Genomic DNA, 284,357 nt, shown 5'->3' with positions numbered 1-284,357 from the left:
CACTCAGAACAGAGGCATCCACTAGACCCAGAACAGGACCAACATACTAGGCTGTGGCTGCTCAGGCCATTCGGTAAGTATATTCTTATAAGTAGCTGAATGTATGTACCAACACATCTAAATCCTTTTGTATATATAACTATATTCTGCAGCCTGCAAACATAAGAAATTGCACATCCATGTGTGCTCAAATGATTTCTCAGATTTGTTTGCTTCACTATGATGGAAGCCTCAGAATTCAATTAGTACAACGTGGAAATCAAGTGTCATTTTCAAGTTTAAACACTATTAATCCTCTCATCTTTTTCCTAGTGAGAGAAGACTATTAAACACATTTCATACTTAAGCAGTATTTTAGGAAACTGCATTCATTCATATGCCCTGGTTCATTTTATTAAGCATGTGAGTATTATGGCTTAGAATCATTAGCGAGAGGAAAACAAAAATCAGGATAAAGTGATTTACATTTACTTTGGTTACTGTAAGACAATTTGTTAATGGAAAGCTTTTGTGTTCAGCTGAGAAGGTTAAAACCTTTTCAGTATAAAAAGTGGTGGAACTGCAGAATGAAATAGACAATTACTTTCAAAAAGAAAAATCTAAGCAACCCAACATTTTGAGCTTCCAAAAAAAAAAAGCTACTACAGACATACTTACTGTAGACTTTGCATGAAAACTACCATGCACCAACTAACACTGCATGCAGCATTTTCCTTCATCATTTAATTATGGCTGTTGGTTACATGCATACACAACTCTGGGCAATGGTACAAAGCACAAAGCTAACTTTCTCCTTTTTTGTTTGCTTTTTTTTTAAAACAAAGCCAAGTTAGTCAGCAGAACCTAGGAGTGTTTTAGATATTGAAATGTAAGGAAGTTCTTGGCTTTGGCTTAAGTAGACTTCTCTTCCCAAAGGACAAGTAGAACATGGAAAAAGAGAGGATGAACAACTTGGTGAGTAACAGTCACTCATTTGGGAGAGTATTTTATGCCATGTCACTTTAACAGGATGAACCAAGAGCAGGATCCATAGCCTTAGCTCCTACTTGTATCTCCCCTCACTGGCTATACATCCGTGTGTGTTTCCTGGTGAGTGTTCTGGCCCTGTATGCTATAACTTCAGTCTGAAGTCTTACTCCTTTCTTAGGCTTACCTCTAGAATAAGTTTTGCTCATCTACTGTGTAAAGTGGGAGAAATTAAAAAGCTCGAGCCTTAAGCTATTTATTTGGAGGATGAAAACAGACAGTTGTAACTGGATGATCATTATAACTAAACTAACAATATTTCCTTTTTTTTTTTTTAATATACACACTATTGAAATAAAAAGCCAAAGTTAGTTAACTTAGACTAAAGGTAGAAGTTTTACCTTTAGAAATGGTACTTAAAATGAAGTACCAGAAAAATATGATTGCATAGAAATGTAGTTTTTAAGTGTTGTTACGGACTGATATTTATTTCAGTACTTTGTGAGTCCCATCCTTTCAAATGATATTTGTGTTGGCTCTTGGTTGTCCTTTCCCACTAAGTCCCACTAGGAATGCTGGGAAGTGATGTCATTTGGGAAGACTTATTTCTTAAAATATCCCCCTCTATAATAAAGCTCATAACATAAGGGAAGGCCAAACTGAGACAACAACTGTCGTTAGCAAAGACAGCAGGGTAGGGCAAGTCATAGCCAGTACGCACTGGCTGCGGTAAGCAAGATGCTTCCCTTTGAGAGGTTCTGTGGCTTTTTGCAGGTCAAGTGGCACACCTCGCTGTCATGGAATTATGGGAAAATGTAGAAATCCATCTGAGTGTACCTTTCTCGACACTAGGTGCCTGTACAAACAAACAGTGTAAGCCAGTGTTAGAAAGGATTATTTTGACTATAAACATTATGCAAGCGGAAAGAGCATTAGACTAGATGAAAACTCAGAAAAACATGTAAACCACCAAATAACCCATCCAACGTATCCTCCAAGTGGAGGTGTATTCTACATCTACTTTCTGCATTCAGGACTTTTTTTTTTTGTATCAATCAAATCTTTTTTCTCTTGCTTCCAGAATAAGAATGAATTAATTCAAAGTTTTCCCATCAAAACATTGTCGGGGCATCACCACTCTGTCATTGTTAACAGAATTATATTCATGATGTTCTTTGCAAGCATGGAGAACAAATTCATGAGAAGCCCACCAGTTACTATGTAGTACTGCACCTGCTTAGCTGTCTTCTACTGTCCAATATATATTATTAAAAAAAAGTCACCGTTGCTATTACAACCAGCACAGGAAAAATAGCAGAAAGATTGAAATGAAAGTTTGCGGTGAAGCTCTAATTTACACAAAGCATAAAACTGATGGAGAATGTTTCCCTCAGCTGGAGACTTCAGGTCTGGCTCTGAAGCCTCTGGCCCTTCAAGCAACTGTTGCTCTGGTGACCTGTAGGTTAGTTCTTTGTAGTGCTGTAGAATAAATGGTTATGAGTTCAGTTTTAATGTTTTTGTTGTTTAAAATGACTGGAAGGGTTTAGGTTTGATGGTTTGTAAAACCAGCAGAGGTCTGTGTTGTATGGAAGCTGTGACCTCCAGCTCAGGATCCATTTGATACCACCACCAGTCTACTTAGGAGCTTCAGCCTAGCAGGAAAAATGGGTCCATAATTGCATCATCGAAACTGAACTATTTTGATAAATTATTTACTTCCAAATAGTATATTCTACAAGGGGAAAAACCTTGTCTCTCCATGTCAAAACAAGAACCTCCTCAATGCTCTGTGTGCTCCGTTACAGGTGGAGACCGAGAGATCAAGTACATAGGAAAATAATTAGACTGGGAAAAGAATGAGCTCTCTGAGGGAGTATGCCAATAAGGAGCAAATGTCTGTAATCCCTCAGAAATCAATAACATAATAAGTTAGGCATATGCCACAATTGTTTCTAATTTTCTTTCTATCAACCCACCACCAAATAACATTAAGAAGAGATGTATAAGATCAAACAATTTCGTCACAGGCATTTGTTTTGTAATACTGAGACACATGGACCATGCTTCTCTCACCTCTCATTAGAGCACACATTCACAGAACTGGTTTTCATGCAAGCAGATAGATAAAAAGAATTGAACCTACTCACTGTATATGCTTTTTGTAAATATTACACATTTCTTTCTCTCCTCTCACCTTCTTCATCCCCTTAGAAAAATACTGTCCCATTATGTGAACATGTGTCAGATAGTATTACAAATATTTCACTACTCTTCTCGTAGTGAAAGATTATGTTAAATTTTTACAGAAAAATAAAATAAAAATCTGGTTTTCCTGTTATTTCCTGTTTCATTTGCTGTTTTTGGCTAGAGCTGCAGACCCTGACCTTTCACTTCACAGCATATAACAGGACAGGTTTTGGTGATAGGAGCCTGCATGCCCAAACTGAAATTGCAAACTGCATTTGATAAGAAGCACAAAACTCTTAGTCATTGCTGTAGAGCTGGCTAAAGCTACAACACACAAGGAAGGATATCAGTTTAGTGCCTTCCTTCCCTGTCCGCCTCACTGGCAGAAGAGAAGGCAGGATGCGCTATCAGCAGCCTTCGGGGCTTCCTCTTATGCAGCAGCCGCTGGCCAGGCGGGCGAGAGCAGGCAAGTAGCAGTGACTTCCAGGGCTGGAAAAAGAGATTGAAGCGTGGCATAGAAAGCATGTTCGGTGCCAGACGCATCCAGGCAGGGAAGATGGAAAGGCATCAAACAAAGACTCCTGCCTCACCCACACAAGCCGTTTCTGCTCAGATCCTTATGATTTTGCATTACTCAGTCTTTGAATTCACAGTTAATTTTCTGAAAGGCTGAGTTAGTTGCATGGGAAGTCGTACACGTTTCCAGGAGGTATAGGCATAGGCTAGAACAGACCAGTTCACTGATCCCGAGGCACTGAGTGCACTGGGTTAATAGTTATCACATGCACATACAAATCCCAGGATCTATTTCCCTCACCACCACAAGATACTGGGGGGAAAAAAAAAAAAGAAAAAAAAAAAGGCTCTCATTTAGAGTGTCATACAGCACAATTCTTAAGCTGTCCCTGATATGTGAAAGGTTTCGTGACAAAGTAAATGAGGACGCACCTACCACGTCTTGCAGAATGTCTTAAATGTTATGTCCTTCAGTATTACTGAACAGGAAGAAGACGCATCCTTTTAAACACGTACCAGCCCTATTGCCATATGCATTGTCTAAAACTAGAATCACAAGTTAAAAAATCCATTTAGGTTTTATTCTGGTATGTTTGAAACTATAAGAACAGTCAGCTTTCAGCTGAGTTTCTGCAATCACCTGTGGCTCCAGCCCAAAGGAACATCTTAGTTTGCAAAAGTCTTAATTTCAGCAGAATTTCTTCCCTATTACAAAACCAGCTAAACAACAGACAGCTAAGCCAAGCTACTGCATGTTGTGGAGACTCTCACTATAGATTTTCAAATGCTGTTAAACTGTAATTTCAGCTCACAATTAATCCTGAAAATTTAGTGAGGTACATTGCTGATATTCTGATAGAGGACGGGGAGTGCTACAGTCCCTTGCTCAATGTCCATGAAGGGCCTTTACACTGTGGCTGGAAAACAAAGTCACAGAAGCCTTTGATATGCTTCCAATAAGCCTTCACCACATTCAAAGCCTCATAAATTCTGCTACTTGAAAAGCAACAGAACATACCCACATTGCTTTCAGTAGAGGAGGTGCTGGAAAGGGCTTTCTTGTTTCAAGAATTTTTGTAGAGGGAGTTATAAAAACAATGGTAAATCTTCCCTTCTCATCCATTAAATACCAGAGAACAAAACACTCTTATCTGATTTCTGTCCATGCAACAGCATTGCATTTCCAAAAAAGCTAGTGAAAGCAACCAAGTAGCAGGGGAAAATAAGTTAAACACTCTTCTGAACAGCCCTGGATCCAGAAATGAGCAAGAATTGGAGGTTTCATCTCAGATTAGTGAAAGCAGAAATCAAAACTCTTGCAGAGATTTTATTCTGAACAAGATATAGCGACAAGAAATGGTTGCGTGCACATGCAACATGCTGATCACATCTTATTACCCTCTCTAGTAGAGAACATAGATGACTAAATGAAAAAAGGACTCTAATCCACCGAACAAGAACTGAGAAACGGATCTCTCTCCACTACTACCTGTTACCTTATCCTCAGGAAGCCTATTACAGTTTTCCCCCCAACTGTCTTTTGTATTTACTGAAAAAAATGCTTCATCCTGTGGGGTCTGGGCAACTTGCAAAAATAGACACTTCTCCAAATTACTGAAAATAAAACTTTATAAAACAGCAATTAACCAACCAAAACAACTTCACAAGCGTAGAAACATTCTGAGTTTTCTTCGATAATTTCACGTGTACCTCTTTTGATACAGCCAATGTACAAAGCTAGTCCATTGGTACCTGTGATACGTTCTGACTATGAAATCAGTATTCCTATCATTTATGAGATGCTTGTTTCTAACCATCAGTATCAGAAGCCTTTGTAGCTAGATTAATGATATGAAAAGCAGTTCAGAAGATGTCTTTTGCAGCTTTAAATACCAAACACAAATAGGCAGCTAAATTTAGCTTCTGACCCAACAAGAAAAAGGTGTGACACAGAGCTGAGAGCAGAAGGATCTCCAAGAAGTCATGAGCAGAAATTGTTCTTCTTCCCTGCACCCTCGACAGGACATTTTCTCTACATCTTTCACCACTTTCTTTTCTGGACAGCCAGACTTCCAGTCTCATGGACTTGCCAGTATAGCATACCTACATCTGAGGCAAATTGAAAGCTTTCATTCAAGAAGTTAACCTTTAGAAATACACATCAGCTTTTGCTAATAACCCCTATAGATCAAGGTTCATCTATATGCTGAAATAAATCTTTTAACATTACAAAAATTATCTATGCTTGATACATCTGTGCACACGTGTAGGTGTACATGATGCTAAATGGAGACTGGTGCTTTTAGCAATTTTTAATTTTGGAGTAGGCACCAAGAAGTCTGTTCCCATGACATATTTTTAAAACATTTCAAAATAGTAGCCACTTCATTCTTTTCAGAAGGAAACAGTTTTCTGAGATTTAACTATACATTTACTCAACTCAACTTGGGGGAATATTTAATGATTTTATATGGGCAGGCAGTGTCTTAATACAGAAATATACAGTAATACGTCACCTACAGCTGAGTATATGTCCTACAGCTCAAGGGCAGCACCTCTGTGATTAGAATATCTGTTTGCAACCTACTGGTCATCTAATTTATACCGCTGGGAATACAAGACAAGCCTTTAAAAATCACTGTTTAAAAAAAGGTGCAAGATTAAAAGGAAAAGAAAAAAAAGAAAAAAGGAGGGGAGTTAAATCTTTCAGGCTTTTATTGCTCTTTATTGCTGTTTGGGGTGACTTGATAGCTATCTTCACAAGTGGCACAGCGACGTCTGTAAGATGGCAAGGACTGTACACCACCAGTTATGTTGGTCGGAGCCCGACCAGCGTTTGTGGCTCTGTGTACCAGAAGCACAGACGGAAACCAAAGCTCCAGTTCTGACATGCAGTTTCAGATGATTGATGGCACCCTGACTGCTAACTTGATGCTTGTCTGAGGTAAAAATCACTTCTCGTCCCCGCCCTGCTCTTTGGCTCTGCATACCTCGTGTGTCCCTGTAGAGCGCGTGTTATACAGTAGGCCTTTATGCCATTTCATATAAGACTCCAAGGAGATAATTGTACGCGTTTGGGTGGTTCCCCCCACACACTTTTCTTTTTAAATTTAGTGTGGTTAAGTCAATCTTTAAAGTTCGGTTTGTTCCAAAGGGTCTGTAAGGATGGATGTTTGATTACAATGTCTGAAAGCTCTTTCCCATTTCTTTATTTGCCCAGGGAAAAATAGATTCTTTTAATGAGACGTTCCCAGTGATGAGAATATTTTGAAGAGCTGCACACATCAAGCCATACCCCAAATGTTTCACAATCTGTAGTTTCCTTCTCTAAGCGTAAGGATCATCTTTGAGCATAATACCTTATTCTGTTTGGAGTTCAAAACACTTTTCTAATACGTTAAACCGCTTCCCACAAACTTCACTCTCAGGAAGTTTGAATTGGCTGCTTTTCCAAAGAAGTCTGAAGGATGCCAGTGTTCTCAGCTCTGTAAACTCAAAATGAACTCGTATTCATGCTTCAGATCAGATGAAAGGCTCAGGTTTTGTATTTTCATTTTAATCAACATGGTAGCATTTTTGGAGTCCAGATATCTAGTTCCTATTTCTTGCCTTTATAAGTGCTTGCTCACTCTTGTGTTTTGCCTAGCCCATCTGCCTGAACCACTAGCTTGAGACTTTTCACAGCAAGAAAACAGCAAACACAGAGTTGCATTTCTACATTGGAGGCTGGGACAGAACTCAGGCCCCGTAACACTAAGTGAAACAAATATTACTGATCAGCCCAAATAGCTGATACAGAGCTGTCTCTCTAAACACCTGAACAGATCCACTGAAATGTCTCATTTAAACTTATTTTTCTTTTTAGATGACGTTTAGTAAATATATAAGCCTTAATCATTTTGAGTTTAATAGTAGACTAAGTAGTGGTAATAACCGCACTAGCAGCAAACAACAACAAAATAACCAACCAACCAACAAAAAGAGCAAAAACCACTAACAAAACAAAATCTAAGACCATGAAAACCTTAAAAAAAAATCCCAACCAACTCATTATTCTAAGAAATTTTAGAGCTCTATCAGTTCAGAAGTAACTTGTGAAATACAGCCGAACATGGATATAACAGAACAATTTGTACAAGTACCCTATGAAGGCCAAGAGCCAAAAGAAAGTAATAATAGAAGAGGAAACACATTTGACAAGTGACTTCTCTCATAGCCCTACCAACCACGCATTCAGGCTGCAGATTTGAGCCTGGTGGTGGCCCCACCAAGGACAGAGCCCAGCACCACCTGCAGGTGGCTCTGCCCTGAGGATGCCACTGACATTTGCCTCCATGCTTTAATCTGTGCTCACTGCCACCTGATCGGAGAGCACCTCCTAGAAGAGATCTTATCCCTAGTACTATAGAAAACTGCAGGGTTCTGACCGCTAACGTCAAACAAGCATCAAACCCTGGAGATGCGCCGGGCTGGTCAGCCAAGGGGTCACAGCCTATGCAGAGATACCATGAAGCAGCAATAGTTCCTATTTTTAGCCTTGGACTAGATAAAGCCATAAGGGTGACTACTGCCTATAACCATTTGCTCTGTGATTTGCATTCCATCAGTTGACTCTCTGCAAGAGTTGGGAGTCCTGAATCTCATCCTCCTGCCAAATCTTCTCCTGTTTTCACCTTCTAAAACAAAAGTCAGTGTGACCCAACGTCAGATGTGGATTTAAGAGAACATTGGATTTCAGTTCAGTCCCTAGACAGGATTCCTTAAAAAAAAAGGGAGGTGGAAAAACGTTCAGAATAAAATAAAAAAAAAAGTACACCGAGCCAATGCTACCGCCTGCTGATTGTCAGCTGGTGTACACAGCCCATTAAACTGCTGCAGATAGCGTAACAGCTTGTCTCAGCGACTGGAAGGCTGAAGAGCTAGCTGAATATATTGCTTCTGCCTTCACATCTCACGTGCACCAGACACCATCGCGACACAGCCAAAGACTGGGCCCTCCTGAAATATATTTTAAGATTTATCTAAGTATTTACAACATATTGCAGCAAATGTCTATATCTCAAAATCATACAAGAAAACCTTTCGAAAGCATCTCACAAATTACCACATTATAGAGAGAACCATAGGGAATAATCTTCTATGCGTTTTCTGTGTTTATTCACTTGAAGGGTTGGATGTTTGGGCGCTTTGAAAAATACTAAAAAAAACTTTAGGAGAAATGAAAAGGAAACCTTAGAAATCTTCAAAGAAATACTGCTACTACCAAATGTAAAACAGCACTATAAAACAGTCACAGTCACATCATTTAAAAGTTGTTTTTCACATAACTGAGCTGCACTACAATAAATATTCTGGACAGTAGATGTCCTAATTGTAATTTGGCAAAAATGCTTTGGCTGCACCAACCTAGTTAAATAAAGTGTCAGGGAGTTATTGAGCAAAATCTACCTTATAAGGCAAAGACAATACTTGGATTTGAGACACCCAGTAAGCAACAAACATACTCTATTAGCTTTTGCTTTTGAGATAAAGTAAACATAACAAATGTGTTTCTGTTAGAAGTTCAGCAATTCTCTTAAACACTGTTTGTGAGGTTTTGCTTGGCCTAATGACATGGACAGTTAATACAATCCCCAGAATGTGTTAATGGGACATTCCCAGTCAGAAATTTATCAATAAAGCTGGCAAATTCATTCACGGTATAAAAACCATGATACAATTTGGGAGATCAAAGATAACCTCCATTGCTGATCAGTGTTTGAAAGGCAAATCCATTATGCTATGTAAACACAAAGGTCAGATAAGCCTTTTTGTATAAACACTGGGCCAAAAGTGCTTTAGGACACCAAGAGCCTATAAACTTGAGACAACATATATAAATGGATTCAAATCGTCCCCATGTACGCGCAGCCAACCAGTCCCACCCCTCAGATTTGAGCTTTGTTGGCCAAATAAATGCAAATAGTGCTTCTACTTACTCTATGGTACGGGAGAAAAAGGTAAAGCAGGCAAGAATGCTACAGCTTAGAGTCCAAAGTATAAATAGCTTTAGGTTTTAGAAAATACAAACCAGAGAACTGAGCACTTCTGGACAGCAAACACAAGGACTGTTTTCAGACAGATGCCTACAGCAGGTCTTAAAATAACTGACAGTTTTACTCTGTAGTTTTTCTTCACTGTTTTTCCAAGCTATTTTGGAAACTTTGAAATCTGTCCTCTCTGTAGAGAAGGAATTTCAGTCACAAGAAAAAACTTTTTCAGCACTGCATAGATCTTTTCAATAACAAGAGACAAGCATCAGCATATTCAGAGCATCAGCTTGTCATTGTCTAAAATTATCTAACATATCCGAGCAGGTTAAAAATGTCACAGAAATAAACAAGCTCTGTAGAGATTGAGAACAACTTGCTCCTAGAAAATGCCAGAGATGCCAAAACAGCTTACACAGGTCAGAAGTAAAAATTCAATGAATTTATGCTTGTTGTAGAAACAACGTTGCAAAAGAAGAGTCAAATTTCTTGTCTGACAGATACCAGAAATATGATGAAAAAGGTATTTAAATACATGCTGTCAAATTATGTCAAAAGTCTATTCACATGCATATCTCAGAGTAGGAATTACATTTCAGACAAAGTTTTGGGGCTCAGGAAGGTAGCAAGAACAAGACATACTGTGTGTTTATCCAAACTGAGTGCTCAGAGCAGATTCATGTCTAAATAGTTGTCTTTTGTTACCAATATATCTAAAGCTCACAGCAAACTCACAGTATAGCTGGCACATGTTAAATGCAAAGTTCCTGCTCCGTCCTGTTGAACTGTTTGACTACATCCATCCACCTAAACACCTGCAAGTGTTGTTACTAAAGCAAAACATGTTCAGAAAGAGGAATTGCTGTTATTAGACCTGAGCAAGGTCACTTGGATCTTTTGGTTTTAATCCAGCCCAAATGAAACCATATAAACGGTTCGTGTCATGATGTCTGTTTTGAATACCTACAGGGCCTGGGTGGTAATTTGGAAGAAAACCCATTTTGAAAGAAAATAACAAAATGTAGGCTGCAGATCCTAGGCCTCACTTTGCTTGTCAGGCCACACTCAGTATTTCAGGCTGATAAACCTCACCAGCTGAGATGAGCAGATCCAGCAATGGGGGATGGTGGGCAAAAACTGCAGCGCACTGCTATGAGAGTTTCCCTTACTGCCCCTTCCAGTCATGTCCTTACCACTAAACAATTCTCTCTTTCAGTAAGTCACATGATAGACGTTAGCTGTTAACCCAGTTTAAGCTATTTTTGTTTCTTTTCCAGTATGCTCTGATCAGCAGCACGAACCACAAATAGTGCCCAGCAATTGGCGAGCGGCAGATGCCCGAATCCCATGTTTTTCATCTCAGTTCAATATCCTTGACTCATGCATCCTGTCTACGCTAATGTTAGTTTCCTGATTGCAGTGTGTCTGCAGCTTTGGAGTGTCAACAAGTGCCTGAGCCATCCCAGAAAGTTCGCTCCTCCTCTCTGGTCTTCAGTTTTGCTTGGTTTTAATGACTCTCTCTCAAAGCTACCTTGTTTTGCCAATTTACATCTGGAATCTTTGGATTTACATGGAATTGCAGTACACTTTCTCCTCTAATTTTAAAATAATTATTTTGATAGTCTAGAATATTCTGCTTTGACATGTCAGAAGAATATGAGCTACTAACCACTAACAGTTACACTCACCTGCTATATTAATTACACTACATTCTCATATATTCATATTACAAGATTCTCCCACTTGAATGAAACACCCCAAACAGGAAGATCTGACCTAGAATAGACCATTGCTTGTTTGGGAGGTGCTTGTGTCTTTGTTTTCCCGATAATCTGAAATTCTCCTGTCCCAATTGCTGTCACGTTCTAGATAGTATAGCAGTGACTTCTGATTGCTTAAGACCATTTATGATTTGCATTTTTCTTGCAAACTCATTAACAGTATTCACTAGGGATACAAAATAGTTGTCTTTTTCTTCTCCTTTTAAAGTATACAGCTAATACAAAACTCAAATTAGGATCACTACTACTTATAAAACAAAAACCAAAAACCATACCACAGCAACAGGCAAAGTAAAAGTACATGACAGAATTGAACAAATGGGTTATTAAACTACTCATCAGAACTTCAGATGCATTCCCTTCCACCTTCAGCTATTTACCATAGAGACCTTTTCCTTACCATTATTTCAAATATTTGCCCCCAAACCGTTTGACGGAGCACTATTCTCACCCGCATTTTACAAAAGAAGGAACCAACAAGTTCCATGCAGCCAAGACTCCCGAGTCCCAGCACGACACTTTGACCACAACACCACTTTCTGCTCTGGATCCTTTTGATGTTTTCTTTCAGTAAGCTTATGTGGAACTATGAACCTAAAGTTGCAATTATGCTCAAAGGTTTTTAAACAAATCAGAGGTCAGGTCCCAGGAACTCTGCTCAAACAGCCCACAAAGAAACACATGACCCAGCCACCATTATTTGGGCAATGGGATTATATATACAAGGCCAAAAGTCTACAGAGTCCCAATTCAGATTTATTTCCTTAAGTAATGGACTATTCATCTAAGCAATTATTAGCTGAATAATAATTAGCTGAAGTGGATGGAAGACTGTCTCACCTTAAACCATGACAGCAAGGGAAAAAATAGTAACGATCGCAGCAGCTGCATACACTAACACTTTGGGTAGAAACTTTAACTTGAGGCTCATATAAAGGGTTTTCTTTGTTTTAAATTACAAGTGGCGCCATTATCCAAAGGTGCAGTCCTCCCAAGAGAAACAAACTGAAACAATGAGAAACCTGAAGGCAGGAAGTACTGAAGCAGGACGGTGGGTTCAAATATCAAAGGCCTTATTTAGTAAGGTGTAAGTCATACCTTACTACATCATAAACTTCTGTCCTCCTACTTGGAAAGGAAGTTGCCATCTTTTCCTCCTTCCATGAGCTACTTCTGATGTTTACTCAGTGTTTACTTGACCTAGCGATAAGCTCTAAAGCCCTCAGCCACTCTAACACAGACAGAGTGGTTGCACACACAGCTCTGAGTCCCGCTGCACAGCTCTGGTTGAGCAAGACTTGTCCTCCTGCACCGAGCTAACCCAGCAGAGGTGCTACCACCAGGACGTTCGAAACCTCTACCTTTTAGGGGTACTGGGGTGACCATGGCATGCAGATCTTCCTCTGCTCTGTTTTTAAGCACTGTGCACTCTCCTTTATTTGTGAAACATTTCAAAATATCATTTGTTTGTGATTGTAATCCTTTTATAAATAAATTTTATATATATATATATATATATATATATAAAGTTACTGATGAAACAGTTCAGTTTACAGTAACGCAGTTCAACACAAGAAAAGTTGAGCAAGTTAAGGTATCACACTTCTGTTCACCCCATGAAACTGCTTAGGGTGTGCAACACCCAGCTGATTTCTGCTGTGATATTCACACACTACTGTTGCAAAGTTACAGTGAGAAAAAGAAATTAATGTCTTTCATTCTGATTTGAAATTGCTCTGAGCAGTCTATGCAGGAATCCATGCTGCTCATCTGAATTGTTCAGATAGAGTTTAATTGTCCACTTACTCTGTGAAAGGAAGGGATAGCTCATAGTGCCCTTCATAGCTGAAAGGAAGCTATCAAAGTTGTAGGAGAAAGAATTCATTATATTCCTACCAGTATTTTTTAAACTCCCCTATTCTTGAACCGAAGCGTTGACTTCTCTTGATTATCTGTTCAGGCCATTTATAATGTATGTGTGTAGATTAAACAAGAAATCTCTCCTTCCCGGCTGTGCAAGCACTGATCACAATAAGCAGTCCCTAAGACCCATGATTTTCAGCTTTGCAAAACTTTTGCAATGAAGCTGTGTTTAACAGATCTCATAGTTACACAGCAGAAGGCAATCCTTGCTCCTCTAAAATGAACACAGCGTTAGAAAAAATAAACAAATACTGTGCCAGAAGAGGTAAGAAACAGCACTTCTCAGTTAAACTAAGAAATGAGAGCTTAAAAGAAGTAACTATAATGCTAGGTTTTATATAAAACTGGATTAGCATAGGTTTGACTACCTATATGCCTTATTGTATAGGTTTAGCATGACAGGTGTTCTATCAAACTGGATATGAATCCATAGAAATAAAATATTTTACCTACCATGTTGGATCATTATTTATTTTTGCCTCTATTGACAGTTGTCTTTGAAAAAACACTGCTACACAACCTTGATAATTATTAGCTAAATCTTTGCTAAAATATCTCTTTAAAAATGCCCTTTGGCTGTAGAAGTTTTTTGAATTATCCATTGAGGAAGAAACAGTGATAAAGAACATAGTTTCTTCTTGGAAATTATTCATCATCTGTGGTAGAGGTTTGCAGCAACTGAGTTATGGTGTTGGTATATGGATATTTCCCTTATAAAATTATAATATTTAAGCTATCTAAAAACCTGATGCAAATCTGTTGTTGCAAATGCATCCAAAATTATTCTGAATCTGTATGAATATTAGAACTGATTGCCATTATTTGTATTACCACTAGCTTTCATAAGTATATTTTACATTGCACTTACAGGAAGCGCTTCTTTACAAAGATGGATGGTGCCCACATTTATCATATTGATAGCGCTTACCGTATCTATTTCTGTTGGTGGTTATTAAATATTTTATTTATTGCTGCACACAGCTGATCTGATTGCCATTAGTGAGACATATTGATAAAGTTATTGTGGGAGACTGATGCCAGTAATATATTTAAGACCGAGAAAAGCTTACTATTTTATGTATACAAGTGATAATGTATGCAACTCTTGTTTCATCAGTAAAAACCCAAACAGGCCTGAATATAAAATGCTGTTTTCAACTTAGTCACAAGAATGTTAAGAATTTCTTTTTTTAGGATTTGTGTGTCTTCCTTGTCCACAGGGAGCAGCAGCCCTAGCAGTCTATTGCTAAATTCGAAGATTGCTCTCATATCATCTTATGAATAAAACTGTCAGTCACAACACTGGTCTTACATTTTGCTATAGATTTTCTCTTTATTTTCAAACAGACTTTTAACCAGTCATCTTCTATATTCAGAACAAAGCCACATCAGTCTAAATAGGACACCACGTGGTCTCCTCTGGATGCTCCAAACCACCTGGCATTGCCTACTTTCCATGACACAGCCCATGTTTCACAGCTCGGCCCCAGTTGTGCTTTGCACACAAGCAAGCCAAGGTTCATGACTTCAAGTCAAGACATCCCCTGAGTAGCCTAAAAGCCAGAAGTAATTGCATTTTTCATTTAGTTACTGGAAAGAAGAGACAAAAGATTCAATTCACATCGCATGACTTTTTCAAGACAGCACAGCAGAATTACATATACAACTTGGACTGATTTTCAGAAGGGATGAATGCTGAACTTCCTTAGACAGGGGTAAGCAAAGTCACAGGAATTGGGAAGTGCCTGCTATCTTAACCTTTCACAGGTGCAGGGCTATTCTTTCAAGGAGAAAAGCATTAGTTTTGTTTTGTACAGGGAGGTGAGCACAAAAACCTAACCTCTTCTAGAAGCTTATCTACAATAATCGAAGTAATACTGGGAACATTCTTAGCACTGCTTGTCTGTATGATAGGTAGTTTCTGTAGGAGAAGAAACAGGAAGATGAGGGAAAATCTACTTCCCTTAGAACAGTTCTTAACTAAAAAAATACATGCATGAAAGTACTCTGTAAACATCGCTAGAAAACTCATATTCCATATGTTATTTATCACTGCTGGATGATGCTTTTTCCTTTCACACCCCAAAGACTGTCAACACCAAAACATTTTTGTTGCTTAAGTGAGAATTATTCACTTTATAATTCATTACTACTAATATGAAGAAATTTATTTTTAATTTGAAGACAAGCATGGAAGCTACCTTTTCATTTTTTCCCTCCTCCAGTTTAGTGCTGACACAAGCAATTCATGTTTCTGCTTTTTCTCATTTCCATTCTCATCTAACCACCTCAGTTTGTGCTTGTGGACCCAAGGTTTCTTATTGAAGGCCTGTTCCTCATGTGCTGTGCCTGTGACTTTTGTGAGGAAGCCACATCAATAATTTCTGGGCAAGAACTGACCTGAGGTGAAGTGTCTGTTCTCAAAGTCGCTGCACTGGGCTGCTTTGTCAGATTCTGTCTGACCATGAAGTCTAAACATGCCCTCCGAAAGTCCAAAGCAACAAGAGGTATCAAGTGAATAATGTAGTTTTACCAACTGTCTGCAACATTTTCTGTGAAGCCAGCCAAATTACTATGAATTTCAATGAAGCAATCCCCATTAAAACAGATCCTGTCCCTGTCCTCTGAGTTCAGCCAGCAACTGTATATGAACCTAGTGTAATGCATTTTAAAGAAATCAAATCTCTTACAATGTTGCCAGCTCCAGATATTCCTTACAAATAAATACGATTCCTATGACATTTTCAAAACCTCTGTAAGTTTGAACCTCTGTAAACCTCTGTTAAACCTCTGTGTTTTGAACTCCAAGAATCAGTGTTGCCAGCTTTTCTTAACAAGTTCCTTGCTGTTGTTTACCACTTTTAGGGGGGGAAGGGCCATAAAGCCTTCAGCATTAACACATCAAACCTAGCAGTACTACTACTGGCCCCACACATCTGGAAACCAGAAATTCTCATTGCTAATTTTATTTATTCATGCATACTATTTCTTTAGAAGTTATATATAAAGATTCAAAGCGTCTTTTTTAAACGATCTGAAAAAAACAGTTTCTCATCAGAAAGAGTCTCCTTTCTGCAAGCAAAATACTTTAGATAATAATTTTAATTTTTAGTGCTTCCTGGTGGAAGACTTTCCTGTACTTGGCTGTAGCTGCCTGCAGAGCGGCCCCACATCACTGCTGGACTGACCGCAGCCATATGGAGTCGATGAAGCAGGTGCTGCAGGTGCCTGCCGAGTATTTTGACTGCTCCCCCTCACCACGGCGAGAGGGACGCCTGTCAGGGGCCTGACAAGTGCAGTGCTGGTCCATAAGTTTCCTGACCAACTGAAAATGTTAAAACTGAGTTCTGATAGAAGCTGTAGCCTGGTCTTTCAGAAAATACACATGTATTCTGCACTAAATAAACTAGCGGTTGACTAGCTTCTGCCACCTGATGCTTGGTAGAAAACCTCTGCCACCAAATGCATATAAAAGTCTATATTTCCAAGACATAAGACAACAGATGCCTGCATACAGATATATTCCCTACCAGCTGTGATCCAGGGTTATTATCTGGTGCAGAAGCCAACCTCCAGATCCAGCCAGCGTCCCTTTGCTTTATTTATTCAGTAATGTCAGCCCTGTGTTTGAGCTAAGAGCCTCTACCAAGCAGCGACTGTGTCATTGTTAAATAAGTCAGGCAAGGTTAATTACCAGTGTGTTTACATATAAAGATGATCTGCGATGAGAAAGACATCTCAAGAAAAGTACAGTGCGATTAAATAGAGGTAAAACACCAGATTGTTTGTTTAAGCTTTCCATTGCTGTAGAAGTAATTTTCTCTCTCTCAAGAGCCGGAGCACAGCTTTTTCTTTCAGTCACGAAGCTGATTCACTCAACATCGCTTTATTTAATCAAAAGGCAGCATCTCTATAGCACATATTTTTCCCCTCATTGGCGGCTATCTGTGTTGCTAGGTTGGGTAGCGCCTGAATAGCTCTCACATGCAGACATATTACAGATGTATAAAATGTCAGCACAATTTACTGAGCCTGGTGAGGATGCCTTTGTTACAGCTTTTGTTTTAAATCCAGTACTGTGTCTGCCTCCTAGGGCCCCGAAGTGAGTCTCTTTAAAAAAGAGCTACAGATTTATTCCTCCACTTTGAATAAGTGAAAATGTGTTTTGTTGAAACCTCAGGAGAGTAAATGGATTTACTATAGAATCCCCTTTTGTTTATGGGCTTGATGAAAGCATTTGGCACTTAATGATTCCCAGGCTATTCCAAGTTTAAAAAAGAAGAAATCAAGTGTGCTGAGTGTTAAAATGTTTTCCACCAACCTCAAAGCAAATTTAACATAAAGACTTGTTCAGGTGTCAAATTAGTATGGAAGTGGAATGCTTACTAACTCGCCTCCTCAGCATTTACACCCAGTATAATGTCACACTTTGTTCTTAAAACAGAGCCAAAAGCACGGGGGGTGAGGGAGACCTATCCACGTGGCCACCTGAAATCCAAACCTGTTCCTCTCAGCTCTCGCTTCTCCCATCATCTGCTGCTCCTCCCATCTTCATTTTCTTCACAGAACTTTGCAATAGTTCTGAGATTACAGCACGTGCTAACTTCCCACAACCACAAAATAATTTCAAGAATGAAATTTATGTAAACACAATGAACTTCCATTAAATTATTAAACTCCTCATAAGAGACTGTTTACGTTCTTCTATCAAAGTGGTTCAAGGTGCAAATTTTCTAACAGAGCGCTACCGACACTATAAGTACAAAGAGGACACAATAAATCACTGTTAAAAGGTTTTATGTAGGGATAGCTTAGTTAGCAGCAGTTGCGGCTTTTGGTGAGCAAACTATCTGCATTGCCGTAGAGAAATATTGCAGTCTACATCAGTTTTTAGGCCAATACTGATCATGACTAATAAAACACAGGAATTAGCAAGCTCTTTAAAACCTAATATTTCACCTAAAATCTCAGAGCTACATATTTGGAATATTCAGGAATTTTCCAGCAGAAATATTTTAAATGTTAAAAATAACTTTTTTTTTTTTTGAGAAATAGCGAGCCACCAGTGCATTCCTACTGAGAGACCATCAGTTTCTCTTTAAGAGAATAATCAGGCATAATATGCTTATCTATCCCGTTCTCTAGCCAATATATTTCTCCCTTCAGCTTTTCCTCCTTCTTGTCAGCCTCTTAGGGCTCTGTTCTAAGTATCAATCTTTTAATAGATATTTACCCACAGAAGCTGCAAGACATGTCCAAGTCCCTGCAAAATACAGTATGTGATGTGCTAGTTCTTACTCAATTAGTTATTCTCAGTCTATGGGTTTTTAAAGGGAGGTTTCTCAGTCTATATTTTTTTTTAACCTATAGAAAAAAAAATATCTCAAAGACCATTCAGAAGTTTGTGTCCTTTTTACAAAGGCAGTTCAAAGCCAATTAGGGTCCCTCCTCACAAGACAACTACATTATATTTTTCCTTTCAGGGAAACAGACTTTGTCCTGAAGACATTTATGTAATTTGTTATTTGTATGGATCCCTCAGCATAAAGATGATGGACACCATATAACGTGACCAGGCAGGTAGAACCACTCTGCTAAAGTTATTTCTCTAAAATAGAAATGATTGAAAAATAAAGGGTGCAGAGGGATAGGAGGGGGATCATGATTGTATCCTAAGATTCTTCCTATCAAGGACAGCTTTGGTTTATTCCCTATAATGAACTGTTGACAACGGACTATTAAGAGAAACGGTGAGGAGTAAACGTATATATACTCGTATACTTTACGACTTCGTCATAACTTCCTGAAGGGACTACATACCTTTAAAATCCAAGAGCTACTGAATATTAAAGTTGCAGCAGATTTGGCTATTTAAAAAGTTTCCCAGCTCTAAAGGAGGAAAGCCACTAGTTAAACTCTCAGGGTAACCTTCCCCTGAAACCAAAGTTCTTCCCATCTCAGCCTTTTTGCTTCCATTTCACACATAAAAGGGGTTTCTAATGAAAAACCTGTGAAGTACCTCAGGATGTTTCCTCCATGCAATCCATTAATTATCCTGAGAAAACCAATCATTATAACCCTAATGCTGACCTTAGCTTGTCTCTCACTTTGTAGCATTTACTATTGTTCTTTTCAAAAGGTATGAAGTGCTCCTGGCAGATCCATCCAGTCTAGCAGACTCCCACCTGGTTTAAACACACTTCACAGTCCGATCAGATTGACCTTTCTCAAAGCCATGGGTTGTACAGCCACCTGCAGGGATGCCACAGGGTTACCATCTCTTGGGTAGGGACCGTCCCCAAACTGCCAGTAATCTCACTCTATGTCCAAGATATCTTTTCCTTTAGTATACTTTGAAACGCAGCAACGTAACTGAGGTCAAAATCATTTCAAAGCTAAAAGAAAGAAGTGAAATAAACACCACTGTTGGTCTGCATAACATCATTTCACCCTCATAACTGCCTCCTTTGGTACAGCTTAAACTTGCTGCCTACAGACCACTGCCAGTCCCTAACTCACTCGTCAGAGACATGCAAAAGATAATCATGGAGTTTAATGTCTATGAGCCATTAGAGTGGCCCACTTTAGAATAAAAAGGACCTGCTCCCCAGTTCAGACAGCGATTCATGAGGAGCAATGGAAACCAATGCTACGTCAGACAGCGCAGAGGATCACTCCTCTGTTCCCTCAGCTTAGCTGCCTCCCGTACCAGCGAGCACCAGCATCCCAGAACCGATCCAGGCAAGCAACGACAGCAGTGCTTCTTATTTACAGTGGCAGGGTAGTTAACCCATAGAATAATTTTGTAAGATGCAGTACAAGAAGAAAAACAAGCCAACATCTTAAGGTTATAGTAAGTAATCCTGTGAGGCCATCAGCTCAGTATCAAATAAGCCTGTGTATTTATTTTGAAACAGGAACGCAAGAGAATCCCAGCAGCAAAGCAGGGAGCAGTAGCACTAGTGAGAGATGAAGTGAATGCAACAGGGGTTTTTGAAATTGGTGCCACCAGCAGCGTGCTGCACCCTGGCTCTTGGGCGCAGCAGTGTTACTGGGGGAAATGCAGTGAGCAGGCATGCGTGTAGAGCGGGGAGGACATCTCCGAACCTGAAAATTGACAAGCCAAAAGCAGCTGGCTGAAGTGAAGCTTTTAAGGAACAGTAATGATTTGGATCATCTGAACACCCATTTATTACCAGCTTTTCCTTTTTCCTCATTTGATCTCCTCAAGCACCGAAAGAGGGTCTTTGCTACTGGCAGTGGGATACCTGGCAACAAATAATAAGGCAATACCTTGCCTTTTCCAGTGAGACAGCAGGATCCTGGCAATTTTTCTTCTTTCCTATCAGCTTACACATCTCTGCTAACCAACACTAAGTCTAGACTTCTAAAACTGTTTTAAAATTTAGGGTAACATACTTTTTGGCAAATTACATTCCAGGAAACCTTAATTCACAGGAAATTCACTGAAGCTTTATCACTGACTGTCGGCGACTACTGAAGCATATAAAAGCACCTATGCCACAGAAGATATATTCTCTTCGACTTAAGAATTGTTTTGGACTATAATACCTTGCAAGTAGCTGTCTCAAAACCAATAACGTTGACCTGCAAATGACACTGTGGTCTGTGGATGTGGTCTACCTTGATTTCAGTAAGGCTTTTGACACCGTTTCCCACAACATTCTCCTCGAGAAACTGGCTGCTCTTGGCTTGGACTAGCGTACGCTTCATTGGGTTAGAAACTGGCTGGGTAGCCGGGCCCAAAGAGCTGTGGTGAATGGAGTCAAATCCAGTTGGAGGCCGGTCACTAGTGGAGTCCCCCAGGGCTCAGTACTGGGGCAAGTTCTCTTTAATATCTCTATCAATGATCTGGATGAGGGGATCGAGTGCACCCTCAGTAAATTTGCAGACGACACCAAGTTAGGTGCGTGTGTCGATCTGCTCGAGGGTAGGAAGGCTCTGCAGGAGGATCTGGATAGGCTGGACCAATGGGCTGAGGTCAACTGTATGAAGTTCAACAAGGCCAAGTGCCGGGTCCTGCACCTGGGGCGCAACAACCCCAAGCAGCGCTACAGGCTGGGAGATGAGCGGTTGGAAAGCTGCCTGGCAGAGACAGACCTGGGAATACTGGTTGATAGGCAGCTGAATATGAGCCAGCAGTGTGCTCAGGTGGCCAAGAAGGCCAACAGCATCCTGGCTTGTATAAGAAACAGTGTGGCCAGCAGGTCTAGGGAGGTGATTGTCCCCCTGTACTCGGCTCTGGTGAGGCCGCACCTCGAGTACTGTGTTCAGTTTTGGGCCCCTCGCTACAAGAAGGACATGGAGGTGCTTGAGAGAGTCCAGAGAAGGGCAACGAGGCTGGTGAGGGGTCTGGAGAACAAGTCTTACGAGGAGCAGCTGAGGGAGCTGGGATTGTTCAGCCTTGAGAAGAGGAGGCTCAGGGGCGACCTTATCGCTCTCTATAGGTACCTTAAAGGAGGCTGTAGAGAGGTGGGGGTTGGTCTATTCTCCCACGTGCCTGGTGACAGGACGAGGGGAAATGGGCTAAAGTTGTGCCAGGGGAGGTTTAGGTTGGATATTAGGAAGAGCATCTTTACCAAAAGGGTTGTTAGGCATTGGAATGGGCTGCCCAGGGAAGTGGTTCAGGCACCATCCCTGGAGATCTTTAAAAGACGTTTAGATGTAGAGCTTAGTGATATGGTTTAGTGGAGGTCTTGTTAGTGTTAGGTCAGAGGTTGGACTCAGTGATCTTGACGGTCTCTTCCAACCTAGATGATTCTGTGATTCACCACTGTACCTGAATAGGCACAGTCCTTTGCTGGGACTCTATCTCTGCTGCAGATCCTGAATCTAAACATGGTTCACACAAGGGAAGTCATTTCCAGTTTCCCCAAACGATCCAGAGATTTCCTTCAAAATCACATCCCTGACTTGAGCAATGCAAGGGCAGCCCAACAGGCCCCATCAGCACCAGAGCCATTTTAAGACAGGATCATCAGAAAGCATGGAAAGGAGTTGGAGATTGCAGAGTTATGCTGCTTAAATAACAGCAAACCAGCTCAGACACCCAAGGAACTACAGTCACTGCTGTTGTTACCAAGTTCTTACATTTTATGTTCAAACAGCCACAAAGCATAACCAGGAGCAGGCATATTCAGTGGTATACATTAAAATGTCTCAGCAAACAAAGGTCGGCAGAAAAAGCGTTGCCCTTTCAGGAACGCTGTGTTACATCTGGCAGCAAAAGGCTGGGAGGAGGTCGCTGGCACAGTCATTTGTTCCAATGCCAGAGGACAAAGACAAGCAAAAGCGGAAGATGAACTTTTTAGTTAATCTATTCTTTTAGGTTTTGCATTAAGGCTAACATTTGAAAGGAAATTGGGTGATATTTTCTTTGCTGCACGTTAAACAACTACTGAATAGTATTTCACTCCCAGTAACTGCGTAACCATATTCTGAAAGTACCTGGCAGCATCAGTTCAGGCACCTCTTGGTACACGTTATCATCGGGGATCAGGCTCCAAGCCAGTGCCTTTTATGTCCTGGTGACTGACACAGGACATTGCTGAGGAAGGCACAGACCGGATGCTTGCACAGCAGCCTGTTCACGAGGGAGGACTTTCCCTGGGCCCTATTAACATTTCAGCACTTAAAATGTAATCACGCCTGCTCTGTGCCCCTTTGCCAAGTACCTCTGGCACTTTCATACCTGAGTATGAGCTAAAGCAAAGCTATTGGCTACCTTCCAGGTTAATGAGTTTCCAGTCTCTAATGAAAAGACTGGAGAGAAGCTGTAAGACACACTTGCAAACAACTCCAGCAGAGCAGCACATCTGCCTGGGGAGCAATAGCAGCCATCAGTCTGCATTTGTCCTTTATGAGAGCCCATCTTCTGCCTCATTTAAATTTTTTCCCCTTTTTCTTTTTTTCCCCATCACTTTTCCCACCTAAGGAGAGTGGAAATATGAAGGTAATAAGTTTTTTGTTGTTTTGTTTTTGTCACATCAATACCACCACCTCATTACCTTCTTGCCCTTTGCTCAGTTTCTCTCTCCTTTTTCTTCCATTTGGTTCTGGTGATCAACATGAAAACAGCAGCAGCAGCTGCAGCTGGCTATGTTAGCTGAAAACAGCTCAGCTGTAACTGATCTGACTGAGACATCATAACACCACTAATGTTCTCGTTGCTAACTTGTAGTGCTATCATCGGTGCCACAGATGCAGAAATGGATTTTTGCAATTTTACAGATGAATTCACTCCAATCTTGGTGTAACTTTACAAGTGGTTGCTGAGAAGTCAGTCCCTGGGCACTCCGAGGTAAATTCCAGAGCACAACGTTGGCCATAAGGAAAGCAGAATCGTCAGAACAAATACAGGGGCAATGAAGCAAAAGTATCTGATACAGCAGGAATTCTCCCTCGCAATACAGTCACAGAAACTCCAAGATAACCCCAAGTTTTAACAGTCCCACCATATAAATCAGCTTCCTACATACTGATACAAGGCTTTCCAGGAAGTTCTTAGTTGCTGATCATTGTCCTGTGCCTGCTGTTTATGTAAAATATATTAAAACCATCTTCTCCCAACTGACTTACTAGATTTAATGTATTCTCCATCACATTACACTTACCATTTAAGCATGGCTACTGCTTGTCCTGCACTGGTAATAATCTTTTAAAAACATTATACCCACAGACAGATCACCAGGCTATTTCTAGGTCACTCAAGTCTGCTGCCACCACACAGTTGCCATGGCAGTTGTTGAACAAATTCAAGGTACAATACTAGCACTGAACATACCAGTTAAGAAATTCCAGGTGCCTATGAAGAAAGAATTTCTGTGAACAGCATAAGTTCATAACCAACACAAGACCACTTTAGTTTTTGGAGCAGAAAAATACAAACCTATTATTCAGCACCCAGGATCTGCTCCTAGAGCAAGTGGGAAGACAGAAAACAACTTATATCGTGTACAATGTCTAACTCTCCTGTGCAATAAAATGCCAAAAACCAGCAGCCACTTCTTCATGGAAGTTTCTGGTAATAGCAGCTGGAATAACAAAAGCTACCTGAGACTCTCATTTTATGGGTCTGCATCAATCCCACCGAACATGACTTGCTGCATTTGCTAGACATACATACATGAGTGAGCTCATTCTGTTGTTTTGAACCATGAGAAATGGTGAGCCCTTAAACTGATGTAAAGAAGGAACAGCTTTATTGCCTTTTGCTTGTGTGTGCCTGCCCACAAGTTTCAGTGGATCCAGGGCCGTAATGTGCATGACTGTATCACAACGACAGCATTATTCACATTCACCTCTGCAGGTTACAGGGTCCAGCCAATAGAAATGACTGCAGTTTGGGGCAAATGTAGGAAGTGGGTAGGAAAAACTCCCCACTTCACCCCAAAGTGGCAACAGAAGCCCTATTTTAGAGGACTGGGCCCCCTCCCTCTGCCCAGACTTGTCACAATCCCACCTGCACCCAACAGCAGGGCAGTGACAGCCCCGCTGATGGAGACGTTTGCCTCAGCAAAGCTGAATCAGTTCCACCGCCAGGGAAAAGCAACCGGCTTCTCTCTCAGAAAACCTACACCGGTGCTTAGGCCTCCTCATCCAGACATGAAAGAGAAGTGCCACAGCTGGTTAAATAATTCTGCTCAGAAGATTAAGTATGTAGCACAGGCTTTTGAAAGGAAACATAAGAGTGGCTGTCATGCTTTCAGTTGCCCTGATAGCCATGCACTTTGCGAAGGATGCCAAGTGTTATTGCAAACACAGTTTGTACTTCCATGACAGTAAGTGCTTCTCTGCTCCTTTTCATTGCCACAGACCAGCGCTTTTGATCCATCAGCAATGCTCAGCACTCATTCCCAAGGGAAATCCTTTGAAATGTACCTTCATCTTGATCGCTGACCTCAAGCTGGTCCACACCGTAAGCACTAGTGCAAAGAGCTGCAGTTGCTTTGTGCAGGACTTTATCTGATTACCAGATTTCAAAGCAGCTAAACCCAGGCTAATCCACCACATAAAAGAGTCAAACCATTTTTAATGCACGTTCTTTCTTTTTAAAACCTATCAAGGGGCCTAAAATTCAAACTAAAATTTAGCATAGCTTTCTTCTGACCCAGAGCCAGCCTACTACAGTTTATCACCGAAGATTATATTGTATTAAGAATATTATTCTAGAAATAATAGAACATTAAAGCTACTTAGGAAAACCAAACATACATAGAGATCCAAGAAAAATTTATGAACAAAAAAGAAAACCCACCACAGAACAGAAGATGAAAACTGAATAGCTTAAGCTATTTGTAATCAACGGGCAATTATTACTTTATTCTGATACCACTAATATATCCTATGAGAATATTGATGTCCTGTATTTTGCTTAAAATAATGACTAACAAAGAAAGCTGAACATAAAGACTGATTCATTCATCCACTCCATTTGACACAGAAGTCACTTTGGTGGAAGCTGTGTCAATTCTTTTAAAAAACACATAACATCTGCAACACTTAAATATATATATATATAAATGCTTAGGGATTGGGAGCTCCAGCTGCCGTGAGACTGAAGAAATCCTCATGACATCAGAAAGCAGGAATTATATTTCATTCACCCTTTTTGCCATGGTAAAAAAAAAAAAAAAGTCAACATGATCCAGATGTTCCGGGTGTTAAAGAGTGTCTACTTGGTAATTATTGTCCGAGACACAAGCTTTTTCTTTATAGTACTGAAATAATTGACTTAATCCAGAAGTAAAGAACTCAGAAATACAGCAGCCTTCTTCCATTACTCTTCAGGGTGGAGGACACGGTTCAACATTTTTTCACATTTTGATACTTTAAATGAAGCCACACAGTTTGGCCGTTAGATAAACAAGTCAGAAAACATAAACCAATGAGCTGATATAATTAAATAATGAAGTATTAAAATGGTAAGTTATGTTTCCTACCAAGTTATATGAAATAATGTAATTTTTTGTAATAGACATCACTTAACATAGAAGAATTTATTTGTAATTATTTTCAGTTCTTTATGAGAATGGTTCTGCTTTTCTTTTTAAAGGGGAGGTGAGAACCCTTGAAGTTTTGGGTGCAAAGCGTATTGCAACTACCTAGAATACATTCACTTTTCCTTTTAAGCTCTCTGCACTTATTTTCATCAAAAATGAAAATGACACTGGCACAAGGAGGCAAGCTATGAAAACACCTTGCTCCTCTAGGTCAGCTCAGGCTTTGGAAGCACACTGAGCACAGTCAGAGGTTTACACCGGCACTTGGTGTAGACACTTAGGGTGCGCTACAGCACTGCATCAGCACCGCTGCTCTCAGAAGCACCAGGGGAAATGGCAGCTATCCGAGCGTAACAGTGAGGAGCAGGAAATTGCTCTTAAAAATAAAAGCTTGCATACAAGTTTCCATCATTAAATTATAGTGGAATAGCACAGTAAATATTTATGGCACATCCTCTGTCAAATCTGTTTTACAACATTACCAGCTGTAAGGAAACACATACCGGCTTTCCTCAGCTTCCCTCACTGGTGAGCACCCTTCGCTAACACCAGACAGCCGTCATGACCAAGGAGAGAGGAAACCCAGGGGAAACCTTGGAGGAAACTCAGCCATTGCAGGCAGATATCTCCCAGCTGGGGCCTCGTGCTGGGATCACGCCCAGGACCACAGAAAGCCAAATGCAAGAAACGCTCAGAGATCATAACACCAGCAGGAATGGGCAACACTCCCATCTTGTGCTGATACTCATGTTTTGGCATTTTTGGCTTTTGCCACTCCAGCTTCACATGAAGCATGGAGCAGGTCAGCAGAGGATACATGCTCATAGGTGTGTGTCGGGGGAAGATCCTCAGTAATGTACAAATCTTCTGGATAAGCCTCCTTCTGAATTGATTTGAATGGATGGAGCCTTGTCCCTTGCCTCAGATACAGCGATGTGATCTCCTACCCCTCACTAGCAAAGAAGAAACATAATGATAAGCAACAGAAGACATCATGTTAGGCTATGTTGCACAACCTATGCAAATTCAACAGCAGCATAACATTGCAAGCATAACAATTTAATCAGAGCAACAGAAAATAAAGTATTTTTGCAACATTCAGACTGTTTCCTCTTGTGCAAGCTTGGAATAAAACAGTTTATTCAACTGCAGGATGCAGACAGATTGAATAAAAGCATCATGCAAGGAATGCTCTGTCCTTGCCTCTATTTCCTTCAGCCTCCTTGCCATTACCTTATCATCACAGGTATGAATTAAGAGTCTCATGGGTAACTAAGGCCATGCAATTCTCATCCCTGTAGCGGGCAATCTGTGGTGATGCCTGGAAAGTCTCCTGAACTCCAGCATACAGCAACCGATGCAATGGGCCAGGCTGATGCCAGGCTTGCAGGTAATGCCTGACCTTAAAAACTCCATCAGCTGGAAAACAGATGTGAGCCATACAGTAAAGCAACTTATGGCTCCAGTTAATTGAGTCCTTATAGACAAAGAACGTTTGTTTCCTCACGCGCCTGCATTATGCACCAAAAAGAGATTACTCAAAAATGCTGGTCTTCTGATACTGCTTAAGTGAACATGCTTGCAACGGGGATATATTTTAAAAAGGGTATTTTGACTGCCAAACGCTGCAGATCTACACAAGCTGTGACAGTGTTTGCCCACATCCGACTCGTGGTATCAGAATTAATCACGTGTTGCTGCAAAGCCTGAAATCTGTGCTACCTCTTTCCCGAGGAATCCAGATATATGGCACAAAACCTGAAAGCCTCTGGAACAGCTCCTAGTGAAACTTCCCTGAGGTGATCAGCAAACTATAAACTACAGTTAGGCTTTTATCTCTATCACCCACCAGGTTTGTGAATTAGCTATGAAAGGAGCTCTTCTAGGTAGGCAGACGTTGACTGTCAGGGGAGCTGTGATGCCACACTGCTGTTTGACAGAGGGCAGAGTAGGAACCAATGAAAAATATAGGCACCAGGTTTATGAAGCTGGCTGGAGGTTCACGCCTCAGCTAAGATACAGGACATTTCAGGAAAAGTAGCTAAAGCACAGATGAAATTCAAGCCAAAGTACTCATGAAGATGTTACAACAAAGACAACCTCTGCTGAATGGTTGGGACCTCTTGAATAAACTTCCAAAAAGAAAACACTAACACACACTTAACGGAAATCCTATTAATCTGTAAGGGTTTCAAGAATGTGTTGAAGTGTTTTATTGAGTAACGATTTCCTCAGAGCTTTGTAGGTGAGCAAAGTGTTGGTTTAAACCTCCTGTTATTCTCATTAAAAATAAATAAGTCCAGTCTAAAATAGCCTGTGTATAAAATAAAGAACGAGAACACAACAAAAACTACACATCTAGAATTATTTAATGAAGTACGTAATTACCCAGATCATTCTAACTATTTCTGACATTTTTATGAAAGTGGAGTGAGGAAACACCACCACCACCCACCTCCAGTTGGCTGGAAGACTGAAACTTTTAATTAAACTATTTATGCAAGCACCCTACTTCCAGCGGCAGCAGCAAACATTTCAAGAATTTTTTTTTTTTAAATCTTCATTGGTTGTGTAAGCAACACACTTACTAGATTCATATTACCAATAATACCCATGAGTAGCATGTTTAGGATTGACTTGAAAAGAGAAACCCTATTTCTTTCAGAAGTCCCTAATATTTGAATTAATGATGATGTCATCAAATAGAGTTACAGACACAAACACCTAAAAATCAGTAAAAGATTCTGTCATAATATTTCTGCATCTAAGGTCACCATTTGCAGCTGAGAGACCCTATTGATACCTTGCTTTGACTACACGGTAATCCATTAGCACAGTCAGTCAGCAACTGTGGTTTAATCAACTTTTTTTTTTTGTTAATGATACCTATTGAATTAAAAACACTAATCTCCTGGGATAGGAAGAAATATTTCTACTGCTTATACCACCATGAAGAAGGCATTTGAAACAGATGGAAAGATTTGATCCTGAAGTTGCCTCCTTCCCTTCTAAGATTTTTTAAAGGAACTTGAAGAGCAGCTAAGGGGCAGGCATCTACATCGGGAAACTCCCATGCCCAGTTCCAGGCAAAACCTCTAGGGTTGATGCAATTTTGGCATTTAGGTGCAAGAATCACACCATTATCATTTCAGGATTATTATTATTTTTTCTAAACATGCATACGAGTAATTTTAGTGCCACCATAAACATTTTTTGTTCCATTTTTCACTGCAGAAGTGGAGAGGAAAACAAAACAAAACAAAAGAATAGCTTGACAAGTAGAGTAGGAGAAGTGTATTCTGTTTTTGTTCAGAGCACACTGCAGCTTCCCAGAAAACAGGACTCTCTCCTCTTCTTTCCTCCCCTGTTAACACATCAGTAATAACCTCCGATTATTCTGCCATAAAGGTTATCTGACAGTCTAGAGAACTGTGTGTGTTGCAAAATAGCAATTCCATTTGTTTCAACATATAAAATCTTCTCTGGAATGAGAGAAATTAAAGCACATGCTTAAGTTAATGAAATTCCCACAGTGAATATTTACACAAGTAAAGATAAGTCTTTATATATGTTTAGCTTTGCATCAGCCTGGGAAGGCAGGGAGGGAAGAGAGAACCATATTTTGTACCACAGTGAAGACATCTCATTGCGTTTTTGTGGAAATCATCACACAAATTCCTCATCCTGACCGGTTATATAGGGCCTGTGCATTTTTGCAGGAAGAAAGAGAAGGCCAGAAAAGACAATAAATGACATCAGGCATTGTATAGAAACAACACGATACAGCAAGTTCTGCTTTCACTTCAACAGGACGGAAATGCATCTGGATCATCACTCTTTTGTGTCATGTCTGTGCTGCTACCACTGGACTAACCATACTTTCCTTGTCTAGCCCAATGGCTCAGCATCTCCTATAGGTGAACAAGACAAGGGAACCACTCGGTCACTCAGCTGAGTCCTTATGAATCCATAGCTGCTGCTTGTTTGGTGTAGTTGTGAAGGCCACGTACCACAGCCTCACGGTCCTCAGCATGGAAACCACCACCCTAGCCCTTCATTATAAACACCGCAGTTATCAAATATAGCCAGAGTAGAAGTTCACAACAGACCACAAAATTATACTTGGTGTAAAAGCCAGAGTGGTCCTCCATTTCCACTCACACCTGGTTTAGATCAGTGTATTGGCATGGCATTTTGGCTGCTTGAAGCAACGTACTGGACATGATGCTATACATGGCACACCGTCCTGGAATAGGGGACCACAGAAGCAGCAGTCCCACATGCAGCACTGTGCTCCTCTCCTGCTCTCCCACACTGGCAGCTTTTTGCTGAAATACAGGGGATTTTTTCCCCCCCCTCATTCACCCAAGTAAAGAACAGGGATTACCTATTTAAACTCCAGGGAAAACATGGTAATGTTAAGTAGTCAACTACTGAGGAAAGAATAATCCAATTTATTTTTCAAAAGCAAGTATCCAATTAATAAAGGAAATACAGTTTACTATTTTTCACCTGCCTCCAACAAGAAAGTGAAATAAGTCAGGACCAAATATTTTTTTTCACTTTTTCATCTTAATAAAAATAGTGACAGCATCACTATGATCACAGACAACTTTTCATACATATTATCATAGTGTTGATGTTGGCTCCAAATGATACATAACCCTATCGCTACTGTATACTTGAGCAACATGGGCAAGGAGGTGGAGGGCAAATCACTCCCCATGTCATCTCCTTGATGACTGTTTCAGGAATCAGAAGATTTTTTTTCAAACCTCCACGCCCCCTTTTTTTGGCAACATGAATAGAAGACAAATGTAAAAACATTTGCATATCAGAGGAAAGATGCTTGCTTATGAATGAGATTGAACAAAAACTGTCCTTATGGTCTTAGTAAAACACAGAATGTGCACCTACTTTGCAGCTGAGGTAAAAGAAAAAATAGTTTTGCACCTAATTTGAACATATTAAAAGGTAATAACATCTCAGGCAATTACAATCATACTAATGTACAGGTGGGTTGAAATGATTGCTAGAAGCAGTAATTCAGCAAAATTCATTTTTCTTTCCATTTACTCAGAAACAGGTATTATCTTAATTATCCTCCATTAAAATGCCTTATGAATTTATTTATGTGGTTATTGAATATCTAAAGACAGCACTTGAAATCTAAATGAAGTATTTTTCCAGATTTTGATATTAGAGAATGGAAACATTTTCTTCTTTTGAAACACGATTATACCAAGTTACTTTGTCTCATTTAAATAGTATTAAAGTAAGGCTTATAAATTGCTTTTCCTGGAATCCTCCTAACATTACTATGGTGAATGAAATATAATGACATGTTGCACATTTAAAAAGATGGGGGTATATTATGCCTAATATAGCGTAAGGCTCTGGATAAATTTGAAGACAAGGGATCAAGATGAGTAACCTTGAACAAGCACCCATTGGCAGCTGTAGCTGGTGATGGATTACTTTCACCTGAAGCACTGTCAGGCAGATCACCTGAGCACACCAAGTGCTGTATATGGCACACAACAACCATGGAGATAGAAGTGCCTTACTTGTACAACAGGAGCAGCTTCGAAATAGCCCTGTATTTATGGGCTCTAATTCACTAAACACTTGCTCCTATGAATAACCAGCAACTAACAAGAAAATCCCTACTGAGCTGTAGGATTCATTGCTGGCAGGAGAAGCTCCTGGCAATAGTAAAGGAATAACTGCTTGCAGAAACAGCGTTTTACACATCTACTCTTATTATTTGCCTCATTTTAGAAAACCACAGTTTGCGATGACAATTTAAAGTTAACAGTTAAACAGTTAACAGTTAAAGCAGTTTGAATTTGTCAGTCTAAAAGTTTCATTCCCAGAAAACTCATTTGTTTCCCACCTCCCCTCAGAGGTGCCATATTTTTTGAAGGGGTTAAGCAGGGTGGCTGGGCCTCATCCTGCACAACGGCATGGATTCACTTCTGGACTTGCCCATAACCTTGGCAGAGCTAGGCAAGAGTGCAGGCACAAGCCCTGCCAAAATCTACAAAGCAGATCCCATTCCTTGCCAGGCTTTCTCAGCCTAGGAAACATTCTTGTGTCCTTATCATTCTTAATGCCTTTTTTCAAGCAGCAGCACCAAATAACAAAGAACTCCCCTACCACCCACCATGACACTGTCCATCCCCCAGCCCATCTATTTGGAGATAAACTGGGGGGTTGTCTCTAGCCCAGCAGCACCCTACTGGAACACCTGGCCCAGGGACAACATGGGGCTTTAAAGTCACATCTGTGCTGAAGGAGACAGGACAGGAAAGTAAATGTCCAGGCTTGGTTACAGGGCTCTCTAGCATCTTTCTCCACAGAAGTGACTTCACTTAGGTGGAAAAATTACTCCACAGGCCTCTGAGAGTGAGAGAAATAAAGATCATAGACTAGTTTTACTCCATCTTATAGTAAACGCTAGAAAATTGGGTACACAAAAATGCAAACATAACTGCGTAACTTAAGAGTTAGAGCACTCATTCCGGATAGGCCAACTGAGCTTTGTATTTGACATTGAGCACGCCATCATTAATGAAAAATTGAGCAATTCCACAAGCAAAACCAGAGCACTCCATCTCAGACTGTTTCTCAACTCCCCAGCTTTAAGCATTCCCATTAAAATAGTTACATATGGTTCAAACCCTCAGTAGAGAAGGGATTTGAGCTCTGGCTTCCACAACCTGAGCCACTTTCTCACCTATAATTACATTTTTATTTTCCTCTTAAGAGGTTATTGTTCGAACAGGGTTTTCTTTCTGAGAAACTTATGAGGGGTACAACACGATGGGATGGCTGCAGTGCAGCCACCTCCTGCAGTAACAGCCAGTTCATACTTCTAAACCAAGCATCTGTGGTTTGCATCCTGGGAGCAGAACTGAATTAAACACAGCTTAGTATGCCATTAAGTGTCTGATTAACAGTACTCTCCACCATTATTACATTCATTGACATGGATTTATTAAATTTGTTGAAACCAAACAAAGGGGGTTGGACAAGGAGTGCCGCAAACAGTATCTTTTTGTGTCTTACAGTGCTTCTTCCTTAAGGGCAACCGGAGGCTGCTACACTTTCAAATTGCCATTTCAAAACTTTCTGGAACTTGGCCACAGAACATTCTTTTCAAATAGACATAGACATAGATCACTCAGATATGGGACACAAAGAAACATAAACAAACACCAAAAACAAAAACAAACAAACAAAAAAAAACATAGCTGCACACAAGCAGTTGCCAGCAACACATCACAAAAGGACTGTCCACAGGTCTAGCACTAACATTCTTCCTCTTCCCAACCTCATAGATGTAAAAGCTACAGAAACAGGAAACCCATGTCTTAACCTTCTCAGACTACATAACTATTTTAAGCATTCGCAGTGTACTATGTTTTTTTTTCCTAGCCTTCTACACACTTGAGATTTTCTGATTTTAAAATAAACGCTTACCTTTGTGATGATAAGGATCACAGTTCAGCAACCTGCTTCTCAAAACAAAGGCAATGCAATTGCCACAGGAGCACCAAGGAGAAGGACAAAGTTCACAACTGTGTGTATGCTGGAAAATCTCTGTACTCATGCAAGCACACTAAACTGCATACAAGGGTTCAGCTTGCAGAAATTGCACGAACAGAAAGCCAACAGCTGCTTGCAATAGTCATCAGCTGGAGAGAAACAGCAAAATACAATTGCACCCAACTGCGGACTAATTTACTTCAGGACTCCACCTGCCTCAGTCTGGCTGCATTTAAAAGATCACGACTCCAGAAAAAACTCTACTGTGAAGAAGGGAAGGGGGGCAGGTGATAGCAGAGGGAGTGAGTTTAAATGCTTTTGATTTCTGGGTTAGCATGTTCAGTACTATTTTATCAGGTGGGTACCAGTTCTGGCACCAGCTTTGTTTAAAACAACAACAAAAATGACACATGTGGAGCAACGTGGTTCATTTCATAAGAGATTTTTGTCCCGTTAAGATCTTGTCTGTGCATGCAGCAGGCCAACAGGGACTGCCGGTAGCTGTTGTAGTGAGTGCCCAGGCTCCAGAGAAGCCAAAGACACACCTCTTTGTGTCCCCAGCAAGGACAATGGCCCGGGAGGGATACTGGGATAGCAGGCAGGTGTGGCAAATCTAGCCTGAGGTGCCACTCAAAGGGGATCTCTTGCTTTCTGATAAAAACTTGAAACGTCTTAAACCCTTCTAAGGCCTCCCCTGGAGTCAGGACCCAGTTAGAAATGTGAGAATTTTTGGCCTTCTCTTGCAGTCAAAGTTTGGATGACTCAATGTATTTGTTTCAAAAGTTACTGACAGAAAGGCAAACGTTTTGTAAAGTTCTGTAACGTTGCATTTTGTAAAACATTTTGAAAAACAGTATAACTATAAACCTCCTCCATTTGCTGTTGATTTACGTGTTCCTCATCTTTCTGTATGACTGATAGATATTTCTGTTTTGAGAGTTTATCACCAGTCTTGAGCCACATGCCATCTATATAATAGGAAATCCCAATGCCAAACTACAGCTTTTCAAGAATTAGTGTACTATGGCTTAATGTTCCAGTACTTAAAAGAATCACAGAATCACAGAATCGTCTAGGTTGGAAGAGATCTCCAAGATCATCTAGTCCAACCTCTGTCCTAACACTAACAAGACCTCCACTAAACCATATCACTAAGCTCTACATCTAACGTCTTTTAAAGACCTCCAGGATGGTGCCTGAACCACTTCCCTGGGCAAGCCCATTCCAATGCCCTAACAAACCCTTTTGGTAACGAAGTTCTTCCTAATATCCAACCTAAACCTCCCCTGGCACAACTTTAGCCCAATTTTCCCCTCATCCTGTCACCAGGCACGTGGGAGAATAGACCACCCCACCTCTCTACAGCCTCCTTTAAGGTACATCTAGAGAGCGATAAGGTCGCCCCTGAGCCTCCGCTTCTCAAGGTGAACCAATCCCAGCTCCCTCAGCCGCTCCTCGTAAGACTGTTCTCCAGACCCCTCACCAGCCTCGTTGCCCTTCTCTGGACTCTCTACGAGCACCTCCATGTCCTTCTTGTAGCGAGGGGCCAAACCTGAACACAGTACTCGAGGTGCGGCCTCACCAGAGCCGAGTACCGGGGGACAATCACCTCCCTAGACCTGTGGCCACACTGTTCTTATACAAGCCAGGATGCTGTTGGCCTTCTTGGCCACCTGAGCACAATCCTGGCTCATATTCAGCTGCCTATCACCCGTATTCCCAGGTCCCTTTCTCTGCCAGGCAGCTTCCAACCGTTCATCTCCCAGCCTGTAACGCTGCTTGGGGTTGTTGCGCCCCAGGTGCAGGACCCGGCACTTGGCCTTGCTGAACTTCATACAGTTGACCTCAGCCCATTGGTCCAGCCTATCCAGATCCTCCTGCAGAGCCTTCCTACCCTCGAGCAGATCGACACACGCACCTAACTTGATGTCATCTGCAAACTTACTGAGGGTGCACTCGATCCCCTCGTCCAGGTCATCGATAAAGATATTAAAGAGGACCTGCCCCAGCACTGAGCCCTGGGGGACTCCACTAGTAACCGTAAAAAGAGAGTAAAAAGAGATACAACTCAAAGTACGTAGTAACGTAGTAACTTACGTAGTAAAAGAGATACAACTCAAATCCATTATTATTTACACCATATATAACTAGTAGTTGAGATGCAAACAGTGCATTTCCGGCTTAGGAGCAGTGGAATTTATAACTATTAGTTTCATAGGTGCTAGGAAATGCAGAAGATGCATATTTTTGTAAAAATTCCTGGCATTGACTGATGGTTCAATTTTCCATTTGAAAGACATAGCTGTTGAAATATAGTTGAAATGACATTATTCTGCATCTTCCAACTTTGGTAAATTAACCTAATTTGTTATTTTATGAAAGCTGTAAAGTCATGCAATTTTGCAAAGTGAAAAATCTAATACAGAAAATTTCTGGTTCATCTGGATGAAACAGTAAAACCAAACAATCAAGCTGATTTTCAAGGAAAAAAATCAATTTGCAAAAGCATCAGTTTCAATGACCTAAAATGGAAGTGCAAGAAACAAAATTAAAAATCAGACCTCCTGTTGCATGCTGTAACTGTATTACATATCGTTACAGCGCGTTGCCAGAAAGAACAAGCAGACAGTGGTGGTGGTGTTTCTTCTAACAATCATGGCTTTGATTTTTAAGAACATGGAAGTCTTATACCCTTTACTGTTTTTTTATTCTAGCAATGAATTTCTGCTTAGCAGAAATAAGTAGCAGAATATCATTTTGATCTCAAGATCATAACTGTTTCTAATCTCTTACTCAATAAGCAAAACTAGACATATGGAAAATCATGTGTAGATCACAGAAATTCATTTCTGAAACCCTTCCCCTATAATCAGGTGGAATGTACCCAGCCAGTAGAGTACCTGTTTTCAAAGATGATGGGAAAAGAGTCTGGGTTCACTGAGCCAGTGGAAAGTCCTTCACCTTTTCAATATGCCAATAACCAAATCAAAAAAGACAGAGTTCTGAAAACAGTACAAACTCCTGCAGAACCAAATAGCAAATCTGAGTAGCCTGTAAGGCAAGGTGATGTCAGTGTCAAGCTTTACCAAGGAAAAATGCTGAGATCAACATGTCATCGGCTAGGAAGCGCTATATTTTAAGCAAAACATGATTTAAAATCTCTGTCATCATACCTCTTTCTGAGCCAAAAGCATAGGTTGTTATGCATCATCCTTGAAAGCCACTTATAAAGCTTAGAGGCTTCCGAAAATGTTTAATTGGTTTTCTGAAGAATTAAAAATATATTCATTGAAATATTAGTTTACCTTATTTCTTCTGGGACCCAGAAAAAGGGCACAAAGAAACGAAAATATAAACCAGGATATACAAATTGATTCAAGAAAAAATGAAACCAGAATGACTATTTACTTGTGCAAAAGTGGCGGTATTTTCCTTCTGGAGCCAGTGAGTGGCAGCGGACAGTATTTCTTCAGAGAGCAAAATTGCTGGTGAAGCAAATAATGCCTATTTTGATCAGCAGACAGACAAACAGACTCGGCAGATTTGGGCAGCAGAGCTAGGAACGTGGCCTGCTGTGGCAGTAAGGAACACCATGTGCCATGCTGAGCCTTACACACTCGCTCTCATCTGCCACGCACCCCTGCTGCGGTCAGGAAGGATGCAAACAGAGGAGCTGATGCACTCTTGCTGGCTCCTGCCCCACTGCACAAAGCTGCCCACGGTTGCTCATGCAATGGCACGGGCAGCGTGTGAGGAGAGTGATAGCTTCATCTGCAGGGATCACATCATATCCTACCCTGAAGCGTGACGTTCAGTTTCCCTCATGCAGCCACCTATTTTCTCTGCAGACTACTCTGCGTTAATGAGGATGAAGAAGTAAACAGTGAAATATCTTTCCGTGCTGCCACAAAAAAAAAAAAAAAAAAAGAACTAGCCTTCCAAACAGTAAGTCTTTACCTGTCATGTCTTGCACCGCACCTGATTAAAACTGGGCAATTTGGGGGCAGATTCTTGATGGCCATATGGCTGCTTTGTGCTACCCCATATTGCTGTGCTTCTGGCCAATGGCTGCAGCCAAGGCAAATTTTAAACAAAGCCTAAATTAGGGCACTCCTCAAGTTGTTTCACTGCCTGTGGAAGGCTGCCCAGTCTGCAGGGGACCACACAGCTGCAGGAAGACAGGAAGTGAGAAAATAGGCCACTGTGCAAAAACGTGGTGATTTTGGGCATGCATGGGAGTAACTGAAAACTGGCATAACCTGGAACCATCCATCTTCACTTATCCATTTGGAGAGTCAAGTAACTCAAGACATCTTTGGAAATAAGAAAGAACTTGACTCTCAGTGAGTAGCTCTGATGATGGGAGTAATATTATTACAAACTTGCAGTGGTGCAAGCAAGGAAGCAATGGGGGCTGGCTCCCTGCCCCTTACCTATTTGCATTCCAGAGAGTATTTTTGCACCGGCTGTGATCCCGTTGCAATATCTACGTGGGAATAAATCTTACGCTCAGACTTTATCGCAGATGAGACCACACATGGCAGTAGGCACAGAGCGAGCTCCCTGGGGCCCTGTTCCCAGAAGGGGCTGAGCCGGCTCCTCTCACGTGGAAGCAGCCGATCAGCCGCGCCGGGGCAGCTCCCCCACTTGCTGCTCATCATGTGGCTGGGGCACTGGGGACACAGTCGGTCTCCGACTGGGAGAGGAGCTGAATAGAGAATTGTGGTGGTCAGCCTTCTGTAGTGTGTGAATATCCTTCACACTCCAGGAACGGAGGGAAACTGGCTGCACGGCTGTTTTGCACCAGAGCAGAACAACAGAATAAGTCAGCAGTGCTTTGTAAGGGCTGGTGGGGGTGTGAACTGTGGTGTCTGGTTTGGGTGTTTTTCAGCAGGTCTTGATATCACATGCAAAGAAAATGCCTGTATGAAGATGCCAGACTGTTCAGAGACCATGGGAAGCACGCACCTTTCACATCACCAGCCTTGATTTTTGTAGTATGCCAGAACATCAGACCTATCAATATTCAGGCATAGCTTTTGCATGGAAATCTGCATATACCGGGCAGCTCTCTGGCTTGTTTTTCATCACAAATCTTACAGGAGAAGAGCAGCAATTTCAAAGACTTTTACAAGGAAGCCTCAGGGCTTGTTTGCCAGACTTGGAGCATGGTATGTGGAGATTGAGCTGCCTGACTCCCACTGATGTTAGCGGAGTCAGGAGGCTAATGGCACACGCACTGCTCTGCTGACATACCTGCAGCACCTGGCAAGGAGCCTGCTGCCATTCCTCAGTCCTTCTGGATGCGATGTAAAGCGGGGGGGGGGGGGGGGGGGGGGGGGGTGGGGGGGGGGGGGGGGGGGGGGGGGGGGGGGGGGGGGCAAACAAAACGAGAGGGGCAGCATAGTTTCCTCCAGCTAAGAAATTCTGCAAAGCACGATAGCTTTGGGGGTTTTGCCTCAATTTTTACAGAGAACCTTCCACTTCCATATAACTTCCTTAAGTATAAGATAGGTAACAGCATTGCAAAAACTAATTTCAAAACAAAAACAAACAAACAACAAAAAACATAGTAACAAACCATTAGCAATACTTTGGCTTAATATGAACAAATAGGTTAGGAGTTACACAGGACTCATGGTCCTACCAAAATTCTAGTATACTTCAAATATAGTGTTCCTTCAAAACTGGAGATAAAGGAGGTACTTTTCTAGGATGAAACATGGGGCTGTTGCACAGCTGAAGCTAGTAGCTAATTTAAAATGTAACTTGTGTTTAAAAAAAAAAAAGTTTTGATCCTTGATTCTCTGTTTATGAACACCTGCAGTTTATATCACACACATTTTCATTGGAAACAATCTGTTAAATCTGTAAAATTATTATGGTGTAGTCCCAGTATGTCACACTGTGGCAGTACCTTTGATCTCAGCCCCTGGGAAACATTTTTTCATGTGGGCAGCAGCAGCAGCTGTAAATACAATGTTAATACTATTGGGGTATTAAATTTCCCTTTTATTTTGCTGGCTGGTCTGAGGGTTTATGCAGTTCTACACTTCCCATATAACACGCTTTCAAGTTTCTGAAGTTTCAAGATAATCTAGTAAATGGTCTGTCTTAGATACTTTTACAGTGGTGTTACAAGGGAAAAAAGACCTCTCTGTTTCTTTCAAATCTGAGAAAATATACTTCAGTGATAAATCTTAATCTCTCAACATCTTGATCCTCCCCTCAGTTGCTTCACAATTGACAGCTTTTCTGCTTTAACCTGATTAGAAACAATCTGTTGGCTAAGGCACCCAGTTGTAACCTACAGATACCCCGCATGTTGCAGTTATTCACATGTACAGCCCCACATTAATCTGGAAAGAGTCTTTAAAAAAAATGTTATTTCTGTCCCTGTTGGTTGTCCCATCACATCTCTACAATTCAAAGCCATATGGTGACTGCCATGCCCACACAGCACAGAAATCTGCTGCCCTTACCTTGCTGCTGTGTTATGGAGCCTGTCAGCTGCCCAACGCCCATCCCAACCACACCTGAGGTCAGCGATACAGAGAACAGATAATGTGCTGAGCAAATAAAAGAATAACTTGACCTAACCTTTATTCGGAGACCTACTCCAGCTCCTCATTCAGATGTAGCTACTCTGCATAGTAGCTTACTTGTTAAAGTTTTATACTGGGAATGGCATAAAGATTAGCCTCTTTTTAATCTTCCAAGCACTGAATATACATCTTTAGTAAGAATATTATTAAATATTATTTAAATAAGCATACACATTCTGTTAAACAAAAATATACATATATACACATATCAGGTTTTTGCCTTCCAAGAACACTTACATTAAAAAGCCTTTAAAAAAGTGGTTCTACCAAACGGTATGAAAGAATTCTGAAGTGTCCAAATTATCTTGACTTAACCTTTCTTATACACTCTCTTTGCATGCTGAATTAGACACAAAGCACAAGACCTGTTCTTCTTTGCATGCTTTGTACGCTCTGCTGTCAAATGTGCTTAATGACGCCCATTTTTGCTCATTTTCGAATACCACTCTAATAGCCAGTTTTGTGCACACAAAGCTTTTTAAATGCATGTGCTGGGTTCTGTGCCTTAGGGCAAAACTCATTTTATGCTCTTTGGTATCAGAATAGTTTGAGAATGCAAGGACTGAAGACTAAATTCAGGCTCTAAAACCGGAAAAAGATATAACGACCTGTTAGAGGCAGGAAGGGCTGGGGGAGAGGAACAGACAGGCATGCAGACAAGCACACTTCCTACTGAGGCAGGTACCTTCCTTTCCTCTCTGAGCTGAGTAGCATTATGCATCCAGTTGGGACTTACAACAGCCAGGAGGCTAACGTTCGTGAATTTTTTGTTAATCATCATCAGCTCTAACTTTTAAAACAACCTCTAGCAAGGACTAGAACTCATCCCTCTCCTTTTCCCAGGCAAGAGCTCTAACTGCCCCAGGACACCATGATAACATGACTATCCTGGCACAATTTCTGCGCACGCTTCTTCCCACCTCCTTCCATTTACTTATAAGTAGATATTCCTTTAAACTGCAGAGCTGTTTCACAGAGGAAAGCCGTATTGAATAGCTGTCAAGCCGAAGATTGGTGTGAAAGGTGGGCAGCTGGAAAGCGAACCCAGGCTGCCCACATTGCCTGCTGGTACTCCTGGAGCAATGAATGAGGACAACCACCTCCTCCTCCTGCTGTACTTCACCCGCGGTCTGCACCATTAGTCATGCTAAGAGCATGCCAGCTGGATAAAGCCCCTCAGGTGAACCAGTCTGAGGAATGCCTTGCTTATGAATTTAAATTAGGCTTTAAATGATGGTCAGGCCACTCCACTCTAAGCTAGTTCTGGGATGCCCAGGAAAAAAGAATTTAAAGCCTTCAGGAAATACTGGTTTTTTTTGTTTTTTTTTTTTTTGTTTGTTTGTTTGTTTTTAAACAAGGACGGGTGGTTAAGACAGCTGCAGGTTCAGTCTGCATGCCCCAACCCAGCCCCACCTAAGCCTGCTTCTGAGAAGCTGGACAGCTGTGCCAGCACGGCAATGTGCTGAGGGCTCAGAAAAATGCATGACAAGTAAAGGATTCAGGCAGCCCCAAAGTTATGGTGCTGCTTAAAGGAGTTATAAGGCTGCAGTATGGGACACAGAGCCTTAAAATGAGTGTTAGGGACCTTTGTTCTTTCAGATTTGTCCTCTTTGGACTTTCTTCAGATTATCGATATGTTAGAAAACCCTGATTAAAGTAATCCAATATTTTAGGGAGAAAAATTTCACATGACTCCAGGTGACTCTGAGGGAAGAATTACACCATTACGCTGCAAAAAATGGTGGCATGGAAGAGAACAACCCATCCGAAGTTAGCAAAGAATGGAAGAGAAGGAGAAATATGTGCTTCTGCAATGAAGAGACAGTCTAAAGTCTACACAGACTCAACCTAATGATTTACAGGAGAAGGCCTGAAACATTACAGAAGGCTCAGGGAAAGTACATCTGCTGACTTCACTGTGGAAAGGGTCAGTCCCAAAATACGGAATGCTTTCTAAGAAAGTAAAAGATAAGATTGCTGGTAGTGGTGTTCAAGAAGAAGAATAAAGAGATTCTCTACATTAAAAAACAACAAACACCCACCTAAATATTGTGTGGTACATCAGTGGTAAATCAAGTTTTCTTTTTGGTATGATACAATTCTTAGGTTGACAGTGAGTAATTTTTTGTTTAGAAAGTAAGTAGAAATTCTGGGCTGTGCTCTCAGATTCTCCTGGGGATTTCACAGTGCCTTGCTGCAGCCAAGCACTTGTAGTGATCAGAATTTGAAACTGGTGAGCTCAGGCCAATGAAGATGTGGCAGCATCACTTTCTGAGGCCTTCAAGTTGTTTGTGGATGCTGCTGAACCTACAGAACACAGAACTATGTGAGTACCAGCTCTTTTTCGGAGATAAAGGGTGGGGAAGAGAGGACATTTTCCAAGTTTCCAGTCACCTGCTCTAAAACAAGCACATTGCACAAGGGACTCAGGATGCAGCCACACCTTGAGGGCTCACACCTCAAAACCACTCAGTTTATCTCCCAATCCAAAATTTCCATTCCCAACCTCTTCAATTCTATGTGCATACAAAGTTTCATAGACTATGATAGGAACAAAATAAATATCGAATAGGAATCAATTCTCAAAACAACTATGATCAATGAGAGGACAATGCATTTGCTATGGCAGCTTTAAAGTATGTTAATGACATTCTTTGAGGACCGTTCTGCTCAGTATTTCCCACTTGTTGCTATCCTAGATAGAAATAAAGAAACAATATGCAATTCGCTGTATAAAATCAATAAACTGTACTATGCACAACATGCAAAAAGCTGAAATGACTTTTGTCTGAGTAAATATTTCTTAGCTAGCTGTGTGGCTTAAAAATATTGCAGTATCATTTATTCAAGAGTTTTTTCCTTTAGTTTAGAAATGTGGGCTTTGGTCAAAAATAAATAAATTAATAAATATCCAGAAGTACTCTTTCCATACTCACAGCATCCAGGTACACAAGTTGGAACATTATGGCCTGGATGGGTGGTCTACCAGGTGGGTGAAAACCTGCCTAGGCCCTCAGGCCCAATGGGTGGGTGGTTAATGGCACATGCTCTACCTGGAGGCCAGTTATATGTTCTCCAGGGGTTTACCCTAGGACCTCCCCTGTCTTACACCATTTTAATGACCTGGAGGGGAGCCCAGAGTTCGCCTTCACTGTCCTTTCAGACGACACCAAACTGGGGGATGTCGTCACCCTGCTTGAAGGTGGAGCCACCATCCAGAAGGACATAGGTAGGCCGAAAGGATGGTCTGACATCAAAAATGAAGCAAGGACAAATGCAAAGTTGTGCGCCTTAAGTGGATGAATCCCCTGCACTGGTACAGGAACCCCTGAAGAGGAAAGGAAGACATTGATGAACTGGATCAGGTTGAGTGAAGGGTCACCAAGATGGCTGGGGGCTGGAGCAGTTGTCCTGTGAAGAGCACCTGAGGGCCCTGGGCTTGTTGAGCTGGGAGAAGGGATGGCTTCAGGAGGACCCAACAGCAGTACCTATGGAGGTTTTCAAGACCCAACTGGATCAAGCCTTGAGCAGCCTGGGTTGACCCTGCTTTGAGCAGCAGATTGGACTAGAGACTTCCTGGGGCCATTTCTAACCTGAATTAGTCTGACTCATTAGATGCCTTAAGACTCCTCCTGGACTACAGAAAACAGTATGTTTCTTTTCTGAGGAGCTTTCTAATCATTACCTTTTTAACCTTCTTTTGCTTTAGCATGAAAACCGTTTAATGTTTAAAATTGCATCTCTGAAAATAACTGTTCTAGTTTAGGTAAATACTATCATGATATATGTATATATTTAAATTCTGAGTACTGAAGGCTTCTTCATAAAATAATGTAAGCAAAAGCATACCTTTATAATGAAATCTAGATGAGTTATGTAGGAATGAATTAATGCCTAGGGATATTCCATCATATTTAAATGTAGAAAAGTGTAATTACAAGTCTACGACTAGAAAACAGAGCGTCTTAGAGAAATTAAGACTTATTTAAGAAAAATAAAAGGAACTGCAAATGCCTGGATGACTTAAGTTTCCTTTTGTTACTATGGCTACAATAAAGAATTACCAAAGGAGATAATTGGATTGGTATGGTATTACAGATTTGGCATGCTAATTAGTATTCTTTTTATGACTCTGATAGCCACATAATCCAGAGACATTTCTTCTTAATCACTTAACTTACAATATTTTAGCATTGTTTTGCAAGAAAGTGCCAAGTCTTTCTTATACCTCTGTCTGTATTTAAAAAAAAAAAAAAAAAAAAAAAAAGACTTGGTTCAATTAACATATTTGTAAGTCTAGGCTTTGCCATTTTTAAAACACTCCAAACAGCCATTTACTATCAGCTTTCTAGCGATAGCATTTTCTTTTGCACAAGTATATTTATAGTATTTTTTTTTTATATATATATATAACCATTTGTGCAGTGCCTCTACATTTTTGGCCGCACAAAACTGTATGCATGTTTGAACATAAGCTCTTCCTATCTATAAAACAGTCCTTTTAAACTGAAATACATCCAGTTTTATACCATTTTAACTACATATTTTCACTTTATTTTTCTAACATTTTAAAAATATCTTTAAAGCCAGATTATTCTTTGTGTTTGAAAACTGACATATTGCACTTTTCATCTGAACACATATTCTTGTGTGTTTTTTTTTTTTAATTCTAGGTTTGCAAGATGTACATACAGAAATATAAGCAAAAGCATGCAAAGCTGCCTATAAATTAAAGAGAGAAAGAAATAAAAACTTTTATTGGACAGTCATGTATCCAAATACCAAACTGGTTAGTGAAAAAGAAAGATCACTAAATGGAAAAATCAAGAGGTGAGTTATTTCTATGTGTTAGGCACTGAGCTTGGACTCAGATTTTGATTCATTCTTGGCTCTGCCGCAGACGTGATAAGGGACAGGCTATATCTAATCTTTTTCTGCCTGAGGCTGTAGTTCCTAAAGCTGATCTGCCCGCTGGCTGCCTCAGTCCTGCCATCCTCCCTCTCCCTCCCTTCCTCAGCTCTGACGGTGGCTGAGCTATTTCAGTATGAAAAGACGTATGAGAGGGTTTTGTTCTCCCCTCCCTCCTTTTTCAGCTTACTTTTCTACTGCTGTAAGACACTTACGCAGCCCAAAGCAAGGCTGGATAAACATCAGAGCTCGTTCAAAGAAGAGAGGATTGTTGGTTTGCGAGCAGAGACAAACATAAACGGCAACAGCTCTAAGTGGTTATGCTGCCTGGCACAGCAGCTTCAGTTTCTCCGTCTGTAACACAGGCTTACTGTTCACTCCTCCCTCTTTCCTCTTTATTTTTCCTAATTTGTTACCGGTACCTTTTAGGTGTATTTAGCAGTCATCTTAGTTTAGGTCTGAAAATATTCCTGGGCACTTATTAGCAAGACGTAAAGAACAAATGCATAAAAAGCACTAAAGGACTAAAGTTAGAGGCACCAGAAGGAGAAAACAAATGGATTTCTGCCAGTAATGTGTTAAAATTAAAGGCTTCTGGGAATGTGGTTCAGCAGATGTGTAAGAGTCTGATAAATATTTGAAAGCACCGGAGGACAGTTATACTCTTGCTCTTCATCATTCCTATTAATAGGTGTTTTTATAGATGCATTAACAGCACAATCTGCAATAATAGGACCAAACAAACCATGGGGGCTCCCCTGAAAACCTTACTAACCCAAAGGCAGAACTAGGGGTCACCAAGCCTTGGCCACATTTTCATCACAAAGCGATTTGTTTGCTGTTATGTCTGGACTGGAAAGAGTACTCTGCTCCAGAAATGGTAAATGGGACACGTTTATCCAATCCATCCTGCTGAGAATCTGAGCAGACAGTAATTTTATTTGGCCTTGCCTAGGTGACATTAACACTTATTTCCAAAGCAAAAGGAGCAATTGAGGATCTGACTGGAGGAAAGGCCAGACTATCTTTAAATTAAGGTTTGCAAAATCTTTGTAGGGGAGAGAATTTGAAAAGATATAAATATGAACAGAAACACACTGGTGAACTCACATTTACCCTCTTGTGCCTCATTTTCAAACTTTCTGGAGACACCAGGCATGAATTTGGACAGTGCTATTGAAGAGAATGCTAGTTTTTTTACAGTGGGTGGGTAGGTGCAATTGCCTAGAAATCCCCCAACCCTGTGAGCATGGAAATCCATTGTTGTGTGTGTGGCCTGAGAATAATTCTTAACGATGCCCATCCACCAGGCAGAGTTCACTGAAATATCTCAGCAGCAAGGGGGCAGGCCTCAGTTATGCGCACAGTGGACAAGAGATCTGTGTGACTGAGCGGGCGGCCAGCACAGGACTCAGGCTGTCTTCCAGTAAGCAACATGAGCCAGACAAGCTCCCTCACAGCAGCAGCCCTTACAAGAATAATGCTGTGCACAAAAGCAAGTATATTCAGATAATTTTTGAAGTAATCTTCTACAAAGGCTTACACGAGCACTTCAATGTACATAAGAGGTCTCACTGAATGCAGTAGGACTACTGATGTATGTTAAGCCAAGCCCATTTGTAGACCCTTGCAGAAGAAAGCTCTTGGCACATACATGAAGTGTGCCAGTGACAACGAGCTGCTGACAGTGAGGTTCTTAAGGAACTGAGAACAGAACTGAGCATGAGGAGAGGCTCACTGGGCAAGGACTGGTGCTCAAGTATCACAGCACCACGGCTGCTACCAAAAGGTGGGCAACAGGCCTCGCACACGGAGCAGGTTTTGGAGTGCTACTGGGGGAGCTGGGGTCAGGAAAGGGGACACGGGTAGCAAAAACAAGGAAGCAACACAACAGGGGAAGTTGTTACGATCCTTTTTATATGGCCTCTTATGAGAAGGCTTCTTTCATTCCCTCACAATTTGGTGGTAACTAGCAGACACAGAAAAAGCCAACTCTGATACAAAAGACAGGTATTTGGCAGCTACTGCTCTAGTGTCTATCACTCGCAGAATGAAATATCAGAAGAAAAGGACACAGAGTAGTAGACAACCTTGAAAATGTATTTTCCATTAATCATGGCTTCGTAGAGCTGCCAGAGCTGCAAGAGTTCTGCAACACAAAGAGATTCACCAAAACCCATACACAGCCCTTACAAGGAAATCAAAACTGACCTGGGAAGCTTGAAGTTAGTGGCTACCTTGAATTGATTCCACCTCAGGATAAGCAGCTACATCTTTGAAGAAAACCAGTAAATACATTAGTAAAGAACTAGAACTATGATCTTTGGGAAACTGTAAACCAGACCAAGGTGGGTTCAGTGTTGTTAACACTGTTATCAATACTCTCGTGTGCAGAGGACAGACAAAGCCTCTGTAAGAGGACAGCAGGCAGATCTAGACCTGATCATCTTTAGAAAACATTGCACAGATGTCTTCTTTGAACAAGCCTTGCCAACATCAGTGACACTCACAAGTCAAGTACTACATCTATTACCAGCATGTGACAACCCTGTCTCCCTGCCCTATGGAAACAAAGCAAAAAATAACAAGTAACTTCTGGAACTGTCAAGAGCATTTGAATTGTTTAAGGTCTACATAAGATTCTTCTACAATTTCATATGTAAATTGCTCAGGCATTACAGGGATGAGCTACAGTAAAAAACTCACCAAGGAGTCACAGATAAACTTCATTTCTGTGACCTACAGAATAATAATGCCCAATGCTCCCTGAGACAATAATTCCAATAATTGTCTCCAACCTAGAAAATAGATGTAAAACACAAGGATATTTATCAGGGAAAAAACTTATGAATCACCTGATGACACATCACATCTTAAAGGGGAGTGAATAACTATTACTTCAACAATCAAACATTTAATCTTCATTGATGCTATTGTGGGGCAGGAAATGGCACACAAGCACAACCATGATAATTGCCTGTGTGGCACTAACAACTTATATCACATATTGGTGTTCTCTAGAACAGAAATTCAAGAAACTGCAGTACAGACATTGTGCCTTCCGTCCGATTTCCTCAGACCCATGTAAATCTGTAAAGAGAGTTGTGGAGGAAGTATTCGCATCAACCACCTGCTGTTTGCTGCTACGAATGAGTCAGATATTCTATTAAGCCCTTGGTGTAGGTGGGATTTTCAGACTCTGAATTGCATATTGAAATACTGCAGTCAGAAGAAATCAGTTGTGTCTGGCATAATCACTTTGATAGGAAAAAGGCATTGGCATCGCACTGATGATATTAGGTAGGCGTAGCAGAATTTAATCATAACTCAGACAGTTTAAAGCATTTTTTTCACTCTGAAGCTAGAAGCTCCTATAATTAGGTTTCTCTCTTCTCTAAACATAATTTCTCCTAAGGAGTGATAAAATAAGTGTGAGAGGAAAGGAAAAAATCTGTCATCAATTCTTATTAAATTCTTGCTTGCAAATAGAGATTCAGCTCAAAGTCTATAATAAGTCCAATTCATCACAACATAATTGAATGAGCCTGGACTCATTTTAGGAAAAAAGTTTAGAATTTCTCCAATTTCTTTTAAGGACTTGTCCCATATCTTATGTCTGAGTAACTTTTTCTACATTAAATAGAATATATATTAGAATTTAAACTAAATGTAGATTAATCAAACATAAATAATAAAAGCTCTATTTCATGATCACAATTAAAACATAAAGAATTCTGTGCAGGATTTTCAGTACTGGCCTATTCAGATTCTTTTCAAAGTGAATGCCCCTTTTTTTGGACATAAACTTATGAATGATACAAATTTCTGCAAACCACATTCAGACGCATGCTTACCTAAATAATCTATTCAGCAATTAACTTACTGAATATCTCCTAAAAATTCCTAGGTGTTCACTGATTATACAGATCTTTTCAATATATCACAGCAATATGCAAAATATGTCCTGTACATTCTGGTGTGATTTAACCTTTCTCTGTTACCTTAAGATCAATAAATCTCCTTTGTCCTCCTAAACTCATTATTTTCTCATTGAAAAAAAAAAAAAAAAGGCAAATAGGTAAACAGAAAGACAATCTGACATAGGTGTTACTCAGTCAGCTGACTGTGTTATGTTTTCCTTTAAGTGGTTTACCACAGTGCCTACGAAGGTTATAGCACTTAGTCTAACAAAATTCATTTGCTAAGAGCTACTATTTCTTTCCCTAAATTTCCACCAAGACCTTTCCTCACTTGAAACAGTTCACATTTCTAGATTTTATCATGCTTTTTAGTCTGATTACCGACACATTTCCTAAAATATAGGCAAATGAGCAATCAGTCTGAAGAAGTGTGACTGCAAACCACTCAGACACAACAGTGACACGACATAATGAGGACTGATTCTCCAGAGATGCCTCATCCTTGGTATCTTGAGAGATATGGGTGTACTATCCCTGTATTTGTTAATAAAATTAATACATTAGTTAAAAATATTAGGTGACCTTAGCACATGTTAAACCAAGAATCTACATATTAAATCACTGTTTCCTGAAATTTCAGAACTCTAGTGTTAGCAGCTGATAAAAATATAGAGGAAGACAGAAGGCTTGCTGGATGTTCTGCTAGCTATTATTTCTTTGCAGTGCAGTCATGTCATGCATATTACTTATGTTGTACTTTTGTTGTCCAGTCAATGTGTGTCTGCACACGTAAATGGGCAAGTGATGTGTGTTATGGAATGGTGAAAGGAATATTGTATTTGCCAAATTGAACAAGTACGAGTGCTAGTCAGTGAGCTGAAGATGGTCTGCATGTACAGCTCAGAAATTGTCAGCTGCCTGTCCCTAATTAAATTCAGCTCACAGCTTGGAAATGAAGGCTTGAACAGCTCCAGTATCAGGCCAATCATCTAAATGTCTAGTCCCTCTTCCCTCTTCTCACATCCTAAATCTAAAAGAAAGCTATTTATAGCCCAGTACTCCCTGAGTCATTTCTTGGAATAACTGCTAAAAAGGAACTCTGGGAATTAAAAGCAGCAGGAAAGGCAATTCACCCATCTCCCTTCTTTGTATGAACTTAACCCTCCCACTTATTTAACAGCCATAAAAATCAGAATTCCCACTGACAAGAGAAACCTGCCATGGACCTCCTTAGGACAACAACTAGTTGCACTGTCACCTGGTGTTGCATTTAACATCAGTCCTCTCCTCGTGTCTTCTGCTGGGGTTGTCACCACAGGAACAACATACATTTATGTCCATTAAAGAGCGTACAAACAGTTTCTCTTGCCTTGTCCACCTGATCCACCCCGATCTCAAGTGGATGCTTGGGTTTCTTCAAGAGCACCTAACGCTTACAGAAGAAAAGTTGGAGCTAGAGCTTTCTTATGAAGTAAACATTTTATACGTACAGTTTCTTAACAGAAATTTCATATAGGACCATATACTTGTAGAAGATCAATAAAACATGTCCACTCTGACCTTTCTGCTAATATTTGTGAGAATTCTCAATTTTCAATTTCTGAAAGTGGTCTCGTTCACTTCACTCTTTGGAGTTTACCTTTCACCAGCTTCCTAGCACAAATGGGAGCCTCATCAGTCAAACAAAGGATAAAAATATATGACTGGCACCTTATTAACTCAGCAAACTCAGTTGAATGTTCTTCCCAATTTCCACTTTTCCTGTGACTTAGTGAAATCACCTAGAAATTTATACATCCATATAACAATGAATTCAAGGCAAAACAGGGAAGGGGAAACAAAAAGAAAGCATCTTAAGAAAAGGAGAAAGTTCCTGGAAACAAAAATAACTCTCTCAAAACATATGCCACTCGTAAGGAGCAATTACTGTGAGGAGTTTGTGTGATAGTCTAGTTACTCTTTATTTCATTTGCTTTCCAGAGACTGCATAGTCTATAAAAGGACTGGAAATTCCCATAATGAATACTATAATGGCATTTATTATGCCAGCAGAATTAAGCTTGTGTCAACACTTCCATTATAAAATCTTGTTTTTAAGAATTTGTAACTTGTCTCTATAAATACTGCATGTCTCACTTTATTTCTGAATAAGTCAAAATATTATTGTCTCACAGCGTACATTGCCACAGTGACATTACTGATTTTAAATGGACAAAGGTCTTGATTAACAAAGATGAAAGACAGAAAATAACCTAATTGCTTTATCATTAAACTTCTCATTCTTTTCCAGCAGTGTGTTTGAATTTTAAAACACATAACACTGTTTTTGTTTCTTTTTATAATTTAACATGCCACTGCTCTGATTCTTTCTGTGGAGGAAGACTAGGGATTTTTTTGTTGTTTGTTTTCCCCCCAAACTATGTCTGTTACAAAATTTATCGTTTAGTTCCCGTTTGAAAAATGAGACTTTACAATTAGTGTGGGGGATGAAGGAGGGAAAACAGTCCTCACACATCTGCAGAAGCAGGTTAAATGGTATAAAGGGTGCAAGAGCGGATGTGCCATCCTTTCCCTGTTCTACCTTACGTGACTTGTATTCGCTGTGACAACAGCAAAGCTGATGTTGCACAGGAACAAAGCAATGTTCAAAGCTTGTGAGTTAATACTTGCTGGATTTATGGATTTATTTCAGAAACTCAACTTTGAAAGGAGAGAAGAAACCAGGTGTTGGAAGAGCCTATGGTAATTAGACTGGGGGCGGGGAGCAGCTTTCCTGTTGTCGCTGAGCATAAATGTAAAATATACAGCACTGAAGGCTTCTATGTTTGAGAGATTACTTTCCATGTAATTTGGACTTTTTACTACTCATTTCTTTGTTAATATTTATGTGGTCTTTGTTTTCATGAAACTACTAACACAATAGGAATGACAGCATAGCGAATTAATGAAAACATTGAATGCACAATATATGTAACGTTCATGAATATATGATAGGAAGACAAGGCTAATTTCACATAAAAAGCAACAGATGAAAGACAAACAATCAGGGATGTTCTTCCATTAAATGAAAACAAAAACAAAACAAAAAAACCCACTCATATACATCTAAAGAAGCACCAATTCCCATTTTGAAGCTTTAATACCAGAGCTAGCTAACTCAGTGTCAGTCTGGAGTTACATTACTAATTTCATTTTATATTTACAGTCAATGTAGTTCTAGGCCCTTTTTGAATTACACCAGTTTGGATAAACAGCCTCAAAGTTAATCCTCTTGTTATTAAGTTTTTATACGTGTAGCTACCAAAAGGAGTATAAATTGGGATTGCTTACAGTATGAGGAGTGAGAAAGAGGAAAAAAAAAGATATTCAGAAAGGTATTCAGTTATTGGATACTGCAAGACGTTTTAGGTTAGAAAGAAACACTTGTCACGTCTACAAGGAAAACTAAAAAGAATGAAATTCTCCTTATTATTTCAGAAACAGTCCTTAAAAACAGAAATGAAGACCATTTAATTTCAGCTCAAAATGGCTGGTAGTGAAATACTGAACATGGATTTCTAATATAGGAAAACACATGGTAGTGGAGGAAAGACATCTGATCTTCTTCCAAGGTACTAAGTGATGACCAGATGAGAAAAGAAAAACGTGTTTCTATCCCATTAACCCCCACATGTCCAAGTAATCCATAGACAGTAAAATTATTTCCTTATTAACCTTCCAACCATAGGTTGCAACACACAACTGCAAGGAAGACACAGACACTGACAAAAAACAATCCTGAAGCACTGGCATTTCGGGTAATTCAAGCTGTAAAAATATGATCTGTATTAGGTTGTATTGGCTTGGAACTAGTGGAGACAGACAAAAACGCAAAATATGGACTCCATTGTAACCTTTAAATGGTGCTACACTAGCCCTGTTGATTTGGCAAGGGAGCTGCACTAATGAAGATGTGCTACAAAAGGGAAGGGAAGGGAAGGGAAGGGAAGGGAAGGGAAGGGAAGGGAAGGGAAGGGAAGGGAAGGGAAGGGAAGGGAAGGGAGGGAAGGGAAGGGAAGGGAAGGGAAGGGAAGGAAGGGAAGGGAAGGGAAGGGAAGGGAAGGGAGGGAAGGGAAGGGAAGGGAAGGGAAGGGAAGGGAAGGGAAGGGAAGGGAAGGGAAGGGAAGGGAAGGGAAGGGAAGGGAAGGGAAGGGAAGGAAGGGAAGGGAAGGGTCTACATAATCTACTCATCTGTCCGTGCACCAAAGATGCCTCTGGAATATCACAAGACTACAAAATATCCAGACATTTTAGTTTAGATTATGCATCCATCATCTAAGTAAAGTCAAATTTAAAATCAACAGTGTACTCAGAGCACATAATAATCTAACTGCAAACATGGCAGAGTACATTAAAAAAAGATCAGTACTAACTTGCACAATTCTTCCTTAAGAAGAATTACCATTAAGAGAAGATTACAAGCTCTTTTTAACAAATAATCATACCGGCAGTCTTCCATCCTTAGTGCACATTCATTTGTGAAGGAGCTACGCAGGTGCAGCATGATATAAATACTGTGATCTGCTGTACACAATCTGTACGTTTAGGTATTCACATTCATTCTTGCTTTGACAGTGCACTCCTCCTCTAAATGTTGTGCAGGCACATCCATAGAAGATCATGTGGGAAACTGAGCAGCCAACATACTATTTGATGGGACACCATCCAACTCTTACAAATAGAAGAAAAGAAGATGCTCTGGAGATCTGTATGTTAGGGAAAATGTCAATACAAAGGGGCAACAAAGCATTAAAAATGGAGATAAGAGGTCTCTGAGCCCATTTCCCCCAGCCTGAAGGAGAACATGGTAACAGTGCTAGAATTTCTCTTTGCCTGAGCAGTGTCATGAGCCAGAGGAGAAGAGATACTTGGGTCAGGCAGCACTGCGCAACACACGGCCCTTCCCTCTGTGCGTCCTCAGTTCGTCTTTGTGCCTACCCAACAATGACGAGCACCTCTTTGTTCTTCCCACTGGCTGTATGAGTCCTTCTTCCTATGGCAGATACAACTAAATTCACTGCTAACATACTTGAGAATGGACTGACCTTCTTTTTTAGTGTCTCCTAAAAAGACAAAGGTATTGGGCAAAAACAAACAAAAACAAAACAAAACACAAATGTCAAAAAGCTTTTCAATTTAGGTAAAAGCTGATTGTTCCCAAATAAATATTTTTAAGATCTCTTGCAGAATGAACGAATTACATTTTTTTCCTGTTCTTCCCACATGAAGCAATTTATTTCAGCTGCGGGCTTCATCTATGTTTCCTCAGAAAAATGCACTTCACAGTATGTACCTCTGGTAAACAACATCGCTGGAGCTCAGATGAAAAGGGAAAGTTTAAAACACTAGAAAATTAAACATAATGCCTCTGATTACTGAAAATACTACACCCACAGTAAAAATGAAATCAGGCACAATAGCCTAAGGGAACACCAAGAAACAACACAGCAAATAGGAGACTAAACTTTCAAAGTAAAGATATTCCTGATTGCATAGTGGGAGAAGATTGCTGTGAGATGTACCCAAGCTATTTTTTGAAATTCATTTCCCATGTGCTAAACTTAAGTCTCAAAGTACTCATGTCACATAAATGGCAATTGCAGCAGTTCACTCCAACTGCAGAGATTTAGGATTTGTTGAATTAGATGGTAAGAGACTGGAGATGTGAGAAGACTTGCTACAGGAACTAGGAAATGGCCAATATACTCAAACTTTTTTTTTTTTTTTTTTTTTAAGCTACCTATTATTCAGTTTCTCCAGTCATGGTAGATTTATATCAGAGGCTTGTTCCTAAGTTTTTTATGCGTTTGGTATTTTTTAAACAAATGCTCAATCTCATGAAGTCTTCCTCAGCGACATACAACCACAATGAGTTCTCAGGAATGGCGTTGCAGAAAACAGAAACAATACTTTGGCCAGGCCTCCAGGAATTACAGCTCAACCTTTCCAAAGCAGATCTGCTCACGCAGGACAAAATGTCTCTGCTCAGAGGCTGTGAAAGCTTTGTGCTGACAGACAGCACGAGCCCTTTCTGCCTCCTCCTCCTCCCCTGCAGTATCGGCGGTATGATCCATGGATCAAAACGTCATTGCTACAACTATAGAAGAGTTCAAGTTTCAATGTACTTGCTCAAAAGCCAGGTGCAGCCATCAGAATCAAACAATAAATGTTGTCTGCAATCCCACCACAGCCTAATACCTACACAGAGTCAAAAGCTTGTGCAACATGACAAAATTAAGTGTTTTCAAGCATCCAGGAGGTAGTGTTTCCCACTACTGCATTTCTTCAAAATGGAAGTAACCATCTACTGCTTCATCGATGGGGTGGCACTTCCAGGCTGCAGCCTTCCCCTCCACACTCCTTCTCCACAGTCCAAATTCATTGACTGATGTCCCTGAGCTGCAAACTTTGCCCTCCGACTCCAAAAACAGCTTCCTTCTCTTTCTTTCTTTCAAATTAATATCCGTCAACTGGGTTATCAGGGACCCTGGATGCACTTGGAGCTAGCACCAATGCAAACCAAAATCCACCAGCCTGACCCCCAGTTCCGGCCGAGGCACACCATCAGGAACTGCAGCTCAGATCACTGACGGACGTACTTTTTCTAACAGCAGGATGGCAGACAGAAAAACATACAAGGAAGGCAAGAAAAAAAGAAAACATTTTGACAAAACCTTCTACTTCTTTTATGACTTGACAGAATAACAGCAGTCAGAGGGAACTGTGGGAGCTGGGTTTCCTTCTGCAGCCCGAGGGGAACCTTACCCCATAGCACACGGTCACCCATGCACGCTTGGTACCCACCAGAGGGAAGGCATGGCAGATCTGCTGAGCACAGTGTGCCCTCTGCCCCAGGCGTGCTGGCACACTGGCCCAGCACACACCGCTGGCAAGGCTTCCACATTCAGCTCCCAGAGGCAAGGTGCCCACTCATACGCAGGTCTCTGGCATGCTTGTTTCAGCACCTTACGCTGCAGGACAGGCTCGCAGCAGCATAAAACTCAACTCACCTGGCTGCAATTTAGAGACATACCATAGCCTTTTAGAGCTCCTCAGGTATGAAGGCCATCAGTTCCCAAACACAGCTATCTCCCTTTGTAAACACTGCCCTTAGCCTTGCCTGTAGTTCCTTCAGCCTTCCCACACCCAGGTTCCTTTTCAAAGAAATGTCCCTGCCCTCATTTTCCTTTATCTCAAAGGGGAGATTTTCAAAGAAAATAATAAAGCCAGACCCTACTGCCCTTGGCTCCCAGGAGGTGCCAGCCTGTTACTTGTGTCTGTGAAGAGTTCCTCTGCCTCTTGCCTTTGTTACCTGTAGAGATCCTGAGCCTTTTTTTTTTTTTTTTTTCTTTAATTTGAATTGACTAACTGCTCTTCTCTGCTTACCAACTCTATTGCCTAACTACACTGACACTGATTGGAAACTTCCCAAAAGCCTGAGTGTTTCTACTTTCTGGGTCCTCTTAGCAGAGCTTGAGGACAGGGAGAAAATGCATAGGCTCAGGCAGTCTGGATTCACTGCTTACACAGCAGAAGAACATGTAAGAAAAGAATATATGAAAGTGAATAAAGGTAAACATCAGATTATAGGATCCTTATTTTAATCCTCTTACATTTTTTTTCCAATGAGAAGGAAGGAAATTTAAGTTTTAAGAGACAAAATAATCCTAACCAAGGAATGGAAGTCCCCTTTATCCCAGTTGGGAATCATTTCTTTAGCCATTTTCCTGAAACTTAAAAATAAATCTTTGCCTGGCCTCTTCTCTTGCATTTATATAAGAGTGATTTCATGACCTCAGTGCTTAAAACTGTCCCATAGGTCACAGAGAAGAAATTTTTTACTGCAGCCATCGCTCAGAGTGACCTTCAAGGAGACTACAAGGGCAGCCAAAATTCTAAAATCCTTTAAAACTGCTTAAAATAGTTAAAAACTAAGCTACCATATCTAAGGCAATGATTTTACTCCCCACAAAAAGTGGCTCAACAAGATCGAGTGTTGTTAGTATAGCAGTGATATGTTAATGCAGGTTCTTTATAGAGTAAATTATTTATATAGAGGATCTTGCTCACTGCTTTCACACTGGAAAGAATGCTGCTCTTACCGACTTAAATGCCACCCTGGAGCATGGGTTAGGGGAAATGCAGCATTGCTTAAATAAATAAATACTTGTTCTTTCACATTCCCACAGGGCAAGAAGAATTTTTAAGTATCAGGATATTTTAACTAGATCTTCATTCCTTTTTTTTCCAGGAAGAGACTAAGATGATGTCACTTGCCTTTACATATTCTCTCAAACAGCCTAACGAGGACAAATCCGTCTTCCAAGAAGTGGCTTCTTTCAACAGTGGGCTCCCAAGGGCACTCATCCTCAGCCCTGCATCCTGTGGGTATTTATTTACTGGCCTATCTGTGAGCTGGTGGTTATTATCGTCCTGTGTGGCACCGTTCCTGGCATCGCTGCCTCTGGACAACATGCCACAAAATTGCTGCGATGTCACTTCCTAAAGGACTAGCAACTCTGGATCCCCATTTGTGCTTATGAGGTACCTTTTGTCAGGGCAAACTACAGTTAACAAGCTCGAGAGGAAAACGACTACATTCTTATGCACAATGTGAAGCAAAACTGAAATGCAGAAGGACTATTAGGTAAGCTATTTGGTTAGAGTTCAAAGGCTATCACTTATACAAGAAACTTGATCTTACTTGAAAAATACAGGTGTGATTTCACACAGGATATTGGCCTAGATATAGGCCTTTTCCTATCACATAATGTAGGATTAGATTATTTCACACCCTTATCTTGAGATTTTAACTTGAAAGTAATGATTAACAAAGCAGATATGAACTCTTAGAAGCCTATTTCAGGAAAAAATGAAGTAAAGGAATTTGGCATTTATCAGATCATAAACATTACAGGGCAATTTGACACTTAGGTATATCCTTCGTGATGTAAGGAAACACTCGACTCTATGCTTATTAATTCTTAGTCCTATGGTGATTTTGATATCTCAGTGTTAGGTGAGAAATTGCATGTGTGCTAATCACAGAATCCACAGGTGGGGAGAGACCTCCGGAGCCCAGCTGGTCGAACCCCAGCTCAAGCAGGGCCACCCAGACCAGGGTGCCCAGGACCACATCCAAGAGGCTTTTGAAGATCTCCAAGGTGGAGCAGCCTGTGCCAGTGCTCCATCGCCCACACAGTACAGACGTGCTGCCTGGTGTTCAGAGGGAACCTCTTCCATTCCAGTTTGTGCCCAGTGCCTCTCGTTCTGGTGCTGGGCACCACTGAAAAGGGCCTGGCTCTGTCCTCTTTGTGCCCTCCCTTCAGCTATTTGTACATACTGATGAAATCCCCCCTGAGCATTCTCTTCTCTGGGCTAAAAAGTCCCAGCTCTCTCAGCCTTTCCTCACAGGAGAGGTGCTCCAGTCCCTTCATCATCTTAGGAGCCCTCGGGTGGACTCCCTCCAGTATGCCCCCATCTCTTTTGTACTGCGGAGCCCAGAACTTAACCCAGCACTCCAGGTATGGCCTCACCAGTGCTAACCAGAGGGAAAGGATCACCTCCTACCTCCTGCTGGCAATACTTTGCCTAATGCAGCCCACGGTACCATCAGCCTTCTTTGTTACAAGGGTATACCAGTGGCTCTGGTTCAACTCAGTGTCCACCAGGACCCCCAGATCATTTCCCCCAGCTGCTCTGCAGCTGAGCATCCCCCAGCATGTGCTGGTGCCTGGTTCCTGTCCAGGTGCAGGACTTTGTGCTTCCCCTGGCTGAGCTTCATGAGGTTTCTCACTAGTCCCATCCATCTGGGATAGCAGCACCACTCTGCTGCATCAACCACTCCTCCCAGCTCTGCATCATCTGCACACTTTTTAAGGGTTTGCTGTGCCCCATCGTTAATGCAGGTGTCAAGCGGGGCTCCACCTAGCACTGAGGCCAGGGCACCCTGCCAATTACCGGCCTCCAGCTGGATTCCTACCACTGATCACCACCACAGGGGCTGCTGCTTCATCCTGTTTTCAGTCCACTTCGCTGCCTGCTCAGCCAGTCCGCACTTCATCAGCTTCTCTAATGGAGCTCTCTAGCTAAGTTTCACAAACTGCATGGAATAAATTATTAATTTTACAAGTAGAAAAGAAGCTATATTACTCTGGCATTAACGTGCCACATTGCTAAACTGCTGGAAATGTAAAATTGCTAAGGCGTCTGTAAAGAATTCCTCACAGCCACAGATTTCCACTGTGGTTTAGGCCATAATTTTGTCTCTTTTATTTGAGGTGTTAACAACTCATCCCTGTTCAGATAATGGTTACACTTTAAAGTTTGTCTTTAAGACTTTCTGGTTGAATCATGGTTACCAGTGATAAAAACTTAGCTTTGAAAACTGCTGAAATGGTAATGTATCTGAAGATGATGAAAGAAAAAGAGACAATGCCAAATGTATGAGAAAAGTTTGTCTGACCTGACCAGTGCCTTAGGGATAATAACATTTATAGAAAGAAAGAATATATGGCATGTTAACAACACTTTGTAAAAGAATGATTAGTTTAGTAGCTTTTTTTTTTTTTAATCCTTCCACCAAATAAATAGCCTGTATGACACTACTGCTTTTATTGAACGCTTCATGGTACCTGCAATTTTCTTGTTTTTCCTGTGTAAATCATCCGTTCTCCACTATCCTCTTGCCTTTTTGGTACTGAATTAACTAATCTGCCCTTTTCGAACACATTAGGAGACAACAACGCTGAAGTAGATGAACGAGTGGTCTAAAGCAACACAGACCTCTTGCTTGTTTTCATACTCACAATCAGACTCCTAATTCTCCATAATCCAGAACCATTTTTTAAGTAGAATCCAGCCTGTGACCAAGGACCATACACGGTTCGTATCTCTCAGCAACACATACACACTGTTCCCCAAAGAGTCAGATGCCATAAAACAGCCAAGAATGGATCCCCTTGCACCCTACACCCACAACCAAGATGTGGTTTTATTGTACAACTAAGAGAACTTGCAGGTTTATTTTGCCTCTGATTCTTGTTGTTTCTGCTTATATCAAAAATTTGTGCTTAAGCTCTGAGATTTAACTACGCAGCGTAACATTGCATGAGACTGTTGTTATGGCTTACTGAGTGAATCAGAACCCTGGTTGCTTAAGCCTCTGGATGAAAAAGCTTTTTTACAGCTCAGATATACGTTGTCTTTCAACACATACCTTCAACGTTAAGAAGTGGGTCACAGGAAAACAGACTTATTTTGAGGCTTTACACATGGGGCATATCCCTTCTGAAGAACAGTCGTGAAAATTTATAGATTTAGATTCTGTATGCCCTTCAGCTGTATAAAGTCTGCTATGACTTCACAATTATGTGAAGCCTCTAAAAAAGCCAGTTTCTTCCTAAGACCTCCTCAGCATAGCTATATCAAAAACAAACAAACAAACAAACAAAAACTGCTTAACATCTTTAAGGAACTACACAAACTACACAAGCATAAAGATATATGGTGGGCAGATCACCTGCTTTTCTTTGTTGAAAAGTATAGTCACAACAAAATCGAGATCTCCCTGAAGGCAGAAGGAATTTGGGGGAATCCAGCCTTTTAACACCTGAGGACAGAGAGAGATGTGTTTATTTCACTATTTTGAAGTGAAAATGCTCAGTTTATGACACAAGGATACAAAATAAAAAATAGTTAGTTAGGAGAAAGAACTGTCCCTCCTTTTCTGAAATTGTGGAAAACCTTAAAAAGAATGAAATCAAAGCTTAAACATTGTTTTCTTCTGATCAGTCTCTAAATGAAGCCTTTAAAACAAAGCAGTGTTGTTATTTCTGCATGCAGTTATCATTTACAAAAATGCTAACTGTACTGATCACTGCCATTCTTCAAAACAATATTCTTTAAACATCATGGCCTTCACTGGCCTCTCTTAAATGAGTCTGATGTAGGTGCTATCTGAGGTTCTGAAGCATACCGCATGGATATGACTGAAGCAGGACTAAGTGAAACAGATAAACAAGATGTGTTGCTAACCTCGTTATCTTACTGGGATCCTGCCCAGTGAAAGAAAGGCAGAGTTTTCTATGAGGGAAGTGGTTTTTCAGACTCCAGTCAGAACCAAGCTGTGTGGAACCCGTTTTCAGAGCGGCAGAATCTCCGGAAGGCAGCATAGGCATGTTGCATTGAACTGTTGCTTCTGACTTTCTTTCACTAGGCAAAATAAAAGCTTGCCAAATCAGCTATATGAAAAACCATTCCACGCTGCAAAATGTCTTGAGACTCTTTGAGAAAGAGAGATGTTGTTGTTGTTTTTGTTTGTTGGTGTCCCTCCCTCCCCCCCGCCCCCTTAAGAATACAGGCCTGTAAATGGGGTGTTCACCTTGATTAACTTTGTACATCTAACAGAGCTGCCTCAAGTGGGAGGGCCACACTTTGACTCTACTTGATGAAGACAGACAAGCTCAATAAAGAGTGACACAGAGCATGATTCAGAGAAGGAATCTAGCTTACGTGCTCTGAATCACACTTTCCAAGAACCTGTCACCTTTCTTGCAGGACTTAGCTATACACTTATTTTTCTTTTAACAGTTTAGGTGAGTTTCAGTGAAGCAATAGGCAACCTATGTCTTCTCTGAACAGCTTTGTCCAATTTACGCTGAAAAAGTAGTCATGTTTTTCCTTTGTGATTTTGGCAGATAACTAAGAAACAAAAACACTGCCACTGGGTTTGAAAGGTGCATAAATGGAGTTTGAAAGACAAATTGTCTGATGAAACATCCCATGCAAAAAAAAAAAAAGAAATTATAATGAAGAGCAAACTTACTCAAGCTAATTTAAATATCAAATTGTCCCAAGCAGTGCCAGAAAAGTAGGTTAGATTACTTAGCTTCACAGCCTGGTTTGAATGTGAATATTGCAATTACCATTCTTTAAGAATTTCTGCATGGTCTTATGAGAGAGCTTTGAACAGTAGCATTACTACAGTATCTTTAGAAGTCAAATAGAAAGTAAATGTTTCCAATTTTTATTTCCAGAGTTTGCTGCATTTGAAATGAGACTATTTGAGCAGCTAGTATCTGAATTGCAAATTTAAGAGCTTCAACACAGTCCTCCATTAGAAAGGAAATAAGGTAACAGCTTACAGTAGCTGATGCAATATCTGCTAAATAAGGTAGCTTTGTGCTTCTGTCTTTCTTTCCCCTCCATGAACTCTGTTGTATGAGCCACAAATAATTTTTTCCCCTCTTACGCTGAAAAGGAGTTGCGAGCCCGTGCAACCAGGCAGACAAAGAGCAAGTAAACTTAAAAGAATTTAAGAGCCAACAGATCTGCAGTTAACGCCCTTGGTGACTAAAGTTTTTATGCTGCTTCCCATCACTCCCATGCTGACAAAGGCTGACAGAAAGGTTCCAGGAATGTAAATATCTACAAAATCCATAAAAACAAGGCTCAGCATCGGTCAGCAACTCCCCACCTATTCCTCTGGGGGGATTAATTACTTTTAGCCTAAGCCATTTATTGGGAATATGATACAACCTACAAACACAGACTACACTGTTTGGATTTTGTCTATTTACAGGAGCTATTTTATTCCACTCCATTGTTTTCACTGCTTAGGCCTACTGGAAATGGTCATTTCCCTCTTTACTCCCAAACACTGATGCTTTCATTAATACAGTTCAGCAACTCATAGCCTAAAATAGACAGTAATAGTTTAAAAAATGCCCAGGAAGAGGTAAAATTGAAGCCCACAACTTCTATTTCACATTGAAAATCATCAACTTTTGATTCACATTTGCCAATCTTTTCTTACACATATGGCATCCTTTGTGCTTAGCTGTGATGAAAGCTGTGGAAGAGGCACCACTATTTGCTTGTTCATAACTCATGATTTATAACTTCAGTTAGTTTTTACCACACTGCTGTCTTTTTGCTTAGAAACAACAGGACATAAATAATTACAATTAAAAAAACACCCTGAGAGGATCACTTCCTGAATGTTCTCTGGAATTGTGGGTGTAGAAACCTTGGCTCACCTTGAGGCTGTGAGGAGTTATGCTCCTCAGGAACATCTGACTGAAAAATTTCATCCTCAGGCAATAAAATCTTCAGAGGAAGAAAGTAAAATCTTATAACAGGAATTTTAAGCACATCAGGAGACTGTAGTCATCAGCACCATTGCTCTTGCCCTTGTCTGCTGCATTTACCACAGTGCCGCTGGCCTGGCCCGGCCCGGCCCGGCCCACCACAGCAGTGGCGGTGCAGCCCTGCTGCCCACACCCTCATCAGCCCTTGGATTTTACCTCAGTCCCACCTCTTTCCGCCTACTATTGGAAATTACCAATTTTATTTTTTCCACACCAGCGTTCCTGTGCTGTCAGAAGGGCGTCTTCAAAACGTCTTGAGACTTTTCTGGGTGCAGGCCCCTGGCAAGCCCGGCCAGCTGGCTAAGCACAGGGGCAGGGTGCAGCAAGGCCCCACGCCATCAGGCCCCCAGGGTGAATTATCCACGCTCAGGGGGCAGCTGCTCTATTAAACAGGAGAGAGGATGTAGCAGGAAAGCTTCACCCTTCATTGCTTAGCTTGTTAGTAGCTTTCCCAAATCCTGTCCTTTAAAACAACCGCATCCACTGTATGTCCCGGCCGTCCTGGAAAATGAGTGTGCCCCAGCGCAAGGCAGATGTGCTGCGCTGGCAGGGTCAGGCCTTCCTTCCATGCCCGTGATCCCTTTCCAGAGGCGGCAGCAGGTCCCAAAACCAATAGCTGGCACTTCTCTCTCACACCTGACTTGCCGTAGTCCTCCACACACTAGACAGCGAGGGGAGGCCAAAAAAACAAGGTCAAGGCAGTGGCAGCGAGAAGACACAGCTTCAACACGGAGCTGAGGATGGAAAGCGCTCAGCAGGGATGGGCACAAGGATGGCAAATAGGAATGATGGTGATTGTGGGTCACATTAGAGAGAGTGCTGGGAACGGGGATGTAAAGAGCATGGGAATAACAAGTTCAGATGCAACATTGTTGGGCCTACAGCAAGCAGCTGGGAAGGAAACTGGCACAAGAAGTATGGGCAAGGAAGGAAGTCAGCCAAAAGCAGGAGGCAATAAAAGAAATACTTGTCACTTTTGGAAAACATCGCCCTCCGGATCCTGTATGCTTCCAGGAGCTGCCCATTCCTTTGCTGCCACTAAATACCTACCCCAAAATGCATGCCATGCCTTCTTCCACTAGCAAGCCTGCCTACTGGATGAGACCTCCTGCATTTCCTACAGCAGAAATTTCTGTAGGGGAATTACATTTTTCAGTTCTTCTAATGAATTATGGTACCAGAGGCTATAATTTCTGCTTTTTTCCCAATTTGCTTTTTAAAAAAGCTTTTGCCATCACAAAGAAATCACAATATAAATAAATATATAAATAAATAAATAAATAATCCCTTCAAAACACTTTATTCCGATCAGGGACTCAAAATTCAAGTAAACCACATTTCCTGTGTGTCCACAATTCTGCATTCTAAAATAGGGTTAATGTTCAGACTGGACAATTATATGCTGCATTTACACCAGATATTTGTCTTACTCAGTAAGAGACTGAGGGTGAGGTAAAATAGGCCAGGTAAGATAGAATCAGATTTCACCTGAGAATTTTCCAGAACTGATATCAGAAAGTCATACCAACATGCAAAACCACCATCAGAACTCATTTTCATAATAGAAACAATAACAGAAGATGTTATTTCTAGTTGATGGCTTCACATCCACTCAATTTTTAACATTTTAAATGTTTATACAAATACCACCACATTTCTCCCTCCCCCACCCCCCTTTTTTATTTATTTATTTATTTATTTTTGTCTCAGAGCTAAGCAGAATCAATAAAACAAGTGAAAATCTTGGTAACAGAAGACTTTCATTTTTTTAACTGACTTTCAAAATAGGTGGAGAATCAACCTCTTCACTTTTTTCTATTTTTGTGTATTGACCAGATACAAATATGCAAAAACACAGAAACGTATATTCTCCCAAAATTAGCATTATTACTTTATTTGGTGATTCATTACAATCTGCAAATCCAATAGTCAAAAAAATAAACTAGGCATAATGTTAAAGCATTTTACAAGCAAAATACTTTACTGTTTTCTTTTCAATTTGCATAGGGTGGGATAAGTGTATTGGTTAAAGGATACAAAGTACAGAAGAAATAAAACCATATTTCGTCAAACTGTACCAAAGTGTTATGATCCTGTGAGTGAACAGAATTTAAACAGCTATAAATGTCAATGGAAAACCATACACTTCAACATTAACAAGGCTGCCTTCCCATGACCATGATGCATCACGAAGGCTGTAAGTCACTGAGCTTCTTATGTTGTAGATCATCCTACTTAAAAGAAATTAAACAGTTAAACAAGCCAGAATGCATCTATCTATGCTCATGTCTTTTCTACTGGAACAAAGGCCAGAATGGAGAGAGGGAATTTTTAACATCAGCTTCTGAAACCACTTACAATAATGTCTGTCTCTTGTATATTCAGTATCATGGAGCTAACAAAGCTTTGAGCTTCATCCACACATCTCTGTTTATTATTACTGTGCTTCCAGGTTAAAAAAAAAAAAATGTATTTTTTCACTGTGTAGCAACAAATTGTAAAAATATAGTGCTCCTATCCCATTGTAACCACATCTCTGTTCCTCCAACTGTACAAATCTGGCTTTAAAGTTTCACAAAACTAAAAAATAGTTGATCTAGGTTGTAATAAAAAAGAATATTAAATACCTTTGGTAAAAATAGATATATTTAACAAGTTTAGAAAAGCAAATAGTTATATTGTCAAAAGGAGAGTATAAAAATGTACACGATAAAAAATAACAAACAAACAAGAAATCATCGGCCATAGTCGTAAGAATAAAGGCGCTGTTCTTTTCAACGTTTGCTTCCTTAGCTCATGTTATTGTCCAGTCTTCTTTCTAAAAGGCAGGAGCTTTGCTAGAGCATATGGAAAAATCCAGTCTTTCCTACCAGCATTAGACAAATTAAGTTTAATTCGGTACAAGACAGTCTGTTATAAACCAAGTTTATAAAACAGAGAATGCTTTGAGTACATAGGAGTTGTTGAACACGAAGAAAGATTTCAGATGTTTTCAGCCAGAGGCCAGATGTACTGGAGCTGTAGAAATGAGCCAGCCAGCAGGATCAAGTCTCCATGATGTGAGCCTTCTAACTTAATTTTTTCTCCTAAATTATAAATCCATGTATTGTCAAAAAAACTGTGGGGGACAAAAACAATACATATATTTTAAATCCCTCATTGATGCCTTTCTCCCATCCTTTCACTGGGCCTCCAAACAGAGCTGTCACACAAAATATAATCCCAGTTTGGCTTCTCCTCTTTTTAGAGCTCACTGTAAATCTTGAAGATGGAAGATCCCCAAAGCAAACAACTGAGATTACAGAAGGAGATAATGCACAAGCCCCATAATAGAATCAGCCATTGATTGAATGTGCTTCAAAAGAAAACAGCACAATTAAATCATGTTTATCCTTCAGTATTCCCTTTGCACACACAGTCACACTCCTCGTGGTGTTCCAAGGGTACATCTGTCAATGATTTATGCAATCCCCGAACACCAGTCCTTGGCTTCAGCTGAAGAACCTGAAGGAAAAGAAGGAAAGCATCAAGAGAACAGCAAGTGCTTTATCACACACCTAGACTATGAGTTAGACTGCGCTGGAAACACACTGGATGACAGGAAGCCTATTAACAGAAATTGGCGTTCCTCAGCTGAATTTCTACATTTATTCCACCCACTAATTTTTATTTTTGCTTTTACATCAATTCCTTCACAAAAGTGATTAAAACATGTTGAACAGATACTTGCTTGTATCAAAGAAGAGAGTCTTGCAGTTTCATATTTCTACTTCATTAACTTTAAGGGCTAATAGTAGAGTTAAACCAATTGAATTATTAGGTAATTCAGTTGTAAATAATTTCAGTTATAACTTTATAACAATGGAAATGGGACAGATACTTCTTCCTTCGTGGAGTTTATATCTACCACTAGAGAAAGTTGAACAAAGAGGTGTGGTTGTGATGTATCCAAACTGCACCAGTTAACAAATACCTCAGAAATGACTTAAGAGTTCCACAGAAAAGTACTTTAACAAAAAAGATACCTTTTCTTTTTATGTAACACCTCATTAACAGTGGTTTAAAAAAAGACTTATTTACTTTATTTAACTTATTTACTGTAAGTGCAGCACATACAATGTTAAGATATATATCGGCACATTCCTGTAGTAAAAAGAAATTATTTATTTTGCTTTTAGTATTTCCAAACATGCAAATGTAAAAAAAAAATAAAAATGCATACCTCATGATATTTTTTGGTGACTTTTGTTGGTACACATTGGCACTCATTGCAACTCTGATGACAACAGGCACAGTTTCCACCACAACGTTTAACCAGAAGACACAGTGGCCAGAAAATGGTGTCAGTTCGCTTCAGCTCCTCCCTCAGTGACACTGAGAAGTTGCGAGGGGTACAACTGTACAGTCGTACCTCCTCCTTTAGGAGGTTGAGATCAACCACTGCAAAGAGACAAACAAACTGGTGCTTTTCTGATTCACAATACAACTTCATTGGTGGTAATCCAACTTGAACACTGCAAAACCCTTGAGGAAAACTCAATTTTGTGCAGGCCATACAAGTTCAGCACACAGGTGTAATACCGCAGTTATATGAATAATATGAAACCTAAATTGAAAGATCCTTGTTTAGGAGTATTCACCAATTATTTTATAACTCTGAAGGGGTTGTTTCAAATTAAGTAAAATAAGCTTTGGCTGCTTTGAGTGTTGTTTGAGTTTGAGTGTTGCTATTCTATATTAATTACGGATTTGAGAAACACACGTGACATTTAAGAACACTACAAACTTTCAAACACATTTTTGAGTTAGTTTGCATAAACCATTCCAACCTCTCCCCAGCTAAAAAAAAGTCAATTACAGCTTTTTTTCAAGGGTGGTATAAGTATAATTAAGTTCCTCTTGGATATAAATACTTTCTCACTTCTATGGACAAAGAAATTCAAGAAGTTATATCATCACCACTGAATACTGTATAGACAACAAATAACTGTACAAGTATGTGTTATTAATCTTAGTATACTCCATTTTTCAGAGGACCCCTTCTCCTTCATAGTAGTGTATATATGAATTTCTGTTGCTTTTTAGGCTTTGTTTTCATTTCATGTGTCTTAAATAAAATATTGCTCCTCTTTCTAGGCACCTCCCTTGAAATACAAGATGAAGTTATTCATATATGGCACCAGTTTCCCTATACTCTGGTTCCACTGTATCATGCTAGAGTTTCACTATGCCAAACTGCTAGTTCATGAAAAGATCAGAAAGAGGGCACACTACTTTAGGTTCCGCTTAGCTGCATAGCCTAGAAATAACAAACCTTGAAAGAGGCATTTAAGACTGAAAAAACTGGGATTGGTTTAGTGAAAAAAAATAATACATTTTTTAGCTTTGCGAAAATCAGTGCAACTTAACTCCTTTCAGAAAAGCCAGACTAATATTATCATGATCTGGGATATTTCATCTGAACTGCATCTCTCCAAACCTACCACCATTAAGGAACAGAAGTAGTGTCCAGTTCACAAGTGTATTCCAACTGGTTAGTATGATTTTATCTTCCTGAACAAAAAGAAAAAAACTAAAACCCTATAGTAATACGGCTTTTGAGATTGTTGAAATATATGTCTCAAAAGAGCAGAGTTTGATGCCAACTGCTTCTGAGCTAACTCCAGAACAGACTAGGAATACAAATAACACAGTGCAGTTTAAAAATTGTATTATTAACCAGTAACGTTATTTCAGAAATCCTTTGTAGTTATTGCTAGTAGTTCATAAATAAAAAGCTATCAAATAAAGCTGAAATATGTTCCTGATTTGAATGGCCCTTTGGAGAAATACCTTTTTTTTCCCTGTACTAACCATGTAAAGAGCCTATAGATCACCAAGGAGAACTTGAGTCTATCAACTCTATTTAAACATGTAGGGAATAGAATTTAGAAGATGCACTTCCCAAGTAGACATGCTCACAGGTACTGTCTCAGGAGCAGATCTTTGGGCAGCAATTTCATTCCACCTTTCTTCAAATATTTTCTTCACAGACCATATCCATATACTGGCACCCATAAGTCAGGGTTTACTGTGGTGAAGGGTAAGTTAAACACACTGAAGCCTTTTCTCTGCTGACATTTACAGTGAATGCCAAGCTGGTGCATTTCATTCCATCACTATCAGGTTAACATAGGCTCCTAAATAAACAATCTGATTTTTAAAAGTGAGGAGTCTGTAATAACTCCAATAAATTTACTGATAGGACACAACTCTGCCTCCCACACTGCAAGAGCATTCCTTGGAGAAAGCTGAGAAGGGAGAAGAGAAAAAGAGACAAAACTTACTGGGGAGAGATCTGCTGTGAGAAATTAAAAATGATTTAAGTTCTTCTGATCAGCTAATAGCTCCAGGCTGAGTCATTTAGAGGGTGGACATGCCTACCTCCATTAATCAAGGACTGTGGAATGGAGAACTTTCTCCTGTTACATTTTCAAACATGTAAGAAGTGAATTGTCTGAATGAGGATAAAATGCCTTGAACATGAGAGAAATGCTAATTCTGTTATGCTTTCTACTGGTAGATTTGTACAGAGACTGAAGTTGCTTGGTACAGTGAACTTCAAGAGGCTAGGCTTATGTGTCCTAACACAACGTCTGGTTGGCCCTTCACCAGAAGCTTAAAGCAGAAGTTGGGCACTGCTGCCTTTTTTCCAGCAAGGCAGCTGATCCACAGGTGAGGTATGCCTGTGTGGCATTCAGCTTTCCTAATAACTCCTGTCTTTTCACAACAGCAAAAGAATGCATCCGTTTCCTGGAACTAGATACAGTTATATAATAGAGAAAAGGGCAATGTGCTAAAATAAGCAGGAAGTGTATTGCACATTTTGCCCCAGAATTGGAATGAATTTGAACGGACCCCCTCAGACCTGCAGGCCCAAATTTTAAAAAGATTCTGTGCAAGAACTCATTCAACTCTTGGCCACTGACTTTTAGCATCTGTTGTTGTAATGATGGGCTTCAGGAGAGATGAAAAATGTCACATTTTGTTGCCATGCTTTACAGTGTATAAAGGTATATTGCTATTATACCTTACAATGAACCCTTGCCCTACCTTATGTAATTCAATTTTATTAAAAGGTCTGTGGCAAATTTATCTAGTGCTTATATAATCACTTCTTTGAAGTGTGTGAATGAAGCTGTTATTTTTTCAAAGAGTATCTGTCTGTCCAAAATTTATTTTAACACACTGTGGGCATGAAGCTAGATGAGAGAATGTATATATTCCCTTAAAAGTGTTTACTTAACCACAATAAAAGGTTATGTGGATTTCCCAAGTGCACTGAGTTACAGTACCTGTTATAATGTGAACATTTAAACACTCTTTCAACTTGGCTTCCACTCATGTATCACGTTTGACAGAACAGTCAAAGTTCTTTTGTTTAGCACTAGCTCAGGAGGAATGGAAGGTTCTGAAGTAGCACATGAATGGAAAACACTAACATAAAAATAAGGGGAGCAAGGAGGGGGGAGCAGAGAAAAATGTAAGTGCGACTGTCTAGCATCTTCTTGGACTTGTATCTAGTACCATAGTGAACCCTTCTTCTCCCAAGTTTCTATTTTTATTTTTTTCCAGGTGGAAATCATGGTTAGGACACTTGTGTGTGGGCACAGATAGCAACAGAATGGTTTGAGTTCCGAAGTATCTTGGAGATGTTCTTGGGAGTGTACCTTCTTACTGGCTCCTACAATAGCACAGGGCTTTTACAAAATTGGTTCCCATGCAATTTTTGGACTGCAAACAAGGAGAACAGAAAAAAAAATCACTTAACATTTATCCTAGAAAAGTACTAAGTGCTATGGTTGTATTATGTCTCTGTTCTTTTTTAAAAAAAAAAACTGCAGAATGTGGCCTGATGATTACACAAAGATTTCTGTGGGAAGTGATGCGATCATTTTTTTGCACTGTAATATATATTTTATTTTAAAGTATGTTTAATATTATAAAAGAATTCAGGACTATATTTAGACATCAAAGCCTCTGAACTTGCTGCTGCTTCTTTCCTGGCTATAAGTTTTTGAAAAAATTTTAGCCAGAGAAAACATCAGACGTAGAAGTTCTGTGGAATTTAGGTTATCTAAATATAGTTTTTCACACAAATTATTAAGTAGGAATAGAGGACAATACTCTGCACAAAATAACACACACTTTCAATTAGACTTACATTTGATCTAGATGTAAACTGATATTTATCAGTTAACCAGGACAGTAATTTGTTTTTTACACTGAAATATTGCAAAAAAAAAAATATATTTAACTATAAGAAAATAATTTCCTATAATTTGGAATAAGGAGAAAAAAAACAAAAACAAAAACAAAAACATTTTAGGGCATGCACTTCTCCCAAACATTTCTTAAGAAAGTTTTTAAATACAGCAAACATGCCACTAAAAGGAATAACAAACAAAACATAACAACACAAATAAATAGTTTGCTTTCCCTATCTATTGAATAGACCTAGCAGTTAATACTATGTCATCTCAACTGGACATATTTTCCGCCCCAAGCTATTAAATTACACAGTAATGCAGTCTGAGGGTGGTCTCTTCAAGATGAATGTGGCAATACCGTGATATGTTTATTCAGTGGAAAAATCTATTTCAGCGTCTAATTAGAAGTCTTTAAAAGATTTACTCTGATAGTTTCTTTCAAAGATATGTCTTGCAGGGAGTCATTTTTGTCTATATAGATGTTATCCAACACCTGCATTTCAGTTTATGTAAGGTTTCACAAATTACATTTTGTTTTTCTCCCACTTACTGTATGCTCATGGCATACATTTGGCAAAAACGGAAACCCTTTAATTAGGAAAGCGTTAAATGACTATCTGAAAGACACAGTCCACTGCTGGAAGCTTTTAAAGAGACTTCCTCCACTTTGACTCTTAATTTAGTTGTTGTGTGCATAGCTGTAGCAACAGAGGTAGGGATGAAGATTGAATTTTAGGCTCTGATCCAAGAATCAGCTGTCAGAAAATTAAATTTGAGTTACGAAAGGTTTCATCTCCTCCCTTTTCTTGCTGATCAGATGATAATCTAGTTTACATTTGCTAACAGAGGACTCTATTCAGTTACTCCCGTATGTCATCATTTTCTTGCTGTGTGGTGGGCAAGGAAGGAGGTATTGTCTGTGTGCTATCCATCCACATGGAATCCATAAAGATGAAATAGTGGGCAGCATCTGGATCACATGTTGTGGAAAATGCAAAAATGTCAAACGTAGATGGAAGAAAATGAGTTGCTGAACAAGAAACAGCTCCACAACTCTCAAGATACATAATCTATTTTACATCTGATTAATGAAGTTGAAATCTCCATGGTCAAACTGGACATAGATACAGTGATTTCATGAGGTATCACCAAAGATAAATATTTAGTTGACGTGGTGTAGGGACTGGAACAATTCTAACAAAATAAACCAATTGTTCATACAATACAGTAAACGTATCAAAGCAAAAATGTTATCCTCCATAAAAAAAAAGAAACCCACAAAGCTAGATTACATCACTCAGCCAGGATGCTCTACCACTCAGTGGAAAAGAAAGAGCTCTCAACTCCCTACAGAAAGGTAACCTTTCTGCTTATATTTTTTTTTCACTCTGTTACTTTATACTGCTAAGTTCCTTTAGGCTCTAAGTTTAGTTATTGTCCTTTCTCAGATACCATGATCACAAAAATAGCTACCAACAATGATCTCTAATGTATTCCTTTCTCGGAATCAAATGTTTGAGGTGAAGAATGCTCTTAATTACTGTTTCTTCATCAAGAAAACACATCTGTAGAAAACTGCAAGGCCAAACAGAAAAGTAATTTACCTCTTGATTTTCTTCCATGAATATATGCCTTTCCAAGAAGTTGCCACGTTGGCCTGTACAAGTCTTCCAAATCCAGCTGCCACCGATCTGGCTCAAGGTACCGGATAAGTTCTTCCACAGTACTAAATCCAGCAACGGCATTGTTTAATACATCTAATGGTAAAGCTGACGGGGGTAGCAATGATGGGCTAGGTGCTTCTGTGTGGTGCTGCAATCAAAGCCAAGAGAAGAGTACCAGTCAGAGGTTTAATGGATCTGCTTTGATAAAGTATTGTACTTTATGAAGTTACATAGCTGGGAAAGTTTATAAGTGGCTAGTTTGTTTCCAACGCACAGTTTACCTAATAAGACAAATGACAAGAGTCAAAAAGTGCCTAATTATTCTTCAGCGATAAGTGTAAACAACCTTCCATGAGACAGCTTTCCAACTTCTTACATTCCTAACCTTAAAGACAGCACGCTGCTATACCTGTTCTTTGAAGAAGTTCACTAATTTGACGGACAAGATTTTAGAAATAGAACAAAGAGTGACTGTGAAAATATGGCCCCATTAAGCACCAGTTATGTTTCATACAGTGCTACGAATTATGTTTCTGGTTAAACAATAATTAACAGTAATAACGTCTGACATTACTATAAGTATTTCTCTCCTAAGGAAAAAAAAAAAATTCCCAAAGATATCAAAGGCACTTAGATGCTGTAACTCAGTACTATAAAAATCTCCATACCTTCCCACAGCACAAAACTTACTGACAGACTTGCACTTGCTGGTTCAGGGGCACTCAGCAGCAGGCAATTTGAGCAAAGTGAGATTTCTGATTTTGGTCGCTCTACTATCCATTTAAAAACTATTTATGTATTTATATAAAAACTATGATTTGCATTTTCAAAAGAATAGAAAAAGGCAGAAAGGGAAACCTAGGCAGAAAGCTCTACAAACGTTCCATCCAGAGTACTACACTAAGGCAATTTATCTAAGGACTGCATAAGGAGGAAGAAAGATTTGAAACTACCGCTGATTTAGGGGACAGGAAGGACAAGGAATCTTCAAGTTAAATGCATAATGTTACGTGCATTGCCGCCCTCAATTGTGGTGCATGCAAGATTTAGGGAATCTTTTTCACTATAAACACAGTCAAGCTTTGGAGGAGGCTGCCCAGAGAGGCTGCGCCAGAGGTTTTCGCTGCCTGACTGAGGGATGAAGCCCTGAGCCATCGTCTGACCTCAGAGCTGACCCTACTATGAGCAGGAGGTTAAACTAGGGACCTCCTGAGGTCTCTTCCTGAATTTTCCCAGAACGTTACGTTAAGAAAGATGAACTGGATGTTCCTCCAATATGTGAACTAACATGCCTTGTGGTCAACATATATATACGTATACATAATTATCATATTTAATATTTTAAATATTTTAAAATCTTAAATTAAATTATTTAAATAATTTATTTTTATGCATTTAATATAAATATAAAATATAAATATGTATATATAATTCCTCAGCAGACTTAGTGTCAAAATGGCACTCTTGGTACTCCAATGTGAAGTATAAACATACTTTGTAAGAGAAGTTGTGTTTCTTTAGCTTTTCAAAATGATCACAGAAATAGACTGATAATGAATTTCCAGCTAGGCAAGAAAAAATGTTTAATAAAATAACCCTTGCAGCACTACATATTACATAGCAGTTTTCTAAAATATGTATGACTACCATAGCTATATTTCATACCAATAAATATTTTTTCCCTTCTGTGCTCTCAGTTTTATCATACATACATTTTTGCTTTTGGCTAAATCTGAGGTTGAAAGGGCAGCAAATGGAAGTAAACCACCACGCCCTTCCTATTTTTTGGTTCAAGGGCTTGTCTCTGTCTTCAAGAACTACAGAGACTAGAATGATCTGTTCTGTTTTTTAACTGGGAGTCTTGTAAAGATAACACAAAACATAAACCTAATGTACTGGTATTACTATCTTTAGTGTATTTTCATCTTGCTTTTCTAATCATATTTTCAATAGTGTGAGTGAAGTGGTTGCTTCCCATTCTGGATGAATGTGGAGTTCAAAACACTAAAGTATTTCTTTCACTCTTCTATCCAATGCCCATAAAAAAAAAACAGCATGTTGATACCTCTATTAGGTTATGATAATAAAGCAACAGATTCTGGTCTATAATTTAAATATTTGCTCTTGGCAAAACATGCTACTCAGCAAGTTTCAAAATAGTGCTGTGACACTGTAATTCAGCTGGTCAAAAAAAATTACATTTTTTTTCTTCCTGTTTTTCTCCACAATGATGTATTTGTTAGCAGTCACATTTCCTGGTTTGAAGGTGCGGGGTTTTGCTAAGGGGAAAAATAAAATAAGGCACAAATGGTAGAACTAGTACCTGAAGAAAAAATTCTTGTATTTTGTTTTCAGATGAAGAATTTACTTCAGTGTCTCACCTATACTAACAACTTTTTTCAAATCAAATCGATGAATTCCGGATGAAAATCTGTTGATCTAGAATTTATTTTCACATTTCACAACCTCAAACATGCATACTTAGCAATAAATACACAGAAACGATTTATGTTATTCTGGATTCAGTAGGCATTTGCCAGAGTTAAAATATTATGAGGAAATGGTGAATCATCGTGCTTAACAGTAGCACAATTAAAGTTGTCATCACTTTCTCATCATTCTCAGAGCAAACCAAACATGAAGAAAAATTAACTGAAACAGCAAAATTGCACATCGTTTTTGAATAAAGATAATGATGTATTTCTCAATAATCGTAGTCAATTTAAATCAAATCGTTAAAACGTATCATAGATAATCAATATCATAAAACTACATGCTGAAATTTATGACATAATAACCTCTATGAAGCTTCAATTTATAAACTTAAATATAAACGTTAATTAAAATCATACTGTATATTGCTTTTACTTGGTAATAAGTATTACATTTGTTAATTAAATCTTTTGGACAGAAAAGGACAGCAAAAATGGTACTCCTTCCTTTGACTAACATAATCTGTTGGAATTTTATACAATTTACAATTTCACTCGATTTTCTCAAAGTTTTTTTCTGTCCCATCCATCCTTGATTAATATCAATATTTTAGGCTTGAGACCACCTTTTTATTTTTATGCCTGAGGATGCATAATTTCCCTGAAGACAGATTTTGAAAAATACCTCAACAAGGTTCTTATTTCAACATGATTCCTCTTGTAAACAAAACACTCCGGCTTTTGTTTCTGTGCCCAGGAAACAATTTCAATTTAATAAGAAAAAAGATGCTTAAAAACAAGATAGAGCCAAAGAGTTGTGTCTTTACTGTTACTAAAAATGATTCAGAATGAAAACCAGAGCAGAAAACTTAGGATTTCTGCTACCCTGTAGAACAGCCAAGGACGACAATTAGTGTTGGATCAAACAGAATTTTCAGTAGGTCTGTTTATATTATATTTCTATGTGTGTACTTGACTCTATCAAAACAAACACCTTATAGAAATTCCCTAAGGTGTTTACAAGTGTAAAAGAAAGGCAAATAGACCAAATTTAGGCAACAGTTTAAGATACTGGCTTGGAAAAAAGTAGAAAATAATATGAAATCTTCACAGAAGTATCCAGCCCTGATGGTTATATATAACAATAGGCCTCTGGAAGAAAACTAGGGAGTAAAATTCACATTATTGCACTCAGAACACAAGTTATGCCCTGTTGAAGGAATCAAAGCTACTCCATCTACCCCCTTTCCCAAAGGGAAAAGTGTATGACACATACATGGAACACGTAAGGCGGTGCCCATCAGTGAAGCAGCAAATCTGAATAAAACCCTGCAACATGTGAATTTGAAATTACCCAGTTGAATCTAAGACCTACAGGATGAAGTAGCGTGCAGCCTAACTTAAATACCTGCGATCCATTTCTTGTTCTGACATGTATTTTCTGAGCGTATAATTTAGGCCACAGCTTCATGGTGGAAAGCATCTGGCAGCAGCAGCTCCTTGTTATGTCAGCATGACTGTGTATGTGGCTGCATCATAAACAAGAACTAATCTTTCTAAAGAAGAACATTTCTCCTTTCCATTTTTCTTTAACCGCAAGCTTATTCACAGCGCAGACCTCCAACAGCTAAACCATCACAACCAAAAGCACAGTGGCCACTAACACAAACATTATTAGATTCAGTCTGGCCCTAGGAATTTCATACCATGGAAGCTGCCTTACAGCCTTGTCAAGTCTGTAAAATAAGTGTAATGGCAATTCCTTGATATCACAAGCTCCATGAGAGAATGGATACAATAAACACTTATTAGACACTCAGCAGTTTATCTGAAGAATCCAGAAGTATTTAGACAGATGAAGAGCAAAGCTTTGGATATTAAACAGTATGTTATAGCCTTTCACCTTCTGCTGCTATCCGTGTGCTATTCCCTTGCACAGAACCTGCTCCAAGGATCAACCATTCAGAACAAAACAGCACTCACCTACCACTACACCAGATAAGCTCTTAAGCACCACCTGCAATCTAGGCAAAGCCTTCTTTTTGGTCCTGCCTGATAGGTACTGACTGCCAAGGTCCTGGTACTACCCCTCTCCAGCTAGAGGAGAAGAAAGAAATAATTTTGTTAGGTTGCTGCTGCCACGAGTGATGAATTTCATGTTTAACAATTCAACTGCTGAGTTAAGACTGGAACAACAAAAACAAGTGAGTCAAATACTTGGCAGGACAGGACATTTACAAGTAGTGAATAATGTGTCTACAGAAAATTCCCTCTCTGCAGAAGAAATCCCTTTTTTCACTTCTTTTCTTGAAGAAAACATTGTCAAGAAGTTCCTGAGTGAAAACCCATTCATCAGTTGGCACAGTTTGGAGAAACTATTAAATATCAGTATGGTTTCATCAGGCTAGAAGGCACTCCGTAACAACAAAAAAGAATTCAGAGGAATCTCCCTTCCTCCCAAAATCAACGGTGACCAGTACTTTGAAGGAAATAACATATTTCTTCTAATGAAATATTCTTACAGCTTTTATTATTATCATACAAGAACAGATTTAGAAGTATGCTATTAAAACTAGAAGTACATGCACGTTCTTGTAACACAACAAAGAAAGGCTATTTTCTTCCTTTATAATCACAGGTAGCCCTCCTATTACCATCATTATAAGCTAGAGGGAGAGCAGATATCCAGCTCAGAAAGAGTTTGCCCTGAGGACACATAAGCTTCTTGACATAACAGTAACTCTTTCTTTTCTCTTCTCCCATAAATAGATGCAGTAATGACTCTGAAAAGCCTCTACAAATCATTGCCTATCTGAAAAGAACTTGTGCTCATGTAAATCGTACAAAAAGCTAATCCATTTGTTAGTCTGTCAAGCAAGGATGTTCCATGGCTTGGCCGGTGGGCAACCACCAAAGCAGAGAAAGCAGGTTCCAGCATCTGCCCCTCATGCCTCCAGCAAAGAAAAAGAAGGAGGAAAGGCAGGTAACCCATTTCAGCTACCAAAGCCATGGAATAAGCCAAATGTGTTAACTTGGATGTGAGAGATGTAAACCAGGAAGGCCAGGACAGTTCCTATCCAATGCAGCACTTGCCGCTTTGGCCAAAGTTGCTATTGCAGCGGTGAGGATGACAAGACAGGCTCCAGTGACACTGAAGTAAACACCCATCTAGTTCAGCTATCCTCACTTCAGGGATACAACTTCTGCCAGTCAAATGACCAGCAGGTAGGGGAACCAACCCTCCTCAACTTAATCAGCTACTGCCTGTGGGACCCTGGACACAGGACGACAGCCCACTCCTTCCTTACAGAGCCTCCCGCTCCTGCCGGCTTCCTAATTTTTCCTGTCTAAGCCTCACTTCATATTCATACAGGGCTTTCCTTTTATCTCAGTGAAAACCTTACTTTCTGAGTATCCATGTCCTTGCAGCAATTTATGTCTTAAAGCCAGAGATGGCTTTACAAACTCTACATCACTAGCTTTTTTTTAATGGGCTTCAAGTTGTACACCGTTTCTACTCTTGTTTCCATAATCCCCAACAGGAGAAAGGTCACAAGGGAAAGTGAATGGATTGCTTCCTGTCTGTCTTTTCCTGTCACAAGTGTGAATAAAGGAATAAAGACATATAAAAGTAGTGTTGGGAGCAGCCTAACATTTCCTCAGGTTAGCAGACAGTGTTGAGGTAAAATATATTTGGAAAAGTCCCACACACTCCCCCAAATAGAGTTTCTGTGCCGTTCACAGAATTGTAATGGTGCTGGAAATAACTGTGACGTGCTCTCAAGGAAATTGGCTGCATGAAAATTGCACAGGATGTCACTAAGCATCAGCTTTCTTCCTGCAAATCACAGCTTTTTGCCTGAAGCCTGTGCACCTTCACACCCTTTGAACTACACAGCATAGGAGAGAGAATCACTCATCTGAAGCCAAAACTGACACCTATCTAGAGCAAGTTCGTGAACTCTCAGAGGATGACATCGACAGCAATAATTTCTGGAAGCCATTTTCAAGAAAACTTTACTGATTTAGTTTATTCTCTTCCTAAGTTAATTATCTGTAATCACATATGTATATACATACGTGTGTGTTCATATATGTACAAAAATACATTTTGCTTTTTCCTGTGACCACATGTATCAGCAATAATCCACACTAATTCATTTAGAAAATCAGAAGGTGGCAAAAAGAAGAAAACTAAAGCTCACAATATTGTATTCACAATAAGGCCTTCCATACAGTGCACTTCATTGTGGTAACTGTAGCATCTTCTGTGAAATGTATACACAGAGAAGTATCCTTCTTGGATGTGGCTGCGTGGAGTTACTGAATTTTTCAGTGTATCTGGATAAGTCTCAGTGAAGCAGCACACAGTACTTCATCAGGAATTCATAACCAGTACAAAATTACCAAATTTCTCTCTGTCTTGTCCTCTGACAGTATTACTACAAAATAACTCAGTGACTCCTGTATTCTTTTGGGCAAGAACTTTAATTTACTGATTTATTCTTTCTTTCAGTTAAGGAGAGGAGAAGAGACAGACCATTCTACTTGAAAGCTGTGTCACCAGTGTCTCTGGCAACTGCAGAGGTCTCAAACCATGACAAGTACAATGCCTTCTAGCCCTAGAATCCATAAAGCTTGCAGACTCAGCCTGCTAGTAGTTGCAAGAGGAGTCAATTTTGATACCTTTCTACCTTCATTGTTGGTTTTTACCATATTTGATTACATTAGGAACTTGCAGCTGTAGTACTGAATGATAAAAGATTCTAGACAGAAGACCCAAAGAAATGCAAGACCTCTTATGACTCAGATGTATTTTGACTCAGTAGCCAAATACTCAAGACTTATGTTGAATGTGTCCTGACGTACTGAGTTGAACAAAGAGCATCTAAAAGCAAACACAGTGCTGCAATGAATCAGGCCTAGAAGGACAGAACAAGTTATGGCACAAACTATCTCCATGACATAGAAAGTTTCAAAGTCAAATCGCTATGGCAGTTTTCATCCTCAGTCCTTCCATCAAGTAATTTGTCTTTTTGTTGTTGTTTTCAGATTACTACAGATATGCAAACTAATTTAAGGTATATAATCCTTGGGTTTTGGTTCCTATAAAGTATATTTGCGAAAGAGTAATATCTAAACCATAACTATTCCCAGAACCTTAATGCTTTGTAAGCACTAGCTTCTTGTTTATAAATCCCTCTCTTCTAAATAAGACTTTAAAGGAAATTTACAGTGAGCTCTCTTCACCCAGTGTGAGAAGAGCCATAAGAAAAAGAACCTCTACGTTTCTTTTGTGCTCAAATAGTGATTAAGACAGTAGTGTACTTTGTGACTGTTCATAACAACACTTTGCACTAAAATATTATTTCATGGGCATACAAAGATACTTGAATGAAAGACTAGAAAGCTGAATAAGAAGTGTTTTTTAACACTTGAATAAATAAACCCTTTGTAAACCCTTGATAGCCTTGTAATAAACCCTTATAATAACCCTTGGTATATTTTTATTCATTACATGTTATTCTCTGGAATGTCCTATTTTGATGAATTCTGTCTTAAACCTGCAATTCCTTCCTACAAGGGAAGTCTTATAAATTATGTTATATATCAAATACTGAGAGAGAAAAAAAAAAATGCTTTTCCGAGTATTAGGATCTCATTATAAATAAATTCTTTTTTCACGATTCAGACCAAAACTCAAATTTAATGCACAGAGATCCTTGGCCCCAGTATTTAGCTGAATTTTAGTGGAAAGGCAGAACTAAAAGAATCCCAATTCAAATTAACTTATTTCACTGAAGCTTTGAAAGTATGCAAGTCCTGTATACATACCTGCTGTAGGCTGAAATGGGGAAAAGTTTACACTTCAGTTAAGGCAAGATTTGCAACAGAACAATCAAAATTATGCTTTAGATGTGAAATTATCATCTAAATGGAGGAATATCATTGCTGGACAAGTAGTAATTTAAAAGTCTCAGTGCACGAACATGTCAATGCAAAAAAAATCCCAAAACCACAAGACTACAGTGAGCATTTAGATACAGCAGAAGGAATGTTAACTCAAATCTTACTCCAAATTGGGTTACTATGATTATTAATCACCTCATTTATATACACACCCAAAATTCATACAGGAAACGCACTTGCATCTGTTACATTTATGATTTACAGAAGGATTTTGTTGTTCTGTACACAAAGCTCTAGTTCTTGCTTGACAGACAGTCGTTTACAAGAACTAAACAGTCAACACAAGTGCAGTTATTCTGAAGAGAGGATGTGGTCAGCCATAATTAAAGGACATCATGTTTGAAGATGCATTTTTTTAATTACTCATTTAAGTCAAAATATGTGAATACTTATAAAAAGCTTAACCAAATGGAACAACAGCAAGTGTTTGGAGTCAGGGAATGAACTTCTTTCTCTAAGTCCCCCCTAGGTATTAGAAATGGGTAGTTGTTTTTATGAAAATGTTTACTTTTCCCAGTAAGTTCATAGGAGGTTCATCAAACGTTAAACACTAGGAATGACTGTTTATTACAACTGGAAAGTGTATTTGGCAAGGGCAATGAAAATGACTTCCACAGTATATGCAATTTTAAGGTGATCCTTCAGTATACATACTAAATTGCATTCCACAACAGGTTTCTGTTCATTTCATATCACAATAAAAGGAACACACCCAACATTCCTGTACAGCAGATACTGCAAATCAGAGCTTGTCCTGCCTTGAAGGTAAAAAGTCCTTGAACAAAAAAATTACTTTGCAAGGAAGGAACCTCAGCTCTGTCCTCGTATCATTCTTTAGTGTCATCAAACATGCTAGAGATTTACCATATTAAGATTTGTGAAGAAAAGTAATTTCTGTAAATTTGCTTTATATGTAATAGATACATCACAACCCAATGACCCTCTACCCAAAGGTAGAGGCTATGACTGCATTGCCCATGTACAGATTCTCACACTGTTTGAACAAGCCAGACTTTAGATCTTTGAGCTAGCTTTTGCAGTCCTATACAGCTAGCCATAATGGTGATCTAACATACTCATAATGTCCAGCTCTATCACTCTTAACTATGTATTTTCTACTATATCTCTTAATTCCCATCTCATGTGACTTCAATATACTTTCATATATATATTTTATAAATTATGCACACAAACATAATTACACAATGTGTGATTACACAATAACTAAAAGGCAAAATAATTTGGAAACGTATGCTTAAATAGAGAAATTTCGCTTCCTAAGAAAAACATATTCCAAAACAACTTGCATTTAGAAGTAAAAAAAAATTATAAACAGAAGTTCAAAATCCTAAGTACTCCAGCAGAAGTCCTGTAGTAGAATAAACAGAGGTACAGGAGACCAGAAATTGTAACAAGAAATAGGAGACAACGTGATCCTGTTATGAAAAAGGCAAATCTCATTCAGATGCATTCAGAACAGCATCATAGTGCTGGACTATTGAGCTGCCAGAGGTGTCTCAGCTGAAATACAATGTTCAGTTTTATCTCCAGCACTTTTAAGATACAGGCAGACAGAAAACACTCAGAGGAAAAAAGCAAGAAGAAAAAGAAAACATGAAATACGATAAGATTGAGTGATACAAGTTTCTTTAATCTAGACTGACAGGAGATGCGATAACAAACATGTAATAGAGCATCAGATGATCAGCTGTTCCCTAGTCCATCAATGACAGGAAGTAAGATTTATGTTGGGAAAAAAAATCATAATATGTAAAGCAGTGCAACAGATGATTGAGCAGATCTGTGAAATCTTTGCCCCTGAACCTCAGGAACAGTACAAATATCTAGCAAGAATAAACTGTCTATCTAATCCATTCTTAGAGCGGGAGAATGGCTCAGAAAAGATCCTACCAAATTCCCTTCTAGCCTTGCCTTTCTGTGATTGTATTATACAGAATTTATCTCGTAACCTTGTAGTTTCAACAAAACGTGTAAGATTATGCTGAGGAAAATCCTGAATTCTAGAAACAAACTAATGCTAAATCATTTTTATATTTACTCCATTGACTAGACATAACCCCAATTCTTCTGTATACACTATCAAACCCTACTGCACTTTTTTCCTTTCAGTGATTATTTCTCCTTTTGTATATTTTAACCTATTTTAACCCTTAAAAATTGTTATATTAATGCTGTAACAAAAAGCAGTAACTGCATGCCTATATACTTAAATATAGAATATCTGCTGGGAAAAAAAAAAATATTTTTTTGTTTGCATGTCAGCCCACAAGCCTTTATTCACATGAGAATATGGAAATTAATAAAACTACTTCCTATTTTAAACTTTAATTTGGCTACTTTCTCTTGAAGAAAACGAGGGAGTCACAGGTTATAACCAGGACTTCAGAGGAACAGGTTTTTAATAAAAGTTGGTTGGTTGTGAGCAGAAGAAGTTCCTTTGGCAGTATCATTTACAATTTCTTTGAAACCTCAAAATAGTGTGTAATATAACCCACTTAAGAAGATGGTTTTAGCATCAGCCATAAAATAAAAGTAGACACATTTCTTCCATGCTCTGTTTTTTCAATCTGTATGGCTGCTACTTAAAATGGAGCCTTCAAAGATGGTTTGAAAGCAGAGTGCTTCATTCTATTTCAAGTACTCTCCCATGAAGTTTTGTGCTGCTTGCAGCATGAACAAATCCACTAAATTAGAATAGGTTGAATTTTAAGGCACCGCTACAAGTAACTGCCTCAGCCTGCTTCTTGGTATTATTTACAAAAATAAATTATTAAAATAAATAGCCTAATTACTTTTATTATAATGTATAAATATACAATGTTTTCTTTTGCACATGCAATTCCTTCTCAGCCCTTTTTGTTAGACGTGTAAACAAAGAAGGAAGGGAAATCTGCCAAGTAATAAACCCATGGTATTAACAAATCCAGTGTGTTGTAGAGCAAAGTCTGATTCTCCTGAAGACTGCTAATAGATCAATCAATTTTCATTTAAGCCTGACAGAGGTTTGGTTATAACACTGTCACTGTCCACAGATGTTTTCAAATTACCTCCAAGTTTCCTGGTCAACAAGACCAAGTCTTGATTGTTTTTAATTAGGGCTTGCTAACATAATATGAGTAAAACTGGCACTCTGTAACAAAAATGTTTGAAAAATCATGTTATCTTGTCAACCAGGCCATTACTTTTCCTCATCAAGTTTTAAGAGAGACTATTCAGGTTATCGATTATGGCCCCAATCCTACAAGCAGAATTGCTAGTACTGTCATGCTGACTTCATTGGATCTTGTCTGTCAGATGGTTGCATCTCCTTTCAGGTTAGTTCTCCGTTCTTGCACATTCACCCTGCTCTAAAGCTACAAACCCCAAACCAGTTATCTGCACAAGAAAGGAAGTGCCACATGCTAACATAACACTGCACTAATCCTAATCCTTTAACAGAGTACCGTCCTACCATCTAAACACAGCGAGTTGTTTTTTTTCCAAAGGAGTAATTTTAGTCAAAGTTGCAAAGCCTTCTGCAGGGTCATTGTTCATTTAATTTCTCAGGTACCCTTTTTAAAATTGTTAACACCCATTTGAAAATTATTATTTATACACTTAAACATACTTTTCTGCTTTCATTTTTGCTAGAGTTTGTTTATGCTTAAAATATTTTCTTCCTCAGTCTCCTATTTTCCTGTTCACTGAATCAGGAATACTGGGTGTTTCTGATGATTTCATGGAGAATATATGGAACTAATTACAGAACACAGACATCAAAAACTGTGGCTTTCTAAGCTTTAATTAACTGCGGTTTCATGGGCGGCTATTCATCACAACCTAGGAAGTGGTTCAATGTGGGGTTTATTATCAGTTTAAATAGTCAAAGTGTGAAGCATTGATTCCACCTGAATTTTCCAGCCCATAAAAAACATGTTTTTCTGTGAACTGCAGACATTGTTTACATTCTGTTGAATCCAACATTACATAAAGTCATTTATTGCATTAGTGTACCAGACTGAAAGATCTGGTGAGATCTTTCTAACCATGAGATATCTGTTGATCCAGACAGAAAGTGTGCCTCAAAGCCATATGATCACAAAGGTCGAGACCAAACCTTTTCTCTACAGATATCACTTGAATGCTTGACAAAACAGTTTCAGATATAAGACAAATAAGAAGATAAATTTAAGTGATGGTAAAAAGGCATGTTTTAGAAGTACTGCAGGTGGGATTCCTTCCACATGACCTGCAAGATATGTTTAGATAACAGGAACCAATTCTGAAGGTTCTCAATACTAAAAATGACGTGTAATTGTGAGGTACTGCAAAAATTATACTTAAGAAGCAATGTCAAACAAGTCAGCTAAATTGACTAGAATGACTGCTGTGCTTTGCTGAAGAAAGAGTCAATCTACTACTTGGTGGAAATCTTTTCTCTGTAAACAGTCATATGGGTAAGACACCTGTTTGCTGAGGTGCTGTTATCATCATGTTCTTAGCTTTCTCCATTATATACTCATAGAACCATAGAATGGTTTGAGTTGGAAGGGACCTTAAAGACCACCTAGACCCAACCCCCTGCCATGGGCAGGGACACCTCCCACCAGACCAGGCTGCCCAAAGCCCCATCCAGCCTGGACTTGAACACTGCCAGGTATGGGGCACCCACAGCTTCTCAGGGCAACTTGTGCCAGCGCCTCACCACCCTCTGAGTGAAGAATTTCTTCCCAATATCTAATCTAAATATTACCTAAATATGCAACTTAATTTAAAGCAGTTTTGTATCTTTATCTGTGCAGTCACACTGGACAAACATGACTTGCATGAATGAAAATTATTAATAGGATATGTCAGTATAATCCACTTGGGGAATGAGAGAAGAATTGTCATTTCAAGTACATCACTATAAACTTAATATAATTTGACTAAATTCATATGGATAAAAAATTCCATCTCTAAAATTATACTCGAGTTTAAAAGTCGGAAGAGAACATTTTGCTATTTGAAGTTATATTGTCTGCTCAAACAATAAGGATGTGGATTACCTTAACAAGAACTGCGTTATAAAAGAATTCAGAGAAAAACAAAGATGCTTTAGTAAGCAACAAAATTACATATTGACATATCTTTCTTTTTTTTTCCTATAGAAAGTACTATATCAGTATTCTCACAGAAAATTAAACCAGTATGAAATTTGAGATAAACAGTGATTGTGATCTCAGTATTATAATATCAATGCTATCCTTAACACAATTTCCATCAAAGTTAAATTTGTCCTGGTAATCTTTACTTCACTGATGAAACTGCTCCATGATGTATAATTCACTCACTCAGAAATTTAGAGGAATAGGTAGCAACAGTGAAATTAGATCTCCGTGGCCAGTACTTTATTCTCAATTTAATAAACACATACAGAGACACAATTATTTGCCAATGAATTAATCAATATATATTTTAAAAATAATCTATTTATACTTGGATATTATGGCCATTGCTTTGATGATGTGGTCACTATTTTTCAGAGTCCAATACCTAATATTTCCTGTTGAGGGCAATGGGATCTGTTTGTTTGAAAATCTGCCTGTCAGCAGACACGCTATCTGTACAACAGAAAAGAGCTAATCAAAACATCCACAGATTTGAAAAGCCTATAAATTGAAAAGGGTAACATTATCTATTATTGCAATTTGAAGTGTGTGCTTATCACTAGATGAATAGAAATAACGAACATCAAATTTACATGCAATAATAAAACCAAAGATGACACACTGTTAGAATAATGCTAAAGTAATTTAGCATTAGCCCTGACAAAAACTAGGGGAATATCATTTGTACTGAATGATCCAACAATGACAATCTGGCCAGTTTTCCCTCCTTAGGTAACTTGACCATAATTTTCACTTTCTCCTTGAAACCTCAATATCTAGCTGCCCAAAAAAGCTGCCACCCTTTTCTGAAGCAGAAAATATCAGTGGAAGGTGCAATGAAGCAGTGGCCTATTACACATGGTGTTCTGTGTCCAGTAACAGCCTGCAACAGATTCAGAATATAAAACATCACAGAATCACAGAATTGTAGGGGTTGAAAGGGACCTCGAAAGGTCATTGGGTCCACCCCCCCCTCCCAAAGCAGGTTCCTTAGAGCAGGCTGCCCAGGTAGGCGTCCAGATATATCCAGATATATCCATAACGAAAAGTTCACACGTTGCACCTATACAAGTTGTGGTCCTTCCCTGCTTCTCTTTGCGAGCTCTCTGGTTGCTAGATTAGGGCAGTGATACTTGTAAGTGTTTGATTAAAGAAAAAAACGTGTCTTGGTAAGAAGTATTTCGTAAGAAAATATACTCTCACACTATTAGGAAATTGGATTTAAAGAGAAATTAAGAATGGAATGTGGCATTTTTTTTTTCTTAAAACTGTATTGTTAAAATGATTTGCCTGTTTTCAGATTTTTATGATGACATCCCCTTATTATTTTGCCACTCCTCCAAGCATTAACCATGAAATTTAGACCAGACCTTACCTACAAATTATCCACTGGCATTTCTGTATAATAGCTTTGTACAGTGTTGCTTTGTATAGCTTAATTCATAATGCTCCGCAGACTGGCATGATTGTTTTTAAAATTATTATTACTTCTTTTTTTTTTTTTTTTTTTTGTAAACGGCCTGAAGAGCAAAGGTGGTGTTTCTGTTCACACTGAGACAGCTTTTAATTTATTGATCTCCTGAATTCCCCTACAATTTTTAAGCACTTGCAGGTAATGAAATATCAAACCTTATTGTGGAAATGTTTTTATTATTATTAAACAGCATGACAACTCTCTTTTCCAAATTAAAGAAACACTTCCCTAATACAGTTTTTAAAAATACTAGGTGTACTAGTAAGAGATGGAAATTGAGGCAGTAAAAGACAAAAAAAAAAAAAAAAAGAAAAAGATTATGCTTAAAACAATGGTTGACAACCACAATCTCAAACTAATCACAAAAGACCCGCAATTGTACCCGTTATCTAAATGAAAATCTATCTATCTATCTATTATTTACTAGCACTGTTACAAACAAACATTAGAGTTTACTTTACTCGCTTTTGTTTAATCTTAATTCTATGCAAACGTATAAATAAATCCTTAACTACATATAGGCATAGGCAAGTAACTTGCAAAAGTAACAACTGAATTTACTTTGCTCTTCCCCAACAACATTGCCTCAAAGGTAAGGCTGTAAATTAAGCAGGAGTGTAACGCTGCTCTGCAGAAGATAACCAGAACAGGCTGGTTTACTACAGCAGAGCAGAAGGCTGCCTGAAGAGTGCTTTGCCTCTGTACAGGGGACTTTGCACAAGGCTCAGCTTCACCTTCTGATCCCCTCTACCACATCACAGATGTGCAGGTGTGGCCCTTAAGCTCTAGTACTTTTAGATGCGTTTTGTTAGAAAAGTAGTAAATTACTTCCAAATTGTTTATCATTTTTCATCCATCTAAATATTTAGTTCTAAAAGTAACTCTACTTTTTATTCTTAATGACGATTGGGAATATAATTGAAAAAACATCTGACAATTTTTCCTTTTTTCATTGTACTGCTGATTTCACCATGTCTTTTAGTTCCTGGTGTAAAGCTGGGCTGTATTCCGAAGTCTTTTATAGCAGCAAAGTGCTGGTTTCAAAGTTATGAACCTTAACTCTACATTTATGTTGCATCAAGAGACATACTTCTATTTCAGAGCACCTAATTGCTAGTTTTCTTTTTTTCCACATGAAAGGTGCCTATGACTTTCTTAAGCAGAAAGGCAATTAAAAAATGTAAGTACAGTATTTAAAGTTACATATATGGACAGACTGCGAACAAGAGGAGAAGGATTATAGAATTTACTTTGACTAAAATACATGAATTCCAAACCAAAAAGGCATTACGCAGATGACTCAAGAACTGTAAGTATTTTATTATTAACCTTTGATTACCCAGAACACATCACATTGAAAAACCTGAAGACAACCATGTTCAGAAGAGTTCAGTAGATCAGAGTGATTTTTAAAAGATAAGCAAGGGTAACCCTATTAACAGCTTACATATCAAAATCCTACATGTATGTGGCTAACTGCCCCGACAGCTAGCACATTTTAACATTGTGGCATTTGGTCCTTTCTTCCCAAAGAAATACAGATGACTGAATGACCTTGATAACTCAGGTCAACTAAGTCATCTTATTCTCCTTGGCTACCTAGTCAGTTCAGTCTTGCCACCCAGCAGAGAAGTTTGGGGTCAGTTGCACAGAATTAGCAGAATTTGTATCCAAAACGATTTTAGAGGTTTCAAAGTTTTGATTTATTTTTTATTTTTTTATATTTTTTTACATTCACACACATATATGATACGTAAATGATCTTCTCAGTAAAGATCCAAACTGCAATGTATTAGAAATGTCCCATGACAGATTTAGACTTTCTTTTGACGCAAAAATAGTTTAAATAGACCTACTGAAAACAAAACATTTGAGAATTCAGTTCTTCAGTTGTACTCACTACACCAACTATTCACCAAACTATGAAAATATGGACTTCTAACAAAATTACCGTAGCATAGCATGTGTCTTGCTAAAGACTGTCAGGTTGTTCAAGAGCTATTTGCCGTGCTACTAGAAGAGCACTTTGAACAACAGATCTCCCCTGAGAAACTTTCAAGCTAAGTGCTACCAAAAGACACCAGGGCTACGTACTAGACAATAAAGCATTGGATTGATTTAAATGTGCACATCACTACACTGAAATTTCCCTGATCACTTAACAAACAACTCTAGTGAGACCTGAGAACTGTTGCACATGGTGTCAGGACAGTTATGGAGTTTCCCCTAGGTATCCTTTCGCAGATGAGAGGGAAGGGCTATTAGGAAATACCAACTTTGTATTGTCTATAGGGTTATATGCAAAATTTATTCCAAAGGGTGCGCCGTCTGCTTTCATACATCCATTTTTCAAGTGCCATTAAGCCAGGTCTTTCATGCACTAAATTGCTCCCTTCAATTGAAGCCTAGCAGTTTAGTTCTCCTCGTAAATGATTCTTAGCATTTTTCTTCCTACAATTTATTGCCTAGTTCAAAACTAGAGTGAAATGAATACTCAAGCAGCCTGAGCCCCTGGAAATGTCTTTTGCCAAACAGAAATTGCCCTCTGTTCTCATGTGCAAGGTTTTTGCTTGTTTCCATTTTTTAAGCAATTGAAGTTCTTCGTCAATGTGTACCAGCTATCAGCAGTCAACATGGAAACAACCCTCCTGAATTCTTTCTCCAGCACCCTAGTCAGAGATAATTGAAAGAACAGATTCAACAGCTTTGTGATTATCTAGACTTTCCCATGAAAACAAAACCGAAAACTTTTCAACAAATATCCTGGCTTCTTCAGCCAAGCCTTTCATCATCATCGTTAAAAAAAGTTTTGAGCACTTACGATAAGCTAACAAATGACAGCTCATAATCCCCATCTGTAACACTAGAGGCCAGGTACTGCAAAGACAAGACAGGTGCAAATTTTGGTATTCCCATAGTGCTTATTATCTATTCCTTTTTAGAAAGGAAACGATTTCTCTTAATGCCACCACCAATACCCCACATTAATCTTTCCTCAAGCAAACTCCCACCCTGAAGCTACTACACAGTGTTATTACCCTGTCAAGATTTTTTCTCCTGAATTTAAAGAGGTGCTTCTGCCAGTCCGTGGTGTTAGACTGTGCAGTCATCTACAAAAGCACCTCCATTACTCCATTTTTTAGCTTGTAATTCTGTAATTACTAAGGGTCCTTTCAGATCTGTACCATAGGTAAAAAGATGGACAGATAAACTACACTAAGTAAGTCTTTTCTTTGTTCTGTCCCAAAATTTCTCCTTTCATTTCTGTTTTCATCTTTCCCTACCAAAATTATGGCAAGAAAAAGCAGCACAGTACACACAAATAAAGAGTTACCGAGCCCCTGTTTTATTGGGATAGGACTGTGGCATGACTAAACTAAAGACAGTAAAAAGGATAGGGACATATCATTGAACGTAACTAAAATAGCAAAACTGAAAATTATGGTGCTGCTTGAAACCTAGTACCAAGTGTACATTTGCTTACTTTTTTTCCACTATCAAGCATGTCAGACACAACATCTCAGTATTTGAAACCATAAAAAAATCTAGGACTGTGCTAGTTACACAGGGCATTACTTTGAGAATAGGACAGAATCACTTTGGTTTGGGATTTGTAGAAAGCCATCAGCATGCTTTCTCCAAAAGCTGCGAATAACATGTTGATCCTGGAAATTTGAAAAGGGATAGTCAACTATACAATTATATAATGCTTGAAACATAAATATATATATATATATATATATATATATAAAAATACAGATAAAAGTACCCCAGGAGGAGAAAAAAAGAAAAAAGAAACACCCAAATACTAATGAAAAACGTGAGAGGTTTTTTTTTTGTTGTTGTTGTTTGTTTGTTTATATCCGTTAGTATAATGGAGCCATTTTTCTCATTAAGAACTCAATCTGAAATGGCAAAATGAGATGAATGACAAAAAATTATTTATTTTTAAATTTTCAGTTTTGATGTTTAACTGTGTTTTACTCTAAGTACACAACCTCATACCCAGAATATACTCAGGACTACAATGGTTGAAAATTATTTTCATTATTGATGTGTTCCTTGCTTATTAGCAGGTATAAACTTAACAGACAACGAAGTCAAGTTGAATGATACAAGTAACACCAAAGGTAACTGCTATGGTAATCCACAAGGCTGGTATCTCCCCCGAGCCCATCTTCTCCATATTCATGTATTCTATTCCTTGCATCATTAATGCAGACTAGATTTTCCGTATTAGTATCTTTCCTAGTTTAATATACAAATTATTATTATTATTTCTGCTTTTTCATCAGTTGGCAAAATATAGTTCTTTCAGATCATTCCCAAACAGAAATAATATTACTTAAGATCCCACAAACGCTAGTCAGACCGCTCCCAGAGTCATCACATTCCAGGAGAACTTTGAATTGTCTCTTTTGAAGAGAAAAGACACAAACACTCCTCCTTCTACCTTTAACTTGTCTTTCACACTTTTTGATATAAAACAAGAAAAAAAAAAAGAGCACACAAAAGCAGAACATATATGCAAGATTACTTGTAGAATCCTACAATAAACTAAACGATAAACCATGCAAAATATGTGTTTTCAAATTAATTAAGTATGGATGCACGAACTTGACTGAAATACTAAGAGAAACCCAAATAAAGTTTCCAAAAGTTTTCAATTAATGAAAATAATCACTGACAATAATAAATATTTATTACTAAATGCAAGCCTAATAAAAGCCCGTAGCAGCTTATAGACACAAAAGACAAAAGATAGCATCATGAATTTGAAATACTTTTCCAATCTATTTCCAACATTTTTTCACATCTTAGGGCATTTAAGGAGGTTAAAGAGTGTTTGCACTGAGCTGTCCTAGTAACTGCTTTAATTTTTTTTATGGTGTCCATGTGACAAAATGAGATATAGTCACAAGGAAACATGACATTATGATTTTATTAGAAGATACCCTTCAAAGGTTCTTTCTACTTCAAAGTTTTCTTTTCCTTTCATTGTAGCCACATGGATAATAGCCATCTTCATTTGTGTACTCTTTGTAGTTTTTTGATTTACATGAACTGAACCTGAAGTATGTCTCTATCTATGTATTTGTGGGTAATCTTTAATATCCCAAAATAAAAAAAAAAAAAAAAAAAAAAAAAAAAAGGAATTCTTTAGTCCTCAGCACAAACCTAATGCAAAATGAAATCCTCAAGGAAAGAATTAGTACAAAAACCTCTCTGACTGGCAATGCATCATTCTTTGCCACACACAAAAATTAAATGATCAAATTTGCAACCTTGAGCATCTTTAGTTTATCGATTTATATGGGCTTAGGTTTCACTGTACGTAATCAGTGGAAACTCTGCACACAGAATTTTTGTTTAAGAGTCCTTCACAACATATGAAGGATTTTCACAGTCCTGTTTCGCTTCATGTGGCATTCCAATGTGCTTGTATACTCTCCTGCTGCTTCATGCAACCTTAGCTTAAACAACCCTGAAATCATGTTATTTCTCTTCCAGATACTTTTGATTACTTCTTGAGAAAGTGCAGGTAAAGCCCTTCCTTCACCTTTGTTTAGGAGATCAACAATGTCCTTTGTGATGCTTCTGGATGGATTTTCAGTTATTGCAGCCAAAGTTAGGCCTCTCTTGGGCTTTGGTCCTGACATGTGAGATACACATCTGATATCTCTGGAATCTGTGGGCTTTTCAAAGGAAGGGAATGCTAGGTAAGAGCTTTCTTTCTTCTCTTCTTAGTATGCACTTTTTCTATTAGTATTTGAATTTTATTTGCATTTTTTCATTAAAAAAGCTCAACTTAAAAAGATTCCACAAACAAAACTAACATGCTCAACACTGAAAAAAATTCAAAGCTTAGCTAATTTGGATGAAATAGAGGAACAATTATTAGATGGCCTTAAACAGATTAGCTGCATAATATTAATCTTAAGCGTTACCGTTAATAGCAAGAGCACTACTAACATCATCTCTCCATCAAAGAAAAAAACCACACCTCTCTTGGATTGAAATCTAGGTAGCCATACAGGTACTGCACCAAAATCACAGAACACCTGCCAAATCACTTTTAAACCAGGTCAGCCATTTAAGACCCTTCTCGGATTTTGCTCTTCATCTTCACTTGCATAGAAGAGGGTTAAGTCTGTTCTTAGCAAAGATCTTTGGCAAGATCTTTCATGACAAATGACATTCTACCATATGCCAAAAAAGAAGGGGGAATATAGTCACCCCCAGCTTCAACTTTAACTGGAGCTGCTTTGTTCTGAGTGCCCTGAATAATTAATAACTACTTTGGCAATCAGTCATGCATTCCTTAATGGCACCTCAGGCATCAAGTATCCCATTCACCCGCTCCCCCAAGTAACAATGGACTTTATTACATCAAGTTTTCTATGCCAAACTTGTAACTGACATAATTTAAACTAAGCAAGTCACTAGGAAGACTGAAGCTCCAACACACTGTAGGAATTTATAAGGTTTCCCTCAATTGCATGTGGCTACTATATGGGTTAGAGTTGTAACTGGGGACAAGTGAGGAGAGGAAAAGAAATGAAATATGGATTGCTTTTTGCAGTAAATTTCTAGGAGGTTTTGGTGCCAAATACATAACTTTTAATAAATGCATAGCTGAACAGTCAAAATGCAGAACAACCACTAAGAAGCCCCTAGTGAATAATGCAGCTCACCAGTAAGCGCTGACTAAGTGACAGGGCATAGCATGAAAAGAGTGCCTAAGAATAACAGTCGTGCCGAAAGTAGCAGGAGAATTTTAAATTAACACAAGCTAAATTTTCATAGCAGAAAAAGGTTTTTCAACACTTCCTTCCACTTTACAGTATTCCAGACTAAATGAACTTGCAGCTATAGAACAAAGAGAGCTAACCAAAATTGCAGAACATTCTTCTAGATGCACTCAGACTACACAATTTAAGTTGGAAGAAATTCAAGTAATTAAAGTGCAGTTATCTAGACCCTCAAGAAATCTTCATGATTTTCTCAGGAAGCATTCTGCTTGTATACAGTATATGCACTGCTTTTAAGCAGTGCCTTATAATGCCGTGTTAAACCATCCTATAAAATGATGTTGCATCTAACGACATCAGAACTGCTGGGAGTCCTTTTGAGAGGCTAAATCCTAGAAGTAAGGTAACCAGATCAATAGCCATTCTCCCCCTACTTATTCATCATCTGAAAAGTCCGTTTGAAATATAATATACAAAGTAAAAATATATATATACGATAAATTACAGGAGATTTAAACAAAGCCATTCCTCTTGCTCTTTAAAAGACCTGAAAATGTGTCCGGTGCCCCTCTCTGTGTGTGGCCTCCAAATACAGAAACAAGCTTGCACTGTTTTATTTCAGTTTTGCTTCATTTCTCCCCAAACAATCTCTCATTGCTAGTCTACCAGGCATCTACCCCTCCCCCTTTCTTTTAAAAAATGAAAAAAATATATTTAACTGTTTAGGACCAATTCATATAAGTGAATCACTAAGCAAATCAGATGTTTTTGCAATAATTATTTAAAATTTACACTTAATTCCTATAGCTGACAACTATAAATTTTAATTTATCTTGAAAGGTAGGATGATATAGCCTTACAATTGTAAGGAAAACACAACTTTCACTTTTCAATTGCTTTAGGTACAAGAAGCAGAAGATCTAATCCTGAAACTTAATACAGACTGCATTTACAATCCAGTCAGTTAATTATGCAACCTGAAATGTGAAATTGTATTTTGTATGGCTTATTAAAACAGAATTTTTCAAGAAAAATCTCTCCATTAAAGAGATTGGGAAATTAATTCTCACAAACCTGTTGTTATACCATGCATTTTGAAGCTAGCTTTGAACTCCTGTGACAGGAAAGGGGCTGCTCTTGCCTGTTACATATGTGAGAAAGAAAATAGCTTGGTTTCTGCAGCAGTTTGTATGTGTACTTCTTATGCATGTAAACTTTATTATTGGAGGGAAAGAGGGACTAAAAAAATGCATCCTACAACCCCAGTTCTTTTCGTCTACTGAATAAATGTTCAGCGTTAATGATCTAAATATTTTGAAGATTAAAATTATTTTGAATTGTTGATAATTTAAATCATAGAATCATTTAGGTTGGGAAAGACCTCTAAGATCACCATATCCAACTGTTAACCTAGCACTGCCAAGTCTACCACTAAATCATGTCCCTCAGCACTACACCTACACGTCTTTTGAAAACCTCCAGGGACAGTGACTCAATCACTTCCCTGGGCGACCTGTTCCGATACTTCACAACCCTTTCAGTGAAGAAATTTTTCCTAATATCCAATCTAAACCTTCCCTGGCGCAACTTGATGGCAAACTGAGTCCTGCATTGAAGATAATTATACTTACATTTTGGTATTTTTAGGTGCATTTGTCCAATCCATTCCACAAAAATTGGATCATACATAAGTCAGATAGACATGTAGCAGATAGGATGTAATACTGGAGGGCACCTACAATGAAATCTGGCCTCAACCCACACAAAGCATCTATTTAGTGTTTTTCTTTTACCATTTTCTAAAAGTAACATATTTATTAACTTCTGCTCTCTGTTATAAAAAGAGCTTAAACCAGCCATACTCCAAGCTGGTTTGCATGCCGACTGACATTTTATTTAATTTCAAAATTCATCATCAATCAGTCATAGTATTCTACTAACAAAAGTGTCCAGCTCACAAGAGAGACAATTATGCAGATCAAGCCCTTAATCATTTCAGGTATAATACTTAGTTAGGCCTAAATATTTACAAATACTTACAGGAATACAACATGAAATAGCATGTATATATACTACTACACTTCACTTACATCATTATCAGTATACTAAATGTATTATCTATAAGATTATGTATTGTTGAATAGAATAGATACACAGAATTATTCTATGCTTCTTCTCCATAACTGAAGTTTTGCAAAGGAGGAAAGAGGGGAAAATGCAAAATGGCAATAGCAGTAAGCAAGCCAAATGCATCGAGCGAAGCACATGTCAGTAAGGTTAGAACATGGATTCTTTTGATCAATTTTTTATTGAGTTTGCAGATATTTCCGACCAACCAAATACCACAAACCACAAGATGACTTAGGAGATTCACAAAGTGAATTATGAGGAATTTTAAAATATTCATCACTCTCTTTAAATACAGAATATCTATTATGTAAAAACATGTCAGCTCCTGTTCCACTGCATCCTGATGCTTCAGAATGTTATCTCATCCTCAATAATCTATAAACATTGCTTTGCTATCAGAGATCTTTTACTTTTTTTTTTTTTTTCCCACCAAGTGACAAATTTGCTGACGGTTAAAATACCCATATTTTAGGCAGTGACTAGTGTTTAGTACCTGTGAGTTACAAGTGTTAACCAACATTTGAGAGAAGTCTAAAGTACATTTTTCAGGAAAAATGCAGTGGAAATTGAGTATTATGCATTTTCTACTTTGTCACTATAGTAAAACAATTCAGGAGAATAACAACTTTTTTTATTTTTGAACTAGGTATAACCATTTGGCTGTGTATGAAGCAGCTGACTAACAAGAACATTAATTTCTTCAATCTTCTTTGTAACTTCCCAATGCCCTTTAAGTGTCATGCAGCTGATTTTTCTTATGCTGATTTTTCTTCTTCTCAAAGCAAAAAAAAAAAAAAAAAAAAAAAAAAAAAAGTGGCTTTTTCACAATACTGTATTAGGAATGCAAACATTTTATTCAAGTTTCCACATAAACAACCAAGCCCACAACTTCCCAGTCCAAAGCCATCCAAGACGAACCACAAGAACACTTGGTTAGTTAAAAGGCAGAAACAACATGTACAATTCTGGAAGACAGATTATTCATTATTGTTATTATTGAGAAATAAACAGTAATTAATCCTAAACTTTGCAAAGATTCTTTTGAGCTACCACTTCAAAGATTGTTTTCCTGAAATGCTCCAATCCTGAAACATGTTACTTACTGGCACAAGAAGTGTATAATGGATGCAGAATCCAGGTTGAGAAGGAAAATATTCATCAGACACAAATCTTATTCTGATCTGGTTTCCTTTGGAGATTTGTCTGCTTGGCACACTACTGGAACCACACCAGCGCCCTAAAACAGTGCCATCACTAGGCTCTTCAACTTCTACAAAGTCATACCTGAACAGAAAAGAAAATTACATGTTTATTTACTGGTAAATTTCTATAAACTTCCTCTTTTAATAAACAGACTGACTCTGCAGCTTGCATTTTTTATTATTATTTTTTTAATGCTACAAGTATGCTATCAAAGGCAGCTATTTTAAACATAGCTTCCAAGTTGCCACTGGCTTAAATACATAATAAAATCATGCAGTGAGGTTAAAAAAATAAGACCTAAGTTAGCATTTTGAACATGAGTACGACTGAACATGAGTACGACTGCTTGTTCCTTTTATGGGAAACAATTACAATATACAGGATAGGGCAGAATGAAGTCAGAGAAAAAAATGAAATTGCTTAAGCCTGGCACAGTAATTCATACTGCAATATCACTAGAAATATACTGCATGTTACCAGGGAAAATTCAGTGGCTTTTTGGTACTGAAACCTGCCCTCTTGTAATAGCAGTGGTGAGCAGACTCCAGGAGGTTAAGGTGGTTTAGGGAAACTTGGAAGCACATTTCAAGCTTACACATATCCCAGTGAGACATTTGTGAAGCAAAGACCCAAATGTACCACGTGTCAGAAAGAACCTGCTATTTTGGTACTACTGACAAGAGATATATGGGTTGGGAGCTTTAAAAGAATGAAACGTACATGGTTTGATTTAGTTTCATTGGTTTTTAACGTGTGGTCTGGGTATCCCTGGGGATCCGTGAACTTCAAATAGCTCCATGAAAGGTAAGTAAGAAACGCCAGTCAGTTGTCATCCATAAGCTTAAATATGCCCCGCAAAGGTCCTCGCTTCCCCTGCAGAATGTTTAGGGGCTTCTCAAGTCATAAAAACACTGAAAGCCACTGCTCTAGAAGGCATGTCTGGTTTTAATATTTTAACCTGTTTCATGTCAGTTCCCCAGCTGCCTACTGACAGAATAAACAGTAGGAATTTCAGTCACTTTTCCCCTGCTGGAGCTTGAAAAGCTCTAAGCCGCAGCACCCGGAGAGGCTGAGGAAGGCAGGAGAGTGTTGGTGAGAGGGCGACTGCTGCCACTGCCCCACTGCGGCCTGCTCGGGGGAAGCCTCCACCTCTGTGGGGCTGCTGCGCTCTCTTTCAGGTCCTGCCATGCAGTGAGGACACCTCTCACGGAAATCTAAACTGGTAAATATCCCTCGGTCCTTTCCGAGGGTACAGACAGACCTACTTCTGATGACAGCAAATATCCACATTCTGAAAAGGAAAACACACACACACACACTGCCAAACACACTGAGCAACATGAAAATTATTACGTTAAACATTTTGTATTGAAGCTTTTTCTGGATTTTTTTTTCAGTAAAGCTAATCTTTATAATGATTCCCAGTTCCCTAGTTAGACAGCAGGCAATAAATTCTTGTGTTGCATGTTTGTGCAAGACTGACTTGCACATTTATTATCTCCATTTAAAGGACCAGTACTTTTTCCACTTAATTAGAAATGAATGCAATGAATATGCTCATTAAGTGTGTTCAAAATGTATTACTGCCATGTACTACAGTTTTAAATCTTTGTTGAACTTATGATACTAATTACTTCATCACCATCTTTTTTTTTTCCCCCAAACCACTAATTCCTTTAACTGATCCGCCACTGTTTTTACTTTATGATCAGGTATACAATGTATCACAAAGGCAACTTGTACATTTAATTGCACCAAGACTTCAGAGTTCACCGTATTTACCAAATTCATTTTGAGCACTGAATTTTATTTTATTTTTTAAGATCAGGTTACAAAATTTCCAACAATAACCACCTTTTTATTTTTCTAGTTAAAAGTATCAAATAACTCCTCTCTATCTACTTTTCTGATTTGTAAGGAGTGAATCAGTTAATCATTATGTTTATCAACTTAAGCTTAAGATGTTTGGGGGTTTAGGCATAGTACAGGTATCAGTGCTGCTACCACAACGTACACAGCACTTTCTGCTGCACCCATTGGTCTAATAGGACCCCCTGAAGTAAAAGACAAATTCAAATCCCACAGTTTAAACCCTAATTCTATTAGTTGAGACATAAGTTAGAGGAGATTCTGAAAAACCCAAACAAAATTCAGCTTTCTGAAAAACCCACCAGGTCCAGATAACTCTGTTTCTCTGTGTTTTTTAACTTTGGTCATTCTCTCCTTGATCTCTGTATGTGGTATTTGTAAGCAATCTGTCTTTTGTAATCATAATCATTTCCAAGTTTTTCAGTGTTATCAGTCCCACCTTGGCTGTGTTGTTTCTCAGTCACCATCTCCCACCCTAATACCATTCTGACCCTCAGAAACCCACTTGTTTCCAAGGGATCGATCCAGATGTACTCTCAGCACTTTACAGCACTCGCGAGTTCTGCACCCAAGTGTGCACAATTGCCAAAACCCCTGTTTGAGGGATTTACTAAAACCTACTTTATAAGCCAATCAAACATAACTTTCTCATGGCAACTTGATACAGTGCATACAGCACTAAGTGGTTTACAATGATTGTTCCCTTTCTCTAAAGTCTCCCTCAGGACGTGTAGACGATTTATGGGTTTTGTTGTTTTGCCTTTTTCATTTGTTTGTTCAACAAACAGGTTTGGTGCTTGTAGATAAAGTTTCTGTTTTCAAAAGCAAATATGAGATATGAGTACTGGTTTCTTACTTCTGGACACAGACATAGGCAAATCTTTAGGAACTCAGTCTACATCAACAAAAAGAGAGACCCTCACACATTTCCTGGGCATCATGACACTTTTAGCCCCTAGCTTTATTCCCATCAGTTATCTAGGTTGAACATGCTGCAAGAGACTGCCAAAAGGATCTTCTGTGCAACTGAGAACTCCTAGCACTGCACATGTTGACAGAAGTTTGAACTTGCTGCAAAACACAACAAAATAAAGAGGTTTGGATGCTTTAGTGTTTACAAGACTGCTGTGCACAGTGCTGTGGCTTTGTGTCACAGGGCTAAAGAGCGGCAGGGACATCACAGCCATCCAAAATTATCTCCCCATAAAGAGAAGCTTCTCCTCAAAAAGCAAGAAAAGCAGGATAAATAATCTAGAATTGAAAATACATTTTCTACCTGTAATGGAGTTAAAAAAAAAAAAAAGTTTAAATGCATGTTGAAACCAAAAATCCTTCTTTTTTGTGCAGTGTACAAACCAGAAAACACAACCTTCTTTGGCACAATGACTAAAAAAATGCTCTTGTGCTGCATCTATGTTCAATACATTACTCAAATATTAAATTTGAGTAGTCTCATCTCCTTTCCCATGATGAAAGATGCTTTTGCCCTTAGTCACAATGTCGATAATGCCCTCCCAGATATCTGATGCAGAATGTGTATTCCTCTTCCCTAAGGCTGAGATGCCCAGGACCTTGAATTGCATTAAAAACCTGAACAAAACAATTTATTTGAAAAGGACAAAGAAGCAATATAAGGAGCTCTGAACTTCAATGCCTTTCCAACCAGGAAATATATTTTCCAAGGGAATGTGTTTTCCTCTCCTTTCTCTATTTTTCTGTGGTTTGCACTGTCATTTGCTAAACGTTTTCTGACAGGCTGTTTACCTTGGCTTACAGTTTTGTGACCTTTGCACAGCCTCCCTCTGCCTTCAGAATCCCACAAATATATCAATGAATGTAAGGTGCAGAAACCCACATGGTAAAGCATTTTGTTGTATCAGTGACATGGATCTTTCCATCTTTAATAGAAGTGCTAGACAAAAATCTAGAACACCCATCAGAACAGCTTGAGAAAAGTGAAATTTATTTTTCCTTCCCCATTTGATAAGCACTGACTTTTTTTTTTTAATTAAGAAAAAGGAAGTTGATAACAATCCCTGTCATTTTTTTCCCCTGTGGGATGCTGCATTATTTCTATTCCAGTTTGTTCTAAAGCATATGGAATTTAAAGGTTTTCCTGGTGACAGCAAAACAAAATACCTACCTCAGACTTGGGCCAAAAGCATTCAAGGTATTCTGGCAGTTCACCAGACAAACTGTTATTGAACAGAACTAAGATGGTTTATATTTGGGCAGCTTCAGTTTTGGAAACAATGGAAATTACTAAAAACTGTCATCATGAAAATATCGTTTTTATCTTTTTCCAAACCAAATTTTGTAAGGAAAGTTTCCTCTTCCTCTGCCATTAGTATTTGAAATAATTTTCATTTTTATTGCTGAAATATTTAAATTTCCTGTGGAATAGAACTTTTAGTTTCTATCATTCAAGCTAGACTGTATGGCTGTATAGACAGAAGTGTCAAGGTACTGGCAAAACCTCACATGGTCTTCACCTCTTAGATCACTTAAATCACAGCTGCAAGTAATCATACTGCTCTTTGTGAAATAAGAGAAAGAAAGAAAGAAAGGCCAAGCATTTAGCTTGAAGGGTTTTTTTATTATTATATTTATTTTTTAAAGTTTGCCTGCCTCACTTGTAATAAATTCTGGAAGCCTTCCTCAATCAACTGAGATCTCCAGTAACACTTTATTGGGAAAATTCATGTTTATTTGGGTGGAAAGGGGAATAGTGGGGCATGATAGAGGCACTCAGGTCCACGGTATCTTAATGGCAGACCCAATCTGTTTAACCAGCCTTGTTGTTGCCCATAGATCGATGCATCGTAAAATCTCCAGCAAAAATGGATGATGAGACATGGAGAATGCAAAGCTCATGATAAAGAGCAGAGAAAATGCGAGGGCCCCTAGAAGGAGAAGTTCTTTGCTGTTACGCATACTACCGCTCCCTCTGAGGTAGTTTTCCTTAAAGACTGAGGCACAGAGAGACAAGATACATCATGTGAAATAAAAATCAAAATGAGATAAGAAATTAAACAGTTAGTTACAGTGCAGGCACTTATGCACTATTTTTCAATTTGTGTGAGAGGAAATCTTACTTGTGGTAATTTTTTCCTCCAATGTGGCCACACAGTACAACCACCTGCCACCCAAATTTGCAAGCTTTGGAATGGTTATTTAATTTGTTATCATTCCAAGTGCATTAATTTACTTCATACTGTTTTGTATTTATCGCCAGTACACCATATCCACCTGAAGAACTGTGGACTAGAAAAGACTGGCCCATCAGTCCAGCAAGTCCACCAAGGCCCATCAGTCCACCAAGAAGTAAATGCGAAGTTCCTGAAATCACAAACCTCTAAGGGTGCACATTTGTGCAAGTTCACTATTAATAACTCAACTCGCCACCCAGGTGACAGAGGAAAAAAACTCTTCTGGCACAGAAAGCAAAACTTCCAGGAGGAAGGGAAGGGAGAGGGTTCATTGTCTGAAGTGTTGACCCTGTGGCAGCATCAGCAAGTACTCAGCACAGAGTAAAACTTCAGTAAAGCTGATCCCACTCTACATTAACAGAAAATTTTGACTGGGGGCTACTTCGAGTGACAGTAACAACAGGATATTGGAAGAAAACTCTCTGTCAAAGACTACCAGATATAAATTTTTTAATATTTAAAATATTCTCTCTCCATTTTGTCTTTTCAAAAAGGAAGCTCTGAAAAAAAGGCTCCCAGAGCCATAGGACTCCAGAGCATTGGCAATTTCCCCCAGCCTTCATCCTTCATCAAGGAGGACTTGGCAGTGCCTTCGCTTTGCAAAGGTTGCAGATTATCCAACAGTTGAGAAATGAGTCACGTTCCACTTAGCAGCTGACAATTTCTGTCATGCTTGATGTTTTAACGTAAAAACAGAAAAGATGTCGACACAGCAATGATTTAACATGCAATAAACTTTCACAGTTTTAACTGTATTTGCTGATCCTACACATACTGTGTTTTAATGGTGACTGTTAAGAAACAGCATACCCAGAAATAATCCAAATAAATAAGTGATGAGGTCAGCTTTTCATTCTCAGAAAATGATGTTTAATTATACACAAGCATCACTTCCAGCCAATACAGCAAATGAGTATATTATATAAAAAACGAAGTATCCTGCCATGCCTACATTTTCCATGAAATGAAGATACTCAAGGTATAAACAGAGAACATTTCTAACTGCCATTCACCAAATATGGATTGTAGTTTCTGCGCCAACCTACTCTGAATACATCTATTTTAGAATATGCAGCCCTGTACGCTAGGAAGTGCCTTATGGAAACACAGATTCATTCACAAATGTTATAGGGTTGCCATGGTTCTCTCTAATCTTTCCTCGTACTGATTAGTTACAGCCTGAGGCTCCTACCATAACCACACAACTCCTTCTGTATCTCTACCTTGTTATTTAGGATACATTAAAAAAAAAAAAGTTTAATCCTTAGATTACAGTTTTCTTTCCCTTCATTCACTGTATACACTCATAATCTAAGTGGTTTACATTTACAATGCTGCAAGCAAAAGGGAAAAATGAGACAGGGTTTAAACCCCAGAATTCAACTCATCGAACAGCTGAATGCTTTTTGTGAAAAGGATCCACTGGTTGTTCGATTTCAATTAACTGTTGCATAGCTATGCTCCTGTCTACCAGGAAACGTTTCCATTTTCTGTGGATCTGCTGAAAACTTGGGGCATCATGTGAAGCTGAGACACCTACTGTTTGTAGGGTAGCTGTTGCCACTTGGTGACAACACACTGGACGGAGAAAAAAACAACTGCTGAAAACATGTCCTTGCCCTGATGAATAGCACTTTGGCACAAAAACACATTCAGAGAATAAATCCCGACTGGCACCTACATGCACTGGTAAGCGCTTGAGCATCTCCAGCTGAAGCCCATGAATACCACAGACCAAAGGTAACTTTTGCCTTCTGGGGAGAAAGGGGCATTAACTCTAAACCAAAACAATTCTGTATTCAGACAGCAACCCTGTAATTATTTAAGCATATTAAACTTGTCATACAGATCAAATACGTACTTTCAGGAATACAGCAACCACAGAATTCAGTCCTAGATAGCCTGTGCCACAACCTAATTTGTACTGGTATAACTTCTATTGATAATTTTTTCTCCATCACTTGAATAACTACCCTAGGATACCGAAGAGGACACTATAATCATGCATATAAAAAGTGGACATAAGAAAGGAAGAAGATGGTTTCCCAACTGTTCCTTTTAAAAGACTGATTGCTGGCTTTCTTAGAAGCTATCACTATTTAACTTCTTTGCATTAAAGACTGATGGGTATTTCCTATGCCACTCAGGATACAACACATTCAGCTCTTTAAATAAAGATCGTTTGGTCTAAAAAGAGCATGCTATGAGTTGAACAGAGATACAAAACAAACAAAGTGCATGAAATTTCATTTCAGCATTAATATTACTATACATCAAAGGTGCATTTGCGAAAATTATAGAATACATACAAATAGAAACATATGAGTCAGCTTGCAAACGATGCCCTAGTCTCCTTATCTTGGCCTTCATTGGGAAATGAAGTTTCCATAGGTAATAAAGTCTCCGTAAAGTTCAAACTACTTAGGGTTATTATGCTAACCTCTTTGCAATCTGCCTACAGATTATCCTGTAGCCATCTAAAATACACAGAATTAAAAAAAATAAAAAAAATAAAAAAAATAAGAAAAAAAATCCACAAAAGCCAAGAAGTCACTTGGATTCCTCGCCCCCCTCAAGGACTAGAAAATGGATAATGTCTTGTACTGTTTCACTTCCAATCTGTCTGTTTTCAGCTACTACCTCATGTGTGGACCACAATTTTCTTTAATATCCTGCACTAGTTGTGAATAGAGATAATTCACGTAACAAAAAACGTGCTAAGACAGTACTCTTATTCTGCTGCACACTGGTATTTCTGGCCTTCCCCCCAGAAATGGAACAGTGGGACAACTTACTATTTCCAGTTACTTATGGAATAACACCACATGGAAATGGCCGTCAGTTCAGGGTCCTACTGCACTGGGCACCATATTCTCCAGAGCATACTTCCCTTCATAAAGAGGCACCCCATTGCCCCCACGTAGCGTACCAGCTCAGTAAGCATCCTACATTATACAGTACTGAGCTCTGCAGATTTTGGAGAACTTAATGCCTTAGTAATATTCACCTACTATTCCTCTGCAAACCCTATAGAGCATTTTAGCTTGGGAATCATTTTAGCTTAGTGATCATAAAAATCATGTGTTCTTTCTACAAAGATTAGTATTTTGTAGAAAACCAAAAACACCGGTGGAGCTCAGAGTTCATATCAACAGTCAATGTTGTAAAGAATTCTTTCCAGTCTACTGTAAGCTTCTACCTGTACTCACACTGTTCACCATGGTCAGTGTACCTCTTTCAGCTTCTCTGAACCTATAATTATGTTTTTATCTTTGTTTTTTTCAAGCAGCATTTTCAATATTTAGTCTGGTATCCCGACTGGTAATTTGTCCTTTATGCACAACTCTTATATCCTGAAATGCACCTTTGGCTCCAGTCAATGATGTGAAAAATACCGGCTAAGCAATTTCTCAAGAATATTCAAGAGTAAATTTTAGAAAACACCAACAAAGACGTTCCTAAGGGGCATTTTAAGCTTGCGAAGATTCTCCCAGGGCAGTGCAGGTAGCACCCCTTCCCTCCAGCACCCCCAATGACACAGCAGCATTACCCCCCTCTTCCTTTTTCCTCCTTCCTGCCTGCCTCAATGGAATATCTATGTGTATTTAAATTAAAACACTTATTTCTTTTGTTCAGTGATGCAGTTACATATGGTCTCCTGCCTGCCACAGTAGCATGCAGGATTTACCAATCCAGCACAGACCATTTATCACAAAGTCCAATATCCTGCTTCAGGACAGGCTCATAATTGCTACTTGAATAGAAAGTGAAAAATCCCTGTAATGTAACTGAGGAGTTGCAAAATACTGCACAAAGCAGAAAAAACCTGTCCCCAACCCTAGCAGGAGATCAGTTTACACCTAAAGCATGAACGGAGTTTCCTCTCACTTTGGTTTATACCTAGCTATAAGTTTATGGTCATAAAATTATGCAGACCTACTTTTAATCCATCCACAGCATATGAATTGGAGGCTAGTATGGAACAGTATTTCCTAATAATTGTTGCTAGTTTACTGGTCTCCCTGTTCTTGTTAGTGTCAGAAAGGGGAAGAGATCTATTTAGTTGACCTTGTAAACACTCCAGGACACTCACACATGACCATCTGTCCTTTTTCACGATAAGTAATTCTGCTTTTTGCACTCTCACAGGCATCTTCTCCAATATCCTGATAATCTGACAGCAACAGATTGATGTAAATTGTATTATATATTTGCTGGTGCTGCTCTCTAACTACAGCTTCATTTGAGCGACTTTGTTATAATGTTGATGCTAGGCAAAGAAGGCGACCACAGTGTGTAGCCGAAGGGAGCAAGAGAAGGAAGAAAACACAGGGAGGAAGAGGTGGGAAGAGAAAAAAAAGAAAAGCTGAGTAACAGGTGAGGAAACAACTGTCTGCCTTGGAATAGAAGAGCAGGAATGCCTGCTATTCCTGCTGATGAGGCAGGAGAAAGCTGCCCATAAACCTGACAGCGAGCCTACGGGCTTAACCATACTTAGACTTCCAGTAACCAGAAAAAAACTCAGGGAAGGAGCGCGTGCTATGCACAAACTGAAATGCTGAGACGCTACCCCACAGTAACTTCAGCTTGTGCTGCTGGGCCTGCCTTTGTAGCGTGCATTTCTCTTGACATCACGGACCGAGGACAAGCACGCTGGGAAGTGCAGGTGGCTGCACGGTGTGCCCACATCCCGGAGCTCGGGCAGCCATGCAGTGCTCCCAGCACTCATTTACTTCTATCTGTTCATGAGCAGCGGGGAGGGAGCAGGGGAACTCCATCAACAGTAATTGTTCCCAGAGCACCCCAGACGGAAGCAAGACCCGGCAGTGCCACGCTCGTTTTCAAAGAAAATAACTTCAGCCCACGCCGTCAGAAACAGAGCCAACTACGGTAACGTGAAACAATTTTAGAAGCAATAAATTAGGATTAGGATCGTTTACAAAAATATTTTGATACTGTGGACACAGTTTACTTTATCCAAACAGCTCGCTTGAGATTGAGAGGACCAGGAAGGAATTTTAAGGAGCCTAAAATGTTTTCTAAGTCAATGAGTGTAGTCTCTGGTGTGAAAAAGGAGTAAGGGATTATGTCAACTGCCCACTCGTCAGCAATCACTCTCCTAACACTCATCTGGGCTGTGAAAATAAATTTTAAATTACTTGTGAAATAATAGCCATTATAGGGTCCGGTAGCAATAGCAGATTCTAAAAATGAACACTGGATTTACATTAATGGAGGAAAAATGTGGGTGGGCAAGAATGCCGTGACAGCCCCTAGGTTTGTGCAGCGTGTGCTCCTGATCGTGGCATGCCACCTCCACTGTCCTCTCATTCAGACCAGAGAAGCACCTTGTTCTAATTCCCTTTGTCTTCATGAGCTTTGATTTGCTTAGAGAGTACAGTTCTGCAGCTATAAATCACTGCTGTGGAACCAAGTTTAATCTTTCAGAAGCTTAAGAACTGTGTTTTATAGAGCGGTCTCAGTTATAACTGTACTATACTTTGGTCTTCAAGTTTTTAATCTTCTTTTACTGTCTTTGATGTCTGCTTTGTTACATTTACAAAATTGTTATCACACAAATGGTATCCAGCAGATTTTAATATGCAGTAGAGAACCTAAAACAATACTTATAATTAGAAGCCAAGTTTGGATTACAAAATCTGGTATTATTTTTGTCTTGTGCCATGAGTTTAATCATGATTCTCTTTCCTTTCTATGAATCCATCTACTTCAAGTGTACCATGGCAATTGCACTGCGGAGTTTCAGCAGGGCAGGAGCTTAGGAAAGGCTTCACTCTACCTTGACCAGTCTGGAGCTTCCACCAACTGCAGCCTCTGCTGGGTATGCTACACACCTCTGCCAGCATCAACTACTGGCAGTAGTTAAACAGCAAAACGGGACCAGCTGAAAGATGAGTTACTGTACAAATGATCACTTAGTAATCAAAGAGACAATTTTACTGGAACCATGGGAAAGGCAAAAGAAAGGCCTTTCTAAAGTAAATAAATAACAGGAACCACAATTGTGTCCAATGAATGCAGAATAAGAAACAATTTTCCTTGTATTTAATTTCAGAAATGTGCCTAATCCAGACATACAGAAACAGATCCATTTACTTCTTTTGATGCAGAAAAACACTCATTTTTTCTTCAAAACATAAGAAAGCAGGATGCACAAGTGTATTGGATTCCTCTGCATTCATTAAATTGAAATTATATTGCTACAATTGAACTCATATGAAAGAAATAACCTCTGCAGTACTGATCTTTTTTCTTTTTATGTAAAAGAACAAGTTTTGGATAAACAAAGAACTCTGGCCCCAAATTAATTTAAGTTCTAAAAAACTTTGATTCCTACAGCCCATTCTCATCCTCCCTTTGAATCAATTCAGCGTTTAAGCCTCTCTTGAAATGGTACCACTATTCAGTTGTCTTGCATGAAATGGAACAAGCAACTAAAAATCAACAACAAAAAAATCAATCACCAGAGAAATTACTCCACCTTGACTCAAGTTTCATGGTATTTTCTACACACTGTTCTTAAAATGCCACCTTCCTGCCAGCTGTAAAACCTTTATGTTGCTACCAAGGACTTCAGCTTAAATCACTTGTTTCATAACAGTTCTTTCCTATCAGTATTTCAATTAATCTAAGGCACTTGAATACTAGAACTCCTCCTGGCCATTTAAATTATATGACCCTGTTTCAGATTTTGAATAAAAATGATTGACAAGGAATTTATATGTTGGGGAGAAAAAAGGGTAAAAAGAAATTGTGTATTGAAGAATGAGCGCTCATATGCTTTTTTTTTACAATTTCAGCTATTAATTGAATAGTTTCTATCCAAGTGGATCTGAATGTAGAACACAGCTACAATGAATTTTAACTTTAATATGATTTTACTTTTGCTGAACTTGTTATATAGATAATGATGAAAGAGACATTTAAGTATCACAGATAAGTACACTCATCTAAGCAGAACCCAGCCCATCTATGTGCATAGAATATCACAAGGACTTGGTGGCTACAGCTGAACACATTGAAATTCCAAGGCAACAGCGGTAAGAAAGGAGCTTTAAGGACTGATCTTCACTGTAACACATTTGAAGCCTTAGAGATTCTGGGGGTATTCCTCACTGCTTTCTGAATTTTCAAATAGAGGTGGCAGCAGCAATCCCTCCAACCTTGAAATGAGACAGGAAAAAAAAAAGCCCAGCTACTTAGTGACGTGGGTCACCATAAACATTGTCTGCACCCATTCCTCTTTAAATACAGTTATTTAAAGGTCTTTGTCCAGTTATTCAATGCCAACTTAAACTTTTTACCTACCAAAGGGATAACTTCACCCTCTGTAATCACTGTTTCTTGAAATAAAAATGTCCACCAGAAGCATTTAAGACCATCAGACAGCAAGGACACATCAAATGGTGAGAGGATGCATTTCATTTGGAATCTATGCTTGATAGTTTGTTCTTACCACATACGTTAATATTGTCTCTACAATGCTCTCAAAGCAAAACCAGATAATATGAGGTTGTTTTTTGTTTGTTTGTTTTGTTTTGTTTTTCCCCCTGCAGGTTCCAGAAGAAAAAGATGCTGGATTTATTCTTTCATGCACGTGCTCTGTTGATGCAGTTAGGTGTTTCCAAGACATGGGCCAAACAGAAGTGGAACATCGATCATTTTTTTCACTGAATCACATTGGAGCTGCAGCTATGCATTTGTATTTTACTCTACAGGTTAGATGGAGAGAGAATGTTGTAATCACAAGAAAGGAAGCTCCATGTGCTCTAAGTTACTCATTGGGTCTTATATTACATGGAAAGCTCCCTTTAGAAGATTATGTAACAAAATGTTTAGTCTTTTTATTGTGTTTACCATAACTCACCACTGCATAGTACGCATTTGACATAATTTATGTCAAAAAGACAGCTAAGCAAATGTTTTCCTTCTTCATAGCCACTGACTACGGACAATGTCTTTATGTTTCTTCTAAATACACTTGTTTCAGCCTTGTTAGACTGAGCCAAATCTTCAAAATTTTTAACCCTTATCAACACTTTCCTAACACTACATTCAATAGGAACATACAGGACTGTTTAAGCAGTTTGGATGATGGTTTCTACCAAAGATCTTTGATGTTCCCAGAATGGAAGGCAACAGCTTGGGTGCGGTTCGGTCAAAAGACCTGAAGTGAAGGCAAGCAGCTTACAGAAATGTTATGGAAAAGGGAGGTAGTGAATTTATTGCACATGGCTCTGCATCTTAAAAGCATCATCTTAATTAACCTCACAGGAAGAACATTCCTGGAATTAAGAGTTAAGCATTTAATTTCATGTGAGAGGAGTGCAAGAGCCACAGCACTACTCAAAGATTTTATCCCATGTTACCACTGACAGCTGCCTTCAGGTTTCCTAATTTTCTTCAGGCAGAAGTTCTACATATTGCACACTAACCAGAGAAGTTTGGGGGTTCTTTCAAAACTTTTATAGTTCTCTAAGTGAAGCATTTACCTGCATCAACAGATTCACATTTGCAGCTGCCAAAAGCCTCAAACAAAAACAAAGAAAAGCCTACAGAACAGACTATAGTTCATACTTGGAGTTATTAAAGGACTGAAGAGACATGGAAATGAATATACCTATCCTAAAATGAAGATGATGTTCAGGTGACATCAAGTATTCAACAGTCTGTCAGTTCCACATTCCACTTGTATATTGTAATCCTTATAATCTTATCTACAGTAATTGCACTTTGGATTTGAGACACATTTCCCTTTTATTAGATATAATAAAAGTCAAACAGACTGAAATCATCTGATAATTAGAAAGAACAGCTGCCACCACCACTGAGATGAACAACCATTGCCATTCTGTGCACAGCAAGGGTGAGTTTGGCACACGTTACTAATGTAGACAGGATATTTTTTTCTTTTCTTATTGCAGTTTTGTGATGTAACTCTGCGATGTACAACCCAGTCACATCATCAGACTACCTGGTAAAGGCAAGCGTAGCATACAGTGATAAAAGCTTTGTGATAAACTCCTCTGTGTCAGGAAGGCACAGATATAGCTTTCCTCCGTGAAGACCATGTATGTTCTCAGAGACAGAAAGCAACAATTACAGAAACAAGCAACAATTGAGCAAAAAATCAATCCCTCCTGGTCAAGGAGAGTTATGGCACCTCCCCGATGATAGGAGCTGTCAGGCACAGAAGTCTAATGGCCTAATGATTAAAACAATGTTGAGGGGCTAGCATCATGAAAATAATGAACTGTCACATCAGCAAAAGAAAAGTTGCTTTTCTTCACCAGAAAAGCCGGACATACAGAATGTAAATCCAGTATGCCTCTGCTAGCTAGAAATTCCGTTATGTAAGGAAAATTTAACAGCAGTTCTGTCATCTGAACAACGCTCCATGAAACAGCTAGGAGACTGCGTCCTTCCTTTGTGTTTGCTTGGCTTGGTGGGGAATTGTTTGCTCATAACTTTTTTCTAAATCAAAGCGTACAAGCTGAAATCAAAGTGCACAAGACTGAAGTGACTGCATTTTGCAGAGAGGTATGTACCCGTACCATCAACAAAATAACCTAAATCTATTCAGAAATAAATGCACAGATCTAGTTCCTACATAAAAAATTAAACATGCAGTGGAAAATAGCCATGCAGGATCACTCTGATCCAGATTCAGGAAGCTACTTAAAGTGGAGGCTACACTGGCACCTTCAAGGTATCTGCAAAGCGTTACGCTCGTTCTAGATGAAAAGACCTCACAGAATAGCTAGTGTTGGAACTGACTTTTGAGAAATCCACATGCAGAGGCCATGCCAGTCAGATGTCAGCTTCTAGCCACAGAAACAGCCAAAAAATTTGCCAAAGCTTCAGGATGTATCTAGGACATTTCTTATCACTGTTTTCTTGCTATAGAACTATATTAAGCAAAGAAGTGTTTTATATGGCTAGATGGGCTTCTGTTTTACTTTTCCCCCTATGTATGAGCAATATTGGAATGACTGACATTTAAGAAGCTTTTAATTATCTTAAACAAAAATACTCCAGTGTATTCTCTCAGTGGTCAGATAAACTGACACTACAGAGCCCTACAACCTACAGAGGACGCTTTTGCATCGCACAGAACATGTGTCCTGAGAAGCAGGTGGAAGAACTGAGAATATGGGACAAGGACCACTGTAGGTGACACATCAAGTCCTGTCATACACTTCAGAAGGGGGAGAAAGATAGCCTGTTACAAACTGCAGGATGTTGGAAAGAAAGCCTAGCATTTCTCTGCTGCAGATTTTACCTGGTTTCAGTCATGGGCTAGAACTATAGGATCAGGCCACTATAAGCTATAGAGTTACACTAGCAATAACACATTAAATGTCATGCCTTTTTTTTTGTTTGTGTTTTTTTTTTTTCTTTGACACAAACTTGGCTTTGGAGAAACTGTTGAGTACTCTGCAGAAACAATACTGATTTGTGCCTTTCAAGAGGGCAGAAACACGGTGGAGTCAAAAATAGCATGGGATGCAGTTAAAAACCCTTAGCTTTTCTACAGAAAGTAATGGAAAGAAGTTAAAATAATTTTGCTAAGAACTACAAGAGCTAAGAAACACAAGACATTACTTATAAAGAGATATTATTGTGATAACTTCATAACAACTACTGATAATGCAGTAACTTAATTGGCTTGTGTAAATTGTTTTAAGCAATTCAACTCTTTGCACTTCAGTTATTTCCTCCACTTGTCAATTACTTCTACTCACTCTGCATCAAAAAAAGGTACACTTGCCCTTCCTTTAGTGAGATTGTTACTGAATTTAAACTGCAGGAACCCTACCTGTGCTTTCTCTTTTGGTTAAAAAACAAAACTTTTTTTCCCCCCCAGAGGGTCATATCTTCCAAGGCAAAAAGCACAATATGTCCTCAAAAGTGCACATACCAGGATTTGCATACATACAACTTCCTGGTCTCCACACACATGTATGAGCGTGATAAAATTACAAGGGAAGATTATGAGTGACTTATTACTGTTTTTTGATTTGACTAGTACTTTTGTATTTGTCACCTTGTTAACTTAAAATAAATGTACTCCCATTAAAATTATATTCAAGTTTAATATTTAAAATATTTTAACTTATCTCACTTTTTTCTTTGCAAGTGGACGAATGAGTCACCCTACCTGGATTTTCTTTCATTTGCCACTTTACTCTGCCATACACAAAGAAAAGATAAAGCTAAATTTTCATTAAAAAAAAAAAAAGTTGTGCAAGGGAGTGCACTCATGTGAGCAAACGTATGCTTATAGTTCTTAGTATTTTTTTGTTTGACATGGCCTTGACAATTATTCCCTTCATTATTATGAAGATTATATCTGTCCATCTGTTGTGAACCTCAGCTTCCAAATTAAGAGTAAGTGCAAAAGTAACCTCTAAGAAATTCAAATTTGTAATCAGACATTGATATGTAATCAATGTTTGTAATCAGACATTGATAAAAACAAGTGAAGACCAATTAATTAGAAAAACAGAAAGCAAGCATCAAATAAGCATACAAGGTACTCAAAATCCAAAATAGAAAAAAAATAGAAAGAACTATTTGGAAAGGAAGGTCTTGTGTGAAATACCTCCCGAGGAACACATCAAAGCAGGATATGCCAAATGACATGTTTTATCTGTTAATTTACTGAAAGGAGTTCAGACAATGCACCATTATTCATACATTTGTTTTTTTACGATCTGTTACTACGATGGCAGATAGATATGGGATAAAAGAGATTAGGATCTCTCCCCTTTCACCTACCCACAGGAAGCTGATACAACATCTGCCCCTACTGTCACAAAATACCTACAACGTGATCAATCAGCCAGCTTGGCTGAGAACTACATCCATCCATGTGCCTGTAGTGTCCTGGTTGTTTCTCTCTCAAGCTAAGCAGCCTTCAAATGCTAATCACAGGAAGGAAACACAGATTCAACAGAAACCTGTGCCAGTCATTTAGCAGACAGAATACTTACTGAAGTCATGAAAAAAACAATACCATTGAAGAATATCAAACAATGAACTACTTTAAGTGCTGCTTTTCATAGAAAATTGAGAACTTGACCATTAAAGGCCATTAAAGTATTGTATGGTAGTTTTGTTTGAACAGGGATGCTGTACCTTGCGTCTTGACCTGAATTACAAATCATGTAATGTTGTTTACCCAATTTTTCTCTGTAAAATTAGATACTCATTCCTCTAACTGCCAGTAGTATTTTCCCAAACGTCAAAACCTTCAACTTAAAGAGAGCGATATTAAACATTCCACATTTCTGTACCATTGTATGTCTGGGGCCCAGATATTGAATGCAGATAGAGGATGGGGGGACTCCAAAGCTTTCAAGCATGAAATGCTTTACTAGCACTGCAAATAAAATCAGAAGCTAATACCTTAAGAGATGCATTTTCATAAATATATTGACATGCAGGTGTCATGTTTTTGCAAAAAGCTGAGCAATACCCTTGTTCCGTCCCCCACACCTTCCTTCAGCTACTGCATAAGTTTAAGCAAAAGTAAACTTACTTGCAAATGTCATCTTCTGGGTCCTCAAGCCCAAATCTTTCATCAAAAGTAAGCTGTATCCATACGTTTTCATCTACTGCTACTAATCTCCACACTAGTACAGTGTTGCGCGGGTATGTATGTGGAAACTTGGGGCTGTGAATACTTCCATTAGTAGTCACAGTAATTATCTTCTCATGCTGAGGATCCTGCACTCCTACAGTAAAGAGAGAAAACATGCATCAATATTGCATTTCTTCTCCTTTTCCTAAAGTGTCTCTATAGCATGCACAGAAAAAGGCCTTTTGTTTTGTTTGCTTCTTCAAAGGAATTCCTGCATGGAAAAATACATATAGTAACAACAGACAAAGAGATAAATAATATTTTGCTGGCAAAAAGTTATTCAAGCCCAAGCCTCAGCTGATGTTCAGAAAGCAGAACACTAGTTCAAGTGGAGGTAAGAGAAATGTGGCTGTATAGTTCCTTAGACTCCAACACTTGAACCCAAGACTGGAGTCCTACAGAGGCCCAGCAACCCAAGGGACTACAGCACGCAGGCTGCCAATGGCTTCAGGCATTTGTTACTGGAAATTGCAGAGATCACACAAGGTACAGGGAGAGATCTGCTCACACCTCACACCTACCACAGAAGGACTGGTTTCGCTTTGTCTCTAGTTAGTGGAGACTCTTATATTTGTTGGGTCTGGTGATAAGGATTTTGATGGCTGCCTCCCTGCTGAGGGCTGTATCAGAAGAGTTATCTTGATACAGGAACAAAGCTGGGACATGCTATGAGAAAGTCACCAAGTATATGAAATTACACATTTACTGACAAGCCCCAATAGAGGGCATTCCTCAAAATTCTTCAGCATTGTTAGACTACAAAACACATGTAAAATTAAATGTCTTATGTGGCAGCAAATAAATTCAAAAGAAATAAGCCAACTACTTTTGATTTTAAAGCACACAGGAACAATGAAACTGCTTTAAAAAAAAATCTCTTCAGGTGATGAATTCGCAACTGCGAGTAGTTACCAAAAGGAAAGGACTCCTTTGGTGTGCAGTAGCAGGGACTGTCAGGGACACACAACAGCTCTCTTCACAATACCTCAAACAACCTCATTCCCAAGTGCCCTACATTCCCAGGAACTCATACTCAGCAGCTGGAATCAGCTTATGGGGGGGGTTTAGCTGCAAACAGCAGGCATTGACCTAATCTGCATACCTTTCAACATCATGACATGCAATGACAAGATCCCTAATTGACAAAATTTAATGCCATAAGCACATCAAAGTATAAAAAAAAAGCTATAACACAAAGCTTCTACTGTATTTAACTTTTTCTTAAAATGTGGATACAGGCAGGTTTGACATTGCAGGCAGTAAATCATAGGAATCATCAGTTACCTAATTAATAATTTTAGTAACTAAATATGCTTGTAGTTTTATACTGGAAAGTAATTCACATTATTTTCTTTTTGACAATTCGTTTCATTCTGCAGTTAGTTACTTCATTGCTGTTTGTTTTATAAGCAGCATTATGATGAAGATACATTTAGAGCTCTGTAAGATGCCTATGCTTCAGTCTACAATGAAAACATACACTGCAATTGTTCCTTATTATAGCTACATGTGAAGGCTGACAACTAAATGAATGTACTGCAAGAAAAGAAGGCCACAGAAACAGCATTGCAATTTTAAAAGAATTAATCTATACTTAAATGTAATTTAAAGTCTGACAGACTTTTGCCTTCTATTCTGATGGACTCATGCTTTCTACTTGTGGTATGAAAATGGAAATTTTTCTTTTAAGTGGAATTGCTGCTTACATAAACTTGATGGAGTGTGGTTTTGCCAGTATCCACACGCAGTTACACAGAACTGACAGTACAGTCTTGTGTACACATAAGGGAGGACAGCACACAGTAATAAGAGAAAAGCACAAAGAAAGGAGGCATGAGAGACAAGGTTCCTAATTCAGACACTTCCCTGGGTTTTTGTTAGCTGAGTCACAAGCATTTTTTCTCCAACGTATAGCATGTCAGCTGAGAGCTCCACATTAAACACAGCAGCCAACAATAAGAAGTGACTTTCCCAGAGCCTGGTACACCAGAGTGTTACTTCCAAAAGTATGCAGAGGAACACCATTTCACTGATGACACTATATTCAGCGGTTCTTTTTGTCTTTAAAAGCACAGGCGGGATTACAAATCACATTATATCTCACAACATAGTAAGTGTTTCCTTTTCTACCATCAATACAATGATAACCACAGCACTGCAAGTAGTCCAGGCATATCAAATGAGAAGTCACTAAAAAGGGCAAAAGAACAAAAAGGCATATTGCAATTTAGTGAACAGGACTTGCCTTCAACTCCTTCATTTGTGAAGGAAAAATGTGTTTTACATACAACGTTGTTCCACAAAAACATCACATTCTCATACACATCACTTGCTCCATTTCAAATATTTGCTCTTGCACAGTGGAATTTCTTCTCTTACAAAAGAATTATTTTGTATGACTACAAAGGCAAGTAATTGCTGTCACTGGAGATTTAAGCTTGCTATTTGTCTTCAGATAAGCTGCAATATTCCTTTTTATCCATTCTACGTAAACAAATTGTACCACCATACCATAAAAAGCTAGACTTCTCCTTCTGAGTTCATGCATGTTCTGAAAATTTCTTTTGAGTAAATTGTGTAAAGAGCCCAGCCACCTGAACTTGGCTAAGTTGACACTATAGTGCCTATTTTTGTGTGTGTGCGTGTGTGGAATGGCTTTACAATTACTGCCTTTATTTTTAGGGATAAATCAATCCACCTTACACTTAAAAAGGAATAACAAATTCAGCCAGATTTACAGCAATTGGCTGTGTAACTCCAAAGATATACACATCAGTCCCTGCTGCCATGACCTGTCTGCCTTTCTATTCAGCAACCCCCACCTCCAAAAAGAAAAAAAAATATATATATATATAATTGCACAGACAGCACTGATCAACTCAAAAGCATCTGACTGGGTGAGACTAAGGCAGGAAAGGCACCATCCCAGCTTGGGTGCAGCACATAAGGGAAACCAGACAGACAGGGGCTTCAGTGAGAAGTTTCTTTGAGCGATGGGCAACAGAGATCACCTGCAACAAAAGGTTCTGGAAATGGGGCACACCGGATGGGGAACGAACCCCTAAGCCAGCCCTGGGATATGACACGGTTACACTTATTAGGGAAGGACAGCACACACTTCACAGAGCCTGAAGCTGAAGAATGAGTTGCTGCAGTTGTCTTTGATGTGGTGCAAGATGCTATCACCAGATTTATATATCTATCAATGTAGAGAGCCTGTCCCTGAAAATTACAAGATTCCAGGCATTCTGAATGCGCGGCAGTGCATTACCCTTTCACTGCAATGGTAACAGATGAAAAACCACGGTATCACCAAGCAGATCAGCAGATGCCACTGTAAACTGAAATTAAACCCACCGACAAGACAAGCTCATTCCTGCCTACTTCAAAGTGGGCCTCTTTCCCCATGGGCACAATACATTTCACAAAGATCAGCGCTGACACTTCTTAAATATAGCAAATACCTCTTCTCAGTACGTTATAATCACTACATCTTAGCGAGGGTCACAGGTAAAACTTGGACAAACTGAGTGCAGCTCTGGAGGAGACTGAAGAGGAGCACCAAGGAAGGAGCAGAGAAACAGCCTCAGCCCTGGGTGCCGCCACACTGAGGGCAGGTTTGCTGCTGAGGTGCTTGGTAATGGTAACAACAATTTCCAAAGCTTTCTGCCAAACCTCCACTAACTTCAGAAAGCAACTTTTCTGTAAATAGGACAAGATCAGAGTCCTGCTAATCATGGATTATCAATAGGTATTTCACTGATTTTATTCAGTAGCCCTTAATTAAGAATAGCAGCTTTTAGGCCTTCAGAAATCACCTTAGACCATATATGGCTATCAATGCTTGAAAAACAATGTCAAATTCAAACAAAGAAAATTCTCAGCTCTAAATATTTATGGATTAAGATTAGAGCTTTTTCTGCTATACAGTGATGTTGTGGTATGTAAGAGTCCTCTGCCTTAAAACTCAGTAACAAAAGATGACAGTAACTATTTGTTCATTACCACAGAACTACGAAAAGGATGCATTTTTTATTATTTGAAAGGATTTCCTGCAACAATCCCATAACTTTTTTTTTAAACAACACATTATGTACAGAAACAGACTTTGTAGAAGAAATCCTTTGAAATGTAACATAACATGCTCTTTTTTCCTTTTTACCAAACTTTGAAAAAGCAGCAAGCCTACTTTCAAAAGTAATAAGTAAAGGAATACAGGAATACCTCTTTCTATCCTATGTCTCTGGTTCAGTTGCCTCCAGGCATTTCATAGCTATATGCAGCAATCGAAATGAAATTTAACTCTTTTGCCAGGTACAAAGGAAAAACTGGAAAATGATCTGTTACTGGCAGAAAACTGAAGACAAATACCTCAGCTCAATATTGTTCAACGTATAAGATAGGTATCAGGGTAAAACCACCCAAAATCATAAGGATGCTTCTATGAAAGGAGCTGTGGAGACCTCCAGTCCAAGCTCCTGGCTGGGTTACAACTCCTGCTTGCACCACAGCAGGTCACTCAACTGAGGGTTAGCATTTTTCTAGCCAACACCCAAAAACTTCCATGGATGGAAACTCCACAGTTCCTTTGGATAACCTGCTCCAGTGCCATACTATCTTCCAGGGTAAGATGTTTTCCTAATGTCCAATCTGAACCTCTCAACTTGCAATTTTGAGTTGTTTTTCTCTTGGAGGAGCAAGTTGTTTTGTTTTTATGCTCACTGTGGCCCACAAGAAGAGTTTAACTTGGTCATGGCTTGTAACCGCTCTTCAGGCAACTGTAGGCCTGCTATCAGACTGCCACTAAGCCTTTTCTTCCCCACCTAAACAAGACCAGCTTCTTCACCCTCCTCCACTCACTGCCAGCCACCATTAGTCCTGAGCCTTAGAGCCTGGCAGCCCAGCCAGTTTTCAGGCTACCCAGCAAGCAGTCAGCTCTCCCAAACCAGCATGCCTCAAGTACCACAAGAAATGCTTTTGAAGCACATAGGGTTTGTTTTCATTATCACCTTTTCAAGTAGCGAGCAAAGAAAACTTCACACAGGCTTGCTGTATCTCCTAAGATAGCTTTCTTAAGTAGTATGGTTTGTGGCTTCTCTGGGTTAAATCTCCAAGACACATCAAGCCTTTGGTGGAGTTTCCATTCGGAGTTGTTTCGATGCTTTGATATAGCACCTATTTGAAATGCTGATGTGATTCTTCAGCTATTACTAAAAAGTAACCACAGAGAGAAGTGTACAAATCGTTAACACAATATACACGTATGAGCTGTCAACTGTCACTTGATAAATTCACCTTCTGACTAGAAATCTGCTAATTTAAACAAGTACTTGCCACTGAAATTAAGCAAATTTAACAAACTTATAAAGTATTATATAGATGTAAAGTAACAAACTGGAAACATAGGAAAAATATTACACCTTGTTCAGATTACTCCTCCCTCTGACACATACTTACACATGTGAAAAGGCATGTAAAAAAATTCAGCTCACACAACTCTAGATGAACATATACAGAATTGTATTTGTTTTTACTATCATTTTTAAATCCTACAATTTATCCTATTTCTTTTTTCCTTCAGTTATCATTTTGAGTTCAGACTTTTACTGTTACCTGAGGCACTGAATAACATGTATGATTTATCTGCTGGCTAGTCTTTCTCCTTCAGCTAAGCAAAGGACATTATGTGAAGGGGTACGCACAGACAAGATGAGCAGAGAAGAGCAGCAGAACTGATCTTCAGGAAGCCAGGGTTTTGGAAGCTGGCCAGTGAAGGAAGGACAAAAGGAAGGGTAAGAAAGCGCGGGGGGCAGACATCACTGGAGAGCTGAGCATGGAAATGTAGTAACAGATGTAATGAGGTTTCCAAACAGCTGCATGACTTAATGTCTTGCAGAAGATAACCATGACTAGTCATACACTAACAAATCTTCTTTGATTCCAAATTGCATCAAGAAACAAAAATGAGTTTATACTTTATTTTACAAGTTTATAACCTTCAAGTATTCTGCCAGCCCTTTGCCTAGTGCTCTGGCTTCTGCTCAAAGATGAGGATGGCAATTAAACAGTTTTTTGTGTGTGTTTTTTTGTTTGGTTGGTTGCTTTTTGTTTGTTTTCTTCATCCTGTGCATGGCAAATCTGTTCAAAAATAAAAGAAACCTCTATTAAGATCTTTTTTCAGACCAATCTCTTTTGGAAGGCAATCTTGGTTCTGAAATTCTCAATACCTTTTAAAACTAGATAAATACTGTATTTTAGCCAAGATAAAGAATTCCTTTTGGTAAATGTTAGATGAGGTAACTTTCTGGTGTTATCACATGCTCTAAGATCTAATTACTCTGGAGTGTTTCAATAAGCACTTTATTCCAACGTCCACAGGTAAAGTCTTGGCTTCACTGGAATCAATATTCAAGCTGGCTTGAATATGAAAGGCATTCCATCTCTATTAAATACCTAATGCTGTTGGAATAGTTACTTTATAATAGACTGATAATAATATCATCTGCTTTTTTCAGTCATGGGCCAACAGTTATCCTGAAATAAATATGAATATGCAAAATACCAACAATCCTCTAACAAACAGGATTCCAGTCAAGGACTGCGCCCTAGTGCCATCCTCGTCCATTAAACTACAGAGCTGCTACCTTGAGTGACCCAAATCTTCTCAGACAGATAAAGCTGCAATTAAGGACAGAAAATTCTGCACTCTTTCCTCAACCCAAAACCCTTTAGATAGTTAGTGAATTAAACCAGAATCATGACTTGTGCTGGAGATGGAAATGAAGAGGAAAGTATTTCCAACACGAAGTTTTATGAGGACTACACTACAGCTGATTCCAGAAAGAACAGAATTATTCTTGGGTGCACTGCTATTCCAAAATGCACGCTACAACTGTCCAACCTAAGATCTAAAAAGGTATTGATAATTGTAAGAACGTACATATTTAAAAGACTACAGACCAGGTATAAAAGAGTCCACTTGACAAATGCAGATGGAATAAAACACTAAGAAGTGACTGATTCCACATCTGTACTTTTTAAGCAAAAAGAAAGCATATTAGACTATCAATAGAAGCACAAACTTCAGCGATATCTTTATGCTGTTTCTTCTGAAGATTATTTCATTAGTCTATATGGTTTAGATAACAGCTAGGCATGTAACTCATCTATATGTCATTACTGTATTAGATTCAATAGAATTATTCAAAGTTCATCAGTCAAGGTGAATGAGATAGAAAGAAAAGTACTGGTTGTATGCACAGCAAAAGAACAGTTGTTTATATCCTTATTTTTCTTTTCTTTTAATGCTTTGCAATTCATTTGTATTGTTGTGATGACAAAAAAAAAAAGCCATAATAATCTGTAACTACTCTTTTTTTTTTTTTTTTTATTCCTAGAGGAGGAGGGGGGTGATGAAGGAGGGAAAAGAGAAAAAAAAAGGGAAAAGAGGAAAAAACACCATTCTGAGTGAGTCACTCCCCTTATCCTCTCAAGGACTAGCAGATAGTAAACAGCTTCATGATCAATAGTGTCAAGGGCAGACAGCAGATACAATCAACCTAAATACCTGACCTTCATCCATCAACAGTGTGAGGTCATCACCACTTCCTCATCTTCCCACAACAAAACCTCGTCCACTTCCTGAATTTCTTATAATAAAACCTTTCTTAACATTCTTCTTTTCTTCTATATTCCAGAGAATCAACGCGCTACATAATATTTTAGATGTTTTCAAAATCAGTTTCAAAATTTTCTCTTTCACTGAGAAATAGGGAAGTTTTACATATTCTGCACTTCAATCCCTTTATATAAAATGACATGAACAGATGCTGAAAGCTGTCTGACAAAGTTGAAACAAAGCCTAACAGTATACATTTTCCAGGTATCTTGGGAAAATCGAAACAGCAAGACGTTCAGTATTATTTAATAATAAGCAGGTAAAATTAGTAGTCTCTGATGATAATGAAGCTCAGAAAGGGAGGAACTTGTGAAAGCTACATACCCAAGTGTTAACAAACACTAACAGTCTGGGACAGGGGGAACTGTGAGTCTCCTTGAAAAAGTACAACTTACTATACATGGAAAAAGTTGTCAATAATAGAGAAATGCTGTAAGGGTTAATGCTGAAAGAGAGCAGAAAGCAAGAACAAACGGTAAACCAGAAAAGAGTTGTCCACCTGGACATACCTACACCTACTAAGAGATAACAAAGTTATTTATTTACTCTAAAGGAAAAAAAAAAATCTTAAATGTTTGGGAAATTTGTGTAGAAAGACTAGTGAATGTTTTCGAATATGTAATCTTTCCAGTTGTTCTGCTACTCAAAACAGTTACCTTTTTCAAAGCTTGACTAAATCAGTTTCCTGTAGGAAAAAAAAAATAAAAAAAGCAAACTAAATTCTTAATTAAACACAAAGAAAACAACAAAAATGACTACTAAAATAGTATCTATGGCAATGACAGAGACTCAAGTGAATGTGAACAACATCGCATATAAATGCTCAAACCCGACATTTTGAATTTGTTTCAATTTTATTAAGACAGAACTTAAAAACTACACCCAAAATTAGCTTTGTTAGTACTGGAGACCACACACATGCACACACGGTATCAGTCTGTCTTGAAAAACTGTACAGTCTGAGCAAGGTAGAAACAAGGGAACAAGCAGCATGACTCCAGATTGCTAAATTGTGCATGACACAGGAGAGGTTACAAGTCCAAAAAGATAACTTCAACAAAACCACAAAATGAATCTGGATCTCTTTTAATCTCAGTTAGAAGCATTAGTTTCAATGCCAGCTCTTAAACCCTTGTATCTCATTTTCTAGTACTAGATATGGCTGCCAGTATGCTTTTAAATTCATGTGATTCATGTCATTTACAAAAAATTCCTCAATCTGACCCAGTTGAATCTTGATCTCAAGTCAGACTTTGTTGAAAAGCAAGGCTTAATTTTATTATGCCCCTTTTCTTTATGGTTCCTTCAGTTTATATTGTGCAGCACTTGTTAAGAGCAGATACTAGTAAACATTTGGGAAAAAGATTATCCAAGGTCCATGTGGAATTCAGCCTGAATAAATAGACTCCATGGATATGGTATGTGTTAACTAGCTATATCTCATTTTAGGTTTTATTCAGAGTGAAAAAATATATAAACCTGTCTTTAACAGGTTTCAGGAGGTTAAAAAATAAAATAAAAATAGTACCCTAATATTCAGAAATACCAGTCCTGAAATGTGTTGCTTTGCTTTTTCCATTATTTTGGTATTTGCGTGGATTTTGCTTTTAATTCTCCCACAGTACAGCACTATAATGACAGTGATTCAAGTATTTATAAAGATCACCAATCATATTTCAATTTCTGAAAATAAACTGTTCTTCAAAAAACAGTTCTGAGAAATACTACTGCTCAACTATAGGAAAATGTAACTCTCATGGATGGTAAACATTTTTAGTCAGAAAATTACAGTGATGAAATTCTGTAAGAGGAGACAAAAGAAAACCAAAGATCTAAGGGTTTTTTGTACACTGCAATTGAAATGTGACTACAGCACATCTAGAGCTAGTTCTAACTACATAGCAAGACTAACCAACTATAAGTGAATCCAATGTGACATTCAGTTTGCTGTTAAAAACGCATAGGGTCCTAAGCAAACTTACCAAGTTTGTGCCAAACTTTTTGTACAGAAATAACATTGCTACTGGAAACTCTACAAGCCAGATTAAAGCTGCCCGAGGCTTGCACTGTATGTACAGAAAACATACCTCGGGCATATCCCTATGTCAGAAAGACAAGAGAAACAAAGAAAGTACTATAACAAATTTCTTTGGGATCTATTCAGGTTATTTTCGGAACTGGACTAGACCGTAGTCTCAACTACAGAGATACAAACCATTACATCTTTAATATATATTAAAGTAAAAAAGATTTTAGCTGTTACTAACCTGCTAAAACAAAACTTTTGGAAGACCATAATGCCTTCATCTCATTACAATTTGATTCCTACAAGACGATTTGGAAGAAAGTAGTTATGCAATATAAATACCATCTACAGGAATGTCTATAATGCAACTGTTATTGAACCGGAAGAAATTTAAGCAGAAAGAACTCAGTTTCAGTGAGCACGACCATAAAGGTGTCCAAGAGCAGCCACAAAGACCAGTATCTCATGGCACGGGTAAAGCAGTAGACTATTTTAAGCAAAACCACTTCCAAATGACCCTTTTGCTAATCTAGTATATCAGGTGTTCTCGAGGAGGACTAACAGCAGGGCACCGAGGACCATCACAGTTGCAACTTATTTCCCTAAGAAGATTATACGCACTGCTGTATGGAAATCATCGGTATACTGAGTCAGGCTTTAGTCCCCGGAGTGACCATAGTTCAACATATTTCACATTTAACTTCTTAATTTATTGACATACAATTTGTTATTTCCCATTTCACACAAGAAACTCAAACTGTTATCACTGGATCATCTAACATTACTCTCTGCCTACCTTTAATATCCGAAATCTTCCAGAATGCTTACATGGGATAATCTGAAAAAGCTGCACAATTGTAAAAATGAAAAGTGAGACTTGGAACTCTCAAATCACTCCAATATCCCTAGTTCAGGATAACTTTCCAATTTTTCCGCCTCTTTAAAACTACACAAGGGAACTATTTTGTTCCCAATAAGGGTCTTGGCAATGCTGTACAGAGATCGCTTCTTTTAACGTAATTTGATCATTCACAGCATCATATCAAAAGCTACTGTTAAGTTTGAAACCCAGTGCAATCTCCAGGGATGCCACTTTCCACAAGAGTCTTTCAGCTTCAGTGCTGCTCAGAATCATGTCTAAGCAACCTATGGATATTCAGCCAGATGTGTCACTTTACCTTTTTTCTTATCACGATGCTAAAGCATCTATAACAGTTTTCGGCTTTCTTTAACTTCTTTGGAAAATGCACATGGTTATGGTGGGGATGAGGGCTGGGGAAATCAAGGGTTAAAATGCATTTTACCTAATTCCCCTGCAATTCTAGAGAACAAGCAAAGGGTATAAAATGAAAACAGACCTCTTGTCTTAGTGGTGTGGCTTCATGACTCACTTGAGTGGCCTAAGGGAACATGTCCACCGATAAATAAGAGATGCTTCTCTGACGACTTATAGTATGTCAGCTGTGTATTAAGTCAAGATATTTGATGAAAACCATTTCACAGTCCCTTCACATGCTTTTCAGATTTGGTTTTGGATGCCTCCTATGGTTGAGTCAATATCCTTGCTTGAACTCCTTGAGGTTGAAGGTGGAACTATTAATTTCACAGGCATAGAGCTGCATTTGTTAACTGTAGTTTTAACAAGCTGAATTCAAAGTTCACATCATATTGCATGCATCTCAAGCTAAGGAGGAAATTAAATCCCAGGACTCTATTTGTTAAAACAAGTAAAAGTGATTTTGCCTACTCACACTTGGAATCACTATAAAGTGAGTTAAGTTTCAAACCCCATGCTGTAATTATAAGAGAACTATGTACTTTAAGATAGAAGAAAGCTGTTATAATTTCAATGGATTGAAATTGTGCCTTATAGAAAGGCACGGCATTTTTCCAGTGCATAGCAGCAGGTTGCCATGCAGAAGAGAACAGCATTTATAAATAACATCTTGATGCACATTTCATTTATAACGTTATGCCTAAGAATTCAAATGTGTTCCCAACACAAGGTATTTATCAATGATGCCAGTAGATGAAGCTGGTGATTCAATAGCAAAACAAGATAGGAACATCAAGCCCTCAAGCTTATGCTCTCACGTAAATTAGAACAAACAAAACAATATATACAGAGTCTAACCCAGCACCAAAATTAATGGGCTGTTTGAATCGCTTGGTGATAAACAGTCTACAATAGCTAAGCGTGCGGATCTGAAGCACACGATGGCTGAAGAAAAAATATTTTTCATATCTAAAAAGTTCACCTCTGTAGGATTTCAGCAATACCGACATCTACAAGCTTTGATGTCCTATAATTTTGCTTACTTAGCCTACCATGGAACTGCATAAAGAATTATATATACACACAATGTTTAAGATGAATCTGAAATTTGTTAATTCAACGTTTATTGAAATTTCCAGCCAAGTCAATCTTTTCTCCTTATTCCTAAAACACATTAACTGAAGTCTATTTTATGAAAATCTCGCACAATAAAGAGTCCAAAGTGCTATAGCAGCTGTTTGAAACTGAAGGCTTTAAGCTAAGATTTTAATATGCCACAGGTAAAGTATTATCTGCACATCAAAGCCTCACTGCTGTAAAGAAATATGAAGTGCTGGATGCCAAATGTTGACTGTCTCCACTCTGAAGCTGAATGAGAGCAAAGATTCCTGAATGGAAAAAAAAAATCAACTGAGAACCTGGCTTTTAAAAAATAATATATAGATTACTAACACTTTAGAAGTATTTCAAACAACTAAGTACGGTGAAGAGTCTTGGTCTGCTGCAAAAGTAGACAAGTTAAACAATGTCCTTCATAAACCTGTCTTGATAACTGGAGATTTTACTGTTTGAAGGCTCCTGCCTCGTTGACTTGGCTTCAGGGAAGTGATTTGATTTGCCTCTTGCTGGTTGCAATTTAAGTTAGCACAACTTGCTTGCACACTGACAGAATGATGCAGTTAGCTTCTGACAACTCTCTGTGAAAAGAGTATTTTAAAACATTGGCACTACATGTAATTTTCCTCAAGATGATCACTAAACAAACAAACAAAACCCAACCAAACAAAACAAAAATTCAAGCAAGGTTCAGAGGCAATTATTAAATCCAGAACTGTCTTTCGTTCACCTCACTTAGGTGTAGGTCTTCAGCAAGCCTAAGGGCATAAGAAGGCGAAGAGCAGAAAGAGGAGGAGGATTGGTATGTTCTGGTATTACCTATTTACATAAGACTAAATGTGTCTACGCACTTTACACTCTTTCTGGCTCAGGTGCTGCTATTTATCCTGCCACTGTGGTCCTTGTCTGTGGCCAGGGTAGTGCAACTGATATACTGCAAAGTCCATCTCAACATGATCAACCCTGTTATCCAGCACATTACCAGCTATGTACTACTACCTGTTACATGCTTAACGACTAAGCTCAAACAAAAGAAACAAGACAAACCAAGGAAAACACCAACTTGTCAATGTCATTTCTGAGAGTATAATACTCAACGTTCTGGTTTCTCAGTAAGGCCCTGCATGTCTAAACAAGTGTTCAGACGCCCAAGTCAGGTACTGAAAAAAGTATAAGCTCCAATATATATTCAAATATTATACAAGTATTACACTGTACAAGTCCCATATTACTGAAATGGTTCTTTTCACTGTGAGTGTCGTAGACCCTTTGCACTGAGAAGTTTCAAATGAGCCTTTGAGTTGAGACATCATTGTTAAAAGAAGAAAATCTGAAACACAACAGATGAAAATAAATCTTGCTTTAAAACAGGACTTCTTTTAACCCTACTAAATACAGACTTGCTAACAGAAACACTTTCCTTCATATGGTACTAACTTTAAGACTCTGGTTTCAACTCTCATTTCCACCAAAACTTTACTTCAGGGAGAACCTGAACTATCTACCTGTTAAAGATAATTAGACTAACTATGGACTGCATCCTGCAGTAACATACACATGTAGATTGGAAGAACTTATTTATTTATAGATTTTAATAACAATTTAAAGTGGAAAAAAATCCCTATATACAGAACTTTCACCTAAATTATTTAAACATTCTTGAATGAAGAACATGAGGCATACCAAGTTGACTGCTGCACAGAGAAACCACGTGCATTTATATATGGGAATTGATTGAAAAATGATGAAAAATACTTAGGCTCTTCAATCAATTAATATCTGTTGCATTCAGCAGAAGTAGCTCTGTGATCTGTAAAGTCTTCTCAGGTTTTATTCTATGACCAACCACGAAAACATTTCTAGGAGTAGGATCTCATCCTAATCTTTTCCATGTTTATGGCTCGACTAATTATTGCTAAGTGCTCTTCTGGGAGTAATATCAAGTCTACTTGTAAGATCCAGGGAGTTCACAGCACAAATGAGAAAGTAATTAAGAAGAACACCAGCGCCACATTATCATCTCATTCTGAAACTGGCCAGATCTGATGAAGCAGCCTGATCCGACCAGGGTCTGGGCTAGCACTCTGGCTAACGTTTTGGTCAGTATCTTTCTTTTCATACCACGGTAAAAAGAAATTTCTTTAAACTTGCTGGTCAAAACAGTAAGCAGGACGTGTAGTTTACAGTGGTGTTGGCTCTCAAGCAAAGAGCAAATCAGCTCTTCTGGTGCACCATTTTCCTCAGCCACATCCTGACTACCTACTGCATTAAGAGGATGCTACTTAACCTGGAGATAACAGATAGAGGAACAAAGGTATGTTAGGACATTTCAGACATTTAGCGTATTGATAGGATTTCCTCTGGGAGACTTTCCACAAGGACTGAAAGTTTCCACAAGGGTCTGCATTTGCACTTTGTCCAGCGTTGCTTATTATCCTTACTACTTCTAGGGACTAATCTAGGAAAATATTAGGCAAAAGCCCAATTGAAACAAAGTAACCTTTGTAAAGTAAAAATAGTATAGATTAATAAAGGGGCTGGAAGCACAGCTCCTTTCTTTACTTTGGCAGCTTTTCACTTACAGCTCCCTCCAACCCCCAACAGTCGGAAAATCGGTTTTCATTCCGTTTGCTAGTACATCCTGCAGACGACAGTAAACCTGCTTTATCCATTTACAAAATCACTTGCTTTCCTTGCAATCGCTGCTAAAATTCAAACTGATAACAAAAACACTTGCTCACTCTCAGACACGCACCATTCCCCCAGCCCCCTATGCCCTGCTATGGGACCAGAGCATCACTGGGGATGCAAAACTGGACACCCCCTCACAGCTCAGCCCCGAGTCCTTCCTTGTTTCCAGAATCAAAGGCATTCAGTTCCAACCATTCGGATTTCCTACTCTTGTAACTCCCTCCCTGGTACTTCTCCTGGAAAATGATGTACAGAAGCGTCGAGCCATATCAATACTTATCAGCACTTCCCAATTACATAGCCCAGGGACTTGTTAAATGCATCTTTTACAGCTTCAGTATTTACAGTTGCTGTAAGAAGCGGAGAGAAAAACCTGCTTCCTTACTTCTGTTGTAAATTTCATTTAATAATATTTATTCAAATTCTGGTTTTGAGCCAAAACAATTGCCTCTCCATGTTAAAAGGCAGAATGTCTCTAAACCTTTTATTCTAACTCCTGTGTAAATATAAATGAAAAAAAAAAAAGCAACTAATGACAAATACTTGCTATGTCTATCTACTCACAGAGATAAATCCTGAAAGCTGATGAGAGCCATCCCCTTTTTCAACACAGCACGTAATTATCTTTTCACCAGGCTCATATTACCAACCAGTCTGGGCTAGAAGACCGACCTTACATTGTTAACATAAATTCAGTTGTAATAATGGTGTAAGATTTTGTTGTCTTAAGTCAAATCACAATGTTAACGTAAAACTTTTAATGACCTCCGGATCTACAGAACACACATTAAACTGCTCTTCTATGTGTATTAAACAGGTTGGCATTAAAGTCAAGATTTTACTATTATCTTACCATCAGAACACCAGAAATTCAACATGTTTTTAACTTCTTATTTATTATTTAAAAAAAAAAAAAAGTAACCTGAGACTTTTTTCACTATTAATACCTGAAAGTTTAAGAGAGCCACAGTCATTTGATGACACAACCTACTGGAATCCTTCTCATCTGCTCCTGCCCTCTTTTATTCCATTTACATTACAGCTGGTAATGTGGAAGAAATCCAGATGTTATTTAAAACAGCTGCAAATGTACTTCTATCTAAGCCTCCAATGCTTTTACTCATACACAGAAAATGCTTATACTGTCATTGTCTATGAAAGCAGTGCACCAAAAAAGAAAATAGTCAGCTGCTATGCCTTATTAACAGCAGCCAAAAGGAACCCTCAGCCAAACTAAGATCTTGACCTAAACTTGGGTACCAGTTGGTTATCCAGTTATTCATTTAATGAAAAATTGTATTATTTTGTGCATCACTTCAGGGTTTTTTTTCCTGTGAATTTCCATTTTTCACTGTATTTGACTTTTTCATTTTGATCCATGCACAACAGCACTATGTAAGATTTGATCAACCTTTCTCTTCCGAGCCTCTTCAAAGTCCTATCTAAATCTGCCTAGTCCGTTAATGAAAATGAAAGCCTATTTTTTCTCTCATTCCATTGCCTCAACACGAAATCATGTTGTTTCCAGTCACAATACACTTTTTAGATAGATTAAGTGGAAATCCTGACTGGTCAAAGTAGAAAAAATAAATAAATAAATAAATAAATGAAACTTGAGCATTAATATGTGCACAAAATACAACCATATTAAGCACAACTTATACAGAAAGTTCGTGTTGTTGGTTTTGTTTTGTTCTGTTTTTTAGTACCATGCTAATATCAGATTTGTGAAATAGAATAAAAAGTATCAAGTATCAGTGTTTGCATACATGTTAAATATGAAAAATAGCATTTGACCAACACTGAATTAGAAAGTGAACCAATGACAGATTAAGATATGATCCTGTTAAACCTGCTATATTTGACGGTTTACATCTGGATGGTAAAAACTTATTCCAATTCTTTATGCCCAAACACACACACATGCACCAAATGTAAAGCAATACTTAACTGCCATAGTTCTATTGCTATGAAAGACTATAGGGAAAAAAATAAAAATATATCCACTCGTGATTAAGCAATTTCATCTTGAATGGCACTATAGAGTTTGCCAAATTTTAATTACTAGTCATCATACTTGTTCCCAAGACTGGTGTCTTTGCAAAGAAGGGAGGGGAAGCCACCAGTAAAGAAGATCTGCCATTTATGATGCAGAACCCAGTCAATGCTTTTGGCCAAATTAAGATACATTCTCTATCTACATATATACACACACATGCATATACATGAAGTATCCTACACGTGACTCTAAGTAACCCTATTTCTGAGGGCATCTGAGAGGACACACCATGCCCCAGGAGGGCACCCTGCTCTGCCTAACCTGTGGAGGACGGCCTGCCCCAGCCCACCCACACCCAGGAGGAATTCGGAGGCAGACCCCATCGCGTGGGCTCTCCGCAGTGCTACTGCCCAGCTCTGTATCTCCCTTTCCCGTTTTCCACTGCGGGGTGCTCTCACAGCATTTCTGTGTAAATAAGCAGCTGAGTGCAGTCTGACGTAGTGAATAATAAAGGTACTAGCATGAACATTCACTGCAAGGCATAAATTTCAGTACATTTGTTGTTTTCCACTTACAGGGACAAATTTAAAACTTTCCACAGAAAGCACAGAAAATCCCAGATATTCTCATTTCAGTATAGAGGTCAAAGGCCACTTCTCTTTAACCAACTTATGCAACGAAAGGGAGAGTTGTACTGTCCTACCTTCTGCAGAATAACCCCATTTTCTAAAATAATAAATAAATAAAAAGCCAACACTAAGTTGCTTTCCATTCTTTTAGCAGATTAATTTAAGCTACTTTCATCTCTACAGAAAGATAAAAATCTAGACAACAGCAGAATATAGATCAAAACACCTTTACCCATCATAAACAACTCCAAATTATGGCTCACAAAACAGTAACACTCCAAAGTTTATTCACTATGTATTTGCTTCAGAAAGATTTTTTTTAGACATTTCTTCTAGAAGCTCACCTTCTCTCCTCCTTCTGCATAACTACAAGACAAGTCTAAAAACACAGAGGAACAAAAAAGTTCCCGAGAGCTGCAGTAATATTGGCATAATTGTATCAGGGTAGACTATAACTCACTTGCACAGGTGCTTACAATGTTTGAGTATTTTGCCATTTAATTTCATTTATTACTACCTGGGCACTTGTGCAGCAAACATGAAAGTGCTGTAAATGCTTTCTGGAGAGAAAGATGAACCATTTTGGCACCCAGGGTCAGCCTGCAGGACAGGGTACCACATGCATGCAGTTAGGGAACAGAGCAGCTAAACAACCTGTTTGTACAGCTTACTGTTGCAGCTGTCTTCATGCTCTTACTACAGCTGGACAAGCTATGAGAAGTCCACGACAATTAACTATTTTGTTTTCACTTTTCTTCCCCTCCATAAAAGATGTAATCAGTCACTTTCATGCTGAAGCTTGTGATATACATAATTACTGCCATGGTAATTTAACAAGTGATACTTAGTCCATCAGAATGGCGCTTACAGTGTTAACTAATGTGCATCCGTAGTGACAAATTACTTGCAGTAGATGCTTCCAACAACAAAGGTCATTTCTCTTTTGTTTGCAGTACTATCTGATAAGGAGATTTTTTTAAAAAAACATTTCCTAGTAGAAAAAAAAAAAAACTCCCAAACTTTCAAGATTAATTATTGGATCCTTATGCCTTGTTATGCATTGCTGCTGTCTCTACTCCCTTGCAGGGGTAACCTAGTAGGACTCTAACATCCTGCTGTTACCTCTTTTTTTCTGTCAAGCTGTATGTAAATATTCATAATTTTTGATAGCTGTATTATGTAAATACACTTTAAATAAATCTGTATAAAATATCTGAGAGCTTATCCAGTCTAAATACTATCCCAGTATTTATTCTCACTACTATTTGTGAGGTCTCTGATTTCTGTAATCACTCTTGCAACTTACAGCTCTCAAAATCTAAATGACGCACAAAGAGAGCTTCTGCCACCTCCCTGGAGTCTACTCTCAGAATAACACATTATTCATAATCATTAAGCCTACCAGGATGTGCTCCTCAGGAGTATCAGAGCGGCTGAATTAGCAACATTTTCAAATTAAAAAAAAAAAATTCTTCAGAGTATAACTTTTCTTTCAGACTACATCTGCCTGAATTCCAGAAAAAAATATAACCAAAAAAAAAAAGAAGTAAAACCTGCATTTGCATGGCTCACAAATGGAAAGAGTCAACTTTTGTTTCACAGAATCCAAGTTACAGTTTGGAAAGTTATAAGCACACTTGCCATCTGTACTCGAATGCTAATGGCACAACTGGATTGACTGTATATGGACTGAAGTGGTCTCAGAAAGATTTGGATTACAAAACAGATAAAATATAACAGATGTGCCCATCAGCAGGCAGGCTGGCTGGCATTCACTCCACAGCAGCTGAGGCTTCCAAGAGTAAGCATAGTAGAGTAATTCACGTAAACTTGCAAGTCACACACAAAAAAAGGCATAAGTTCAAAAGTACCCTAAATTTGAGCAGAGGAAAAAAAAGAAGAAAAAAAAAAAAAAGATGTCTGTCTTGGATGACAGATGATGAACAAGCTGTAGCTCTAAACCGTCTGGTATTGTTCTACTCTGGGTATAGTCTCAGCTGACTAGATGCCCCAGCCCTGCAGTGATCCGGGCACATCAGCTCCTGCAAAGACACCGGACCCGCCACAGCCTGGGTGAGGAGAGGGGGAAGCCAGCGATGCCAACCTGGATCTACTTTGCTCACCTGGTCCTGAGCATTGCAACACCCACAGGCACCCAGTGCCAGCTGAACACTCACGCTGAGCAGCATCAGGCAATGGTGAGAATCAGATCTCTTTGCCTGTGGTCCTCGCCGCAGGGGAGAGTGCTGCCTGCAGCTAGCAGGAGAAGCACGGCGCACGTGGTTACACGGCCAAACCTTGGCTCCTGCTCTGGGGGCAAATGCTTAAACTAGAGCTAAGCATTAGGCACTTCTATCAGTTAAGCACTGCTTTCTTCCCAGGAAAATGGAGATGGGGAAAAATCCTGGGAAAGTCTCCTTGGGCTAGGAACCAACCAGTTTCCTCAATCCCATGCAAGGGGGACTACCACCATCTCTTGTTTCTGAGTAAAAATTACCAAAGCCAGTAAAATATTTATACTAGTATTTATTTTCTTTTAATCCGTGTGCTCTGACAGTGTTTCATTTGTAAAGACCATAATTTACTGTGCATACAACCAAGTCCAAGGGGGACAGAAAAAAACATCCATCTTTGATATTTGCCAAGCTTCTACCAGAATGGCAAGCACATCTGACAAAGTTTTATCCTCTTTTACTAGTTCTGGGAAAAATAAAATACAATAAAAAAAAAAATTGACAGATAGAAATACCGTTTCCAAATAGAAAGACAGAATCTTGGAGGAAGCCCAGTTTTCTTCCACTCTACTTCATCAGGTCATTATGTCATTCTCAGATCAGTAAACTGCCAAGTACTTCTGAAGCAGCCTTCCAGAGCACCAGATGGCATTATTCAGAAGTCTAATAGTCCTGGTTGTACCGGATGGCTCAGTGACATTAAAAATTTTATTTTCCATATGAAGTCCTACTTCTGACCAAAAGAATATTTCCACTAGAAGAAGTGTACATGCTTAGAGGTGACGCAAGGCAGACTGCTTTTTGTCTAGTAGGTCTCCAGTCCTCAAATGAAATTAATACGTAGTTAGGTGGCAGAATAGTTAAACATCAATAGAGTATCTAGTTTAAGACTCCAAACAAATAGTTCAAAATCAGATGTTGGAGATTTAATGCATCCCAATCTAGTCTTGACAGTTCTGAAAATTTCAAGTTCTTGGCTCACTGTAGTTATTACCAACATAGCTTCTAGTCTTGTATACAAACACTTAAGTCTACCTGCCTTTTTGCCGCACTTGCAAACATAATTTTAAGAATAAGCACCAAAATCTCTTAAAGAAGTCTCTAAAGGCTATTAGAAGTACAGTCTGCAGAAGAATTGAATGTCTGAGTTTAATGCCTGAATTTAAGCAACATAAGAATATGGTGCTGAAAAAAAAAAAAAAAGAAAGAAAGAAAAGAAAAGAATGAATGTTAATATCCTACATAAAGGAGGTACTTTGACAATTGTCCTTCTCTCTTCCCAATACAAAGAGGAATGACATCTAATCCACTTTGATGCAACTGGAACTGTGTTGGTAGAATAAATGTCAGGTGTAAAAGCTGCAGAGCTTGATTTTAAGTTGTTCTCCTGGGTAATCTGGTCAATTGCTTAGGAAAAGAAACCAAACAGCTAATAATGGTGCAGGCTACTACCACTAAGGACTGATATGATGGATACCTTTGAGAATCAGTGCATAATGTACAGAACTAGACTTCAAGTGCACCTGATTTACAAAAGCCGTTAATTACCGATTAATTTTTCAGAAGTCCATTACACAAAGAAAGGGCAACAGAAATGGTGAATGATACCATCCTGGCTGTGAAAGAGTTCCCCTCCTCCTTCTCCCCTTTCTCCTTCAACTGAAGCAAAAAATTTAGTTCTAATTTCAAGCTATCATGCTCCTGTTGCTAAAAATGGGATGAGCTTAATCCAACGTTCCTAATTCTATTTTTCTTAGATTTCTGGGGGCATTTATAAAACAATACAGGTTAACAGTCATGATCAGAATTAGCAAGCTAGCTGGACAAGATGAACACATGGTCTCCAGGAGACTGCATATGAAAAGAGCTGACATTTCCAAAACCTGCCAGTTGTACATGGGACAGATTGCTTTCAACAGCAGTCAAACAGCACAATCTTTAGAAGCAAATCTGTAATGTAATGTCTCCAGCGTAAGATAATTTTAATAATGAGACAGACACAGACAAAGAACAGTTGAGCCAAAAATATCAAACATTACTGGAAACGTTTCTCTTATTTATATAAAACACCCAACAATGTCTTTGAAAGGTACTGAAGTAAATTAATATCAAGGCATACAGCAGCTGGGGGAAGTCTGGTATAGCAGGGGATCCTCACTTGCAGGTCTTATTTCTCTAAAGCGACCACGAGCAAAAGGCAGTGCAGGTTTTTGTTCTTTGAATATTATTCTGTGCTGTCAATTTTGATCACTCTGAAATAAGAAAACAATGTTGCAACACCATGGTATGTTAATGGCAACTTTAATAGTTCTTTATATGGACTGTAAATTTACAAAATCCCTCAAAACAAACAAACAAAAAACCACATCAATAAGATACTTTTATCTCTGTGAAACGGCTCATTATTTACAACCTCAGTTTTGAGAGCACTTATTCATGCGCTTAATGTTAAAAGCTGCAGTCAGTACCACAAAGGCCAACGAAATCATACACGTACATTTATATCTACAAAAAAGCACATAAGCAAATTGTTTTTAATATAGTTTTTGTTTTAATGGAGTACCTATAGAAACCTTCATTTTTTAAAAAATATTTTTAGATGACATAAAAGAGTGCCTCAGGTCAGTAGTGGTTCCTGCAAAGATTAATAATTGGTAAAAGACAGAAAATGAAGGGCAGGTATGGGTTTTTTTATTTTTTTAATTAAGAAAAAAAATAATACAAGAAACAGTGTTGGGAGCACTGCTGCCAGCGTATTAGTGATTTTATGAAGCAGGATAAAAAAGAAACAACAAAAAAGTTAATTAGAACAGTCAACTCTTATAAAAAACACCAAAACTATGAGAAGCTGAGTTGATAGTTCACAATTGCCAATGATAAAACTGGATGTAATAAGCACCAAGGCACGCTCAGGCACAGTATCACTAAGGAGACCCTTTGAAAATAGCAGGTCAAACTTGAGCTGTGATCAGAAACATAAGCAACATAGTAAGAATGTTATGCCAAAAAATAATAATAAAGAAAAGGCAAGTAGAAGGATCCAGAGAGCTGCAGTCAGCCTCAGTTCAATTCCCAGGAAACGACCAGAGCAAGGCCCATGAGAAATTATTTCCAGACACAAGAAGATGACTCACAGAACCAACTATGTCCTTATGCAGGCTGCATGCTCTCAAGCAACCCATCTTGGTGTGCTCTATGGAAGAGCCGGCAGCAGCCCAATTCGTTTACCTGGACTTTGGCAAGGCTTTCAACACTCTCCAACACAGAAGACACTGCACTTCTCCTTGTGGTCAAGGTGAGGAGATACCGACTGGATGGGCGGACAACAAGGTCGGTAAAAAACTGATGGGGCCTTCAGGCTCAAAAGGTAGTGATCAATGAAGGAATTCATATCAGGGCTGACAGCTCTTTAATAATTTCCACCAGTAGCCTAGGCAAAAGGAAGCACCACATCCTCACCAAGTCCAAAAATGACAACAAAAGGGGGAGAAGCACGGGCAGGCCGGAGGGCAAGGCTGCCAGCCATAGGGGCCTCAGCCAGCTACGGGAATGGCCCCTTGAGAACCTCCTGATGAGAGGAGGTTCCGAGAGCTAAACACGTACCCGGCCAAACAAGCTGACGGGATTGTGGAAGCGATCGCTCCCCTTGACTCTGCATTCGTGCACGACACTGCATCAAGAGACCTGTGCCCAGTGTGAGGGATGTTGAAAAAACTGCATGGAGTCTGGTGGAGGGCCACTAAAACAGCCAGGAGTGTTTGCAGCATATGGTGCAGGAGGAAAGGCTGAAGGAACGACATGGGTTTGGTCAGCCTGAAGAAGGCCATGGCAGCATCGAGACACAATCTTCCACTACCTAAAGTGGGGTGACAGAGAAGACTGTGACTCAGGGGTGCAAATAGCAGGAAAAAAGCCAGTGGCTACACATGGCAACAAGACACGTTGACTGAACACGTGAAGCAGTCAAGCACTGGGACTGGCTCCCAGACGGCTGTAAATCTCCATCTTTGGACCCTGAGCAGGCCCAGGAAACTTCTCCTTGCTGTGAGCAGGAGGCTAGACTAGGTAACCTCCAGGTTTGTCTTCCAGACTAAATGAGTGCATGATTCTCTGAAAACTAACATGTAACATCCTCAGTATGATTCAATGAAGCCAGAAAAGAGTCAGATTACAACTCCAAAAGCTACAAATGGACTTGTCATACTCATTAATATAACAAAGTTGATTTCTTCAGACTCCAAACACAGAAGTTCAACCACAGTTATACCTGAGACCTGCTTTCTGAGGCACATCTTCCCATTACCTCTGCAGACTGGCTCCTAAGGCACTCAGTGTTAGGAGTGTTGTCGGCATAGGGACAAAGCTCTGAAACATCTGATGATTAAGTAGGTGACTGTATGTAAGGCCAAATCTTTTCATGTGTGCTTTTCCTGTATGCTCCAGGCTGTTATCATAAAGAAATATAAATGGGAATCCGGAATACAAAGAGCCATTCAGAAATGCTACTGCTGTTGTGTGTCGAACTACTGAGAAAGGTATGTTTTAAGATGAATACAGAGCTAGATTACCTTTGACATCAATTCTGTTCATAATACTACAAAAAAAAAAAAAAAAGAAAGAAAGAAAGAAAGAAAACTTCACTAGAACACGAACAAGACTCATTTCCTAATAGGTGAATGAATTTAAAACCCACATACAAGGAATTTAAATAGTGAATCTGAAAAGATAAAGTACCTAAAAGGCTCTATCCATGGGTATAATTCTTTCTACTTTTAACACCCACAATATTAAAGCAAATATAAGGGGAAAAAGTCTTAATCTTGAACTTTCAAGTGGTCTGTTTTCACCCATGGAACACAAAACCTTGCAGAAAGCCTTGTTCTAAGCTTTCCAAAGTAGAAGTCACATCTCCTACATTCACAAGCTGTGTTATGACAAAACCAATAGAGTAGAACAGTGCAGTTAACACTGAAAATTAACACCAGCAACAAGCTATAATTACATAGCATGGAAATACTATATATGTTAAAAAAAAGTGCATACATGGAAAAATCTATGTTTATGTATTAATGATAAACACTAGCAACAATCAAAATCAGGGCTGAATTTTTTTTTCCAGCTCGCTCCCCCAAATCTTGAAGAGAGGGAAGACTTGACTTTTATATTTCAAAGGAGAAACCATAAAATCCTATATGCAAATTATTAGTAAATGTAGCTGTCCCTCTGATAAGAAAAGCAGGTGTTGCTTATAATGCGAATGACATTTGAGCAGTATTGTCTGCATTAACAGGATTATGCTTAGTAGTTGAAGTCTGCAATTTTGCACAAACAGGATTTACCATAGGACTGAATATTGAGAAAGTTAGTAAAAGATGTATTATAGGAAGACAACTTTGAAAAACACAAGAACAAGACATTCATTCCCATTTAAGGTTACACTATCTCATGCAGCAACATGTAGGGAAGTTATGCAAGATAGTCTGTAAAGTTCTACTAAACAGTAACAGAAACTGCTAAAAAACTACTACTGAAATGCAGCAGCTTTGAAATAAACAAATCTCCTTAAATTGAACTAAGTAGAAGAGAAGAGTACGAAAATGTGTACCCATGGCATTTCTCCCTCATGAACTCAGAAATATATTTTTGGAATTTCAAACATGTTTTATGATGTATGTTCAGCAGAAAAGTGAACAGAAGCCCTATGATTACACCTCACAGAATTTTTAATAGACATTAATACTTTGATTCAGAATTATGACAAATTCTATCAACTGACACTCTCATCAGGCTTAAAAAGCTATTCTGAAAATTTCCAAAAAGACATCCTCCAAGAACGCAACTCCTTCTGTGGAAACAATAGACTTAATGCAAGTTGCAAGAAATGAAGCGTTCCTTGCACTTAACAATGTCCCAGAGCATGCTGCTTAAAACTGATGTAGGCACATTCATCAAATATTTGCAGCTGGATCAAAGATGACAAGTTCCTCCTTATACAGAATTCATAGATGTATGTGCTATAGAAATATTCCTGTGAAACAAAAGGATGAATGTATTGGTTCCACCAGCCAGAAGATTACTACCTACATATCAACACTGAGACATTCCCAAAGGTCAGTTGTATAGATAGATAGATATTTAGTAAAACTGCAGAAGAAACCAATATGCACAGCTTGACCTTTCCTGCCACCATTCCAGTTCCTCCCCTCAAAAAAGCAAGTGAATTGTTGAATAAAAATAACTAAAAAAATGCAACGTAGTGTGATCTTCCTATGCCTTTTCTTCAAGTTACCATATTTTTCCACTTAGTCTCTACATGGCTTTCACGTTTAACTGAACCTGAGTGCAAAAAGAGACTGCTTGATTGCATCCAAAATTATCTGAAAGAAGATAAAATAGGTATATTTCTCTCGACTCATAAGGTGTGCAGCTTCTTGAGCTGAAATGAAAAAAAAAGTCTCAGTTTGCATAAGCTGTCATCTTTCTATATTCAAATTTCTGATGAGAAATTGGAAAGGGACATTGCAGGCATGAATTAACTCATTATTTTATATAGTCTCTAGCAGTGACTTACATGCCTGTGCAAATCAAGTAGAGTTTAAGTGAAATATCCACTCAACTCGATGGTTCAATCAGTTTCTTCAAGTTACCTTCTGTCTTTTTCCATTTATCTTAAGTCCTCCAATCCTTTATGTCATATTTAAGTTAATACCTAACACCACAGACATTTCCTGCTAGCAGTTGTTATACCATTATTCTCACAGGCTAATTTCTGCAAGAATGGGCCCTTAGATTATAATGATAAATTGTAAAGTAAGTGTATGGAGCCACAAACTTTATGATTCCTTAGATAATGTTAGGTAAAACCAATCAATCAATACTAATGTGACATACCAAAGGTACTGAAAATATGCAACAGGGCTGAAGACAAACGAGCAATAAAAATGTGAGATAAAAAAGATTCTTCTTTGCTAATGCAGAGGAGTCTCTGGCAGAGGTGGTTGGGCAAAGTCCTCTAGACTAAGCGTACCAAATCAGCCACAGTGTGCTGCCAACCAGAAACAGTGTCCCTCTTCGGGATCCTCTTGCCTCCTACGCTATGCCCAGCTAGCTGGCAGTAAAGCAGATTTACAGAATAAAAACAAACCGGTATTATTTCTTCCTGACTCTTTTCTTCTGATTATCTTCTGAAAGCTTTGTAATTGAGCCAAAGGTAATTTATAGCCAAAGTTAAACAAAATGAACAACAGGAAACTGCAAAGTGTTGGATTTCTTTATGGGGTAGTACTCCTAAAGGTAGACAAAACAAACTGGCTTTGGGAGGCAGCTATAGTAAACTACGCTTCATTAAACACGTGAAGAGTATAATTCTGTTCAGTAAGCTTTTGTTAGATTTCTGCTTCCTTGAAATAGAATTGGTCATAAAAAAGAAAAAGTGAGGTAACTTTAAAGGATTCTAGCAGGAAGGCATCTGTCGTTCCGCAGACATTCGATGCATTCATACCCTGTTAGTGAAAGGACTGAGGGAAGCGACGGAAACTCCAGCTCCTCAGCACTGCACAGCAGCATGCTGTTCAAGCTGTCCCACAGTAGGATGGCCAAATGAGGTTAGGGATTGTAACTTTTAACACATTTCCCCCAAAGCCATGCTGTGGTCATTGCTCCTGGGACCAGCACTGCAGGAAAAGCATTTCCACCAAATGAATTTTTTCCTATGAAGGATTGAAGAAATAGACGAGCAAACACATCTACACAACAGCCCACACAAACAGTTCACAAACCCCTTTTTTCAACGCGTGTATATTTCAAACACAAGAATTTCACTGCGAAATTACCACTACAGTGCTTCAGCAGCTCACGCCCAGCAGCAAGCTTTCACTTCCTTTACTCCTACATTCGCTCTGCACACCACCTCCATTTGCTATTTCACAAGTCAAACCTTGTAAGTTAGCCTATAGTTTCAGTCACCTCACGTTCCCTCCCAACAAATCACTAAAGAGATTCAGTTATATCTCTATGTTCAATTAGATTGACAAGTACATCTGCAGAAAAAAAAGTAATGTTCTTTCCTCTCAAGGGCCACACTGGGTTAATCACCTCTCAGGTTACCTGGAAGCAGTCAAAATCCTGCAGACCAGCACCAGACGCATCAGCAGCCAAGAGGAGGCAGGGTTTGTGTCCTTCAAGTACTGCCATTTCTCCAGCCACTGCCCTTACCGGTACAAGGTGCTGCCTTCAGCCCACCTGGGGAGTACACCCTGGCTTTTTCTCAGTCCATTTACAGCTCCTGTCTTGTTAGTGTGCTTCGAGATCAGAAAAAAAAAATTAGACAACAAGAATGCTATGGAACAGCTTCTGTTCAAGGAAGAAGAAAATCTATGACTTAGGATTTTTCAGCCTGGAAAAGTCACGACAAATGGTAGCAGGCAGAGCAGGGGGCTTACAGAAAGATGGGTGAGAAGGGGTACAGCCACTGAGGAACTGCAATTGCAAATGCAAAAAACAGTTGTTCTTCATGAAAATCCATGACTAACACGTAAACATTTTTGCAACAGAGTACTTCGAATACTGAAAGTATATATGGATTAAAGGGCAAGCTGGACTTGGTAACCGAAGTCCACTGTGCAGAGAAACTGCCTCCGACTCACAGAGTCTCTGAACTACAGACAACTAGAGCCTGGGGGTAAATTCAGTGATGGTATATGCTTACTCTCTTATAGATTTCCCAATCTATTTACCTCTGGCCACTGCTCAGACAGGGAACACTGGCCTGTCCAGACTCCTGAACACACATATGACCATGTTTTACAGAAAGAGTTCCATATATTTGCAGGTTTTTCTTTTAATCACTTCCAATATTCCACATTTCCATCACCAAAAACTGAACTTCTAGCATCTACATTATCCTAAATGAGAGGCTAGCGTAATGGATATGAACGGATATTGATTTTTACATTAGTAATTGTTCCAGATCAAATCAGAATTAAAGAGTAGCTTGCCCTTATTCAACATAATTCAGTACAATAACGTTGCAAAATGCAGAAAAAGGATGACCATTAGGTTACTAAGTACTACCTTGTAAACTGCATCACAGTCGCTAATACAAACACAGGATGCTTAAACACAGAAGTTAGAGGCCTAATATATTCCAAACTACATAAGCACTCCCTTCAAGTAGTGTTTTCTGTTCCCCTTTGGCAGGACCGCCTTCCCCGCTTGCCCACAGTGGTGCTCCTTTCTCTGCTCTCCCTCCAAGCACCCCAACATTGCATTCTCTGGTGCCCATACCATGTTCTCAGCAAGAGGGACAAGGAGTGCTGCTACTCCCATTTTACATCATCTGGTCTCTTCTAGGATGCAAAAGCAGATGAGAACTACCACCCTTATTCAAAGATGAATACTTGGAATAGTAGGCTACCATGAAACAAAACGAAACAGAAAAAAAAAAGGTGCAGGACAACCGCTTCCCCAGCCTTCGCCCTCTTAGGACAAAAGCAGATAAATTGCATCTAAAACTACCTCATATGCCAAAGCGGGCATACGACCACTGCTAAGTTTTGGAACGAGGAAGGTCAAGGCACTAGGTTTTTCCTCCTGTTGAGAAGGAAGATCAGAAACAGTAAAGAAATAATTGATTGGTCCTATTTTTACCCATGCAGGGCAGACAGTGCCTGTTCTTTTTCAGCTTGATGCAGATAACTAACTACATATTTCCTGCTGCCTATGATGAAAAAAATGCATTACTTAACCACAAAAATACAGCCAGTGTTGACAAGAAATTGAGATGCAATTTATAAACAAAATACGATACAAATGACTTTGGCTTCCTTCACTGACATTTAGCCGCCAGTACATGAAAAGGTCCTAAAAATGAACTACAGACTCTAGGCTAAGAAACAATCATTTTCTGTTGTTGTTATTTGTTCTTCTTGGGAAAAAAAGAAAAGGAAAGAAAAAACTAAAAACATAAAAAAGAACCACACTTTGTTTATAGCCCATTAATTTCAGGCAGACTGCCCTGGATCAATATTTATAGTATTTTAACCAACTGTTGTTTAAAATAAATTATTTAATTCGAAATCCATTAAAAATAAATTCCCCAGGCTTGCAACCTCTGCAGTTTTACTACTGCAGCAGCACCAAGTGATTGGCAGCAGCGCGAGGAATGCAGGTGTTGAAGAAGAGCGCAGATGGGAACACGGCCCTTCAGAGGGCTTGCCTCAAATCTACCCCCAGCTTTGAAGATAAGGATATTTCAAACCTCCGCCGGACGGGGGGGAGGGAGACAGCAAACAATCTTAACTCTTCTCTTTCAAGAAGTGTTTGACTAATAAGGGTGGTGGTCTCCTGTGCAAACTTGATGTTCGAGCTTGGGTTCAAAGTATTCTCGGGAATACACGGGCTCCTTTTATGCAGAACAAAATAGGTTTGCTCCAGCAGTTCAGCATACAGAGCCCTGCATTAACTGCTCAGGAGGGCAAAGTGGCCCATGCAGAAAATCTTGCTCCAGAGACTACCAGATTAACAATGTGCAGTGTGGAAATAAAGCTCTCGTAACTTTACTAAAGAGCTCTCAGATTCACGTTGCTTCATATACAGAACGCTAGCCATATCTGCATTCTTCTCCCCCACAGAAAAGAACAGCCAAAAAACCCCTTCTGCAGTCCAGCTACACTGATGAGACCTACTTTTCCAACATCCGTGGGAAGTATTGCTCTTTTTTAACTCATCTCTTTAGATGGAGACTTTCCTCTTAAAGCACACTACCTACCTATCTCCAAGAAGCCACAGAGAGCAGAATCTGAAAAATGCAAACTTATTTTGGACATAAACGCATTATATTACTTTCTAATTCAAATAGTTATACGCAGCAACAAGTTCAGATTTGCTAGCACGCATCCAACGCCACCGAACATAAACATCTTCCTTACAACCCATAACAATGGGCACGCCGCTTTCAAATGCAATGAGCATGTGCACCCAAACCACAAACATCCATTCTTAGCCCGAGCTGCTGAAGCCCTTCTTCCCACCGTAAGCACTGACTACAATACCGCATGCTCCTCAAGCAGCAAACTCGCCTATCTCAACTCCTCCTAATTAGAGGACAAGGCTAAGCTGCTGTCTAAATTTAACAGGGAAGGCTGAGTTGGGAATCTTAATTCTGGCCTCAAGAGTGCTCCAGGCACGTCCATGTCCTCCAGGCACAGCCCACAGCTCTCTGATCCTCCAAAGCCAGTAGCAGGACTTCTGCCTTCCCTGTCTGCAAGGAGCTGCTCAGCAGTGAAACTGTACTCAGGAGCTCTTCAAAAGCCTTGCAATGGAAAGCCAAGTCATTAGACAAAGAATTTGTGACTTTCCTCAACATCACCAAATAACCATAAATTCTTAACAGCATCCCTTCAGAAAGAAGTCTCAAGAAGCGTGCACTTCCAGCCACCATATTCTACAGCATAAGTAATTCACTTTAAGGGAAGTGGAAATTAAAAGGATAGTGTTGAGTATTTTGTTTCCTCACCTCTCCTTTCTCTTCATTTACAGCACAGAATTGTGTGGAACTTGAGAAGAAAAAAAGGAAGAAGTTCTGTTAGAAATAATACAATTAGTGGAGATTGCTGCATCTCACTTCATGTCATTTGTGGTTTTCAAATCTCTCAGGAACTGTTTGGGGGTGCATGTTAAAACATGTGCTCATTCCCCTACTATAGCCAACCCGCATGATTTGTGACATACAACTTTGAATTAAGAGCTGCAGCCTCACTACCTCTGTATCACTTACCACGTATCAGACAAAGAAAGCATTATGCAAAAGACTGAATTTATATCACAGAACTTCACAAAATGAGAAATAAAGAGGATTTCCACAAAACACGTCTAAAAGGAAAACAAACACACTGGAAAAAGTTTCAGAATCGGTGCTTTGGTCCTGTTCAGTATCTGAAACATGGCTGTATTACAGACAAATCAAAGAACAGAAACACAGTACCTATTAGAAGGCTTGGTTTGAACTGAACACCAAAGTCCTTAATTCAATGCGTTTTAAACTGCTAGTTTCCACATGGAGCTCTTGACCAACCCACATATATCCCAGATTCATTCTATCAGTCACATTGTTTATTCATTTTATTTCGGCTGCTTCCAAAGAAACACTCCTCCTTAGAGGATGCAATTTCTCCAGTGACAGGTGCATTTCACAACCATTCAGTCATTTCTTTTTAAGTGTTCAGTCATTGTGTATTTAAGTGTTAGGTTTAAATTTCAAAAGGTTTTGTCTAATTCCATGTATTCTAAAAAGGAAGGAGCCATTCACAATCCAGGTTTTTCCCATACCACACACAACCATTACACGTTTCTAAATGGAAAAGGTGGGTAAGAAGCAAGGTAAATTTCTCAAACTCAACTGCATCATAATTAAACACAGTAAGCAGTTAAGGGGAAAATACAGGAAAGACAAGTTGATTTATAGTTAGTAAATCTTCAGAGAGGACAAAGGTTTTTCTTTGAAGTTTGAGGAACGCAGCTGTCACTCCAATTTTGACTTCAATAACTCTTCCTTTGCTGTAAGTAGTCATATTTGTCTTACAAGTCAATCTTACCGTACCTAAGCGTTTTACTGATAAAAGGTAGGATAACCTGAAATTGTTCAAATTAAATTTGAATGGTCCACTGAACCGTTAATGTCTAATCCCTTCCTTTTTGAGAACTTGGATGTATTTTCCAGAAGGCTGTTGAAACAACTACCTTCAAATAAGCCTAAGAAGCTTCTTAATTCTCAGAGAGGTTCAGAACAAGAGAGTAACCAGATCCAACTTGAAAACAGGAAAGAAACCTAGTGCATAATTCTACTTAGCAAGTTAATGTAAAACACACAAACCCAAGTTTTGAAAATGCAACCCAATACGCTATATATGCATGAAGCTTATGTCATGAGTTTAAATACCTATTTCACAAAACATTCCCTTACAATAACACTTTTTAAAGATGTTCAGACTCTGTTAAATATTTTAAAAGCTTTCAGATTGAAAACTGTGAATACTTTTGCTGACTGCAATGCCAAAATAGTCACCAAACCCTCTTAGTTCTAGCCATAACCTACCTTAATGTTAATTATTAACCATCTTTAGAAAACTTCACATCTAAAAAAATAGAGAAACATTAATTTGTAGAAAGATTTGAATCCACTTACATGCTTTCACATGTAGCATAAGCAATAACCTAAAATACACATAGCTTTAAAGGCAAAAATCAAATGTCTTTTCACCACCAGTGAACAGCTTGTAAGACTGAAAAGTACACAACTAAACAAATCCAACACCTGCATTTTAGTACTTACCTAATGATGTTGCTTCATAACATCCAAGAAACTCTTGTTTTAATGTTCTTGGAGAGGCAAATTAAAAAGCAGCATTCCTTAAAAACGGAGAATGCAGGTATCACTCAGACATATTTGGGGGCTGAAATAATAAAACAGCCACACCAGAATTTATTCCAAATGAACATGAACTCAGCTGCTCTTAAAAAGTAAAAAATGTGACTGTCATTAGTTCCTCTAAAGCAAGATTTCACATGGTGTGAACTTTAGAATACCTACACTGAAGGACAGCGGCTCAAGCGCATCTCACACCTGGTTCACTGCTCATGGAGGTCGAACGTCACCAAGTTCTCCCTGCTGCTTTCTTCCACTGGAAAAGACAGTGCCCTGCTTGCTCAGATCATGAGCATGCTCCAAAACCAGCACTATCAGCCAAAGACTACTCCTGAAATTGTAGTGACCGCTAAGGCTCAATCTTATGTTATTTTTAAAGAAAAATCGATGTGTTTTATCACAAAATGACGATGAACATCAGGAGCACTGTATTCTGCACTTTCTAATTAACTGTATATTGAGTGACATAAGCTTAAAATAAATGTAAAGCTGTAAGTTGTTCTTAGTGCTCTAGGGACCAAGGCCTCAACAGTATCTTTCACCAAATCTCTCAAAGGGATGGGTTAACATGCTCAGCTGCCTGCACTGCCTTCCCTGTACCAGGGATCTTAATGGGGTGTAAGTACCATTCTGAACTGTCTTTAATGAACACAACATATTTTAGATTTTCCCCACTCTGCTTCATTAGGAAGATAAAGGTTACAACACCTGCCTGAGATCAGATGCTATAATACATTTTTTTTGTAGGATATTGTGTTTTTGCAGCATAACTGTATATAAAATACTGTCTCATTCTGCAGTTCTAAAACGCAGAGGTAGGAAGCTAAGCAATTCTGACAGAAATCTCAAGGGAAGCATGTAAACCAGCCATCTCTCAGATCATGGATCCCTGTCCTAGTAAGAGGTCTTCAAATGATTATCAGCAGCTTCCCTGAAAGCAATGCCTGATAAAAAGAGAAAGCTGATGTATATTCCACTGCTTCACACTGGGAATAAGCACTCTGTAAGGTCCCTTGACAGTTTTCATCTTAGATAACTCTTGGCAAGAGGACAGGATGGGACATGACAGCACAACACACACACAAAATAATTTTTTTTAAAAATCAGCATTCACAGCTTTCAGCATCCCTTTAACATTCTTTAAATTTAAAAACTATATATACATATATATATAAATATATTAAGTGCAGGACTCTCTTAACCTCCAATGAGTAAGAGGCAGCGGAGAAAAATGATGATTTTCCCAGCTTAAAAATATTTGTGTAAGCTTTTCAGCTTGTTTGCAACTCTTAATTATCATCATTCTCTCACTGCAGCTCCCCAGGAGCTGTAAAGAGACAAACCTTGCAATGTTAATCAAAAAGGTTAGAATAAACCTGGCTTAGAAAACCAGACTAAGAACTGTTGGTTAGTGAACTGACTCCGGATCAATTCTGAACAGCACTGGTAGCACATAAAGCTGTGTCTTCAGAACAAGCATGCAAGTAAAGAAGTACTAGCTTGAGGTTTTCACTGAGCTAGTGTACAAGTTAAGACAACTGGCAATCTCTAGTTCTGTTTCTCCCTAACCAGAGGGAACTCTGAAGTGCACTTCTGTAAGGTAGATTGCATTTTAATGAATAAATAACATTTAGAAAACAACAGGAGTGGGAGAGGAAATCAGTTTTAAAGGTCTGGCAAGGCCATGGAAACCACACAGCCCAACATACGCAACTCATGGCAGAAGTTCACCCCATCACTCTTCTCATCCTCGGTACCTTCTGGGTGGATGCAGCACAAGGCTGTTTAGTTACCAGTTCTACTCATACTCACCTAAATAACTCTTTTTTCCTCCCTTAGAAATTCAGTTCTCTCTTTTTTTTTTTTTTTAAGCTTTATTACACTTGCCTTAGGTATTGCTTAGCTAAAATGCACACATTCAACTCTTAATTCCCTATAAATAACTCTGCAACTTTCCTTTGAGCTTTAGCCAAGCCATAACAATATCTAGCCCCAAAACCAAGCTGGCTTGGAGTGCTGTGCTTTAGAGGAAAGTTACAATTGCCCAGCATCTCTGCTATGCATATATTAAGTTGAAAGAGTGTTCCTTTACTGCCACACAGCCTCACAAGTTTTCACTTCACTTCTCAGAGTCCTCCCTGACATAGCTATTTTCACTGCTTCTTCCTTGGCTTGATATGACTGGAATATGGCCATTCAAAGAGCAACATTGTCTTCTATCCACGTTTCTTGGTTCTTGGCTATTTGGTGTCCACTCTTTAATCTGTGAACTTTTATGATCTGGGAAATATTCAGAGGCATTCTTAACTTCAGATTCTGCTGTAAATTTTATTATGTTATTGCAATAACATTTTTCATCTCTTTTACTAGAAAGAGAACAACATCAAAACACCACTATGCAATGTTAACACTGCTTCAGCTTTGCTCTTCCCAGATTCAGGTGAACTGAAGAACTGAATTTGAATTGACTCCTAATTTAAACATTCATAGAACCACAGAATGGTTTGGGTTGGAAGGGACCTTAAAGCCCACCCAGTTCCAACCCCCTGCCATGGGCAGGGACACCTCCCACCAGACCAGGTTGCCCAAAGCCCCATCCAGCCTGGCCTTGAACACCTCCAGGGATGGGGCATCCACAGCTTCTCTGGGCACCTGCACCAGTGCCTCACCACCTTCTGAGTGAAGAATTTGTTCCGAGTATCTCATCTAAACCTACTTTTTTTTTTTTGTTTGTTTTAAGTTTAAAACCATTACTTACTCCTTGTCCAGTCATTGTCCTTGTCTGTCCGAGTAAAAAGTTGATCTCCATATTGCATGAAGTAAGTTCAGCTGAGTAGCAACCTTTCACTCTATTTCCTTATATCCTTTCTCACAGCCTCTCTAGTTTCCATCTCCCTCCAATCTTCAAACAGGAATTTGAGACAAAAAAAAGAATCTTTAAAGATAGATATTAAAAGATTATCCTGCTGCAACAAAAAGTGTGAATTGCTCATTAATAAAGTTCTATAGTTCAGCAAAAGAGCAGCCTTGCAGATGCATAACGTTTTGCTGTTTTGCTCAGAGAAGAAACTAATTCATGAAAGTTTCAGACTATGAAACCTTATCATTGTTACTGCTCTAAAATGCATCTAATGGAGCAAAGGCAGGTCCTTTATATAAACCTCTGTTGCCACCATCTCCAGATCTAATCCTGCACTCAGTGAATTCAATGTTTTCAACTTGCTTTTAAGGCAACTACTGATTTTTCAAGAATTAATTGAAAGACACCAACATACATTCATTTTTCTTACCTACCGGTAAAAATAGGTTAAAAATAAAAAAGTATCATAAAACATCATTATCTCATTCTAACATTTAAGTCAATTATGCAAATATAAATTAATCAGTTCACTTCACACTTGACTGTAAGGCATTAGGACTAAGCAATACTTCAGTGCTCAGAGTTTTTCCCTTTATATATTAAAAATTCTGTTGTCACTGATAATGTTCCATGGGGAAAGCTAGCAGAAGGCATCATAATTGCCTTCACTTGCACATTATCAAATTTCTTCTCACACAAACTTCAGGCTCCACAGGAAAAAAAAAATACAGAAAATTAAATATAAAGAATACAGCAACTTAAATATATAGCAACGACATGACTTCCTCAATATCAACTACTGCTTTGAAAAAATGTCATCCCCTGGAAACTTAACTTTTTAAAGACAATTCTTCATGTGAATTTTAATACATATCTTTGCATAAAATACTATGCAGCAATTTAAAGGAAAAAAAAAGTTGCTGTTTTTCCTATTTCAGCATGGGATGTCTTCCAAATCCTTTTATTTTATATAAATGCTTCAGCCAAAAGTTTTTCCTCCAGTACAGATGAATGGTTTACGTTAGTTGGACTTTGGAGCCTTTCAAGACTAAAAACACATGCAAGTCCACTCTAAGGAAACATTTTGCCATAATCCAAGATTAGGACTTACAAATTAAACATACGATCTTGAATAACCCAGAAATGTGCTCAAGTCTACGTATCTGTACTTTACTGTAGTGTTCCTTATCCTTGTCCTACAGTAGGGCAAGCTTTTGTGGTCTCTGGACTGTACACCTAAGCCACAGAAAACAAAAAATATCAAAGTAGAAAAAAATAAATTACACAAATCCTCTCCATATAGTTTTATTTATAGAATTATGAAAAGAAAAAAAAAGTCATTAAAATATGAGCACTGTAAGACAGCAGCTAACCTCACAAGAAATATCATTGACATTTCAGGTGTGTTTCCTGGTATTCCTTGTTCTTGGAGGAGAAAAAAAAAAAGTGGATTCCTTCAAATGTTGCCAGGAAACAACAACTTAAACATTTTTAAAAGAAAGGAAATTCAAGTTTACAATGTCATGCAATGTGCTACACAAGGACATTTCCTCCACATACCAGGTGTAACTATCAAAAATACAGATACATTGCAGTGGAAGTCGGTCTGCCTTGAACAAAGTTTAACAAACTTGTTCCAGTGCCAAAAAAATGATTGCTTGATGCTAAGAACAACTGGTTTATATTTGTCATTCTGAGGAAATCATAAATTGTATTCTATTTTTAAGGTTTGTGTTATTCAGAAAACTTCTATGTATAAACATTACAGAAAAAAATACATATTGGTTAAAAATACTGAATAACAGTAATAATAAAATAACTGAAGTACATGTGAAACTGCTTGTAGTTCTTGGCTGGTCTTTTGCCTTTGCAAAAGGACAACACAAAAGAAGGGAATCAGGATTAATAGTATTTGTGATATGAAGACATTGAAGTAACAAGCAAAGTGTGAAATTGCATTGCTAAAAAGGCAAGTCTACGTTATCTTCTCAAAATAGAACCTGACAATTGGTTTCTTCACTGAATGGCTGCATACTGGCAGGTTTTTGTTTTTTTTTTTTTAAAAAAAAACACAGACTATACACTTTGGCTTATAAGAACTAAAACAAACAAACAAAAAAACCACCACAGGCTTAGGCTGAGCAGGGCCAATTATGTCAATTAGTTGCAGTCTCTTAGACATCCCGGAGTATTTACCATTTTGCTGTTCCCAAGCAGATGTATTTATCAGTATGTGAATCTGTTCTTCTGAATCTGCCATTTCTTTCATTTTTCTGTTCCTCCACAGAAGAGGAAAGGAACTGATAAACCTTCTCTTTCCTCTGATTTCCACATCCTCTCTGATCAGATGGAAAGGAAATGTGAGAACTAAGTTTTTCCTTTTATTCCCCATCTCTCAATACCCCTCTATATAGGAAGGCACAGAAACCACCCTCAACCACCACAGTACCCCTTGCTAATGCTCTACATTTCTTAAGAATATTTTCCTGCTCTGAATTCAGCTTCTTTCTTCTTCACCACTTAAAGACTCAGACTCAAGTTTCTCACAAAATTCCTCAAGCAACTATCCTGTTGCTCACAAGAATTTCCCATTACACTATTTGAGAAAATAAAAACACAGAGTATGTATGTTTTAACCTCGATATAGGACAAGAAAGACAAAGAAGTCCTATGCTACCAGCTATTGGAAAGGAGTAGTGAGCAGCAGGAACAAGGACAGGTGACATATAAAGCAAATTAAAATTCAAATTATTTAGCTTAACTTTGGGCACTGAGCACGCTAACAAGAAACACCATGAACCCCTCACGAGGCACGGGAAGAAAGTGCTCTGTTTGCAAGAGGAGAGAACAGAGCTTAATACATATATAGCCAAAATGTTTCTCCCCAAAACCTATTTTTTTTTTTGTGGAGATTAAACCAACAGGGAACACTTCCCCAGGGAGGCCCGCTAAGGCGCGCCTGCTGGGCCTCTGCTGCAGGGCCCACTGCTGACAGGAGCTGAGCACCACAGCCTGTCCAAGGCCAGCCAACACACCTGGAGATCAAACAGCAACTTTGTTTAATAAAAATTAAAGAAAAAAATCCCTTGCGATCTTTAAAGGAGAAGTGTTTTTAAGATCTGTTTTCTGCGTCACTGCTGCCTGAGGGATTCACAAGCAGGGCCTCCTGTCAGAGCCATGTTCTCAGAGAGGTCCAAGCAGCACAAGCACCACCCGGGGTCAAGGAAGGGATCCCCGCTGACTTCAGCAGGCTTCTGTGTGCCCATAGGCACTGTGCATAGCTGATAGCTCAGCCACCCTCTTGTGCCTCCTGTTTTTATTTATTTAGATGTATATTTTTTTTAAACTAGTTGTCCGAGATCATTTATAGCTTTAAGAAATGTGAAATGGTTTTCAAGGCCATCTAAGAACAGAATCTTGTGTTTATGCATCTTCCAGAGAATTAACTCCAATTTCACACATGCTGTACGTGAACTACAGCCCCCTATTCGAAACAGGTATGAACTGTGCTTCAATATGCAGAAGATTGTCATTACTATCAGAGTCAAGTACAGACGATTCAGAGCATTTTAGCATTAGCAGAAGATATAGTACAGGCAGTGTTACAGTGTGTGACACTGAAATTATCATGCCTCTTAATAGTTTAACTTCTGGAAGTAAGAAAAAATCTGCGATTTTTATTAAATTAAGAAAAAAACAGCAATTTTATTCTTGTAACAAGCCTGAAATTATGTAGAAACACCAGGTTGAAGTTCAAGTGAAAAAAAAAAAAATCAAAGCATCAAACCAAGACACTTTTTCCAAATTTTATCCTCCAAGTTGGGAAGGCTGCTGTTTGTTCACTATGAGTTGCTGAGGCAATCATTTTAAGCCAGGTGTCTCTGACATTTTTTCTGGCCTTTGTCCTTCAAACTATTCTGCGAAGGGCTGCTTAGGAGGTAGACCAGGGAATAATAGTAGCAGCTCTAAAAATATAAATGCCCATTGCTGTATCTGCTGGGGTTTGCAAATTCTTGTATATCACGGGCGTTAATTATGAGATCCGTAATTCTCAGGGCACCTGAAACTTAACACAGTCCGTTGTGATGATCACCTGCTGACATGAGCAGGCATTCTGAGGTCATGAGGATGGTTTCGACGCTGTGAACATGCCTCCAAGCAGAACCCAGCTGGGACACAGCCACAGCCAATGCACAGAGCAAAAGCAGAACCATTCCTTGCAGCAGGTGGCGAGACAGTTTTCTGCTTTAGGAACACCTAGCACTGACCTGCAGCTATCTCAACCTGTGTTGGCTCATGAGACCTTGCTTCGGACCAGACCCAGACATACAGCTACGGATTTGGCAAAGTAGGTAGTGCAACTGCTACTGCGTCACCAAAGCAACTGTGCCCGTGCAGAGCAGCAGGCGAGAAAAAAAAGCTATCCTTTTATTTCCTGGGAAAGAGTTCTCTATCTGTTCCACATCAGGTTAGTATCAGGTCTAAATCCCAAGTAATGGAGTACATAATGCAACAGCAGCGCTTTACTGAAAGCTGAGATTAATGCAGACGTAAGAATTTAAAACCAGTTCAAAATATTCTTAACAAGCCTTGTACTATTTCACTGCATTTGAGGGGGCCAGAGAGGGGCAGTCCCTTATTTTAAAATAAGCAGTAAGGCTTCCCATATTAGCTTTTGGGAAAAGTGTGCATGGGATTCGACGGTTGCAGCCCAGCGTGAAGCTTTGAATAGAGCAACTTTAAATTGATAAATGTGTGACTAATTCATGGATTATTTAAATAGCATGCACGATATTATACGGATGCTGCTCAGATTTCTAGCACTAAGGATTTGTCCATGTTCTTTCGGTGAATTCCTGCTTTTACAGGGATAGAAATTAATATTTTGTAACCAATCTGGAATGGAATGGCTTGCAACATTTAATTTCAAAAGCGCTGCTAGTTTTGTGTACGCTTGCATATTTATAGGGCTAAAATTCAACCATATGAACAAATTTAAGATTCTGTGACCCCAAATTTATAGTACATTACACGTCACCTGTCACTTCACTACATTTGTTACTTCTGAGAGCTTTGCTTGGTTCCAGGGATCTTCAAAGGCTTTTCTTCAAAGCTGCTGGGTGTGGGGGGGATACCAAGTTTTGCTGTTATAGCATTTTCCACAGAAATACCGTATATACGTACATATGCTTACATATATATGTGTGTGTATATATGTATTGTATGTATGTATAAAAAAATGCATACCACCTGCAGAAAAAAATCCAGGCCTTATTTTATCATCTTTTTGGCCAAAACCAAATACCCCTTCCTAAAAACAAACTAAAAATAGCTCCCCCCCATGATAGTTATGCTTCAAAATGTCTCTTGCTTCTATTTTCTGTTGTGTGTCAGCTTCCAAACTGATCTGCATCTCCACCAGGTTATCAGGCAACTGCAACAGCACATCTTGATGTACCTACAAATCAAGACAAGATGCTGTGCATAACCAGCAAAGTAGTCAGCTCTACAAGTGTTACCAGTTTCACTGACTTTCAATATCTGCAAAACAGTATTTGGGATTTTTCAGTTCCCAGTTTAGTTGTCCAAGATATTCTACATTGCAGGACCATTCCATCAGCACACTTTCTTAATTTCCTATTATTTTCAGCATTTATGATTTTTGCAGAACCTGCTTCTGCTGCTTCTCTGATGAGTATATATTTAATATATATATATATATATATATATACACACTTCACTGACAGTAAAAGTGTAGGAATGCAAAAACAGATTTTTAACACAAGCTCATGGGCCAGAGAACATACACATTACAAGTATGTTATAAATTAGAGCAACAGTTCAAAGTTAGTGTGTGCGACAGAAATTTAGATCTCAGCAACTTTCAGATTTTACTTCTAGGCCAGGAAAGCTGTTACTACTAGAAATGGAACTTCATCAACGACCAGTTATATGATCCTGGGAACTACTCAACAAGTTTTACCCAAAGAAATAATATGTAAAGTAAACTATCACTGTTATTAAAGGGTAAACAGCAAAGACTGATGAAGCAATTCAACAGATACCTTAGAAACATACCCCTCATGAGAAAATCCGTGCCCGCAAACTGATCTTATATCTCGTGCATATCCCAGAATGTTTTACAAGTTATGTGTAATTTATTGCTGCGTTGCATACATCCTATCTGAGGGTTTCTAACCAAGATCAGCCCTAAATGTAAAAACCAGCGTAATTCAAGCAGTCTCCTCATACTGCTCAACCAACCACTTTAAGAGCTTCTGAGAGGACCACCTCTGTGAGCTTGACTTTTAGTAATAAAACTAGCATTAAAAAAAACACAGAGAAAGAAAGATAATGAAGTGTGGAGGGGGCAGGGGTGGGAGGGAAGATGAGACTTCTATGATTCACGTTTTAGATGTAAACACACTGTCCAATTTGTAAATAGCTCTAACTGTTCAGTGCTGGTGTCAGCAAAGGACAGGGCTTCAAGACTCCAGCCATGTTGTGATGCCTGCTGATTCAGAAGAGAAGTAGTAAAAAAAAAATAAAAATAAAAAGAGTAACAGTGTCAATAAGAAGCACCAGCCATGGCAGTTCAGTGCATTCAGTGTCATTCATTTCACCTTCGTGCACAGGAAAAGAAACTCATCTCACACGTAACATCAGGGCTCTTAAGATCTCCAGGTGTTCTGAACTATTTCTTGGCTTTCAGTCTAAACCTATAGGTTAGAAATGATCTTACAGAGCACAGCAACATGAGAGATCTTTTAGATGCACGGACATAACGTATGGCCACAATTTACCACTTCAACGGTAAGATGTTAGGATGCTGATCCTGTAAGCTCTTCAGCATTTCATCGGGATTGACTCCACTGGCTGTGACTGACCCTGCTTCTTGTACAAAGCTGTATGCCAAAGATCAGGGCTTAGTTCTGCCTCCATACACATACCCAACAGGATTTCGCTCCTGCCTTCTTACGGAGGAAAAGACAGCTTGGTTGAACAGTGCTGCACTGCTTCGCATCCAAAGGACATCGCTCATCTGCCTCTCATGTCCACGCAGTATTTTAATGCTGACAGCGTGCCTTTGATGATAAACTAAAAGCCTTTTCAATTTTAAATCTTCTTATCGCTCTGGTTTAATGTCTCCTCAATTTAAAGCAAGAAAACTCTCCTTTTATGGTATCACGCCATGGGTTTATATAATAGATGGCTTCCCTTCCATGAGAATTTGGCTGCAACAGCCTTCAACAAGTTGCTTACATGAAAATCCAGCTTTTCTCATGCTTGTCATGCAATTAGAGTTTTGTGGTCGCTGAGTATCTACATGTTTATCCACACTGCAGTTCTTAATAGTACTGTTGTACTAACAGTACACTTCTTTGCACTGATTTGTAAGCAGGAAAGATTTGTACTGGAAAAGACGGGGAGGGGCAGGGGGGATGAGAAAAAAAACATGAAAGTATCTTAGAACTCAGGGGTATTTACATCAAGGTAAAATGGAAAAAAATGGAAAATTTGTTAGTAACAACTGGAAATTGGAGTTATGCATCACCCTTACTAGACATTGCAACTCTTTTTTATATAAAAACAGAGCTTTCCAAACTTGCGGCAATTAAATTCAGCTCTAAATTGGGATAACACTATGACAGTCAATCCCAACTCCAAATTCAACTCAGCTGAGTATGTTTGTAACTTCATATGGACTACAAAAAAACAAAATCTTGGAAGTCCCAGTGGACACTGTTTTAGTTTACTTTCTTTCCATTTAGGTAAGGCCAAAACCACTTTTTTGTGTGGAATGAAAATAAATCAGCAGAAAAGCCATCAAGCCACAGTTTCCAGCACATCTCCTTTACAGGCCTGTCCTCCAGTGCTATGGACATGAAAGCTGTTCAGCTACAATGTTCTTTATCCACATTTACATTTGTGAGTTTACAAGACTCACACATTATGCTACAGTATGCTCATACAACAGAAAACGAGACCACATTTGCTGCTTTATCTCCACTGATACACAAGGTACCTAAATGAGAAGGGGACTTCATTATGTATCCTACATAGTAGGGATATATAAAGGGGTCTCACAAGTATCCCACTATATCTCAGTTTTATTTTGTTTGCATGCTTCTAGAAACCAAAGCTATATAAAATTATATTTCAAATTTGATGAATTATTGAGATAAATGCTGGGGTAAGGAAAATAAGGGTGAAATGAAGTCAAGAGTTTGAACTGACTAACTCTGACCAGAGTACAGCTACTTTCCTAAGTTTGTATTTATCAAGTGGAATGAGATGCTAAAAATGCAGCCCAATAGCAGCAATACTATCTATTGATATTTATATGTGAATTATCAAAGTCTAAGAATTTAAATACTGTACTGTATGAATATATTTTCACTGGCTCCTTGATAACGAAACACTATAAACATAGCTCTCAAAGCCATATTCCACAGATCTGTGCTTTTTCTTTCCCCAGTACGGGCTGTTCTTTTAGCAGATCAGCTTCACTCAGAGCTATATAAATGAAATAGGCACTGTCACTGCTTTGTGGAGAGCATGTACATGTAAAATGAGCATGACGTACAGCATGATTACCAGTTAGAGCCCAGGTGAGAAGTTCGTCCAAGGAGCATCACCTGCCTTGGGAGACAGCTCATGTGATGACAAAGCATCACCTCAGCTTGCTGGAGGTGAGGTATTTCTGGATATGCACGAGAGCAGAGCTTTAGGCAGTCAGTAACTACTGCTACTTAGGGCATCAAGAGGTGTCAGCTACCTCCAGGGCTAGATCATGTCTCAGCAGGAAGATGTAAGACAGTCATTTTAAGATGCTGAAGGTGATATTTGGAAAAGACCATAAATACTTAGCCAGAATCACAGGAGAAAAACCCTGGGAAATCTAGAGACTGAAGCAGGCTTCCAACCCAAGGTCAAGTGCCTTAAGTACAACAAAACCTCACCTTTCCTCATGCTTATCCTGTGCACCATACAAACTTTAACCAAGACAGAGAAAATACCTCTATCGATTACATCAACTTTGAACTACGTAAGTTCAAAAATATTCTTGTTTCATCACAATTTTAATAAATTAATAGCCTTAAACCTGAACTTGAGCAGTAACCAAGACATGCTATTATAAATGTAAAGTCGCCAATAAAATCTACTTTAGTTGAGTCTAATGTACTAATACTTAGTAATACTGCCTCATCAGTTTAACAGTACTTCAGTTTCCCTGTCCAAAAGCTTAAAAATCCAATTTAAATACTGGTTTTCCATATTCTATGAAAAATACAATAAATATTAAAAAATAGTTATTTTCTGCTGTGAATACAAGAGGTTGATTCTAAACAGACAGAACTGGAAGAAGTTGTGAAAGCAAAAGATGCAACAGCTTCACAATTCTGACCTTTAGAAGGACCCAGCTCTTTAGCAAACATGAATTCTTTCGTATTGAAGGTGAAATGGCAAATATTTCCTGTTATTAAGGAAGGTTTTGGATTACTTTCTCTTCACTCAAATGCAGGACTTCAGATAACTAACCACACTGACAATAAAAAGACTCTTAAGACTATCCTAAAGCTGTAATAAAAAGCAGATCACACTGCTGTTGGAAAGAACAATAAAGTAGCACGTGTGGTCATCACAAAAATTGCATTAAGCTTTTTTTGGTGGTGCAAACAATTTCAGGGCTCTGACAGCAAAGAATTAATCATCTCCTAATTTCAGGTAAAAATGACAACGTCTATGGAACATAAAAACTAATGACCTACTGCATTAAAGGTGAAGAGATCTGAAAATAGGCTGAATTTTAACCCTTTGGTGTCACTACAGCCAGAGCTCCCACAATTACAAATATAGTTCAATATAGCAACTTTGGCTAGAAAAAGCCTGTGGAATTTCTAACAAGGCTTTGAATAACAGAAAGGTTTTGTCTTTGGGCCTTTGACTGATAATTCCGTAACTGCAGAGTTCCGTTCCTTAATTTTCTACATACCACTTTTTCAGCTTCAATGGTAATAGAGAATGTCATCTGCCTCATCATCATTCCAAGCAAGAGGCAGTCTTTAAGTAACCAAACCCACTCCTATGTGGTTCAGAGAAACAAGTGATATTACACAGAGATAGACAATAAGCCAGCCAGAAAAGGGCTCTCCAGTTCAGCAAGTACAGGTAGTCAGGTGCAAATTAGTATTTTGTAGCCCCAGTTTGTGATCTGACTATGCTAGAAGCTCAACAGTATAGTGCAACACGTGCTTCTATTTCAAAACACCCTGATGTAACAAACCTATATAGTATGAATGTATAGTACATGAATGTGATACTCATGTAAAACATTAATGGGCTCCATGACACTGTGTATGGCTAACTGTGGAGCGAGTTTACTAGGCAATCGCAGGAAATAGATCAATATGACCTTCAAGTAGACCCCAATCCATCCTCCTGCCTTCAGGAACGACATCATTAACCATCAACTACAAAATCACACAGAACAGAAAATCACAGCTCCTATAATCAGCTACCAAGAACAATCACAACAGGCTAGAAGTAGGAAAAACAGTACAACAGGGAATCAATGTGATATGCAGAGGAAAGGAGGAGGGGAAAAAGAAAAGGAAAATAGCAAAATGGTATCCTGGCTTGTAGAGTGAGACATCACAGAAGTCTAACATCAATAAAAAGGCATTTAACTCATTTGCACTTTTTTTTTTTTAAGTTACGTGCAACTCCAGCTAATGACACACGGCACACCTTGTGGCTCGAGCGATAATGAAACACCCTCAGCGACAACAATAAGTGAGTTCTAGGAATACACCAGATCCCCCTGAGGCCCAATTTTCTCTGTTTTAATCTGACTCACTTATTTCCACACTTAAGTAATAGCTTTGCTTCTTGCCTCTGGCTGAGCAAAGTTCAGGATTACGCCACTAATTAACTAGTGGCTCTGGGATTTTTAGCCTACACAAAGTAATGAAGAGCTAAGTTGAGAAAGTGCCCTAGAAAGCCTATTATGTCAGTGATTCTTGCTTCTGTGGAACAGAAATTGCCTTTTTGGTTCATCTTAAGGCAAGAGATCATCACGTAACTATTTTCTCCCCAATAAAGCTTTCCCAACTTTCACACATGTAAATTAGACAAGAACATGGGTTACCAGCTGCTTCGCGAGCAAGATATGGCAAGCTGCAGGTGAGAGTTCACCTGGAAGTAAGTCAGCAACAGGACAGAGTTGGCAAATCCAATCATCTTGGGTGTTGTGCCATCATTCCTCCCCCCAGCTCTTTTCTCTGCTCAGTAATCCCCTGGTGGCATGCAACCCGAAGAAGTTCATTTCACAGACAACCCTTTATTAAAAGAGCAGACTAACGCCCCACAAAACTTAAGAGTTAGCGGCCTGTGCAAGAACTAGCAAATGCAAGCACTACCTTCTCTCTCCTTGAGAAGTGTTTAACTACATACTTTCAAAAAGATTACATAAACACTGGGAGATGCAAGAACACGACCTTGGAGAGAAAGCTCCCTAAATCATGAAAGCATCTGCAAGGTAACCTCAGGAATTTAATTCTTGCCTGAATCCCCACTCATACTGACTGACTCAGAGAACTTACGCACACACACACAGCAAATTTAGACTTCTGTGGTCTAAACTGAAGCATGAGCCAATTGGGCATTTGCAGAATGGTACAACCAGAGACAGCTTAAGTGAAACAGAGCCAGAAGATACATTTTTATTTTATTTTTTATGTACAACAAAGCACACTACGCAAACACTTGATCTCACGTCACGGCTGAATATGTAAAATGTTTGAGAGCACTAGAACTCAAAATATATTCTTATTATTTATAATGACACATACTGTTTTTAAAGTCACAGCAAGCTGAACATTGTTGTTTTGACCTAATTAAACAGGCCAGAATTTGGAAAAGTAATGGCAAGTCTCACATCTTTCAGTGTAAGGCACCTTCAGGAAACTAAGTGAGAATTTGGCAATCTATCCCTTTCAGTAACTGGCAAGAGATTACTCCTCCTCCTGTAGGCATTTTTTTTTCCTCTTTTCCAGCAAATATTAATGTTTCACAGCTTTATCTGAAGACAGAAAGCAACTGGTTGAAGGAAAAGCTATCTGAAACCTTTTAGTATACCAGCCACAGTGGAACACTGTGTGTATCACAGCATGAGCACTGAAAACATTTTTTAATAGCTAAAAAAGCTATAGGTCTTGAAGGGTATTTCAAGTGTTTCAAATGATCCACTCCAGATTATTTGCAGTCTTCAAAGCTGTGATTATCAAAAGTCATACCGTCAGTGGAAAATGAAATTCCACCTGGCCACATTTTTTGTATTGCACATTACAGTTTCCCTAAAGCAGTTCACCATTTCATATAAGAGAAAGAAAACATTTCATTTGCTATGCCCTCTGCAGCTAACTTGCTTCATCAGTACACTGTTTCATTTGTGCCTTCTATATAATCACTGAATGTAGCAGTATTTTCATTTTTAAGTAGCACTGACATTGAGGTGTTCTGCATCCAAATTAAGGGGTTGGATATCAGAAACCGAATGAAAGATTTATTTGATAAGTGAAAGTATAGGCCTGGAAATAGCTACTATTTTTTGAATATTTTCATATGTAAACTTTTAAAAAAAATTACTCTTACTGCTAGAGTGTGTTGATTCACTATGATCAAGTGACACTAAACAGTCGGGAAGAGTTCAATCCCCTAATAAGCAGTTATCAATTGAGTCTCTCCTGATAAGCAGAGATTTTGAAAAGAAGAAACATGGTCATGGGAGCTTGATCTAAGTGTTATTTTTAGAAGTAAAGCTGACCGAGGCACCTCTACTTACCAGGAGCAAAGAGTGAAAAACCTCTTATTCCAAAGTATATTTCTACTGCAAAAAGAGACAGATTTTTTTTTGCCTTCAATCCCCCAAAGTTCTTTATTTAAACTCAAGTTTAGGAAGTATTATCTCCAAGTTTCAGAGCGGCATACTTGGAAATGTGTAGTTCTCCGGGCAGCTCGCAGGCAGGGGGAAACACCCCTTCCTGACCATAAAAGGTCCGAGTGCATGTTCTCAAGCGGAAAATGTGTGGGATCCTATTTACAAATGTATAAATACATGCCATTCCTTTGCGCTCACAGGCACAGTTGAAAGCCAGCCAGAAAAGGAAGTACCAGCAACTCGATCCGAGATTTCCACTACATTTCCCCTCGCGTGGGATCACTTTGGCCTGTATTTTCATAGAAGTCTGATTATTTTAGTGAATGAAACCACATCATAGTCTCCAAATCAAGAAAAAACACAGGAGGGCTTTATAAACATTTCAGTTAGTGCAACAGACATCCATTTCTCTTCCTTCCTCCCCCCAAAACCCTTAGCCCCTCCTCGGAGGGATACAGGAGGCCAAGGAAGAAATCCCAGCTGGTCAGCATTGGATCCAGCAGCAACCAAGACGCATCTCATGGTGAGTGCCTTCCCCTCTGAAGTTTTCCTGAGGATGAGACCCACCGGCGAGCAGCACGCCACCAGCTCATCCCTGGGGACATCGCTCATGGTCCCCGTGAGGAACCAGGCTTGGACGGCTGCAGTGGAGGGGGGCCCTACCCCACATTTGTTCCTCCTCTAGGAATCCATACAAGGAAGAAAAAAAAAAGAACTAATAATTTAGAAATTCAGCTGGCAGGCTATCTTTAAATATAGAAAGCAATCTTGAAAATTATTTCTCGTAAGACATCCCAAAGGCAAAAATGCTTATCAAATAACTTCCCAGTGTAAGCTTAAAGCTGAGCTTTCAGTTCTACAGTTGAAAGATATCATGTTTCAACCATGTCATCAACATTACGTCTAGAACTGCAGAATTTAAAAATACTACCAGCAGACAAGTAGCTGCTATTACCTTGTGCTTATCTTTTCACCTCTACCTCATGTGGTTAATGGGAATTATCCACCAAGTAGGTGTTATTTATTGTGTATGATCACCAGAACTTCAGATCAGAGAAGCCACCAAATACACAAGATTCAATTTTAATATACTTTTCTGAGAACATGTATTTACTTCAGTTGCAGTCAAAGCACGTACAGAATGGCAGCCAAGTGATGATTTCAGAGAAACTATTAAGGTACATTCAGGTGAAGCATCCGGTACTCTACAGGATCTGTTTCTCTTTATTTAGAAATAAAGAAGAGTCCTAGGAAATACTTAGTTTAAAAAGGGGAAAAAACTCATTCACCATTATACACAAGGTAGACAGAACATATGACATTAGCATTAAACTCACTAGTAAACTGCCTTACTGTAAGGGTGGTGAGGCACTGGCACAGGCTGCCCAGAGGAGCTGTGGATGCCCCATCCCTGGAGGTGTTCAAGGCCAGGCTGGATGGAGCTTTGGGCAGCCTGGTCTGGTGGGAGGTGTCCCTGCCCATGGCAGGGGGTTGGAACCAGGTGGTCTTTATGGTCCCATTCAACCCAAACCATTCTGTGGTTCTATGACACACAATTCAGGTAGGATAGAGGGCAAAGGAAAAGGACGGGAAAAGAGCACCTCCTTTGCAAGATCTAAGTATCATTGGCTACGCTGAAGAACCTGCCTACTTCTAACACTGGTAAGTTGAAATAATCAAAAGCACAAATGATTTATTGTCATTATGGTTAAGACAAGCATCTCCAGGTCTTCTGCAAAAGAAACTTTCTTACACCCACCCATATGTCTTTCTCTCACATTAATAGCAACTGGGTCACAATTTCCATGCCACTTGCACGTTTCATTTAGAAAGCTGCCATTCACCAATGCCAGTACTGAAAAGGACACTTCAGACAAACTAGTAGAGGAACTGGACCTGTGATAAGGTGATAAGGTAGGAGAAAGTCTCCACTGCTTTTAGAGTATTAATGGAGGAGTATACTCTGGTCCTGAAGGTTTACAAACCAAATGAAAAAAAAGCTATGGGAAGAAAAGAAAGGCCAAAGCAAACAAACCACCACTTGACACCACAACCTAGCGTTCAAGTAAGAACACTTCAGAAAGTTTGCTTGCCATTTTTACAGTCACCACCTGAATGCCAACATCTCTTACCAGCACTAACAATGCTATGCTTGAAGCAGAACATAGAATCACCTTGTTCCCGTGAAATTTGTGGCTTCGTATCAGTGTCACTCACAGCACTCCCAGGTCCGAGCACAGCACAAAGCAGTTTCTCAGCATCTTTTCCATGTGCAGAGCTGCCTGTCCTTCAGTGACAGGATTACACTGCCAAAAGGGAAACTTGAGTACAACAAACCTGCAACAAATACACAGAGAACCAGAGAAAAGACTACCATTGCAGAGAAGTCTAACAGCATACTCCTATCTTGAGCATTGCTTTCCCATATTTTTTGATACTTGGATAGCCAGACAAAACGTACTTTATATGCATTTTTATTCATACCTACTATACCCACACACATATATGAATGTTTACTATACACACACTATACGGGAGAAAAATGTGGAAAATCCGAAGCATGGAGCAGATCTCAGGTGAAGGCTCCACAGCAGCAGGTCAAATCTTAAAATCGCAAGCAAAAACAAAGAGCTAGATGATACTAAACAGAATTATCCAAGACTATATGTGAAACAACCAAAAGAAGTTATTTCTTTATCTGGGATGTGGTTAGACTACAAGATTTCTCACCACCAGAAAATGGAGATAGAAAAACTTTACAAGATTTCAAAAAATCTTTTGGGCTACCAAACCCCAAAAATCTGTTTACGAATTTTCTTAAGAAAATTCGGACTATGAAATTGGTAGAAGGTAGGATAACAGATCAGGGAATAGGATAACAGATCAGGGAATTATCATGATATCCTGGATGGGTACCACGTTGAGCTAAGCAGACCTCTTATTTGGCCTGGTATGCCCGTTAATACCTTCTAGATATTTCTCAGGGAGTTGCCTTGGCACACAGACCACATTACTAGTGCTTTCTTTTAATCTACAGCATTGTAGATCACAGAATTATACTTAACCTTATCTCTTCTTTTTGGCCTCATTACCATTGATGATATTCAAAATGCACATATTATTCCATATCTTTAATTACCTTTCCTTACCTACCTTTAGTAAGATTGTTTCATCTCAAATACAAAGCATTTCTTTTTCAGTACAATCAGAATAGTTTTCTTGAGTTCTCCTTAGCCTAATTTTTAATAAGCTAATTAACCCTCAGTTTTACATCTTTAAAAACTTCCAGTCTCAGAAAGTAACTTTGCAATTCTTAACTAAAGTTTTCTTATTAAATAGGAGCCAAATGTTAGCGAGCTTTTTAATTGTTCTGCCCGTAACTCTGATCCATTTCCCTTATTCTTCTTAAAGATCTCAGCCATACTTTCAAATCCCCATGCCACAACTGCTACAGCTTCTTCTCCTCTGCTTTCCACAACAGGTTAATAGTGAAACATAAACGGTTATCTTTAATCACATCATTTTAATCACATCTTCCATGTAAAGATCCTAAACAATTCTAAAATATATCTTAAGTTGTGTAAGACTGGGCAACAGAACAGCAATTATATTCTTAAAGATCCAACAGGGGGATAATCAACTCAAAAAGTAGCTAATTAGTGACTGCTCTAAACCACTTTCATGAAAAGTACAGCAAGAAAATTAAGTATTTAGGAAGGAATTCATGGGACCCAGGAGCAATTCTTCCATTAGAATTTGGTCAGAGCAGCGTGTTAGTCCTGCTTCAAGTGGTAGGTGATTCCAACCACCATCTCAATCCTCCTGTCTGAGGGGAGAAAAGAACAACACACACAAAACAAGACAAAACCAGCAACTACAGGAGCACCACCATGTCACTTTCAGTACAGTAAGGACAGAAGACTATCACAGCATCTCCAATCCCCACTCTAACACTTTATATTTCTTCAGCAGCCTGCTCAAGTAGCGATGAAACCCAATGTCAAGTAAATTACAGAACAGAACAGGATAAATAGCTAGACTTTGTGCTATCCACTACTCATGCTTTATTAATACCATGGTATCACTGAGGTAATACGAAATACAACTGAAGTGTTATGCTGATAGATGGTCATTACCTGAAGCCCCTGGGAATATTTTTGCATCAAGGAAGTGATAAAAATGTCTTCTAGTTGATGATCCTGGACGATTTTTTCAGGTACTTCAAGAAAGTTGTTAACACTGCCTGACACCTAATGTATAGCTACATCTGACAGAGTTATAAGTCAGTCCTTGGGGTGGCGTTCTGATCACTCGGTAACACCCTGCAGTTAGATTAAGGCATTACCATTTTCAAGTGAAGTCTTTAAGTAATTCCTGTGTATGCGAGAAAGCTATGGAAAGAAAAGAGCCGTACCAAGCCTGAGAAGTTATCGGCATAGAAATATTTCATTTTAAGAGCAATGTTGAGTTATCATCATCTGAAGCCATTTAGAGAATTCTTCTAGATGCAACCTCTTTGAATGTGTATTGTGTACATAAAGGGAAAAAGAGAAGGAAGAGAGCTAGAAGCAGCTGGGCCGTACAAAAGCTGCCATTTAGCTGTATCTGTACTATATACAGAAGACTTCAAGAACAATTCCAGAAGGTAAAGAAATCCCAGAAGAGCAAGAATTTTTAAGATGTGTTCCCTCGTCTTAAGGAAAAAGAAACCTAGATGTCAGAATGAAAGCTGATTCTTTGAGTTGAATCTCATCGGCTTACAGAGATTTAAGTTTCTTATAATACTGTTTCTTTTGCTTGGTCTTTCGCTTGGCTTCTGTCACTTCCACTTCAAGTCAGTATTAATGGAACTGCAGAAGACAGCATCTTAATAACATCTCTTCCCACACTGCAGAGAAAGCACTTATTTACAAAACCCAGATGAAAACCATCAGGTGTTTTTTTTTTAAATGTAAAATGTCTGCAGAAAAATTACTTGCTGAATATGGTAAACATTGGATTGACATGTCGACAACATACATGGGTTTTTTGATTATCTATTTAAAGATGACGTTCAAGTTCTGATCCGATCATTATAGTTATTTTTAACAAGCTTTCCTATAGAGATTCTCTACTGTTTCCTACAAAAGGTAGTAGTAACAAACAGCTTGGTCCTCTGAGCAACCGATTACATTATATTGACAGCGTGTTCTTTGTAGTCAAGAGACCTTGAAGACAAGAAGTGATTTGTTCTGTTCAGTTTTCAGGAGCCAAAACACAGACCACTCTGGCTATATGCAGGACTCTTCCCTCTAACGCAGCTGCACCAAGGGGCAGATGCTAGCTGAGCACTAAAAGCCTTATGTTGACCATTAAAACATTTATTTCTGCAAAAGATGACTCCAGGGTGTTCAGGAAAGTTCACAGTCAGAATTACCCAAGCTCCTCTTCCTCTTCCAGTTACCCCATCCGTACATAAACGCACACCTAGCCCTTTCTGACAGAAATCTTTTTGGCAGATGAAAGCTGCTGACCTTCCTACCCAAAAATTAACACTTTAACCACTGTCTGGATGACACACTTTTCCCTTAGGGCTCAGTTTATTTAAAATAATAAGTCTCACATACCCCTCCCCCCCAAAAAAAAAATTGTTAAAGCTGTTTTCCCAAGAGCCTTAAAATGGCTCCCCTTGCATTTCTTTTACTTCCTTTTCCTCCTCTCACCATCTTACCACAGGAACACACTTGTTTTCCACTACTCCCTCTTTAACCAGACCACCCGCTGACCTGTATAGTCACTTGGTGCATCACAACAGGGAGAAGGCTTTCAATAAACAAAGTCAGGCATAAAAAGGTCTTTCATCTAAGAGATCAGAAATTAAAATTAAAAAAATAAAGTCTGTTGGATGTTGTTGTTACTTGCAGAAAATCAAATATAGTTTTCATGTATAATGTAGAGTTTTAGACCAAGCGTCTGTGTATCTAGAAACTGGTGTAGTGACACTCAATGCTCGCTGTGACGAAACAACAACTACTGTTACTGAAGACTTTAAGTAATTAGTGTAGTTTACATTCTCACAAGCTTCTTTGCAGCCCTACAAATTGCAATTTATATCCACAAAGACTGCCTCCCTAGAGTTTATAAATACAGGCACTCTTAACTGTAAACACAACTCTGAAAGAGGGCATTATGTTCCCACTGTTATTTTTTATTTATTTTTAATTACAGACATGAATTACTGCTTACCAGAATCACGTGTAACACGAGCTCTGAGCAGAGCTCCTCACCCCTTAGCAAGTAATTAACAGTTAAGGGAAAGGAGGAAAGAGGTTTTGGTGGCAACCTCATTTCTCCTCAGAAACATTTCAAGCCTTATGAAATGACACTCTTCAAAAGTGCCAGGAATAACAAAAACAAAACGTGATTGCCCTAAATCCATCTAGGCAGCAAGGTGCCACTGGACAGCTTGTTATGCTCTCTCCTCTTGCTTTAAGGACGGAGCTCCTAGTGGCCACGTAAGGATGTGCCAGATGAAAAGCCACAGGGACAATTTTCAGAGAGAGAGGAGCATGATTTTCCTGTTGCCATTAAGTTGTGTTCCCCCCACCCCAGTACTTGGATCCAGATTTTTAAAACTATTCTTATTTGCTCTAAGTAATGAAAATTACTGGTGCAAAGTTGTCTCTTAAAACTACACTTAAGAGACATGAAAGACAAGCAATTCAAAGGCCACATCTGACATTTGATTGCGGGGCACAAGGAGAAAAGAGGAAAAACCATGGAGATTGCTCATGTTGAGAATCCAGTACTGATAAAAAGCCTAAGAAGCTGCCACTCTTCTCTCTACTTCATCAGACATCATAATACCTGCATGATATTGAAGAATGCTTCTGTATAAAAAGAGCCAAAGTAGGGGTTGCTCTTCCACTCCCTGGATATGAGCTCTTTGATTAACGTAAAGAGAAAATGGCACAGTGTTCATTTCTTCCTCTGAAAGAGCTAAGCCTACGCTCAAGTTGATCATCACGGGGTAATAATTCCCCCGTATAGTCCACGACTTGCCCCAGGATGTTGCTAATGAAGCATGAGAAGTTTGTCACACACAAGTTCTGTTCTGTGAGGAGCAGTGTCTCACAGCTCCCATAGCTACTCATACATCCCATAGCTACCCATGCTGGAGAAGAACAAACCACACCACAGTTCTGCACTGTGTATGAAAAGTAGATTGCAGTCTGCTATTTTCAGCTTTGGCATCCTCTCAGAGCAAAAAGTTTCCTCGTTTCCCCTTTCAATACCCTGGCATGATGTAAAAGTCAGGTGATGTGTCTAGCAGGCTTGTAAAATAAAAGATATTCAAGCACGTTATGAAAAGTGTTCAACCACATTTGGTAATCATCATTCAGCCATTTACCACAGTAACAAAAAGGCTACAGAGAAAGACAGTTTTTTATGCAGTGTGGTTCACTGCTAACATTTTTTCTCCAGTAGATAGCTTTCAACATTAATTTCCTTTTCACATCTGTCCATACCTTTCAACATACACCATTTCTCTATGTTACAATACAGCCAGTGATGTTCTCACCGTCCTGCAAACCACAGGAAAGATCATTTCTGCCTTAGCAAAGACAATGGTTTTTTTTGTTTGTTTTTTTAACACTTACACAAATTTGTTTTAATTTCTTATCAGCTGCACAGAGTTTCACATCTGTCTATCAGTACTTTAACCAGTGAAAATGTAAATGGGGTAAAAGTCCTACACACAGATTAGGAAAGGCACTGAATGAAAGAGCTATAAAAGAAAATGCTCAAAATATGAAAGTATGATTAGCTTTTATCTTTCAAACACTACTTTCCATAAATAAACTTTATTACACTTCAATCATTATTAGATTTAATTTTTTTTCAGATAAGAAAGCAATTCACATGCTATAACTGATTTTATAGCTAGACAACCACAACCACAATAGCAAACATGAATACAATTGCTGAGCTTATTTAATTTCACATTCTATGAATATAATCAAGTCTGAAAAAGAAGCTGTCTTGCTAGATGTTTCCTTTTTCCAAGCTTTCAATTAACAGCAGTGGCTTGATCTTGCAAATTTGCACCTTGTCACTTCTTCCTAGTAACTAGGTCCAACCCTTTCCCAGCTTCAGTGCAATTCTTCATACATTGAAGCAACTTCTTGGGTGCCTTAGTGAGGAACTCTTTGTATCTTTGACACCTACCTAAAGTACTGTTGGTGGACAAATTCAGAGACTAGAGCTAGTCAACCAGTAATAAACTATTTGTAAGGAAATATTCATTGTTAAGGGAACAGTAAGTACAGTAAACAGCTAGTGCATAGGATAGCGTGCATTACAGAATATAGCATGTTTAGAGCTGCCTTTATGTTAAGGATTTGACTAAAGCAGTGGCAGCAGTTAACTAAATGCAGTCTATTACCACAAATATGAATTACTTTACAAAATTTTCCCAGGGTAGACTTTGAAGCAGTGAATATCCTGAAAATGAAGATGGAAAGGAACTAACGTAATTGAAAAATCAGCTACCTGTGACTAAAATCTAACTGCATTGTACTGCTGTCTTTGGCACTGCATTGCTAAGGGAAGGCAGTAGACATCAAAAGAGAAATATGAAGGGTATCATGACTTATTTATCAGACCATTCACTTAAAGAACAACAACAAATGAAAAGGTTTAAAAACTTATTCCACATTTGTTTCTAAGATCCTGAAGAGGGGCAGGGGTGACGGGGCACCGAAATCAATAGCTACTCTATTCTGCGCTCAGTAGCAACATCTGGGTGCACATGCAAATTCCGAAGCCAGACGGAGCGAACCAGCTGCAGCACACAGATGAGACACTATCCCTCTGCGGAGCAGGGCGGCCACATCCCAACTGCGCGCTGGGTACAATCCACATGTTCAGCCGCCCCCGCTGCCTGGAAATAAATGAACGCGAGAACAGCTGACACACAGAAGAGCAGGGAAGAATCCTTTCTTCCCTCACCCTGGAAAATGAAAGTGAAATGTAAATACTGTTTGTCATATTACCTAGCAGTAGTTGATCTTCATGTCTACAAGCAAGACCCAATTTAACCCATACACTATTTCATTTATTGTATGTTTGGGAATCTGTTTAACATACTGCTAATTCACTTTTAATATGATCAAAATAGTTTTAGCTCCAGTATTACCACTGCTTGCCTGCATCAACTAAAACCAGGAGTTCTTGCTTTTTAAAAGCTACGGAGAACATTCTCATCTGAAATGCAAATACTGAACAGAAAGATTAATAAGCACTTCCTGAAAGTGAAAAATGCTGAACAAGTCAATCTAACCCAAGAATACACCTCAATAAAAAGAATTAGAGCAAACAAACATTAAGCACACACATATATAAAAATGTCAGAATAAACCACATACAAGTGCACGTAGCTATAAATTTTAATTACTTAAGACCATCCATTAAGCAACTGCTGCAAGAAATAAATGCTGCGCTGTTACAGTTGTCCACAAGGAAACTCAGCATCCATTCCATTGTGAAGTGTTTTAAACACTTTCAGACAAATCACAACCGGTAACAAGATCAGGCTTTTTTTGTTCTGTTTTTAAAATAATGAGCAAGAGAATTCAACTTTATGCAAGGGCACTGTTCCAATCCCGACCCAGTACTCTCAGTGGTAGTGCTGTAGACTCTAAAGCTTAATCTCATAGAGAAGCTACAGATCCTATAAGACAGTGTCAGATGTACCACAACATTGGTTTCTTTCCCCTAATGCAAAGAACTCTACCAGGTCCAAATTTTGGCAATGTGATTATGTTAAAAGCAGTTACAATGCAGAAACATCTCCCAGCTGTTTCAGGTGTTAGGTATCATTGTTACACAGCACCTTCAAGTGTACCTTGACTAATGAGACAAATTGGAGAATCAGATTCTCTCTGATAAAGCAAGCACCTGCTTTAGGAAGATGTTTATATTTCTACTTCACAGCAACACAAAACCCTATTTCCCCCCACAGCAGTAAGGTAATTTTGCAAAGCAGACAGATACTTAAGTAAGACAGCTTTCTTCTCTGGTGTACTCCAGAGAATCAACATGTGGCCCACTTGAGGTGCTAGGTGAGATTGCAAACAACCTCAGAGCTCTCCCTTGAGATGAAAATTAATGAACTCAAAACCTCTCTGGCAGCTCTGGCTGGACTCAGCTCAGGACACCCACCTCCCCGCCCTCATGCTGCTTCTTGTTGAGAATCTGGTATAAAGTAGCAATCTCCAGTTGAAAAAACATAAGAGGTGACTGCTCCCAACATCTCATGAGAGTCTTTATGTTATCAAGGGTGCAATAGACTTATGAGAGTATGTAGAGATGTACTGACCTCTGAAACACTCTGCTGGCACAGATCCTTACCAGTAATGATACTGCACATCACAAATTCAATCTCCACTTCAAAAGAAATAACTACAAGGCTGAACCAGCACTTCAGGTAAATACTTTGTGAATTCCTATGCCAGCAAGTACCACCAGAAAAACAAGGACTGCTTAGCAGAAGTTTTTCATAAGTTTAAGAGAAATTAGAGTTGTAGACTCTAATCTGACTATAGATGTGCGCTGCTCCCAGGGGTCAGGCATTTCTGAATGTTATGAATAAACTGCAGGCAAAGCGGGAGTACATAAACATACACACAAACATCTTCATCACATCTGCCAAGAAAGCAGAGTGAGAACAATGCAGTCAGCATCACGAGAGCTGAAAATCATTTCACGTTGCGAGAGCACGTGTGTTCTTACAAAAGAGCCCATGTCTATTAGCTGTTATACCTTCCAAGGACAGAACAGACTATTTTAACTGATAACAGATATTACCAATTTTAACCATCATCCAACACAAACACCACTCATCTCCTACAGAACACACAGCATTCCTGTTGTTTGTTTCCTACCCGTTTAGGTAAGAGTGCACACAGGTTTGTAATGCATGTTAAGCAACAGTCCTGAACAAAGTTTGTCACAGCATTACAGCACCTACCGGGGGAGAAACTCCACAGCTGGTAGGCTGGAGGGAAGAGAAGGAGATATTTCTTCTATTAGATGAATTTTAAAATAAATGTACAACTCTAGAGAGGTTGGAATGATGAAAGTCTGGCAAAGATTAATTGGTAAGATAGCCAGTGAGGGAGCTGGTGGACTTCCCCAGAACTATCAAACACAGGATGGAAACAAACAAGCCTAGAATGGCACTAAAATACCTTCCTCCTTCTTTTTCCCCCCCACACCAAGGGAAAAGTCTGAAGGAGACTGAAAGATGTCCATTTACCATGGAGACTGAAAGGCTATTTTGGAGTCTGAGATTAATATTAGAAATAAGAGAATGTCTATTCTCAGAAATTATTAAAGAAGTGGCCGTAAGTGCTAATAAAGTTTTTTTCCATCTTTTCATGCAATTTTGCTGTGACAAAAAAAAAAAAAAAAAAAAGAACGTAGACCCAGCAAGAATCCTTAGTTATTTTAAAAAAGTAACATTTAGGTAAGATCAGATACAACAGTTTCATCTCCTTGTCTAGGAATCGGGTTTGTTTTGAAGCCACTGCTTGTTAGCTCAATTACAAGGCTTTACTTCACTTTCAGGTCCACTATAGTTCTACAAGCAACAAGTATTTGCAGGTGTGAGTCTCCTTGCATAACAGACATTTAAGACACTTAAGCCTTGAGATATTATGGTAGACCACCTCCCAAAACTGTATTTTTGAAATACAAGTTGCCCTTAATATAAATGCAAGCTTTTTACCATCTACATAGGCAACAGAATATTCTTGTGAATGACTTTTTTGAAGGACCTCTTCAAATACTATGTAATCACACATATACATTTCCCAAGTAAGTCATTTCCACAGCTACATTATTCTGTGTGATACATGCACATAGTTAGCCTCACCCACGTACAGTTCATTACAGCTAATGTCAAACTTGGGCTAAGTTTTCATTCTGAAATGACCTTCAGATTTTAGAGAATGAAGAGTTATGAAAGACAGCTGAAGTTGCATTGGTAATAACAGCTGAGTGGGCAGCCACATCTCATGAGAAAGAAGGCACTCTACAGTAACCGATATCAATGCCCCTTCTCTAAACTTGAAGAAATTGTACATAGATAAGCTTACATTTACACTGAAGTAAATAAGTCTACATAATGTTTTTTTTAATATGCAAAAATATTAGTTATCTTCTTTTGCATTCGATTCCACTTTCTCAGTACTTTCTGAAAAAATGATTAAATGGCTCACAAAGGTCTTATGAGTTTGTGTGCCACAGATACAACATTCAGAACTTAAATTTGGTCCAATGTAAGTTTCTGCAACTAGTAGAGTTTAACTTGGACCACAGTTGCTGCTGTTCTGTACAAACCTATTTAAATGAACAGAGCAGAGAGCCAAAACGGTTGCTTTGTAATTACTTCAGGCATGTTTGAATCCAGGAGGGAAACTGTTTTAATTTATTTTCCCCTGGAACACTACAAAGTTCCACTACAGCTTTACAGTGTAACCAGGCGTATCAAGAAAGAGCCTTCATTTACCTAAAAAAAAAGATCAAATTATACTACTGAATTGTTCTTCTATTTCTCTGCTTCAGCCTGAATGCACTGAAATGTTTGAAAATACTGTTTGAGAATTTGTCATCTATAGTGTCAGAGACATTTTGGCAGAAAAAGAAAGTCTTGTTGAGGGCAAAATTCAGTCAAGATGACTGTAAAATCTAATCCACACCTTTGAATTTGGACTGAATATCCATCACTTAAACATCTTGTAAATGACCCAATTTGTTTACATGGCCCTGTAGCTTTTTATGACTTTTCCATAAAGAAGTTATTACATCCATTCCTTTTATTTGTTTGAGAGCGTTTGAATGAGCCCCAGAACCACAAGCAAGTGAAACAGACTCTCTGCAGATGGAAGTGGCCTCATATAATTCACCACTACCGGTAAAAGAGTCAGAACAACACTTTCAGTTTGGAAATGCCATACCTTCACACACAGCAGAAGAATTTCCTGTGCCATGTCTTTTTTAAGCGTTTAACTATTGTATAAAAAGGCACGCTGGTTTCCTGTCCATCAGAGGAGGAACACAGAGCCACTAGGACTTGGGTCTCCCTTTGCTTTCACCAGGCATGAAAGCAGTCGGACAGTTTCAACATCGTGAAATAAACTGAGGGGGGGAAACAAGCGAAGCTTCCCAAATAACAGCTTAATAACAGACAGGAATTTTCTGGGAAAGACCAAAGCCAAAGATTAGGATCACCAATAGCATTATCCATTATTTCACAAAACAGAACCTCTTCCAGCAAAGTCATTTCCCCACCTCATGGGCTTTTAAACAAATGACACTTAAAAGGCAGCAGAGAGATTAACAGGACTGGATTAACATGGGAGGTATGGCCAAAGCTTCTCCAAGAACATTTTTCCAGCTTACTCTTCAAATATAACACTCCCTGGTATTTTACACCTGGACTTTCCCCTGACAGAAATTTACTGCTTTGCTGATGATACGTGCCAAACCGAGTAATGGTTTAAAGCTGTAGAGTACCAAAAACTACAAGAAGGGCACCACTCCTGCACTTTCTAGTGCCTGGACCAAGTCTGAAGACAATTTATCAGATTACAGGACCAACTCACTCATTAACTGCAGCATTTGACCTCCTGCATCACTGGCATCTCCCAAACAGTTTTATGTAATTTATTACCAACTCATAATAAGAATATGATTGCAAAAGCAATACAAAACAAGACTAGAAGTACAGGAAACACAAGCAGCAGTGTTTCCTTTTACCAAGATATCTTTTGCTTTCTGCAAGACAGGCTTCACATTTCAAGAACAGCTGAGTAAGGGTGATATGGGAGTTTCAATCCAGCATCTGAAGTTATCACAGGCTACGCCACTCTCCCTCATTCCCAGAAGGCCTGTAGTGCTGTAGGTCCTCTACAGGAGGTCTCCTTACAACAGCTACCCAGCTAGCAGCACCTTTCACCCAAAAACCTTGAGCCACATGTCCCATGGTGAGGCCAGCAGGGAACACAGCCTATATACCCCACCACCACCTGGCCAACCTCGGCATGTACCGTGCCATACTCAGAGCATCAAGTGCAATGGTGCTTGGGCAGAGCTACATCTGGATGCTGTTTTAATACAATCGATAACCAGTTTTCACAAACTCAACAAGTCTTCTGAACTCTTAAGACAGACAGGCCTTGCTAACCTTGATTCAGAAGGCCTCAAGTATCCAAGACCAAGGAATTAGTTGGGCTGTCTCCTTCACATCAACGTTTTTAATACTACTTATACTCTCCGTGTACAAGACTTTCTCCATAAGGGTCTAGCAATCTTTCCGGCCTTCTCCCTTCTTACCCATCCCACCAACTTGCGTAGAAACTGGTTAGGTTATGAAAACATGTAGAGGTGCTACTGTACACAAGCTAAGTAAGATGGGTATCTTCACATAAAGAAAGACTGCTTAGCGTGCTGTAGGATGACAAAATCAACTGCAGATAACACAGTAACAGTGGAGATTTATAAAATCTCAGCACGAGGATGTTCAGAAGACAAGATCAGAAGACAGATGAACCCTAAGGCTAGGATGTCTGTGGATGGAGGCATGAATAATGTTTCCTGATGTTGCCACCTTACAATAATATCCTACGATCTAACTAAGCCTCTAGGAAGCATGACGTTTATATTTTAGCTTCACAGTAGCACATTACAAATTTTCACTCAGCTACTTGAAAAATGCATTTCACATTCAAACACAAGCTACACAAGCTTTCCAAGAAGAATGAAGTTTCTCATTTCTCAGTTAATTTCTCAGAAACTCCTAAAGAACTAATCACTCACACAGATACATAAGTGCTACAACATCAACGGCAGTTCTACATGGTAGTGCTAATCACGTTTTGTTATGCAACTCTGAAGAAGTCCTACATGTTTCCTCTAAAATCTATTCCTGTACAGGACAATTTCTAAGAAACTTGCACACTGGGAAGCATACTTTCCATGACACACATTTTGCAACTAAAAGCAAAAGCACAGCTCTCTATTAAAGCAAAGGGCTATCTGTAAAGCAATTTACTTCCAGTGAAGGGAAGCAAGCTTGGACAGCATATGCTCTTTCTAGTAATCAGGAACTGCCAGGCACAGCAAAAACTAGAAGAAGCAACTACCCAACAGCAACAAGAACCCCAAAACCACCCAACTATAATGCAAAACCACTGCTGTAGGGTGCAAACCGCTACTTTGCTATTACTTGTTGACTATGTAATAATTAGATTCAAAGGGTTTGGATAATGTCTGGCCTCTATAAAAGATGTTATGTTTATATGAAGACAAAGTCCAACATAACACCTTTGGTTGTATAGCTGTCACTTTCTCAAGTTATATCCTGTGCTATTTCTCTCTTATAAAACACCATATATGACTGAAAGAAACTAAAGACCCCAAAACAATGCTACAAGGCCTTAAAATCTCTTCTGCAAACCTAATAAGAAATAGTTACTGCAAAAAAATGGATTTTCCATGTTTCTCCCTTAAAATTAAACTCAAAATATTTAACAAACATAAAGAAAGGCAAGAACGCATACATATCTGGGACAAGTAGCAAATGGTCTGTACCTTTAATACCTTCTCTTTTATCTACAAGACAAAAATGAGAAAAGCAGCAGGACTAAAAAGCAGTTCCGAGCAGGATTCTGCCAAGCACCAGGCAATATGCCAAAAGGCAACTAGAAGGCACAAACCTGTTTTTAAAACCATCTTGCACTGCAATTTATCACAGTGTTGAAGAACTTCTCTAATTTGCCACAATCTTTTGCTTAAAGTCAAAAGAGGATGTGGTACAATTCTTCACTCTCCAGGAAAAGAGCTTTAAAACATTTCAAAACAAGTCTTGGATTAAACAGAAATAGATTAAACTTAGGACAAATTGCATCACTACCATGTTTCCCTTTAGATGATGTGTTCATATTTTCTTCTTCCTTTTCTTCTCAAAAGAAAGGAAATTTCTCCTACCCAGCAGTACTGGCATTCATCAATCCAGCTAGACTCAGCAGTAGTGGCATTGATTCCCACTGCTTTCAAGTACGCTCTTTTGTCAGAGATAATTTTACAGTCAAATTAAGCAAAAGCACTGACATTCTCACCTCCAAGAACTGAATGAACTGCATCCCTCAGACATAAACATGCTCTTTCAGGTGTTGAAGCCTGAGTTAAATGATCTTCACCAGAAACTCCAAGTCATGATTTTGTGCCTGTCCATGAATTAACTGCAAGCTCCGTTGAAGATGCTCAAACAAACAGGGGAATCCTCCAGGTGGTTGTGAGGCCACGCACAAGCTGAGGAGAAAACAGAAGGCCCCTCTGGCCCACCAGCGCTTTGCTGAATTCTACTTGTATCCGTCAAGTCTTCCCAGGTACAAACTAAGATAGGCATGTCTCAACCTCCAGCTCCAGCATCATTTTTCTTTTTGAATGGACAGCAGCACCTCTCATGTGAGGAGAGGCTGAGAGAGCTGGGCTTGCTCAGCCTGGGGAAGAGGAGGCTTAGGAAGGATCCCATCAATGTCTATAAATGCCTGCACGGGGCATTAAAAAACAAAGACAACGGAGACAGGTTCTTTTCAGCACAAGCTGGAACAGAAGAGGTTCCCTGTGAACACCAGGCAGCACTTCTGTACTGCGCAGGTGACTGAGCACTGGCACAGGCTGCCCAGAGAGGTGGTGGAGTCTCCTCCTTGGAGATCTTCAGAAGCCACCTGGACATGGTCCTGGGCACCCTGCTCTGGGTGGCCCTGCTTGAACAGGGGCTGGACCAGGTGGCCTCCAGAGGTCCCTTTCCAACTCAGCCATTCTGTGATTCTCACCTGAAACTGACTGCAGGAAAATTAACTTTTGTAAGTAGTTGGTTCTGGTGAACTGCTAACTGACCTCAGTTTTCTGGTCTTTTGAAGGCATTCATTGCTACTTTCTAAACATACATGACACATAAGCTATACTGTCCACTTCTTATAGCACCTGATTTTACATTATCTTATCTAAAAGACATCCTCATATTTCTCACAGAAGTTCTAACACCCGATGCCTGTAGCTTAGTAAAGTTATTGTGGACATTTATCACATCTTTCCTAAGACAGCCAAGAGAACAGAATTTAGATTCACCTACCATCTCACGTTGTAATCAAGTCTGGAGTAAACTAGTAGCATCACATAAGCAGGTACACTCAGGCCCCTAGAGTTAAGTCATTCATATAAAGCACTCCATCAGTAGCTCCCTCAGACATTGCTGAAACTACAGAAACAGACTGAAGATAGTACACAAACATACTATTGAAAAATAGAATGAGTAGTAAGAACTATAATAGAAAGATGAAATAAGTAAACTATCCAAGTAATCAAATTCAATATACAAGAGAATGAGATTTATTCCTCAAAAGAAACTGAGAACTATTTTTCACAACTCCTTACTGCAATATGGAAAAAGGGTAATAAATATGCCAGATAGCCATAAGAGTACTGACAAAGCCACCTAAGTCTGAAAATCCATTCAAGCATAATCTGTTTTTCAACACAAGAACTGTGGAAGTCAAATCCATACCGTTACCTGGGAGCCATCACTACACGCACCACTTACTACTATTACTCCAGTTTCCAGAAGATGGTTGCATAAACTCCTTTGATCCTCCAGATGAATATTTACTCAGTTGAATTACAAATAAAGACATTAAAGATAAATACTTTTTTCAAGAAAATCATATAAACTCCCTTACTGTCGAGCCAAGTTTACAAATAAACCTTTTCTTGAAGGAACTCTGACCATCACAGAGGTCCAACAAAAACAAGGAGGTAGTTTTAAGTGGTTTCCAATGGAGCTATACCAGCCCCACAACAACCATCACATTGAACTCTCAGAAGGTAGCAGCAAAAGACTGTGTTCTAAGTTTATCTAATTTAGAAGTACAAAGAAATATTTGTCCTAGGAAATTGCCACCCAAAACGTCATGCACTGTGCAAGAGAAACAAGAGAACTTATGTCTGCATTTAGCAATATATCCAATTGAGTCAAACCTTAATTCTGAAGTTAAGGCTCATTTAGCCAATAAATAAAAAAGCCTCCAATTATGAAAAAAGAAGTCCTTAGGCACATGCTTACCTTCTATAACACAAGTAGTCCCACTGATTTAATAACAGGCCATAGACATCTTTGGTATCACCTTGAACCAACAGCTACGGCACCCCTGAGTACAGCCCAGCAACACTGAAATCCATTCTACAGCAAAACTTCTCGGCCGTTTAGCAGTTTTACAAGTAGAGGACAGAATTTTTATTTGTAGACTGTGAGTGGAAAAGCTCCCTCTCTCCTGACCAAAGATTATTTGGCATGCGAACAGCAATATCTCATTCTCAAACTCCAGGGAGTTTTAACCTGCCTCTAGCTAAAAGCTATACAATCTTCAGATTGCAGTACAGTGTAAAAATCACTCTAATTAAACCAAGTAAGAACTGGTTTGACCAGTGTTACTGATCCCCCAAATAATTAAAGTCAGTTAAGAAAAGTCAGGAGTTGGTATTTAATTGTACCTAAACTTGTACTAATATTTGAGAAAAAGTTTTGTGGTTGAACAATGAGAAAATAAACTTCAAGTAAACTACAACAATAACCTGGATTGTCTGCAAGTATGAACTACCACAGAATACAGTTTCAGCACACTTTTAATTTCTCCTGGATTTGCATTTATTATAAGACGCAGTGACGGTATCTTAGAGCATGCCAAATCACATTGCAAACCAGTTGAAGCCTGACCCAAGGCAGCTGCATTTCTGATGCACGTGAAGAGAATCCAGCTTGTGCTGCCACGTACACTTACACCCATTTACACAAGTCCTGCTTCCAAGCGGCACAATCTACCTTCGGCACTTCATCGCTGGACTCCCACAGCTGGGCCCCGGCGCCCTGTGAAGGCCCAGCTGCATTACCAAGCACCAGGCCTCCTATGGAAGGCTGACCGCATAGCAGGTTTCCTCCCAGTCCTGACAAAGTTAAAGCAAAACAAGGGTAGTTCTGTGCATCTTGAGATGCTTCAGTCGCACATCACATGTGTTGGTGTGAATGGACCGCAGCATTACAAGATTTGAGCGCATTAGTGCCAAGCCCTTTTTGTCACAAACCAGTGCCCCAAACGTCAGGTAAGTTGGGTGGGGGGTGAGGGAGTCATTTCTCCGCTCACACAGAGCAGATAATTTCCTGTACTGCGCACAGAGTCTGATTGGTTTCCTGCCAGAACAGCCGGGTCTCCGGGTCTTTTGATCGCTTTCCTCTGGCCCTGCACAGTTGCTCTGATTAGAGATTGATCCCGGTGCTGCTCTTTGATCAGCTGTGCTGGCAGCCCACAGGTGCCATATATCATCACATTAGCAGGCCACAGCAGCATTAAGCCCTCCTGCTAGATTTGCTAGCACGTTGTGTGTCCTATTAATTCATAAAATGCTTGCAGAGGTCCCCAGGTCTTTGCTTTCTATTAAAGACATGACGTACAATGCTTTTATCAGGGGAGTCCCAAGTTCAAAGTTGACAGAACTGGTCTTAAGTCTGTGTTTTTGCTGTGTTTCATTACTGTTCACAGAAGTTTGAGCTCTCCCAGCTTCTCCTTTTGTGTTGACTGTGCCCAGGCATACAGCTCATTCTAGCTGACATGCAAAATACAAATAGTATTTTCCCCCTTAAGTTAAGCTCCATGGTTTCCGTGAGTGTGCGCTAACGGCCTTTACTTTAGATATTTTACACGAAGCATGGTTTCACGCGGTATATAACGTTTCATTTTGTGAAATACCCTTTAAATGACTCCGTAATAGTCAATCAAGAGGAGAGGCGCTTAAAACCTGAACACCGTAAATCACACGGAGTTCAGAGGCTAAGCAAATCACACCCCCCGAAGCTGCCCGTGCTGCATGAAAGGCTCCTTTCTCCAGCAGGGGAGGGGGGAGCTGCTGTCTGAGAGTTCCCCAAACACCCCAGGTACTCCCGGGAGAGGCTCCCGCTCCCCAGGCAGCTCCTCTCCAGCCCGCACAACTCCCCGCTCACCCACACACAGCACCGGCCCCGGCCGGGCTCCCCGGGGGCAGCAGAGCCGCTGCCACCACCCCTCCACCGCCGGAGCCCCACGCTCCGCGGGGCTCCGCACCGACCCCCCCCCCCCCCACCTCCCCGAAGGGCTCCGTTACCGTTCTGCTCCTTGGCGCCGGACAAGGCGAACTTGCTGCTGAGGTCGGACTCCGCGGCGGCCCCCTGCCTCCGACCGGCCAGGGCAGACGTGAGCAGGAGCAGCCCGAGGAGGAGCATTGGGCCGGCGGGGCGCGGGGCTGCGCGCAGCGGGCGCTGGCGGAGCGGCACCGGGGGCCGGGCGTCTCTCAGCAGCGCCGGGCGCGGGGGAGAAGGCGGCACCGAGCCTGCTCCGGCGGCAGAGAGCTGCAGGGTAGTCTCCACATAATCCCATCCAAAACTTTTTCCTAGAGCCCTTCTCTGCGTCTCCAGGTTTTGTTTTTCTTGGGCTTTTTTTTTTTTTTAAAAAAAAAAAAAAAAAGATCAAAGCAAAACCTGGACCCAACCCAAGCTTCCCGAGGACTAAACAACTCGGGGTCGGAGGAGCCGGGACGAGCGGCGGGGCCGCTGCCGCCGCCGAGGAGCGCGCACCTGTCACCGGCCGCCGGGCAGGGACGGCTCCCGCCCCGCCGCGGGGCCGGGCCGGGCTCTCGGCCGCCGGCTCCCCCCCGCTGACCGCCGCCGGGACACGCTGCGGGGCACCCGGCGCGGCGCCGGCGCCCCCGGAAAGTCGCGGCGGGGCAAGCAGCCGGCACAGGCGAGCGGGGAGGCTCCGCCGGGCGCCCGTCCTGCCGCCGCGGAGCCCCCTCCGCACCTCTCTCCCGAACTCCCTTTCCCAGGAGCCCTCTCCCTAAACTCCTCCTCCCTTCGGTCCCGTCCACCCGCCCCCCCCCCAGCTTTAAACTCCTCTCCCGCGTCCTCCTCGCTCCCCACCTTCGCCCGCCCCCGGCCCGCCAGCCGGGGCAGCCCGTCACGGCCCGGGGGGAGGACGAGCCCTCGGGCCGAGCCGAGCCGGCCCCCGCCGCTGCCCCCTGCCCGCGGCCGGCTGGCGGCACGACAGGGTGCCGGGGCTCCGCGCACAGCCGGCTGCTCGCGGCTCGGGCCTGCCTAAACGCCAGGCCCCGAGGCCAGGAGCCGGGGTCTGCGCCGTGCCGCCCGGCCCCCGGCCTCGGTAACCGGGGCGAGAGGCTCCGCTGAGCTGCCCGGGGCTGTCTGCCGGGAGGTGGTACTGCGGGGCTGGGGGTCCTGCAGCCCTAGGATCTGGCGGTCCTGCAGGTTCTTGCAGCCCTAAGATCTGGTACTGGGTTAAACATCTCATACGGAGCGCTCCCTTGATCCTGGGAAGTGAAACACGAAGGGAATGTTTTAAAAAGACTCTGGGTGCAGATGATTTCTCTTCTGACAGAAGCTGCGGATTGAGCTACCTTCTAGTGAGACCTGTAGTGCCCAAGTAAACAACAGAGCTGCTGCCTTCTTCTCTTTGGCACTTTACAGCTCGCTCTCCTTTGCTGAAGTGCTGTGTAGCACACTGTCCTGCTTTACTGTATTTGTAAACCAGACAGGGTCTGTTTTGGTCTTTGTTTCCACTTGGCTTCAGAAGTCAGAACTGAGCTCACAGCAAGGGGTATCCCCCCATAACCACTAGCGAGGACTCAAGGACTGATGACATGAACCAACCATTAAGACAGTTGTTCAAACATCCTTGCTGGAGCTGGCAACCTCTCCAGTTGGTTTGGACTCGGGTTTGAACCGTGACTACGTGATGGGTCAGGGTAACAGGGCTGCATGCTAACTAGATACCGTCACGGCAAGAGAAGCGATAGGAAGGATGAGTCTTTTTCTCTCAGCCGAGAAGTCCTGGCAGTGTTTTTTAATAGTGACTTCAGCCCCCATAGCTATGAGGTAGTTTTGGGGACAGACGGGAAGATCTGTGTAGCCATGGTTTCACTGTCAGCAAAAGACACGGAAGAGAAACTGAGTCTGCACTACTGGAGTCTTGAGTACACACTACGTAGATGTCTTATCCTTTGACCCGGCTCTTTCCATTATATAACTGAGCTGTTTCTTCGCCTCAGCCAAAGTAACCCTTGAGACAGTGACAAACATCCCCTCTGTTCCTAATAAGTGACATATTTCTAGTAGCAACTGAAAGCTGTCCAGCCAAGCTGGGCTGTGTTCTGAAAGGCAGGCTTGGAGCATACCATAAATAGCAACCCTTCCCTTACAGAGCGTGAAGAAATAAAGTGACTGCACAAAACAGGCTAGGCAGTTAATTTTTTTTATTATTATTATTGTTGTCATTAGTAATTTTTTGGCTGTCATTGCTGTCATTTTAAAATGGAAAGAAAAACAAAAAGTACTGCTTTCCAGGTCTTCTAAACTGATGATTACAAGTAGTGCTTCTTGTAATCAAGTAAATAAAGTGTTGCACTGTAACTTAACCTTCATTGCCTGATGATTTTATGGCTGCTTGTTTTCTTTTCTTTTTTTTTTTTTTTCTTTTAATTTCAGGGGATTGATGATGAGTTTCCTCCAAAAAAACATGGACCTAATGTCTCAAACTATGCACATGAAAGCTAAAGCATCCAACATTTTCCATAGCTTTGGGAGCTTTAGGCTGCATCAGACCAGTGTTTCATTTGGCATCCTGGCTCTGACATTTCAAAGGAAAATGCAAGAACCCCCATAGTGGATGAATATGGAATAACACTGAAGAGAAACTTTGTTCTAAACCTCCTGTAATTAAAAATCAGGGTATATTTTTGTTCATTAAGACTCTGCATCTTTTCAAAAATGCAAATATTGTTAATCCCTTCCAAAATGTTGTATGTTAATCCCTATCTTCATAAATATCCAATCTTTTCTGAAATTCATGCTGAGCGTTTATCACCAGGTGTCTATGGTTATTTTTAATCTTATTGCTCTCCAGTTTCATCAGCTATATTTATATGTTTGAATTATGAAAACAGGTAAATAAAAATTATTTCACTTCTCCATTCATTTTCTGTGTTACAGCCTTAACATATCATTTCCCAACTAGCCATTTTTACTACATTTTCCATCTGATTATACCTCTATGCCTTTCAAAGTCCCATCTTTTTTTGTTACGTTGTATTTGGGGTAGGACACCAGAACACAAAATTCCAAGTGAAGGCCTACTCTTAACATATATAATTGAAATATTTTATTGTATAAAGCATTCTTTATGCATGCTTTTATCTTTTTATTGGATCTACACTTGCAAAGATCTGCAGAGTATTGTCATTACAAATACTCTGAATGGCTAGAAAATTTTAACAAACCAACATAGGCGTGCTTCGGATCATTCCTCCCAGTGCACATGACATCGCATTACCAATACTGAATTTCACATGGACCACAGCGCCAAGCCATCTAAGAGTTACAGCGATTCCAGTGCCCAGGACATATTTCTCTGGATTTCATTATGAGTCATCCATATTTCACTACCACAGCATTCACTTTCTTTTCTTCATCTGTAATAAATGCTTTAAGCTATACAAAGCTTTCTATTGTTGACTTTTCTCCATGCTGAGAATTACACTTCGGGCTTCTACAACTTTTGTCAAAACAATGGTATACCTCATGTGACAACTACTTAGCTTACGTTATATAGTCTTTTTGATGGTGTATCAAGGATTTTTTTCCTTTTTTTTTTTTTAATTTTCAAAGATTTTGTAATACAGTCTAAAATTGTATACCATGTATTTTTCATTTAAATATTGCAACAGACAATTCTCCAATTGTCATCTTCAAATAGTCTGAGGCACCAGTTTTGCTCTGTACAGTAGCCACAATGATTTGTCAAATGTTCAGATTTTTTATTATGTTGTTTTTTCAACATCTCCATTTAGTACTTTTCTAAGCAATTTTTCTTGTACTCAAATAAAATTTTAATTATCTGGATTATCCCACAGGAATTTATTTTGCACCAATTCCAGAAATAATGCTGTTAAGGCAAGCAACCATAGGAGGCAATGGGAATTTAGCCTGTTAGGACTCCAGAGACCCATTGTGATGGTGTACAGTCTTTGTATCCCTGAACTACAAAAATCACTGGTATGAGAAAAGCTTTCTCCCTGACTATTAACTTGAAGAACTATCATTAAAGTACACACATCACACTTTTCACAAACTACTCTCTCATCAACAAAAATAATTCCCCACACTAGTGCCACAGAGGTGCTGTGACTTACGCACATTCCACCCCACGTCCCATCAGCATATTGCAACAAGGGCTCCCCATGGTTATCCACTGGCATGGATGGGAGTTGGTGAGATGCACAGAAGTTCATGCACTGTCCTTTATGAGTTGAAATGATACCATGAAACCCCAACTGATTTCAGGTGGCTTTAGATATCCCAAGTGAGTTCGGTAGGGAAGGTATTTCCTTTTTGCCTATGATGTCTTCAGAAATACCTTTTTTTTTTTCTTTCTTTTTTTTCCCCCCAGAGGTATGCTATGAGGTAAGCATGTCTCTTCTGAGGAGGCATAGGGTGAGGAGTACATATCTTGGGGAAAAACAGGAAAAGGCTAAGACATAAGCCCATTTTTATGCATGATGTACAACCAAAGGGAAAATGCTTCAGGACATGTGTAGCTCCACAAAACACAATATCAAATTCCTGTCTCACGGAGAGTTAGAGTTAGGCATTACCTAGCTGTTGGCAGGATAGGATCCACTAGTTAGGAAAGAAGATTGATTCCTCTTGTCTTCCCCCCCACTTGTTCATTTTCTGTCATGAAGGGGGGAAAAAGGAATTCATGCATATGTACCTGTATATTCCTGTATATTGTGAAAGTACCCATATATTCTTTGAGAGATCATACCAAATAAAACAGCATTTTGAAAAGCTTCTCATGTAATTTAAAACTAATGTACATCTGCTCATCCAGGAACACAGTCAAATGCCTGCTTTCGTGGCAAAGGTTCTCTTGATTTCAGTGTAGTTGCATATGAACTGGTTGCTGACATAACAGGGTTGATGTTTAAATGCTTATATTCACATTATGGAGTTACTTGTAACTGTGCAAAGAAGTCTTAAACAGTCATTAAATGTTATGTTTGTATGAAATCTTTTATGGATGAGTGATAAACATGAAAACTGCAATTGCAGTAGAAACACTAATCGTCTTTCAGAAAAACAACAATACAACTTTCTGCTCTCATGACCACTGACCAATAAAAAATAGACGTTTGTACAAATAACACAACTCGTGATCTTATAAATGTCAGATGAAGAGGCTGCATAAGCATTACACAGAAAATAATTCCTGCGTTAGAAAGTACTCCTGTAAAGGAGGTAGCAGTAAAATATTTTGCAATGGATTTGTATGAATTTATTTTTTTTATTGCACTTATTATTTATTATATACATGATAACAGCCTGTCTAATCTGTCCTGTCTGCCAAAATACACTGGCTCTTTGTTCCTGTGCTTTGGATTCTGTCATATACCAGACGGTTTGCAGAGTGCTAGCTGTCCCTTCATGTCCATAAAGGAGAACACTGCTCCTTGAGGAACAATGCAAACTGCAAGTAAGAACGTGGTGTTATTTACCATTAAACAACTGACAACTATCATTAAATTATGTTATGAAACTCTCACACTCGATAATTGCTAAATCATTTGCAATTGTTGCACGATCCTTCCTTCCTTTCATTATCTACTTAATTTTAGTATTCCAGATTTCTTGTCCATTCCTACTGAATTTGATAAACAAATTGGAGACTGGTGATCCTGTTTCTATATAAATTTACAAACATAAATATTGTGTGTATATATATATATAAAAAAGAATGAATTCCAAAGAAGCTTCAGTGATGTTGATGTTATACCAGTGCTCAGGACAAAGCCAGACAAGAAAGAGCTTTGAAGATAACTCAGTCACTTGGATCACAATTCCACATAAAATGCCATTTCTGTACTGCAAGTACTAAAATGTGATTCGTGACTTATAAATACACCTAAAGATAAGTATTTGAACACATACTTCTAGGCATGTCCATGTGCATACCTTAAGTGACCATTTTTCAAATCGACTGAAACCATTGAGAACCAAATTCATTATTGTACTTTAAAAGCATTGGTTTACAGTGGTCCCATGTATATTACAATTCTTTTAATAACTACATACACGTGTATATAGTCCAAGCTATGGGCACACTCAACTTTGTTTTACGTTGGCTGTGGGAGCTACAGCCAGAGACAAGAAGAAGGAGGCCCACTAGAGGTCTCCCAAAGTAAAAGATGCTACACACCTCGGGCACCTGGTATCTCATTTGGGTTTTGGATGGGCTTCCAAAGTCAGCAAGTATAGGAAGTACAACGCAGGTAAGTCACCTGGGCCTTGTAGTACATTTGCTGAACTTCAGTGCCGGGCTTGTACAGAGGCTCTGAATGAGTAGCAGTAGCCAGTCTTGAAGTCTGTATCATCTCATGGGGCATGCTGGGAACATGGGTACTCTGAAATATTCACTTTCTTCTCCTGTATGCCCTCAGAGTAGAGTAATCCTATGATCCCAAGGACCTACACCTGATTCTGATGCTGCTCGGTATTCCAACACCATGTGCTCTTACGAGCATACTTGAGTAGGTGCATGAAGGCCTGTGCCCAAATGGCAGTCTGGCTCAGGCACACGTGAATGTTTGCTTATTTATGACAATGTGTCTGATAAAAAGGCAGATACATTTTCTGGGTGCTTTTTAATCAGATGCCAGCAATTATTGATCAATACATCTAAGGTCTATCAGCGTACGTGAAATCCTGTCATGATCACAACTGAAGATGGCATAAGACTTCTATGTGATGGCTCTTAATAACTATTGAATTCTGAATAACTATTGAATTTAGTCTTTCTGCCTGTCTCTCTTTGATAAGCAGTGCAAGATGCAGGTTTGCAACCAGAATACAAATATTGGGTTGTAGTTCCAGACATTCATAGCAACTGCTATTTAAAAAAAAAAAAAAAAAAAAGTACATATCACAAAAGACAGTTGTATCCAAATTCAGTAAAATTAATAGTACACTGTGCTGTTCAAAACATATGTAGATACTAACAGGTTATTTCATACACCAGTAAAAAACACTTAGAGCATTATGAGATATTTTTACTTCCTACCAACATGTTTCTAAGCTATTTATATATGAATATTCTAATGGCTTTGAAACTGCTGTTCAGAGAAATGAAGCTCAGCTGAAGGTATTTATGGGGCATGTGGCATAATTTGCTACCAATGTTTGTAATGTACCTATCTATCAAAATGTATAGACTATCTATCAAATATGTATATTAAGATCAGTAACATTAGCTATTTGACTGCAATATTACATTTATTGAGTTTGGAGTAGAAAAATAACATTTGCTTTGGGTGTCGTAGTATTTTAAACATACTAATGATATTATTGATACTAATAACTTTGACCCATAAGTATGCTTAATTGAAACTATGTTTTTATTAGCTGCATATGGCACTCCATCTTTAATCTTCTGGTACTCAATTCTACAAAGAGCAGGAGTATTGATGAGCACAATTAATGTATTTACTTCAAATTCGCAGGAAAAAAACAAGACCAGGCTTGGAAGAGCTTTTTTTTTTCTTTCTTTTTTTTTTTTTTTTTTTGGCTAAACAGGAGATTGGAGTTTACTTGGGAAATAAAATCTAAGAAGATGTCACAAGCAAGTTCAAGCATTAGAGGAGTATTAGAAATCTAACAGGAGTAGAAGAGCACTTAGGAAACTGAACAGCTAACACAACTACACAGGAAAGATGAAGCACTGGAGCGAATGTGCTTCTAATAGATACAGAGTATGTGTCCCCCCCAACCCTGATTTACCACATTACATTTCCTCTCATTTGACCTAGTCATGTCTCTTCCCTATTCTTTGTTTTTCACCTCTTCTTCTCTTTACATGTCTCAATTATTTAATTAAAATCTTGGCCTCCTAATCTTATCTCACCACACTTAAGTACTAGCTTTCCTAATCCACATTCTTGCCTTCATAACGAGTCCTCCAATACTGCCAGATTTGTCTCCTCTTTGTACTTTGCCCTGTCTTATCTCCTGCCAGTCTCATGGAATGAGAATTTCCCACACCTTTAGTCAGGCTCTTGTGGCACCAACTAGTTTGCAATAGCCAGGAGGAGCAAATCAGTAGAGCAAAAGAGGTGGTGCTACAGATCGAGCATCCACTATATGGATGTTGGAGGAGATCTTTCAGTACGCTGTCATAAGAAAGTTTAGATGCTGCAAGGCCACTGTGAGACAGTAATCAATGGTAAGAGAGATGCTTCAGAACGTATCCTTATCTGAAATAAAACCCTAATGTAAACATACCCACTGTCTCATTTGCCCCATCAATTACATTTCCCCAGGCCTCTGTTATTTTAATCTAGGGTCTGTATGTCACTTTACTGACATACTCTTTCTGCCTCTCAATAAGGCAGCTTCCCTGTTTCCACATTGCATGGATCAACTGGAGAGAATGGATACTATCGATTCAGCCCAGTCTTGCTTGGCATCATCTACAGAAGCAACATCCAAAATTTTATTCAGGCCATCTGGAGCTTTCCCAGAGAAGAAGCAAAGAGCTTCCAAGGAACCGATCTGTAAAATATAAGTCTTTACTGATCATATGCAAATTGTAATTTTCCACGTTACCTACATTTACTAAAATAGCAGTAGGCACGTGTTTGAAAAAAAAATAGTTAATTTCACTTTCTAAACCTGGAATCAGTGGAAAATGTTGGGGGAAAAAAAAAAAAAAGCTTCTAACATGGGAGTGGCATAGAAAATCATAACACTGAATTTCCATCAGTTGCCTCATTCACAGAACTATCTGAATTATTTTGGCCAGAAACAAGGTTTCAAGTTGGAGCATGGAGACTTTCATCCCCATGCATTTTTCCAAACTCAGAAATAGGAAAAGTCTTTAAAAATCAGGTCACCTTAGTAGATGGCAACAATTCATAATATTCTTATAATTCTTAAACACATGCATTAATATGTTTCAAAGCAGGTATAGGTTCTACAGGTATTTTTTAATATGAAAATGCTATAGACAAGGGCTTAGGAGCTTAATTCTACTGGATTCCTTCTACCCCTTCCTACATACATATAAGTAGAATTTTTGCAGATTAAAAATTGATAGAATGATGTGAGATACTGAAGAGAAGTTAATTTTTACATGGATATTCATTAACTACCCTGTAGAAAATCATAGACAAAAGCATTACTTAGTATAATATTTTGAATCAAGCATTACTATTTATATCTGGAAATCCAGGTAATGCTGCAGAAAACTTAAAACTTAAGAAACTGCCAGTTGGACAAGACTATAAAGAACGTAGCAAATGAACACAGTATTCATACCAGTAAATTCTCATTGTTATTTCGCTTGCCAATTCACTAAATGGAAATGTACTACAAAGGAAAATAATTTTAAAGCTTTTTCCAGTAATTCTTCAAAGCTATCCTACTATTAATCATTGGAGTTCACGTCATCCAGTTAAGAATGCACAATATTCCGACGTATTGCCAACATTTTTTTTATTGATCACACACTGGCATTGAATCACAGTATTTTATTCCCACAGCACCAGGAAAAAATAACTTCAGCTTCACTACCATCTGGATCACAGATCATCCCATAAAATGCGTTCAGGTTGACAGTAAGTTTGAAGTACTTATTTCATACTGTGTTTTTGTTACTGTTGTATGTTGTGCCCTGTCACAATCCATTTTGAAAAGAATACCACTCCATTACAGTCCAAATTAAAAAAAAAAAAATATATATATATATATATATATACATACTACATACATACAATTTTCTCCTTAGAAAATGACCTGTCTCTGGTTAGGTATACAGAGTGGATTTGTAAACATAAGCAGTGATGTCATTCCCTAGTGCTTCATGAGCATGTTAGTTACTGTCAATAGCTTACAATTTAACCAGGATCTGAAGTTGTTAGCATCTTTTTGGATGGAGCTCAGCACTTCACAGGATTAGGCTGCAGTTCAGAAAGCACAGCAATGCCCAGAAAGAATTGTGTGCCTAAGTGTGTATCTAAGGAAGCACTATTATACTGTGCAGGTGACTGACCTCCAGAGATCCCTTCCAACCTCAACCATTCTGTGATACTGTGATTCTGTGATCCTGCCCACCACACGATTGGATGAGAGCCTAAAAACTGTGCTGCACGAGGAATCCTATCACATACATAGAATCAGTAAGCCTGTTCATGCCTAAATAAAGCAAATAAGACTTGATCCTCTGTAGCTCAGCACATTTCTGCTCAATCCTGTGAACCACTGAACTGAATAATGTTAGTTCCATTATATTCATTAAAAAATCAAAAACAATGCTAAAAAAGAGTGCTCAGTCCTTCATGTAATTGGAAATTAATGAGAAAGACAGTTCGATGGTGAGGTCTCTGCATTCTGCTCAGCTGTCTTGTTTATAGCATAATGAATGGATTTTGATATTTTTTGATGAAGAAAATAATGAGACCTCTCATTTCAGTGCCACACCTGGTCATGATCAAGTAAGTCATATCAAAGCAGGATGATCATTCTGAGAGCTGAGTAAGACTATGGAGGATAAGTTATTGCCTTTCTTTGTTCTTAGTTTGTATCTCCCTCCTCAGCGTTCAGGACTTGTGCATTTCTATTCTTTTGTTTGTTTGGTTGGTTTGTTTTGTTGTGTATATCTTTTTAACTGCATGTCTGTGTACTTATTGCTCCCTACAAAACCTATATTTTGTCACATAAGCTTGTTTGCTATGTTTCATACGTTTAGAGAAGAAAAGTTCTGTTTGCAGAAACAAGTGATTACAATACCAGATTTTCCATCAGTGTCCTAAATTTTATGAAAGCATTAGGCATTTTATTATGTAAAGACAGGAGATGACAACCAGTAACCTGTCTATCCCTTACATACCAGTGTTCAACAGAATTCTGCTGATGTAAAGAGAAATCAGTGCTCGTTTTGTAGTAGAGACTAATTACTATTTTAAGGTCATTCTTAATCTCTTCTACCAATTTTATCATCATGGACCATATTTATTCTTCCAGCAGGGCTAGATTCTCATATTATGGAAGAGCTGCTTGTGAGAGCAGTTCAATCAAATTAGGACTACTCTAGCCACTGCATGAAAGAAGATAATTCAGTCATCGTGCTCTTTCTTCCTGCAAACCATGGGCAGCCAAACGTCTACGTACAACAAGAACCCATTTATTGCAAATGTACTTCTAACATCCGCAATCTTAGTTGAGACAAATATATTGCTTTAGGTAACACAGAGAGTTTAATGCTAATTGAATAAATGAGAACAATATTATTCATTGCACAGACTAATTCAAAACTGCTAATATAGTTATCAGGCTGAAGTCAGAGTTGTTGTATCAGCTAATTCTTATGTGCATATTATGGCATTGGGAATAGCTGCTTCATGTTGAAACAGTGGAAAATTCTAAATGCTTTTTGCAAACTTCTTCTATTTCTTTTTCCAAGGTTGTTAGCTTTGATTTGAATTTTTTTTTCTAATACCGCACAAACACACACACACACATATATATATATATTTTTTTTCAGTACAAAGTGCATTAATAGCTTAGGGCAGTATTTTGAGTTATTTTAGGTAAATATGCTTGTAGAATGATGTTTACAGCTGTTAAATAATATCATTTTGATTTTCAAGGTTATTAACTCAGGTTCTAACTTGCAATGACACCATACAAAGACAATAAGCAATATAATAAAGTGTATAATATTTTGGAAGTTAATAATCTTGAGAATCTGTCAAGTAACAGTGAATAAAATAAACATTCACGCCTTGCTTTGCAGATATGAACTTGTTCATTTTAATATATAGCAGGTCGCAACACCCAGAAGGAAAAATAAAAAGAAAAAAAAAAAAGAAAAAAAATGAAAAAAAAAAAAAACCTCCCAGCAACACATTCCCTTTTCAGTAGTCACTCATCACTCATCCCTGGTATATCAGGGACAGAAAGTGAAGTGAGTGAAGTGTAAGAACCACCAAATGACATCTGACATATATTCACTACGATCTGCTGAAACAACTGCAAATATGAGAGCAGAATGGAAAATTTCTGCCCAGAGAAAATCACTAAGGGATTAAACAAGGGCTAGTCAATTTGCATGCAAAGTTGTGCTAGCATGGCCATGCTACTTTTAGGATGTGAACTGGTAGATATTTGCAGTACGGTATTCTGCCTTATGGATATATCAGTCCCCTCAAATAGTCTGAGATTTTGTCATCTGGTCCAGCTCAGCTTAAATCCAGCCTAATCCTGTCCCTCCCTGTGTTGGCTTCCTGTGGATCCTCAGTTGGATTTGTCCATTCAATGTGAGTTTAGTTTACTGTTGTCTAAGTCATGCTGCAAAACCCTTATATTCTAGCTTACTTATCTCTCCAGATACTCTCATCAGCTGAAAAAAATGAATGCTTCTGTTGTTGTGGAAAAGCCAATGTTAATACAGTGTCTCCTATGATAATGAAATACTTTCTATTCCAACAGCAACTGAGTAGGTTGGTAAGCAACAGCTACTAAAAATAACCACCTGAAGAGGCAGGTCTCAGTGAGCTGCACCCAACCTTGTCTCAAGGGCTTACAAATATTTGTATTAATTTTTGGTAAAGCTTGGACTAATAGAGGAGCTTTGGAAAACTGGAAAAAGCAAGTGATTATAGCTCTGTTTCAGTGGGAATGGGATAAACATAGTCATTGCCATATCATGACCTACGGCAAAGTGAATTTGAATTCCTTATTGGTAAATCCCCAGTTACTTAAAAAGAGTGACTGGAGTGATACAAGTAAGAAGAGATGTGTCAGCATGACTTTGATAAATAATAGAGAAATAAAGGTGATTATATTTCTATCCATTAATTGAAATCATTCAACACTGTTTATGGCAGATAGAGCTTGACAAGCTAATTCAACCTTTTTTCATGAGATTACACACTTAGTTGCTAAAAGTAATAGTGCTGATGTAAAATGCCTCACAGAAGTTTGAGTGTACAATGTGGTACTGCAAAGCATTTTGATTAAAAGACTGAAATGTAAAATCATCAAAAAACGGAAGGTAGACCAGTTTGGAGCCTTGGGGCTGAAGGCAAGAAGAGCATCTTGCAATAAGTGCTCAGCTTCATGATTCAGCACATTTGTACAGGACTCGGAGGAGCAATACCAAATGACACCATTTAAAATCTGACCCTTGAAGGACTAGGTGAGGAACCTTGCTCTCAACGACACTGCTATAAAGCTAGAATCATTTTACTTACAGCAGTGAAATGAGGACAGGACGTGTCCCAGTCTGCATATTTACAAACAGAATATAACATGAACTGTCATTGAGGAGAGTTCACTTCCAACCAGCTAGGAAGTTCTAATTAACTTGGAATCATATTGGCCCTCCAAATTAGGATAATATTAAACTGCATTGATTATCTGCAAATCAAGAGAATGAGGCTTCCTATCTAAGGTCTACTCAACAACAGAGTGCCCAGAGGGACAGCTGCCACATCTGCAAATAGTTTTTTATGATGAACCACCTCTGTATCCTACAAACTCAGTGAAATCCTGACTTTGGCTGTATGACCAGCTGTGGTGCTGTGAATCATGCTTGTTTGGACTCAAAGAATGAGTGGACAATTCAAAAAAATGGTGTCTTGGTGCCCCTTTTCTCACAATGCCTACAAAACCCTTTAGCCTAGGATTTGAACGTACCTCTCAAGAGCACCTTCATGATTATTTTTAATCATGAAGGTGCTCTTGAATATAAAAGTAATCATGAAGGTGCCCCCCCAAAAAAGTCTTGCCTGGTAACTAAAGCTCTGCACTAGGAGGCATAGGTCAAAATTCAGTAAGGCTGAGAAACATGGTGAACCTGGGCCTCTGCGTGGTGTATGGTGGTGGTAACCACTGAGGTACTGAGTAGAAAGTATGGGCAGCTGCTCTTCCATCTATCATTTAAATGTGCATGCAGTTAAACAAAAAGAGTTTAGGCCCTAGGAAGACTTTGTTTTTGTGAAAATACTTTCAGCTGTAAACATGCCTGTCTGACATTCTGTACAGAGGCAGAGAGGAAATCTTATCTGTCTCTGTGGATCTACCTACTAGCTGTCTACGTCAATTTATTTTTTAGAATATGCACTGTTGAGAATCCAAATGTTAGGTAGCAGTTCTTCTCACATATCATGCAGGGGAGCCTTTGCACTTAACTCGGGACTGCGAAGACCACCCCATGGTAGAACATTTTAATAAGGTGCTGCAGTACTTAGTTCCCATTAGGATTCTTCTAAAAATACTTTGTTTGATTAGCAGGTCTTTTTAAGTTTCATCACAATGTGACCATGGAGATCAGGCATCATGTACTTAAAACTGACATCTGAAGGTTTTTCTAAAAATAAACTCCCACTTTGCAGAGAGGATTTCTCAATCACCTTAATCTTTTGTGGTATTTTAGGATAAAAAGACATTCCAATGACTGGAAAATGTCCAAAAGGATGTCTGGAATATTGCAAAAAAAAATCATAGGATTCATGAATCTACCATTCATTTGGGAGATTATCCTATCATATTTTCTAGCTAAGGGCCCGAGGAAACAGGCAGTGTGCATCATTCAGCTTTCAGGCTCTTTGTCTTGGTATATTAGATGGTACATTACATGTCCTCCTATGGTGTGAATCACCCAAAGGACGAGCATAAGGGATTATGTCTGACCTGCCAGCCCCTCAGGGAGTTATTGCTGCTGCCAACTTAGTGGTTTAAGTACTTAGTAAACAGAAAAACTGGGTTTAATTGTCTTCTCAAGCTAGCTGACAGTGGCCTATTTGCCTCTCCTCATCAGACAAGCTATGAGGATGAGAACGTTCTCTACTGTGCCTATTAAAATGATGCTAGCAGTAGTAACAATACCAGTTTCACTGGATGAGAGGAAAGAAGCATTGGCTCCCTCAGTCTAGTTAACATTGCTCAGTGTGGACAGAAGAATACTAAGCCCATATTCTTGCTAGAATTGCATATTTCCTGCTAAAATGTAATGGAAACTATCCTTTGTACTGCTGGGCCCCTTCCATGGGTTTTGCTGGTGAAACACTTAGTCTCCTGCTTGTTCTCCTGGGAGATCTGCAATCTACTAAATCAGGAATGATACCGGACAGAAGCAGCGCCCTGGTCATCTGAAGTGCTTGAAGATCTCATAAAAAAGGAGGCAACAGTAAGTTTAGGTGCTGCCAAGGCCTAGATTAAAGCTAGTTGGTTTTGTTTACTTCGGCTGTAATGTCAGACAGCCGTTAGTCATGATACCGGACAGAGACAGAGCAAAGTGTGCTTAATTCATCATTCAGACTGATGAGTATTTAATTAGCTTAATTATGTTTACAAAACTGGGAAAATGACTTTGTTGTTTCTCAGATGGGCAAACAGATGCATAAGGAAAATAAAGAGTTACTTTAATATCAGTGTTGCCTGCTCTCTTGCTAGTCAGAAGTCCAAATCCATTTTTCCTTGCTTTTCTGGACAGGTTTTTAATGAAGATTAAATAATGAAATTATACAGTGAAGTGTGCCAAGAGGCATAGAAATGTGTACCTGGAAGAGACTTCCTGCATCACCACGACCTCCCTTATCTGACGGCTGTATTTTAGAATTAATTTTCTGGAACATTGCCCACAGTATTCCAGATGATATTTTTGCTTCCTTTATTAATACTTCTTCATCACTGCTTGAAATATTGAATCTAGTTGGAAAACTTATAAAATGCTAGCCCTTTATGTTGCTAATGTATTCAGATCTCTTCTGCGTTGCAAATCCTAATAGGCCTAATCCTAATAGGCTCATAGCAGAAATTCTTATTAATGCCTTTTTCTCTGAGTTTAAGTTTCATACTATTTTTCTTTTCACAATTATTTTTCTAAGCCTCATGGTCATTCTTCATGTATAATAAGCTATGCTGTCCCTTCTTAGTAATTCCTCCCAACTCCATCAGCAATTTTGCTAACACATAGTCAAAGCCATTAAGGAAATAGAGATCATTTAAGGGAAATATCTATTCAAAACCTTAATGAAGCACATATCCAAAGTTAGTTTAAGACACCGTAGGATAAGTAATTATCTTTTTAACCTTTTGCCAGTTACCAGATTACGTTCTAGTTATGGGATGGATATAACCAGGTTGTTTACAACTGTATCTTGGAATCTTTAAATGAGCTATACGTAATATATATGCCAGGAGCTTCATATTTCTGTCAGGAGGATATATTTCAATGTGTGTTTTTTTGTTTGTTTGTTTGTTTGTTTGTTTTTGATTTAAAAAAAAATCAATAGTGTATACCAGATTCATGTTATGTTAAAATCATGTACAGCAGAACAAATACAGAAGAGAAAAAGATTGTTGCTCCTAAAGGGCTTGCAGTTTAATAAGGAGCAAAATTGGATTAGACAAAAGTCTGGAAAAGTAGTTTCATAACTACTACATGATACAGTCATTCTTAAAAATCCAAGCCAATAATGAACTCATCTGCCTAAATATCAGCTCGCTGCTTGTGCTACTGAAAAGGTGTTTCAGGGAAAACTGAGGGAATGCTTCTGAGAGACCAAATCTTACTTTATCCCCTATTTGGAAGAGAGCTACAAACATGAGTTAGGTACTAAACCTTCACTTAAGATGGATTGGTATTTTCTCACCAAAACTCAACTATTTTCATAACTTCTTCTTGAGGAAATTGTATATGCTTCCCTCAACTGTAATCGAGTAGGAGTTACTAGGGTTCCTACAGGATCTGCCAGGCAGGTTGGCAGCAACAACATCAACATCCCCGATGTTTTCATGTGCTGATGAGCAGATTGGGTTTCCAGGGCCCGGAGGTCCAGAGCAGATCTGCCAGGATGTGTTCACGCCCCATTGCTGGAGAGCCATAAAACCACAGGGCAGCTGGCCTGGCCACTGCTGTTAATGTCATGGCTTCAAAGAGGGGATCAGAAAGCTCTGTCTCACCAACACAGCCAGGCTGGCTTAGAGATTCATTTTCAGCTGTAACCTGCAGAAGTACCTCTGCATAAGGTTCAGCCGCTCAGGAGCAGGCGAACCCTGAGAAGGAGAAGGAGAAATGTGGTGACTCCGCCACCTCCCCCTGTTAGCAGCCATTCTGAAAGCCCTAACCCACACGTGGGCCCAGGGACAGGGAACCAACAGCTGAGGGAGTCCAGCTGGCTTGCCAAACACCACGACTACAGTTTCCAATAGGGAACTTTCCTGGAATTTCTGCTTGCAGATCACTGGAACAAAATTAAAGTTACAAAACTTTGGAATTTCCCAGTCTTACTGACATTGTGAGTCAAAAGAAGTGGATCCCAAAAGTAATTTGAAGTTAGAAAGAAACCACTTTTTCATGATTTGCATGATTTGTTAATAAAAGTTTGTTTTTGTTTTTGTTTTTGTTTTTTTTACTGAGAACGGAGATACATAAAAAAGCCATGCACAGATGTGGAGGTGAAAGATTAATGAGAGTTAAGGCCTCATGTTAGCATCTATGAGATGCTTTTCGACCAAGCTCAGCCTGGAAATGGCATTATCTCATGACCAGATACTACATTACTGGTAGACCACCTACTTCTCAGCAGTCTTGGCTTTGTTATTCTGTAGTTTTGTAGTCACGTAATATTATCAGTTCTGCTACCATTTTTGCATACCTTTGTTCTTTTTAAAAAAAATTTGACGTAATAACATTAACCTTCCATGTAATGAATTTGCCTCCATTTGCTCTTCCTACATTTTCTGTGCATAACATATTTCTTTGAATCTATTTCTCCAGTGACCTTTTGTCCAAGTCATGTGTGAAATGGCTACTGCTAATACTTAGTGTTTAATATGTACCTCTTTGTTTTGACTGAACAAGAACTGTAAGCTTGATGTTTTTTCCTGCCATGCTTTGAAACTGGCCTTCCAGACATTTTAAAAACCTAGACTACTGCACCTGTTCTTGTCACACACCTTCACTCTCATCTTAGAAGGAATAAAATCAAAAGGGACGTATGCATGGTCAAAACTAATTTTGTGAAATAATGCTTCTCTCTCCTTATTCTTAACAGCTTTTTTTTTTTTTCCAGATAAACATAAAATTTTGCCATTGCCATTTGGACTGAGATGCAGGTCAGTACCAGAGATGCAAAGAGAATGCAGAAAACCTGTAACTTTTTTCTGTGGTGCTGCAGATGGGGAAAAAAAAAAAAAAAAAGTAATTGGCTTAACAGTCCTAAAATATAGTGTATTTATGTTGTAATCACATCACTTAAAATCCAAGCTCTAAACAGTAAGGAAATAAGAATACACTTTAAAAACAAAACCTTCTAAATAAGTTTTCTGGGTCTCTCTCTCCCTCATTGAGACCTATTCTATGTCCTTTAAAAAAAAAAAAAAAAAAAAAACAGACAAGAGACAGTAATTGGATTTCCAGACCTGTCTTTATTACTTGAGCTAAAAAGGGATGTCCAGAGTGAAATGGTTTAACTTCTTGCCAGAATAGAATCATAACTAATATGAACTGGCTCTCCTTTTTGCTTCACTTGGGAAAAGGGCCACTCACATTTAAAAGGAATCTGATACTCAGACTTTAGAGATGTATGAAGAAAAGTATTAGCACTAATTGCATCTTGATCTGCAACAATTACGTACATGCCTATTCAGAATTAAATACAAAACAGAACGAGGAGCAAAACTAAGAGTAAAATGAGTATTAACAGCTTTTAAAAAATGTGTAATTTTGTTTGGTTGGTTTTTTTAACATGACCACTTTCTAAACTAGAAAAGTCCCTTCCAAAACCATACACAGACTGAAATTCTGGTAGTTTGTGTTTTAGGAAACCTGTTACTGTCTCTAAGTAGCAGAAATCTGTCTCCTCCTTTTTCCACCATAGGTTTCTCAAGAATTTCCTAAGAACTACGAATTCATTTTGGACTGAAGTACTCTAAGATGACACCAGCTCCATCACACACACAAAAAATAAATAAATAAATCTTGGTTTAGATGTTTAGATGCATCTTTCTTTGACATCTTGAAATTGGAAACACCTGGAAAATTTTAAATACATATAAAATCATTCTTTTCTAAGTATACAAAATAAATTAGTTGGTCAGATTTTACTGTAGATTGGGCATATAGGATATATGATTCATTATAATGCACTGTTGAACGTCTGTAAGTTCCTTCCTGTACTGAGAACAAAGCATTAAGGCTGAGCTCATATTTCTAGCTCAGGGAATTTTCTGGTATATCCACTATAGGGCAACATCCTCAACAGGAATAACTCTAACATTTGGGGGATTCTACAAAACTGGACACCTGAATAGAGTCCAATCTGACAATGGAGCGCTGTGTCAGTGGTTTCATATTCAATGCTAATATGGGAATTTCCCCATTCATCCTGTCATCGAATCCTACAGGGATATTGTAGGATACACTATCCTACAGGGAAATCCTACAGGGTTAAGTGGTATTTTTGGTTCAGACATCACCAGTAGAGTATAAAACAGTAATATCTCAAAGTTTGAAGTGTTGGTAAACATGATCATGCAGTTAAACTAATTCTCTGGAAGAAACAGAGGTCAAAGGATAATCTAATTTACTCTCAGATTGATCTGTAGTACTAACCAGTTTAACATACAGACAGAAAAGTAAATGTGCATTTTCATGCTGATTACACATGAGGATACATCTTTATACCAGATGGTGCCAGTTTTATATGACTGTATATACCCTTTGAAATTATGGATGGGCATAATCTGGTTTGCAAATCTATTTTTTTAGCATATTTTTTATACCTCATTTCCCTTCTACACTTTAACAATGTAATTTGTTATCCTGAAAACCTTAAGGAAGACATACTGTAATTGTGGCTGATAATGTTGCATATATGTTGGAGAGGGAAAAAAGGGCTATTGCCACAGGTTTCTAGCCCACATCAATTTGCACAACGTCTGACTAATTTGGGTAAACTTCAAACATGCCCAGTTCTTCAACAAAAATGTAAAATGTGAAACTCCTTAGCGTTGCCTAGAAAAAAATATCCTGGAAACTACTACTACATGATCATCTGTTTGAAGGTATAAATTGCAGTGATCAATATCCAGATATCTGATTTATAATCTGCTGTGTTCCAAGTCAAACATGACTACAGTTGGAGTATTGCACTTAGAGCAATTTAGCATGATACGTTAAAAATATCTTCCAACTTCCTTCCGTTCCACCCACAGCTATGGACCCAATTATAGCGTTCCTAAATCCTGTCTGGACGTGTGTTAATTTCACCAAAAGAACTGATTGGGAAGTCACACTGTATATCTAGGGAAGCTGTAAAATATAACTGCTAGGTGCCCCCTTGGTTAAAAGAATGAGGTCATATGAAACACGTTAATGGTATCAAAACTTGAAGTACTAACAGAGGTGACAGACAGTTCTTTTAGCACCTTGCCTCAAGATGGTGAAATGTCTAGAATATACATTTTCTTCTTTGGGAGACATGCATGAATTGTGCCTGAAAACTGGTTGCATTGAAAAAGAAACCTTGCTTGGATGAGGCAGTCTTTAAGTAGTTCAGCTAATCTGAGCATAAATTTATAAGTGAGCTCCCTAATGCCTTTCTAATGTTTTAATCTAGATGGATTTGTAATCTGTTTATTATTTTATAACTGATAAAAAAAGTTACTTTGCATTAGAGAATAATTTAACCTATATGGGATGAATGCAGCCAGGTGCCAAGCAAGGAGACAAACTGCCTGCTGATCCTAGAGGTTTTGGGTTCAGATGTGAGTTTTAGTGCCCTGATTTTAGTAGCTCAAAAGGAGATTCTATTCCAAAAGGCAAGAAAAAATGAGGATGCTTGTAAGCAAGCAGATAATAGTGTAGTTGTCTGAAGAAAATGAACCTATTTTCTCTCCAAGACATTTTTCTGTCTTTGTGATGCCCTTGATCTGGAAGAAAAAGGAGAAGGCTGTGCATCAGTACAAAGTCTTGCATTTCTAATTCTGAGCCTATGAACTGAAATTCCCTCAGAAGAACAGGTTTGTTTTACACAGTGAGAGAAGGATGGTGACTCCTCAGCTTCTACTCCAGAATTTGCTCTACCATACGTGAAGATATTTTATTCAAGTTGCAGTGTTTTATTGCACCCTGCCAGTTTTTGAAATTCAAATCCTCAAAGGTTTTGGGTTCTGTAACAGAGAATCTTAAGATTGCAGAAAATGCACTTTCCGGCTAATTAAGAGTTTTGCAGGGCATGATTTATCTAGTTGTAGAACAGGCCTTGTTCAATCCATCACCATTAAATAGAAAGTCTTGGTCCTCCCCTGGCTTACACATTGCTATTCAAAATGGGACTGTGCTTTTCAGGATCAAGTTAACTTTTTGTCCTCTTTCACTTTTGTGTTCAGAAATTGTCCTTGAACTCCTCTCCCTGAGGAGGCCTGTGTGTTAACAACCTGAAATCGAACCCTAGCAAGAAATGACATTTAAAATTAAGTTACATGTTTGTTTATAGAAAGTTTGACTGATTAAATGTCTTAAGACTGCCAAGGTTCCCCTTGTGTTGCTAAAATAATTTTAGAAAAATTGTTGTTATGTAACATCTGTTTACTCCCATTTGTTCCTATTCCGTCTGGTCTGCCAGTAGAGCCTTCCCTGACCCCTGGTCGTCTGTGCTGGCCCTCTGACTTTATCTCTTTATTTATGTATTTTGGAGCCCTGTTCCAAATAAAATCCTAAAGTGGAATAGGAAGGAGTGTGAATGTTGGTGACAGAAATGGCGGGAGAGGAACCTTTGTTGTTCTTGGCTGCAGACATTTCCAGGCTGAACAATAGCATGTTTTCTTCCTTCATTTCACAACTGCCAGCTTTCAGGGCAGGAATTTCAGTATACTTTGGAGGGGTGTAAAAGCTATAATCAAATGCCTGTGGCAGGTAGACAGGAAGTTTGCAATAGGCTATTAAAGCAGGAGAAGCAAGAAAAGACTTTGAGGTTTAAAGAAAAACAAAACTTTTTCAAAGCATGTTTTAAGGAGCAGCACCTACTGCAACTCAATCAGCACTCTACCTGCTGATGGCTCTGCAGCCATGCTCTCCACAGGGGGAAGAATGAGAAGTCACAGCCAGGGATTAGCTTTGTCTGTCATGCAAAATGCCCATAAGAAATTGCTTTGTGTTTCTCAAACCAAAACGTCAAACATTTGTTAAAATGAAAATCCTAGATAAAGTGAGCACCAGGCTTGGCTCTCTTCTGTGATTTACGTTAAAATCCTATAAGCATAGTTAACAGTTTGTAATTGTTAGACCCAAAGGGAGCCAGAATAAGACATGCACTTTCATGGAAATGCACAAATTTAACTTTAGTTGTGCTTACAGGTTGCTGGTAGATGTTTCCTCATTTATTTTAATTATTATTTTCTTTGCTTAAAAACATCCTACACTTCTCTAAAATAAAATAATAGGTAGTAAACTCCAATAATGAAACAAACAAAAAAACAACAGTTGGAGGCATGTCGCTAAAAAGTGAATGTTTTTGCATGGGCTTGTATCTGAGTACAGAGCCAAGGCCTTGCCTGAAAGTGGTTTCATATCAGCCACCATGCAGGTAACACTCCAAAGGAGAAGGAACATCTGCATCATAATGCTCCCTCAGCTCTTCATGAAACACAGTGAGTTATTGGCTCTTCCATGACCCTCAAAAAGCCAATGAGCAGAGGAAAAGAGCAAGAAAGAAACTTAGTCTTCAATAGACTTCAACTAGTGTAGGATGGTGCCTTTTCTATCACGTATTTATTCAGCACAGTGGAGGCTTCTTCCATGACTGAAAAAAGGCCTCTGCTGAAAGAAAATAATGCTCTCTTAGACATTATGAGTTACAAGCATTTCTATGGCAAATTTTCTGTGGGCTTTTTAAAAGTCAAATTTCAGTGTTGAAACCTGGAAAGAAGAATCTGTAAATTTTTGACCATTTCCCATTGGTAAAGGATGGGAGAACTACAAATAATTGAAACCCTTTAAATAAAAGGTACTCCCTGTGTTTTGTCCCATATAGACCTCTTTCACCGTACCTCATAACACTAATTTCATACAACCTAGGGGCTGAAATTATGGATATGATTTGTATTCTGTGCCTTAAATCTCCAAAACAGATTGCAGCCAGGCCAGTTGTCCAAGTCGCTATGTAAATAAAAAGATTACAGGATCCTTACGAAAAGGGAGCCCAACATCCTCATCTAAACCTAAACAATCTGCTGGATTTGGTAAATTTTATTTGTTAAATTGTGCCACTCCTTCAAATATGAATCACTAACTACAATTAGGCATGCGATCGGGCCCTGTTTGTTACAGACACGTACTCCAGTAGTGCTAATATTTACATGTCTGTCTGAATATGTTCACCTAAATAATCCCACCAAGGCCATCCCTGAGGATGGGAATATACTAACAGCAGTAAGTGAAGAGCCATGCGGTCTCACAGAATAGCCTTCCCTCTCTCTTCTGTGTAATAATTTGAATACACTTTTAAAAAAACGTGCTTTGTACTGTTACCCTTAGAACCCTTTTATGAGTTTATATAATCACAATTCCAAGTATAGTAAATTATAGTATTCCATTAAAAAAGGAATAATCATGACCCAAACTTCATGAAGAATTAACCCTTTCAGCCTGAAATCCTTCAACTGTTTTATACCAGTGAGGGTCTCTGAAAAATGTAACTCAGTGAAACAGAGATTCATAGATATCTGAATCTTCCCTCAGTTTGGGTAGTCTAAAGAGGTCATTTCCAACAGCTTTCCTGTCTGCCTGTTTGTTTTTATTGCTCTACAGGGATAAACTGGTTTACTTTTAGTAACTTTTTACAATTGTTTAGTCTGACTTATTGTGAGGTGATTCAGTCCTTAAGGAAACTGATTAAACCCAGGCTTTTTTTTTTTTTTTTCCACAAAGCTTCCGAAAAGGTCTTGTTGACCAGGAAATTTCTGAGGGTTGGGTAAGGTTATGAAGTCAATTGCCTAAAGAGGAAACTGCTGCTGGCTGTTCTGGTTATGTTGAGCAATTATATTTTCGAGTAATCCTTGTTTGTTTTATAGCTTTATGGTAACTTTTCATGAGGCTTCATGTGGCTGGTGGTTCTCCTGCAGGGACAAAACCTGCTTGAGCAATTTTTTATCTTTTTAAAATCATTTTTTCTTTTATAACCTAAAAGTAAAATAATAATTACTTTATAAGCACAATACTGCGGGAGTGTATTAGTGAAAATAGGGAAGTGCAGAGTATTTGTGTGCATGATTATCAGGAGTAACATGCAATTTTAGTAAGCGGTGATGGGAATTTAGCCAGCATTTTTCATTTTTCTTACATCCTTTTCTTTTCATGATGCTAACTTTGGGACTTGCTCATAAAGAACTCCTGGCAAAATTTCCCTGAGTCACAACATTTCAGTTCAGACTGAAGATTATGCTTGGCACCAGGTCCAAGACCATAATTAATACTAGAGCAGACTGCTCTGTACACCCCCTATTTATCATGGTTAAAAAGTCAGCCAGCCTCCAATGTAATAAAAATCTGAGATTATACTTTCAGCTACTAGCTTCAAATAATTTAAAATCAAGATTTATTCCAATGAGTATCTCTAAAGTGCATGCACGATTAAGTGACTTTGGTTGGTTGCTTTTTTTTTCCTAAAAAAAAAAAATTCCAATAGAATTTAAGCACTGAATAATTATTTTATTATTTGTGGATATGATCTCAACTAAAGATAATCAGCAAAACATAGGAAAAAAGGTACTTCAAGTTCCGTATCACCAAAGCCATTCTCCACACATGAGCTTTTGAATAAAGAAAAACAAGTCATGCTAAATGAAATTAGATTTCATAAGGGACATGCCCATCAGTGTGATTTTTCAAAAACGTTTAGCTTACAAAACAGGGAAAACGTGTGGCTAAACTGTGTGGCTGTGAAAATGTTACCTCATAGCTTAGAAAGTACTGCCATGAGATAGAATTTCCATATGGAAAAGTTCTGTCACTGGTGGGGCCTTGCATCATTCATCACTTCTTTTCTGTGCAAAACAAAAGAAATAATGAGAGTTTGTTGATTTGACTAGGAGGAAAGGGTCGGTTTAATTCCTCAAATAAGAATGAGGTGGGGTATATATTGATATAATATGTATTGTCCATTAAATAGTGCAGCCAACTCAGTACTATCTGTAAGTAAAATGTTTTCACTTTTAAACAGAAGAAATAGGTTAGGAATCAAGGAGAAACAGTGGAATGAAAAGAAAATATAGTGGTTAAAAAGTGAAGTATCACTGGAGAATTATATAAACTGATGAACACAACTCTTGCAAAATCCATCAGCTTGGATGACAGTGCAAACATAATATTTATTGCCTGAGTATGACTTATCTCTAAAAGGAGTCTAGTTTCTCTTGAATTCCATTCAAGACAGAAGTTAGAAAATTTGGGTAATTTGAACTGGTAAACTCCCATTTTGTAGGTCAATGACATATCTTATCACCATCGTGACAACTGCCGAAAAAGAATTTTTTTTTCAGCCTGCAGCCCTGTAGGTAGGTATTTGGGAAGCGTTTCTGTACTTTTGTCAAAACTTCTCACTTTCTTACTGGGAAAGGTATGTATTCTTATTCCTCAGGGTTTAGTCTAACTAGTGATTAATTCCTACGGGAAGAAAGAAAAAAGACTCTGATACTTCATGCTGATGTTTCTGTCACTTATTTAATTATTACAATCCTTTGAAACACAATTACAAAACTTTTCCAGGAGCTTTGTTGAACATGCTCTGACCCCTATAAGTCACCAGTAAGGATTGCAGCAAAGTCTCTTGCACAGGTCCCTCTTCAAATAATTAAAATGTGGGGCTGTGTTTTGCCTCCTAAATGTCAAAACTTGATCCGCTGGAGCCTGGGAGATTTGAAGTGAGCCCATCCCTCTGCTGGGGCAGAGCATGGGGGCTGCACGCTGGGCACTTGGCAGCGCCAGGCACTGCCTGTGAATGGAACTGAATGGAGCTGAGAGCTGACATGGCTTTGTGTCTGTAACCAGATTGGTGCCCTGTAGCCCCACAAAAGGACTGAGGCTGTGGAAGGTGGTGAAGAAAAGGTCATTTCCTCTGTGTATGCTATTTCTGACTGCTCTACCAATGACTACAACTTCCATGGAAACCAAGAGGAGTTGCCTGCAAGCTCAGGAGCAGGGAACAGAGCAGTGAGAGAATACTTTCGGGGCTTATTTTATCTTATTTTATTTAGCCCTGTTTGAAAAAAGGCCCTTAGCATATTGTGTTTTGCGAACACTTTAATGGATAAATGCAGAACAATACAGAGGGAATCTGCCAGTGGAGATACAGTCTTAAGGATGGTAGAAAGTATTTGTCCACACCTCTCTGCTGAGTGGAAGGATTACAGGATTAATCGGTGCCTGCCAGCCTCGGGGAGCTGCTTTTCTCTGGTCGCTTATCTCCCATGCCAGTTTTTTGTGATTGCTATCATTTGCTCTTTCCTTTAAATGATCATTTCTTTAAATTCTTTGCCATTTCTCGTTTTATAAGCTGCACATCATGCAAGAAACAATCAAAACTGATCCTTGTATCTGCACCTATTGGAAAGAGTTAACAATACAGACTGCTTAAGTGCCATGATTTTCCTGTGAGATGTTAGATTTGTTATGACATCCATCATTTTTCAAAGAGGAACACAGAGGATGGAGGAGCGTTAAACTATAGTTTATCAGTCTGCTGCTAATGATTTAATCTCATTGAGTAAAGTTCATAAAGCGGGGAAACCTATTATCAGGCTTTCTAGATATAATATGTGAGAACTAAATATTTGCTAAAGAGGAGAAGTAATTTTGGCAGAGAATAAAGGAGAAAGGAAATTTCACCAGGCACTGGACTGTCTTTTCAATTTTTTTGAGGTAGCTGAGTGAGGTCATTGGCAATGCTCACTGTGTTCTCAACCAGAGTTTTTTTTTCTGTCATTTTTATGTGTAAGGTATTCAAAGAAAACTGCCACTATTTGAAAACTAAATAGGTTGTCATTTTTGCTTTTAAAGCTCTCCGTTGTATAAGCCATTGTCATAACCCACCTGTATGTCAGATTCAGGGGTTGTGGTTATAATATCCTTAGATACACGGAGATGCCAGAGACTGCAAAAATCTTTTTACTTTGCCAAAGCAAATAAATGAAGGGAAATCCCTGAGGGTAAGGGGTGAATAGAACAGATGTGATAGCTTTACTTCACATTCCCTGCTTCATGCATAGGTGCCACATAAGACATATAGTTTGAGTGTTGTTATGCTTAGCCAATAGTCAGTAATAGAAAAGTCTCTTTTAATATGTGGGCAGCTGAATTTAAGTCGTATCAACCCTAAGGCTTCTGTAAATTATTCAAGATGCTGAACTCAGGATAATTTATAAAGCTCCTTTTGAGTTAAGGAATACAGATCAAGTGTAACATCACTTGAAAAGAAAACTGCAAGTTTCATCCTTGTAATCTTGCTGTTGTACTCTTTCCACCCTAATAAAGTGGGATTTTTTTTTCTACTGCAAAACACAAAAGAGAATAAAAGAAAAAAGAAGTTGCCAACTGGCTGATTTCCAATTTACATGGGTATAACTGAATGCAGGATCTACCCGGTATTCAGCTTTATTTAGAAACATAGGCCCTTGTCCAGCTCCCATTAAGACTGATGAAAATGCACTTCATTGATTTCACTGACAGTGGATTGAGCCCATTAAGAAAAATGAGTTTGGTGGCAGGGCAGAGACAGTCTCTGTATAATTGGAAGGATGTAATCTTTTGTAGACCAAAAGAACAACTTTCACAACTTTAATATGAATTATAAAAAAAAACAAATCCGTTAAAAATTAATTCAAAATGAATCATAGAATGGCTCAGGTTGGAAGGGACCTTAAAGACCACCTGGTTCCAACCCCCTGCCATGGGCAGGGACACCTCCCACCAGACCAGGTTGGCCAAGGCCCCATCCAACCTGGTCTTGAACATCTCCAAGGATGGGGCACCCACAGCTTCTCTGAGCAACCTGTTCCAGTGCTCACCACCCTGATAGTAAAGAATTTCTTCCTAAACTCTAATCTAAATCTCCCCTCTTTTAGTATAAAACCATTCCCCTTTGTCCTGTCATTATCTGACTAAGCAAAAAGTTGCTCTCTATCTTTTTAATAAGCCCCCTTTAAGTACTGAAAAACTGAATAAGGTCACCCTGGAGCCTTCTCTTCTTTAGGCTGAACAAAATGAAGCTAGTGCCTGTGCATGTTCATGTTTTCTTATTGAGCAACACTACTGGAAGAGCATAATGTGTCTCTTCGCTAACCATCAAGAGAATAAGAGAAGTATTCACAAAGATTGGGATTATATTCCCAGTGTATTGGTCACTGTGGCTGCACTAACTTGAAAGAGAAAACCATTTGCTGTGGTAGACTTCTAATAGATTATTTCTATCCCACAGCCTAGGGAGAAATGGATAAAGAACTGTTATTTTCTTCTGCTGACACTAAGTGGCTTACGTGAAGTTAACTCAAAATGACTATTTCGCTCTAGGGGAAGAATGGCTGCACATTTGTGATTTAGTGTACCAGAGGGGTTGAATTTGCCTTGCACTCGCAGTTGGAGTCTTGCAGGATGTACCACAGAGTATGACTGTTGTGCTGGGAAATGATTTCCCTCCTGGTGGAACCAAGGTAGAAGTCCTTCATCGGAGTGGTACTGACTCATTACACTTGCAACACAGGATGTAGTTACCCCTTCATGCATGTGTGCTGAGTGCCTACAACCAGATATTAGCACACACCTTATTTTTGGTAAGGACACTGTGTGCACGTACAGTCCTAGAACCACAGAAAATTACAGCACAGCAAAGTCATGTTCCTTTCTTTGTGCTCTGCACCAGTCAGCAATGTAATTACAGCCTCTGTGCCCCTTAAAATAAAATCAGATCTTCAGCCACTGGAGAGGAACAACATGTCTAAAGAATGTCTCCAGTTTGCATCAGCCTAGCAACAAAACCCAAATCTCGGTCTAGTCCATAAACATGAATGGAGATCTACACTTTGCCGGATTTAAGGAAATATCTGTGTTACTCAAAGGGATTAAAAGTATATGGAGAAATATTACAGGACAGGTAAGACTGGCCTGGACCCAAGTCTCTCTCCCCATTACTGGGAATAGTCAAGGGGAAAAAGGGCAAGTATAGGGGGTCCATTCAAATTCAAAGGTCCTTTTGATGAATACATTTTTTTTCCTTTTCCTTTCTTTCTCGTTTTCTTTCTTTTCCTTTTTCCTTCTTTTTTCTTTTTTTTTTTTCTTTTTATTTTATTTTTGTTTACTTTTTCTCTTTGGTTTGCTTATTTATTTATTTATTCTTTACTTTCTAAATTAGGTCCCAGTCAGGGTTCGAGTTCATTCAGGAGATGACGAAACCTGACCTCACTTCTGAGCAGAATTCACTGCTGGGATATATGAGTCTGTCCTAAAGCAAAGTCAAACAGCTTAGTTATGTGTAGCCTTCCATTGGAACTGAGGAAGGAAGCAGTATTTTCAGGGCTAGGAATCTTACCAGAAATCAGCAACCAGCAGCCCTGTCTCCAAGCAGATCTGGGTGGGAGATTACTGGTGAGAAGAGGGGAGCTGCTCTTGTCTGGATGTCTGGATCGCCTTCCATGTAATTGTTGTGTGGTCAGAGCAGGCCAAGGTATAGGCCAGGTTTGGGTGTTTTGTCAATCAATGTTCAAAGGCATCTCATATTTGAACTGAATCACCAGTAAACATCAGTGGCAAGCTTTAGGGAAAAACATGTTTTTAAAATAAAGATCTTTTATATGTCGCCTAACTTCTAGTTTATCTAATAAAAGGTTACGGCTACACTTCATCACGCTTCTTTGTTTGCATTAGTTTACTTCTGTTTTAATAACAAAACTGCTACTCTGAACTTGTGCTGTAAATAGCTGACTGGCAACCACGCTGTTTTGAAAGACAAGGAAAACAGCAATAAAAAATAATTTAAAATACACTACCATGATATTCCATAATTAGAGCTCAAAATTCTGATCCACATAAACTAAAAGGGATTTCTTTCCATTAAGTGAGACTGAGCAAGGACAGTCCATGCTTTTGAACTAGTCAGCAGGTCTTTTTTTTGTTTGTTTGGTTCGTTAGGAAAGCTCAGTGGAGCATTTCACAGATAATGGCAGCATGTTGCATAGAAATGTACCAGTTATATGTGGGTTTCCCATTTGTAGGAAATGGCAATAATCATTTCAACATTTCTACATTTTGCTATGATCTGCAGCTCTATAAAACTCCACACCAAGGTATTTATTAACAGAAAGTGTTCCGTTCATTTAAATGCCTTTACTAAAATAAACAGCTGAGTCAAGCATTGTCACAGTGTTCTTGCATCCATTTTATGCAAAATGTCTAGTACATGAAGTGGACTTAAGACTGTAAGAAAAACTAAGTCATTCCATTTTTGGCATGACTAACCTAGCTACTGATCTGAAAATTCAAAGAATCCCCCAATTATTAATATTTGTGGAAGTTACCTACAAATTTAGACAGAAAAGTAGAGAACAGACCTAAATGCAGTGCTGGAACTGTGAAGCCTATGCCTGTTCTACTTTATTAAACTATTATGAAAAGAGAAGAAAGGAGGAATGTGAAATCCTAGGAAGCTCACCGTATTTTCAGTATCCAGGGACAGGGCGTAAACTGTATACACCCCAAAGATGAGGAGCTAAGAACCACACAATATGGGCTTGTCAAAATCCGCCAAGTCAACTGTTCTTTGACAGAGGCACCAACCTACTCTACAAGCGAATAAAGTAGAAGCAAAATAAATTGACTTTAATCAGGCAGGCCTTTGTTATCTATCTGAATGAAAGGAATCTTAGTCTGACCATAGGGATGAAAATAGAGACTAAAGCACGCACAGTTTGTGCAGTAGACAAGGTCCAAACAACCTGGTGTCAGAGGGACCAGGGCCTAGTGCCGGGGGACGAACAATGTGGGCCTGTCTGCTTTTATGCAGTCATTTGACAATCTTCATCAAGTATTTAATGACTGTAAAGTCTTCATATGAACAGCTCTGCAATTATATAGCATACAGAATAATAGAATTGTACTTTGGCACTATATTTTTGGGCAGGCAAACCCCAATATTCAAAATAGAATTTCTACTGAGTTCCGCACTCAGAGTGACTGCAGGATCTATGATGTTAATTGCTGGGTTCCAGAGAAGGACTAACATAAAATACAGATCCCAAATCCAATGAAGTATTTCAAATCACACTAAAGGATATGAATAGCTCTACTAAAGACAATGGCTCTGCTGACTGGACTAAACCAATATCATATTTTACATACATAAAAGCAAAAATAAAAGAATAATCAGATATAACTTGAAAAGGAGGAAACGTTTTCAACAACCAGGTTGCTTCCAGACTAAAAAAAGTTATCCCTAGCAACACTACCGTCAGATCTGGTAACTAGGTATGAGTCTCTCCTAGTTCAAGACAGGAAGGGCAATGTTGTAGAGGACAGAAAATTATGCTAAGGATGCAGCAAAAGGTCAGTACATTCTTTAATAAAGTGACCACAAATGCTAAAACCTCTGTCATCTCTGTTTACAGTTAGACATGCGAATAGAATTAGCAGCACCAGAGCTTTCACCACAGCTCCTTGAACTTCCAGTGTTAGATTTATTTTTAATGTTGATGTAAGGTACATCGTTTACAGTGTACATTTTCGGTGGGCATAATGTCTAAAATACTTGTTTCCATAACAAGCTGACATTGTAACATGAATGGAATTTCTACAGGAATTTCTGGGTAACATATTTTTGGAAGTTTCTATTTTGGAAATTATTAATTGCTATTATAATTGCTGAGAAACCATGTAGTGTAATAACTAGGCACCAGCTGTATAATTATGATTACTCTGACATGTATTTTTCAAACTAGGAGGACACGACCTTTCTTGTGTGCTTAATTGTATTCAAACCTCTCAGAAGTATGTTCAGTCAAGAGGGTTCATATAACAGTGATTGCTCCAACCACTAATTTTCTCCAACATTCCCTATTCTTGAAAAATCTCTCTTTAAATAGTGTCTCACATACCTACATTTGTGCCTCAGGCAATTGTTCTTCTTGCTGAGTGTATTCATTCTCCAGGACTTGTGATAATGGTTCTTATACAGTCTTCATTTCACTCCTTACCCAGAGAATCTGGTAAGGAGTCTGGAATCATCAGGTCTTTTGGGTTTTCTGAAAGAAAACCAAACCAAACCAAACCAACCAACCAACCAACCAATAAAACAAACAAAAACAAACACAGATCTTTAATTTCAGAGTAAATTTAACAGTGCCTTTCAGGATCTACTAAGGCAGATCCTTTAATCTGCACGGATTCTTCACCCTGGTGTTAAGTGTGAATACAGACATTCGCCTAGAAACTGCATTTATTATAATGATGTCCCTTTTCTGAATTCCTAAATCTGGATGAGGAAAGAGATCCTGAATTTATGACTGATTATAGCATAGATGTAGAGAATACCATTTTTTCAGACTAAGAACCAAACTATGCCTTTATAAGGAGGTTCTGCTGAAGCAGCTATCTGAAAGGGGAAAAAAAAAGAAAGTTTCTATTTTCTTTAGGTGGCAGATACATGATGAATTTCGGGGCTCAAGTCCAGTTCGGAGTTGGAGCCTGGGACAGGCACCATTCCTTATAAGACAGTGACAGTGTGCTAGAAGTGTTCCAGAGACTGCATGTGAGCATCTTGTGGATTGTAAGAAATTTGCCCTGCAGTCCTTTGTCACCATATGTCTAGCAGGTAGCTGACAGCTGTTCAGACAGTGCAAATCAAGAAGAATTTAAGTAAGGAGCAGTACAGTAAAGCACATCAGCAGTGTGATTTAGGCAGAATGCATGCACTGTGGTGGCTGAAAAGGAAATTTGAACATGACTTTGTAGGATGCTCAGTTCTGTCCTCAGGAACATCTACATATCGTCAGCCAGGAGGGATCCTAAGTCATACTTAAAACTCTTATTAGCTGGAATTGCCTGGACTTGCACAACCAGGCATCTGTCTCTTTTCTTTCGATACTGTAAGTCGAGAAAATAAAGACAGGCATTTAATCCTGTGTAGCACATTGCATGCTATAATTGCCTTTAGAAAGTGTTTATGTTGCAGAAAGTATATAACATTGTTGAATGACATTTCAATAATAACTGTCTTCCTGTTCAAAATTTTTTTCAATGTATAGCTATATTCTTCTATTCATTTATACAGACATAGGTGCAGTACAGTTATTCATGAGGCATGCAGTTCATGCCTGTAGCATGTTGATAACAATTACTACTCATGCATTAACTCTTCACAAGTCATTTATGTCTACCATTTATGCATGAACAAACACTGACTCTAAGAACTTTAAAGCTGACAGGCTAATCCTTTTCCCCACTGACTTGTATCTCAATTCTTAAATGATGGTATAATCCACGAGAGAAATGAAATTGGCACTAAATGCATTCAGCCAATTAATTACACAGTTATACAGATCTATTGAAAAATGTGAGTGTGGATGCATACAAACAGGCATTTTTGGAGTTATTAATGTTTTCACCCAAGATTGGTGTGACAATCTTTCTAAATTTTCCAAAAAATTATCTTGCATGTAGAAAATGAGACTGAATCATTTTAAAGAGAGGTTTAGCTGGTCTTTTAACACTTTCATTATTGTGTACAATTTTTTTAAAGGTACTGTGGTTGCTATAAGGTATAATGAGAGTTTAAAGTCACTTCAATGTCACTTGTAAAATATTCCAACAAAAGGAGAGGTGAAAAACACACTTTTTTGACAGTTCTTACACTTCTCAGACTGATTAAGCTGTTTTAGGAACACACAGAACTTCACATAGCAATATAATTAGTACTAGGTCCCAGGTTTATTTGCATAACAACAGGGACTATAAACTTAATCACTTTGGAGATGGTTTATTATGTTGAAACCTCTCTACGATTTTTTTACCCACTGATAAGAGTAATGAAAATCTTATTAGCTTCAGTGACACCTAGGATTAAACTTCAATCTGTTTAGTGATAACACCACAGAACTATGGAATCAACAACTACTCACCTACACCTCCCTGTCTGGAAACTCCACGTGAAACATGGATGTTTGTATGCTACTTCACCTCTGCTTTTCTTATTGAACAATCTTTTTGGTGATTACAGGAAATGTACTCTCTTCTTTATTTATTTTTTACCTCAGCTTTGGGGTCACTGCAAAGGTACATACATTTTTATCAATAACAGAATGGAGGAAAAATCTTGAAGTCATATACACAGTTTAACAGTGCTTTGCTTGTGGAGATCAGTCAGTAAAGGCAGTTACATAGGAAATTTAAGTAATACAGTGATCATGCCTGCAAGGAACATATGTTTTGGGCATCTTATATGACCCGATTTTATACATACAACAGCAATAAGACATGTGGCTGCTTCCCGTAAACTACAAGCATTAAGTATGATTGTGTCTACTATAATCAATATATGCCATTTATCTATTAAACACAGAAAGCCTAATATAGACCAGGCTTCTTACATTTACCAGCAATAGCATGTTTGAAGGTGCATGTTTCTAACTGCAGTCTCATTCAACTTTAATAAATGAAACACTTCAGAGCACATACATCTCTCTCGAAAGTCTTCATTTTAGAGCCTCCACCAAAGCACAGCAGTTTGAACTTGCCTGCATTCAGATCCCCCCTGTATGAATCATTGGTCATACTCAGTATCTGTAACAGAGAGAGAGATGAGGGACTGGAACATGAAGGAGGACAGATTATGACATTCTTCATCTGCCTGTTCATCTGTTTGTTAATTTGTTCAGTTCTGGGTTTGCTACTTGAAGTTTTTGTAATTCAAAACGGAATTACAATCACCAATCTTTTCAGAATGAGGAAAATTACAGATTTCATAGATCTGATCAGTGCTACCAGAAGGAAAACCTTTTATAGCAATTTCCCGTTTTGTCTCTATTTCTTAGCCCTTACGACGTGAGGATATATACCTCTTTACAACGATAGAAAAAGAAACAAGCAAAGAGAGCTTCTAGCATCGTTTTGAATTCTGCCTTTCTTAGGAGCCCTGTAAAGGAGCACCTTCTGAGGAGCACCTTCTGGATGATCACCAAAGTCACCAACATTTGACAGGTTGAAATAAAAACACCTGTAATTGGAAAGGCTGCAGAACATGAAGTCCTCTTTAAAATAGTATTTTCTAATTGTGTGAATTAAATCAATGCATCTTTTGTGACCCTTGAAACTAATGAAACCTGATTTCCAATCCATGTGGTTCTTGTCACTGACTGCCTTTTAAACTGAATTAATCTGAAAGCTGCAGCATGGGTTCTTCTGTTGTTAGAAATTTAAAAATATATACTTTAAACTTAAAAATATATCCTGATAAAGACTTTAATAAAATTTTGTCTGTTATTTGACATTAGAAGTTTTCAGTCATAACTTCTCCTTTAGTAAAACAGATACCTTATGAATGAAGTATATTTGTGTTTAAAGAATTTATACAAGCTCTCTCTCAGGCAGATTTTCTGATGTCTACCAATCACTCCTGCCAGTCTGCTTTCTTCCTCCTTTTATTCCTTCTGCAGAGAAACTAACTGAATCTCTCTTCTCAGCAAGCTGTCTTTACAAAACATTCAGGACTTAGTATCTCTGAGTTTTCAGATTATTTTTTTAGTGTGATATCAATCTGTTGAAAAAAAACAAGTTTGCAACAAACCATTTGAAATATGCATGCATACAGAGTATGACTTCACAAAACTCTTTACCTTAAGAAAGTAGACTAAAAAGAACAGTAAAGCCAAATAAATTCTCTCTTACACAGCTGTGAGATATTTTTTGAGTGACTGAACAGCAGACTGATGGATTTTCAGGTCTCCATGTTCCACTACTACAAACTAAAGTCAAGACAAGTGTCCCTGGGCTGATCACTAGGTAAGGTCTTGCTATATTCTGCCTGTTTTTTACAACTGTTTTCAACTGATCAGGATAATGCCTAAGATCAGGAATTCCTGGGGATTACTCCTGAATCAGAGAAATGTGCACAACTATTCCGAACTGTTGATACAGCAGCAGCTGTGCGCAGAAGATAGCCAAGTACACCCCTGTGCTCTGGTAATACAATGAACGCAGAGAGTTGGCTTTGCCCTTACACATCCATTTTCTAGTAAAACTTTTGTTTACTTTTTTCATTTCTCTTTAATAGGATCTCTGAAATACAAAACACCACCAAAAACAATCTGCAGAACCTGGCTCATTACTCATGATCAATTGGCTCCCTGGCCCTAGGCTTGTGCAGGAGTTTTTTTTTTCCCCACTACTTCCTCTATGGGTATTGTGAAGCCAGCCAGCACTGTGATACAGCACCCGAACAAACACAGACTGTCCTTCAAAATCCTGCAAGCATGAGAGCGCTGGCTTCTCCTAGCAGGTGCTGTGCGAGGCGGTGGAGCGAGCAGCGTGATTATCCTGGCCCTGCTGGCTTGCCAAGAAGGTGCTGCTAGGTAAATAGGCTGTGACCTTGGCCAGATTTGTACAGGGGGGAGATGGGAGAAGAGGCTTCTTCCCACAGACCCTTCCCTGTCAGCCCTCCTCCGATAGCTGACACCTAATTTATTCAGGTGCATTAAAAAAATTCAAGAGTTACTGAAATATTTCTTACAATATTTGCTATTATTTGTGAGGTGTCTGACACATACAGATATTACACAGATATCTTACCAAAGCAGCACCTTTATCTGGTCTGTGTCACATGTATCTCATTTTTATTAGCTATAGAAAGATATTAGCCACATGATCTTATTTTCTGTGACCCCAGGGGGTGGATAATATTCATGTCTACTTCATGCTTTGTCCTGTTGAGGTACCACAAATACTCATCCATCCTTAGGTATCTATACTGATGGCTGCAGCTGGATGCACTTGCAAATACCAGTGGATTTGCAGAAAGCCCAAAGGAGGCAGTTATGTACTTTGAGTACAAAAGGAGGTAAAAAGTACCCAGGCTCTGTGGCTGCAAGATGCAGAGTGCAGAAAGAAGTGCTTGTCGTGGCTGCAGTAGTGCTCATAGTGATTTGCTGATGATGATGATGCCAATACGGCTTTCTGTGGATGCTTGTTCTGCTCTTCCATGCTAATGCTTTCAAACACAAACTGGGGCCAATCTGTTCTCAGATTAAGACTGTCTCTTAATTTTCATGGCCTTATCTTCAGCAACACAACAAAAATGCACAAAAATGGAAACAGTAATCAGTGGGCACCTGCTCTCAAATGCGATTAAGCCAGTCTTAAAAGACAGAGAACATCTTGGTTTCTATTCCAGACATAAAATTCAGAAGGGCTTTAAAAAATAAGATTTTTTTTTTTTTTTTTTTTTTCCTGCAGAAAGAGAGTTGTGTTGTGAGAAGCCTTTGAGCTTTGCTTTATGTTTCAGGAAACAACTTTATTTAATTTTGCAAGTTCCTGTGTTTGAGCTGGAAAACTGTACCTTCAGAGACATGTGGCCTTCAACAGACGTGACTAGGATGGCAGACTTTGCATGCATGTATGTGTATACACACACACGTACACGTGTATGGCTGTTTATGTACACCGTTTGGCAGCTGATTTGGAAGGTCATGGGAGTATTATCAGAGCGTGTCTATAAGTCAGTTAGGACAGGAACATTGCTCAAAAGGTGGAGCTGAGGGTCCGTGGCATTGGGTATTACTGAATCTATGCACTTCTTGCTGCCTGCCATGGCCTAACTCAGCAGGTCATGTTCCCCCTTTCCATTTGCTAAACTCGTGATTTTCTCCACTTTTTGTTCTTATATTCCAGCTTAAGCGGTGCTTCATAGAAGTACGATAAGGATTACAGGATGTTGCAGAAAGCATCCACTGATGCATCACACTTAATTGCTGTTCCTGTTCTGAAGAATACAAAGTGGTTTTTATACATCTTCAGGTCCTGCTGTTCCTTTATTTTAGTGCAGACTGAAGCTCTGGCTGTGTATGGGGAATCATAGAATCATTAAGGTTGGAAAAGACCTCCAGGATTACCTGGTCCAACCATCCCCCTACCACCACTATCACCCACTAAACCATGTCCCCATGCACCACATCCAACCTTTCCTTGAATACCCCCAGGGACGGTGACCCCACCACTTCCCTGGGCAACCCGTTCCAATGGCTGACTGCTCTTTCTGAGAAGAAATGTCTCCTAATTTCCAACCCGAACCTCCTCTGATGCAACTTGAAGCCATTCCCTCTAGTCCTATGACTAGTTGCCTGTGAGAAGAGGCGGACCCCCAGCCCCCCGTAACTTCCTTTCAGGCAGCTGTAGAGAGCAATAAGGTCTCCCCTGAGCCTCCTCTTCTCCAGACTAAACAACCCCAGTTCCCTCAGCCGCTCCTCACAGGACTTGTGCTCCAGGCCCTTCACCAGCTTCGTAGCCCGTCTCTGCACAAGTTCCAGGGCCTCGGTGCAAGACTGGAAGATAAGGAAGACTTGGGAAGGGTCAATTTCCAGCGACTTGGCTGCTGAAGAGAACATGAGACAAATGGGAGACGATGCCTTTGAACTACAGCAGGAGGGTGGGCATTTGCTGACCTAAGAGAACCCGTTCCCATTCCTGGCCCGGGGCCCGGCCTTCCCCCGCCGCAGCGGGCAGCGCCCTTCGGCCCCACTGCCCCCGGCCCCGCCGCCTCCTCCGGCGGCCTCCCAGTGCCCGTGTGCGGCGGGGCCGCGCCGTGCTGCGCCCGAGCCGTGCCCGAACCGTGCCGCGCTGGGCGGCGCGGCCCCGCACATGCTCACTGGGCGCCGAGGCAGGGCCGGAGGCAGGGCTTGCTGCGAGCCGCCGCTCCTGCGCTCCGCCCCGCGCCGCGCCGCGCCGCCGGCCCGCATCGGGAGGCCCCGCTCGGCTCGGCCCGGCTCTGCCCGGCTCGGCTCGGCTCGGCTCGGCGGTGAGCGCTGGGCCCCGTCAGCACCTCGGCCAGCGCCGGGCCGCTGCGGCGGGGCCGGGCCGGGCCGGGAGGCGGCGGCTGGGGAGGCTCCGGAGGGCGAGGGAGCGGGGAGGGGGCGGCGGGACCCCGCCGGCTGGGGCCGGGGACGTGCCGGTGCCTGCGGCCGGTGCGGGGAGAGGGGCTGGCTTCCTCCGGGGAGCGGCTGGGCAGGGGAACGCGGCTGGAGCTGAGGGGTCCCCCAGGTGCCCCCGGCCTAAGGAAGGGGCCTGGGGAATGCCCGTGGAAAAGGCGTGGAAGGAGCCCGGGGGTGGTGGTCGGGGGCTGGTGGGGCACCGGCCCTTGGGGCATCACCAGGTGGGACTGGGTGCAGTGGGGCAATGCCCAGGGCTCCGGGCTGTGCCCAGAAGCCGTCCTTGCAGATCCCATTTAGTGCTGATGCCGCATCTAGAGTCCATGGAAAGTAGTCCTCTATGGGTAATTTCATCCATGAAATTAAATTTGCAACCCTTTCTCGTAACTGGCGTTGAAATTGTTGCTGTTTGATGTGTGCAGAGGTCAAGAGGCCTCTCAGTTCTCTACCTTGTTAAAGGCTGGTTGGCCACCTTTAACCGTGTTTAATGGAGTTGATAGATGGTACTTCTGGTGAGGAATTCTCTTCCACATTTTGGAGGATTTTGAGTCAGGCAGCCTTTGAAGGTCATCACATCACATTTATGTCTTCAATACACTGGACTCACACTTAAATCAGTTCCTCGCTGTGAATCTCCTAACTTTGTGAAGCACCTTGACGCTCACAAAATTACCTAAAGTGGTTTCGTATCAGATTTACACCTCAACCCACTCTCCTATGTCAAACTGGATTTCTAAAAGGAAACATTTGTTTTCTTTTTGTACATATATGTTCCCATTTGCTGTTTAACCTACTAGGTTAACGCTACTAACATAAACCTCTTTCTTTTTCTTTGCCGTAGACTGAAGGTTTCTTTGAAGCTTAACCTTCAAGATGAAGTTCTTACTAGCAGTTTTCTTTTTGGTCTCGTTCTCCTTATGGATGGAAGAAGTCTATTCCAAAGAGAAGTCTTCAAAGAAAGGAAAGGGGAAAAAGAAGCAATACCTTTGCCCATCGTATGTTCTGTGTTTCTTTTATATTCTTGCATGATTGTATGATCCTGCCATATTTTTAACACCGGAAATTGCATGGGAATTGAAGTGGAAGGTGGTGCTTTCCATTAAGAGAGGGATTTTGAGGAGTGGAAGTGGGAAGAAGAGGGCTTGACCAGTGACATAGCTAAGTTCTGTCAAACAGTCTGTTTCTTCTGCAACAGGTCCTTTGTTTTAATGTAAAGAGAAATCTAAGCAATAGTAAACAGATTCTTAACAATGAACAAAAATGTTTGGGGGGATTCCAATGCAGTATCTTGCTATCTATGAGCACAGAGTAATGTATTTCTGTAATGTTATGCTGTCTAATATCGTGTTGCAAGTATACTATCTTACTGAAATTCAGTTTCTGTTTAGCTTAGCTCTGTAAAAGAGAGATTGCCCTACTCACATCCTTATTACATGCTGAATAGAACCAATGTCTTAGCATCTTCCGTCAGTGATTTACAGTACTGTATTTTTTCTGGAGGTGGATAGATTATTGCTATAAAAATGCCCTTATGGAGCAATCTCTCTATAAAAATACAGAAACTAAAACTAATCACTAACTGGTGGTTGCCCAGCTGATTAGAGACCACGTTCAGGACACCTGTAATTACTTCACACTAAAAAGAGTTTCTCTTTCTGACACTTACCACATTTTCTGTTGATCCATAGGACAATGCAAAAGTTTTATTTGGAGGGCCTTTTTTGTCATTTTCGTGGCCATCCTTGGTCATCATTTTAGTGTTATGGTGTAAATATCTGAAGCAAAGATGGATGGAATATAATGAGTTACCAATAGATGTAGAAAAACACTGTGCCTTAAATGATGAAGTGGCTCAGACAGGTTTACAACACATTTCTTCTGAGACCATAAAAGAGGAAGACTGGAAGTTGAGACTGGCTACCTAACATTTAAAAGACTTTTTGCAAGTAAAAGAAAAAAGTAAATGGAATAACCAGAATGAAGCACTGTTTGAATGATACTTTTAAAGGTCCCACTCTTTTTAAGTATCAACAGTGATGTTTATTTGTAACACTGAATTTTTAGAAAGTTTCTATATGCAGTGAGTGTTCTCATTCTTTATTATATTGGCCCTAAAAAATGAGATATGTCTTTGGATTTGAAAACATTAAGATACAAGTCTCTAATGTGATCATGACTCATTTGAAATGACCCATATCCATTCTGTCTCCTTTGTGTAGTTACATTGAGCTCTGTATGGAGCTTTCACTGTGAGCTACCATAAGGACTAATGGCAAGGAGAGAAATGCCGTGGTTCCAAGACAGGCGTGAGCACTGAAGTCCTTAGAAAGGAAGTTCCACAGCTGGGAGCTGAGAGTCCAGATCTGCCATGCATTTTACCTGTTTGGGACTTCATCTTAATTAGAGTTCAGAACATAGATGGCATTTTATCTTGAGAAGTGTTGTTTTGTGTTGTTTTTTTTTCTTCAACACAGTATTTCCTGGTACTCTGTTCTTCTCGATACCAGTTAATTTTACAAGCTATAAATATGACATCATTTGTCACCACCATACTTGGTGAATAAGTGCTGTAATTTTCTAGGTGAGGTTTTTACATTCCAGCCAGTGGAAGCTTTCTGTGAAAATCCTAGCATGATCCCATGTTTGTCTGACAAACTGCGTGTGCCGTGCTGCTAGTTAGAATTAATTGCCATAGCACTGAGCTCTATCATTTTCTGAATAGCGAACAAGTTGTCGGTGTCTCACTTGGCTGAAGTTCACAGCTTGAGACAGTCACTTGTGGTAGTCGAGCTGCAGGATCACTGGGCTTGTGGCTGGCAGCTAGACAGCCTCTGAGGTGAACAAGCAATCAGAGTGAGCTCTGTCGTGCTCGCATAACTTGGGCTGTTGGGGACAAACTTTCAACCATTGACATGTTTTTTATAGCCTTGCACAAAACTTCTGTAGTTAATGACACGGTACATTGTAAAAGAGGAAGCTACTCTTAATGTTTTCTTTCCTGTGCAAAAAAAATGGAAAAAAAAATCTTTCTTCAAAAAAAAAAATCTTTCTTTAGAAACAAACCAAAATGTAATGCAGTGGAGTGGGAGTTAAGTGACAATGTGAAGGTTGATCAAAATTAATCTCAGAGAAAGTGGTTGAATGAAAAATTCACTTGTAAAGCACAAAGGAATTCTTTTGAAAGAAAGCATTTTATCTTTTTCAAGAAGGTTTATAGGATTTTGCATCATTTATTGAGTGGTACAAATTCCTAATGAAAACATACATAAATTAAAACCTTAATCTACCTTTGATTCTCATTGGTTACTAGTGCCATACAGCTTAAAGCTTTATTGTAAAATATATTGCCACTTGTTTCTTTACAACATCTGAAAAGTTAAATTCTACCTCCGCAAGAAAATAAAAACCACTAGTAATTATGTAAAGAACAAACTTTACAAATTTTATAATGGCATTCAAATGTATGCAAATAATTTCCTAGGAAAGATTTATGCTGAGCCTAATAATACTGCTTAGGTTCTTTAGTTTGACATTCAGAAATGGATGGTGTTAGGACTGGTTTGGCTTTTGGACTTTAGCATGAATTTGTATGAAGAATGAGCACACCTGAATTTTTATGCATATCAAGCACAGAAGCTTTTAGTTAAGTATACCCCTCTGGCATGAAATTAACTATAACAGAAAAAGCTGAAACCAAACTGATTAAAAACCCCATAAAAAGTTCATTATTGTCTCATAAACAGATATTTGCTTCCTTCAATTAGGAAAATTCTGTCTTGTATCTGGCAGCAAAAACTCTTACTTGTGATTATTCATAATGCTTCTCTGTGTATTGTGTGACAGTGGCTTGATAGGCCATCTGATTTTCATTTATTTCTGAAACTGTTTCTCCCAGCTTTTTTTATTGAGGGGTTCCAAGAAGCTGATGCTTAATCACTTGTTCTTATCTTGATTTAAGGCTTCCTCAGACAGATGTAAAATTTCGCATCTTAAATTTAGATCATTTTCTTTCTTACCTCAGGCTTTCCTAGTGAAACAGAGAGTAGTTGTGTCTTATTCCTGAATGTTTGTTGATTAACAAACAAATTGATACATTGGACCTATAAGCCCACAATAGGGAGTTTTACAGCATAAGTCTGGGAAGCTGGTTGCCACAGATGCATAGTGCAATAAAATATGAAGCTTTAATGTAACAAAACTCTTGCCTTTTATCTCCATGGAAAACATAAAAAAAAAAAAAGAAAGTGAACAAGAAAGAGACAGGTCTATCTCTTCAAGAAAATCCTTTAAGATTTTTGTGGGTTACAGTATTCTCTTTACAAAGCTTATTTTGAAATTCACTATACTGAATACAGATGACCTTGATGGATTTAGTCACGATCTGTTTGTTGGTTTTAGACTATCCATCAGCCATATTACCACTGTTATTTACTGTTTGGAGGTCACTCCATGTTGTTATGCTTCTGCAGTGATCTACCAGTCCCAGGGGAACAGAAAATGTGAGCAGTGAAGTGACATTGCAGGTTCTGGTGGTAGTGTTTGAAGTTTAAGACCTGGAAAATATGGAATGGGTAATTGTTTCTAAGTACTACAGCTCTTTATCAGAGTGTGTCACATAGGTTAAGCACAAGAGTGACTGCTTCACATGTTTCTTGTTAACGTGAATTAAGCCTATTTGAAAGTTTCAGGCAGTTTGAACAGATAAAAATGAGCATTGTGTTTAAACAGTTGCCCCAGGCCCAGCCAGCTTTTTGAATAGGTACATATTATTTGCCTTCCAGTACTGGTGTTATTTTGCAAAAGTTGCCAGATGGCAGAGGAAGTTTAAGAAGCTACTCCATTTTAGTCATGGTGAGTGCTGACGTTGAGGATAAAATACACAGACAGACATGTTTGGGATGGAAGATGTGGTCAAAACAGATTTTGTCTAATGCTATTACTTTTCCCTAGCGTAACTTCCTCATAATTCCTCATAATACCTGTTTCTGGTAAACATGTTGGACACGCAGCTGTGACTTTTTCTAAGAGCACTGCTGAAAGAATGTTTTTCCTTTTGTTATGTCATAATAAATACTTCAGTTATTTTACAGTGTTCCAGCTGCTGCTGTTATCCCACGGTCCTTGGCAACCAAGAAAATCTCTCCTGAAAGCCACTTGCAAGATCTCTAGACAAATTAAATTATAAGGAAAGGCAAGTTTGCTATGACTGTTAGAGAAAGCAAAGAGATGTGTGTGTCAAATAGCAGCTAACAAAATCAGTTACAACTGTGCTCACAATCCCAACTATCCCTGTTAATTACAGTTTTAGTATGACTCGGCTGTTCACCTGCACACTGTTAGTTGCTAATGATCCCACAGGGAGTCTAATGCTGAGAGTATGGCACTGATCACTGAATCCTGTTCCTTTCTCTTGATCTCAAGACTGCTTTTAAATAGCATCCCTCCCCACCGGTGTGCATTTTCCCACATGGAGATTTGTATACACGTAGATGATTAAATAAATACTGTATGATATCTACGGAGACTTTTTTTACCCACAGAGAAGGAGCACAAATCGTGTTTTGGCTTGTGTTCAATAAAGCATATCAGCTACTTCAGAAACTGTGAAATGGCCCTCGAAGCCCTCCAGAAAACATGGCTTGTGCCATCTGCCAGGGCAGAAGTTTAGAAAGGTCACAAATGCCAAGGTTCAATAAACAGCTTATTTTTAAAAATAACAACAAAAGACAGTGGAACTGGAGAAAAAGCCTTTGATGTGTTCAAAGCATAGAATTGTATGAAATCTCTCCTATACATTTCTCTTGCTTAACTGCTGGCTTCTGCCAAGCTTTTCCCATAAAGACTAAAGTCTTATATCTTGGATCCTCTCCACCTTCCTGTGGACAAGGACTGTTTTTCTCCCCACATGTCTGGTTATACATGGCCTCTCTGTCTGTAGTATGTGATCATCCCCCAAATGTAAACGGTGGGAAAGTGGAATTGACTCTGGTGTCATTCCCGTCTTGTAGAAGACATTGTTGATGGTTTGCGAAGATCTTCACTTGTAGATGTGACGGTAGGGTTGATACACTTTGTGGGGGAAGATGGAATAAAGTTGAAACAACAGCCTGAATTTAGTTGTGGAGGCAGTTGTATTTCAAAGTCATTCTGAAGATAAAGACATTGCAGAGCTCAGGTCTGGTTCCTGTAAAAATTCTTTTGCCCCATAGCGACAGCAATTGGTCAGTGGTTTATTTATTCCATAGTATGTAACTCTCATGGAAAGCCATGATCTCAGACAGACAGGGCCACATTCCAGGAGGTCTGGGAATTTGTATTCAGAGTGGATAAGCATGCTGGGGAGTAAAAGATAAAGCTGTATAAGCAAAACTTAAGTTATCGTGTAAAACAGTAATTAACTATGGTAAGTTGGTTCTCTTTCAGTAATTCTTCCTCTCAAGTGAGCAGTGTTTACTCCATTCTGAACACTGTAGTGATGAGACAATACAACTGTGCAGAAGAGTTACAGACTTGAGCACTCTAATTCATGTATAGCCTTCAGACTGAGAAGAAATGTGGATCAGCAGGTTAAATTCCATCCCCGGAACCTAAGTGCGAGGAAAAGCATAAGACTACATTTTGTTCCCAGCGCCACCAAATGGGTCTTTGAAAGAAAAATTCCTAAAATGTCTCTCCATTTATGCTTTCTAACCAAGATGGTGCTCTTATCGAGATCTATGTCTTGTTCGTCTCAGTGTTTATTTAGAAAAGAGATAGGGACATGGGGACCGAGGTGGACAAATGTCTGTAGTTCTGCTTAAACATCTGGATGCTGATCATATTTCATGCATGCTTGTGATGCCAGAGCACAGCAGAACGGCATTTCTGCGCAAAGGTCACTTGGGTGGTGACTTCAGTAGGACACAGAGGTCCCTAAGCAGGAAGCAAACAAGCATCATTAGCTTGTCGTGAGCAGTTCGAGTCGGGCTGGATGAAGTACTGTACTAACCTGGTTCTGTGGGTTTTGGGGCTGTAGCCTCTGGTGTGCAGTTGAATCATCTTGCTTTCTCAACCTTACAGAAAAACAACAAGGCACTTCAGAATGCCATTTAAACACTCCTCAACGTGTCCAATCCTAGAAATGTTGAATGTGAAACCAAAGCTGAACTTAGAGGGTTCTGATAGTCAAGGACTGAAGTAGTGGCCCTAGCTGAACTATTCACACCACCCAGCTTCAGGAATCTTGCTGACATGCCCATTGGGACCTATTCTCTTTGGGCTTTCTACCATAGCAGATGAAAGAGGAGTTATTTTATTCAGTCTGCCCCAGCAGGGTTTATGTTTTGTATTGCACTGTGAAGGAACCTTTCTCTTTGTTCACCGTACAGGATTACTTCTAAATTCAGGGACTGAAGCTACATACCTAAATTTAAGTGTTTAGCTGTCAACTGCATTTTGTGAGCATGCATAAAAAGTTATTGAGATTTCTGTAGTTTTAATGTAATTTGAATGACATGGCTTTGCATTGGAGGTATCATAATTATTCTCCCTAGTAATATCAGGTGCTACAATATCAATTTCAGGTGCTACAGTTTGAAAATGTGGCTGTTAAGCATGCTTGAGATCATAGAGATCGCTCAGAGGAATTATATAGTATCTCTTTGATTTGTATTAACCTGTTTTTGTGCTTTGAGTTACTGCACTCAGAAAATCAAATGCCTGCAAATCAGAACACTGATAGGTTGTATCAAGGAAGTAGTACATGCAGTGTATGGCAAGATGACAGGTACTGTGTTTCCCAAAACTTATTCTTATCATTCCCTGATATCTACTGTCATGTTATGTGACTAAAATGTCAGTTTCCATCACATAAATTAGATAAACTGTACTAAAATCTGTTGTTCCGGCATTACGTAGGACATTTTGCTGGAGATAACAGTGTGAGTTGGAATATATATTTTTATCTGTCAGACAGTAATCTATTCAAAGGCAAAGCTTGACGCTAGGTTATCCAAGCTGTGAGCTCTAAGTAAATGCTGACAATAGAAAAAGCATGCAGCATGATTGTTTGGATTGCAGTGTATTATAAGATGGGATGTGAATTAGCTTGCCTCTGATATGTGCCTATTTTTTCCCTGATTGCCATGCCATAAGTAAAAAATATATTAATGTTCTTTTCTAAAATGAGAGATTCTTCAGCATAATGGGATCTTAAGAACAGGGATCAGGGCAATAGGTGAATTAAAACAACAGCAGTGAAGGTTCCCATCCCCATTTGTGTAGAATAAATGTTGTTGATATTCCTTTTTCCAGCCATCTTCCTGTGGCACTGTCTGCGATAAGGACTCCTTGTAACTTCAGTGAGCTCTGGGAGACTAGATGTCATAACCCAACAGAGAGAGACATAGTGTCTTCTGACACATTTGCTTGACACAAGTGTAAAGAAGTTATTATATCAGTTTCAACCAAGAGTATGCCTCTTGTTTGCATGCATATCTACTTACCAAAACTTCTCGATTTTGATTAAGGAATTATGAAGATAATTATCTATTGACATCAATTTAAAATGTTAATCATGTTCTCCAAGAGCTGCAATAAAATGTGTGCGGCTGCAGTGGAAGAAAGACGAGATGGACACCTCCCTGTGTATCTCATGCAATGCAGTACTTAAAGTCATTCTTTTATTTGTCCGTGATACCAGAAGTAGACTGGAGAGAGGCCAGTCATATCCCACTGAGATGTCGTGCTGACAGACTAAGTGTATTTTGTTTTCTTTCTGGCTTTAGAGAGCAGTGTTCATAAAGTGAGAACACTGATTGCTTTCTCCTTTCTTGCAGAAAAGGAGAAGACATTGTGCTTTGCTTTATTTAATTACCCACCCCCCCAAATAAAAAAAAAAAAAAAAAGTGTGGTTTAGGCAAAATTTTGATAAGACAATTTCTAGCTTTACTATTACTTTCTTTTAAATTCCTTTTATAACAACTGTGAGACTTCAGTTGCATTACCCTTCACTTGTTATGTACTGTGTCTTGACTAGAACTGATAAATTACTTTGAAAAATGTTGCTACATTGTGACATTTCCATTTCCTAATGCTTTCCAGCAGCTACACATGCATTCCTTGCAGGTTGAAGTAAATGTATTAAAATTACTACATGTGCTGTAACTAGTGGAAATTTAAGGGGAACCTTTGGCTCGTTATCAGCTTCTCATATGAAAATTCTAGGTCAGATAAGGAAAGGTGGTAAGTAACTTTTCAGTTGGCGTGAGTGGTGGTGTGTGGGAATCAGCCTTTAGAAAACTGAAGTACTGCATCTCTTGGGAAGGAAGGTCTGAGCTCAAATTCTTTTTCTCTAGTGTAGCCTACACATCAATTCAAAGCTCACTGTTCCAGAATGGCCAGTTAGGCAGGGGTGGTAGTGGCTTTAGATGAGTATCTCCATGGCTTGAATCATCTCAGCCAGTTACTCCGTGCGCCCAGCCCACCCTGTTCAGTGTTTAGTTATGCTGCTAATCTATCACTCTGAAAGTGGCATAATGTCTGAGCTTAGCAGAAGCTATGCATATGATTTATTGATTTCCAAGTGAAATTTTGATCAGCAGGGCTCTCTGAAGGAAATCCAGTCCTTGTGAAGATGTTTAGTAGCCCGAGTGCTACTCAGTGATGGTAGTTCAATGACAGCATACTGTGAAGGACTGCAGTGAAAATATACCCTGTACTCAGCAAAGCCTTTTTCCATTCCACCACTTAGTTCAAAGTCACTGTTAAAAAACTAGTGATTACTGACTCCGGGCTTCTCCTAGCTCAAAGTAGCCAATGCTGTTGTGCTTCACTTGGTTCCTAAAGTGAGGAAAAATGTGTGCACATGTCACAACTTCAAAACACTACCCAAGCACTTGCAGTAAATGTGATCATGATGATCATAACCAGAAAGCAGTGCTGCCACGTTTCTTCCTCACATCACTGGCTTCCCCCACTGCAGTAAATGTCCATTGTGTGACCTCTGAGCGAACAACCTGAGCACACATTTGTATTAACATCCTTCTGCAGTGCAACACAGACCTCACAAAATTACAGCTTTATTCCTTTTACTTAAAGAGACAAATAAACCTGTCAGAATGTCAGCTATGTTTGGCTTTCTATTGCTGTTTAATGCTCATTTTTTTAAATTTTTTTTTTTGGATTTGTTTGCAAATACATTCTGCAAGCATCTGTGTTTAATTTTTGTGTCCATGTTGTCCCACGTGGTTCAGATCATCACTATTTAATGACTATTACCATTATTACTATTTAATGAACTTCTTTGAACAATCCATAAGAGAAATATAAAACAAATTGGGTTTTAAGTTTGTTCATTAGTTGTTGTTTGGTTTTGTTTTGACACTGCAAACTGAAAACAAACCTCAAAGTGTCAGAAGTAAATCAGCTCTTTTATGTACTTAATGCTTCAAATCTGAGTCAAATATAAAAAGCCTAGGAAAATTATTGGAAGGTGAATTTATCAATTATTTATCAATTATTTATCAATTATTTATCAAATAATTTATCAATTATTTGAAGAAATTTGAAACCCTCTTGGTATTTAATTTCTCTAATACTAAATTAGCAGAGTTTTATTGTACACAGTAAGGACATGCTAGTGGAAGTTAAGATATGTTGCAAAAAGGAAAAAGTTCCTTGTTTTAGTGTTTTAGTAATTATTTTTTTTCCAGTAGTCAATAAGAATGATGCTGAACAGAAGCTACTGGAAATAGATATCTTAAAGTCAGGAGGCTTTTTATAAAAAAAAATATAAAATAAAAATGGCCAAAAGCCTTTTGGAGAGTTAATATTATCTTCAATAAATGTTTGAATAATGCAGAAGTCCCAAAGGACATGAAGGAAAGTGAAGGATGAGATGAAAACTAGCAGTGAGCCAAAACGCTATAAAGAATCACCCATAGATCTGTCAAGCTGACATTGATATGAGATATGAGAAACAATAATGCAAAAAAGAATTAAGCAGGGTGAGCAGGGTAGTAGAGACAACAACAGCTGCTACTAGTTAAGGGAAATATTTAGAAAATTAACTGGATCATTTTTTTAAAATAAATTTGTACATTTGCTTGCCAGAGGCAATAGTGTTGATGTATATGACATGCCTCTGTAGGGTGTTTGTCTTATTTGTACATGGCATCCTGATTATTAAATTATAAAGACAAAGGGTTAGCAGAGTAGTCAGAAAATGGAGGGAAAGGTGAATATGAGACAAGGTTCAAAACTGGAAATCATCACTGAACAGGTTCTACAGACAGCATAGAAATTCATTTACAGGACGTCACCAGCCTGCCAGGTGCTTAAAGTGCGTAGGGTGGGGACCGTGCACCCTTTCTCTTGCTTTTTATTCCTCTCACTTGCATGTTACTCTTGTAGCCACATTCACCTGTCACAGGTTCTTTTTGATTTTCGTGATGGCTTTAATTTAACACCCAAGACAATGACAGCAAGGTAAATGGAGATATTTTAAAGTGCCCTGAAAAAACAGAGTGCAAGGCCTCTTCTTCCATAACAAACCTCCAATTAGTACTTACCAATGAGACTATGCAAGGGCTGCAGCTTGCTGGACTAGCTGCCACTGGCATCTGAAAGCAAGAGGCTGCCAAAAGGCACTGCGTGTTTTGTCACCTAAGAAGTGGCTGTCAATTTTCTTGTGTTCCTAATCTGATAGTCCCTAAAAATAGTTAAGCTGGCTGTTTTCTCCTAATGAAGAAATCATGTCCCTCTGGATATGTATTAAGAGGGAAGGGAGCAATTAGTGAACTTCTTACTTATTTTACAAGATTTATTTTATTATCTATTGACCTTATCGAGTTTACAGTTAGAGCACGTAGGAGAACTGTCAGGTTTGTTACAGCTTCTTGAGAAATACTAAAACATCACAAAGAAAGACTATCCAGTATGGAACTTGAAAATGTTTGTTTGTGAAATAACTTAACTTTAAGCATGTAGTTGTTTCTCTCTAAATAGTAACGAATACACTTCTTTTTACAGCCAGCAATCAGCTGAAGACCTTGCAAGGGTACCTGCTAATTCTACAAGCAATATCTTGAATAGGCTATTGCTCAGTTATGACCCCAGGATAAGACCAAATTTCAAAGGTTTGTCAGATATTTCTGCCTTTTTATTTAATCTTTGGAATTTAACTTCTGCTCTTTTCACACATAGAAAGTTTATATAAAGATGATATTCACAGCCTATGTTTCTTTTTAAGAATGATGGAAATTTCCCTACAATGTGAAACTATAGGAGACATTTACCCTTTTGAGCTGAAATATATCGGGACGTCATGGTCATAATAGTGTCTGATGCTTTTGTTATTATTACGCTTGCATTTTTATAAAAGATTTTTTAAAAGTTGAATTAGGTTTTGTAGAGCAAGTTTTTAAAATATATTTTTATCCCTACATTTTAATTTGGCTTTAGTAGTATCTCTGCTTTACAGTATTTTAAAACACTAAACTTCTCTATAAAGATCCTTTAAGATGACTTTGTAAAATTTGGGATCAGCAGTATCACTGCTGGAAGTCATACGGAACATATCTTCAAAGCTATGTTAATAATGCAGCTTACATATATGGGATTTCAAATAGGTAATGACTTTAAACACATTCTGTGATTTTGAAACACCTTTCTTGTAGGCAACTGTTGTAGGAATCTTCCATGTAGGCAAATGTGATATCCTTTCATGTACAAAAAAGACTGGAATACATATGCTCTGGAAAACCTCTAGTAATCATAGAACTGTGAATTACACTTACCAGGAGTTACATTATTTCCCTGCTTGAAAAAGACATAGAAAATTTGTTACATTACAGACACTGCAGTTTACATAAATCAGTTCTTTCTTTTTAAAACTTATATTTAATTATATATATGTTAAGAGATATTGTAACACATATATCAATATATTGAGATTTTGCGAAATCTATAATCTTTGTTGTGCTTTTGAAGAAACCAGTTTCAGATGCTCTATTTAACTGAGTCTTATAAATTCATTAAACTCAGTTCTCAGCAAGTTTCTTGCTTCTTTCTTATTCTCCGTAGAATCATATTTGTTTGATTTCAGCACTGAACATTATCACAAAAAATAAATGTCCAGCCTCTGTTCTACCTGTTCTTCAGCATGATAAGCTTGTTATAGCAAAGCATATTGCAGATTGATTTATATTTTTGATATCCCTGCTGTCAGTCTGTTAAGAATCAAGACTGATGAAAGAGGGAGGAGATGTAATGCTAGCTCACAGGGAGCTGGAAAAAAACCCAACATTTTCTGACAAGTGATTTGCCCATGTTAAAATGTTCCTCACGCATGACTGATTTTCTTGGACTGCACTTCCTATTTAGATCTGACAGAGACGGAACACTCCTGGCTACCAGTGGCACAGTGGGTGTACCGTCACAAACATCAGGAACTAAATGATGTATTATGTTTATTGCGTAACCGAAAGAACTACACTTCACTGATCTGATTTAACGAAACAAACAGGTTCACTTTTTCAGTGAAATTCAGTTTTTTCAAGTGAAATTTTATTGTAGCAATTTTCTGGTAAACAAAAAGAATTTACAGAGTTTGAATTTTTGTTTAATGTACTCTGAAATACTGTGTGTACACAAGCAAACTATTAAATAAGACATATATTACTTGGTGTTTTCTCTATCAGAATCATCTTCTTACATTCTTATATCTCATTTACCGCTGAAAATAGGAAGAATTCCACTGGGTTAAGTACTTGTAACAGTGTAAATGAGATTAGATGCGTGCATCTAGTGTGTGTACTGACACTCTCAACATACAGGTGCTAAATAAAACTAGTGGACCATAATTAGTTCTCAAAACCATCAGGCCATTTCCCTCTGCTTCATGATAACCCGCTGTTAACACCAGATAAATGACTGCCTATCAGTTCCCGTGGGGTGACAGAGGGCACATGTAGCAGCTGTCACACCATCCCTCTTGAGCTACAGGAATCCTGGCTGTGGAAAAGAGGAAAAAATCCAGTCCATCTTGATATCTTCACAGCTGCTGGCTTCTCAAAATTTTTCTTGGCAAACTGGTAATCACTGTAAAATGGAACAGCTTTCTGACTCTCTCTTGCTTGGTAGCTGGGAAAGCTGCATGAAACAATTTTTATCTCCCCGTATGCACACTTGTGCATTTATGCACTTGACTTGTGCAAAGAAGTATCGTCTTACAATGTAAGTAAATGTGTCACCATAAATCATGTACAGGTAATTTAGGATGATAGATCATCATCATGACTTTGGCAGTTAAATGTGTTTGCCGCTAGAAATGTGAATTGCTTCTATTCATTGTACTGTGTGTAAAAGTAATACTGGATGGTGCATTCTGTGATAGCTGAAAATCATGGAATTTGAAAATGATTCAAATTTATGGGCTATGAAATGCTTTAAGCTTAGCACTCTAGACTAAGATTTTTTTTTATGTTTCCTTATCACTAGGATGAAAATAGTTCTCATGATTTCCATTAACTTTCAGTGGCAACAGATTAACCATAGCTTTTGAAAACAGCGTGTATATATTAATTTGAAAATATAAAGCTGTGAAAAATATTCTTATTGTGATAGAAGTACAAAGAAGCCTCAAATGAAGGATAGTGTGCCTTTACTGGATTGTGCAGCTGACTAGGAATCTCTCCTTTTTTTTTTAAAGGAATTCCAGTCGATGTTGCAGTAAACATCTTCATTAACAGCTTTGGGTCAATTCAAGAGACAACCATGGTAAGATGGAAATGAAATGAATGGAGCACACATGCAGATTTTCTTATTAAATTAAATTTCAGGGTGAGGATTATGAACTATAAAGTTGTTTTGACTGCGTGGACTGAGAAGTGAGTTAATTGGGCTAGTGATAGACTGACTGTGCTTTATGCTGTAAATGTAAACCTGTTAATCTATTTCACTCACAGATTGCCATAGCTTTTAGAATCTGATGAACATAAAAGGAAATCTGTGGTTTCTAAGATGCAAGAAATGAACTTTTTTCCATACTTTGTTCAAAGGAAGAACACATTTGGAAAGTATGTCTGACAGTTAATAGATTGCTCTGTGGATTAATAAAGGAAGTACTTGGACTGTAGATGAAAAGGGAAAGAACATTCATGCATAAGTCTCGAGCATATAGGTAGGTTCTATGTTGGTCCGAGAATTGGAGTAAATCATAGAGGACTACAAGGAGAAGGAATAAAGGAGCAGAGCATCAATGACTGTACTCTTCCTCCTGTTTATTTGCTGTGTGAGAAAAGATAAACTGAGGACTGAAGCTTCTAAAATAGTTTTCGCAGTTCAAAGTATTTCAACATGCCAATAACAGCACCAAATAATCCACATTGCACTTTTCACTTGTTGTTGTTATATAAAGTAGAATCAATTTCAAAATAAAACGTAATTCCAGCAAAGCGCTTTCCAGTATTCTGGGACTTGAAGATCTTTTTGCAATGATTTTTCCAATAAATGCTGTCAAAAATATTGCAAAATATACATTCAGTTATTGAAGATGTTATGACCCGATCAGGATTTTTCTTTTCGGTAAAAAAGATGGGAATGCACCATGTCTCGCCAGTATGTGGGAAGCCACAGCCAGGGTGTGTACTGAGACCTGGGAGTCCTGAGGCACTTCCAGACCATCCAGTGTAGAAACAGCTGCAGTGATCTGCTCTGTCCAGAGCATTGAGAAAGTTCCCCAAATCAGGCTCCTTTTTTAATGTTGTGGTTAAGGCAGCATTCCTAGTTGCAATGGCAGGAAAGCAATAAGCCATAATATGGCTAATAAATAATAAACTACCTCTTGTTGCACATGGAAGTAAATACCAGCTTAAAATTCAGAACCAGTGTGCATGATACCCTAACGATGTTTCACTGAGACTGCAGAGTTGCTTAAATTTAAACACATGCAATGGCTGAAGTAGCTTTTGAGCAGCTTGGACAGAAATTTCTGTTTCTTTGCTAGGAGGGAATAAAGGATTTAGATTTGATTGCAAATGATAGCAAGTCAGCTAATGGCATTAGCAGGAAGTGATATTAAAACAAAGAATGTAAGTTTGCTGAAGATACTTTGAGATTTATTTCCTGAAAACAAAAAGGGGACTGAAGTTTAAAGGAGCAGGGAGGAAGAGCAGGGAAGTAGGAGTGAGATACATGTCTAAGATGGCAGGCATATTAGGCCAGATGGCCGTTTCAAGTTTTTTAAATTTATTGCATGCTTTAAAAAGTGACTTTTACAGAGGCTTTTTTACAATTCACCCACAGCCAAATAGTAACAAAACATGAATGTAAGGGGTGTGCCTCCACCCCCAAAACTAAGCATCTTCTCCACTGCAATGCATGTATGCCTGCCTGTGAATTCCTGTCTAGTTGCTCACAGATTTACTAGGATGTTCAGTAAGATAAGTCATGCTATCCTTCATATTTCAGAGCTTCAGACACCAACCTTGATTTAATTTATGCTTTTATTTAGATTTCTATGTCCAGCCCATCATTGTGATATCTAAGAATGTTAATGCGAAGCCTGATTTACTTCCCGGTTCCCCTCATGTGTCAGAGGACATTGTCAGAGGCATTGACAAAAGAATTAGTTGATTTGTTCTTACATATATCACTTGGGAAGCCTTTCCTCCGGCAGTATAGGGTCCTATGGACATACAGGAATTGCTGCTTTCTTGGGCATAGGCTGGTACTTGTCTTCATATGGTCTGGATAATGCACCAGACAGCAACAAGTCCCTCGGTCTTGGAGACAACTAGTACCTCCATAATCACAGAAAAAGTGTTTCCTGGAGCTGAGAAATCAGTTCTGTGAAGGACCAGTGGAGCCTCCTGAATTCAGGAAGGAGAGATATTTGCACACAGTAATAGGACTGCTGAAAAAGATTCCTCAGTGCTGGAGAAGAAAGTAGCTGCCTGCCTCTCTACTGTGTCGGGCATTAGTGTGAGTCATGAAGAATACTGATTTCTTGACTGGCTCTCTAAAATTAACAGCAGCTACTAAACTGGTTGAAGTAATATCATTACTGATACAAAAAGCTGTGAAATAATACATTTGTAAGTATTCAGTGAATGATGTATTGTGATTTTTGGCTCTGTAGCCACTTCTGTCTGCACTAGCTAAATTAATAGTTTTTTTGCAAAAATCTGCATGGGGGTAAAACATCCTGTTTGACCAAGCTAAAGGCACGTTCTGCACCATATCAGTATTCCTTTTGTTGGGTGATTGAAGGGTGAGGAAAAATAACCATGAGTGCCAGGTGGTTGGAAATGAGGTGGTGGTGGTGGTGGAGAACCCAACAAACAAATGGGTGCAGTGCCTGTTACAAAAGGCCATTAGGTATGCAGATTTCCTTTCAGTTCAGGAGGCTGTTAAAGAAGTGCAGAAGGAGATACCTTCAGTAAGGTCTAAGATGACCCACTCTCAGACCACTCTATGAAATAGCCAACTCTATCCATGGAATTAATGTCTGGAACCTCTAACCAGTAAAGAGGCCCCTGCAGTGTTCCTTGTCGTCATATCATGGTGGCTGGTTCTGATGGTTCCTCTCATGTTTCAGGAATCCCACAAAGCTTAACAGACATGGCTTCTCTGAAAAATACAGTAACCAGTGATTCAGTCTTTTCACCAACTGTAGCCAGGCCAAAAATCCCAAATGACATGTATTCATAAATAGCATGTATTAGAAAACCTTCAAGAGTGTCATTAAACTTATATAAATGCTGAAGACTGGGGGCTCTTTGCAGATATTAAGAGAAAATACGTTGAACAATAAGAATCAGGTGCAACTGACACAAGGACCAGCATTTTTTTCTTAGCTTCATATTTCCTTTTTTTATCTCATGTAACAATAATGTGTCTCCATCATCTGGGTTTGATGAGTACGGCAGACATGGAGAGAAAGGCTCATTCTGCTAAAGATTACATGTTTAGACAGGTTGCACAATCTGTTCCAGCTGAAAACAAGGCAATCATTGGATGAAAGCCAGTATATTAAAGCAGAGACAGAGCAGGAGGCAGAGGTGGGTGCTGAGACAAGAACTTTACTCACTCAGGGTTAAAACGGGAAGTAAAAGTGTGGCTAGACTGAGGGCAAGGAAGGCCAGAAAAAGTCTTATTGGGACCAGACCTCTACAGCCTGTCCTCTATGGGCATGAGTTGTCCAGCAGTAGATCAAACTGATTGTCATTATGAACATCCTTTGACTGGCTAATGACAGGGGAAATAATTTTATGACTTAATGTCACATTCCCTGTTCTGCTCTTTTGATGAGGATCAATTATTTTTTTCCTTCTGTCCTTCTAGTCCTAGAACTATTTGTGTTCTTAGCTTGCAGTTGGCTCATCATCAACAAAAAAGAGTAGAGATGACCTCCTGCTGAGGTAGAGTCCACTTAGTTTTAAGAGAGAAGGGAATTTCTCTGTAGAAAAGCATCAACAGGTTTGAATCAAGATTAGTGGAGGCATAGCATTGATCCTATGCCCAGAAGTCTATATTGCTTTATTCAAACTCCTGTGAAGAAACTGAAGGGGAAATACTTGCTCCATGTCTAGCAAAAGTAGGGTTCGTGTTGTATTGTTGAGTACTAGAGATAATTGCAACCTTTTCATACATGCATCAAACGGGTTAACTAGTAAAAGTGAAAAGAAAAGAAAAGAAAAGAAAAGAAAAGAAAAGAAAAGAAAAGAAAAGAAAAGAAAAGAAAAGAAAAGAAAAGAAAAGAAAAGAAAAGAAAAGAAAAGAAAAGAAAAGAAAAGAAAAGAAAAGTTAACTACAGAGTGAATAAGAATTTGTACAGCTAAAATGGAGGAAAGCTTCCAGTAAGCTCCCTTCATCAGAACTCATGTAACTTGTTTCCTTCTAGCTATTTGGAGTACTTGTCTGGGATCCCCATGCTAACTCTGCTTCTGATTTTGCAGATTTTTGGAAAAATACAGTGATTATGCCACCCTTAGAAACTGTTACAGACCAGTCAGAGATTCCTAGGGATAGATCCTTTGTTTATAAATACCCATGAGGCTATAATATTTTAGCTGTACTAATGATCTGTCCCTTTGTCTACAGAGGCTGTCCTCAAGGTTTGTATTTGCACTGTAACCTTTCTTCTCAGACTCAAATGGCAAAACACCACTTCCTTCTCCTTTACTTCAAAACCTTTTTATTTATTTATTTATTTTAGTATTCATGTGCTTAAAATAAATTCCAGTTTTCTTCTTTTAGTTTAAAAAATGCTGTTTTCTACTTTACTGCTTTGTTAAGAGAGAGTACTCTACTCCTGCTCAGTTAAAAGAGACTGCTTTTATGCTTCCTTTCTTTGTATCATTGTAGTTGATATAGAAAAAGCTTTTCTTGATCTAGTGTTGCTCCAGTTCACAGAGAGAGAAGTGCTGGCTATGCCTAGCTTCTGGCCTGAAGAGTACTTCTGGCCATATGCCCACTGTGTAGGTTACATTTGAAATATTTCCTAGAAGGCCTCCCCTTTCAACCTCCCTGAAAACAACTTTCCTTCTGTTGGGAGTTTCACGGCAAAACAAAGCCCCGTAGAACACTTTAGTGATTCTCTTTACTTCCCAGATCCTCCTCACTCCAATGGTGACTCTTTTTTCACTCTAGTTTCAGGCTTTGTAATTGTTATGTGACTCCGTTTATTGTAAAATGTTGATCATTCTGCAATATTCAAAGAACATCTGTAAAATGTATAGCAGGAGGAAGACCACGTGTCTTATGCAGACCATTTCTTCAGCATACATTGAGCCTAATTGCAGTGCATATTCTGAATCTGAAAATCTGTTTCCCAAGGTTTAGAGGTTTAGTTGCAGGCTTGTTCCAAAATGGATTATACCAGATCACAGCCTGAACTGCTGCCATATGCTGTAATGGTTTGTATTCTGCCAAAAAGAAGCCCTTCTGCACATTATTGTCTGTAGCACCAGTTTTGTCTCTTGACATCTCTTTCCTTCTCTGGACATTTTCTGTATTGCCTCAAGTATGGGGTCAACTTCCTTTCCGAGTACAGTGTCACAGTTTTCTAGTCATTTAGGTAAATCTGAACCTTCCCATTGACTCCAATGGGAATAGAATCAAGTTCTTAAACTGTCGCTACAGCCCATTGTTTGGTATACTTAAGATCATTTGTAATAGAACAAGGAAAGAAGTAAAGTACCACCTACTTGATCTTATTACCAATTCTTATTTTGACAGTGCATTCTGATTTTCAGTGATTTAAACACCTTCTTCTGAATTAGGGACCGACCACAGCCTCCTTTCCCCAATCCCCTGAGCTGCTCAGGAAGAGGAGGGAAGGGGGAAGGTGTTTTTAGTTTGCTTTCAGTTTTTCACTGTTGTAGTCCACTAGGGATAGGTAATAAATTTAATTAATCTCCCTACACTGTGTCTGTTTTCCCTGTCACGATGGTTGTTGAGTGATCTCCCTGTCCTTATCTCAGCCTTTGACCCCTTTCCATCATATTTTGTCCCCCTTTCCCTTTGAGGAGGGGGAGTGAGAGAGCGATTGCAGTGGAGCTCAGATGCCCAGCAGGGTAAAACCACCACAATGTGTAAGCTGAAGGCAAGTGTTGGATAGTGCTTATCATTTGCCTGTGGCTGTGAGAATGTTTTTTATTTTCTTTTAAATGATGGTAATGCACTTGTTTATGGGAAAATCGATTTTCATATTATGCTTATGAATGTGACCGGTATGTAGTATTATCTCATATGTTTGAAAATAATTGTTTTCACAGAGACAAGAAGTCCATCTGGAATGGGAACTTCAGAAACAAACTAATTTTTTGATTATCTGTATATAATTGAAAAGATGCACTCTGAGATAATGAGCTGAATTCCCTCATATTCTGAAGTTTCTCTATGAAAGCCTTCCAGTACTAAGTCACTTTATATCATCCGTTATTTTATACTGCTTCTTTAGTTTGACAGGATGATATCGGCCTTTGTATAAAGAAAAATCAGACTACATATATTTTCGTTTCAAAAACAGACTGCTAAAGAGTAACATTTCTCTCAGAACTATGCATGTTAATAAATGTTGCCTTAGATCTGTATGCTTAAGTCTTGGTCCTTTGATTCTCATTACAATGCAGTGGGAAAACACATTACACAGCTTAGTATAGTAGTGTAGTAAAGAAATACCTGGGCTGATCTGACTGGTGAACTGGACATGGGAAGGTGGGCCCTGTGTTCCAATTAACAGGATAAATCAGTAGGGTAAACTATTCTACATGAGGTCTTAACCAAATGAACTCCTTCCTGTTGGAGCGAGCATGAGTCTGTAAATGTGGCACTTGCTTTGGACTGTAAATATATGCATTATAATAAGTACTATAGAAGAGAACTTACACTGTATCAACACTAAAATGTGTTAAGACACTAACTTGTACAGCATGCCTTTATAAAATTAGTTTGCCATGTTGAATACATTGATAAATCAAAAATATGTCAAGAACCTTCACAGATACCTGGCGTTTTGTTATAATTGTAAAACAGTAGCAGTCCATGTCTCAGGTTGCTTAGTGCCTAATAGATAATTATAAAAAAATAAACAAAACACACCATAGAATATGAATAGGAAGACCAGAGATAGAGTTACCTTAAATATAGAATTTTATTTTTGTCTTACTTTGTTTAACAATACCTTTATTTTTATTTATTTTTTTGTATGTGATCTGCCTAGTTTACATTTACATAAACAAGAAGCATTGGCTTAAATGTAAATGCGAAAAACAAAAAGACTTACATGTAAGACTGAAAAATCATAACTGACATACTGGGTCAGATTTTTCCTTTGGATGCACACAGCTTTCACTGAGGACAGAACGCATGTGGGTATCGTTTTGCCCTGAGACACATGCTACTCCAGTTCCCAAAGGCAAAATTTGGTTTTCATTGAACATGGCTCTACTACTGTCCATACTTGAGTAAAACTCCTGTTGAATTCAGAGGAAAATTTCCTCTATATAAAATCTTGATTTTGTCTTGATTTTTGAGACCTTTTCTGCACCTGCTTTCCTTACATGCTACCTAAGGACTTAGCTGCATGCTGTCATCAGTTTTCCTACAAAAATAGCCCCAAATCAATATTACAGGTCCCGAGGATGTATTCTCTGTGTGTAGTTTAAAATCTGCTATCTACCTGGTTGGTTTTCTGCTTTTATAGATTGGCACATTGCCATCAGTGTGTCACTTAACTGACTGTAGAATAAACTGGAATTTACACTTACAAGATGTGTTAATAGAAGTGATGCTGTGCCTGCAGCTGCAGTAATTCAGTGTAGTCAAGCTATGGCTCCCTCTGCATTGCTGCCTGCTTTTATTTATATGCCTGTGTAACTGGGCTACTATCAGAGGGGATGCAAAAAGCATCCTGGGTGGACAACTTGGTCCTTTTTTAAAAAATAATAATAATAAAAAATATTGTATTCAAAGCATAAGACATAATCTACCTTTTTGTAGTAAATTCCATTAAAATTGACACTTATTAATGCTGCTTGAATAGTGATTACTATCTATGTGATAGACAAATCAGGGCATAAATTGTTTTTCTTTAGTGAATCTGATATAATGGTCTTCTTTCTTCATGTGTTTTTTTTTTGGGGGGTAGACTTTTGGCTGCTCTAATACTTATGTATTCTTCTCATCAGGATTATAGAGTCAACATTTTTTTAAGACAGAAGTGGAATGACCCTAGACTCAAACTGCCCAATGATTGGAGGGGTTCAGACACACTGACAGTGGACCCAACGATGTTTAAGTGTCTTTGGAAGCCAGACTTGTTCTTTGCAAATGAAAAAAATGCTAACTTCCATGATGTCACTCAAGAAAATATCCTTCTCTTTATATTTCGGGATGGAGATGTACTAGTCAGCATGAGGTATTTTATTGAAATATTTTTACTGTTTTTTTTTAAGTGAATTGATGGCTTTCTATGGGATACATACACTGTTAGATTAGTAACACAATACAGTTTTTAGCTAATATTTAAATATATATGGCAATTTTCAAATAATGATCCACTAAATGAAATGTAAGAAAATTAACCAGATGGAATTTCAAAGCATGTCAATTGATAGCACAGCAAGTGCTAAAAGTTTGAAATGTGTGTACATTCATCTATCATGTTAAAATAACACACACTCAGTAAACTAGTATTAGTAACAAAATTTAAACTCTGTTGATAATTGCCAAGATTCCTGGAAGCATAATGAAATGGATGAGATCTCTGAAGTAAAGCCTTCAGCAAAGCAACGTAATTTTCTCACCACTTGAATTTCTACATCAACTAATGAAAATGATGGTTACTTACTGATGATATAAGGAAAGGCAGATATTACAACATTTGAATTATAAATGTTTTGTAAAAGTACTAGGACATAATCCTTATTAAGGTCTGTGCCTTAGTGGATATAGATTTTTCAGAGGGCCCAAAAATATTTAATTTAATTGCAATTAATGCATACTTTTTTGTGGTTTTATTTGTCAGTGTACACTATGCCATAAAAACAGTCATTCATTGAAAACAACAAATTGAATTGATTTCCCAAATTCACTTTTACCACTTAGAGGGAACATCTGAAATTATGGTAGCATGAGTTCTTTATTTCCAGAGCAGAAGTGGCTACAAAAAAGAAAGAAAGTGGGAAGAGTCTGGTGTGATTTTTTGCCCATTCCAAATCCAAGGTTGAGAAAACTCAATCTCAAGACTTTTGCAGACAGCAATCAGAAAAGGAAATAAATTGGGCAACGGAAGCATTTCATTTGGCTCACTCCAAAGGTCCTGGTTCTGATTTCAATTGTTTATGTTGCAGTTTTGGAAGCCTGTTGAAATCCCTATTTCAAAAATGGAAAATCACTTTCAGCTACAAAAATAATTTCCCATTTGAAACAGCAAAAGTTAAGTGAAATGGTGAAATTTATTTCAAACGTTTTTCCAAATTGGAGCTATTTATAAATGAGTTTATTTCAGTGAATGTGTTTGGTTAGTGGATTGTAAATACTCAGTGAATACTAATAGAAGTGTTTCTGATGGAAAAATATTTCTCCTTAAACTTCCATATACCAAAATCAAATTCAGTATAGTTTGAAAATAATGTCTAGCTCTACAAATGTTCTGTTGATTTTAGTAATACAGTGTGTTCATAAATGATACTGATGAAGGTAAGATTAATTTTTTGGCATACTTATGTTTGGTAGCATGCTACTAAAATTACCATTTTTAAAAATTTATATTGCTATGCCTTGACTTTTTAGTTTACAGAAATATTATCATATATAAATGAAAGAATCTCCAGTTATCAAAATACATGAATGACAAGATACATGTGAGAGAATGTTCTTGCCTGCATAAATAACGAGGAGTTAGGAAACTGAATGTGGGAATAAACAGTCAGTGTTCACATGGAGGAAAGTAAGTAGTGGACTCCCGCAGAAAAATCTGTTTTGCTGTTCCACATAAATCACTTGGAAAAAGGTGAACAGTGAATTGGTGAGCACTTGTGATGGTGCCAAGTTATGCAGAATAGTAAGGAAAGAGACAACAGGGAGAATTACAGAGAAATCTAATGTCTAAGCAACAAAGTAAGAGATGAAATTCAATGTAAATAACTAAGAAATTATGCATGTAGGGAAAAAATATTCTAACTTTATATATAAACTGGTGGGTTTTGAGGATTATCACTCAGGAAAAAAATTTTTGGGTAATAATGGTTAGTTCTCTGACAATGTCAGCTAACTGCTCAGTACTAGCTGAGAAAGTGCTGGGATTTCTAGGATGTTGAAAGATATGGAACAGCATCCTTTATAAAGAACAGCTAATCAAAGCAGATCTTTTCACACCAGGAAAAACAGTAATAAAGGTGGTCGTATAGTGGTCTCGAATAGCACAGAAAGAGTAGATGGATGTTGATTATTCACCTTTTTTTTTTTTGAGTAAAAGAATTGTGAGACAGGGTCAAGACAGATGAAAGGAGACCTTTAGAGTGTGCAGGATAGTGTGTTCCTAGCTGCAGGATGCTATGTATGATTAAAGTGTACGTGGAATCCAGAAAGCAATTGGAAGCAAGCAGCTTCTGGAAGGACGAAAGTCTGTCGAGCTCTCTTAAATACTGAAGCATCACTTCTGGTTTAGGAAGTCCTTGAGGCACAACTTGAAGAAGGCTGTTGGGGAAATGTCATTTCCTGATTGCTCTAGTCTCATATTCTTTCTCAGGAGTTTGCCACTAGCCACTGCTGGAGATGGGTTTCTGTTCTGTATGGACCTTTGGTTTGCTTATTCTTAAAAATTATGTCTTCTGCCATCTATTATTAGTCCTATAATTTGTGAAATACCATATGTTTAACACTCTATATAAAATTGTATTATCAGACTACTAGAGATACTTAAATTTCTAGTAGAGACATTTAAATTGCAGACTACTACTTACAATTTTTGTTCATTTTTTCTACTATTTTAGAAGCTGAAAGTCAAACATCTAAGGTGTGTTCTTTTGTTTTGTTTTGTTTTGTTTTGTTTTGTTTTTTCTTCTTGCAGTCGGCTACTTGCACGGCAGCTCACCCTGTTTTTAAATTCCATTTCTGTATTTTCAGATTGTCTATTACTCTGTCATGCCCTTTGGACTTGACCTTGTTTCCTATGGATACACAGCGCTGCAAGATGCAATTGGAAAGCTGTATGTAAATCAGTTTCTGCATAAAAACAGCTGTCTTCTAGGCATGCCTGAGAATCAAACCAAAATGATCAATTCGGTATTGTTTGTGTCAATGTTTTATAATGAATCTTGAAATTAACATTCACTGATTCCTACCAACATATATTTTCCTATAAAAATGTTTCTTGCGGTTATGGCACCATGCACTTGTTGTTTAGCTTTTGCTATCAAACACTATGACAACTGATTAGTATTACAAAAATGTATACACTAAATTTAATAAAATGGAAACACAAATCATTTGGAATAAAGAATACACAGTTTTAACTTACACAACCCGTGCTTCTGTGTACATTGAAAGGGTCCAATTTATCCCCTTGCATGGATGATGAACAGTATTACTTGAATCTCCTGGGAAACACCAAGGTTAATCAAAGCTGAGCAGGGCATCCTGGTGGGGACCAGGGTAATAATAATGATATCAGAGTTCTACCATTTAGTTTTTAATTGCTAGCATTTACCCTTAGAATTGCAATGTGTCCATAGTATTAGTGTTTTGCCCATCTCTGATATTTATATACATTAGCTGAAGTAAACTCTTATAGTAAACTCAAATCAACTTGTGGTTGACCTAGAATTAGTAATATCAATGGAAGTTAGTTCAAACTTAGTCATCTTTGTAATCAACTTTATTTAAACAACTTTACTCTCTCTCTCCATGCTGTGTTAGTTTTTAAATTTGGGAGGAGGAATGGATTTTCTGCTCATTTGGAAAGACTTTATGCACTAAACTTTCTTCTATCTTTTTACTTCATTGTCTAAAGTAAGAATTGTACCCATGACCCACAGTCTCCCTTCGAGTTCCAACGGTGGGCCTGCTTCCTCTGTTAGCCATTGGCAGTTTTATTCCACTAAAATATTTTAAAATCACATTTTTTCCTGGTTGTTAGATTTCCAAAACAAAAGAGGCTGCCAGTTTTTACCAAACAGTTCACTGTATCTGCAGTTATGATCACCAATTCTACACATTCCCTATAGACAAGATTTTCACTACCCAGTAATTGTATTATAAAAGACCTTAGTGTGTTTTTGATTTGCTGCATGTTGTAAAGAGGTGAAACTGATTGTATGAATCAAACATTAGAACAAGTAATTTTTTTTATATTACTTTCAGCACGGAGCTTCGAGATCTGATTTTATTAAATTATTGTTGATCTTAGAGAAGTTGGATTATGGACAGTTTAACTTTTTAAATGACAGCTATTTTTCAAAGATAAAAAACATCTGTCCAATGCCTCCAGAACAAGAATGGTTCCTTAAACATTTCTCAGAGTCTTTGAATTGTGAACCACTACATCCCAACTTAGTCTTTTTTACATTTCCCCATCTCTGTTCCCATTTAACTCACACTATCTCTGTATTCAGTTAATCCTTAATAAACAGAAGATAGCAGAAAAACAACATATAAAATCATGATTATGGCTGCATATTTAGTTAATACTACTTTGTTTGAATATTATAAGCCTAACTTCCACTGCCTCTCACTTAGTGGTGTTGTATAAAGCATGGTTTAGGCACTCAAATGTATGTGGAGGTCTGTCCATATTCAGGAGATCATGAAGAGGCCTTCATTTCAGTAGGGTTATGCATCTACTTAAATTCTTGGTTATGCATTTCCTAAATGTCAGTGCTTTCATCAATCAGGGCCTTTAATGTTAACAACTAAGCAGAAAAGTTGTTTTACACAAAAGCCAAGATTCATCACAGTAATTAGGTGCATTGTTACATTTTGTTCAAGTTCCTAGGACTTGTGAGTGTTGTTGAAATTCAGTATATTTTTCATGCTTTGCTGAAGTAGAGCGTGAATGAATATGCAGACTTCAAAGCTGTGGATTGCTTTATTTGTTTGGACAGTGAGCGCTGTCATGAACACCTCTTAATCAGTGTAATATTGCTGATAACATAATACTCCACCTGTCAACTACTAATTTAGATCTACATAAAAATTCCATTGTATATTATTTCATGTTTTGTCTAATTTTTTTGAACAGGAAGCAGAAAGAAAAAGTGAAAGAAATAATGGTACATACATGCTAGATTTTAATGCTGAAAACTGATTAAGATGGTCTTTTTTATTTCATTTTGTTCTTGTAGTTGGTTACACGACTGATGACTTACGTTTCATCTGGCAGTCTGGAGATCCTGTACAGTTAGAAAAAATTGCTCTGCCTCAGTTTGATATTAAAAAGGAGGATATTGAATATGGTAACTGTACCAAGTATTATAAAGGCACAGGTAGGTAATCAAAGTGATTTCCTTGGTAAAAACTTTAAGCTTCCTTCAATTACTGTTTATGGGTAATGATTAATACCCATAAACATGGATATTACCCATAAACATGGGTTCATGACTTACATTTTATGGGAGGAAATAGATTACTTGTAACTTACCAGTAGTTCATATCATAGTAACAATCACATATAATAATTACTGCAAACAAATTCAAATACAGAAATGTCTAGGTTAAAGATGAAATTAAATGTTTGTATTGGTTTTGCTTACCTTTTCTGATCTTTCCATCACCATTTTGTTTCTATAGTCCTGATACCTTTTTATGCTTGTAATATCGAACTTTTCTGATAGACATTCCATGTGGAATTATGTGATATGCAGCAAATTAGGATAATTTTGGTTTTCTGGTCAAACTTTTGTTCAAAAAGTGGATAGCATTAGAGTATAACTTCAAAAGCTTCCCCCTGCAGGTTCTTCCTTTCTCTAAGTGTTCTTGAAAGTGCGTCACTATAGAAAGCTGTTTGCAGTCTAAATACAGAGCTATTTGATCTATATTTATTTAGTCCTGTGGTTGTTTTCTGAGAGTAGGTACAAATTTCTACAATGGTTTCTGTGTTCTGGCTTTAATGATTAATCTTTTCTACCTTGATTGATTCCTGCTTATAATTATATCTAAACTGCTCACATACTGTGGCAAACACAAGACTTCCCATAATACCTGAAGTCAGCAGGATGTATTTTAGTCAGTGCTGTTGCATCATATGCACAAGTCTCCCATTAAAACTCTACAAAGATGGCTGTGGTGCTGAAGCATCTTTGCAAGTTTCTTGCTGACTATTCAGCTGCAGTTGAGGGTCTATTACTTGCAGTTGTTCTTGAGAGATCTCAGGTAACATTCATAGGGCTTGGAGTTAAGGAATTTAGTTTGAAAAAGATAAAGTTTATTTCATTTTTTTAACTGCAAAATGAGTGAGTTTTTAGCCTACTAACTACACAATTCAGTGTCTCAGGTATTTACATTTATAAATAGTATGAAATTATCCCTTCTCAGGAAAATGCTGCATTGGGGAAAGCATAACCAATTACTAGAAGTTGTTGGCATTCAAATCTAAGTCTAGAAATGGTAGAAGTTTACTTAGGAGTGAGAAAAATAATTTATTCTTAAATAAATAATGATTTTACTGAAAAAATGGGCTACAAAATAATGGAAAATTAAATGGATCAATCTTCCGGTTCCCAAATAATATTCATAAACATGGGAAAATTGGATGCAATGCAAAGAGACTTGCATTTTATTTGAGGGAAAAAGGAAATATTAACTCCACATTGCTATCTTGTAACTGTGTTGTCGAATTTAGCATAATCATTTTATGTTTTGTCCTAAATCTGAAGTTAAATATCTAAAAAATCTTTGGATAGTTTAGGCATTTTTAGGATTTTTAGTACCTTAAAGAAAAATGTAAGAATTAATCACTGCACACTTTACAGTTAAACTGGAAAGAAAACTAGCATTGCCCTTTCAAGTTTCAACACCTTGTGGTCACAAGGTAAAATGACATTGTACAAAGTGCTCAGCACAATAGTCACATTGTTGTGTGTGCATGTGATTTGAACATTAAAGAAAGAACATTAGAGAACCATCAGAGTTGGTGGAATGACAGCGTTACATTTAAGAAAGTTTTCATAATTCTTTTGTTGCTAATCCTTTTTGTTTAAAACTGGAGATTATCCATGTTAATCTTATAATCAAGACTGGAATTAACATGTCATTAATGCAATTTGAACATTTTGGTTAGCTGAAGTATTTCAACGGCTATTTTCAGGATTCAGTAACTTTGATTTACTTTAAATTCTTATATTGAAGGCATTTCAAAGAGCAGTTTTTGCACACACAATTAAAATTAACTCAGTTAAGGATTTTATCAGGTAATCAAGAGGCAGTGTTGCATGTACAAGCAAGTTTTCAAAATTACAGCTTATGCAGAAGATTCTTGCCAGCTGCAAAGAACTTAATCTTTTCCACCCATTTATGTCAACTGATACTTTATAATACCTGCCTAAGTAGAAAGAGGGTCAGCAAATTCGGTGTGACTTTTTATGGCAATAAATTGAGTATTTAAGTTTGCAAATTGCCTATTCTTTGTTTACCAAAATGTATGACAGATCCAAAAAGGTCCACAGAAACTGAATGGTGAAGGCAATGGATATTCTCTGCCTAATGAAGGGTGATGCAATGCCATGCAGAATGCATTTCTGGCACAAAGCAAAGAAATAACTATTTTAAAGGTCATCCCATTTGAATGTAAATCAAACCAATACCTAGAAACTATTCAGAAATTATACAGGTAGAATTTGCCAGACTACAGATCATTGACTAAGATAGAATGAACTGTAAAATACCATATAGTGTCTTCAAGACAGCAAGAGTATATTTCCGTAATGTTTTATCATTTTGTTTTTTAATGATTGCAGTTTCTAACAATATTTTAAGGTGACTTATCATTTGAGGATACTTAGTTGATAAAAGATAGAAGGTAAATAAATATATTCTTGACAGATTCTACATTTTAAATTAGGTGTGCACAAACTTTTTATTTACAGATATATACTGACTTGGGTTTTCATATTGTTGTAATGTAACATAGAAGTGCCTTTTCTTTGTGATACAATAGTTTATGATGTTTCTGCAATGTTATTGTGCTAATATTAACATAAAAATGCCAGTTCTGCTAAATGAGTGAAAATAGAAACAGAACTGCTTTTCTGGTTATCAAACTTCCCAATCCTTTTGTTGTCTCCAGCAAATCCCTACTATCTGTGGCTTTACTTGTTATTGAATTCATGTTATTAGACATTTTCTGAAATGCTTATGTGCTTTAGTTCCTCATTTTAGAAGCTTTGAGGCAATATTCCTCGCTTTCAAAATTCAGTGTTTTTAGAGCCTTTTGTAAAAAGTCTGTACCAATTTTAGAAGTTACCTATACCAGCTTTCAGTACTGGGGGAATCTCTGCTTAGAATCATATTCAGATCACCTCTTTCCATTCTAACCTTTCTAAACTAACTTTTTTTTTTTTTTAATTCCTTGTTCTTCACAAATTAATGCTAAGTAGGATTTTCAGGTGAGCTTAAGCCAGCATCAAGATGAAGCTGTAGCTGCTGTTTACTTCTGTGCTGTGAAAAGACAGAGAGTGCCTTATAGATTACAGAGAGTATGACATGCCAAATCACATTTGTAGGTTACATTGATCTGTACTTTGAATGCTTTTCAAATTGAACTTCTTGACTTTATAAAAAAAAAAAAATCGAATCAGTGAACCTTTACTCCTAGGATAAGTAGAAAAGGCCTAGAAGATACTAATCGGAAGAGGTTGAGCTGCAAAGCATATTAAACTTTAATATGCATTTATTTCTTTAAAGGTTATTACACTTGTGTAGAAGTAATCTTCACTTTAAGAAGACAAGTTGGATTTTACATGATGGGTGTTTATGCTCCTACACTGCTAATTGTTGTTCTGTCCTGGCTATCATTTTGGATCAATCCTGATGCAAGTGCTGCAAGAGTCCCACTGGGTAACCTGCATTCACACATACTGTCACAGTCCACTTAGCACCATTGAGCCATTCTCAGTTGCTTTGAAAACATGACACTGAACACAGAAAGCAACTTCACTTCCATTATTCGCTCATCATTTTCACTGAAGCCTTCTCATTCCTAGTCCTGTAAAATCCACCTCCACATTGAAACTTTGCTTGATAATGGTTCCAGCACTTACGTGATGAGGACACTCTATGCTTCTCGATACCTGGACAAATCTGATCTTATCCATGTGTGGGTGATGCTGTAGACACTGTGTCACTTTGCAGTTTATAGGAATTTGAGCATTTAAAAAATGCTGGAAGTAGGAAAGCAGGATGATGATTAAGGCTCTAAATAACTACCTCTTGCAGCAGGTTTTCTGAAGATTAATAGAAACGGAATGATGTAATGATGTTTGGAAGAGAATTAGCACAGTTGTTACCTGATGGGTTTTATTTCATTAGAGATTCAGTTCATGAGGCACTTCAGCCTCTTGCTTTCATGCTGTGCAGCACAGCACAGTAGGCAGGCCCTTCATATATTACGAGATTGTAGGACATAGAGTTAATCAAAACAATATTATCTTAACTAATTAGATTTTACATGGGACTTCATCTTGGGGGTGGCCCAGCCTGCAGTCCCCAGGAACTTGGTTACATGTAGAGCCAGGCTTTTGCATCCTGACATTTCTATTTGTAATCCTTTTCCCATGTCATGACAGCTCCTTCCCCATGCCCTGACCTCCTTGTCCCCCTCTTTCCCTGACATTCCCACCTCCACAAGTCCATACTCCTTATTTTCCAAATCTTCTTCATGTTCCCAGGAGATTCACTGTAACTATTTCCCAGGTGCTAGGCGTGCAGTTGAAGCATCCCTCCAGTCCCTGGCCTTCCTCAGAAGCCTCTCACCCACACGTTAACCTGCACATCCCCACAGGACCTGAGTCCTGTGCAGCCTCACGTGCAAAAATGTGTGACGATATGCCTTTAGGGTTGGGACCTACCCCATCACCGTCCCAGTCTGTGATCAGCAGAGTCTTGCAGTAGTGGGGAGCTGAAACCACTGGGGAGTGGGAAGGGTTCCTGCCTAGTTTTGTTAAGTTGAAAACATAATGCCCAGGTCTGAGCGCCACTGCTCAGGTCATCTGCCATGCCTCTTCCTTCTCCAGTGATATGACAACCAAAATAAACCAAGAGCCGCACAAAATCTGGAGAACCATGACTGGAGTACTGCTTTTGGCTTCTCTGCCATGGTTGGCTGCCTTTCTCTTTCTTTTTACAAAAACATCTTTTCATTACAATTTTTTATAGGTATCTCTTTTTCAGAGGACTATTTCAAAATACAAAAAATATTTTTCTTGATCTGAAAATATTAATAATAATTAATAATCGGGGAGGACTCACAATCTATATTAGTTGATAGCAAGAAACAAATACAATCTTTTACTTTGAAAAGTAGCAAGGATGCATTCCACAAGGTGAAACATAAGGCATTTTAAGAAAAAAGCAGTCTGAGGCAAATATACCATGCTTTAAATTAAAAAGATAGAAACAAGAACGGAAAATATTTTTCATGTAGTGATCTCTAATATGATCAAAATCTGAAGTGTATTTCTGCTTTTGTAATCCTGAACTTTAAATAGCTGACCAGTCAGGTTTATCAATGATATATTACATTTATAAGAGGCATGGTGCTGATTTGTATAGCATTGAAGTTTTTATGACTACACATGCATGCTTATTTATTTGTGTTTCTCTCTTTTTATTTATTATAAGTGTTTATTGGCTCCTTTTATATATTACCTTTTCTGAAATAATGCATTTTCAAATATATTTACCATTGGCTTGGTTATGTGACTTTTCCTGCATCCCCAGAGAAGCAACAACGCTAAATCTGACCATTCTTTAGTCATACATCAGTGCTTAGCAGTGCAAGTTGGTAGCACCCTCACTGGGGTAAGATTTATGTTTCTCCAGTTTGAGAGAGGGCAACAATCTAACTCTTCTAGCTACATTCTTGGAAGAAAGTTGACTTTGAAATCAAACAAGATAAACATTTCTGTGAAGTGAATCATTTCCAGTGAATGTTATCTACTCCTAAGAAAGTGTTACTAATAGTCATTACACTTTTAGTAGTTAGTAAAAGGTCTCATCTCAGAAGTTTCCAGATGATTTAGGAATGCAAGATACTTCTCAAAAAAAGAAACCTCAATATGATTTTGCAGTTTGGTTACTGTTCTGGGAAAAGGGTGTGGTTTTATTTGAAGAAAAAGGTGTGTCCATCTAGGAGCTAAGTAAGTTGCAAGCCCTTTTTCTACCCATAGCATTGCATTCAATTAGATCATTTGGTTGACAAGGCTGACATCACTGAGTTCGTCTTTCTAATTACATGCTGGTGTCTCAGCTTTTAAAGATCCCTACAGAGGACTCTCCAGTTCTTTAAAAGTGGAAAGCATGCCAGTATCTGTTTAAAAAACTGCTCTCTTTCCTTCATTGCCTTGTGATCCCCAAAGGGAATAAAGTCTTCCCTGAAGCTATAGGCATCTGAGGGACTTCAGATGTCCATCCAGCCACAGTGGCCTGAAAGAATGGAGCATTAGCACAGGCTGTAAGCAACCACACGCCACACAGTACCTCCTGTGACCAGGCACTTGGGGATACAACAGAGTAACTAAACGCTTGGAGTTAGTGATCAGTGATATATATGCCCCACGTACAGAGGACAGCCAGACATGCCCTCCACAGGCTTCCCCTCAGTGCTATTTCAGTTCAACTCATTTCATTTTATAAAACTGTTGTAAATATAGGGCCTCAAAGGAAAGACCTGACCATACATTTGGAAACTGTAGTATGAAGAAGGGTTGGCAAGCTTATGGCTTTTAGTTTACCAACTTTAATGAGAGAAGAGAATGTATTACAGATACCAAATTATAAGGAAAGAAGGGCAGAATGTTATATTTTCCAATAACATTAGTGAGATGGAGCCAGAACTATTTTAAAGCAGTAATATAAAACAGAAAATGCTATTTTATACAGCATGTAATTAACCTGTGGAATTCACTGCCAGGAGATAGTGCTGAGGCCAGTTAAATTTGATGGATTCAAAAAAGGGAGATTTATTTATCTGGCAGCATGTGCTGAAGTGCTTTGCTGGATTGGCACTTTGTGATACTATGCATATGTAACCATTGGTAGAATTTTTTTACATAGTCACTCTGCACAATCATGTTTTCAGCTGTGAGCTAACTAACTTTTGCGATAGGGATGAAGAAGAAAATTCTTTGAGTGGATAATTTGGTTATTAGGTGTTTAATGCAGTCTTTCTCACATCAGTGAACCACAAATTGCATGTTGGCAGCTTGTCTCATCTAGTAAACTTACCTGTAAACAAGCCTGTAACCTTAAATGATTTGGCTGTGTGCGAGGAGATCATTGAAGGCTGGGTGTAGGTGGCCTACTGAAAGAAAGAGGGAGGATGCAGTTTTTGCCTCTGTGCAATCCTACCAAACAGATGCACTTTACCATTGAGAGAGATACCCCATTAGGAAGAAAATTGTAGACATATTTCCAAGAAAGGAATTCTCTTTACATTAGAAGTCTGGATGAAAGAGCTAACGTCCCTTCCCCTTAGTGCTTCCAAAGAAGAAAAGGGGGTTTATCCCTCCCCCCCTCCCCCCCCTTTTTTTTTTAATATTTAATCTTGCAGTTTGTTTATTCATTCTCCTCACCCATGCTGGAGCCTTAGGCTTTGAATTGTGTTTGGTAGGTACCTCGTACAGCTGCTATCAGAGGTGCAACTTGCAGCTCCATTATAGGGTCTCTGAGGCCTGGCCGCTCTGATCTGGCAGCAGATGGCTGCTTGATGGAATATTTCTATCTTACTTTACAGTTCCCTTGAAACCCAGAAGGCTTTCTGTGGTTTCTCTGACCCTGAGAATGAAGTTTTCATCCTAGTAACCCAAACAAGTGGAAGGTAGCAGCAAAAAGATACAGGCATAGGCAGAGATGTCCTTTTTGTGCTAAAAGACAGTACAGCCTTACTTTCACTTACTGTTGCAGTTCATAACGATCCATAATTAGTGCTCAGCGAAAAACAGTTGGTGTTGGTCACTGAAGACAGAAAAATGGGGACTATTCTTTGCTCACTCTCTATACTTCTGGGCATGTTTGTACTTGAATGCATCAGATATAGTAGTTTGAAAATAAGCCAGAGTGGACACTATTTGCCATGTCATTCTGATCCAACATAGAACATCTGGCCATTCTCTATGATCACAATGACCAAAAAAAAAAAACAACCCACTTTGCAGTGATATGTTGATAAAACACATTTCTAAATAAAACACCATAAGATTTTGTATTTTAAAATCATATGACTGTGGTCATTTCTTTATATTTCCTCTTCAGTGGCTTAGCAGCTAATAAGTTTCCCATCTGATATTAATACCAAATAAAATATGTTATCAATCTTATTAAAATCTAAATTGGGACAGTAGCAAAAGAATGCTTGTTATTTATGATCAACTAGAATTTAATACTTTCATAGGCCAATTCAGACACTTTCATCTTTATTAACATTCTCACATCCTCGTTTACTTTAAATGGATCTGAAGAAAATGATATCTCTATGAAATACAATTTTTTTAATGCTTAGGATAGCACATGTAACCCTTGTAGGAAACATAGTTATGGCTAAGTGAATATCTCCTTATGGCCAACATTTTCTGTAGTTGTTGATTACATTTCATGAAGCTACCCACTTATAATTGAAGGTGATTTTTATCATGAACATTCACAAAAACAAAATGGGAACTTCTTAGATGGGAGGTCGAAATAAGTTTTCCCCATGTGATAACCATTTCTAAGGTTAGCTTTTTCAAAAGGTAGCTACCTGTTCATGCTACTATTCCCATTTCAGAGGTGCCTGTGGGGAATCTATGAGATCAGACTTGCATTTTGTCTCTTGTGATGTGAGCCCTGTGTTAATGGTGATGTTTGGAAGCCTTGTAAAGAGCAGTGCTTATTGAAACCTAGACTGACGATGAGTGTGACCTTTCAACAGCCTTTGCAGATGTACTTTTTTATGATAAGGGCTTCCTCAAAAGCTCTTTATCTAGAAAGCTTTCTCTGGATACCGGAAGCTCAAACAAGGAGTGTTCATAGACCTTCAGTCACCTCAGTGTTTTCATCTTTGTGGTGAATTGTGAACACAGACTTTTTAATGCACTGATACATTCCCTTTCATCTTGAGGTTAAATATTATACTTGTGAACAGGTCATTCAGAGGATGGCTCCTGCTGAAGCACAGTTCAGATTTCTGGGACAACAGCAGCTGTTCAAGTCTAAGTTAAAGGACTTGGAATCTTTTGATTTAAATACCATATATTTCACTTCCACCTTCTCAAAATTAGATGAGCATGGTAAGATAAGTCTCTGGAAAGCCCATTTCCCAGTTGTGTGATGCAGTTGTGTGGGGCAGGAGAACCACAGCAGCCAGTTTAGCTTCATTTGTTTCTCCATTTATAAAATGAAGGTACTCAGTATTAATAATTCATCATTAACCACAATACCCTACATAAGTATTCAGTTTAACTTATTCATTAACTGAAGGCATGTGCATTTTGTATACCTGTTGCAAAATATGCCTACCGCTTTGTCAAGTCCCATTTGCTGTTACGATTCATCATTCAGTGTTGTCTGGTTCAGAGGAAGAGCACAGGCAGGTGTCGTTAGGGAAAGTTCACTTTAATTGTTATCTTCCTTTTTTCTTTTGTAGGTATTTTCTCAGTGCTCAGCTTGGCATCTGAATGTACTACTCTTGCTGCTGAACTTCCCAAAGTGTCTTATGTGAAGGCCTTAGATGTCTGGCTGATTGTTTGCCTTCTCTTTGGGTTTGCATCACTGGTTGAGTATGCGGTGGTTCAGGTAATGCTAAACAATCCCAAAAGAATTGAAGCTGAAAAAGCCAAGATTGCCAAGGCAGAGCAAGCTGAAGGGAAAGGTGGAAACGCTGCCAAAAAGAACACTGTGAACGGCACGGGGACTCCTGTCCACATCAGCACTTTACAGGTAAGAGCTGTCAAGCTGCATACGGAAAATCAGCATTATCCTCTATTAACGTAGTTCCAAAAATACACTGCTGTAATAGCTTTGGATGGTGCTTCATCTTAGAAGTGGCCAAGACACTAAGAACATACTGGTAACTAATGGCTATCCACCCTGCCAATTGGTCCCTAGTGATTTGGGGTCAAATGTCTAAATGAAAAATTTATCTTTTAATATCTTAGTACCATGGTTGTTGCTGAGCTTAAGGTAAATAAAGCAGCAAGCAGCTTTACAGTTGCTATTTTTCTTTTAATAATAAATAGCAGCTGTCAAACTGTAACTATTCAGAGGACAGGACTTTCAGTCAGTATTTGTTGAGAGCGTACTCAAATAACACCCATCTCATTGCTTTCCTTGGAGCAGCCACAGCTGCACCACATTGCATGTGAAGAATCTCTATAGCCAGGGATTCAGAAGTCTTGACATTTGTAAATAAAAGACGATCTGTTTGTCTGTCAAACAGTTCCTGCATTTCTTGTGTTGCCAGATAGAGTAAATCGGTCAGAGCTCATTCTGTGGATGAAGATTAGATGTACATCTTAGCTCAGGCCAAAGTTTTCCATATGCCCCAAGAGTTACTAGACATTCCAGGCCAGCTGCCCCCAGTCCTGAGTAATATTTAGTTGATATTTATTCTATGGAAGAAAATACATTGTGCTAAAATATGCGGAGTATGAATTTGGCTTATAGTTTTCAATGGCTCAACAATTTAGATGTGTAAAATAAAGCTATTTGGCCAGATCCAAATGATAATATCGGTAGCATACCATATTAGTTTAAAGCTTCTTTAAGGAAGGAGTCATTTATGCCAGGATGGCAGAAACCCAGCCCTAGTATAAAGCTGGCATTGCCCCATGACTAATTACCCCCAATTCAGAGGAGTTGCTGATAGCACAGAGCACTTGACTACCGTAATTCTCATCTGATAGAGCCTCCTGGGAACTGTTTTGGCAGGCAACCAGGCTCAGCTTAGAACAACCCACTGTCTGCTTTGACTTGAATCACAAGTAATTCCCTAACCCCAGGCGACATGGGAACTGAGTAGAAAGATGGCTTAGCCACAGTTTTGCTTCCACTAAACTGAATGTGTTACAATTGTGGTTAACAATTTGTGGGTCCCAAATTCACCTCTTTCTTGTGACAAAATAGTTGCAACAGTCCAGCAGAGCAGCATAAAATCTATTTATTCCTATTTGGAGTATTTAACAAGTGCAAGTGTAAAGCTTAATCAATGACAAGATTAATAAAAAACTTTTTTGATAATTGATTTTTTTTTGATAATTTGACTTTTGATAATATGAACAAAAGCATATTGCTAAACTGCTGACTCTCCTCAGTGTGTGCACCTTAGTGGGTGCACAGGGTGCTTACCATTGTCATAGACACAGAGTATAAAATGATAACTTTTGCCATCTTTGCTATCCTCTCATCTTTTAATATTTTTTCCAAGAAGATGAGCTTGGTTGTACAGTGTATTTCAAGGCTCAGAGGAAGGGGAGTCATTACCCACAAAAATTTGGTAACATTCCTCATGAGTGGTGTCTAACAGCAGGCAGAAGGCTTTTAGGATTCAAACCTTAGTCTGCCCTCTGAGATCTTGCAGTGTCAGGTCCAACATGTCATATTTGTCCTGCGCTTTTCAGTGTGCTCCCTATTTGTTATCAGAGACCTTTAGCATTCAAATATCTGTAGTGTCCGCAACAGTAATCTGTGTTGGATTTGTAAGGAGTCCTGAGCTTGTGTAGCTTCTGATGATCTTTACGCAGATATAAAACATTTGTTTGTTGAGGCATTTCGGAAATAAGTACCCAATGATATAAAACCTGGCCATGTGGTTCAGTGGTCTCCTTCTCTTACAGCCAGTGATTGCTTGTGTCCAGTCACCTGCTTTGAAATACAGCCTACTTGTGGAAGGGTGATATGAGCTGGGACTTGCTGGGAAGATCACCAGGCTGAGAGGAAAGATGGGCCCTGACTGATGAATTGTGTGGGGCCAGGATGTTATACGACCATGATGCTAGTGCATTCTGGAGAGGACACAGGTTGGGAGGTTGGGACAATGACAGTCTAGCTGAGCTGAGAGTTGGTGGAAGCTCCAAAGGAACAGCAGGGCAGGGACTGCCTGCTCAAGTCGTTTGGAAGTCAATGGAGGCAAAGAAGAAGGGTATTCAATTTCCATAACTATGTGAACAGGGATTGCTTTATATTATAGAAAAATTCCAAGAAAGTTGTATTCATCTTGTGATAACTTAATAAGCCAGAGTTCAGTTCCAAAGAAAAGTGATGTTTTTAAAGTGTGAGATACATGAGAAGTGAATGACAATCTGAGGACTGGGGAGCAGAATGACTGACAGGCAGAGTGGCTGCAGTATATTGTTCCTGAAGTGCTTCCTTTTGGTTAGAAGAACAAAATTTTTCTGAAGAAGATAAGAAATGAAGATCAACAGGTTATATTACTCTGTACATCACAGCAACATGGAAGAGAACATGAATCAAAGGCAGGTATAGCTGATATGGAGATAATTCAGGTAGAAATTGTTCTCAGGTATACACTGAAAATACACTAATATACTTCTTCTGACTGTCATGGATTTGCTCATATACCAACAATTTGGCATATGTCCGAGTAGGCTAAATGGCTCAGAACCACATATAGAGCATTTACCCTGTAACTGAAACACTCCACCGGACCAGTACATTTTATTTCAGTAAGACAAAGATAAAATTAACTTCTCAAAGTTACATGTTTGGATCACTGAATCTATACTTGGATGTTATAAATAAGCCGTATGACTTCTAGAGGTGTTGAACAGCTCCAGGAGCAGGTATTTAGCAACTTTCAAGAGAATGATACATTTAAATCGGTAAACATGACTTTAGATGCTTACATGCATCTACAGATGCACTATGTTCTATTTATTTGAACACTATAAATATACCTAGCTGAAAGCTCCTTCTCTGACCTAGCTACCCCTTAGGAGTACTTGAAAGTTCTTAACCCTGGAGAAGCCTGTACTACACTCCTAAATCAGAACAGGTGTAAATCTTTCATTAGCTCTGACTCCTAATCCAAAACTAGGCCTGCCCCACAACATTTGGCTGGCTCCCATAGAGAGCTAGCGACCATCAAGTAAAGAATGCATTTGTCATATGGCAAATATGCAAGGGAGGGAAATGTTAAAGAAGCAGGTAATGGAAAAAGCTGTATGTTGAAAGGCATAAAGAATAGGAAAGCCAGAGTGCCGTCACAGATCTTCAATTGCTGTTTCTCATCAGGGTTGTGTAGGACTTTGTGTGAGGAGAGAGCACATACTGTGATAAATATCTGGAAAGATGTAGGTGAACCAATACATTCTCCTAAAGGACAACTTGGAACTGCATCCCTGAAATGAATGTGCATCCTTCAGAAATGTTTAAGGATGTTCTAATTCTTTCCTCACAAGAGGAATATGGAAATCCAAATGCACTATGTCATGAAACCCAGAAGGTGATACTAAGGAAAAAGTGAAAAAGGGCATAGCTGGAAATTTCACTGTAGCTGGACTTGAAGCAATGGATAGACCAGATGGGGCTCAAAGGTAAAGCCAACAGGAAAAACCTAAAAGCACAAGACTCCAAGTTGTGGAAAACAGAAAGCATGAATAATTCCATTTACAAATGCTTCTCCAGCCTAAATGAAGCACTTATTTATTATGAGATACTAACTAAGAAATACTGTTACATAGTCATAAGTTTAATTAGAGGGGAATCAAGTTTAAAAAGAGAAATTGCTTTATTTCACTTCAAAATTCACCTGATCCCAAGGCCAGGGGTTGCTGGAGTTGCCCAAGCTGCAAGTCACACTCTTGCTGCCTCTCACTGGGGAAGGGGTTGGTATTTAAGGTGCAGCAGGGGTGTTGGGGTGGGAAGGTCCCAGGCATGGGGGGGATTTGAGGGAGCACAGGGAAGCGAGTGGGGGACATTGGGCTTCCTTGCTTCCAGTCCTCATGGAACAGCTTGTTTGCATGTGCTCGCTCCATTTATGAAAGATTAAAATGGCATCTGGTCTGGACACTTGGCATATTTCATATTATTGAAAAAAGAGCCAAAACAAAGGACATGATCATACCTAAAACCACATTTATGACTAGAAATTGGGTAAAGGAATAAACTTTACATTATATCCTAAAAATTAGAAGCTTGATGCCATTTGTAATAGAAGGTAAGGAGAAGAGGTCCCCTGTAACAAAACCTGTCAGTGTCTCCCTGGAAATTCTTAGCTGAAAGCACTTCTGGCACCATGTCAGCAGTCAGTGATCATGACTAGTGGTCACCAATAGTGATAATGAAGATGGCAGAATGAAAACAAAGTTCACAATTTGAGAATCAGACAAAGATGGAGAGAGCCTTCTATGGATGCATAGCTTCTCCTCTCTACCAAGTCCTGGGTACTGGCTGAGGTGAAAGCTGTTGCCAGTATACACCAAACCCCAGAGTCAGTGCTTCATGACTCACGACCCCCAGCAAAAGCCCTTCAAAGATCGGTGCCATTTTAAGCCCAGAGAGGTTTATCAGTATGTCTGTGTGAGTAAAGTCAACAGGTACATTCTGGCAAGATCGCCCTGAATCTGTAGAAAAAAAAAAAAAAAAAAAAAGAAAGAGAAAATTCAACATAAGCACTTGTGCTAGTTTTGCTAGGAGCTGTAATGGCTGTGCATATACAGGCAATAAGCCATGAGAAAACCATTTGGCTCCCTTAGCTCATAGTGGCTGCAAGTAGATGCTGTTCTAAGCAGAGGAGAAAATTGTACAACCTGGTGGTAACCGCTGGCAGTGTTTTTTTATTGGGAATCCTCAGTAGGAGTTTGAGTTTGTTTCCTAGCAATGCAACACCATACAGTGAGAAAAACAAGCAAAAAGGGAAATGTTTTGAAGATGAATCAGTTTCTTATTTCTTTCACTGGTGGCGTGATTACAGGGAGCGATTGCACTGTTAACTCTAACAATACCCCTCCATTTGAAAAGTCACATTTTCATCAAGCCCATCAAGCTGTCCCCCACAGATAATGCGCTGATGACTGAAGTGAACATTTGCTAAAAGAATGGCTCTGGCAGATGATGAATAGGTCTATGCAAGTGGTGGTATTAGCTTTAAACCCAGTTATTTTTGAAGAGACGTAGTGCTATTGCTTGCCTTATCTTGTCAGAGCTGCATCTAGTCTCTGAAACCTGATATGCGTTATGTTCATCTCAAACTGATTTATAGTATACTTGATCACTGGTGGTGGTGACCCATGGCTGCCTGATCTTCCCATATTGTGTTTTCACTTTGAATGAGACTCGGACACAGATTTTTATTGTAGAAACCCAGTTTACATTTTAGCTTGTATGGAAAACCACAGGCTACAGTCTATTTTAATCGTTGCTGACAGCATTTCAGGTACAGGGTAGGTACTTTCTGCTCTAGTGACTCATGTATCCATCCTTAGAGATAATTCGGAACATCAGTGTAAAAGCCCTGAGCAATCTCATTGACCCTGATTTGAGCAGGGGGGCTGGACTAGATGATCTCGAGAGGTCCCTTCCAACCTCAGTTAGGCTGGGATCCTGTGATATTTTGTGTATAAGTATTATTTGTGCTGTAGTTTGTAGTTAGTAGTGTAATAAGAATTCACAGGGAATACAGTGTCTGGAATGTGATAACAAATTCCTGCTGCCTACACCATAAAACATACTCAATCTGAATACCCACTAATGCTTAACAACTACTTTATTGATGATCTAAATCCATCATTATGGTAAAAGCAGGAAAAGAGCACAGGACAAGCGCAAGAAAGATTAATGATGGAATTTGTTACAACTATACCTTCATCTGGAGGACTTTTACACAAGTGGCAGGACTAGTGACAGATGTGCGTACCAAAAGAGGTTGGGTGAACGGAAGAGAAAATTTTATGTCAGAGGAGAAGTGCTTTGTAGGTCAGAGAGTGCTGCGTTGCAGCAGGGAGGCAATTCATCCTGCAGGGTTCGTGCTGAGCTTGAGAGGCTGCCAGTGCTATAGCGTGTTCAAAGCTTTGCTAGAAATTATACACGATGCATATGTCATCTCAAAAATTCCTAAATCCAAAATTGGGATCATGGGATGAACGATCAAGTGAAAAGCTGATTTTTTTTTTCTGTTTACACAAAACAAATTTAGTCTAGTTGTAGTATTCTTGGTATTGTGAAAGGACAGATTTGATGAATTTGAAAACCATTCTGTCTCATCTTTCTGGGATAATATAAACAAAAAATATGAGTGATGACGGTGGGCTAAGAACGTTCAAGACAGCTACAGACCAGAAGGAAAGCTGTACTAATTAAAAACAAAACAAAAGAGAAAAATTGAAAACAGACTCCCCAGTGACTGAGTGACTGTAAACTAACTCAGCTTCAAACATTTCTCATTTCTTCTTACCGGCAAAAGGAGAAATGGATAGCAATTAATAGAACTTGAAATCCAGAAAATATTGGAAATAGATAACGAAAAAGTATAACAACAACAAAATGACAAAGGGGATATATGGTTAGCATAACTGAGGTCAATAGCAAGTTATTGCACGTATATAGCAATAATACAAAAAACAGCCACAAGAGTATTATCCCAATATTAGATAGAAGTGCTGCAAGTGTCCAGAATTAGCAGAAAAGGCAGAAGTGTTGATCAATTGTTCTGGTCTGTGTCTGGGGAAAAGCCAGATATATGCAGTCAGATGATGAACTAGTTTCCATCGACAGTAGCTAATGAGGATGTTAAACAGTACCTATTAAAGTCAGACATTTTAAAATTGGGTTGTCAGCTAAAGTTGCCTGTAAGATTTTTTAAAGATATGGTCCATTATTGCTGTGGAACATAAATGTTGATTTTGTAATAAAACTTTTTAAACAGGGAGGGTTCCAGAAGACTACAGGAAGCTAACTTTTTGCTAGTACTTTTAAAGGCTAAATGGCATTATGTGAATAACTATAAGCCTGGCATCAATCAGTGGAAAATACTAAAGAGCTAACAGGGGCCAAGTAATAATAACTCATAAGTATTATTATTAATATTCATAATTAAGCCCCATGTTAGCTAATAAATTTAAATGAGTCGGTGAAATTAAAGGTGATCTCCATGTTTATTGATTTAATCAAACATTATATTTTTAAAAAAGATTATCAGTTAGTTTGACAGAGGTAAGGGTATGGAGGTAAGAAACTCTGAAGAACATTTGGCTTCATATGTCAGCCTGATTACATCATCTGAATTATGCAAAATCAAGGCTAGATTTGTTACTGTCTGTAAGTACTAGCAGTTAATCAGGCTAAGTATAGTCATGCCTCGTGACTGAAAATTGAAGCCAAATAAATTCAGGTTAGAAATAAGGTACATATGTTTGTGAGGAACAAGGTTATGGAAAAAAAATTCCCCATTCTGGATGTGTTTTTTTTAAAGGAAAATCTAGTGTAAGTGGTCCACACACTGCAACTTTGGAGCAGAGGCAGGTGCTGAGTTTGTCAGTGAGCCTCCCTCAGCTTAAATTTTTGAAAAGGTGAGAATGGGTCATCAGAACAGACCTTCTGGCTTCTAGGAGTCATTTTTAGGTATTTCTGAACTGTTCATCAAAGGGCAGGTGTCCTGTCCAACGTAAACCCAGACAAGGTGGCCCACTCCTGTGAGAAACTGGAACTAAGTCTGTGTTTTGGGCCAGGCCCCAAGAGCCATGGCGCCTTTCCCTGCCCTTCTCCACCTCCGCGCCAGTGGGAGGAAGAGCAGCTGCCTGCCTCTATCTGGGACACGGCATTCACAATTTGAGTGGCACTCCCTCCTTCCGAGACAGCCGCTCCCTGTCCCCAGTGCAGTAGGTCTGGGGGAGGCATCCTGCAGGCCGGACCTGGCCCACGGGTCACGATGCTGAGGCAGGGTGAGGTAAACTACACAATGTTTACCTAGGTCAACTTCTGTGTCAGGATGAAGTTGAAAGTATGTAAGAGGTATGGGAAACCATACGTCTTTAACAGTGTTTTACCTTCTACACAAATCTTTCATGTGGTACTCTAAAATCAAGTCCCGTGGAATCATTTTCCATTGGAATGGTCCTCATAGCCTTTGGTAGGCATCAGGAGTATTGTTACACTTCTAGCACAAACAGAGACAGGGTTAACGAAAAGCAGTCAAACTGCATTTAATATATATTACCTCACTTGTTTTAGGGAAGGTTGCAGGTGAGCTGAAGAGGATTTAGATGAAAACAACAGAAATATTGGAGAGTTGAAGAGATGTATGAGAAGAAATTAAAAAATATGTCCAGGCAGAAACTGAATATAGAAAGTAGAAGCACATGAGATGTAAAACCAGGGAAATGAAAGGAATTTTTTTATACAAGAAGCATGTACTTCGAAAAGAAATATTTGGGCCAGGTTGCTCTTACAAGGAAAATGGTGTCACCCTGTTAAATCACTAGTACAGCTGATACTAAACTAAGCACAGCTCTGTGTGAATGTGGTGTGAACAATCTTCTACTTGTAAGGAAGAGGTGACCTAGAAGCTATTTCCTCAGTTCTCCTTCCTGCAAGTGAATGAGAACTGATTTGTAAAAGTCTTGACCAGAATACTCTTTAATACTGGAGTGGGAACAGGAATATGCTGTGTTGTGCAAGGAGAGCATATAGATGGGCATTAGTATCAGAGTTTTACAATATATCTCTGGTAGTATGAAGAATGGACTCATACTTTTGCAAATCCAAAAGGAAGCCTGTAATTTCATACATGATTGTATTTCTCATTACAGCCCTACTAAATCTTACTAGTTTTGATCGTGAGAAAATTAGGAATTTGATAAATATGTAGTGAAGGAATAATATTCCTGTGACTCTTGAGTTAACATGCAGTCCAGTCCTGCAAGTTACACTTTCATTGCTCAAGGGTCTGCTTCACAGCTTGATTGAAGACATCTAAGACTGGGGGGAACTTATCAGATCACCAACTACCACAGTTCTTGTTATTCAGGATAACCTGTCAGTTGTCATAGAGAAGCTAGTAATATTCTCCAGAATATTTTTCATTCATACGTAAGTCTGGTACCATAGTCCATTATAATTATTTTAATAACTTACAAAATGTGCTAACGCAAATATCCTGAATCATCAGCCTAAAACTGCAGAAAATAAGAGGTGGAGAGAGCTGAAAGGAGAATACCTGAAGGCTTTGTGGTGGAGGGATAGACTGTTGGGAACAAGGGATGGGGAGCTTTTGGAAGAACCAAATTTTAGTGGATCAGAGACTCCAGAAAACCCCAGGCTAAAGTTATCTTAACGTCAGTTCCTTATGTCTGCCACCTGGTTTGTGCACCAGCACTTTTTGCAATAACTCTCAGTTTAAATATGCGAACAAATGGCATTAATGATGCAGTTATGCAGTTATGTTTCATAACCGATACCTTTTTTTTTTCTCTGCTTTTCTGTGTACTCCAAATGGAATGAAACTTTGTGAGAGACTTACCAAAGTCACAAAGCACAGTGCCTTGAAAGAAATCTTCAAATTCCTTCAAGCTACCTAACAGTGCAGGGTGATCCTCTTAGAGATTTGTTGTACCTGAAATAGTATCTTTCTAAAATGCAAGGAAGGGAATATCAGAACCTTTTTTTTTTTTTTTTCCTAAAAAACTCTTCCATTTGAAGGACATCAAATGCCTTTTTCTTTTAAATATTCATTGTATGTGCCAATAGGATTGTCTGGTCTGTAGGAGAGGGAGATTCACCTGGGATTGCTGCTTAGCACAGTAGTACTTGATCACCAAGGTCCTTGATGGAACTGTGGGAAAGACAGATATTCATCTGCTCAATTTGGATTTCCCAGTTACACCATTCTCCAGGGTACCGGTGGGAAGCATGGAGAATGGTGTCTCATCTTTGCTGCATAGAATCATAGAATCATTTAGATTAGAAAGGACCTCCGAGATCATCAATTTCAACCACTAACCTAGCACTGCCAAGTCTACTGCTAAACCATGGCCCTAAGTACCACATCTTCATGTCTACATCCCTTCTTGGATGGTGACTCAACTACTTCATTGTCTTTAGAGAGGCACCAAGGACTACAAAGAAAGTCCCTTCTCACCTTGTACTTCTCACCCTAGAATGAGATTTAGGATCTCGACCTGGATAGTATGTAGAACCAGAACAGATTTTAATTCTTGGATCAAACACTGAATTTTAGGGTTAATTCTGAATGGAGCTTCCAGGTCTCAGAAAAATGTAAGTATTGAATAGTATCTTTCCTGAAGGTTCATCAGCACAGGACTTATTTCCAAAAATATTCTCTACAGAAATACTCCCTCCCTTTCTATCATCTTAAAATGAAGGAGTCTAACTATAGCAGGTTGCACAGCATGAGGCACCTTGTGCATGAAAAATTACACAATTATGAATGTTTGGATTAGTTTATATGATTGACTGATCATCCTTAAGTACTTATAAAGCAACCATTCAGCAAATTAGGCTGATGTAATGTATCCCTATCAACAAGTAATTTCCTATATGTTTGTTTGCAGTGTTCTCTAGCAGCTGCATTAAGTTTGTTAATGAAATATGGTGAGTAGATCATGATTCCCCTCACTCTTTATTTCATAGGTTGGTGAGACCAGATGCAAAAAAGTTTGCACTTCGAAATCTGATCTGAGATCCAACGATTTCAGCATTGTTGGAAGCTTGCCAAGAGATTTTGAATTATCAAATTATGACTGTTATGGGAAGCCCATTGAAGTCAACAATGGGCTTGGGAAATCTCAAGCCAAGAACAACAAGAAGCCTCCTCCTCCCAAGCCTGTCATTCCATCAGCAGCAAAGAGAATTGATCTTTATGCAAGAGCACTGTTTCCTTTTTGCTTCTTGTTCTTCAATGTCATATACTGGTCCATATATTTATGATAAATCTTTTATTTATTTTTTCATGTGTAAAATATATCTCATTTCATTACCCCTTCCCAGTCATGAAGGCCACTGTGTGAAATTTGCATTTGCAAAGCAATATGTTGCATTTTGATGCCATGTGATTGTACTGAAAATATGGCATCTGAAATCTGAATGAAAGCATGACACTGCAATGTCTGTGCTCTTACCAACGTTGTATATAAATGTACAGCATACATCCTGCTTTAGGAATATATGAAAGATAATGCATACGACATTATAAAGCTGAATAACTCTCTTCAGTTATTAGTAACACACAGAGATTTAAAGTGTTTCTGACAATGACACTGATGTGCACGTTAAGTATTATTAAAACCAGTATTCTAGTATATGTAGTATTCAACAGCTTTTCTGCTGACTTTCAGAGAAAAAAAAATCTTGCTCTTGTATAATTTTAGACAGTGCTGTTGAAGGAAAAGCTAAGTTGTGAAATATTATTTAGTCCTTGTAAGTGAGGGCAGCATTGATTAAGCTGAGCTTGTCTATGTGGAAAAATAAAGATCAGAGAATTGCTAATTTTGTAAAATCAGCTCATTTAGGAAAAAGAAAAAAGAAATTGTATCCATCAAGCAAGCACACTTCAAAAGTGTGTGAGAATATGCTGACAATAAAGCATTGTGCCCAATTTTGACTGCTGTTTCCTTAGGCACAAGCTAGACATGACACGTCAAAAACAAACCGTCTGCTTTCTGGACTAAAGGTATCAAGACTATTGGAGAAGCATTACAAGGTGCAGTTCAGTATCAGGTTATATTACACATTTTTACATTACTCTGTCCTCTGGCCCATCTTTTCTAGTGTCTTGCAAGCATGCAGTATAAAAGTCAAAATTTCTTTTTTGTTGAATCTGATATGTGTTGCTCATTTTGTTTTGTTTATCCCCTTGAAAGCCTTCAGTTTAAATAAACTATATTTTTCATGTTGAAATCCCATTTTAACACTAGTTATACTTTTTAAGCTTGCTTGTTGTAGCGCCTATGACCAAAGCTAACACCTAGCCACCAGTAGAAATGAAGAAGTGTCCAAAGGTCTAAGACCCTGAGACTGTTAAATACATCATGAATGCTTGTGTCTATGTGCTAATTAATGGCTGCCCTCACCTGCTCATTTATCTGGCTGCTACGTTTTGGAAAATAAGGTCCTGTGCACGCAACAGTTCTGATCAGAGGCTGCTCTCCATTTTCCAGAGGAAACCACGTGATGTGGAGACTGCAGAAACACGAACTCCCCAGGGTGTGTAGGGCAGGAATCCGTACCTGTGGTCTCGCATGGGTGCCAGGGTACACCTCTCTGCAAGGGCAAGTCATGAGGTGAAACACAGCCAATGAAAGCTTCTTGTACGTAAGGCATCCGAGTAGTATATGTTCCTTGGGAACACATAGGGACTATGCTTCAGCCCTTGTCAACATACCATAGAGAACCACGTTTCCACTTGTAAAACTGGGGCATAATATTTAGTTAAAATATTGAAATACGACAGTTCTTACTAACTTGGCAATTCATTGAAGGCAATACAGATTATTGGCTCCTCATAAAAGAGGAAAGGACTGAATTACATACCCCAAATATTCCATAAGGTAAAAACAGATAAATTCACATTTGTTGTGCTGCAGTTCTGTTATGTGTTGAGCCCATGCAAGGCATAAGGCTCTCCTATCACTTCTGTGTTGCTGCCTGCTCATGGAGCATTGTCCATGTACCACAAACCTGCACAGTCAGAAGGTCAGCTTGGGAATATATAAAGAGAGAACCAGGTCACGCTGGGTTCACCAGGCACCTGACGGATCTGTTAACTGTGGTTTTCTAACCAACTCCACATTGAGATCCATAGCCCAATACTGGTTTTAGGTTGGCTTTCCATCTTTGAGATTCTTGGTGATTACTGGCCTAACATCTTTCTACAACTCATGAGACAAATTCCTACAAAAGTTTCTCATTCCTGAGTCTAGAAGCAGCAATTCATATTTGGGTGGAAGAGATCTGTTCAGAATAAGGTTACACACTTTCCACCAGCTTCCTTGCCATTTTCTCATGGAGATTTCAAAGAATATCTTTGCTAGGCAGCCTCAGTTTGTCCTTTGGATTCCTTTATCATTAGAGGAAATATAAGGGAGATCCCAAATGTTTCAGAAGAGAGATCCTAAATTCCTCCATGTTGAACTGGGGGAAAATACGGTATCATTAAGGTCTAGTTCAAAGTTTCAGAATTTTTGCCTATTGAAGGTATTTACAGAATTGTTAGAGACTAAGAAGAAATAAGGATAACTCAAAGAGATGAAGGAAGGGAGGGGTAACTTTTATAGATACAATCAGAGTGCTATATTTATAGACATTATTTATTCTCATACTTGTATTTTTTCTTACAGTATTGGAAGGCAAGAAAATAATGATCCTGTGTTAGAAATTATATGACTTTTGGAAGATAATTTTCTTGTTAGAACTCTTATTAAATAATTTATCTGTAATTAATGTCCACATTTTATCTGTATAATCTCAATTATAGATTTTATTGTTAATTTAATCTTTGTTCCTTCTTGCTTACCTGCTCACTTGATGGCTTTTGTGTTTTATCATAAAACATGTGATCACTAATGCACTGTAATTGCTTTCCAGCTCACACAAAAGGAAGCAAAAGGAATGTGTACTATTAAGATAAAGGCTTTTCTTTCATTACTGCACAAAGACTAAGGACAGAAACAAAGTTTAAGAGGAAATTTGAAACAATTTAAAATAAAACAGTATCAGCTATAAAGTATTAATATTTTTACTTACACTAGATAATATTGCAGTATTTGTACTACCTCAGAATATATTAACTTGTCCTACTGAGCAGTAATAATTGATTTATTTTATTTTGCTTCTTTCCACTAAAGGTCACTGAAAGTTTTGCGTATCATATCACATTATGGTCCTCCAGCACCCTCTAGTTGTAAAATTCTGCCTGTTGACTTATTTCCAGAAGAGGTGCAAATATAAAACTGTATAGGCAGTAAGGGATGCTACTTGATATTATGAAGTAAAAATGCTAATAATTTAAAAATAAATGGACATAAAATCAATGGAAAGATATAGAAACATGCCAGCAGTATGATTTGAAAATTGTAGAAATTAGGACATTCAAGCAGTAGTAAAGGTGAGGCTTATGAAGAACACATTAGTAACTGCATTATCTAGTCGTGATGTCTTAACAAACTGCATGATAGCAAAATCTGTTTCTAAGGGAGAGACCATCTGTGTTTCAGCTGACATTTGCTTGAAGTTCTCCTCTTGACTGGTAGGCGAGTTACAAATTTCTACCCTTAACATAAACCTCAGTATTTCTTTGGCTCTTAAGCATAGAGGGGTAGCATCCAAATGGCTCACTCCTTTCCTTCAAAGCATTATGAACTTGTAGGTTTCTTTCTGCTTCAGGTTTTCAGAACACATTCAGACCCGTCAACAGGAAGTGCTGCTGGAGATGAATTAATTCATTGGTTAACTTCACCCACAAATTCAAGCTATGCAGTAAGTAAAGATGTGACCTGAAAAGTGTATCAGCTGCTATGCATTAATACCCTGTTAGGATGCATGAAATGTATTGTCTGAAGCAATTTACTTCATTCTCAAAGTGTGATGTAAATCTACACCTTACTTTGTGATGCTGGCTAGACTCATACCTGATACCCAGTTGTAGGAGCAGCTCTGCAGAGCTTTGGTCACCTCTTTTTTTCAGTCTCCTGTTAATTCTGGCTGAGATGGTAAAAGCGAGCAGCGTGCCTTCTCAGCGAGGAAGGGAGTTTATTTCTATGAGTGCAACTTAAAGAAGGCTGACCACTTACTTAGAAAGTAAGGTTTCATCCTTTAAAGTCTCCATATTAATTTCGACTTGGTAACAGGAAATCTGTGGGTAAAGAGAAAGCTGCTTCAGTGCCCTACTATCCATTAAAGATAATGTACTAATGCTGCCCTTTGGGGTAGTTACAATGAGCATGACCCACAAAGATTGATCTGCCTGTGGAAACGCACTTATCAGTTATCCTACCTTATTTTAAAATATTTTGCTCTGGAGAGAGACAATAACTTACTTAAGAGATTCTGTCATATATATTTAGTTAATTTATTAAGAGACTTTATACAGTTGAGAGCATTAGTCTCTTCTTCAAGCAGCTTACCATTGCAGTTATTGGATGACTCGTGCTGAGGATATTTATAGAATAGATAACAATAAATTATTTATTTCCAAGAGAGTGCAACCTGAGTGTATGCAATGTCAAGCGATTTGTCAGGCTATAGAGATAACTTAGTGCTGAAATGAGTACAAGAGTGGTATATAGCAGATAAGGGAATGGTAGGACACCATTACTTGACACTTTGGTACACTAATTCTGGGATTAGAGAAGATAATGTTGAGAAAAAGAGGAACTTAGGTACAGAGAGATTAAATAATAGTTTTCTTTGTGTCTACAATTTAATTTGCTGGCTGTCGTAACAATATCCTATAACAATTGCCTTCTTATACAAACATGAAGATTAACTTTTTAAAAAAAAAAAAAAAAAAAAGCTCATCTGTGGTGCCAGAAAGATACAAAACCTGTTTCTTTCCATAGGAGACCCTACACTGGAATAAAGGAGTGCCAATGGTATTTACAGAAAACAAATTCAGCTTTAAACACGTAAATTCTCGTTGTTACAGTTACGTCTATACCGATGTAGAAAATATCTGGGCTGCTTGCAGCACGCCCTGGCATTTTGGCTGACTTTGGGAACTCGCCCACCTACCCACCTACCAGAACCTGTGCTCACTCCGTCAGCGGTAGCAGTGCCAGTAGACGTTAAAAATAAAAATCACAGGTCTGTTTGGAAATCTTTCTGAAAACCCTTCAATGCTATGAATATGTCTATGCTGCAGTCACTAAAATGTCTGCAGCTAATGCAGGCTTAGCCAAATTAGCTTTAAACTCGCTGACTTGGGGACCGCTAGCAACGTAGCCATGGCAACGGCAAGCCCGGGCTGAGAGGCCTACCTGCTCGCATAGAAAATTAAAAGGCAGACTTTGGTGTTAACCCCCACAAAGCTTTATGCTGCCTTGCCTGTTGTGCTCAGGCACTTGGTTTGGAGTCAGCTCGCGTGGGCATTTGCCAGCTTGTGTCTGTGAAACCTAGATACACGCCGTGTGATGCACGGCGGGCTGGAGCTGGATTATTTTTTCCCACCGGTGATGTGAAAGATGCCACCGTAAGATATGTGTTTTGACGTCATACAGCACTTCTGCCACACTTGATTTTGTGTACTGACAGAAGCGTTCACCAGTGGTGCCAAAAATGGAACTCATCACACTGAACCAATACAAGTGTAAAAGAATGAGTGGGATTCAGCCCCCGAGTGTGAAGGAGGTGGCCTACTGAGCCTCAGTCATACAGACTATCCCCTTGACACGTTAAAAGAGCCATTAAAAAATCCAAAATGTAAAACAGGTGTATAAACCACATGTCTTTTAGCACAAGAACCTAAATGGCTTTTCCCCTTGCTGCCCATGACTCTGGTTCTGGGGCAGAAAGCAACCAGTAAAACAACATGGGCTACTAGGAGCTGCTCTCCCCCCAGGCATTTGCTAAGCCATATAAAGTGCTTTGAAAGAAAGAAGTCTGAAGACTGTGGAGTAGAAAGAGTAAGTTTTTGGATAACTGTTTTCCACCTGATAAATTCTTCGGGCTGTGGCAGTAGATAACTTGTTTTTTATATCTATCTGTGCATGTCTATTTCTTTCCATGAATATCCACAGTGGGAGTCTTTTTTTCACTTGGGGAAGCAAAGACAAGAGGTTTTGGGGCCCAAGAAACCCGCCTGAGGATAGGAGGCCAAGCTGCTGTACCACTGCCTCCTACAAGACCTTCCAGCTCAGAGGAATCCTTCTCTAATGCCACAAATTGCAAGAAAAATTCCTGCTGAAACCACTGCTGCTGCTGCTGAGAGGAAAAGCTGTGCGTAGGCAGCCCCTGCGTTTCCACTCTCTTTCTCTGCAGCGTACATCGTGATAATCAATAGCACTGTTTAGCTTTTCTGTTCTGCCAAGCGCTCCTTTCATCAAGCCGGTGTTATTTCTGCACCAGCATGCTTCAGCTGTCCCACCTCTCATCTCAAACAGTCCAGGCGAGGATCTACGCAGGACCCTGTGAAGGCAGCACTCCAGCCCCAGTGCTCGAGAATGGATGATCCGGGACGCATGAGGAGGCTCTGGGCTCCCTGGCTCTTCAAATTTTAATGCCAGTTGCGTCACCCCATTTCAGTTACGTCCCTATAACTCACAGTAGCGTGTTATCTGGATAAAAACTCTCTACATGCGTTGCATTTTCTAGTTCAGAGTATTGAATTTCTTGTCAGAAGCAGAATAGGAAAAAAAAAGTAGATCATCTGACATTTTTTTAAATGTTGATTTTCTCTATTAACCTTAAAACTTGCTTTTGACCCAGAGGCTAGGGAAATATATTTCTCAGTGTTTAATAAGCCCTATGTTGTCACAACAGATTTATCAGTGTCTGAGGCAAGCTCATTCTTTCAGATTCATTTGTTTGTTTCTTTGACTCCCAAAGGCCAGCTCATTGGGAAACATTAATTTGCAGACTGGCTATTTCAAAAGCGTAATGCTGACAGGAGCTGGCTGTAAAAGCTGGCGTCTTTGACCAGTACCACTCCAACATCTGTTTCTGCATCGGACAAAGCTGGTCTTGCTACCTCCCCTTCTTCCAACCCATCCCGCTCAGTCGCAGCCCTCTGTGGGGTGTTGAACCTTCTGGAGGTGCTTCAGGGTCAGGCAACTGTGGAAACCTTCTTTTTCTCAAGCACATACAAATAGTTTACAGCATCCAGCGTGAGCTCTAATCAGCTTCTAATCAGCTTCATGGAATTAAACTTAAATCTTTATTCTTTCCTATTTTCTAAATTTTCTCAATTTTTTCCTATTTTCTAGTTGGCTGTTTCACTGAGGTGAAAATTTATTTCAAAAAATAACTTTCTTAAATGGATAAACACACATAAATAATAGCAACTGAAGAATGCATTTGGCCCACCATGGCCAAAAAAAATAGTTCCTGATTGTTTTCTCTGGACTTAGAGCTCTTCCCTTCCTGTGGTCATCAAGCCAGGAAGGCTCCGGAGGATCTACTACTGCTTAAGTCCTTGTGGCTGCCATACAGGAGCATGCACGGAGATGAATTTTGTGCTTTGTACCTGCCCAGAGTGGCTGCACTCACCACAAACTAGTTACGGCTGCATTTCCCAAACCCTGCACCTTAGCAATAGCATGTTCAAGACTGTCACCAGTCACTACTTGATGAATTTTTAATTTTTAATTTTTTTTTAAACAGAGAGGCACTTTCTTAAGAAATATAACAGCAACAACACCATAATAATATTCCCAGATATTGCAGTTTCATGGGAATGTTTTATTCCACTACTGTAGAATACCGAATATTATGAATTTCACCATGGGAGACTTTAAACAGAAAATGTATATCCAAATTGGCAGCACTTTATTATCTCATCTGTTACCCATCAGTATGCCTTATTGCTCTATTTATCATATACGTCCATATTGTTCCCATTTCAGGAACAGCATTTTAAAATGGGAATCTTTCTAAGTATAGGAGTTATTAAAGCATACTATGGCTTATCCTATTTGTTCAAAGGAATATAAGATGGAGATAGTGTATTTTACATTACAGTATTCTTGCAGCAAGTTTACTACTGTCCATGAAGAAAGTCTTGATGAAATTAAATAGGTGGGAAAAAAATTTCATGGAGTGTGCAAATGAAACAGCCAGGAATAAATCCATTTATGCAAGACTCACGCTGAGAGGCTGATGAGGTTTGACAATTGGAATAAATTATATTGGCTGGAAGGAGAATCCATCCTTTAAAGACAGGACAACGCTGAACCTCATAATAGTTTTCATTTGGCAACTGAAAAAGATAGCTTTATGGAAAAGACCGGGTAGTCTTATCTACTAGAACAGAGCAGCTCTCCTGCAGTGTGGTTTTTCTACCTGCTTATGATGCAAGAATGCAACTGATGAAGTTGTCTCTTCTCTGGCCAGGCAGTGCAGTGACTGCTGTTAGCTACCTGGCATGTCGTGCACGACTGGTGGCACAGCTCCGTGCAGCCACACTCCGAACATCCTTAGTTAGTGGGGGTCTGTAGCTAAACACAGTACCCACTAACTGAAGAGAGACAGGGGTCCCTTCCCTGGATCTCCTGTGCAAATCTGGCAAACTATTTCCTCAATTTTCTTACATTCCTCTGCATCAAACAAGGATGATAACAATGCTGCTTCCTTTTGTGCTAAGGGCCCTTTGTTTAGACTGGGGTGAATATAATCTCTTGCTATATATAGTACGCTACCTTAAGGCACTACTGTGATGCACACAGATAATTACAAAAATTACGTTAATCATTAATAATAGTTTCAGTCATGTATGGCAGTGGCATCTGTATTTGTTGTCTCCCAGCCTCAACATTTCAGGAGGTAGTCTGCCTCTGATTTCAAGTCCTTGATGTTCCCCATCATGTACAATGGTTTTAAAGTATACTTGCTTTACTCTCAAAGGAGAATTGAACCCACTGCATGTATACATTCTTTCCTTTAATATTACTCCATTCTGATCTCCAAAATAAATTCTTAACATAATCAAACATTTCCTTCCTTGGATCCAAATTCTGCAGAAGAATCTGCAGAATAACAAATGAAAAAGTGGTATCTTCTATAAAGGTACGTTTATTCGTTTATAATTTGACGGATATATTAATTCATATCCATATGTAGTATAGGAGCATTTGTATGACTGAATCTGTTCATTAAACAGATTGTCAGGATTTAATAATTTTCCAGTATTTTCTTGTTCCATGTTTACATTACTACTGTTTGGCAAGTATTTTTGAAGTACATCAATATCATACTGTGTATTTTTTCAGTCTCATATAAAATAAATCAACTGCTGCCATGGCATAGAGTTAGCTATGTGGGCCAATGGATATGAAATCACGCGCTGAAGTAAATTCTTCAGTTGAAAGTTCAGAACAAGTGTTGTCACGTATAATGTAATCAATAACTACTTTTTTTTTTTTTTTTAAGAAAAATGGTGATTAGTTAGTAGTATTTTATTAGGCTGTTAAAATTAGTAATGCTATATTGTAGTTACTCAGTATATTGCTAAGTTAATTACAAGAAAAAAAATTACTTTAATAAAATGGGTAACAAAAACCATGGACATATTATCTGGGGTTTGCTATCTCAGTCCTTGAGATAGAAAGCCCACTTTAGACAATACAATTTCTTCTTTATAGAACAGTTGAAGCTAGAAATTTCTGCTCTCTTTCAATTTCCCTTGGATTTGTTTGCATTTTGTCTGTTTGTTTGTTTTTGTAGAGGAGGTCTTGTGTGTTTTGGGTAAGCTCATTTCATTGCACCTGACATTTAGCCGCTGACCAACTGCTAAAATTGGTGTCCTGTTTTGTTATGCTGCTGAATAATAGGCAGCCCAGTGGAATAGATGCAAATAGGCTGAGGGTTCTCCTTCAGAAAATGCCATTCCAGACCAGTATTTTCTTCAGATACCGTCAGTGAACACTTCTGATAGTTCTAGTTGTAGAAACAGCAATCATTAGATCATACTAGCAGGTCTGTTGGGGTTAACAGAAAGGCATAAAGACTGTATTGACAGTGAAAGCGAGCACATGGTAGCTTCAGCTGGTACTGACAGGTAGGGGACAGCCAGAATTTGGGACAGAGGATGGACTGTGGTATGAGTATGCCAGAAGTTGGCCACGTATTTGTAGCTGTGGCATAAACCCGTTCTCCATCTGCAGGTTTTTTCCCTTTCTGATTGGTTTAGAGTTAGGGAAGTGGTTTGGCTCAGTTCAATCTTGTGTTTTTGTTGTGTACTCTTAACTGCTGTGTTTGAGCTGCCCATAAGACTGCCTTAGCTTTTAATCTCTGTCTTTTTAAGTCCTTGATGCAATGTGTTGTGAATGTTGACCTGTAATGAAAGCAACTGTACGTTTGAAAATGCTGACAACCCAGCTATCTGTGCACACCATCTCTCTGCATACATCTTGTTTGGGCAATACAATTAGCAAAGAATAAGGTAAGCCTCAGGTAAAAGCACAACTAAATAGAAACTAATAATGGCTAGCAGTTAATCTGTATAAGATAACTTTCCTTCATAGCATAAATGAAGTTTCAGTAAAGACAAGCAGCATTATTTGGGTTGTTTTGCATGCAAAAAAAAAAATATTATAAGCAGAAAATTCTGTATTATAAGCTCTGCAATTAAATCCTATATTTAAAGCAATTATGCAATTAGAAGAAAGTAATTTTCTGTGCATTTACTGTGATGTAGATGTAGTTCTAGTCCTAAGTACATAATTAAGTACCTCATGAGAATTGCTTGGTTTTCCTTACAATTCTTTTATTTTTATTTTTATTTTTATTTTTTTTCCTTCTATAAAAGCTTGACATTAACACTACATTTTATCACAGTCTCTGGGAAGATATGCCCATGCAGAGGTGAGAGTAAAAATATCTCTTATCTGTACTGTGAACTAGTTCTGGGGCTGAGCCACTGGAATGGCTTTTCAGAACTAAAAATAAACTTCAGTTGAGCACAACTCTGCACATTTCTGTGATAACTCCAGTGAGCTGCTTCTTGACAAAAAGATTTTCTGTAATAAAAATTTTTGATGCCCAACAAGTAAACAGGGAACCCAAAAGACATTTCTGTTGCTTAAAGATTGTAACAATTAGGATAAGAAAGCTGATGTTTCCAACAAAAGACTTCTAATCTTATATCCTATTTTTAATGGGATACTTAAAAGAATACTTCTAAAAATGCCTGCAGTAGGTAATTAAACAAAAATATCTTTATGTCTGTTGGATATTTCCTGAAGAAAGAAATTATTATCTTGTCTCATGCAATTCTATCTATTCCTCCAACTTAATTTATTTTTAATGTTGCTAGGTGCTTGATCTCCATAGTATAATTTATGCAGCAGCACAATTTGTCAATTTGTCTTTTACTTATGTAATAAAAAACATTATTTTAATATTTGCTGAAAATATTTTTTTATGATTGGTATCATTTTTCTTTTA

General features: G+C 38.8%; 2 protein-coding genes across 5 annotated transcripts; one reads left to right on the top strand and one right to left on the bottom strand.

The window, feature by feature from the left end:
• Positions 1-65,467: 65,467 nt before the first annotated feature.
• On the bottom strand, positions 65,468-186,321 carry PDGFC (platelet derived growth factor C). 2 transcript variants are annotated; one of them, XM_040554502.1, is made up of 7 exons: positions 186,291-186,321; positions 185,480-185,806; positions 116,265-116,460; positions 98,522-98,702; positions 73,451-73,658; positions 67,820-68,037; positions 65,468-67,101 (listed from the first exon to the last, which is right to left on the bottom strand). In XM_040554502.1, exons 2-7 carry the CDS (start codon positions 185,595-185,597, stop codon positions 66,985-66,987), a joined length of 1,038 nt encoding a protein of 345 aa, XP_040410436.1. In that variant the 5' UTR covers positions 185,598-185,806; positions 186,291-186,321; the 3' UTR covers positions 65,468-66,984. The 2 variants fall into 2 exon arrangements, with proteins under 2 accessions (XP_040410436.1, XP_040410435.1); XM_040554501.1 differs by lacking the exon at positions 186,291-186,321 and having other exon boundaries at positions 185,480-186,016.
• Positions 186,322-224,372: 38,051 nt separating this feature from the next.
• Positions 224,373-274,160, top strand: GLRB (glycine receptor beta). 3 transcript variants are annotated; one of them, XM_040556013.1, is made up of 10 exons: positions 224,434-224,485; positions 225,457-225,610; positions 236,625-236,731; positions 239,305-239,372; positions 247,289-247,518; positions 250,230-250,312; positions 252,446-252,586; positions 256,002-256,154; positions 261,937-262,229; positions 272,895-274,160. In XM_040556013.1, exons 2-10 carry the CDS (start codon positions 225,489-225,491, stop codon positions 273,189-273,191), a joined length of 1,494 nt encoding a protein of 497 aa, XP_040411947.1. In that variant the 5' UTR covers positions 224,434-224,485; positions 225,457-225,488; the 3' UTR covers positions 273,192-274,160. The 3 variants fall into 3 exon arrangements, with proteins under 3 accessions (XP_040411949.1, XP_040411947.1, XP_040411948.1); XM_040556014.1 differs by lacking the exon at positions 224,434-224,485 and adding an exon at positions 224,934-224,959; XM_040556015.1 differs by lacking the exon at positions 256,002-256,154 and having other exon boundaries at positions 224,373-224,485.
• The last annotated feature ends 10,197 nt before the right edge of the window (positions 274,161-284,357 follow it).

This window comes from Cygnus olor, chromosome 4 (genome assembly GCF_009769625.2).
Source record: "Cygnus olor isolate bCygOlo1 chromosome 4, bCygOlo1.pri.v2, whole genome shotgun sequence".
Taxonomy (NCBI): Eukaryota; Metazoa; Chordata; class Aves; order Anseriformes; family Anatidae; genus Cygnus; species Cygnus olor.
The sequence above is the reverse complement of the archived record's forward strand: the minus strand, read 5'-3'. Positions and strand labels throughout refer to the sequence as shown.

Excerpts from the sequence above, each read along its gene's own strand:
- PDGFC (XM_040554502.1), bottom strand. The coding sequence starts at position 185,597 with ATGCTCCTCCTCGGGCTGCTCCTGCTCACGTCTGCCCTGGCCGGTCGG. Across the intron at positions 98,703-116,264 it reads CCAGAAGATGACATTTGCAA|GTATGACTTTGTAGAAGTTG; the intron begins GTAAGTTTACTT and ends TTTTCTGTTCAG. Across the intron at positions 67,102-67,819 it reads TCACCAAAAAATATCATGAG|GTTCTTCAGCTGAAGCCAAG; the intron begins GTATGCATTTTT and ends CTTTTCCTTCAG.
- GLRB (XM_040556013.1), top strand. The coding sequence starts at position 225,489 with ATGAAGTTCTTACTAGCAGTTTTCTTTTTGGTCTCGTTCTCCTTATGG. Across the intron at positions 239,373-247,288 it reads CAATTCAAGAGACAACCATG|GATTATAGAGTCAACATTTT; the intron begins GTAAGATGGAAA and ends TCTTCTCATCAG. Across the intron at positions 252,587-256,001 it reads CAAGTATTATAAAGGCACAG|GTTATTACACTTGTGTAGAA; the intron begins GTAGGTAATCAA and ends ATTTCTTTAAAG.